The sequence below is a fragment of the Rattus rattus genome, chromosome 11, assembly GCF_011064425.1.
Source record: "Rattus rattus isolate New Zealand chromosome 11, Rrattus_CSIRO_v1, whole genome shotgun sequence".
NCBI lineage: Eukaryota > Metazoa > Chordata > Mammalia > Rodentia > Muridae > Rattus > Rattus rattus.
In genome coordinates this window covers 73,593,446-73,878,263 of record NC_046164.1, presented here as the reverse complement: position 1 = coordinate 73,878,263, position 284,818 = coordinate 73,593,446, and the positions used below count along the sequence as shown (strand labels likewise).

The window sequence follows — 284,818 nt, the reverse complement described above, 5'->3', positions numbered from 1 at the left end:
TGGCACTTGGGAGATGGAGGCAGGGCGATGCTGACGTCAAGCCAGCTTGGACTAAGCACAGAGCTGTCTCAAAAAACAAACAAATTAGCAATGCTCTGATCAATGCGAAAAGAAAAAATCTCTACATTAATCTTGGTTTCCTGAAACCAAGGGAGGTGCTGTTGTTTCATTTCTCTCTTTACTTCACTCCGTCCGTAAGCCCCCTTCACCTACACAGAACTCACCCTAAGGCTCTGTAACAATAGTGCAGTGAACACTCAAAAGGCAAAAAACAAAACAAAACAAAACAAAAACAAAATAAACCGTATACATACAAAGCAAACATTTTTTTTAAAAAATGAGCTCTGGGTTGTAAGAGAGGACTTATTTCCTACACTTGTTCAGAAGTTACTGCCTACTCATTAAACAAACAAGCGCTAAAAGTAATGTCTCTTGATATGAGGTTCTAATTCAGGGTCTTGCATAGTCTGAAAACAGGCTCTACAACTAAGCTACACAGAAGCCCGTGTTGCTTTTTAATTTAAATCTAAACTGATTTGCTTCCTTAGTCTATTTCAAAAGACAAACAAGCCAGTTGTGGTGACACATGCCAGTAATCTCAGTATATCCAATGATGATCCGAGATGATCTTAAGGTTTTGGGTTAACCTGAACTACACAGTGAAACCCTGTTTCAAAAGAACAACAAATCAATCAGAAACCAATTAGCCTGGGGCTGGAGTGAAGGAGTTAACAGCAACCAATGCTCTTCTAAAGGACATAGGTTCAACTCCCAGCACTCACATAGGGGCCTACTACTGTTCGTACCTCCAGTTCTAGGGATTCAGTGTCCCCTTCTGGCCTCCAGGAGCACTGCATGCACGTGGTACGCAAACATACACGTAGGCAAAACACCACATGCATACATTTTTTTAAAAAATTGCTAAACAACCAGAACAGCTAAGTTATAAGGGTGAGGGTGAAGGAAAGAGGATACGAAACTCAAGGTAACCCTCAGCTACATACCAAGTTCAAGGCTAACTGGGCTGAGACCATGTATCAACAAACCAGCCAAAGAATCCTCATGGATCAAGTCATGGATCAGCTTGACAGATTCCAAGGAGAGAAATAGAAAAAAGAGGAGAAGACCGTGCTGGTGAAAAGAGGTCCTGGGCCACAGAAGTCCTTTGGTGCCTCTGGTACCAAAGCCGAGTTCTCTCGGAAGCTGTAGAGCTGTGCAGTCAGTGCACAGGTGAGCTGGGGACAGTGTGCTGGGATGTGCTCTCTGTGCAATACAAATATCCAACAGGCCAGCGCCTTATGCTAACGCTCATCTTTTGTCAAATCGCAGGGACTCTCATCCTCTGGTCTAGTGTGGGCGACCAGAGTGTCTCTGGTACACGTGACCCTGAGCTCCTCCACACTCACAGGCAGTTTCCCAGCAGCACGGAGGAGCCCTGCTAATCTCACCTGCTCTGTGTCAGATCGATTCCGTTTCCCTTCAGTTGGGGTTCCATCACTTCGGATCACTTTGGGTTTCCTTTTTTTGCTGGATTCTGATGACATTGTGCTTCCAGGTCAGAGAGCTGTTAAGGAGAGAAAGCTTTTAAGGGTTTCCCACAGAGAAATGGAGAGACAGCTCAGCGGTTAGGAGCACTTGTTGCTTTTCCAGAGGAACCAGGTTTGACTCCCTGCATTCATCTAGAACTAAGCTCCAGGGCACTGATCCCCTCTGACATCTGAAAGTACCAAGCACACACATGGTGCACAGATATACATGTAGGAAAAATACACATTAACATAACATTTTAAAAAATAATTTAAATTCAAATAATTAATAAAAGTATTTTTTAGAGGGGGGGGGGGGGGAGGTGGAGAAATGGCTCAGGGGTTAAGGGCACTGTCTGTTCTTCCAGAAGACCTAGGTTTAATTCCCAGCACCCACGTGGCAGCTCACAACCGTCTGTAACTCCAATTCCTGGGTATCCCACCCCCTCATACAGACATGAACGCAAGCAAAACACCAAATGCGCGTAAGATTAGAAGAAATAAACCACATTTAAAAAGAGAAAAAAAAAGGGGCTGGAGAGATGGCTCAGCGGTTAAGAGCACTGACTGCTTTTCCAGAGGTCCTGAGTTCAAATCCCAGCAACCACATGGTGGCTCACAACCATCTGTAATGGGATCTGAAGCCCTCTTCTGGTGCATCCGAAGACACCTATGGTGTACTCATAACATAAAATAAATAAATAATATCTTTAAAAAAGAGAGAGAGAGAAAAGAAATGCCAGCAAAAGAGTTGGTCCTTAGCAAAGACAGACAGACAGACAGACAAACTCACAGCCAAACTAACCGAGAGAGAGAGAGAGAAAAGACTTAAATCAACTGACATTAGAAACAAACAGAGGAAGTCACATGGACAATAATGAAATTCAGAGGCTCATGAGGGAAGATCTCCCAGTGTCAGAGTTGACAGGCTGGCTCAACAGTTAAGAGCGTGTACTGTTTTGCAGTGGGCCTGAGTTCAGCCGCTAGCGCCCATGTTGGGTAGCCTACAACCATCGTAATAAAAAGAAAGAAAGCTTTAGAATATTTCAGAATTTAGCTGGGTATGATGGCATACAACTTTAATCTCAGCACTCGGGAAACAGAAGCAGGAAGATCTTGGAGTCTGAGGCCAATCTGGTCCACATAGTGAGTCCCAGGACACTGAGGGATATACAAAAAAATGCCCTATCTTAATCAAAACAACCAACCATGTTCTTGCCAAGATTATGAGCTCTGCTCTTACTCATGAGCCTGTCAAAGTGCTTCATAAATTTAGATTTAATTCCTGCTGGTGGATATATAACTCTATTCACAATGAGTAGTAGACTTATCTAAGCACTTGATGGATATGATCACACTTGGTTACTTTACAAAACCACTCAGGTAAGAACCACTACCCTCTCTACCATCTAGCAGATGAGAAAAGCAAGGCTGAGAGAGGTGACGCTTTTCCAAAGCTGCAGAGCTAGTAAGGGCCCATCCGATGCTCCACCAGTAGTCACAACACCTGCAGTACTGCATCTCCCAGTCTCGCCAGTATCCCTGCTGTCTGTCTGTCTAGCTCTAGTATTCAAATAAAGAGCCAGGCGCAGTGGCACATGCCTTTAATTTCAGCACGAGGGTGACAGAGGTAGGAAGGTCTCTGGTAGGAAGGTAGGAGTTCCAGGCCAGCCAAGGCTACATAATGAAACCCCGTCTCAAAAAAAGAAAACACAAAAAGCAAAACTAAGAACAGGGGTTGGGGATTTAGCTCAGTGGTAGAGCGCTTGCCTAGGAAGCGCAAGGCCCTGGGTTCGATCCCCAGCTCCGAAAAAAAAGAAGCAAAAAACAAAAACAAACAAACAAACAAAAAAAAAAACAAAACAAAAAACTAAGAACAAAGCCTATATTTTACAAAGTTTCACCTCTTATTGTCACCCCAACTTCTAAGGGGGGTAGTTTTGTCCCTTAATTTATCACCAACATTTCTGGGAGAAGCCTGAGTTGGAACCTCCATGTGACTTTTTCTAGAGGCATGGGCCACTCAACAAACCACTTCGTTCTTGTTTCCTGTCAAATTAAACGGACAGTAGTCCTTCGGGGCTTGTAGGAGCACTGAGTTGCAAAGCACATCCTAAGGGTGAGGAACGTGATTTGGGGTGGTGCCTGAGTTATCACATTATCCTAAACACCAGAGGACAGGTTAATCTGCCTGGCCTTCCCTTTGGACAAGTCCACGAAGCTCATGCCCGCTTCAAAGCGAAGACCTTTCTGCCTCGGCCTCAACCGTGCAGAGGTTATAGATGGGTCCCAATGCCGTGCTATCGTTTTTCTAGCCAGCTGGGATGGCACACGCCTTTAATCTCAGCACTCTAGGAGAGGGGAGCAGAGGCAAGTGGATCTTTTGTGAGGTTGAGGACAGCCTGGTTTACACAGTGAGACATCATCTCAAAAAAACAAAAATCACCAACGAAATGTCTAATCGCTTCAAGTTTCCTAGTTTATTGTTAACACTTATAAGCACCAAGGTTCTAGTAAGAAATGGATTCTCAAGTTGGAGAGATGACTCAGAAGTTAAGAGCACTGACTGCCCTTCCACAGGATCCAACTGCAATTCTCAGCATCCACATGGCAGTCCATAGCTGTCTGTAACTCCGAAATCTAACACCTCACACAGACATTCATGCAGGCAAAATACCAATGCACATAAAATAAAAATAATTAAAAAAAGAAAGAAAGAAAGAAATGGATTCTGTCTCAGAGCCTTAGACAAGGAAACCGAGGCAGAATTTATTAATAAATGTTTCATCATACCATGTATATTATGCAATTATATCATTATCAGTGCAAGTGGTTTCCTGTTTATGGCATGCAGACCTCAAGTTTTCTTCTACCAAAGTAACTGTAAGTTTAAAAAGAGACTGTGACGTTAGCAAAGTAATTCAGTTGGCAGAGCTGGCCTAGCATACTCGAAGACCTGCGTCTGATCTCCTGGACCACATAAAACTGTGTGTGGTGGGACATGCCTGTGACGAGACCAGGTTGGAGTTAGAGCTGGCAGGCGTGACACTCCAGGTCATCTTTTGCTATACAATGTGTTCGAAAGTCAGCGTGGGCTACAATAATAAAATCTCGAAGAAAAAAAATGGGGTTGTGAGACAGGATAAACATCAGTAATCACGGCACTTGGGAGACTGGGGCAGAGGGATCTTCACAAACGAGAAGCAGACCTGGACGACAGAAGCTGCCAGCCAGACTGGACTATAGTGACTGCATTTAAATCTTCATTAAAACAGAGCAGGTAGTACCTCTTCTTACTGCCCGGGCCCTTTGCAGTATAACTTAAGGAAAAAAAAAAATCTTGGGCTGGAGAGATGGCTCAGTGGTTAAGAGCACTGACTGCTCTTCCAGAGGTCCTGAGTTCAAACCCCAGCAACTACATGGTAGCTCACAACCATCCCTGATGAGGTTTGATGCCCCCTTCTGGCGTGTCGGAAGACAGCTACAGTGTACTTAAATATAATAAATAAAATCTTTGAAAAAACAAAAACAAAACAAAAAAAAGATACATAGTTTTTTTTTTAAAAAAAAATCTTGTTTTCCTTTGTTTAAAAATTAAGATAAGCAAAATATTTAATGAATCGAGTACACTAAGTCAGGCCAGCTAGCTTGGAAACGGAGGGGACAATATAAAGAAAAGCCCGGCCTCTTTTCCCTCGTAACCCCCGCACTTCGCGCTCTCTGTCTTTATTTGACAGCAATAAATTTTCTTCACTACGTCTCCTTGGAGTCTTACACAGCCCATTATAAGCGTCCTCTCAGAGGACCGCAAGTGGCTGCCAGTGACAGCTAACCAAGTGGCGGGCTCATCTGACAAAAGCCACAAGGTTGGCACGGAAAACCTAGGAAATCCCAACCGTTACACAGGAACGTTTCCCACACACACAAAAGGACCATCGACCAGGTCCTACCGCTACCTCTGCCATCAGCACTATCAGGAGACTACAATGGGGACAGAGGATGCTGCTCCTGTTTCCAGAAAACGGCCACAAGCCCTGGGGGGAACCCGACAAGTGAGGACGCCAGACCCGGAACACGCATAGTGTCGTCTGCATCTCAAACCCCGTGCACCCGGCGAGGACCTGCAACCCCAGCCGGCTGCCCTGCAGCCTCACTCACCAGAACGCTCCTCACGCCTTCCAGCCAGGCATCCACTTCCGGTTCGCGACCGTAGAGAAGCGGAAGGCAAGAGCCACAGACCGGAAGTGAGTCCGAAAGGCCTGATGCAGCTTGGGAAGCAAGGAAGGGGAGTGTCCTAGTTGGGCAATATTTCTAATTCTATTAAATTGGGAAGCTGTGGCGGTGAAATCCAAGAGTCTGTGCTTCGTTTCCTTTCACCAGCGCGTGAAGTAGTGGGCCCTCCGCCGACTCACTTGAGTGAGTCTGTGGTATGCTCAAGAAGGCACAAGTGGGGGTTGGGGATTTAGCTCAGAGGTAGAGCGCTTGCCTAGCAAGCCCAAGGCCCTGGGTTCGGTTCCCAGCTCCGAAAAAAAAAGGGAAAAAAAAAAAAAAAAAAAGAAGGCACAAGTGTCGCTGTGCTATAATGTGGACCTTAGTGGATTTTACTTTGTTAGGGATGGGCTCACTACATAGCACCACTTGCCGGCCCTGAACGCTATATAGGTCAGGCTGGTCACTAAGATCCGCCTGCATTGCTCTCACTGGATTTTGAAGGCAGATGTCACCACACCTGGCTCTAACTTGACTTGACACTATTTGGGTCACTACGCTAAAAAAAGAACTGAGTTAGGCAGGGCCATAATCCTTTATTACACTTGTTTCCGCTTCACACAAGTGCAACACTTTTTTTTTTTTCCCAAGACAAAAACCAGTGCTCTAATGCAGTATCTATAAACTTCAGGTGTTTCCTATTCCTGACATTTCTGGAGTAAATTGATTGTTTGTGACTTGGACCATATACGGTGACTACCTGGCTGTGCAGAAACAGTTCCTTCTCTTGCTCTGGGGTGAAGTTGAAGATGCGTTCCCTAGATCTAGGCCACATACTCCTCTGCCAACTGAACGCTGCCTTGCCTTAGACAACTACTGAGATTCCTTGCAGATGAAGACAACACCACAATTTACAGTAAATATTTAATTTGGTTCCATCAACTATTCCAGTACATTCTCCTGGTATGGTAGCAAAAACCATGCTAAGCAGGGGGTTCATGAGGTATGGGAGGGGTCATTGAAGAGACCCCAGAATCACTGAACCCACTCCACAGGCCTACTGGTTCTGCAAAATGAAGGTTTGGCTGACAGGATGTCAAGTTGGGAAAGAAAGGATTCAAGATGGGACTCTAGGTCTCAGCCTGTATTTTTGCCTGTAGGAAGGAAGATGTGCAGAAGAGCTGGGGCATATGCATGTTCTAACCGCGCTGTGTGGAAAACATGGCTAAGCCTCTCCACCTGTCTAGGAACAGGGTCCTCCCTTAAGATTCTCTGTCATCTCTGTTCTAGCTTCCTAATTCTGCGTTTCAAATTCTGAATCCTATGTCCCCACTTCTGAAAGATTCCTGCGTCAAGCCTGTCTCATGTATCCAAACCCTTCCCATTCCTATCCTTTTCCCAACCCTTTAAGTAGGACTCTGGATCTCCTCCTGACTTCGATGACTTCAGAGTTTATGGCAGTTCCAGGGGTTTTTGTTGTTGTTGTTTGTTTGTTTGCTTGTTTTTTTTTTAAAGGCTCAGGCTTGCTGTTTTTTTAACAAATAAGACACCAGAGAGTTCCTGGGCCATACCTGGTCTGATATCCTTTCACACCACACCTCCTAACAGCTAGCCATGGCCACAGTGTTAGCTGGGGACGTGCTGTCCTGGACATAACGAATCTTAAGGGGAAAATGTGTGAATGCTGGAAAGGTTGCTATTCTGCAGTTAGGGGCATTAAAAACTTCATCCAGCGTGGGAGAGAGGTTGGATGGGGATAGACAGACTAAGTTCTCAGAAAACGTCATCTTTTTCTAAGCCAAACACCACCCATCAGAAGTCTTCCAGAGTTGAGAGAAAAACTCTGCCAGCCGGCCCAGAAGCTCTTCTGTTCCAGGTTACTCCAGAGGAGAAAGGGAAGGAGGTGGAGGCAGTGCCAGCCTCACTGGAGAGGAGAAATCTTCAGGGGGATCATGATTCGTGACTCCATGTGTCGAACCAAAGGGACTATGGAGAGAAAAGCAGAGGTTACAGGGCGCCTGAGGCAAGGGTACCCTTAGTCGCCACCCAAAAACTCACAAAAGCCTGTGACAGGAAGGGGTCCCTACTGACATCTGAGAGTGCCTATGGTTCTGAGGCAGGATTAGGTAGTAATAAGCTGAATATTTGGGGGACTTTTATCCATTTTCTATGTGAAAATGAGGTAGCTCAGCGGTAGTACACTAAGGTAGTATATGAACCCTCGGATTCAGTGCTTCCAAAGCAAACAAGACACACGAAGCCTAATGCTATGAAAACAAGGACACAGAGGTCGGCTGAAGAAGAATGATCCATCCTAAGGTCAGGACTGCGGTTCTGTGACGAAGTGTATGCCGATCCCAACACCAAAACAGGAAGCAAGAGAGGACTGTAGCAGTATACACTGGCAAGGCAAAAGCTATAAGGCCAGAGATTTGATTTGGTGCAACTGCCCCTGGTACAGCTCAGGAGGCCACGCAGTGCAGGGACAGATACCATGGGAGAGTCCCCGGGAGGATAGATTTTTTTATTTTTAAAGGATTTTTATCTATTTTTCATGTGTCCACATGTGGGTATTTACACAAGTACAGTGCCCACGGAGGTCAGGAGAAAACATCAGATCCACCGGAGCTCGATTTACATACAGGCAGCTGTGAGCCTCCCAGGATGAGTCCAGGGAACTGAACCTGGGTCCTCTCTAAGAACAATATTGTGCTTAACCACTGAGCCACCTCTCCGGCCCAGGTTCTGGGCCCAGGAAGTACTGTGCTTAATTTCCCAGACTCTGATGTGTATACAAATCCCTACAAATCTAGTTCACAGAAGGTTAGAAGAAGCTAACTAGGCATTTTTTCTGAAGTAACTGGATGCCAGTGCTGTCAGCACTTGGAATAGCAAGGCTCACGCCACCTCCTTCAGCAGACATGCTCTTGTTTTGTTTTGTTTTGTTTTGTTTTGTTTTTTTCGGAGCTGGGGACCGAACCCAGGGCCTTGCGCTTCCTAGGCAAGCACTCTACCACTGAGCTAAATCCCCAACCCCCAGACATGCTCTTGTAACCCAGCAGAGGTGTGGAAGATTAACCTTAAAGGCACTGAGGGCGGGGCAGACTCCTGCTTATTCATACGCCCCACTTACCCCCCACCCCCCCACCCCCCGTCCAGCACATACTGAAGGCACAGTCAGTATCTGTTCACCCTGCATGCATCTTTGTGCTTCTAGCAGTGGCAACAGTTTGAGGGAAAATTCACTCAAAAAAGTTGCTGCATGTTTTGACGTTATCAGGGCAAAGCCCTTTCCATAAACTAACTCCCAGTCTTCCCTGCAGCCAGAATAGCATCTACATTACCACCTGACAAGAAGGCAACCTCTGAGAGGTGCAGAACTGACCCTGGGTCACATGTCACAGAGAGGTCACCTCTGTATTAGAGTCCTAAAGCCTCAGGACTCATTGTATCATGTGGAATGTCAAATTCGTGTCAAAGTAAGTTCCCGCCTGTACACAGTGGCTCGGGCCTATAAACCCAGCAACTTGGAAGACTGAGGGAAAATGTTCACTCAGAATGAGCTTAGGCAATACAGCAAGACATTGGTTCCAAAGGTGAGGGGATGGGGTGGGGAGTACAACAGAAGATAAATAAAACAGCGAGTCCCTACACTGAAGGTGATTGCCTGATGTTAACTGTCCTTGCAGAGAAACTCGCAAAGCCCTGCATCCCCAGGTCTCCCAGCAGACTACTTGCAAAGGTGCCACCGGCCCCCAGAGGAAACACTCACCTGTATAGTACACATTTTCATCCCAGCCCCTCTTTCTCCAGGCTGCATTTCGAGTCTCCTCCCGAGACTGCAGATCTTTGTAGGCTGTGAGAAAGGCACAGGCTCATTCTTCAGAGAACCTACCTGATCCCTCCCTCAGCATGGAGGGTGGGAGCCTCCCCCATTGTCCCAAATCCCTACTATCCCTTCCTCCCCAGATGCCTCTCCCTCAGACTGTCAACAGACACTGCTGTGTTAAAGTCATCCAGTCACACATATTAAAGAGATTAATTTCAGATGATTACAAACAACGTAAATAAAAAAGGAGGGGGGATGACAGAAGAACTTGGGTAACGAGAAGACAAGCGCTCTAAGGAATTAGAATCTACGTTCCAGAGCTAGCAGAAAACAAGCCAAATGCAGACTGTTGGAGGAAAGCCCTGTGAGAGGATTGGTAGGGCTTAGGGGTTTGGAAGCATACACATACATTGGCAACTCCTTTCCAGTCTCAAATTCTCCCCTGGATTTCTACATTCAGTGCCCATGTGATATTTCTAGTTGGATGCATATATATCTTATTATTTTTTTTTTTTACTGCCTATACATTTATAGTGGGGAATGAGTGTGTGGAGGTCGGAAGTTAAATGGCAGGAGTCAGATGGCTACTGCCTTGTGGATCCTGGAAATCAAATTCAGGTTGTCAGGCTTAGTGGCAAGTGTCTTCACCTACTGAGCCATCCGACTAGCCTAGCATCGGCATCCTAAATACATAATACTCCCAGAATTACCCTCCAATCCCATGACCTAGCTCCTCTCCTAGACCCCCTTGCCTTAGACAAGGCACGCAGCTGCTTAGGGATGAGTCACAATGCTCCCCCTACCCTCTCCTTCCTTCTCTGCTTCCTCCCCCAGCAATCTATCCTCAAGTCCCACCGATCATAGAAAAATGAATCTGAGCATGCTGGCGCAACTACAGGAACTCAGCCCATGTCATCTGCCTGGTTCCCTACCTTGATCCCCACCAGGCACTCTCCGCAAAGCATGTGGCAGCTACAGAACTCCTATGGGGTCGCTGCCTCCTCCCACCACAGCCGTGACGAACCCCAACTCATTCCCACAGCCTGTGGGGGCCCAGCCTGATCTGGTAGCTGTCCTCCTCCAGCCCATCTTCACTCTTCCCAGTTGCTCCCCTGCCTGACTCTCTTCCTCACATACAGTTCCTCCCACTGGAAACCTCACCGCACCCCCTTGCCTCCCACAGTTCATCGCTGGTTTTCTCACCCTTCAGTCAGGATTTGTATTTCACCCTTCAGAACGATCTTGTCTACTCAAAAAAAGAGTCCTTGTCTTCCCCTGCCTAGTCTCCCCCCGTATGTCTCATGGTGAAATGAGTCCTTTTTGCTAGTTTATGTCTGAGGGTGCAGTCTTCCTCTGCTAGGATGTTAGAACTATAGGAGCACAAACGCATCCACATGTTTTATGAAGAGACAGACAAAGGCTTCAGTGACTCCAACCTACCCCATAAGTGGTGTACCACGTAGAGCTCTCCAATTTGTGAAAAGAAGCCTCCCACCGCCTCCTGGTTCTCCTGACGGTACTTGATGGCCCGAGCCCTGGAAATGGCAGGGAGCACAGGACAGAAGCTCAGCCAATGGTCCCCCAAGATGGCTACATTTTTAGAAGGGGTCCAAAGCGGGGCCCAGGGAATGGCTTCTGGGAGTGCAGCTGCTGCCTAGTTGGCCGCACTTCCCTAGAGACCCTGCACTGCCCCGGAGGATCCTTCTCTGAGAGCTTCAAGGACCAGAGCATGCTGGGCTCCTGGGACACAGCCCAGAAAAAGCTCACTGGGAACCTAATGGGTTTGTTCCCTAATGTCCCAGGACAGCAGGGACGGCCACATTCTCAACCCCAGTGCCAACTCACCAGTTGTTTCCCCACTCGATCATGGTTCCTGGCTGAAAGAGACCCAGAGAGAGGAGGAAGTGAGCCCCACCTGGACTCCCAGCATCACAGGGGCAGGGATGGGAAACTAGCCTTTCCCAGAGCCACAGGCCTCATTCCTAGGCCCCGACTCCCATCTGATATGCAGCTGTGCACGCCAATGCACATACCTTGGCTCTGAGCCCATAAAGCTGGAGAAGCATCAGGCCGTCCTACCCCGAGCTCTTGCACAGTCACACAACAGCAGGGAGGGTAGAGGGCAAAGGGGGCTCTGTTGGAAGTGAGGTACCTTGAGCTTGTATGTCCTCAGTTCATAGATGTTGGGGCCAGCTCGGGGTTGTGGCTCATTCCAGAAGCTGAATTCCAGAAGCAACTGGTTTCTCCTGGACAGCAGCATCTTGCTCCGCTCCTTCCGGAACGCTAGGTACTCCTGGAGGAAGAGCATCGTAGGCATAGTAAGCAGGGGAATATGCCACCCTGTCGGTGTGACCTGTCCCACACTCCCCTCCACACAAGGCTGGGCTGGAAGCAACATGCACACAGGATGCTGGGATACCTTGTTGGTTTTTAGCTTGTTCATGCAGTCCATGAGGGCCGGATAGCCACCTGAGAACCGCCATAGGTGTACTGTTGGGGACAGGAACACAGGTCAAGGAGCTACAGGGAGCCTGCCCAACCAACTGACAGCAAGGCTGGACTGTATATGGCAGCAGAGAGGAGGTCCCCTTGTTCCATTTGTCTTGGCGAGGCGTAGAACTGGTTGGGGGGTGACCTTAGTGGTAAGCCCAGGAGACCATTAGCTCTGCTCAACTTGATGGCATTTTACTCCTTCTGGGACTCAATGTCCTCGTCCAGAAAATCCCACTAACATTCCTTAAATGTTAGCAAAAAGAGGATCAGATGAGGCCAAGGGGTCGCTACTGATAAAACACATGCTTAGCATGCAGAAGGACCTAGCTTTCACCCACAGCATCACAAACAAAACCAAGCAAAAGATGATCTGAGTGTCTGCCATCCTTGGAACAGCAGAAAATGCACAGATGGACAGCAGACTGTGAGGGGCAGGACGGATATGAGGAGTAAGTCTGATGGACAGACGCAGGCCATTCTAAGAGGGCTGGTGCTGTAGCAGAGGCTAGACCACTGGCCTAACAGCAGGAGACCCCCCACCATCCTTGTCTAGCACTGCAAAGACAACCAAACAACAGTAACAAAACAGGAACCTTCCAAGGCGATGGACTTAAGGAAAGAAAGAAAGACGGAAGAAAGAAAAAAAAAGAGAAAGAAAGAAAGAAAGAAAGAAAGAAAGAAAGAAAGAAAGAAAGAAAGAAAGATAGCTGCAGCTATGTATGGAGATGGGGGCTTATGGTACCAGCCACTTAGGAAGCTGATTCAGGATGATGTCTTGAGCCAGTGTTTGGGTAACGGAGGGAAACCCCGCCTAAAAAAGACAGGAAGCAGGCTGGGAGTATACCTCAGCTGGTCGCCTGCACAAAGTCCTAGCTCCAAACCCCCAACACTACATAAAACTGCACTGGCTGGTGACACACAGGAGTCAGGAGGGTCAGAAGGTTCAAGGCCAGCCCGAGCTGTATAAGACCCTGTCTCAAAAAAGGAAGGAAGGAGAAGAGAACGAGGAAAAGAGGGATGGAAGAAGGCGGCAAGGGAAGGGGAGAAAAACAAACTAAGGAATAAACTGGGATACCAAGAATGCACCAGTGTGTGGTTAGGGGTAGGAGGATACATACAGAGATGCCAATGTACACATGACCTCCTGGCGGACACTCAAGAGACTGACTATGGAGGCATGGTAGAGGTCCAGTGAGAGACCAGCCTCATTCTCCCTGAGAACTCTTTGTCCTATTAGATTTCCTCCAGTCATATTCTCCGTGACCTGAATAGTAGCCCCTCAAAATGTATGCCGTCAGAGCCTCTCTATGTGACCTTGTTTGAAAACAGGGTCTCTGTGGATAATTGAGATAAGTGTACATAACACTGGATAGAACTTCAACCCGGGATCCAGGAGAGGAAGATCGCACACAAACGGAATACCACGTAACACAGGAAACGCAGAGCTCTCTCTCTCAGACTGCTGTATCCACATGCCAAAGAATGCCAAGGGTTTCTAGCAACCAGAAGTTGCAAGAGGCAAGAAGGATCCTCCCTGAGGCCTTGGAGGAAGCCCAGACAGAGCCAATATCTTAATTTCTGGCTTCCAACGTTGAAGACTGCACTTGTGTTCTTTGAGTCTGTGGCATTTGATTATGGCAGACAAGGAGATCAAGGTGATCAAAGATTAAAGGAAGCACAGTGCTAAGCTGAGGACAAATGGCTTGTCCTTGTTTATCAGTGCTCTGACCAAGACAGAGCAGAGGGTCACAGAGAGCTCCCCTTCCCCTTGACAGAGTTCTCAACTTTACTTTTTGAGTCAGGGTCTCTCTATGCAGCCCTCACTGGCCAGAACTTGAAATGTACACCAGGCTGGCCCTGAACTCCTGCCTCTACTTCCCAAGTACTGGGATGACAGATGTGCACCCCCATGCTAGGCTCGTGGGGTTTTTTTTTGTTTTGTTTTGTTTTCTTCTCTTTTTGCAAACGCATATTTATCGGAATTGAGACAGGCTGGTTGATGAGGTACTGGGCGCCTGTTGTCAGGAGTGTGCAAGCGAAGCTGAGGACTGTGTCGGCTGTACCATCCCAAACCGTACTCTACCACACTGGCAATGCTTACAGCTCTCTACCGATAGCAGCTGGGGGCCAGGCAGACCTGTCAGTGGCCACTTGCTGTGTGTGGAAGATGACCAAGGAATTGAAACACCTGGCTGGCCTGGAGCTCACTCTGTAGACCAGTCTGTCCTTTTTTTTTTTTTTTTTTTCCGGAGCTGGGGATCAACCCAGGCCTTGCGCTTCCCTAGGCAAGCGCTCTACCACTGAGCTAAATCCCCAACCCGACCAGTCTGTCCTTAAACTCGCAGCAATCCTTCTGTTTCAGTCTCCTAAATTCTAGGTCTACAGAGTCCCAGGATAGCCAGGGCTACACAGAGAAACCCTGTCTCAATTTTTGTTGTCGTTGTTTTTCAAGATCAATGTTATATATATGAGCGAGTGCTTTACCTGCATGTTTATACACCATGTGTGCCTGGTACCCCTGGTGACCAGAAGAGGATGTGAATTTCTTGGAACTGGATTGTGGATGGCTATGAGCTACTAAATGGGTGCCAGAAATTGAATTCAGGTCTTCTGCAAACGCAGTCTTGCTTGTAACTGCTGACCTACCTCTCCAGGTAGCATTAAAGTTTTTGAAAAAAAAATTTTTTTTTTGAGGACTATTTACTTTTTCATTCTATATCTAGAAGTATTTACATGTTTCTCTGTGCACTGTGTGCATGTAGTGCTGGTGGAAGCCAGCAGAGGGTGTGGGATTTCCGGAAGTTACAGAACTTGCCAGGCACCATGTGGATGCTGGGAATGGAACCTGAGACCTCTAGAAGAACAAGCCAGTGTTCTTTTTTTTTTTTTTTTTTTTTTTTTTTTGGTTCTTTTTTTCGGAGCTGGGGACCGAACCCAGGGCCTTGCGCTTCCTAGGCAAGCGCTCTACCACTGAGCTAAATCCCCAACCCCCAAGCCAGTGTTCTTAACCACTGAACCATCTCTCTAGCCCCTACAGCGCTAATCTTTTTAAAGAGAGGAAATATTTTTATTAGATATTCAGTATTACAAAGAGATATAGACCCTGACACCCCCCACCCCCCAGAACTCCCTACCTATACAAGAAGACAGACAAGTATATTGGCAGCTAAGGGTGCATGGTCAGAGAATGAAGAGCCAAGTGGTAGAGGTCAGAGGGCCAGGGACAGTCCCTGACCCAGTAAAAGTACAAAGAATCCAGTCTTTCAGAAGACTTCACCAAAATATAAAACCATAAGACGGGTGAGAGCTGGTAAGATGGCTTAGCAGGGAAAAGATCTTGCCAGAACTTGCTCCCGGGTACCAAAATGAAAAGCCAGGTGCAGAAGCGCACATCTGTAATCTAGACTGGAGTGCATGCTGTGCAGCAGCGGAAACAAAGGAAACCCCGCCTCAACAAGGTGAAGAGGAGAACCATGGTCCAATGACCTTCATAGGCATAGCAAAGGCGCACGCAGACTCTCTCTCTCTCTCTCTCTCTCTCTCTCTCTCTCTCTCTCTCTCACACACACACACACTCTCTCTCTCTCTCTCTCTCTCTCTCTCTCTCTCTCACACACACACACACACACACACACACACACTCTCTCTCTCTCTCTCTCTCTCTCTCTCAAAGCGCACGCAGCCATCAGACTCTCTCTCTCTCTCTCTCTCTCTCTCACACACACACACACACACACACACACACACACACAATGCAGACAGACAGACAAATGACAGCCAGATTTGAAAATAACTTTAAGAGGCATGTGAATATGCCAAGTATGGTCATATTAATCCACTGTTTCTCAACTTGTGGGTCACAACCTTCACAGAGGGCAGAGATCAGATGTCTACATTACAAGTTATAACAATATCGAAAGTATGGTTATCTGGTAGCAATGAAAATAATTTTCTGGTTGGGGGTCACCACAGCATGAGAAACTGTATTAATGAGTAGCAGCATCAGGAAGGTTGAGAACCACAGCTTTAATCCCAGTATTCAAGTGGCAGAGGCAAGCGGACCTCTGAGTTCAAGGCCAGCCTGGTCTACATAGCGAGTTCTAGGACAGCAAGGGTGACACGGAGAAAGCCCGTCTCAAAAAACAAGCAAAACAAGAGACAATCAAAGCATTTCAGCACTCAGGAGGCTGAGACAGGAAGAGTACCAGGTAGAGGTCAGCCTGGACTTACACGGTAAGACCCGTCTCAAACAAACAAACGAACAACAAACAAAAACAAAAACAGGTAAACCGAACCAAGTAAAAAAGGCAAGGGAGGAAAAACCAGAGTTGAACGGTTCTAGGTAGAGTGGTTCTGGCTGGGGAACTGAGGCGTCTTACACAGGGCACTACAGTGAGCAGAGGATGTGGTGAAGTACGGCTATGAACCTGGCAAGGAAGGATTCTCAGGCCTTTCGGGGCGCCTGAGAACACTAAGTAGCCAGCAGGCGTTTGAGGAGGGCAATGAGATATGACAGAAACACACTTCCCCATAACCTCAGAGATGCTGCAGAGAGAGAGGAGGGCAGACAGATACGAGAGCTGTTGGAGACCGGGGTTGGGTGGCAGCAGGGGCACCGGAGACAAGGGAACCTCACCTGCCTGGTCCTGCTCCCCGTACCACGTGTTCCAGTTGCCCACAAGCGAGCAGGGGTAGTCCTCATCCAGGTGCAGCTTGGGCAGCACAGCCTCCCTGTGGGAGGGGCATAGGGAGGGGCAGGGCTCGCACTGGCTACCAAGAGCCCTGAGATAGAGGTTCCAACCCCGCCCCAGGACTGAGCTTGTCTCCTCTCTAAGAAGCAGAGGTAGGGGAGAGCCCTTAGGGCTCTAGAATCTACGTCCCTTGACTGTGTCAGAAGAACGGGCAGGGGATGTTCCAGGCCTTCTTGGGAAAGAGGGCCCCTAGCCCACACATCTCAGCAGCGACTGGGAACAATTGATGACACTCACGTCAGACTGTTGTAGGCATCCAGACATTCGGGCTTCACGTTGTGAACTGCAACACAGGACAAAGGGCAGGAAGTGAGGTGCGTGTAATACTTACACATGCATGTATGTGTGTGTGGAGGAGGGGTGTGGGAGTGAGGCCAAATAGGGCTAAGGCTCTCAGGACAGCATGGGCCGTCCTCATCCTCTCATCTCTTCACTCCAGTTCCACCCACAAAAGCCTGAGGGTGGAGCTAGGCAGTTTAGTAGCTACTCACACTGGATCTTGTAGAGATTACTAGTCTCCTTCTTGGACAGCAGAGTGGAGTGGGCGTCCTTCCGAGGATCCACCTTGTGAACAAAGAGGGAGCGGAACCAGCTGCCTTCACTGTCCTTGGAATAGAATCTGCAGGACAGAGGAGTTGAGAGGGACATGTGGAGGCCCAGGAACCGCAATAATTCCCATGCTCCCCTAGCCTCGTGACCTACATTTCTGGAAATGAGGCCATGGAATCCCGTGGCAGCTACAGAGAGTGAAACAGCATCGTCTGGGTACACACAGTGTCCTCGAGAGATCCCAGCTGCCCAACCTGCATCTGGAACCCTTGTAGGGCCTAGGAGGCCAGGAGAGGAAGCCGTGCCTGCCACCTCTCTCCAGCACCTCTGGCCACACAACTGCAGCCTGCTGCTAGGACAGTTAACCCCCAAACTCACCTTGCCTGACACCTACTACATAGGACCCTTGGACCTTCTAAGGCAGGCCATCCCTCTACCCTCATGAGTAGCCACGACTCTTTCTTTTGCCTTTCTGGGTCCTGTGATATCATTTTCCAAGTTTCTTCTTCCTATTCCCTCCACGTGCTACAGAAGCTCTGTAGCACCAGCAGCTTTCCCTGCCTCACCCAGCTCTTGTCTCTGCATGTACATGAAGAAAGGAGAACACAACTGAGAATTCTGAATTCAAATCCTGGGCCCCTCTGGGAGCCCAGCCATTTGCCCAGTCATTTACCCTTCCAAGTCATTGGACCCTGTGGCATGGGACAGATGTGGCTCTTCTGGCTGGAAAGGCCTCCAAATTAACCCTGGGATAGAGTATGACCACTTACACGCTCACCGGGTCCTTGATACCGTCAATTCAAAAGCCTTCTACCGGATCTCAGCAGAGTCAACAAATATCAAACTTTGGTACAATCTCCAGAACTTACTACAAAATGTAGTTAGATCCTTGCCTTACAACATCGCAACCCCAGACTACCTGGCTCACAGGAAACAAAGGCCAAATGTAAAAGCAAAAGCCACACTTTAACAACCTGGCCTGACTCATGATACCTTTTTGTGTTTAGGTTTGATTTGGTTTTTCAAGGCAGGGTTTCTCTGGGTAGCCCTGGCTGTCCTGGAACTCACTCTGTAGGTTCAGGATGGCCTCAAGCTCTGAGATTCACCTGCCTCTAACTCTCCAGTGCTGGAATTAAAGGTGTGCACCATCGTGCCCCGCCCACGATGTCTTTTTAAAAAGCTATTCTTTCTTTTTAAATTTTATTTATTTGTATATGTTTGAATACATTGTAGCTGTCTTCAGACACACCAGAAGAGGGCATCGGATCCCATTACAGATGGTTGTGAGCCACCATGTGGTTGCTGGGAATTGAACTCAGGACCTCTGGAAGAGCAGCCAGTGCTTTTAACCACTGAGCCATCTCTCCAGCCCAGATCCTCTGTCTCATCCAGGCATCTGGAACAAACCCCTAACGACTCACGGCACCTCACATCAACAACCAGTTCATAAGATTGACTTAAGCAAAATAATGGGAGGCCCATGTGCTCCCTCAAATATGACCCTAAGAATCTCACAGTGGGAAAACCAAGTAATATCCCCCTTAACTATTCCTTTTCAGAGGTGTGACTTCCCTCTCAGGGAACTCCTGCTTTCTTGCAGTGTTTTTCAGTAAACTCTCTGTTCATGCCTTGGTGAAGTTTTATGGCAGACATCATTCTCCCCAAATGTTTCATATAGCATATATTATATTTTTATATGCATATATTTATTCAAAGTTTAAAACAATTATTCCATAACGAAATGTCTGTGAATGTGCTCTAGTTCTAGAATTTTTCATTTCATATTTTCTGACCAGTTGCTAGCAGACAATTAAAACTACAGAAAGGGCATTTCTGTGGGGGTGTTTCCAGATAGGTTTACCTGAGAAAACTCACTCACCCTACACAGTGGCTGGAAAGGGAAGACCCGATCAGTGCCTGAATTCATCTCCTTGATTCCTGACTGCACACAATATGACCAGCTACATCTGGCTCTGACTGTCATGATGCACTGTACACTCAGAGTCGGCTCTTTCTCCCTTAAAACTGCTTCTTGGGTGGGGATGTGGTCACAGTAATTACAGTAACCAGCTGAGCAGTGGTGGTGCACACCTTAAATCCCAGCATTTGGGAGGCAGAGGCAGGCAGAAGTTGGAGGGCAGCCTGGTCTACAAAGTGAGTTCTAGAACAGCCAGGGTAACACAGAGAAACCCTGTCTCAAACCAAACCAAACCAAACTATTGATTGATGCAGGTCATTGGTGCTGCAGTAAAGAAAGAGGCTCACCAAGATGCTAAGCCTTCATTTTCTGAAAGAGAAGAGGGGGGTTCTACCTTCTTGGAAAAGACTGACACCCAGCTATCTCCCTCCAGTTACTTTAGTCACTCAAACATCATATAAGGTTATTTAGAGCTGGGAAAGTCCCAGCTACAAGTTATCTCGTCCTTTGCTGCTCATGAGAGTTGACGCCCCACACAAATCCCAGTCCCCTTTGACCATGGCTTAGCCATAATCAAAAGTAAGAACTCTAGGTTTCCCAGGCATGTCTTAGGTCCAACATGAGTGTAGCTGCAAGCTCTCACGTAACGCCAAGTGCAGACCTTCCAGGGAAACAACACTTCTTTCTTTCTTTCTTTCTTTCTTTCTTTCTTTCTTTCTTTCTTTCTTTCTTTCTTTCAAGTTTGCTTGCAGCCAGGTGTTTGTTTGTTTTTAAGATTTATTTATTCTATATGTAAGTACACTGTCGCTGTCCTCAGACACACCAGGAGAGGGCATCAGATCCCATTACAGATGGTTGTGAGCCACCATGTGGCTGCTGGGAATTGAACTCAGGAACTCTGGAAGAGCAGCCAGTGCTCTTAACCACTGAGCCATCTCTCCAGCCCCAGCTTAAGAGCTTCTAAACTCATGAGGACAGATCAGAGAACGGCATTTGAAAACCAGCCCCTCAAGTGGGGCACTGAAGGGTATGGCCTTTGCTCAGAATGGATTGGGCTGCTGTCCCAGGAGGAGGTAGTGACAGGCAGAAAAGTGGCTCCATTTGCCCACCCAGACCTTTGCTCCAGAGCTAGGCTCCCAGTAACTCATTAACATCAGTAGTGGCCAAGATAAATATCCAGTGCCTAGGCCTGAAGAGTGAGCTGGGGCTTCAGCGCTGGGGAAGGGAGGGGAGAGGAGGGGTGAGGAGAGGAGAAGGGGAGGGGTGAGGAGAGGAGAAGGGAGGGGAAGGGAGGAGGAAAAGGGAGGGGAAGGGGAGGGGAGTGGTGGGGAGAGGAGAAAAGGAGGGAAAGAATTGTGGGGGGGAGGGGAAGGGGGAGAGGGGGAAGGAATAGGGAGGAGAGGGGAGGGTGAATGGAGGGAGGGGAGGGAGAGTAGGTTCCTGGAGCTATAATACCTTCTCGTCTTCCTACCATTCAAATCCTGCCTGCAGGTCTGTTTCCCATGTGTTAAGAAAGCAAGACATAGCAGCCCACCCAGCTAGGTCTTTTCTTTTTTTTTTATTATTCTGATTTTGCTTTATGTATACAGATATCTTGCCTGCATGCACGTCTGTGTACCACTTCCATGCCTGGCTCCTGGGAGGCTGGAAGTTGGTATCAGATCCCCTGGAACTATTGTTACAGACAGTTGTGAGCTATCATGTGGGTGCCAGGAATTAAACCCTGGCTCTCTAGGAGAGCACTACCCCGGGAAGATCTTTTCTACAGGTAAAAATGTAATAAGAGACTTGTTCAGACCCCAAGGGAAGTGTCAATTTCAAGCCAACACCCTTAAGTACAATTTCAAAAAGGATGCATTTACTTTGAGCGGTTACCTGAACGTATATATGTACACCACACGGGTGCTAGAAAAGAACATTGGATCCCTAGAAACTGGAGTTATAAATGGTTGGGAGCCACCATGTGGATGCTGGGAACTGAAACCCAGGTCTTGCACAAGAGCAGCCAGCCCCCTGTAACCACTGAGCCATCGCTCCAGCCCTCAGGTGCACATTGTTAAGAGTTGGGGGAGGGGCAGGGGGGGTTGGGGATTTAGCTCAGTGGTAGAGCACTTGCCTAGCAAGCGCAAGGCCCTGGGTTCAGTCCCCAGCTCTGGAAAAAAAAAAAAGAAAAGAGTTCAGATTTCATTTTGCCAGTGAATTCCTGATACTCTCCTACCTTTGTCCTGCCCAAGCTTCTCACTCTGCTCCCTTGTTCCATTCTGCAGGAACATGTAAAGCTCTAGGCCTAAGCTAGAGATATAGTTCCACGGGAGAATATTTGCCCACCCAACATTCATGACATGCTGGGGCTTCATCTCCAGCACCGGGGGGAAATTAAACACTCCAAAACCCAAAAGACTTCTTTTTGCTTGGTTGATTATTACACTTTATTGCTTGCCTCCCACCCACCCACCATGACACATCACCAGGGTGGTGTGGTGGTTAGAGTAGGAGGGGCCCCCATAGACTCCTGGGTTTGAATGTTTGACCCATAGGGAGTGTTACTATTAGGTGTGACCTGATTGGAGGCTTGTTAGAGGAAGTGTGGCGCACAGTCTCCTTCTGCTGCTGTAGATCGAGATGTAGAACTCTCAGCTAGCTCTTTCTCCAGCACCATGTCTACATGGACACTGCCCTACTTCCCACCATGATGATAAAGGACTAAACCCCTTGAACTGTAAGCCAGTCCCAGTGAAATGTTTGCATTTATGAGTTGCCATGAGCAGGGCGTGGTGGTACACACCTTTAATCCCAGCACTTGGGAGGCAGAGACAGGAGGATCTCTGTGAATCTAAATCCAGCCTGGTCTACAAAGTAAGTTCTAGGACGGTCAGGTCTGTACACACAGAAACCTTGTCTCAAAAAAAGATGAAAAAGAAGAAACAAGAGTTGCCACGGTCATGGTATCTCTTCACAGCAATGAAACCCTTGCAAAAACAGGTGGGGACCTGGTGTGCTCTGTTGTGTCTCTAGTAACTGGAACAAGATTAACGCACAGCACGTACTCAATCTGTGTTTAAAAAATGAGTGGGGGCTGGAGAGATGGCTCAGCGGTTAAGAGCACTGACTGCTCTTCCAGAGGTCCTGAGTTCAATTCCCAGCAACCGCATGAGATCTAGTGCCCTCTTCTGGAGTGTCTGAAGACAGTGACAGTGTACTCACATACATAAAATAAAGAAAATCTTTTAAAAAAAAGAAAAGAAAAGAAAAGAAAAGAAAAGAAAAGAAAAGAAAAGAAAAGGGAGACCTTGACCCAGAATGTGAACTCAGACTCGGGGAGCCTTTCCATGCCAGTCACACTGTTAGTGTGGTGGACAAATGCAGCTAATGCTTCACCTTTCTCTCATCTGTAAAATAGGGGATGGAGGATGGGGCTAGCATGGTGGACAGCAGCTAACATCGCTACTCCTGACTTCCTAATGGCTCTCTTCCTTCCCATTTCCCCCTCTCCTTAGTCTGCCCCTCAATTTTTGTAAAATATTTTTGTTTCCTAGAGTGCTAGGACCGAAGCCAGGGCCTGGCATGTGCCAGATGAGCACTGGACGCTGTTCTTTAAAGCATCATCTGCACATGTGTGCGCGTGTGTATAAGCACATGCAGGTATGTGCACATGTGTCTGTGTGTGAGAGTGTGTATGCATTCATGTGTGTGTACATGTACTTGTGTGTCTGAGCATCCATTGTGTGTAAGAGTGTGCGTGCTTGTGTGTGTGTGTGTGCGGGTGTGTGTGTGTGTGTGTGTGTGTGCGTGCGCGCATGCGCAGAGGTGTGCATCCATGTGTGAGCACATGAGTAAGTGCTAGAAGTTGACATTAACTATCTACTGCTCTCCCAAGCTTCTGCAACATCATCTCTTACTAACCCTGAGCTCAATGGGTGACAAGCTGGCCAGCAAACTTAAGGAACCTTCTGTCTCTTAGTTACAGGGACACATCTTAGTTACAGGTGCCTTTTTACATGGATGCTGGAGAGCTGAGGTTAAGTTCTCGCATCTACATGGCAAGCACCTCACAGACTGAGCCATCTCCCCAACCGTAAAGCACTTTTATGCCTCTGCTCCAGGGTTCTCAGTCTGTGGGTCCGGACTCCTCTGGGAATTGTATGTCAGATATTCATGTTACAATTCCTAAGCGTGGGGTTGGGGATTTAGCTCAGTGGTAGAGCACTTGCCTAGCAAGCGCAAGGCCCTGGGTTCGGTCCTCAGCTCCAAAAAAAAAAAACAAAACAAAACAACAACAACAACAAAAAAAAACCAATTCCTAAGCGTAACAAAATCACAGTTATGAAGTAGCAATGAAACAGTTTTATGGTCGGGGCTCACTATAACATGAGGAGCTGTACTAAAGGGTTGCAGCATTAGGAAGGTTGAGAACCACTGCCTAACTCTATGCCCAAAAGGCAATGTCTGAATGTCTCTACAGCTCCATTTGAGATTCTAGATCTCTTTTAAATCTGGGAATTTTGGAGCAAGTTTCCCTACGACCGTGCTTCTCAGACTAACACTATCGGCACAGTCTAAGGACTTACTCAAAGCTCTCAGGTTCCACCCCAGACTATGGCACAAAAGCTCTGGGGTCGGGATTCTGTGGTGGACCCAGCCACTTAACTTTTTATTGGAGGGGCTCATTACTCAGCCTGGGCTAGCCTGGAACCCCTACACAACACAGGTTGGCTTCAAACTGGTGATCCTGCCTGGAAGTGCTGGAATCACAGACATGCACCATGCATGGTTACTGTGTGTGTGTGTGTGTGTGTGTGTGTGTGTGTGTGCGCGCTTGTGATACAAGAAAAGGTCAGCTTATTCCTTTAGGGTGGAGCCTCTCTTTGACCTATGTGTTTGTCCTCCCACCCCTGGGTCAGTCTGACTGCCAGCAAGTCCCAGTGATCTTCCTGTCTCGGCCCACTATGGTACTGAGGCCACAGGCACATGAGAGACCACACCCATTGTCACATGGGTGCTGGAATCCAAACCCAGGTCTCATGGCTACACAGCCAGCACTGTTAACTATGACACCATCTTTCCAACCCCAATCAGACTTTTTTTTTTATTTTTGGAGCTGAGGACCGAACCCAGGGCCTTACACTTGCTAGGCAAGCGCTCTACCACTGAGCTAAATCCCCAACCCCCCAATCAGACTTTTTAAAGCCTACCAGGCCAGGTTTGGTGAAGCACATCTATAATAGTTCAAAGTCATCCTCAGGCACACAGTGAGTTTGGACTAGATGAAACCTTGTCTCAAAAACAAAAAAACAAAAAAACAAACCAGTAAAAATGGTGGCATACATATTCAGTCCCAACCTTTGTGAGTTTGAGGTTAGCCTGGGCTACGTAGTGAGTTCTAGGACAAGGAGGACTACATAGAGGAAACCCTGTCCCCAAAAGAAAACACACACTCATGGGGCTAAAGAAATGGCTCAGCTGGGGTTGGGGATTTAGCTCAGTGGTAGAGCGCTTGCCTAGGAAGCGCAAGGCCCTGGGTTTGGTCCCCAGCTCAAAAAAAAAGAACAAAAAAAAAAAAAAAAAAAAAGAAAGAAAGAAATGGCTCAGTTAAGATGGCACTTACTGCTCTTGTCAAGGACTTGGGTTCTGTCCCAGCACCCATGTCTGGTGGCTCACAACCACCTCCAGCTTCAGGGGCTCTTAAGGTCTACCCAGCCTACACTCACATGCACAAATCCACACTCAGATACACACATACACACATAATTAAAGATGAAAGCAGGCTGGGCTTGGTGCCACACAGTTTTAATCCCGACAGTCAGGACGCAGAGGCTGGTAGAACTTTGTGTGGTCTGTGAGAGAGTTCCAGGCTAGCTCAAGTTAGACTCTGTGTCAAAAACACAAACCAAGGGCTGGAGATGGCCCAGTGGTTAATAGCAATTACTGCTATTGCAGTAGACCTGAGTTCGGGTCCCAGTAGCACAATTCCAGTTTCAAGAGATCGGGCCTTTGCAGGCTCCTGCACAAACACGGTTCACATAAACTCATGCAAACCGACACATAAATAAAGCACGTCGTTTAATCTAAAAAAAAAAAAAAAAACCTAACCAAATGGGTACCACAGGCTAGGAATGGTAACAGGTATGCAGAGGCTGGGAAAACATTTTCAGCTCAACTCTTCCATTCATTTCCTACAGTCCTGTCTTTTCCCACAGCTCTAAAGCAAGTGACAGACTATGCAGACTGTCACCCTCCCATCCCCCACGAGGCCTAACATAATGCCTCTGACACAACAGCTCGATAATTATTTGACCTAGACTGAAACATTTCCATCTCCTTAGGCAGTTAGATGTCACACCTCTACTGCCAATGACACTCCAAGTGTGACGGCTCGGGAACCTCAGAACTTTCTAGACTAGGAAGCTCAGCTTTCTGTAGGTCCTAAAACATCTCAACTTTAGCTGCCTGACTTTAGAAAGGGGCCATGCTTCTGCTTGCCGCAAGAGAGATGTTTTTAGCTATAAGAACTAAAGTTTGGGGCTGTAGATATAGCTCGGTGGAGAATGCTTGCCCACAAGGGGAAACATATAAACACACAAACAGGCAAACCCAGCAAAACTCACTAGAGTTCTGTTAACAAGATTAGTGTAGGAGCAACAAGAATTTCTTTTTGTTTCTGTCAAGAGTCTTGCTATATATTCCAGGCTAGCTTCTAACTCATGATTCCCCTGCCTCAGTCTACCAGTGACAGAAATACAAGCATACAGCATTAAGCCTGGCTAATAGCATTGTTTACTGAGCAGTGTACTGACTGGTTTTGTGTGTCAACTCTACATAAGCTGAAGTTATCATGGGGAAAGGAGCCTCCGTTGAGGGAATGCCTCCATGAGACCCAGCTGTAAGGCGTTTTCTCAATTAGTGATCCAGCCCATTGTGGGTGGTGCGGTCCCTGGGCTCTATCAAAAAGCAAGCTGAGCAAGCCAGGGGAAGCAAGCCAGTAACATTTCTCCATGGCCTCTGCATCAGCTCCTGCTTCCTGTCCTGCTTGAGTTCCAGTCCTGACTTCCTTTGGTGATGAACAGCAATGTGGTAGTGAAAGCTAAATAAACCCTTTCCTCCCCAACTTGCTTCTTGGTCATGATGTTTGTGAAGGAATAGAAACCCTGACTAAGACAAGACAAGCAGCTACTATGTACTGAAAGCTAATCCTCACAGTACATTTTAAAAATGTATTAGTTCTCTGAGGATTTTGTACAATGTGTTTTAATCATCTTCACCTCTCCCATCACAGTACATTTTTTTAAAACAATAAGGAGCCAGCAAGATCGCACATCATGTAAAGGGCTTACCATGCTGTCTCTTTACCCCAAATCTCTGAGGCTGAAAGAATTTCTGCTGGCCTCAGGAGTGACTCTAGAAAGTCAGAGAGGGCTGGAGAGATGGCTCAGGTGTTAAGAGCACTGGCTGCTCTTCCAGAGGTCCTGAGTTCAAATCCCAGCAACCACATGGTGGCTCACAACCATCTGCAATGGGATCTGATGCCCTCTTCTGGTGTGTCTGAAGACAGTGACAGTGTACTCATATACACAAAATAAATAAATCTTTAAAAAAAAAAAAAAAGTCAGAGAACAGGTTGAAGGTCAGCAAGAAGGCGTGGTCTCAGGTCTCAGTGTAGGACCAGAGCATAAAACCATGCAAGTCACTACTGGGCTGGGTTGGTGCTTGGTGTCTTCACAGCAGTCCTGGAGAAAGTGCATAGCAGGAATCACCGTGCCCATTTACACTGAAGGAAACTGAGGCTCGCCATCAAATATCCAGAATTACTAAATCAGAACCAGCAGGCTGCCTCTAGCCCCTCCCCCATCCTTGTGGCCTCTGGGTGTGTCTGTCACATAACAGAACTACTTGTCCTGTCTTTTCTCGGTCTCAGTATCTTCATGTGGGATTCACCGTCTCACCAAAGACGATCTTGTGGGCTGGACACCTGGCTCAGTGGTTAAGAGAAGGGCGGTTCCCAGCACCTACACGGGTGGGGCAGCTCAGAACTGCCTGGAGCTCCAGTTCCAGGAGATTCAACTCCGTCTTCTGGCCTGAGTGGGCACATGCATTCATGTGCAGATTCTCATTCTCCCTCCCCTCTACACACACATAAATAAAAGTAAAATTCTTTAAATAAAAAAATAGGTGATCTCAGGCTAGTGTAAAGGCACTGGCTGCCAAGACTGACAATCTGAGTTAGAGACCTGGGAGCCACAAGGTGACCTCTACACATGTGCTATAGTATGTACACACACACACACACACACACACACACACACACACACACACACACAGAGGAAAGCAAATGTTCATTTGCATATGCACACAAAATAGTTTTTAAATTATGTGTGGTGCTTTGCCTACATGTGCACCACTTGCATACCTGGTACCGGTGTGACACCAGGGTGTCTGATCCCTTGGAAGTAGAGTAACAGCCAGCTGTGAGACAGCTGTGAGACAGCTGTGAGACAGCTGTGAGACAGCTGTGAGACAGCTGTGAGACAGCTGTGAGCCAGTGCTGAGAACAACCCCTGTACTCTTAAAGAACCAGTGCTTGGAAGTGTAGAGCCATCTCTCTAGTCTCCAGAATAATTTTTATTTGCTTATCTTTCTATGTAGTCCAAACTGTCCTGGAGCTGGATATGTAGAAATATGAGGGCTTCCAACTCAGAGATCCTCCTGCCTCTGCCTCTTAAGTACCTGGCCCAAATAATTTTTTTTTCTTTTGGTTTTGAGACAGGGTTTCTCTGTGTAGCTCTGGCTGTCCTGGAACTCACTTTGTAGACCAAACTGGCCTTGAACTCAGAGATCTGACTATTTCTGCCTCCAAAGTGCTTAAATTAAAGCTGTGCACCACTATCAGGCTTAAAAAATTTCTTTAATTTTATAAAAGATTATTTTCCTGGATGTCCTTTCAATTCTCACAATGACAGAAATTGCTTGAAGCATAAGCTTGGGCAATGGGTAACACAAGTATTGTCTCTTTAAGCCTTAAAAATCCAATGAGGGCTGGAGATACTATGGTTTAGCACTAGCCTAGCATACCTGAACCCGAGTTCTTTTCCTAGCAATAGAAAACAATCCTATCAGACATCCTGTCTTCTCCTCCTACCCAAGGTCATCCCTCCAGAAAAGGCTGAGTTCACAAGGTACACTCAGGCTCATTTCCCAATGTCGGCTTCTCCCTCATTGCCCAGCACGGAAGGTGAAGGGCACATGTCCCAACTCCTGTATTTGAGCTTTCCAAAAGTCTCTGTGCACAGAGTTCTAATGGAACTCCATGGCTACACTCGGACTGGGGCAGGAGCGACACACATCCCTTTCCACAGGTGTGAGGGCAAGTGTCCTCACTTCTTTAGTCAATGTTCTTTGCACATACCCTGTCCTAAAACCTGTGAGGATGTGGGGCTGGGGAAACATGAATGATAAGGGTCAGAAGAGCTCCCGGTGTTAAGGGCAGAGATGGGGGATAGCACTGGGCGTGGCATCGAGGAGGGAGGAGTAGCCCAGAGCCAGTCAGGGGAAGCCAAGCTCTCCAAAGCCAGAGTCGAGCCTCTCTCGTAGGAGGCCACTAGCGGTGGTACAAAGTGCAGAGTGCATCATGAGACCTGGGTCCTACATCGGAGCTGCCTCCACATGGCACGGACTGACCTTGAACAGCTCCCACCCCATTCTCTTGACCCACCTGTACAAACCAGGGTGCAGAATCATGCTGGGAATCCCCACCTTACCACAGTCCTTCTCTCCTTCCTTCTAAAACTTCCCGAGGGTGGAGCTGCCTGGCTCAGAAGACCCCGGTGCGTGCTAAGTCACAAAGGCCAGGCAAAAGGCTGCCACTATCCTCGGCCTTTGCCCGGACTCCGGGGCTCAAGACCTGTCCCTCCCACTCACTTCATTTTTTTTATTCTCAGCCCAGATCCAGGTCCCAAACAGGACAAAGAACCTGCCCAGTTAGGCAAGGTAGTGCATACCAGTACAATCTAGGAGGCAGAGGCAAGAGGATCCCGAGGTCGAATCACATGTAGTATGAACCTGTTTTAAAAAACCAAACCCTCCCCATATCCTCACTTTCCCCATTCTTTCTCGGCCTCCCCTCAGGCCTACATCCTGGCAGCTCTGCCTTTAACCCCTGAATTCCAAGCCCGAGAGTCTCTGCTTTTCATTCCAGCCCCCTCCCTTGCCCCTGTTCCGGGCACGCGGTCAGCCCCGTTGGCCTCTCACCGCACAGCCCCCGCAGCCGCGAGGTCCCCAGCACAGGGTCCCGGCTTCCTTAGCAGCCGCCGTGCTGCTGCAGAGATGATGCACAACCGCGGAGCCATGTTGGACCGGAGCAGGTTGGAGGAAGGCCACGCCCCAGCCCAGTGGCGGAGGCAGGACTAGAGAAAACCACGCCCTCCCTTCGCCAGCCTCCCTTTCAAACGCAATCAGGTGGGAGTCCCCCAAATCTACAGATCTACACTCCAAACCCACACGTCCGAGCTCTTGAAACAGAAGTTAGCCGGCCCTGTTCTTTTCAACGACCTTTTCCAATTATTCATCTCGATAATTGCGGGCATCGAATGTCCTGGACATTCTGAGGATAAACCAGAGACAATCTTTATACAAACCCTGTTCACAAACTATGTGTGCCTGTCAGTTCTTTTCCTTCTTGGGTGCTGGAGGTGGAACCCAGGACCTCACACGTGGCTAGGCAAGTGTTCTGTTTACACATTGTGTTCTTTTGGATCAGGGCATCAACAGACAATATTTATCTCATCAAAAGAACAAACTCGGGGTTGGGGATTTAGCTCAGTGGTAGAGCGCTTGCCTAGGAAGCGCAAGGCCCTGGGTTGGGTCCCCAGCTGAAAAAAAAAAAAAAAAAAAAAAAGAAAAAAAAAAAAAAAAAAAAGAACAAACTCTAGAACATTTTTAAAAAGATTGTGTGTGTGTGTGTGTGTGTGTGTGTGTGTGTGTGTGTGTGTGTGTGCCTGAGGATGCCCGAGGTCTCAAATATCCTGGAGCTGGAGTTTTAAAGGAGGTTTTGAGGCACTCTAATGGGTGCTGGAATCCAAACTCAGGTCTCCTCCAAGAGCTTTTAAAGGCTGAACGTCTCCAGCCATTTGAGACAGATGGGCAAGACCCTGAACAAGCAGGATGCTCTTTCTCCAAAGCCTGATTGTGGTGGTGCACCTTAGAGGCTGAGACAAGAGGCTACAGAATTTAAAAAACAACAACAAACAAAAAGCCATTTTCTCTCCACTATCTCTTCACCTGGGGCCCCTATTTCCTATCTCAGCCCACACAATCAGAGACGGACCCAGGGACAGAGACATACCAACAAAAGAATGCCAACCCACTGACTGTAATCCCTGCTCTGTGTGGCTGGGGTGTGGGGATCTATAGCCAGCATAAATAACTTTCCAGAGTGCTTCAAACTGTGAGTCTGGCTAGCTAGGTCTCATCCAAGCTCTTGAGACAGCAAGGTTGACTGAACAAGTCCTATCTGTACTTCTTGGCAGCCAAGGCCTGGGGGAGCAGACAAATATGCAATTACTGCTGACTGAAACCTCCAGGGCAGAGATGTTAGCCATGTTCCTTGCCCCTCCCTCCATCAACTAGTGAGCCCCAAAGATCTTCTCATCTATGTTTCCCCAACACTGGGACTACAACCTTCCCTGCTTATGGTGTGCTGGGAATCGAACTAAGGTCTTTGTGTTTATACTAACTGAGCTATCACCAATCAAATAATTTAAATCTAAACCATGTGGTAATTTGGATGAGACTGACCGTCTTAGGCTCATATGTTTGAATACTTGGTGTCCAGCTGGTGGAACTGTCTGGGAAGGATTAGAAGCTGTGGCCTTGTTTGAAGAGCCGTGTCATTAAGCCCAGGCTTGGAGGTTTCAAAAGTCCACAGCCATTTCTACTTACCTCTCTCTGCCTCTGCTTGTGGATCAAGATGTGAGCTCTCAGCTGCTGTTCCAGCACCATGCCTGTCTTACGGGCTGCCAAGCCCCCTGCTATGATGGGCGTGGAGTTTAAGTCTCTGGAACTTCTGTAAGCCCACAACAAACTCTTCAAATATTGCCTTAATCATGGGTTTTATCACAGCAGTAGAAAAGGAACTGAGACAAACTGTAATTCTTTTTTCCCCCTGTTTTTTTTTTCTTTTTCTTTTTGGAGCTGGGGACTGAACCCAGGGCCTTGCATTTGCTAGGCAAGCACTCTACCACTGAGCTAAATCCCCAACCCCACCCCCTGTGTTTTTTTTAACTTAAAAATTTTTTGTTTAATTTTATGTGTATGTGTACATGCATGAATGTAGTACCAGGAGTATGTAGTGCCTGAGGAGGTGAGAAGAGCCACCCTGTCCCCTGAGAGTAAAGTTACAGATGGTTGTGAACCATGCAATGAGGGTGCTGGGAACCAAACACAGGTCCTCTGCAAGAGCAGCCAATGCCCTTAATGCTGACCTATCTCTCCAGCCCTCCCTTTGAGTTTTCTTAAGATGCTACAATGAACACACATTGTTTTTGTGTGATTTATTTACAAAGGAAACTGTGTATCAATATGATAAACAGAACCAGAATCAGTCGTCCCAGCAGGTGGAACCATGAAAACAAATGCAGTGAAAGTCAGTGTTGAGGAGTGTAGCGCAGACAGCAGGCTGCCAGTCTGTGAGAGCAAAGTGGAGCACACAAAGGGCACAGAGACACTACAGGACCTGGAGGGTCTCTTCATGTTAGAAGTCAGTGTGATCTCCACAGGGGCCCCAGTCCACTGCCACTCAGGAAAAACCCAGATGGTTAGACAGAGGGGACATTGCTATTGTCACGTAATGGGATCTGCCCTTCCTTTATGAATCAAAAGGCTGAGCAGGGCAGTGATGGCACAAGCCTTTAATCGCAGTACTTGGGAGGCACAAGCAGGCAGATCTCTGTGAGTTTGAAGCCAGCCTGGTCTACAGAGCAAGTTCCAGGACAGCCAGGGCTACACACAGAAACTTTGTTTCTTAAAAACTAAAAGGAAAAAAAAAATCAAAAGGCTAGAGAGATTGCTCAGTTCCTGAAGAGGACCTAGGACCAGTTTCCAGTACCCATATCCAGCACCTTACAATCACTATAAGTACAGTTCCATGGAATTTGACCTCTTCTTTTTTTTTTTTTTTTCTTTTGGAGCTGGGGACCGAACCCAGGGCCTTGCGCATGCTAGGCAAGCGCTCTACCACTGAGCTAAATCCCCAGCCCCAATTTGACCTCTTCTGACACACATGTAATACACTAAACCCATGCAGGTACACACACACACACACACACACACACACACACACACACACACAAATAAATAAATAATAAAATTCTCTGTGTCTCTGTCTCTATCTCTCTGTTTCTGTTCTGTGTCTGTGTGTGTATGCATGTGTCTGTGCAGGTGTGCAAGTGTGTGCATGTATTTTTCTTTCTGTCTCTCTACCTCTCTCCAGAGTCTCATTATGTAGTCCTAGCTGGCCACCATCAGCCTTGATGGATTAGTTACTGAGGAAGTAGTTAGCAGTCATGACAGCAATGTACTGTAAGACTAGGGCATAGATCATAAATAAGGCCTGGATTCTATCCCCATAAACATAAAAGGAAGTTGGCTGTCTTGGCTTTTTCTTGCTATATGTTATCCTGGGTCAACTCATGATTCTGTGGTGTCCTGCCTAGAAAGACCTCTCAGAGGGCAGCCTCTCTATCTTGAGCTTTCCTGTCTTCAGAACTATAATAAATAATTTTTTTTGCTTTTGTTATACCAATGGACAACAGACTCAAATGAACCACGCTATGGCAGCTAACTAGGTAGCTTTAACACCCTTACCTCTATCCTCAGTTAGAGCAATGAACATAATCCAGTTTATATTGGATGTCTCAGTTTTAGCACAAAGTCTCTTGCCCCAGGAACCCACTCTATCCCAGGAAAAAATGGAAAGGTGACATTACCTCAGGCTTCACTATCCTGGATGTTCAACCCCATCCCAGAATCTTCTTGCTTCATGCCTGCTTGCTGAGCTACTCCACCCCACGCCATGCAGCTGAAGGAACATCTGTTGTGAGCTGGCTCTTGTCCAGTGACAGTGCATTCTGAACAGCAAAACAGGCCCCCCAAGCCCCCCAAAAAATCCACAAATAAAAATGTAGACCATTTCCATTCATGGTGGAACAAACGATCGAAAATTCTAGCCTCAAACAGGGAACACTGATTATTTCTAAGGGTCCCATGGGTGCAAAATTCCAGAGCAAGGGGCTAATGAGGGCATGCTGGCCCGGGGATGCCTAAAAGGTTGCAATCAGGATGGTGGCTTGGGCTGTGGTCACCTAAAGAACAAACTGAGGGTGGAGAGGGTCCATCCATGGCAGGTCATAATTTAATGCAAGTTCATAGCAACAGGCCTCACTCAGTTCTCACTCCAGATGGCCGTGTGGGGATTTTCTCATAGATACTGCCTTCCTCCAGTATCCTGATACATTCAGGGACTTGGAAGTGGGTTGCACTCTGTTATTTCTGCACATCCGATTGGTTACACATTTGGCATAATCAGTGTGGGAGTGGACTGTACCAACTGGGCCTGTGTCTTACTTAGGGTTTGACTGCTGTGAACAGACACCATGACCAAGGCAAGTCTTATACAGGACAACATTTAATTGGGGCTGGCTTACAGGTTCAGAAGTTCAGTCCATTATCATCAAGACAGGAGCGCGGCAGTATCCAGGCAGGCATGGTGCAGGAGGAGCTGAGAGTTCTACATCTTCATCCGAAGGTTGCTAGGAGAAGACTGGCTCCCAGGTAGCTAGGATAATGGTCTTAAAGCCCATGCTCACAGTGACACACCTACTCCAACAAGACCACACCTCCTAATAGTGCCACTCCCTGGGTTAAGCATATACAAACCATCACAGCCTGTAATCCCAGCTAAGAGGTGGCTGAGTTGGGAGGATCTTAAATGCACTGGATATCTGAGCCACAGAGTAAGTTTGAGGCAGGCTTGCACAATTTGGTGAGACCATGTCTTAAACTGAAAAAGTTCGAATAGGGTGGAGAATATGGTTCGTTAGTTGAATGCTTGCCTAGGATACAAAGACCCTAGGTTCAATTCTTAATACCAAGTACGTGAATGCCAGCATCCAAAAAGTCCAAGGGCATATTGGAAGCCAGTTACTACAATTAGGTCTTGAAGGCGGTCCAGCTTGGTGATTTGAATTGGACTCAGTTTCTCAAGCTCAGCCTGAAGGTGGAACCCAGAGCAACAAGAATACTAAGCAAAGGGGTTGGGGATTTAGCTCAGTGGTAGAGCGCTTGCCTAGCAAGCGCAAGGCCCTGGGTTCGGCCCCAGCTCCGGAAAAAAAAAAAAAAGAATACTAAGCAAGAACCAGTCTCCTCAACGTATGTTCTACAAGCAAGCCTCCTCAGGACCTCAGATTCCTCCTGTCTCATGCCCTTTCCATCATCCCGGCTCTCCGAGGTCCCCTCCTGCCCACCCCCAAATCTGATGCGCCTTTCTCTCTCTCTCTCTCTCTCTCTCTCTCTCTCTCTCTCTCTCTCTCTCTCTCTGCTGAGTATGTCTCCCAACCATCCCTTCCCCCTCTGCGGAAAACAGTCCTATATTCTCAGCCTCCCTCCTCCCCCCCTCCCCCTCTCCTTTCCTCCCCCCCTCCTTCCCCCCCCCTCTCCTTCTCTCCCTCCCTCCCCTTCCCCTTCCCTTCTTCATTTCTTTTCAAAGCCACCCTCTTAGAATCCACCTCCATAACTCTTTGCCAAGGCCCGCTGTCCACTCGTGGAATGAAATGAGGGGAACCCGGGGACAGAGACAGATGAACAGCACTGGGCAGAGAGGAGCGGACAGGTTCATAAGTGTAAAATATGGACAAACCTGCCACCATCCATTCCCTGGGACAAATAGATCATCACTGAATGGGCTGCAGAAGAGCAAAGAGACAAATTACCCAGCTGTGTCCCTGTCACCTGCTCCTTATTGATGGGCTTTTATGCTCAGGCCCAACTGCTCTCAGAGAACCGTATTCTCCAGCTCCTATAGAACCCCATATAGGAGGGACAGCGACTCAAAAGCTTTTGTCTCTGCTGGGGCATGAGCCAAACGACCAAGTCCCAGTCCTTTAGCCCTAGACATCATATGCAAATGTGAATGGTGTGACTTTAACATAGCACTTACAGAAGCATATTAATGAAATCCATTCTGTATGCAAGTGACAAACACTCCCCCAAACTTATCTCAGACATTGAACAATTTCAAAGCTATTGGTATGGAATGACTTACATCTGTGCTTATGAAATATCGCCACAAGATGGCACCACTTTAGCCTGGAAATGCATGCTAGCATCTTGTCTCTCCTGAGTGAGTCTGTTTGTTGTTGCAGTTTGGACTCCAGCAACTGCTTTTCGTGACTACTGAGCTACCTTTTGGCCATTCACTCAGTATTAACTACGATAGCATCATAGGAGTAGGTATTGAACGTGATAAAGCAAACTAGATCAAGTTTGAACAATCCGTGTGGCCTGTGGACAGAGATACAGTTGCAAAGGCACACAGCATCATCACAGGCAACAATGTAGCAAGATGGCTGTAGATTTAAGAGTGATGTGAGTACAGTTTACTTTGCCTTTGCATCCATTTTTATAGAGGGAAACAGGCCTTGGCATGCGGTTTTAAATTGTGAAGGTTATGGAAGCATCCTTGTTAAATATGACTTCCCCAAACCTCCCCAGCTATCCTGGCATAAAAATGGCTCCTAGAGAGAGCTCAGTCATACTGTCTGATACATCCCTACAGAAGAGATATGGCTCTCTAAACCCCAGTATCATGAAATGTGGCCTTACTTGCAAACAGTATCTCTTAGGAGTTGTTTTTTAAATGTTTAATTTGCGCATGCGTGACCGCGTGAACGTGTGCACAGGTGTGAGCGTGTGTGAGAGATGGGTATATGGGTGTGCCATGGTATGCAGTTGGAGGTTGGGGGACAATTTTCAGGAGTCAGTTCTCTCCTTCCACCGTAGGTTCTGGAGTTCACGCTCAGGTTGCTAGGTTTTCCACGTCAAACACTTTTGATTACTGAGCCATCAACCTTGCCTGTTTTGTTTATTCGCTTGTTTGACTTTTGTTGTTTTTTGCCTTGGTGGATTTTTATTTTTTCAAGACAGGGCTTCTCTGTGTATTCCTGACTGTCCTGGAACTAAGTCTGTAGACCAAGTTGGCCTTGAACTCACAGAGAATCTCCTGCTCCTGCAATCCAAATGCTGGGATTAAAGAGGTGCACCGCCACCACCTGGCTTGGTTTAGATTTTCTGGAGAAACGGTCTTTGCCATGTAACCCAAATTTCTTGGCCTCAAATTTATGATCCTTCTGCCTCAGCCTTCTGAGTGCTGAGATTATAGGAATGTATTATCACAATTGGCCACTGAGCGCTGGAGAGATGGCTTAGTGGTTAAGAGCACTGTCTGCTCTTCCAGAGGTCCTGAGTTCAATTCCCAGCAACCACATGGTGGCTCACAACCATCTGTAATGAGATCTGGTGCTTTCTTCTGGCCTGCAGGCAGAATGCTGTGTACATAATAAATAAATAAATAAATAAATCTTTAAAAAAAAAAAACCAAAATGATTGCCTACTGAATTTAAGATCTTCTCTACCCCACGCCCCATAGGAACTCACTCTATAGACCTGACTGGCCTCAAACTCACAGAGATCTGCCTACCTCTGCATGCTCACCACCATGCAGTGAATTTAGGGTCTTAATAGGAGTAATCGAATTATTTGGAAGCTGATCCAGAGCATTTGACCCAATTTTGAGGCCAGCCTGCCTAGGTTACGTGGTGAGTTCCAAAGGAGTCTTAGCTACAGAGTAAACACTATCTCTAAAAAAGAGAAGGGTAGGGGGCCAGAGAGCCAGCTCGGCAGTTAAGAGTTTATACTGTAGCTCCGGAAGATTTGACACCACTGGCTCCCAGAGGCACCCAAGGACACAGACATACTCACTTATTAAAGATTTTTTTTTTATTAGACTCTTTGCCTGCTTGCACTTCCTTGCCAGCACATCCGTTGGAACCTCCAGAAGACCAGCTGAAACAACTGGCCTCATGGGACTGAGTAGCTAGACTCTTGGACTTCCTATCCACAACTGCCCGGTGTTGGGTTAGTTGGACTACAGACTGATCAGAGCTTCAGATGTTAAAGGAAGAGTGTGAGATTACATAAACTGGAAAAGATCATGAAGGCCTAACTGAAGCCAGACCCTGTTGACTGAATGAGCTGGCTCGGTCATCCAGTGACACACTTCCTCCTTCAACAAGACCACACTGCTTGATACTTCTCCTATCAAAGATGTACCCCCTGTTAAGTATTCAAATAAATTAACATGGTGGGGGGGTAGTCTTATTCAAACCACAACACTTAATTAGAACACAATAATAAATCTTTAAAAGTTTTTTTAAACATAAATGAAAATCAGATCATTAAAATGGGCCCTGTGTTGGGCTAGAGAAATGGCTCAGTAGTTAAGAGGTCCTGAGTTCAATTCCCAGCAACCACATGGTGTCTCATAACCATCTGTAATGGGATCCAATGCCCTCTTCTGGTGTGTCTGAAAATAGCAACAGTGTACTTATATACATACAATAATAATAAAAATTTTGCTACTATAATGTTTAAGTACCATAATGGTTTTTTTTTTTAAATGGGCTCCACGGGGCTTGAATTGAAATAGCTCCCATAGGATCATATGTTTGAATACTTGGTCCCAGTTGGTGGAACTGTTCAGAAAGAATGAGGAGTTGTGGTCTTTTTTTTTTTTTTTCTTTTTCTTCTTTTTTCTTTTTTCTTTTTTTTTTCGGAGCTGGGGACCGAACCCAGGACCTTGCGCTTGCTAGGCAAGCGCTCTACCAATGAGCTAAATCCCCAACCCCGGAGTTGTGGGCTTGCCAGGCGCTAGTGGCACACACCTTTAATCCCAGCACTTGGGAGGCAGAAACACCAGGATCTGTGTGAGTTCAAGACAGAGCCAGTTGCAGAACAGCCAGGGTTACAAAGAAGACCTGTTTCAGACAAGCAGCTGGGGTGCCTATTTAACATATAGAAGCAGGATCTCCCAGCATCCCTCAGTCCCTACCTATGCCCCGCCCTCTGCCCTGACCTTTCCAGCCCAGGGACTGGCCTCCTCCTCCAGAGGCTCTTCCCTATATAGTGCAGACATTTCGGTCTCTAATTCTCTACTCTCTCTGCAATCCATCCCCACATCCAAGGCAGTATCCCTGGCCCTGTTCTTTGGAATCAATGAAACTGCCCAAGAGCTGCTCCCAATAAACCTTCCTTTATCCTCTTTTTTTTCTTTTCCTTTCTTTCTTTTTTTTTTTTTTTTTTAAGATTTATTTATTTCATGTATTTGGGTACACTGTCTCTGTTTTCAGACATACCAGAAGAGGGCATCAGATGCCATTAGAGATGGTTGTGAGTCACCATGTAGTGGTTGGGAATTGAACTCAGGACCTCTGGAAAGCAGCCAGAGCCATCTCTCCAGCCCTGCCTTCATGCTCTTAATTCGGCTTGATAGGCTTATTTCCTCAGTGGAGAAGGCCAATCAAGAGCCTGTCTTGGTGAGAAAAAGGAGGTCATGGAAGAGGTATGCCACTGGGGGCGAGTGTTGAAGTTTCAAAAGACTTGAGCCCTTCTGGGGGCGTGCCTCTCCCGGGCCTTGTGCTCAAGGAGCTATTACTGCCACCATGCTCTGCCATCATGGACTCTACCCCACTGAAACAGTAAGCCCAATTAAATGTTTTCTGTTTTATAAGTTGCCTTGGTCATGGTATTTTGTCCCAGGGATAGGCATTTAGTAAAGAAGGAGAATCTGGCAATCCATAGACCACAGGAAGCTCAAGAAGAAGGATGACCAAACTGCAGATGTTCCTTCTCCTTCTTAAAAGGGGAAACAATATCCATAGGAGGGGATTTGGAAGCAAAGTTTAGAGCAGTGACTGAAGGAAAGGCCAGTCAGAACCTGCCCCACATGTGGTCCTAGCCTCACAGCCTACAGAGCAGTAAGACAAGAAGAATCCTTCCTGTCTCTTACGGGTGTCTGTGCATCCCAGTACATGTGGCGGTCAGAAGGCAACATTGTGTGTCAGCCTCTGTCTTCTAGCTCGTTGGAGCAGGTTCTCTGTGGTGGAAATTATGGAATTTTTTTTTTTTTTTGGTTCTTTTTATTCGGAGCTAGGGACGGAGCCCAGGGCCTTGCACTTCCTAGGCAAGTGCTCTACCACTGAGCTAAATCCTCAACCCCGAAATTCTGGAATTTTGATTTCTTTTCAAAACACAGAAATGTTATGAATGTGCTTTTGTTTTAACCCCAGGCGTGGGGATGTGGGGCTGCCTTGGCCTGTCCATAGCAGCTGGCTATGATTTTTTTTTTTTTTTTTTTTTGGTTCTTTTTTTCCGGAGCTGGGGACCGAACCCAGGGCCTTGCGCTTCCTAGGCAAGCGCTCTACCACTGAGCTAAATCCCCAACCCCAGCTGGCTATGATTTGCCTGGTGCTCTAGAGGGGACATGGTTTTGCCAGCTGCGGATAATTTCTGTGAGTGTGTGACATCTGGGATTCTGGAAACTTTCCAGAGAATACATATAAATGCTAAAGCACTGATTGCTGGTTGTTGGCTTAGGAACATTAATTGTAGCTTTGCTAGTAGCCTTGGTCGAAGAAGAAGCAAAAGGAGAGAAACCAGATTCAGAGACTTTCCTATTTCCTCTCTCCACGGTATCCTTGTTTCTCTCCTATCTAGTGTGACTAGTTGAAATTGGGAGAATAAAAGTTAGGGGGCAAGAACCCACAAAGTAACAAACACCAGCCACAGTTTTCTCTTCCTTATTTTGTACTCCATTCACTAAGCATCTCCCAAGGCTCTCAAAACTCCAGGGATTCTCCTGTCTTTACCTCAGTGTACCTACAGGAGGGTTGGGATTACAGACCCGAGCACTGCTGTTGCCTCACTTTTACATGGGTTTTGGGATTCAAACTCAAGTCCTATGCTGCACAGCAAGTATGTTACCTCTGAGCCGCTTCCCCTGCTTGAAACTTCTGTTTTTCTAGGTGACCCATTTAATGGTGCTTGGTACTAATGGCCTTAGAAAACTAATAGAATATCAGCCCAACCCCAAACTATCAGTCTACTATAAATGCCGGTAATCCCAGGACTCAGGAGCCTGAGGCAGAAAGAGCTCAAATTCAAGGTCAACCTGTTTCAAAGAGCGAGACCAATGCCTTAAAAACAAAGTATCTATTTATGTAACAAAGAAACAGCAGTAAATTGGGAATTAGATAGTGGCTTCTATAGACAAGGTCCTTTTTCTCCATAAGCCTGCTATCCTTAAACAACTGTGGGCCCAGAGCCAGGACAGGCTAAGCTAAAGAGATGAATCACGTTTCAGGTGAGCAGGGCAGGGCAGGGCAGGGCAGGGCAAGATTTCCTCACAGCACTCAACAGCATGCAGTTAGAAACATGAATTTTCATGTCTGAAATTGAACGTCTAACACTTTCAGGTTACAGCTGAGCAAGGGACTGCTAGGTTTTCAACAGTGTTTCTCTCTACCTGTCTTAGTTAGGGTTTTACTGCCCTGATCAGACACCATGACCAAGGCAAGTCTTATAAGGAGGACATTTAATTGGTGCTGGCTTACAGGTTCAGAAGTTCAGTCCATTATCATTTTATCAGGGCAGGAACGTGGCAGCATCCGGGCAGGCACGGTGCAAGAGAAGCTGAGAGTTCTATATCTTCACCTGAATGCTGCTAGCAGAGTACTGGCCTCCGGGAATCTAGGATGAGGGTCTTAAAGCCTACGACCACAGTGACACACCTACTCCAACAGGGCCACACCTTCTGATAGTGCCACTCTCTGGGCCAAGCATATGCAAACCTTCACTACCTGCTCTTTCACACAGAAGTTATCTGTAGCATATTTTCTTCCAAACCCAGCGTCTCAGCCAGGCATGGTGGTACAGGCCTTTACTTAATCTGAACACTCTCAAGGCAGAGGCAGGCAGCTCTTTGTAAATTGAACTGAGTACTAGGCCAGGCAGGGTTATGAAGTGAGATTCTATTTCAAACAAAACAAAACAAAAACCAACTCAGTGCCTCAGAGTGGCACCGAGGAAAAGCATCCCCACCGTGCAAAGATCCCCAGGGCCAGGTATGTTCAATGAGTCAGCTCACCTCTTGAGTTGTAAGAACCTCTTTGTTTATGTGGCTTCTCTCTCCACCCTAACCGCAAAGCAAGGTGATGCAGCTTACTGAAATCCATCCAGAAGCTGAGCGTGTGTGTGTGTGTGTGTGTGTGTGTGTGTGTGTGTGTGTGTGTGTTCTTAGCGTTTGGGGGGGCTGAGGGAGGGGATGTTGAATTCCAGCCCAAGGTGGACTATTTGTTTAGACGCTCTTCCCAAAACCAAAATTCCAGAATATTAGAAAATAGAAGTCAAAGCCACACTGAGAGACACTTGGCAAGTAATCGGTTGACTCATAAAATACAAGGAAAGATTGTAGGAGTCTTAGGGGCTGTAGGAGAGGAAGGAGAAATAACCAAGTGTTACACTGGATTCTACATGGGATCCAGGAACAGCAAAGGGACAGTAATGGAAAAATAACCAAACTATTGCTATTGAAATAGCAATAAAGTCTTTCATGAGATGTAGTATCTCAATGTTGTTGCTTTTTTTTTTTTTTTATAGCGCTAGGAGTTGAAATCAGGAAATCTCATGCTAGGCAAAGACTCTACCAGGGACTGTTAAAATCTGAGGTTCGCAAGGAAAAAAAACCAGTTCTTCAATTTTGAGCCATATTTGAAACAAGCTTTAATTAAATATTGGCCAGGGCAATGGGCTCTGCCCAGGACCATTTGGGGTGCCCAAGAAATGGTGACAAGTCATAGTTTCAGAGGGTTCTAAGGGTAAACCCATAAGGCTACCGTATTTCCCATCAGGGTCAATCAGCGGCAAGCATATATCCTGACATACTTCCTGCCTTCCTACCTCCTGCCTACACCCAATCAGGGGCAAACATTCATCTTGACGTAGTTCCTGCCCAGGTACCTCCTACCCGCACGTGATGAAGCATATCCAGTGCAGATAGGTTGAACAAACAGGCCAAACAGGAGTATATTCTTAATTGTCTTAACTGCAAACAAAATCCTTAACAAAGTGTATTTTTCCTGCTTTGGTCTTGCAGTAAATTGCAAGGTGTGTTGTTCTTATTCCTGTTTGGTCTCACATGATTGATACATCACCCATCCAACTTTCTTCCTAACCTTCCTTCTTTCCTTCTTCTATATGTCTTGCTTGCCCAGGCTGCCCCTGAAGTCATTCAGAGGTTCTGACTCACTACTGATGATGTGTATTTGACCTGCTCCATGTGGCCCTCATGGTCCTGGATTCATTCATGCATTCTTTTTTTTTTTTTTTCCCCCCGGAGCTGAGGACCGAACCCAGGGCCAGAGCTTGCTAGGCAAGCTCTCTACCACTGAGCTAAATCCCCAACCCCCATTCATGCATTCTTTTTTTTTTTTTTTTTTTGGTTTTTTTTTTTTTCCGGAGCTGGGGACCGAACCCAGGGCCTTGCGCTTCCTAGGCAAGCGCTCTACCACTGAGCTAAATCCCCAACCCCCATTCATGCATTATTGGGGAATATGGATTCCCCTCCTTGTCCGCACCACAGTTACCCACTGCACTATTTCCTAGTTTGCTTTCCGTTGCTGTGATAAAGCACTGACCAACACCAACCTGGGGAAGCAAGGGTTTCTTTCGTTTTACAAGCTACAGTTCGTCATCAAGGGAAACCAAGACAGAAGCTAAAGGTAGGAACTGAATCAGAGACGAGGAAAGAGTGCTGATTACTGGCTTGCTCAGTTTGCTTTCTTAAATAACCCAGGACCAGGTGGGTTGTGCCCTCTCTGAACACATCATTAATCAGGAAAACGCCCCACAGATTTGCCTACAGGCCAGTCTGCTGCAGACAATCCCTCAGTTGATATTACCTCTTCTCAGTCGACTTTACATGTGTCAAGTTGACAAAGAGTAACCAGTGTCACTGGAGTCCTCAATTCCTGGGCTCAAACAATCCTTCTTCTGCATCCTCCTGTCTCTCTTGTCTGTCTGTCTGTCTCCCCAGCTGTAGAGGGTTGCTCTGCTGCTGCTGTGTATACAAATGTTAAATACTGGTCCCCAAGATCTGATTGCCCCCACCAGGAAAGTCTCCTGTACACCAGCTTTTGTCATGCAAACCCTGTTCCCCAAGTTAATTGGTCAATAAAAGGCTAAAGCCTCCCCAGCTGGGGGGGGGGGAGGAAGAACAAAAAAAAAAAAAAAAAAAAAGGCTAAAGCCTGTGATTGGGCAATAGAGAGAGGTAGGCAGTTACCTGTGTGGCGGTCACAAGTAGAGAGAAGAGAGGAAGAAAGGACTCTGAGAGAAGAACGGAGTCACCAAGAGCGAGATGGACCGACCGTGAGCAAAGGGGAAACAACAAGGAACATATGGCGGAAATAAGTTAGAATAGCTCAGAATCTGCCCAATCTAGGCTATAGCTTCTAAAGAAAATACCTGGGTTGTGTGTGTTTTATACAGGTAGCTGGAATTCACAACTCCTTTTATACCCAGCTACCTATGACACTGGGGGTTGAACCTAGCATGTTAGGCAAGTGCTTCACAGTCTCCGCCCAAGTCACACATTCTTGCTATATTCCCACAGCTGTTCTCACACTCCTGTGTTCCGGCCAGCTTCCAGCGTTGGCCTCTTTAATATTTGGGACCATAGGCCTGCACTGCTTGCCTAGCTCCAGATGCATGAGTTTGTGATTGGGATTCTGAACACTGCATTGTAAAATGTCAACATTAAGGCAAGCTAAACGAAGGTACGGGAAGTTACTGTTTTTGCAATGCTGAAACTTCACATTGGTTTATTTACGTGTTTATTACCTGGGTAGTATCATTTTGGCTCCTGCTTCATTTTTTTAAAATTATTTATTTATTTTATGTATATGAGTACACCGTTGCTGTCCTCAGACACACCAGAAGAGGTCATCGGATCCCATTACAGATGGTTGTGAGCCACCATGTGGTTGCTGGGATTTGAACTCAGGACCTCTGGAAGAGCAGACAGTGCTCTTAATCACTGAGCCATCTCTCCAGCCCTGGCTCCTGCTTCTTAAAACAAAAACAAACAAACAAACAAAAACAAAACAAAAAACCCTTCATTTTCTGTGAAGTGGTGGTACACACCTTTAATCCCAGCATTTTGGAGGCAGATGTAGGCATCTGTGAGTTCGAGGCTAGCCTGGTCTATAGAGTGAGTTCTAGGACAGCCAGGGCCACACAGAGAAACCCTGTCTCAGAAAACAAACAAACAAACAAACAAGTAAACAAAAAAAACCAAAAAAAACCCAAACAACAAAAAACAAAAAACCCCCAACACCAAAATCACTTAATCATTGATATGGTATAAAGCATTAACCTAAGAAAAACAAACAAGGGGTTGGGAGTGTAGGGCTTCCTTAACATGCACAAAACCCTGGATTCTGTCTCCTGGGTCACATAAAACTGGGTGAAGTGCCACATGTCCATGATCCCAAGACTCGACAGGTGAAGTCAAGAAGATCAGTTCAAGGTCATCCCTCTGTCAGTTTGGGACCAGCCTGGGCAAAAAAAAAAAAAAAAAGAAAAAAGAAAAAAAGAAAAAAAAGTCCTCCCTCCCCCCTCCTCCATAGGATTTCTCTGTATAGTCCTGGCTGACCTTGAACTCACTTTATAGACCAGACTGACCTTGAACTCACAGAAACTCACCTACTTCTCCCTCTCAAATCCTGGAACTAAAGGCATGTGACTCCCATTGCTCTACCCAGACAGACTTAAAACAAGATATTTATAGATTTAGAAATAGAACTGGCACAATGACTAAACAGCAAAGGGTTGGGAAAAACGATCGAAAAAATTAACAAGGGCAGAAAAAGTACAGTGCAGTCAACCTTAAGAGGCCCTGAGTTTCCTAATAGCAAAACCCAGGAAGAAAACAAGATTGCTTACCTGAGTCCTGTGTAGCCCTTAGAAAAATATAGCATAGAATATATTCTTTTTTTTTAAGATTTATTTATTATATATGAGTACACTGTAGCTGTCTTCAGACACACCAGAAGAGGGCATCAGATCTCATTACAAATGGTTGTGGGCCACCATGTGGTTGCTGGGATTTGAACTCAGGACCTCTAGGAAGAGCAGTCAGTGCTCTTAACCACTGAGCCATCTTTCCAGCCCTGGAGATATATTCTTTTTTTTTTTTTTTTTTTTTTTTTTTTTTTTTTTTTTTTTTTTTTTCCGGAGCTGGGGACCGAACCCAGGGCCTTGCGCTTCCTAGGCAAGCGCTTCACCGCTGAGCTAAATCCCCAACCCCGAGATATATTCTTGACATTTACTCTTTCTTTTTTTTTTTTAGCTTGTTGGTTTTGGTTTCTTTGAGACAGGGTCTTACGAAGCTTCCTTTGATCTGTGCGGTTCCTCTGGCCTTGGCTTCTCTGGTGCCGAGATTACAGGCAAACGGCACCCAGCTCACTCCATGTTAATGACTAGAAAATCAGCAAATCCCAAAAGAGTAAATAGTTACATGAATGCCATAGACCAGTGGATTATACATGTTCAAATCTGTTTTGCTTTCTGGTCACATCAAGTTCCCATTGTCACCCATGTAACAAGCTGCTACAAACCCAGTGACTGAAAATAACTTATGCCTATAGTCATCCGGCATCATCAATGTGTGTAGCCATTCCCAGGCTTAGCTTAGCATGGAATTCTCCTCACAGAGCTGCAGGCATTGTGTCAAGGAAACCATGGTTTTTGTTTGAAGCTTTCCTTGGAGCTCATATTGCAGTGAAACCTCAAAGTCAGGACTGCAGGACTGAGAGCCTGTTTTCCTTAGCCGTTGGTCATTCCTAGGTCCCTGAGGCAACCCAGAATTTCTTGTTCTGGGCCTCATGGGTAGTTTAAAACGTAAATATCTGCTTTCTTTCCAGCCAGTAGGAGTATGTTACTCTGCCTTCTTTCATCTTCTCCTTCTAGATCCCTTTAGGAGTTAGTTCAGGGCGCTGGAGAGGTGGCTTGCTACTCTGACACAGGACCCAGGTTCAGTTCCCAACACCTCCATGGAACCTCCCAGCCACTGTAACTCCACTGCCAGGATTTGCAACACTCTATGCCTCAGATAAAATAAAAATACATAAATCTCTTTTTGTCTGTTTTAAGTTCATCCAGGCTAGCACTTTCTTTCTTTCTCTCTCCTTCTTTCTTCCTTCCTTCCTTTCTTTCTTTCTTTCTTTCTTTCTTTCTTTCTTTCTTTCTTTCTTTCTGTGTTTTTTTCTCCCTTCCTTCCTTCCTTTTCTTCCTTTCTTTCTAAAATAATTATTGCCAGATGGTATTGGCACACACACCTTTAATCTCAGCACTCAAAAGGTAGAAGGAAGATGGATCGCTGAAAAAAAAAATATATATATATAATTTTATGTTTATGACTGCTTTGCCTATATTCGTGTCATTGAACCAAGCATGTGTGCCTGGTATCCTTTAAAGCCAGAGGAGGGCATTAAATGGCCTGAAACTGAGTTACACACTGTCGGGAGATACTATGTGGGTGCTGGGAACCAAACCCAGGTACTCCTCTCTTTAACCACTGAGCTACCTGCCCAGTCCTCATTCTTTTTCTAAAGAAAGGGTCTCACTATGTAGCCCTAGCTGGCCTGGACTCACTATGTAGACCAGCATGGCCTCCAACTCACAGAGATCCACTTGCTTCTGCCTCCACATATGGTATCCCCTTTTTATTTTTATTTACTTGTCTGTTTGTTTTTGTTTTATGCTTATTTTTGTTTTGCTTTTTCAAGACAGGGTTTCTCTGTGTATTCTTGGTTGTCCTGGTGTCCTCTCTGTAGACCAGGCTGGTCTTGAGCTCACAGAGATCCATCTGCCTTTGCCTCCCGAGTGCTGGGTTTAAAGGTGTGCACCACCACCCGGCTCTCTGCCCTCTTTTCTAAGACTCTTAATTATTTATTCTTAGACCATTTCATACATGTGAACAGCATCTTTGTTCATATTCAGCCCCAACTCCTCTCTCCAGACTTCCCCAAAGCATTCCCTTCCCCCTCCCTTTTGGGAGAAAATGTCTTGCTCTACAGCACAGGCTGGTCTCAAAGTTGATGCCATATTTAGTGCCTCAGCCTTTTGACTGAAAGGATTACATGTGCAAACCACCAAACCTGGTTTCTATTTTTAAAAGATCTTACATAGATTACTTGTAAAATAATGTAAACCACAATGTGTCATTCAACAAAAAAGCTAACGGGTCACTAAATATACAAGCAATGGAATGTGTTAAACTCACTACATGGTTGGGGATGACTTTGAACTTGTGACTCTCCTGTTTTCACCTCCTGAACACCAGGAGCATAGGTTACCTGGCCACAGGCCAGGACTTGGTGTGTGCTATGCAGGCACAGTATCAGCTGAACTACATCACCAACCTCTCAAAGCATATCTCTGAAAGGATTCTCAGCTTGGGCTCACTGTGCTGTCCCTCCTGGCCTGGAACTCATAAGGTCCACTTGCCCCTGCCTCCTGAGTATTTTTTTTTCTTTTCTTTTTTTTCAGAGCTGGGGACCGAACCCAGGGCCTTGTGCTCGCTAGGCAAGTGCTCTACCACTGAGCTAAATCCCCAACCCCCTGCCTCTTGAGTATTAAAGGTGTGTGCCACCAACACACACGGCCATATCTATTTTGTCAAAGGTACTTTGTTTTTTAATTAAAAAAATTACACGTGTAGGTGTTTTGCTAGCATGTATTTCTGTGTGCCTGGGACCTGAGTTGGAGAGAAGAGGACATTGCATCTTGTGGAAATGGAGTTACAGACAGTTTCGAGTCACCATATGGGTGCCGGAAAGCAAGCCGGGTACTCCAGAAGAACAATAGTGCTTGGTTGTTGTTGTCAATATATATATATATATATATATATATATATATATATATTTTAGATAGGGCCTTTCCATGTACTCTATGTAGCCTGGGCTATCCTAGAACTCAGTGTAGCTGGCTTGGCCTTGAAGAACACAGAGACTCTCCACCTCTGAGCTCTGAACTTCTTTGTCCTCTCTCCAGCTCCTATTTTATTTTGTTGTTAGTTATTATTGTTGTTGTTGTTTGAGGCAGGGTTATTCTGCGTAACCCCGGCTGTCCTGGAACTCACAGAGATCTGCCTGCCTTTGCCTCCCGAGTGCTGGGATTAAAAGTGAGCAACCACCAGGGCCTAGAGTCTTTTTTATGTGTATGGGTGTTTTGCCTGCATGTTTATCTGACCACCACAGTTGGATGCCTTGGGACTGGAGTTACAGGTGGTGATGAGCCACCATGTAGGTGCTGGGAGTTGAACCTAGGTCCTCTGCAAGAGCAGCCAGTGCTCTTAACCACTAAACCATCTCTCTTGCCACCTCACCCATTTTATTTATTTTTTTTTGAAGTGTGTGTGTGTGTGTGTGTGTGTGTGTGTGTGTGTGTGTGTTGGTACCTGTGTGAGAGTGCAGGGGCCCAAGGAACCCAGCAGAGGGCATCAGGAGCTGGATTAATAGGCTGCTGTGAGCTACCCTACTTGCAAGCTGGGCATTGAATCCAGAGCCTGTGTAAGAGCACTAAGTGCTCTTAATCCCTGAGCCCCCCTTCTACTCCCATTATATCTATATTTTATTCCTGACTCTCATTTTTGCCATTCAGAACTACCTATCTTACAAATGGACATCTTCCCGGGAACTTTAAATGGAGTATTTTGCAGATTAGCCCCGAGCCCGGCACCTAGGAGGTCTTCTATAAAAATGAACGATTAGATCATCAGCCTATGTTTTAGCTCCCGCTGTGTGATCTTCCTCTCACTGCTCCTCAGTGCGGTCGGTCGGTCTCGAGATCACTTATTTACTGGCAGCATCTGTGCGTTATTTGTTGTCTCTGCAGGATGCCCAGGGAAGAATCCAACCTGCTTCTCCCGCCTGCAGGGAAGCACGAAGCCATGAAAATGGTGACTCCGGCCAAGCCCACAGCATCCTCAAGGATCACTTTGGTGGCAGCCTCTCTGGCGGGTCCAGTCAACAACTGGCCCTGGCTGCTGCGTCCTAGTCCTCCTGGGATCTCTCGCAGAAGAGCAAGACTTGTGCTCCAGGGCGGCTCTAGCAACGATGTCTAATAAGTACCACAGAATTCCAATCATGTTATCTATGTATTGCTTCTTAAACTTTTATGCATATAAAATGGGCTTCATTATGACCCATTTTGGTACCTATAAATCCTTAGGCTTTGTTCTTGTTGGCCCCATTCCCAGTCCATATTTTTTTGAAGCTGCAACAGGAGAGTTTAGAGCACTGCGTAGCACAGTGGTAAAGCCAGCGGTTCTGGCCCAGAGCAGGGCTAGGTCTCATTTCTAGCTCTGTCTCTCAAGATCTGGGTCAAGCATGAGATGCTATCATACTGGGCCTTGGTTATGCTAAGGTCAGAGCAGGGAGGATGCTACAGAGTTAACGCTTATGGGTTGCTTATTGTTTAGTCAAAATACACGCAGTTGTCTCCGCGAGACCACGAGAACCAGTTAAAAATAGAATTTAAGCTGGGCTGGGGTGGCATGCACCCTTGTTCTAGTGCTCAGGAGATAGAAGTTGGTGGACTTCTCTGAATTCAGCATCAGTCTGCTTTACGTATTGAGTTTCTGGACAGCCAGGGCTACACAGAGAGACCCTGCCCCCACCAAACAAAACAACACATAAAACTGAACAAGGCCAACAAAACAAAACAAAACCCTCCCCACCAAAAAAACAGAAGTCAAGCCAGGGCTGTAGGTTTTTGTTTTTGTTTTTTTCCTGAGACAGGGCTTTTTTCCTGTGTAGCACTGGCTGTCCTGTAATTCTGTAGACCAGGCTGGCCTCAAACCCACAGAGACTTACCTGCCTCTACTTCCCAAGTGCTGGGATTAAAGGTGTGTAACCAGGGCTATAGTTTTAAGACATTTCAAAGGCTGAGGTGGAGGACATGTTCTAGGGTACTCCAAATAACATACGGAGACCCTGTCTCAAAAGCAGACAGATAAAGGTCAGAAAGGTGGCTTAGTGCTTAAGAGGACAAGAGGACCTAGGTTCAGTTTCCAACGCCCGTGTGAGAGCAAACAACTGCCTGAATTATAGTTTCGGGGGGGGGGGGGTCCTGGAACCCTCTTCTGGCATGAGTGCCAGGTACGAATGTGACGCTCGTGCGTGCTGTAAAACACTTATACACAGAAATAAAAATCGTGGCGGTTTAAATAAGAACGGCCCCACAAGCTCATATATTTGAATGCTTGGTTACCAAGGAGTGTCCCTGTTTGAAAGAATTAGAAGGATTAGGAGGTGTGGCCTTGTTGAAGGAAGTCTATCACTAGAGGTGGGTTTTGAGGTTTCAAAAGCTGATGGCAAACCCACTGTCTTACTTTCTAAGCCTTTGGATCAGGATATAGCTAGCTCTCAGCTACCGCTCCATTACCACGCAAACTACCATGCTCCCCGCCATGATGATAACGAGATAAACATCTGAAACTGTAAAAAAGGAAAAGTCCCCAATTACATGTTTTCTTGGATAAGAGTGGATGTGGTCATGGTGTCTCTTCACAGCAGCAGTGACTGGGACATGTGCCTTTGAAACAAGTAAAAACTCTACAACTCCCCAGATAGTTGAAATTCTCCTAAGCATATTATACACTTGATGACATTAGGTACTGCAAGTATGAGGCTGGAAATTAAAAAAAAAAAAAAAAAAAAGAAAAGAAAAAAGAGTTAAAATGAAAATTCTTTCACTTTTCTCACTCTTTTTGATCTACTTCTGGCCTAGTTTCATAGGATTCAACCTAGTATGTGTCAGATACCCCCCTAAAGCGTCCTTTATGTATTAAGCAAGTTTCAACTCCTCAGCCATTTTGTAAAGTAAGGACAATCATGAATTCATGAATCCTGCGGTAATTTTAATTCCCTTAATGAGAAGCTGAAGGATCAGGCGGGCAAGTCGGGGCAATTTAAGAGGCCTTCCTTCCTACGTGTTTTTAAAGTTTGAAAAATACAGGTCAGTACATGTAATTAATTGTCAAAAATTAATTTCGGCCGGGTGTCCCAGGTACGACTGATGCTCTGGGGCGACGCACTTCGATGGACGGAGTCTTTCACTGACCCGCGACAGTACCTCGTGCGGTGCTGTCCCGGCCTCCACAGGTTTCCCGGGAAAGGAGCCGCCTGCGCCTCCTCAACCAGTCTTGCTAGAGTAGGAGTATACTTTACGAACAAAAGCGTTCGGAGTGACCGCCTCTACAGCCACTCAACGCCGAGAACAGACCGGCGGCCCTGGTTTAGTGCAACTTTCAATTGGTGGAGTAGGTCTAGAGGAGGCGGGACGAAGCGGAAGTCCCGCTTCTTTGGGCGTTCCAGCCAATCACAGAGTCTTGAAAAAAAATGTGTTAGGGTGCATCAGTGTGTAGCGTTCTAGGAGTCCTGAGGGCGGGGCGGGGACCCGGCGGGTCGCTGAGGTGGGGGTTGGTAGAGGACGCTTTCCGAGGGCGCGCGGAGCGGAGCCGGTGACAGACACGCACGCGCGTGTGCGCTCCCAACTACTGCGCGGCCCCGCGACCCCCGTCGGTCGCTGAGAGGCCCGGCGTCGGCGCCACTGCCGTCTGGGATTTCTGTCTAAGAGCGTCCCTGGCGTCCCCCAGCCCGATCTCAAGCTCCGGGCCGCGCCCTCTCTTGCCGGCGTCCTGTACCCCAGCGTCAGGCCAGAGCCGGGTCCTCAGGCCCATGCTGGCCGCTGGGGACCCAGGCAGCCTAGGTCTGTCTCCAGCCGGCCAGCCGGCCACCATGGTGGCCCTGAGGCCTGTGCAGCTACTCCAGGGGGGCTAAGAGACCCAGAACGCGGGCCTAGGGGTGAGGGGGTCCCAGGCCAGTACCCCGCGCCATGGCCGGAGCCATCGCTTCCCGCATGAGCTTCAGCTCACTCAAGAGGAAGCAGCCCAAGACCTTCACGGTGCGGATCGTCACCATGGATGCCGAGATGGAGTTCAACTGCGAGGTAACCGGTCGCCAGCCCCGACGGGCTATGAGCGGAGAGCCGCGGGAGTTCTGCTTGTCTGGCCGCGGCGTGCGTCCCTACCCATGGGGTGCCCTCGCTGCGGTGACAGTCGAGGTGGAAGCTTGAAGGATTCCGTGTGTTTCATCTGGAGCCGGAAGCGGCTTTCTAGGGCCAGATTATAAGCTAGTTGTTGCTTTTTCTTTTTTTAAAAGTGGGTCTCTTGGTTTTGCATTTCCTGAAGGTTTTTTTTTTTTTTTTTTTTTTTTTTTTTCATTCATTTGTTACTGGAAAACTCTGGGCTCTTCTGTAGTAACGAACTGGTTTACAGTGTGTGTAGAACTCTGCGCCTAAAAACTTCAGGGAGTTTTTCACTAGGTAACTGTGTTCCCTAGGTCTTAAAAGTTACACCTAGTTTTATTGGAAATTTGTACTTTTCCTGTTCCAGACTTTTAAGTTCTTGGGAAAAACTCTTGGAGGAAAGAATGACTTACACTTACTTTCCCTAGTTTCTAACATGGTGATAACAGCTATCACTTGTTGAAGTGTGTGTGTGTGTGTGTGTGTGTGTGTGTGTGTGTGTGTGTGTGTGTGTGTGTTTTAAGGGGCTTGTGCATGCTATGCAGGCATCCCATCACTGGGTTGTATCCACAACACTAAACACTTGCTAAGTGTCAGGCATTTACACATTTCACTCTCAAGAAACAAACAAAGAAAGCAACAACAGAAAAGCTAGTCAGATAGGTACCTGTGACACTAGGATATACTTGATTTGGTTCTCTGGCCTATTGCTTCTAAAAATCTTTGGAAGCTCCAAAGTATTAGGTTTCTTTTTGTGTGTTAATGAGTTGGATGACATTGCCAGGTTATAGTATTGTAGTTTTAGAAATCAGCCTGGTTTCCAGAAAGGATCTTTAAGATGGAACTGAAGGTTAAGTTGATCACCATTAGTCAACGATTTAATCAACAATGCCTATATAGCTGAGTCTCCATTAACTCCTGAAAGGATGAGGCTTAGAGAGCTTCCATATGAACATGTGCTTTAGGAGTGGGTATAAACTCTGCACTGTTTCCCGTTTGCCTTACCTGATAGATTTAAAGACACAAGATTTAAAGCTTGTGCCCCTTGTAATATCCTCTGAAAAAAATAGGTAAACATGAGTGTTTTTTAATAAGTTCTGTGAGGGAGTTGTGGCCCTTGAGTTTGTAGCTTCAGAAGCATGTGATTGGCCTCAGAGACAGAAGGCAGTCTTGTGTTATTGACGCTTTTATCAGTGAGATATAACTTTCCAAGAAGAGTGTGTCAGAATTGAATTGAAGGGTATTCAACTGGCAGAATTGATGGAACAAATCTGATGGCAGAGTTGTTCAATTGGTTTATGGTTGAGCAAAACCCCATCTTTCTTATTTATATATTTATCTGTTCATTTTTTTTTTTTTTTTTTTTTGGTTTTTTTTTGAGCTGGGGACCGAACCGGGGCCTTGCGCTTCCTAGGCAAGCGCTCTACCACTGAGCTAAATCCCCAACCCACTATCTGTTCATTTTTTTAACACATATTTTGGCCAGGTGTATCTACACCTGCAAATGCAGCGTTTAGGAAGCAAGCCAGAAGGGTTGGGATTTAGCTCAGTGGTAGAGCTTGCCTAGGAGCACAAGGGGGTTCGGTCCCCAGCTCCGAAAAAAAGAACCAAAAAAAAAAAAAAAAAAAAAGGAAGCAAGCCAGAGAGGATTGTGAGAGGTCAAGTCCAGCTTGGGCTACAGAAGGTGGTGAAAGCCTCATTTTTACAAGGTGGAAAAAAAAAAACCCTCATTTTTTTCCTTTATGCAGAATACCTCAAGATGTTGAACTTCAGACTGAGCTTTGAGCCGGTATGATACTGACTCTCAGGCAGTGACAGTGAGTCAGGTGTTGCCAGCTTGTTTCTACACATGGCTACCTGGTCAGTCAGTTCAGCTGTGTGGGATTCTGTTGGAACTTCTCAGCTCTAGAGCGTTCCTCTTCTATAGGATTGACGTAAGCAGGACAGAATCACAACTCCACTGACACACTCAGCCACAACTGGTAAAGACACTTCTGAAAACAACCTTTGGAAATGGTTGTAAGCGTGACCATCAAAGGCAGCAAGAATGGGGACACAGTAAGGAGACAGGCGGTAGTTGGAATCAAGACCGTTGATGCTGCTCTCCCCTTCTTTTTTTTTTTTTTTTTTTTTGGTTCTTTTTTCGGAGCTGGGGACCGAAACAGGGCCTTGCGCTTCCTAGGTAAGCTCTACCACTGAGCTAAATCCCCAGCCCCTGCTCTCCCCTTCTGATGACATAGATTCCTCTACTTGTTGCTGAGGCTAAGTCCTAGGAAGTGCACTTGGATGATAGGGCCTCTTTTTTTCTATTCAATTACTACTTGTGGAACAGGATGTGGTGTACTGAGGTAATTTGGGACTTAACTGCTCCAGCACCAACCAGGTGGCTGGTTATTTGATGGTAGGGAAGGCGAGTTGCAACCTCTCCCTACTGTGTTTTTCTACTAAAGACTCAATCCTAAATTTGGTGGGGAATGGAACAACTCAGAAAAAAGCTTGCATTGACTCCTTCCCTATTTCTAGAATCCTGGTTCAATGACTTTTGCATGAGGAGTTGACCAGGCAGGACTTAAAGTTGCTGACTAGGAGTATAGCTCTAATAGAGGACATAGAGAGCTCTATATAGCTCTAATAGAGCTCTAATAGAGCACATTCAGGTGCTCCAAGAGTCAACCCAAAAAACAAGCAAAACCCAAATTGTCCTAATCTTCCCCCAAAGGAAATAATTCACCAGAAACACAGTGGGAAAGTTCATACCTGAAGGCAGTCTTGAGAATACTAGGTTTTAGTGCAAGAAGATTGGATTGTTTGAAGATACAACCTAGACTACAGGTTTTCCAATTTGCAAGAAATTATTAGGGAATCCTCCTTAGGTAAGCATAAATATCAAACATTCACCTCAGGAACAGTTCCCTCAGTGTAACCATAATTCAGTTGACTGGTTTGTGTATGAGTTGTGCCTTAGGGCATTGTTACAAATGTTACAATGTAACGGTTGCATGGTCATGGAAGGGAAGACTAAAACCATGTCATTCAAGGTAACTATCCAAAGCAACACCTCCCTGTGGAGAAATAGTATAGGCTTTCACACTGTGTAGATAGATTTTCTTTTCTTTCTTTTTTTTTTTTTTAAAGATTTATTTATTACATATTAATATATTGTAGCTGTCTTCAGACACACCAGAAGAGGGCATCAGATCACAGTACAGATGGTTGTGAGCCACCATGTGGTTGCTGGGATTTGAACTCAGGACCTCTGGAAGAGCAGTCAGTGCTCTTAACCGCTGAGCCATCTCTCCAGCCCGTAGATAGATTTTCTTAAAATCATTCAAACAATAAATAGTAAGAGTTAAAGATAGATTTGATGGTCTGTGTCTATAATCTTAGCACTTGGGAGGCAGAAAATGGAGAGGTCAAGGCCAATTTTTGCCTCAAAAACTCAAGGACAGTGGTAGAGTACTGCCCCTTCCTCACCAAATAAAAGCCTTGACGGGGCACTTGAGTCACCAAAATATATTATCTGAAATGTCCAAAACAGTAAAAACTGGGTTATCGAAAGGAACTGGAAAGGTATGACCCATGCAAGGGAAGACGAGGTGGGTGTGAGGATGCTAGCTACAGAAGTAAGAGTGAGCAAGGGGTCAGATTAACGAAAAAGGCTTTTGGGGAGATTGTGCAGTCCATAAACTGCTTGCCATGACAGTATGAGGATCTGAGTTTGATCCTGAACACCTATGAAAAAGCTGTGCTGGAGGCAGCTCATTGGAGCTTGCTGGGCAGCTGGTCTAACTAAATCATTTATCCCCAGGTTCAGTGTGAGGCCTTGCCACCAAAAAAAAAAAGGGGGGGGGGTACTTGATCTTGACCTTTGACCTCTGAATATCCATATGCACTGTGTACCACATATGTACACATCTATTCACACACACACACACACACACACACACACACACACACACACCACACACACACACCCCACACACGATTACACGATTTAGCCATTATATATTCCCAGAACTTAAGGGAAGCACCAAGTAGTAAAGGAAGGTACCATAATACTGCCAAATCAAAAGGAAATTCCTAACGAGAGGAATTATAAAAGAGAACCAAGTGAAAGTTCTAGAGCTGAAAAGTACAGTAGTTGAACTAAAATACTCAGTAGAGGAACTCCAGTTATAAATTTGTAATATGAGAAGAAAGACATTGGCAGCAGCAGCAAATGACTTTAATCCTAGTACTAGGGAGGCAGAGGCAGGCGGATCTCTGAGTTCAAGGCCAACCTAGTCTACAGAGCTAGTTCTAGGACAGCCAAGGATACACAAAGAAACTCTGTCACAAAGAAACAAAATAAAAAAAAATGAATAAGACAAAATAGAAGGCCAACTAAGAATTATATCTAGCAAAGTTGGATATAGTTTGGTCATTGTAGAGTGGTATAATGAAGACAACAGATAACCAAAAGGAGGATTTATTGCTCAAGGTCCTGCCTTACAAGAAAGTGTTAAGGCGTTCTTTAGGCTGAAAGTAAGAGACCTCAGACAGTAATTCACATGAGAAAATAGTAGAGGTAATTATGTGATTGTCCAAGTGCATATAATGCTGGGCATATAGCATGTATTGTATGTATTACACATGAGCTAACAATAATATATTGTTAATAATATAACAGAAAAGATGTGTTGGAACAAAGCTATAATAGACTGAGGAAATGACTACAGATGGAAAAAATCTCTGTAATAGTGAGTTACTGTGGGTGTAAATTTGATAGTGTATATACTAATACCACATCAGAACATTTCTGACTCACTTAAATTAGTTTAAACCTGAAGTTGATTTTAGTAAGTCAAGATTATATGATAAGCTTTAGAGCAGCTACTAAAAAGATCTAAAACTATGAAACCAGGGGTTAGAGAGAAGACTCAGTGGTGAAGAATGTTCACTGCTCTTGTGGAGGACCCAGGTTTGCTTCCCACTCCCACACGGTGGCTCATAACCTCCTGTGACTCAGTGCCAGGGGATCTGATGCCGTCTTCTGGCCTCCGTGGGCATTGCATGCATGTGGCACACTTATAGGGACGTTATAGGCACACTTACAGGTCCTGAAGATGGGACCTCATGCCCGATAGCAATTGATAGTCCACTGAGTTGTTTGTTCTTTTTGGAGAAAGAAGCAGCCCAAGGTTTCATATAGGCCAGGTTGGCTTTGAACTTGGTATCTAACTGCAGATGACCTTGAATTACTTATTTCTTGCTTTTATTTTCCAAGTGCTGGGATAATAGACATGTGTCTCCATGCTCAGCTGGAGAGATGCCTCAGTGGTTAAGAACATGTCCTAGCTGGTCAAGTGGCATACGCTTTTAATCGCAAAAGGCACTTTAATCTCAGGAGTCAGGGGCAGAGTGGATTCCCAGGTTTGAGACCAGCCTTGTCTATATAGTTCCAGAACAGCCAGTGAGACCCTGTCTGGGAAGAAAAAACAAAAACAAACAAAAACAGACAATATTCTACTGCAACTTGCAGAAGACCCTTTGGTTCCTATTCATAGCACCTATATGAGGTAGCTCAGCGTCACCTGTAACTCTAGTTCTAGACAGAGCCTATGCCCCCAGCCTTCATGTGCACTTGGACTCACATACATTCATATCCCTACATTTATATATAATTAAAAATAGTAAAAGCGATCCTTAAAAGTGATATGTAGATAAAAAAAAAATAACAGATAGTATGTTCAACCAGGGTGTGGTGTCTCAGTTTAGCACTACTGATGTTTGGACTGGATTACTTTTTGTAAGGGGAAGCAGTACTGTGCACTGCAGATTTTTTTTGTTTTTGGTTTTTTGTTCTTTTGAAACAGTGTTTTCTATGTAGGACTTCTTTTTTTTTTTTTTTAATTTATTTATTTCATTTATGTGAGTACACTGTAGCTGTCTTCAGACACACCAAAAGAGGGCATTGGATCCCCAGTACAGATGACTGTGAGCCACCATGTGGTTGCTGGGAATTGAACTCAGGGCCTCTGGAAGAGCAGTCAGTGCTCTTAACCGCTGAGCCATCTCTCCAGCCCAGATGTAGGACTTCCTGGCCTGAAACTTACTCTGTAGTCTAGACTAGCTTCAGACTTGTAATGATTTCTGAGTGTGGATTACAGGCTTAGGCTACCAGACCTACAGGCATTATAGGATATTTATTCAAGTCCTCCAGCTTTTGATCCTTTCCACCCACCCATCCATCCATCCATCCATCGATCCATCCATTCATCCATCTATCCCGAGGTGAGACAAAAATACTTTCTTTTTTCTTTTTTCTTTTTTTCGGAGCTGGGGACCGAACCCAGGGCCTTATGCTTGCTAGGCAAGCAAGCGCTCTACTACTGAGCTAAATCCCCAACCCCGACAAAAATATTTTCAAACATTAAATGTCCACCCCTACCACCCCCTCTCTCCCCCCAACGAGAACACTGTGCATGTCTGTAGGAAGGGATAATAGTAGCAGCAGTTAGAGAAGCATAACAGTATAGCAGCTTTTAAACTTTTTTATGTATTTATTTTATTATATATAAGTACACTGTCTTAAGACACACCACGAGAGGGCATCAGATCCCATTACAGATGGTTGTGATCCACCATGTGGTTGCTGGGAATTGAACTCAGGACCTCTGGAAGAGCAGTCAGTGCTTTTTTTTTTTTTTTTTTCTTTTCTTTTTTTTCGGAGCTGGAGACTGAACCCAGGGCCTTGTGCTTGCTAGGCAAGCACTCTACCACTGAGCTAAATCCCCAACCCCTCAGTCAGTGCTCTTAACCACTGAGCCATCTCTCCCGCCCAACTTTCTTTCTTTCTTTTTTTTTTTTTTTAAAGATTTATTTATTTACTTAATGTATATAAGTACACTGTAGCTGTCTTCAGACACACCCAACCCCATTACAGATGGTTGTGAGCCACCATGTGGTTGCTGGGAATTGAACTCAGGACCTCGGGAAGAGCAGTCGGTGCTCTTAACTGCTGAGCCATCTCTCCAGCCCCCCAGCCCAACTTTCAAACTTTGATGGCACACAAATGACATGAAGATGGCAATGAAACCTGGGTTTCTCTGTGTAGCTCTGGCTATCCTAGAACTGGATCTGTAGAACAGTCTGGCCTTGAACTCATAGAGTGTCTCTGCCTTCCCAAGTGCTACCACCACCCAGCCAAGATGTTGCCAATGCTGCTGGTCAGTGACCACAATTTGAGTAGCAGAACAGTAATAGAAAGCACATGGACTTTAAATAAGATAGACTGAGTCTTAAAGTTCGCCCTTTTCCCTACCCACTTCTGCTTGGACTGAGCTTTATAGACCTCAGTTTCCACATCAGTAAAGTGGGACCAGTAGTACTGACCCTGCACACTTGCCACAAGGATGTGTGATGCTTAGTCCCCCCAAAAAGAAGCAGCAGAGAGACTGTAGCTGGCCTAAAGTAGGAGGGTTGCATCACTTTGAGCACTTCCCTGTTGTGGTTTTTATTGTCATTGCATCTCCCTAAGACTTCAAATTATAGTGGAAACACTACTTATAAATGATGTTTGAATATTTTGTTAAAAGTAATAATAGTTTGTTCTGTGGTATTAGAGCTCAGAGAAGCAAATCGTCTCATTCTCTGCCATATCTTTGTGCCAGGTTTATGCAAGGAGATGGCAGATACCTTAGGGAAAAAGAAAGCCAGTATTTGTAGAACTCTTGGCTTTGTTAAGGTCAAATGGCAGTGGCCTTCCCAGAAGGACTCGACTTTGGAGCCGGTGGTAGCTGCCATGTGAGTCATGCTCCCTTATGGCAGTGCGTTCAGGATTTTTGCTGCAGAGATGGGGCGGACTCTCTTGATCTATTTGCTGCATTGCACAATTGGCTTGTTGCTCTAGAAGATTTTTCCACTTGAGAGATTTGATATTTGTCATCTTGAGAAAGTGGATGCTGAATGTAATTTGCCAGGAGGCTAAACGGTTATGTTATTTCTTATCTAGGCTGGAATTTTACTCTAATAATTCAATCTATCAGTGAGATGAGTCAGATATGAAAAATTTCTCAAAATTGAGTTGTGGGAGATTCCAATACTGTATTACATAAAAAACAAAGCCTTCTCATGTTGGTTGGCTTCTTAAATGTTTTTACCACAACCAAATATTCAAACATCATTTATTACAAAAACCACAACAGGGAAGTGCTCAAAGTGATGCAACCCTATGATCAATTGAATGCCAACATTACAGGTCACTATACCATATAACAAGTAGACATAGATAGTTTGTCCATAACGGAAAGAACCTTCAAAGAGGGGAAAACAGAAGGAATAATTCTGATATTTCTAGTATAGTCTTTATTCCTATACCTCCAGAAACATAGGCATATAATAACACAGAAATTATGGTTGCTATTTTATAGGTTGTAGGATATTAGGACTGCATGCGTGTGTACTAAGGAACCTGTTACAGAACAAAGACTGTCCTTCTCTTGCCACCAGTGTCCTATGGATAAGGTAGTGATTTGCATGATCTGTGGTCTGAACAGGTCAGAAGAAGAATGAGCTGGTGGGGAGGCAGGCAGCATTCTGGTTAGTGCTTGGTCCCTGCCCTTTAGTGGGATGAAGAACTAGGGAATAGCAATGACTGCTTGATGTACAGTATTCAGTGGTTAAAATGCATGATTCCATTTGGTACAGCAGGGCTTCATTTATTCATTCAAGAATAAATAGCCTGTGTTCCCACACAGGCTAGGTAGTCCCCATCACCTAGTAGTGATCAAGGCCATTTTGGACATGCGTGTTATTATTTACTTTGTTTCCAATGGGGAAACAGGATTAGACAGGATAAATAGCTTACTTAATGTCTCAGTGGAACCACTGTTGATTCAAGGAGGACACATCACTAAAACCACCAGCCATATTATGTCCCAGTCAACAGTGCTCTACATGGGTGGTAGTGTCCCCATAAGCTTCTGACAAAGCTGGAAGATTTCTGTTGTCTAGCATTTTTGTTTAATTTTAGGATTTTGTTTTATTTTGTTTTATGAGACAGGGTTTCTCTGTGTAACCCTGGCTGTCCTGGAATTCACTCTGTAGCCCAGGCTGCCCTTCAGCTCAGATATCTGCTTGGTTCTGCCTTCTGAGTGCTGGGATTAAAGGTGTACAAACCTACCACCACATGGCTAGTTTTTTTGTTTTTTTTTTTTTTTTTTTTTTTTTTTGTTTTTTTTTTTTTTCCGGAGCTGTGGACCCAACCCAGGGCCTTGCACTTGCTAGGCAAGCTCTACCACTGAGCTAAATCCCAACCTTTTTTTTTTTTTGGTTCTTTTTTTTTTTGAGCTGGGGACCAACCCAGGGCCTTGCGCTTCCTAGGTGGCGCTCTACCACTGAGCTAAATCCCCAGCCCCTAGTTTTGTTTTTTAAGACTTACTTATTTATGTATATAGTACTCTATCTGCATGTACACCTTCGTGCCAGAAAAGGGCATCAGATCCCATTACAGATGGTTGTGAGCCACCATGTGGTTGCTGGGAATTGAACTCAGGACCTCTGGAAGAGCAGCCCAGAACTTTTAACCACCGAGCCATCTCTCCAGCCCCTAGTTTTAGTTTTTTATTTTAATTAAACTTAAAAAAATATTACTGGGGTGAAAGAGCATGTATGGAAAGTCCACGTATGGAGGCCAGATGACTACTTTTGTGGACTCTGCTCTCTCCTTCCATCTTTACATGGGTTCTAGGGCTGGAACTCAGGTGTCCCAAGCTGGCCTTGAACTTGCTGTGTAGCAGAGGATGACCTTGAATCATAGACTGGGGGACTTGGTCCCTGGTGCTGCCTCTGAGGAACTCATTCCTTTACTTCTCTCTTGGACCATCTGTAAGATGGAAATAATTGTGATTTTCTTGTAGGGAGTTATTGGGAAAATACTAGGCCAATACCTGGCACAAAGTAAAAGTGTACAAGGGCTTTTGAATAAATGGAGCTATGTCCTGAGCCCCTGTCCATTTCTTTGCTTCTTTCAGCCTCTCCTACACTTCGTCACACACACTGTGCTCTGAGCCCATCGGCCCAGTTCTTCTCTCTCAGCCTCTGTTCACAGAGCCTCTGTATAGGTCTGGAATGCCCTTCTCCCTTGTGGCCTGGCACAAGGACACTAGTAATTCATGTACATGCTGTCCAAGCTTTCTTTTGTGCTGGGTGTCAGACTGCTGCTAAAAGGTGGGCCTGGGATTTGAATGCAGGGAACCAGTCTTCCAGGCGTGTCGGTAGGAACGGGCAGCCCTTTCTCTACCATGTGTGACATTCTGTAGGAGTCTCCAAGTGGAAAGAAGGAAACTTAAGTGTTTGGTAAATAGGAAAAGTGGAAATAACAGTCTATCGAAAGAACTTATTACTAAAGACAGCTTATTTGTCTTTGTCATTATTTACTGAACTTGGTATAAGATTCTATCTCAAAGCCATTTTGTAACCGTGCCAGTGGGCTTAGATTTTGTTGGGTAATGGCATGACATCTTTGCTGTATTGCCTTGATGTCTGGTTTGTCCTTTGGATCACCTGAGCATTTTTTATAAGAGAATCTTTTTCAGTTGCCCATGATCAGCTTGGAATTCATGCTTTTGGCCTAAAGTAAAGCTTATTTTGCAATAGTTAAGTATTTTCTAGATGCATATTTCACATTCTTTATGGTCAGAGTGGTTCTTCTTGGTATTCAACCTGTCCAAAACATGTGGTGTGCCCACAAAGATATCAACTGGTACCTTGTTTCTTTTTCTTTGCCTATTGGGGTTGGATCCCAGGGCCTGCAGCATGCCAGACTAGCTCTTTACCAAGGCCCTACACCCCCAGCATTGGTTTAATTTTCTTTAACATTTTATAAGTTCACTTTTCCCTTGAGGGGAAAAAGACATGGACAGACAGACAGGGAGACAGACAGACTGAGAAACTGAGGAAAGGTACTAGTTTTTCAAGGTGTTCATGATCCAGATAGAGAGAGATGGAATACATAAGTTTTTGTATATGCAGATAAACAACAATATTTGGATTTGAAATCACATTAAAATTGGGATAGAAGCTGTGTAGTGTGACAGCTACTTAGGAGGCTGAGGCAAGAGGATTGTTTGAACCAGGATTTTGGGACCATCCTGGGTAGCATAATATATGGGTTTGTCCCTTTAAAACAAAACATAACAACAACAAAGAACAACCTTTCTTAGAAACATGAATATCAGTGAGTGCTGGTGCAAAACTAGACAGATGTATGGGGCTAATGTGTACCAAGGTCTATCAGGGAGTTTGCTGGGCAAACCTGGCTACAGTTGGGCTCTGGAGGGCTACACAACTTCTCCATATGTGGTTCTCTGTCACTTGTATAAGATCACCGAGAGCCCTGAGTTGGGCTCTGAACATCTGGTGTCTAGGCTGAGCTCTTTTGGGCCCTTGAACCTCCTTCCCTAGTTGTTCATCTGAACACTAAAGAGAAGAAGTCACATTTCAAAGGCCTTCAGCATCAGCGTCTGCCTTAGGACAGTGATTCCCTCCTTCCATTTCTGTGAGACAGCATCTTGCTGTGCAGTCTCAGCTGGCTTCTTTCTGGATCCTTCTGCTTTAGCCTCCAGTGTGCTGGGATTACAGGCATATACCACACTCTCAGCTTCTTTTTTTTTTCCCTTCCTTCCTTCCTTCTTTCCTTTTTTTTTTTTTTTTTTTTATGACTCCACTAGTGATTTGTGCTAGTTTTATGCTATTGTCTGAGAACATTGTTTGGTACTTGTTTAGTTATAATTTCAGAGTTTAAATCATTTGAGACTTAGAACTGCATTTTCTCAGAGCTACTGATCGTTCTAGCTAGCTGGTGAGGCTTCTCTGGTTTTCAGGATGATGTGTTCTATCCTCCTGTGTGTGCTTGTGTAGCTTAGAGTCTAAATCCACATTTTAGGAATACTTTTTTTTTTTTTCTTTTTTCCTTTTTTCGGAGCTGGGGACCGAACCCAGGGCCTTGCGCTCGCTAGGCAAGCGCTCTACCGCTGAGCTAAATCCCCAACCCAGGAATACTTTTAGTATACAGAAAATTGTTAGTAGTGCTGGCTTCAAGAAGTCAGCTTGTTTTTATTGTGTTGGAGAGGGAAACCTACCATAGGCAAGCCCTCCTCTTTCTCTGAGTGACTTCTCAGGTCTTAAACCTAAACTATAATAATAGAGGGTTCTGAGAGGCTCAGTCGGCTTGTCCCAGTCGAGGAGTCTCTGGCACCACTAGGTGGAGACAGAGACCGAGTTTGCTAAGACTTTTTTCCCTCTGCCTATTCGGGCCAAATAAGGGAAATTCACAGAAACTCTTTGTCATCTTGTTGCTTATGGTCTTCGGGTTCCAGTAGTTTGTTAGTGTGACTTTCAGATAACACTGACTCAGAGTAATTATGTATGGACCAGGAATTGTGGATAGGTCTGCCATTGTAAATTCCCTAGCAGTGCCTTTATCTGCTATTTACTCTTGCTGATTTCTGATTAAGTCAGTTTCATAAATATTTTTGCTAACGTCTTCAGACCTTAATACTTCTCACACTTCTACAGAACTTTTTACCAACTCTACCCATTACTATACTTTAGTATTGCTAAGGTCAATGTTAAATCTTAGAATCAGTGACTGGAGAGATGGCTCAGTGGTTAAGAGCACTGGCTGCTCTCCCAGAGGTTCTGAGTTCAATTCCTAGCAACCACATGGTGGCTCACAACCATCTGTGATGAGATCCGATGCTATCTTCTGGTGTGTCTGAACACAACTACAGTGTACTTCTCTACATACATACATACATACATACATACATACATACATACATACATCGTCTAAAAAAATCTGAGAATCAGAGACAGAATGTTTAAATTTTCTGGGTGCTGCATGAACTGGTTTTCATGAACTGATTCTGTTATCCAGTAGTTTGTTTGAAGGGCCGAATGCTCTAGATTGGACCCATGCCTACCTAACTGTTGCTTTACTACTGAGTTTTGTCCCAATTACTACTGAGATGTTTTGTTTATTTGTTTGTTTGTTTAGACTTTATTTTTGGTTCTTTGTGAATGTCACATCATATGTCCCAATCCTACTTATCTCTTCTCCCTTTGTACCTGCTCTCTGCTCTTGCAACCTTCCCTCCAACAGAGAAAACAGATCTTGTTGTGGAAGTTGTAGTGTGTCACAATGAATCCCACAGTATGTCCTTTTGTCCATACTTCTTTGCTTACAAATGTTCATTGCAATGACTTGGTCTGGTATGAGACCTCTGGCTTCTGCTACTTGTTGAGTACTGGATCCCCACTGGGACTCCTCTCAGATATCCTGTTGTTGCCCTGTCATGGATTTTCTGCAGTTTTGGACCAGTCCCTTCATGTACTCCAGCAGTTAATTCATTGATGGGGTAGATGTTGGGTGGGTCATTTCAAAGCCCTGTGTCTGGACCTGAGAGGTGTCTGAGCTGGTCAGCCCACCGACTCTCCTGCCCTCGGGGTCAGCTTATCCTCAGCTCCCACATCCAGGGCCAGCTCTACTGTGCTGCTCTGGTGAGGTGCAGGTCACTGAGAGGTTTTCTTTTTTTTCTTCTTTTTTCTTTTTTTTCTGGAGCTGGGGACTGAACCCACACTGAGAGGTTTTTAAGTACTAGAGATTGAACCGTGGGCCTTGAGCATGCCTGATAATTGCTCTTCCACTGAGCTATATCTCTAGTCCTTTATTAATTTTACTTTTTATTTGGAAGATAGGGGTGTCAATAGTGGTTGTCTAAATTAGCCTTGAACTTATAATCTTCCTGCCTCAGCCTCCCCAATATATGCCATTGTGAGAGTGCGCCCTAGGTCTGGCTTAGGAGCTTTTTTTTTTTTTTTTTTAAATTTACAATATCCGAGAAGGAATAATCATTTAGATAATATTTTACCATGGGTTGGTTGTATTTGATAGTCTGATAATTTTGCCTAATGTTGAGGCACACGAAATTTTGCCTTGTTGAAGCTAGATAGATGTTTCTGTGATTAGGAGTGCTGGCTACTCTTCCAGAGGACTCCAGTTTAATTCCTAGTAGCTACATGGTGGTTCACAACCATCTGTAATTCTAATTCCAGGGGATCCGATGCCCTTTTCACAGGTACAGAAGTACGTGCAGGGAAAATACCCTTCACGTAATTTCTTTTCTTTTTTATTTGCAGGGGAGAGCCTGAACAATACACATCATGAATGTATTTATTTACTTATTTTAGCTTTTTGAGACAGGTTTTCTCTGTAACCCTGGCTGTCCTGGAACTCACTCTGTAGATCAAGCTGGCCTTGAACTCAGAGATCCACCTGCCTCTGCCTCCTGGGTGCTGGGATCAAAGGTGTGTGCCACCACTGCCTGGCTCTCCCAATTTCTTAAAATTAAATTAAATGTAAAAAAAAAATGAGCGTTGTATCTTTTTTCTTGTTTTTGTTTTGTTTTGCTCAGTCTCGTAGCTCAGGCTGGCTTCAGGGTGTCCTTTATCGTTCTGCCTCAGCCTCCTGGTGAGTGTTAGGGATGCAGGCATCAACACCTCTTCTGGCTTAGGCTTATGTTTTATCGGTACCAGACAATCCTTACAATAGTAAGGATTCCTGGAGAATTGTTATTTTCGGTATGTTAAGTATTGTAATCATTGCTAATTGCATATTCTCCACAGCATGTTATTTGATGAAAATTTTACTTTTCAGCAGTATTTATAATTACCATTTTTGTTGAATTAGAGAGTTCATAATACAGTCTATGCAGTCAGTTTTTTTTTCTTTCTTTTTATTTTCTTTTGAAAATGTGTCTCATGTATCTCAGGCTGGCCTTGAATTCATAATATAGCTAAGGTTGGCTCAAACTCTATTTTCTTTATTTAAAAAAATTATGTCCATTTTTATGTATGTATATGTGAGGGTGTCAGGTCCCCTGGAAGTGGGATTACAGACAGCTGTGAGCTGCCATGTGGGTACTGGGAACTGAACCCAGGTTCTCTGAAGAACAGCCAGTGCTCTTAACCTCTGACCCATCTCTCTAGTCCCTGTTGGCTGAGATTCTTGATCCACCTGTGATAGGATTACAGGTGTACAATACCATTCTAGCTATATAATCCACTTCCGATTGTGAGCCATAAGGAGCATACTAGCAGAGCCCAGTGTAAGGGAAAACGTTCCAGAAAGTACACATCAATGAAGCATTAAGTATTAGTTACATTCTTAGAAATGATTTTAGGTGACCAGAATGGGTTGTTAAAAGATTGACAGAAAATTATTCCAACAATGAAAAAAGTACTATCTGATTTACACAAAAGCATCTCAAACTCGTGGACTCAGAGGGTGACCACTTGATGACTGCAGAGGTTGAACCCTGGAAGAGGTTAAGTGACTTACTCAACACAGCGGGTTGAAGTGTTTATGGCTGTTTGACAGAGCTATGATTGCCCTCATGTTGTGAGCTAACATCCTCAGATGGATACTGTCTTCTTGGCTTTTGGAGGACAGGCTCTATCTCGCTTTTAAAACTCTATAATTGTTTCCTTTTTGCTTTGTCATCTGTTTGTTATCTGACTTTGAAACAAGTACATCCCCCTTGCTCCAGCACAAAATCTTGAGGTTACACAGTCATGGGGGAATTAGGGATGAAAACACTGGAGCCTACTTAAACTAGGTCATTGAAGTTGGTTGTCACAGGTTGGTTGTGGTGGTAGGAGGAAAGATCTGGAATATCGATCTCTGGGCTCACTGCTGATCCAGTAGTCACTCTCCATTTGGGTAGGGAAGATGCCAGCAATCACAAAGACTTTTACTCCCTAAAAACCAGTAACTTATTTTGTTTTGAAAGACTAAAGACTGAATCAGAATTTAAAACCTATATTTTGTGGCTTCCCAAAGTGCTGTGAATTGTTTCTTCCTAGTAGTGCCTTTTGTTCTGTGGAAAATTTTCTTGTTTCTTTGAGGTTTAGATTTCTTTGCTAAGGTATTTTTAGAAAAAGGGAAACAGTATGTGTCACCAAAGGGGGAAATATGTATCTTAAGGCCTAGTTATGTAATTAGAATTTTAATAAGGAGTGTCATAAATTCTTGCTTCATTGCAATCATTACTTAGGAGTGTTCTACTCAGAAGCTCATCTAGCTATCATCATCATTATCATCAGCGTCACCAGCCAACCACAGCACTTATGGAGTGTCCACAGATTGTGCAGCACTTGTTTATATTCTGAGAGACTTAAAGTAAGAGCGTGCGTGCGTGCGTGCGTGCGTGCGTGCGGCATGCCCTTGGCTTTAAAGAATTGGTGATCTGTAGAAGAACTGGAGAAAAGACTGGAATCTTGGGAGAAGATAAGCTGATTTTTCCAATATGTGAAATACATACTAACTTTTGCATGATTTTGGGTGGATGGTGAAAAGAATTGAATAGTTCTTAGAAAGGCTATAGACGCATGTAGCTTTGCTGACTTGGGTATGTGTAGACTGAGTTATAATAAGGTCAGATAATTGGTTGAAGGAGAGAAAATGCAATTGCTGGAAAGCCTTGCAGCAAATAGTTTATATATACTGAGCACAATAACAGATGATTGGAGGACTGGAAGAAGAAATTAATTGCTAGAGTTGATTATAGCAGAACCTGACAGGGTAGGAGATTGGGAGTAGGCTCGTTTGTTTGCTTGGTTATTTGGTTGGTTTTCAAGACAGGGTTTCACTATGTGGTTGGTCCTAGTTGTCCTGGAACTCGTTTTGTAGACCAGCCTGGCCTTGAACTCACAGAGATCCGCCTACCTCTTCTTAAGTGCTAGCTAGTATAAAGGCATGCTCCACGGCCACCAGGCTGGATTGGTGAATTTTAAAATTGTCTTTTTTTTTCCTGCAAAGAGAGAGTTTCAGCTTGTGATAAGGGATATAGGCTTCAGGACTACAGAGCAGCCAAAGCAAATCAGATTTTCTGTTTTGTTCTTGTTTCTATTTGTAGGATTCCTTGTTCCCTATGGTGAGTAGTAATGTCCACATGAAGGGATGTGTCCCTTAGTTGCAAGACCAAAATGCAGGCTGTTTTTGTAGTTTAAATTCAAGGGACAGAAAAACCCCAGTTTTGTGGTGTATTCTTACTCCTTTTGTATTTTTCTTTGATTAACCAGATTTTAATGGAGTTTATTTTTCACCTATCACATAGCAAGTTATCTGTATGTTAGGGAGCAGGTTGCTGGGGATTGATATTGCTAGGCAAAGATTATGCCTACCGAGTTGCACTCCTGGCCCCTAATAACTCTCCATTGTGTGTGTTCGTTTTGGCTTTTGATTTTTTGAGATGGTGTTGCTTTGTAGCTTTGGCCTACAAATTGCTATATAGAACAAATCTTCCTACCTCACAGGATTTACAAGGAGTGCACCACCTGGTCTCTCTCTCTCTCTCTCTCTCTCTCTCTCTCTCTCTCTCTCTCTGTGTGTGTGTGTGTGTGTGTGTGTGTGTGTGTGTTCTGGCCTGAAACAGACACTTAGAGATCTGCTTGGCTCTCTGCCTCCATGTACTGAAATTAATGTTGTATGCCAAAATGGCTGTTGCAATCTCTCTCTTTTTTTTTCAAAACAGATAAATAAATAAAAGTTGTATTAAGACTTTACTCTTTTATGCCAACATCTTAAATTCATGAGTCTTCTTTAAATTTATTCTCATAGGCTAGTTATGACTACAAATGTCTGTTGTGGATAAACGTGGAGAAGAGAATCCCAGTCATCTTGAGCTTTCCATTTCTGAAGTAATGGCACACACGGGGCACAGGCCCTGAGCCAGAGAAGCCCAGTCCTTCTGTCACACTCTCTGTAAGGAATCTAACCTTTCTGCAGTTCTTATGGTAAATGCCAGAGCAGCTTGTGAGCTAATTGGAAGGATCTGATAAGCAAATGGGTTCTCTGGTTCCGCGCTTCCCCCCCCCCCTCTCTCTCATCAATAGCTAAACAGGTCCACTGTGTGGCTGCTGGCTGCTGGCCCACCTCCATGTCTGTGAAAGCCTTTATCCTGGCTCCTTCCAGTTCCGAGTTGTGTGTAAACTCTGAGGTGTTCTGTGGGTTCTAATTCTTTGCCATTCACGTCTAGCATCCCAGTTGGGCTTACTTTCTTCCAGAGTTGAAACCTTGTTTTGCTGTGGCCTTTCCTCAACCTGTGGCCTAGTTTCCTCTCACCCTGCAATGTAGTATCAGTGTGTACAAGGAGTTTGATTGTCAGGGGCTGCACAGTGCTACCAGAGAAAAGAGAAATGCAGCGTTGAGACTGACAAAGTCAGAAAACAAATGGCAGTGTCAGGATTTCATATAACCCTGGCCAACTGGTGAGATGGTTGTCCCGGCTAATAGACTCCAATCAACTCCCCGGTTATTGGTGCCATTTGCTTCCTGTAACTGAAAAGTGCTGCATTCTAGCTATGTTCCCGCAGTGGAGGGTAAGTGTTCAGTGCTATTTACTTAAAACATTCTAAAGTTGATAAATGACAAGTGCTTCACTCTGGGTAAAGCTTGTAAATCTAATGCCTATAAAAAATAACAAGCCGACAGCACTTAGTCCTGTTTATAAAGTTCATACACATCTGTCTTTGATGCAGGCGCAATATATATCCGTGATATCACACTGTGGCCTGTTACCATAACAGCCGTAGCCCTGCAGCTTCCCAAGGCCCTCCTTCCAGCCCCTCTGCCTGGAGAGCACTGTAAGGATAGGAGGCCTGCAGAGGGCATGTGTCTACCTAACAAGGCTGGTTTTCCACTCTTTTGTGCCTTTCTTTCTTTTTTTGCAAAGCACCCTCCTTCCTTGAGCAGAGTGAACGCCTGCCTCAGCCTTTTCCTCTTCTCTAGTTAAGACCGGGGAAGAAGGCTGCAGAAGTTGAACACTTTAGCCAGATGGAAAGAGATAGGTTTAAATGTACACCTCAGGAAAACCAGAGACTGTTCTATTTTTGACGAACTGTTCAGAAAAGATGATACACCTACACTTAAAAAAAAAAGCCTACAAACACCACACACTATACAGCTTGGCTCCTCGACTTGAGCAGGGTTGGTGAGGGAATAAAGAAAGGACAGGCACTAAAGAAACGGTCAAGATGCACAGAGAAGCTGGGGTGCATGGCTGTGTGTGCTCTGATGGCACTGCGCTGAGTGCCACAAGCTCTGCATTTATGTGCAGCACAGGGTGAGTGGCTAGTCTGTGGGACATGCCTGGAGACAAGAAGTCTGAGGCTGGCCATATCCAGGGGGAGGAAACTGTAGTTGCTAGGTTTTGCATACACTGGCCAATCATTTTAAAATATTGGTATTTGGAATAGAGGAAGGCTTTGAATTGTAAGCCTCACTACTGTGGGAAGGCTTTCCCAAATTGCAGTGGGTCTGAGGCATTGATCCTTGATAGGCATGGCCATGTTAACAATACATACTCAGGAGTTCATCTGATATTTGCATGTTCACTCATTTCAGGCTTCCTCAGCTCCCTGCATACAGGGCTGGCAAGATTACTCAGTGGGTAGAGTTGCTTCACAACCTGAACATTTTTTTTATTAATTTTTATTTTGTGTGTATGCATGTTTTGCTTGCATGTGTTGTACGTGCACTGCATGTGTATATGCTGTTCACAGTCAGAAAAGAGTGTCAGCATCTCTTGAAATTGGAGTTAAGGACAGTCGTGAGCTGAGCTGCCATGTGGGTGCTGATAACACAACCTGTGTCCTTTACAAGAGCAGCAAGTGCTCTTTACTGCTGAGCCGTCTCTCCAATCCCCCTGATGATCTGAATTTGGCCGCTAGGGTGCACATGGTGGAAGGAGAGAACCAACTCCCTAAGCTGTCCTTTGACCTCCACGTGTGTGTGTGTGTGTGTGTGTGTGTGTGTGTGTGTGTGTGTGTGTGTGTGTGTGTGCGCGCGCGTGCGCACCACTCCCCAAATAAATGTAATTTAGAGATTATTTTAAAAGTCCGTAGGGCCGGGGTTGGGGATTTAGCTCAGTGGTAGAGTGCTTGTCTAGCAAGTGCAAGGCCCTGGGTTCAGTCCTCAGCTCTGAAAAAAAAAAAAAAAAGTCCGTAGCCATCTAGTGCCACCAGGATGATTTATTTGGCAAAGGTGCTTGCCACCAAGTATGATGATCTCAATTCAAAAATTTTGGGGCCCACATGGTAAAAAGAAAGAACTTAACTTCACGAATTGTTCTCTGACCACATGCATTCACATATGTGTATACACAAATAAACCAAAACGTAACAAAGAAAGAGAAAGGTCTGTCATAATATAAATGTAGTTCTGAAAGGCTGTGTGTCATCAGGGTTAGAAACACTGTTTTTTTGTTCCACAGTACAGGCTAGCCCAGAATTTGTGTCCATCTTCCCAAAGGGCTGAGAGTACAGGCTTGTGTCGTCAAGCCCTGGCTAGGAATGTTTTAACAGGAAAAGAAATAGGAGACACAGCCCATCCATCCTAGCTCCTACTCGTGCTATTGTTAAATGCATCTCTGCTTTGATCTAGTGCCCTGACACAGCCTGGTCCCAGGTCAGTGCAGAATGAGAATTGTCACATGGACCAGGCCAAAGCTACATATTCAGCCCTGCATTGAACATTCAGTGCTACAGATTGGAAGCCATGCTGTTTGTCATATCCTAGAAAAGTACAGAGAACATTCCTTTACTTTGCAACAGCTTGGACCCAAGTAGACACACTGTTCCTTCAAGCTGGCATGACCTTCCTTTTGTCAGCTTTCTCCACGAGACCCAGCTCAGCCAGTGTCTCCTCAGTGAAGCCCCCCTCCCTCAAGCCTCCTAGGCTTGACTTGTGTTCCCACAACAGCCTGTTCTGTTACCACGTAGCAGATTCGTTCTTCCTTATCCATTTACCTGTCTCCCTGTCAGACAGGAACAGGGACTGCATCTTGTCCTGGATTCATCATTAATCTCCTGTGCTGAGCACAAAGACTAGGATGTAGTGGGTGCTCAATAAATGTTGTCAAGTGAGTGATAGTGTGGTTAGTTCGATGAGAATTGATGGTACCCTTTCCCATCTGTCATCCATCACTGTGGTATGAAGTGGGGCTGGGAGGCTTTAAGCAGCACACCACTTAAGAATCAAAGGAGGGAGGCAGGGTGAGAATTAACAAGGGCTACCCCTTATTGAGTGTTTATTTGCTCCGGGCCCAGCACTGTCTTAGTCTTTTTCAATGTATGAATACACTTAATCCTTAGATCAATCTGCCAAGACAGGTTCTGCTTATTCTTCTTGTTAAGGCATAAGGAAGTCAATAACTTGCCCAAGGTCACACAGCAACAGCACTTGAGATAAATACTGGTGGCAGATAAGTCACTTATCTATACCTTTTTGCCTGGTTCCTGGAAAGAAGCCCTGATATCTTTTTTTTTTTCTTTTTTTTCCGGAGCTGGGGACTGAACCCAGGGCCTTGTGCTTGCTAGGCAAGCACTCTACCACTGAGCTAAATCTCCAACCCCAGAAACCCTGATATCTTGAGGTATCCAACTTGTGTACTGATTTAACTTGCCTTCTGTATGTCTAGAATAGTACCGGTTGTGTTCTATCCTTAGGAGCCTGGAGGAATAGTCACCAGAGTATTTTCTGGGTTCTGTGGATTAGATGCCACCAGTAGAGTTAGACAGTTGAAAAAATATCTTGTTTAGATGCTGAGGATTTTGTTGTTTTGTTGATTTTTTTTGAGACTACACTATGTAGTCTTGGCTGAATTGGAATTCACTGTGTAGATCTGCCTGCCTCTCAAGTGCTGGGATTAAAGGCATGGACTATTACACCCCATGCCTGTCCCTTGTTTTTGTTTTTTTGAGTCTTACTATAGCACTCAGGCTGACATTGAACACAGTCCTCCTACTTCAGCTTCTTGAGTGCTAGGATTACAGGTCTGCCAGTAGTTTAGTTCTCATTTTTTTCATATCTGATTGTGTGTGTGTGAGTGTGTGTGTGTGTGTGTGTGTGTGTGTGTGTGTGTGTATCCATGTGTATCCCAAGTGCAGACACAGGTGCCTCCAGGCTGGCATGACCTTTTGACCACAAGACTCTGCTCAGCCAGTATGTCTCCTCAGAGAAGACCACTTCCCTCAGGTTTCCTGGGCTTTAGAGGAAAACTCTTTTCTCTTGCCACCAGTAGGTCCTGAGGATCAAACTCAGATGGGCAAGCTTGGTGGCAGGGTGCCTTGACCTTTGAACCATTTCACTGGTTACTTTGGTTCTTTTGTAAATTCAGAAGTATTTTCCAATAAAACTAAAATATTTCATTTCCCCTAAGGACCCGTTTTTGTTCTAGACCTTTGTATAAACTGTTCTCTCTGCAACACCCTTTCTTGCTATCATCTTCTCCAAACCCAATCTTGCTCTTGGCTTCTATTTTCTACCATGTTATTTCTGTGAAAAGGGAATTTCTTTCTTAGAAGTCCCAACAGTCCCTGGGTATCCCTGTCATATCAAGTGTTTCAGTGTTGCTCACTGTGATGATCATCTGTTCTTGACTGACTTCTGCTCAAAATTACAAAGTGCAGACTTGTCCCTTGTTACCTGTTGGTTCTCTGTACCTTGGACTGTCCTCGGACACAATGTGTGTTCACTGTACATTTGGAGAAGGAATGGTTATATGGGCTATGGTCTAAGCCTCTGAGCCTTGGGTTTTAACGTGACCTAGTCAGTCATATTAGACAGCTGCTATAGGATGTGTCTTGTGTACTCTGTAGTCTCCATTGGTCACCGGGGATGATGACTAATGCCGCTCCTAGTTAGAGGTGCCTACAGTCTACAGAGACCTTCAGATGACAGTGAGTCATCTGAGCGTCAGCGTAGTGCAGTACCAGACAGAAAAATAATCATGCTCAGCCAAGTCAGCTTGTATCAAGAGAGCCAAGCCTCCCTTCTACAGGAACTTGACAACTCTCTAGACCACCTCTGGCCAACAATTCTTTTTTTTTTTTTTCTTTTCTATTTTTCAGAGCTGGGGACCGAACCCAGGGCCTTGCGCTTGCTAGGCAAGCGCTCTACCACTGAGCTAAATCCCCAACCCCTTTGGCCAACAATTCTTATGTGTGCAGACAGAAATTCACATAAGGAAAATAAAGGAGACCTCATGCATTTGAGAAAGAACGTGTTGAAAAGCATGACCGTTTATAGGGTAACATGTGAAGATTAACCAAACAGAAAACTTGTAGATCTGTTTTGTTTTTATTGTTCTTGTTGTTTTGAGTCTATCTGTATTGTTTCAGTATTGTTCACTTAGTTGTCCAGGTAGGGACAAAAGATTTGGAGATCACAGAACTGGGTCACAGAGTGTGAGACTAGGGGTTTGCCTACCTTGGATCACCATGAGAAGAAGGGCCAATTGGTGGCTCAGTTGCTCAGGCTTACACCAAGGGCAGGAGTTCACAGTGGGTGGGTGCTGAGGCTCATTTTAGTTCTGATAGTCCGTGATCCTCTGCACGATGTCAAAATATAAGTAGGAAAAAATGTAAGTAGGGCATTCTGAATTGTTCTGAGAATTGTTCCTCTTCACTTTATTGCAAGCTCCATGGGGGCAAAGACATTGTCTTTTTGCATTTAACAAAAATAGGTCTGCATTTTTAAAAACAAAGAAGTAGGGGCGCATACAGGATGAGTTAGTACAGTAGTATGTTAAGGTTTGCAGCTCTCCAGGATGCAGTCTCATTCACTGTCCCCTTGGGAGCTCTCCTTACAGTCCTCTCTCTGCTCAGCCTGCTTGTTGGCAGCCCTTTGTGCCAAGACTTGGCCTGGCCATGGCAGTGAGTTACGGTGGATCAGAAGTGATGTCCTGATCCTCTTGGCCCTTGGATATTTAACTTCTTCAAGTTAATGCCTGTCCTTTAGTGGCACATTATCTTGTGGCAAGGTAGGCATTTATAATTTATATACTGTGTCCTGCTTAGAATAGAGACAAGAGGACAGTCAGCATCCTGAAGCTTCCCGTTTTCCAGAATAACTTTTCCTTAGTTAAATCTGCTTGTAGGAATTAAGGCCTTCCAAGGATTTTTTTTTAATGATTTTTATCAAGTCTTTATTATATACACTGTCGCTGTCTTTAGACACACCAGAAGAGGGCATCAGATCCCATTACAGATGGTTGTGAGCCACCATGTAGTTGCTGGGAATTGAACTCAGGACCTCTGGAAGAGCAGTCAGTGCTCTTAACCACTGAGCCATCTCTCCAGCTCCCTTCCAAGGATTAAAGAACCTCTCTGTCCAGTTGTTAAATGGGTGCGTCTATTACCTGGCATTGTAAAAGGGGGAGAGCAGTTGGGATTTAAAATAAAACTAATTTATTTTTTCCTACTCTAAAGATTTATATCATTAAGGTATTCTAGGGACCTCATTATAGTCAGAGAGGGCGTGGGGCTAAGGTTACAGGATAGATAGTATAAGTGCCTTGCTTGGCAAAGGACCAAAGTCAGTAAACCACTTACGTGCCGAGGTCTTGGTGTTCTACCATTTGGGTTGCTGATTCTGGCTGCAAACAGAGAGATGGCCTCTCCTGTTGAGTATCTGCAAAGGACTGTTCATTCACATCTATTAAAATTAGACTGGAACTGGGAGTGTGGCTCAGTAGTAGAATACTTGCCTAAGATGTACAGACCCTGAGTTTGATCCCTAGCACTTGGGGTGGGATGGTAAAGGGGTAGGCAAGATGGCTGGTGGGCAAAGGTGCTTACCATACAAGCTTGTATGTAGAAAGGTGGAAGGAGAAAACCATGTTGTCCTTTGAGCACACAAGCATTGAGGTAAGCCTCTGCTTCCTCACCTTGTTTGTGCTGCTTTAGTTTTGTTTTGTTTTTTTTTAGTTTATTTATTTAATGTATCTGAGTATACTATCTTCAGATGTGAGTTCGCTGTCCTCAGACACACCAGAAGAGGGCATCAGATCTCATTACAGATGGTTGTGAGCCACCATGTGGTTGCTGGGAATTGAACTCAGGACCTCTGGAAGAGCAGTCAGTGCTCTTAACCACTGAGCCACTTCATGCTTCTAACTTTGTTTCTCTCTGTCTCTGTCTCTGTCTGCCCCCCCACCCCCACCCCCACCCCCCCGTGGTATGTGGGTTGGAGAGCAGACTGGGCAGTCAATTCTCATCCTCTATCATGTGGAAGGAGGTGGTCAGACTTGACAGCAAGAGTCCTTATTCAGAGAGCAATTTCGTGCCCCCCTCCATGCTTTAAGCTAGATGCCTACTGGGCCTTGAGTTCCTTTATTAGGCAAATGTGCCACCCCTTACCCCACCCCACTCCACTCCTTCCGTGCTGGGATTACAAGCAAGGGCCACCACAACCAACTCTCCATGAGTGCTGGGATCAAACTCAGGCTCTCATGCTAGTGTGACAAGCTCTTCACTGATTGAGCTATGTCCCCAGTCGGTAGAGGTTTTCTAATGGGGGCGGGAAAGAAGCAGATGCTTCTGCCGTCAGATGATTTCATCATTCCTTTACATTTGAATCTTGGTTAGTCATGCATGTGTTTCATATGATCATAACTGTACTCAGGTGTTGTTGAATGTTATCTGATGCATGGGGGTAGTTAGAGTGAGTAACCAACAAACAGTGGCTAAGTGATATAGGAAAAACTAGTTTACGTGAAGCCACTAGGTGGCAACACTCACTCAGCTGCCCTGCGTCCTCTTACCTACGAAGATGTTTGAGCTTGTTTTTTCCAGCTTCACCCTTGAGTAGCAAAGAAAAGGTTTAGCAGCGATTCTTCAAGTCCTTTTGAAAGTGAGGCTATGGAGTAGACATACCGTAGTATATTTGTGTCTTTTCATTGTGTGGGTTTGAACACTGAATGTTTAGAATTTTTCTTTGTGACATGAGCAACTGCTTGGGTCAAATGAAGCATCCTGATAGAGACCTGCAGTTGGCCTATGAGTCTCTCATCTCATGTTCTTCTGTTCTACAATGTGTGACTTTGTCACAGTTTCCACATATTTAATTTTTTTCTTAGTAATACTAGTTTTTCAAGTTAAAAAAATACTTAACCTTTTATCAAAAGACAGAGTCACGATTTAAACAAAAATCAGCAAAATAAATAAATAAATAAATAAATCTCAAGGGAGTTAGTGTCTCACAAACTCACCATCTTCCTGGGCTAATTTGGGAGGCTCGCCTCTCCTAAATGAGGCTGCTTATTTACCAGGTTTCCTGAATTAGCAGCTCCAGGGATATTGAGATCTTATGGAACTGTCCAAGGAGATATTGTGTGTGCTCCGCTGCAATTAAGCCATTAAGCTCTAATTAGTATTTTCCCACTCATGGTTTTGTGTGGGAAGCATTAAAATTATTTGGGAATTTAGTGTTCATCAGCCATTTTGGTGACAGGAGAGTACTGAGAACAGTTGTGTGTGTGAGCTGTTTATGATTTTTGCTCACAGCATCCTTCCCTGTTGCTTTGCTCTGTTGCAGATGAAGTGGAAAGGGAAGGACCTGTTTGATTTGGTGTGCCGGACGCTGGGGCTTCGGGAGACCTGGTTCTTTGGACTGCAGTATACAATCAAGGACACGGTGGCCTGGCTCAAAATGGACAAGAAGGTTGGGCTAGGTCTCGGGGAGGCCAGTGGGGGAGGCTTGTACTTTCTGGTTGTCTGTTTGTTTGTTTTTTCCTGAGCATGCACTTACCTCATTGTTGAGGTGTGACAAGGACATGGCAAAAAAAGGAACAATTTTTTTTTTTGGAACAATTTTTTAAATGAAGTCATGTATGTAGAAAACATGTCCTATGGGTCTGTCTGTCCTCCACAGCCTCGGGTATTGAACCACCAGTTAGGTTTTATGGATGACATTACCACTGTCTTTGTACTTTAAAACAACGACAGCAACTTATGTCTGAGGGACATTTTCCTAGGGCTCTTATTCTTTCCAGTTGGTTTTTGTTTTTTAACAAGTCTTTGAGAACATCAGGATCCTACTGACTTACCCATTAATAAGGAATAAAGAGCCCGAGATGAAGGGGCAATGATCTTCCTCCTCAGAATTCTCTGCGGCTTCTTAAGTATGAAATCTAGGTTTCTAGCAAACTGAAGGTGATTTGGGATGGATATGACTTAAGGAAGCTGCCCTTTAAGGGGTTCATATCCTCACACAGAGACATGCCCATCCATTTTCCTGGCCACCCAACAGTGAAGACTGCTGGAGAACAGGGCCTGAGGACCCCTGATTCCCACAGTCAGTTCATGTCTAACTCTGACCCTAAATGTTACTGCTATCAGTGTTACCCCAAAGTTATCCACTTCATGATATGATGACCAACAAAAGTCTCTTGTCTTACTAGTATTAAGTGAGGTATTCAGATTGTGTCCACAGCATATGTGTGGTGAACTCCTTCACGCTTAGAACTCCTGTTGGTTGTCGGTTTCAGATTGTCACGCCAGGACAAGAAACTCAGTGCCACAAAGAGCCAGTGTCTAGGAGGGCAACCTCGATTAGGTCTATTTTAAATCCCTTGGGGACTGCCACTGAAATTTGGGCAGGCACGTGGGGAGTTATATATCAACGACGGGAAAGCTTTCTGTATCTTTTTATGATTCTCAGCAAAGTGAATTTTAAATCATACCTGAGTGTTAGCCAAATGGATATTAGATGGGGGCATCAGGAGTCATAGAACCTGATGCTCAAAGGAAATGAATTATGACACATGTTCATGGAGCCTGGCTGCATGTTTATGTCCTGAAATGAAATTCGCTCTGGAGACCAGATGGTCCAAGCTTTTCAGGGGGTGGGTGGGATTGTTAGAAGATTAAAGGCGGGCGGACGGTGGTTTACTTACTGCACTGCAAGCATTTTGTGGACATCTCTGGAAGATTCCAGGAACAAAGCGTTGTGGTGATGGATATGTTTCACTCCTAGTATTCATAACATGTAAATGATCTCACAGAAACCTAGTTTACTGTGTTTAAGCTGTATTCCAGTGGAACCTATTAGAGTGGGCAGTAAGAAAAAAAGAATAAAGGAAGATGATGTTGTTTCTGATTTTTTTTTTAAATCTTCAGTCTTCCATAAATGATAATGCCCAAGATCTTTGAGTTATGGTTTCTAGTTTGTAACTATTTTCTGTGGTTTTGAGAATCCTGGTGCTGTCACTGCAGCTCCGCTCACCCGGTGAGTTATTGATTGATTTGGTTCAGAACCCCCTATGTGAAGTAGATATTGTATCCTGCTACGGTTGGCTCTGTGAATGCTTCCAACTGTAGAAACACAGCCTTTAGGAATGTCACAGGGGAAGGGATTTTCTGCCTTCCCTGCAAAGCATGCTTTGAAGGCAGTACATGAAGAAGAGAGCCAGCACAGCATGTCTTTTGCTCTGCGATTCTGCAGGTGTTGGATCACGATGTTTCGAAGGAAGAACCAGTTACCTTTCATTTCCTGGCCAAATTTTATCCTGAAAATGCTGAGGAGGAGCTAGTCCAGGAGATCACGCAGCACTTATTTTTCTTACAGGTACACTAGCCGTGCTATCTCCCCTCCCTCCCTCCATTCCAAGAGGACCAGTCCAGGTATGGTTTCAGAAGCAGACCAGGGTAACCCCTTGGAGTTAACCACAAACACTTCCACACGGCAGAAAATGTTCTGCCTCCAAATAGTCCTTTGGTTCAGTAATGGAAAAAAATCTTCAGAGTAGAACTGGCCGAGCAATGAGGATTGGTGTCAGATGAAATCGCCGAGGTGTGATGATGAAGAATAGACAGAGACCCAGGATAAATCCTCCGTGAAGACGGACTCCTATTTCTTCTAGCTAACTTCAAAGTTCTCTGACATTATAAAGAAAAGCCCAGGTGCTTAGCAAGAGTTCCTTTAAAGTTCAGGATCTGGGTCATAGAGGCAGGGCTTCTGAATAGCAGTGCCTCTCGGTCTGTCCCACATCTAAGGTGTTTCATTCAGCCTGCTCTGCTACTCTGGGTATGTGCTTCCTTTCCTCCTGTGCTGGAGTGCCAGCCGCTAAAGACAGGCTCCCTGAAATGCACTCGGTATTCTTCAGCTATGGTTGAGCTTCATGGCTGGCTGTAGTGACTGGCATGCTGCGCATGTGCCTTAAGATGCCCACTGTCCCGGATGTCGAGGATTGTAACAGGCCATTAATTACATTGATTCCCCAGAAGTCCGTCTGTGATCTTTTTTTTTTTTTTTTTTTTTTTTTTTTTTTTTGGTTCTTTTTTTTCGGAGCTGGGGACCGAACCCAGGGCCTTGCGCTTCCTAGGCAAGCGCTGAACCACTGAGCCAAATCCCCAACCCCCCGTCTGTGATCTTTTACACAGTCTTTGTACTCTGGAATCTCTGTGTACTGTGCTCATGATACAGCATGTGAAATGTAATATTACCCTCCAAATAATGATGTTTAGTTGGAGAAGAGAATCTCACTACACTGCCAAGGCTGGCCTTGAGCTTACGATCCTTTTCCCTCAGCTTCCCAAATGCAGGGATTATAATATGTGCCCCCATGCCTGGTCAAATAGTTTCTTTCACCAAAGAGATCTGTGTGTGTGTTTTAGGTTAAAAGGTAGCCCTTTCAGATTGTTTTTGTGTTATGGTTGCTTTTTTATCTCTTTGTAAAGAAACTAGGAGATTTGAAGGTTTCACTGCTTCAGAACAGCTTGGCTTTCATTTTTTCTTGGCTTTAAAGCCTGGGGAAAATTGTATGTGTGACTGAAGCCACATAAAGATCCTTTGGGGGTTGGGCTGTAGCTCTTGATAAAACGCTTTCCTTGTATTCATGAAGCCTTGGGTTCCAACCCCAGCACTGTATAAGCAGAACATAGTGTGCTTTTGTAGTCCACAGGAGAGTCAGACGTTCAGGGTCATCTTCTGTTATACAGAGACCTCAAGACAAGCTTAAGCTACATGAGACCAGACTACCTTAGTGTTATAAAAATGGCTTTCTTGTGAGTACTTGAGGCAGCACCTGTCCCTCTTGTGACTTTGACTTGATTTTCCTTCAGATTGAAATGTTAGATTGTTTTTGTGACTAAGCAAGGCAACATTTACTACTGTGAATCTGAAAAGACGGTTGGCTTTGTTGGTGTACCCCTACTTCATGCGGCCTTCTTGTCCTTGTGTCTGGAACAATACACACTGCACCACTGTAAGAAATTAGTTGTAATGAGATATGTTAATTCAACATTATGGCTTAGGAATTATATTTCCTGAGCCTCATGTGTACTTAAAAGTTGAATCGATCAAATTTTATTGCTTCCTTTTTCCTTAGAGCAGCACATTGGAAGTGATGACTTTTTTCTACAGTCATAATTTAGTGGCCTTGGTGACTTTTGTCTTGTATGAAGATTTGAAAGTACATTCTATCTCCTGCAGTACTGTGAGTGCGTGCACAGGGGCCAACACTGATAAAGTGCAGTGACCCGCAGCTCTTGTCATAGCCACCTTGTCAGTCTCTGCTGTAATCAAACAGATCTTTTTGGGGGGGATCTGGGGGGGAGGTTTTTGTTGTTGTTATTGTTGTTTGTTTGGTTGGTTTGGTTTGGTTTTTTGAGACAATGTTTCTTTGTGTAGCCCTGGCTGGCTGGAACTCACTATGAAGACCAGGCTGGCCTTGACCTCAGAGATTCACCTGCCTCTGCCTGTGTCTCCCCAGTACTGGGATCTAACACTAACACTGCCTGGCAAGCAGATCTTACTGACTTTTGTGCAGCTGTCTTACTGAAAGCTTCTTAGTGGCTGAACTCTCAACTGGTCTGCAACATTAAAATAAAGTTCCCTTTGTCAGGAAATCATTAACAGACTGTTTTGGCAGCCCTCATTTAGAATACCCTGCAGCCATCTGCTGTCGTCCACACATGCCATTGCCTATCTCCCTCATTTCCCCTTTCAGGTGAAGAAGCAGATTTTGGATGAAAAGGTCTATTGCCCTCCCGAGGCGTCCGTGCTCTTGGCGTCATATGCTGTCCAGGCCAAGGTGGGTGCAAAGACATGTGCTCTTCCTCTTCAATATTAACTCCACAGGATGGATACAGTCTTCCATAGCTTTGAATTTGGGGAACTTAAGAACGACTTGCCTCCAAAAATGAGATGCCATGAGACTTGGCCATCTATTGTTGCTGCCTCCGTGTCTGTATATTTTGTATATGTGCATATGTGTTGTGTACTATGTGACAAGCATATCATTCTAACGACTTACAGTTCATTCTAAGTGAATTCATTTAAAAAGATGGATTTTCTGTGTAATCTCATTGTGCACATGTGGCTCATTAAATTCATCACATCAGCTTCATTCTATTAGTCAGGAAAAGTGAATTTATGGTCTCTAATTATGATCAAATGAGGCCTTTAGGTCAGAAAGACCCAGATCCTCCATCCAAACTCATCTTTCCAGAGACTATGTTCTTAGAAACCACACTCCTGGGGAGGTCCTGGTGGGCATGTTTTGTGCGTGTGGCTAAATACTGCAGGAGCTGGGCCTGCTGAGCCTGCTGGGCCAGTGACGCTGTCTTATTAGCCTAAAATCATTCATTTTTGCATAGACAGCAGACCAGGAGTTGTGGGAGAGGAGCATCTTTGAGTATTGGGTTTTCGTACCATCTTATAAGGTCAGATAGAGTTTGAGCAAGAGTGTTTCATGACCCTTGGATTTCCTACCTCAATCACATTTTTAATGCAACTTCAGATCAAAGCTAGGAATGACTTGCTTGTCATTTGACTTGGGAAATGGGTTTTGAAATGTGTATGCTGGTCAGGCCAGTAGAAGCACAGTGAGTTTAATCATGTGATGACTCATTAGTCTGCTGAGTAGTCACAGGGATGGAACATGGGGCTTGTTAGCTGTCAGACTCAGGCACTGGAGCAACTCCTGCCCTTGGTGATTCTCCAAGGTCATTGGTACCTTCACAGGGAAAGCTAGAGGCAGAATCTATGGCTTTAGAATAGTATTTTATGCCTCCCTTGAAAAAGGAGTAATTGAGAAAACAGAAAATGGGCAGTGGTTCAAGTACAGCATATGCTCCTTTTATGTTTTGATCAAGAATATTAGTAAAAGGACAGAGGCGTCCTTTCAGTCCTGGTGGTGACGAAGCAGTCATCCTCTTTTTTGTTAGATCCATGTACATGCCCCAGAGTTGACCCCTTCCTGCATGCTTTCTCCTGGCTGACTCAAACTCTCAAGGGTACTACTATCTCAGTCTCAAAGGTTTTGGGTCACCAATTCAAAGGCCACCTGTGTGGGGGCAGAAGGGTGTAGATCATTTTTCAAGGAACCAGCAGATGTTTGCTCGAACAGATTTCACTGTAGGAAAGCCCTACTTATTTGGCTTCTGCCAATTTAGAGATGAAAGTGATTCACAGACAACATATGTGGTTCATATGGAGGCGGGTGCTCTATTTTTTCCGGTGTCAAATTTAGGAGTCTTACAAATAAAGGTAATCTATCTTTTAAAGTCTGTATCTGGGCTGGGTGTGATAGTGCACACCTTTAATACTAAGCAGACGTCTAGTCAGGTCCCCGTGAGCTGCAGATAAAGACCCTGTTTGCATTCGGGAAGCCAGGGCTTACTGTAACTGTTACCAGTTTCTCTTGGACTTCTGCTTAATAGTAGGAAGGTCTTTAGGGTAGGCAACCTCTTTGTTTAACAAAGTTCAACAGACTATTTCAGAAGATACTCTGTGTGGTATTTTCTGGAAGCCAAGGGTTGTACAAGCTTGTTTTCCTGGTGACAAGATTAAAGGTTAGAAGAGATGACTGATTTTTTTTTTCAGAGTCACAGTCCTTTTACTTTATTTCTGTATATAAGTCTATGTATGGGAATGTGCATAAGTATGTGTGTGGAAGGTGCAGACTACTTTTTGTTTGGTTTTGTTTTCCTGGCAGGGGACTGAACCCAAAGCCTTACACATGTGAAGCAAGTGCTTTACCTGCCTCTTCATGAAGAGAGAAGCAGACTGGACTGGAGGGAGGGTAGAGCCAGGCTGGAAACCTAGGTGTCTGGGCTGCCTGACCCAGCACTGTGCTCCTGCCCCTCGCTGTCTAGTGAGGTGTGTGGGGATCAGGCATTAACTTTCACTAAATTCTAGTTTTGTTTACAAGATAAAAGAACTTTTTCTGAACTTCAGTGAGCCATACTGTCTTCTTCTCTTATGTACAGTTTATTTTCTGCCCAACCCTTTTGAAACAGAAACTGTAGAAATATGGAGGGGAAATGGGATTGAACTCATTAACACATGGAATGTAATTAATGCAAATGCATTCATTACAGGATTTCAGCTGTTGAAATGATAAAGACACACTTAACTCCAAACCATAAAGAAACCATTAACTTCAAGGTGTAAATATAAATAAATTTAATCACTGGTTCAGTTAACAAGAACCACATGTCTTGGTTCAAGTTTGAATTATGCTAGAATCAAAAGGATGGACGAATCACATGATAAGTGAATCAATCTTGCAATTTTTAAGCCACCTGTTGGATCTTATATAAACAATTTAGTGTTTCAAATGTGTGTTCCTTTCTTTCTGAAATATGTTGTTACTGAAAATTACTAGAAGACAATAGGATAGTATTTATGAGTCTTGCTGCTGCCTGTGGACTCTTAACATTCAGAAGGAAGGAAAGAAGAGTGGAAGATAGAGTTGGAGGTGGCCCAGCAGTTAAAAGTGCTCACTGTTCTTGACTCGGACCTGTTTGCCTCTCAGCATCTGCAGCTCACAGCTGCCTGTAACCCCAGTGCTCTTTTCTCTCTCTGAGGAAGGGTTCCTGCATGCAGATGGCACACATATACTCACTCACAAAGGCTCACACATGCACATAAATTAAAAACAAAGGAATCTGGCCAGGCATCGTGGTGCATGTCTTTAATCCCACCACTTAGGAAACAGAGATGGGAGTCACTCTCAGAGTTCTAAGGCTAGCCTGATCCACTTACCCAGTTCCATGACAGCCAGGACTGTCTAAAACCAAACAAAAACCAATGGGACGCTAAAGTATCAGGGGCAGTAGCTTTTCAGTTCTGAATATGCAGTTGGGCTAAGAAGCTGAGTGTGTATAGAAGCACAGTGGAGGAGCTGAAGAGGGACCGCTTAGGGAGCGGCTCATGGAAGGCCCTAGCATTAGCTGGTGGATGTGCTGAGCCAGTGAGGGTTCGTGCTTTGACGGAACTTCTGGTGGCTGTGTAATGAACAGGCTGACTGATCAGGCACACACCTTTAATCCTGATACTTAGGAGAAGATGTAGATGGGTCTCTGTGAGTTTAGGCCAGCCTGGTCTACATAGCATATTCTAGGCGAGTCAAGTCTATAGAGTAAGACAAGTCTAGAGACAGCGAGAGCGATATATCTATTAAAAAGTGACTGTTTTAGTCCCTTCAGGTAGTGGTTGGATATGGGAGGGGACTAACTTAAAACTGAAGGGCTAGGCATGGTGGTGCATGCCTTTAATTTTAGCACTTGGGAGGCAGAGGCAGGTGGATCTCTTGAGTTCTAGGCCAGCCTGGTCTACAGAATAAGTTCCAGGACAGCCAGGGCTACACAGAGAAACCCTGTTATGAACACTTCCCACCCCCACCCTCCAAATTGTCTGTTTCATTAGAGTACTTGCCTAGGTAAACCCTGGGTTTTATCCCTAGCAGCTTGTAAATGCAGAGTTGTGGTATATGTGTGTACTCCCAGGCAGGAATATTAGGAGTTCAAAGCCTTCCTCTGTTATATAGCCAGCTTGGGTTGAAGACCAGCTTATATGATATGAGATTCTGTCTCCAAGTCAGGATGCAGACATATCTTTAATCTCAGCATGTGGGAGGCAACCTCCATCTCTCCGAGTTCACTGCATAGTGAATTCCAGGCCAGCCAGAGCTACACAGTGGGACTCTGTCTCTAGAGTTCAGTAAAGTTTGCATATGTAAAATTTTTTTTCGAACGCTACAGAAATGCCCTCTAGAACTGTGTTCCAGTCTAATTTCCAGCAGCAGTATGTAAGAATATTTGCCTTTATTTGCAACAATAGATACAGTCAGTCTTTTAAAGTTTTGCTGACCTGTTTCAAAAAATTGGCTTTAAAAAAAAATACATAGTTTTGCTATGGAACTAAGAATCTCAGGGTTTAACTGGCCGTCTGCTCATTTTTCTTCCTCTGCAATGGTGGTTCATGACTTGCCCCTTTTCTAGGGTGTTTTTGTCTTTTTCTGATTGATTTATAGGAGCTCATCTATAATGATAGCAGCCTTTTGTCTGCTATTAGGTGTCAGGTTTCAGAATGATCTCACCAACCACTGTTGCGCCCTCCTCTGTCACTTTGATGGGTTCGTGTTACAGGTTTAAGTCCTCGATTCCTGTGGAATTATTGACTGTATAGTCGGAATCTTATTTTACATAGATGGATAGAAAGAAAAAAGAAAGAAAACCTATTCAGAACATCTGGTCTGGCTTTTCATTGACTGTACAGAGAGGAGTTTGGTACGAACTTAAGTGATTAGTTCCTAGTAGTTCCTTGGGAGTCTGAGGCAGGAGAATTGCTTGAGCCCAGGAGTCTGAGAGTAGTTTAGACGACATAGGAGTTACCTAACTTTCTGCAGATAGAAAAAAGAAATACTCACAGGGTTGTGCAAATGGTCAGCTTTTGATTTTGTAGTACTGGAGGTCAGACTCCATAAACACTCTGCCACAGCCCCAAAGCAGCAAAGGCAAGCATTAAAGATTGTTTACCCCACAAAAGAATCTTTAAAAAAATGTGATTGTCTATTTATATGTTTATTATTGTGTGTGTGTGCCTCCCATAGCATGCATGTGGAGGTCAGAGGACAACTTACAGGACCCAGTCCTCTCCTCCTCCCCATATGGGTCCTGGGGATTGAACTCAGGTTATCAGACTTGACTTGACAACAGGCACATTTACTTGCTGTGGCATCTCACAGGCCCATGCTGGTTTGTGGGGTTTTTGTTGTTATTGGTTTTTGGTTTGGTTTCTTGGAGACAGGGTTTCTCTGTAGCTCTGGCTGTCCCAGAACTCATTCTGTAGACTAGGCTGGCCTTGAACTCAGAGAGTCACCTCCCTCTGCCTCCTGAATGCTGGGATTAAAGGCATGCACAACCCCCTGGAATTTTTTTTTTTAAATATTTAAAAAGTTACATTTATTTATTTTGTTTGGCAGGATTGGGGGGTGTGATGGGACGCATCTCCTGTACCGAGGCATGGATGTAGAGGTCTGGGGACAACTTTCATGAGTCAGTTCTCTCACTTCACCATGGGTTCCTGGGCTAGACATACAGTTATTAGGCTCGGCAGCGAGCACCTTTAACCACTGAGCGATGTCGCTAACCCAGTGGTCGCATATGGGTGTTTTGCTCGGATACACATCTGTGTACCATGTGCATGCAATGTCCAGGCCAGAAGAGAGCATCGGATGCCCTGGAACTGGAGCCACATACGGTTGTGATCTGCCATGTGAGTGCTGGGAGTAGAACCTGGGCCCTCTGCAAATGCAGCAAGTGCTCTTAGCCACTGAACGTTGTCTGCAGTCTACCCCACCACCCCCAAGAATCTTCTCTTAACTGTCAGTTTCTCAAAGTGATTGACATTTGCTTAGCTTGTTTTAGTTTTAAAAATTGAACATGGGTCTCTTGCATGCTAAGCTACATCACTGATCTACATCCCCAGCCTTCCCCTTCTTGAATTTTTAAAAAATTTAAAATTTTATTTTATGTCCGTTGGTGGTTTGCCTGCATGTGTGTCTGTGTGAGGGTGTCAGATCTTGGAGTTACAGACAGTTGGAGCTGCCGTGTGGGTGCTGGGAATTGAACCCATGTCCTCTGGAAGAACAGTCTGTGCTCTTAGCCATCTCTCCAACACCTCCCACCACTTTGTCCCCTTACTAAATTTAAATTCAAGTGATTTATAAGGGGCAGGGTAAGACCAGGTTTTATGGCCTCTTAAATGTAGGCAATTTAGGGTTGGGTTTTTTGTTGTTGTTTTGTTTTTTAAAGCAGGAATACCAAATGATGACTATAACGTTAAGCACAGTCCCACCCAGCAGCAGAGCTTTGAAACTCCAGCTTTCTAACTGTCAAAGTAAATTCACCTTGATCTAATCAGAAGCTTCTTTTACATAAAAAGATGAGGAATAGTCATTTCCTTCTATGGAGTGGTATAGCTTTCTTTTGTATTTACTGCCACAACACCCGCAGTTTCCCCTTTGTTTTTTAAATAGACATTTAAATAGACATCAAGGTAGCTTTAATGTTGGGAGAGGAGTTGGCTCAGTGAAGAAGCTCTTTGAGCAGACTCTCCACTGCCTCTGCATTGCTCAGATGTAATACATTTGATCAGTGTAGTAGCTGGGAGCTTGGTATAATTTAATAATGGGGGTCGTTAATCTTGCAAGCCTTTGAGCCCTGAATTTACAACTTTAACTTTGCATATCTGCTTACTTTTGCATTAAAATTTGGTTGGTGAGTGTTGAAAGGCTTGCAAATCCAACTAGCATGGCTCTCGGTCATGACCTGTGTAGTCCTCAGTAACACAAGACCGTAGTGCTCATCCTGACTTTCCAGGATCCAGCACCGACTGCCCCAGATGCTTGCCTCGATTCCTTTACTGTTTGATCCTTGCTTTATAGGCGAGGAGCTGTGCTTAAGAGAGGTGCCTTAACTCCAGAGCTTTTTCTCCAGTGCTCTCATTTAAGAAGGAACTTAGACTTGGAAAGATTCAATCTATTTTATTTTATTTTGAGACAGGGTTTCTCTGTGTATCTCTGGATGTCTTGGAACTCAGTCTGTAGACCAGGTTCATCTCGAACTCAGATCCACCTGCTTCTGCCTCCAAAGTGCTGGGATTAAAGGCGTGTGCCACCACCATCTGGCTTTTTTACATTTAAAGAATTATTATTTTGTGTCTATGAATGTTTTGCCATGGTATTTGTGTGTGCACTGTATGCATGCCTGGTGCCCACAGAGGTCAGAATAGGGAGCTGGCTTCCCTAGAGCCACATGGTGGCTTATAACCACGTCCCAGCTACTACACTGATCACATGTATTATTACTTCAGAACAATACAGACATAGTGGAGATTCTGCTGAAAGAGCTTCTTCACTGGACCAGTTCCTCTTCCACCAATAAAGGTACCTCGATGTCTATTTTAAAAACAAAGGGGAGTGATCCTGGTTCAATTCCCAGCACCCACTATGAGGTTCATCACTTCCTCGGCACCAGGCACACATGTGGTGTGTAGATGCTCGTGCATGCAGAACAATCATACACATAAAACATAACTCCAGTTCCAGGGAATCTGATGGACACCAGGCACACACATGGGGCAGAGACATACATGCAGGTGAAAGGCACTTGCTGCCAACCTTACAGCCTAAGCTGGATCCCTGGAACTCACCTGGTGGAAAGAACGAACTGACTCCACGGAAGCACTGTGGCATGCACCACCCCCAAATAAATAATTTAGAAGAGAGCGAAACCATTGACTGCTGACTGATAAGAGATAGGCTTCGTGCTAGGCTCTATTTAGTTTTCTGTCTCTCTTGCCCATTTAGTTTTGTTTTACTTTGAGACAGGGTCTTAACTATATAGCCTGACTAACCGCTAACTCATAGCTGCCTCTGCCTTCCGACGGCTGGGACTAAAGGTGTGCACCACCATGCCTAACCACCCCACAGTTTCTTTTTATATCTGGGGCTGGGGGTTGAACCTAGGACTTTCAGCATGACAGGCAAGTGCTGTCCCACAGAGCCAGATCCCAGCCCATTTAAGTTTGGATGATTCTCTGATCTAAGTTTTCTGGGAAGGAAAGGAATATTGTTTTTAAAACCCAGACAGTAGACAGTAGAGTTGCTGCCCTGGAGGAGCAGTGTAGATCGCTGGCCCCTCTAGTGATCAGCTCTACAGCTCTGGCTCTATCAGGTAACTCTTTATTTTATTTGTTTCTTTGTGCAATAGGAATGGCAGTGTTGATATCAGAGCTTTCCAAAGCAACTTTCAGAGCCTTGAGCAAAAGTTATTAAAAATATTGCTTGCATTATCCTGGTCCCACCTAGCAATTGGCTCCAGTTGCCCGCTACTTAGAGGCGTTGGTTGGCGAGGCTCTTGTCATACTTGGTAATCACAACCTTCACAGATGTGCTTTGTTGTTCCCTTACAAAGCTAATGTTTGGAAGCACTGCTTTCTTTGAGGGTTGGGAAACAGACTACATTTCCATACAAATGTCACATTCCTATTAGCACATCACCCACCCATCCCTTGTGGGATTTTGCAACTCTGCTCATAGATAACCAGCTTTGTATTTTCTTTCAAGGATAACAAACTGGCAAGGTTGAAATCTTGTCATCAGAATTGAATTGCTCTCTGGAACTGGGAGGAGGGTCCAGTCGAATTGAGCCTTGATCAGAAATGACAGTAGTCCTTAGAACCGCAATCACCCACTCTTGCTTTTCTTTCCAGTATGGCGACTATGACCCCTCTGTGCACAAGCGAGGATTTTTAGCCCAAGAGGAATTGCTTCCGAAAAGGGTAAGAAATCAAATTCTCTAGTTGGGGAAAATATAGCATATGTGGCTGAAGGAAAGCCACTGAGGAGTGCTGGAAGTACACAGCAAGCATTTGCAGAAAATTGTGCAGAATCTTGAGAAAGAGTATGGAATCTTAACTAAGCATATCAGACTGTGTGTGTGTGTGTGTGTGTGTGTGTGTGTGTGTGTGTGTGTGTGTGTGTGTGCTGCATTCCTGTGAGTGTGCAGGTGTGTGTGAGTGTGCAGGTGTGTGCTTTTACACATGCAGAGCTACCACTGTCTACCTCTATTGTCCTCTCCTTACTGTCTTGAGACAGGGTCTCTTGCCTGGAAGCTCTCATCAGCCTAGGCTGGCCAGCCAGTGACCTTTCAAGATCTGCCTGTCTATCCTGAAGTGCTGTGGTTACAGGCATGTGTACAGGCATGCCTGAGCTTTTTTTTCAATGTTTTTATTTATTCTTTGAGAATATATATTATATTCATATTATATATAATATATAATTAATTTATAATATATGTTTTTAAAAACATTTTTTTTGAGACAGGGTTTCTTCATGTAACCCAAGCTGTCCTGGAACTTACTCCATAGACCAAGCTGGCCTTGAGCTCACAAAGATCCGCCTCCCTCTGCCTCTTAGGTGCTGGAATTAAAGGTGTGCACCACTACTGCCACTACACAGCTTCTTTGGTCATAATCTTTCTCCTCCCCCAACTTCTCTCAGGTCCTCCCCTATCTCCTTACCTACCTAACTTCATGTTCTTTCTCTTAAATAACAACAACAAAAATAGTGGATCCCCCCCCCCTTTTTTTTTTTTTTTTTTTTTTTTTTGGCCACCTACTTCTGAGTGTACTGCCTGTGCTTCTGAGTGTACTGCCTGTGCTTCTGAGTGTACTGCCTGTGCTTCTGACTGTACTTCCTGTGCTTCTGCGTGTATGTACTGCCTGTGCTTCTGAGTGTACTGCCTGTGCTTCTGAGTGTACTGCCTGTGCTTCTGAGTGTACTGCCTGTGCTTCTGAGTGTACTGCCTGTGCTTCTGAGTGTATGTACTGCCTGTGCTTCTGAGTGTACTGCCTGTGCTTCTGAGTGTACTGCCTGTGCTTCTGAGTGTACTGCCTGTGGTGTGGTTGATACACACAGTGGTCATTCCACTTGAAAAAGTTCGATTTTTCCTCTCCCAAGAGCTATCAATTCCTAATAGCTTCTTCATGTGTCTCAGTACTGGGGACTCAGACTGAAGCCCCCTTGTCTGTGGAGCAAGTACTTTTACATACTGAGCTTTCTCTCTAGCCCCTATTGTTCTTTGTGACAGGCTCTTGCTCTGTAGTCTAAGCTGGCTGTGAACTCACTATCCTCTTACCTCAGTTGGAATTAGTGTGCACCTAGCGGTTCACATCTGAACTCCCAGTATTGGAGGGGCAGAAGCAAGAGGATCACGAGGTTAAGGCCTGGCTGGGCTACAGAGTGAGGTTTGGTCTCGAAACAAAAATAGCAAGAGTTTGTAGAATTAATGTTGAAGTGCTGGTTGGATGTGGTGTATAGATACTTTTCTGGTGTGGCACTTTCTGCAAATGTTTGAGTGACCTTAGTCTAAGGGAGCCATGAGCTGTTTGGGGTGAAGATGAGTCTGGGAAGGGCCTTTTAATCCTCCATCTTGTTGGTTGTGTTTGGCAGACACAGCAGCCTCTGGCTGCATCCCACCTTACAGCCCCACTTATCATCTGTCACTGGGTACAAAGCCCTTCCCCACCCTCCCCTGCCCTCCTGTCCTTCTGTGCAGTAGATGCCAGTGAGTAAGCCCTGATCTCCTGTCGGCCCCAGCAGCAAAGGGACACTCCGGGCTCAGGAGTGCACTCAGGCCCGAGGAGCCCTGCAGCTTGCAGGCTGGCCCTCTGGTGGACCAGTGCTTGTTTACACACCCACCTCTGTGTGTGACTACCGCATGCAGCTTTTTAAAAATAGCTCTGTTGTTTTGTAAAAATGAACCATAATTATAAAAATGGCAAACAATACCCAGACTTGCTTTGCATGTGGGCTCTTCTTTTGCTGTCTTTTTGGTAGGTGATAAATCTCTATCAGATGACTCCGGAAATGTGGGAGGAGAGAATTACTGCTTGGTATGCGGAGCACCGGGGCAGAGCCAGGTGAGGCTGCTTCATCCTTGGTTTATATTTCTTCCTGCCTCCTCTTAAAGAACTGTAAACTAGGGCATGCTCGTTGGACAGAGTGCAGTCCTGAAGTACATGAAAGGAGAAGCTGGGATAATGATGCTCTTCAGTTCTGTGTGCAGACTTAGTGTAGTGTGTTGCTTAAAAAAAGAAAAGGGCACGTGACAGTCTGGCCATGTAGCTCAGTGGTAGAGTGCTTGCCTAGCATGTGCAAGACCCTGCGTTGAAACCCAGGATGTACAAACCTGGTACAGTGGCCGTCTAGTTTGCACTCTGTCTGAAGTCCTCTGTGTTTGCGTTTAGACATGTGTTGATGGCACTTAGAATATCTGCCTGCTTTTCACTTTCACGGAAAGCTCTGCAGTGCACAATCTCACGTTGCCACACAGTTCACAAATCCAGAGGGTAGATTCTTGGAAACAGTTGGTGGTGAAAGGAAATGAACATTTTGTGTTTTGACAGGTGACACTAAATTGTTCTCTGAAAAAATTTTTACCTTTTGGCCCATGTCTATCAGCAATATTAGTAGACTGTTTCCACCACTCTGTGTTTTTAGTCCATCTACAGTTTTACTAAATTAAAATTAAAACACAAGCTGGGTGGCGGGGGCACAAACATTTTATTCTAGCATTCAGGAGGCAGAGGTAGGCCTTCTCTGTGAGTTCGAAGCCTGCCTGGTCTACAGAGCGAGTTCCAGGACAGCCAAGGCTACACAGAGGAAACCTGTCTCAAGAGAAAAAAAATTAATTAAAACATTAAAATGTGTGGCTTGGGGGTTGGGGATTTAGCTCAGTGGTAGAGCGCTTGCCTAGCAAGCGCAAGGCCCTGGGTTCGGTCCCCAGCTCCGAAAAAAAAGGAAAAAAAAAAAAAATGTGTGGCTTTTAAGTATTCCCTTGGTAGCTTTAGATATTGGTCATCTTTGTACCAGGCACCCTACCCCCGGCCTTCAAATCAGCTGCCTGCTATATTTTTCTTCAGATTTATTTTGTGTATATGGATGGTTTTCCAACATGTATGCCAGTGTGCCATGTGTATGCTTGGTGCCTGAGGAGGGCCCTGGAACTGAATGGTTGTGGGTACCAGGAATTACGCAGGTCCTCTGAAAGAGCAGTCAGTGCTCTTAACCACTGAGCCATCTCTCCAGCTCCTGTATCTTTATTTTTTTGTTCATACCCACAAAATAGACAGATCATGAGTATACTGCTTGATTATTTACCACAAAATGGTAAGGAAGAAATAGACCATGACTTCTCAGTTTCCTTCCTCCCCAAAAATAACTAGTTTACCAAGAAAGCTTTTTCTTTTTGAGTTGTTATGTAGCTCTTGCAGTCCTGGAACTGACTATGTATTCTCCAAGCTGGCCCTCACCACAGAAATCCACCTGCCTCTGCTCAGTGCTGGGATTAAAGGCTGTGTAACCATGCCCAACCCAGTTCCCCCAATTTCTAATTAGTGTTCCCAATGATTAGTGTTACCCATTGGTTTTTCTTTTTTTTTTTTTACTTACCATCGTTACTATTTTGTAGTGCTGAGGTTCAAATAGAAGGTCTCTCACATGCTCCACAAGTAACTGTTCTGTCACTGAGCTACACCCATAAGCCACCATCACCCATTTTACACTTTAAATAAATAAAGCCAATTTCTATTTTTAGTGCCACCTTTCCCTCCCGATCCTCTTGTGAGGTCTGAGTACATGTAGCGATATTTTCTCATTTTCATGACTGCAGAATTCCAGTATATTAATATAACAGATTATTTATCCCTGCTACAGTTGAAGGACTCGTAGGTTGTAAGGTTGTTTCTTGGTTTTTGCTGTTATAGGTAATGTTGAACAGTTTCCCAAAGTAATTGAATCAATTTGCATCCGCAGTGTGTATGATTTCTGGTCCTTCCACCTGCTGGCCAATACTTGGCATTCTCTCAGGGTGAATTTTTTAAATCCATTTGAGAATGTTTTGAGATGAGAGAAAGGACAAGGACAAGGTCACAGGGAAGCTTGAGTTAAATTACTTCAATACTGTTGCCTCTCAGAGGGTTTTCTGCAAGTCACGCTGCATCAGAGCTTGCTTTAAGCTTGACTTACAGCACAGAAGTGTTCACCTCCTGGCCTGGGTCTTATGGCTCAGATAGGTCTTGCCTTAACCTTCAGCAGTAACCCAAGAGATAAAACCAGGAAAGGAGGCGCTGTCGGCGATTCTTTACTGAAGCCTCTAGGTTAAGAAAGTCCACAAAGATAAGACAATGACTTAAATCATTTGAGGCCAAAAGAATACACTGTAGCTTTGCTTTTTCTTCTTGCCAATGCTCGGGATAGAATCTAGAGTTTCACACATGCTAAGTGAGTGCTGTACTCCTGAGCTGTACTCCCAGCCCCCACGTTCCCTTTTTTTTTTTTTTAAATCACTTGAGACAGATGTTACTATTTACCAAGGCCAGAGTGTGAAATTGAAGCCAAGAGTCAGTGTAATGAGTCTGTTTTCTTATTTTCACGGGGATGGGAAATTCTGCTTGCGTTTAATAGACTCTGGGTTGAGAAAAGTGTTGCTGGTGTCTGGTTTGTTTCATCTGCTGCAGGTCTCATTTATCTCACCATAGGCATGCTCAGAATATTTGGCTTGGCAAGTGTCTGTCCTTCATCCTTGTCACTTAGCCCTAATAATGGTATCTTCCGTTCTCCTCACAGGGATGAAGCTGAAATGGAGTATTTGAAGATAGCTCAGGACCTGGAGATGTATGGCGTGAACTACTTTACAATCCGGGTGTGTTGACTCCTTCCCAAGGTCCCTGGCAGTCAGAGAGGCCACACGGGCAGATGGGTTACTTCCTCACCCCATGGTAGTTAGAGTCTTTTATGGTTCAGTAGTGAAGAAGAAGGGGGAAGATGGGGGTCCAGAGGCTGGTTTTTCATTGGGGCTTCAAATTAGGTCAGAGGTAATTAAGTGTCCGTGGTGCCCTGAGGGACTCAGGCCTGGTTCTCTTCTCAGCCGGACCTGTTGGAGTGCTGGCCATGTAATGTTTGATCATTCTGCCCTCTTGGGAGATTCAGGGAGCACCTGGAAATACTGTCTTTCCCAGGGGCCCCCTGAAAGTAAGGCTGCTCTTAGAGATTCCTAATTTGTTTAGGTGGAACTCTTGTTCTCACTGTGAGGCTAATTAGTTTTCTATTCAGACCATTAATGGTCCCCAGGCCTCTGGGAACCTGGGCCTCTGCAGAGAAAGGCATTTGTGTTCTGTTCAGGTGGGGCCCTAGAGCGTGTTTCTCTCCTGTTGGGGGATTTGGCTGCCAGTTCCAGCATATTCATGGCTTCTAAGAAGTACATGCAACATACCAAAGCTTTTCCTCATTGGTGGATGAGTGAGTGTTAAGTTCAGAGGTCAGCTGCAGCACCCCCTTTACCGTCCAGGGTACTCTGCTTCCCTTTTTGTGTCCTACAGTCGCTATGTTAGCTTTGAGTAAATTGAATTAAGCATGACTCCAGTATTCTAGGATAGCTTTCTACTAATTTGTTTCCTAAATACAGGTTTTTGTGGATTTTTTTTTTTTTTGCATCAAAAATGACAACACCGAAATGCACTGCTGTAATAATCAAGTGCCTACAAAGATACTTTATTTGCAGCAGGACCTGAGTTCAGTTCCCAGCTCCCAGTTTGGCAGGCTCACAACTGCCTTAAATTTGAGCTCTAGAGGGATCTGATGCCTCTGGCCTCTGAGGGCACTTGCAGTTATGAGCTCAAACACAAAAATACAGAACTAAAAAACCATAATAATAAAACAAATCTTTAAAAAAAAAAAAAAAGAGGGGTTGGGGATTTAGCTCAGTGGTAGAGCGCTTGCCTAGCAAGCGCAAGGCCCTGGGTTTGGTCCCCAGCTCCGGGGGGATGGGGTTGGGGGGTTGGGGGAGTGCAGAAGGTTGTCTCTCATGTTTCTTGAGAGCCAGTGAGACGGAGGAGTAGATAGGCAGTTGCTGCCAGGCCTGACAATGCGGAGTTCAGTCCATGGAATTCACATGGTGAAAGGAGAGAACTCTTGTTCTTCCTGGGAGCACACTGTTCTATGAGCTTCACATGTGTGCTGTCCTATAGCATGCACTCATCCAACACTCACAAATTAGTAAATATTAAATAATTAAAAGCTTTATTACTTTGCATTTGTCATCTGTTTTTTTGAGGTTAGACTGATTTAATGCATTTCTCAACTTCTCTTGCCCACCACCAACATTAATTGTTTAAAAGAAAAAGCATTTGCAATCCTTAGAAAATGAGTTTCTTGTGCTGGGCAGTGGTAAAACAGACTTTTAATCTCAGCACTCAGGAGGCAGAAGCAGGCGGATCTCTGTGAGTTCGAATGTGAGTTTGAAGCCAGCCTGGTCTACAGAGTGAGTTCTAGGACAACCAGGACTACACAGAAAAAACTCTCCAAAACCAAAACAGAATTTCTTGCAAATTTATTTTACTTAGAGGAAGAAGAAAAGTATGTATGTATACTTTGTTATATCTATTTATTTATTTGTGGTGGTGGGCAGAAGGCAGCATTCGAGAGTTCTTTTCTTCTACCAAGTGGGTCCTGGGTCAGACTGAGGTCAGGTTCTCAGGTGTGTCAGTAAGCAAGCTGCTTCACTAAGTATCTCAGCAGTCCACAGCCAGCTCCTTATTAAGGAGTATTTCTACATTAACCAGATGAGCACTTACTCGTCTTTGTATGGTTTTTATGTTGAACAATAGACAAAGTTAAAGATACTTTGTGACTTTATGTTAGACTTCTTAAATTCTATCATTAATTGGGGAAGATAAATGATTAATACATTTTATTTTAACTGATAGATCCTTGTACATATTAATGGAGTACAGTGTGATTAAAACAATTTCAGAGCTGTTAATTGCGCTACCATCTCTAGTCTCTAAAAGTGTCAGGGTCATAATGAGAGCAGAGGGTGGAATCCTTTCTATTTTTATTCAAACTAAATTATCAGAAGCATGAGGAAATACCTTATTTTCTGTAACAGGCTATAGCGATGTGAGAATACAAGCCTCACTCAGTCTGTCAGCACATCAGTTTTAAAAGCTTTGCAAACAGAACGCTCTTCCGGCTGGGTGGTAGCGCCTGATTTCAGGTGTTAGAAGGAGTAGAGAGATTTGTCTTCTAGTGCTCACCTCCCCCTCTAACACCTGCTGTTAGATTGGTACTTCTAGTCACAGCCCAAGCACCATCTCAGTTTGCAGATCTGCTCTCCTTCCCTGGAGTCTTTTCTCAATTTCCTTGTTGTCAGCAAGGGGTAGGGAGCTGCAGTGTCCTTGTGTGTGGGAGTAGTTCCAGCTCTCCCCGGCCTATGAGGACGGGGCAGTGGCTCCACAGCTGGTCAGTAGCTTGTACACTGAGCCTTGGCTGAAATAACTGTTGACCAGGACTGCTGTCAAAGGTGTAGCATTCATGTAGTTAACTGATGTTTTAAACAATTTCATTGAAGTGTAATTTATATATAATTTATTTTTTAATTTCTTTCAATGTTCAATTATCAAGCATTTGAAACATATGGGAAAATGAAGTTTTTAGTGAATGTCACATATACCTACCACCTAGCTACTGCAGTTAATACCACATTGGGGTGTTAAATAGTAAAACTTCATGGAGCTGCATTTTAACCTACAATGAGACTGTTTAATTCCTAGACGTAAACATTTCTTCTAGAAACGCACCAGATCTCACGTGTGTACTGATGAAGCTCAATCCAGGGCCCCATACACACCTGACCCTGTGACGTAAGACCACTATATCTCCTGTAATAGGAGGAACGCTCAGATGTGGACTTGGCTCTCCCTTTGATAATCAGGTTACTTAACTAGAACTCACAACATTTAACTGACCACTTCTTTAGCCACCAAGCCAATGACAGGAGCCTGAGTCCACAGTGATACTTGCAGGGGACACACCAATCATAAAAATGGTATTGTTTTGCCTCTGCTTCCTCAAATCAAGACGCTAGAAACCTCTTGGGGTTACAAGAGAGCCATGATGTCTGTTGGGACTTGTTGAAACTTGTCAAATATAACAGTGTGTGCCAGGTTCTTTAGAAAGGCGCGAAAAGCCCCCAGCTGGAACCTGACGAGAGCCGCTCTTCATTGGCTCTGCAGAATAAAAAGGGCACAGAGTTGCTGCTTGGAGTGGATGCTCTGGGCCTTCACATCTACGACCCTGAGAACAGGCTGACCCCCAAGATCTCCTTCCCGTGGAATGAAATCCGAAACATCTCCTACAGCGACAAGGAGGTAGGACAAGTCTGTTCTACAGGTGCCTGCAAAGGTTTCTGTTTGTCCTCTTTACCAAAGCTTCCGAGCCAGGCCATCTCCTTGTTGGTGGAGTCCTTTAATTCCCAGGCTTTAGAACTCTGCTTGTTGATTTTTAAAGTGCTTACAGGAAGTTTTGACATCCTTTTTTCTAAGAGCATGGCTAAACCCTACTATTGACTAACAAGAGAGTGAGCAGCTCAACCTGTCAGGGCTAAGCCCCAAAGAACAGAAAGAAGGAAAAAAAGGAACATTTTCTGATTATTTGGCTTTCTGTTTCTTTGTATTTTAAGTGTGGTCTGTATTAAGCTCCCTGTGTACTGTGTCTGGTACATGTAGTGGAAAGCTGTGCATGTGTACCTGCATGTAAAAAAATTTTTTGTGGGGGGAAGAGGGGGTTGCTTTCTGTTTTGCCTTTTAACTGGGTTTCACTATGTAGTCCTGGCTAGCCTTGGACTTGCTATATAGACCAGGCCAGCCTTCAACTCTGCTTCCCGAATGCTGGGATTAAAGGCATATACCACCATGCCAGGTTGATAGCTATATATTTATAAGGGGTGTGTTAGTCAAGATTCTCTAAAGAAACAACTGATGGGATGAATGTGTATATTAAAAGAGAATTAGACTGGCTTATAGCATGAAGTCCAAGTACTCCAACAATGGCCATCTCACACTGGCGAATGGAATGGAGAATCCAGGAGTGTCCAATCCACAAGGCTGGATCTCTCTTCAGTCTCGGTCTGTATTTAAGACCTGGAAGATTCCTGAAGAGCAGCTGCTGTTTAGTTTGTGCTGTAAGCCCAATGAAGTTGGTTCTAACACTGTACGGAGTGAATGCTATAGCAACAGGGTAGATGAGCTTGCTACCAAGGGAGCCAAAGCAAACTCCTCTTTCTGTGTCCTCTTATGGGGCTGCTAGAAAATATGGCCAGATTTAGGCTTCATTATCTGATTAAGAAAACCCCTCGGGGCTGGAGAGATGACTCAGTGGTTAACAGCACTGACTCGTCTTCCAGAGGTCCTGAGTTCAATTCCCATCAACCACATGGTGGCTCACAACCATCTGGAATGGGATCTGATGCCCTCTTCTGGTGTGTCTGAGGACAGCTACAGTGTATTCATATACATAATTTATTCATATGAATGAAGATAACAGGCTGCCATATTTCTAAGGGTTACTTGAGAATAAAGTTTGAGGGACTTAAATAACATTAATTGGGTTAAAATATTTCTATGTAGTGCAAAATGGCCTATACTCCTACCTAGGCCTCCTAAATTCTGGGCTTACAGGCATGAACCACAGAGTAGATTCACATATTTCCATATAAGATGACTTTCTCCAAATGCAATAGTCCTGTTTTATGTATTAATTCTGTTTATGTTTACAAGATGGTGCTGGGGATCAAACCCAGAGCCTTGCTGCAAGGCAGTTATATTCCACTGAGCATCTCCCTGTCTTCCTACTCATTGATTTTAAAGAAATGTGTTATTAATTACTACTACTACTACTACTACTACTACTACTACTACTACTACTACTACTACTACTACTACTATTGTGTTTTTAGAGACAGTGTTTCTCTGTGTAACAGCCCTGGCTGTCCAGGAAGCTCACTCTGTGACTATGCTGGCCTTGAACTCACAGAGACTCACCTGCCCTTGTTTCCTGAGTGCTAGGATTAAAGGCATGAGCCACCATGCCCAGCTTAAAGGAATTGTTGGACTTCGTGCCAGGCAAAGATAGAGCAAACAGAGATGCAGAAAGTGCAGTATTAGCTCTCAAGGAAGTCTGGTTCAGAATGACTTGACTGCTCTAGTGCGTAAGTACAGTGTGGGCTGTGAGATGGCCCAGCGAGTAAAGGTGCTTGAGACCCTCATGTTGGAAAAGAGGATGAAGTCCTACAGGTTGTACTCTGATCTTCACAGGTGGGCCGGGGAAGGTGCCTTCTCCTTCCATAAATAAATGAGTGAAGTGGAAGGGCTGGTGATGTGGTTGCTCTAGTTACGTATGTGCTAGCCCTGGCTGTCTGATCAAGTCCTCAGAATTAACTTACTGTAAAGGCAGGGATACATTCAGTATCCATGTCACCAGAAAACAGATACACTGAGATCTTGTGTCTGATGAGTGAAGTGACGAGGACTGGGAGCTAAGGTGCCTGATGCCAGAGCTCCTGCTTATCAGAGTGGCTCAGAGTCTGGACCCTAAGAACGCAAGACACCAGGCAGGAGGCAGGCCTAGACAGTGAATAACAGGGATGGTTTATGTTGCCTGCTTTTGGTTTGGTTTGGTTTGGTTTGGTTTGGTCCCTCCCTGACTCTCTTGACAGAGTCTTGCTGCATGACCTCTTGTCTCAGTTTTAAACGTTGGGGTTACAGGTGTGCATCATCACACCAAATTCAAAATGAACTGGCTTGTTTTACATTTATTTATTTATTTACTTACTGGAGGAAGGGGTGTAGCATGTGCCAGGGTGGTTGTGTAGAGGTCAGGGGACAACTTGTTAGGAGTCTTTTTCTCTCCTTATATTATGTAGGTCACAGATGAAACTCAGTTTTGAAGGATTGGTGACACTCACCTTAACCGGCTGAGCCATTTGCCAGGCCAGTTGCATTTCTTAATCCTAGCATTCTGGCTGTTGGTTTTTATAGCTGGTTGTCCTGGGACGTGAGCCTTGGGTAGCTCTCCTCTTCAAGTTCTTAAATTGGAAACACCACATGACTTAACATAGTGGGCGTGTCACAGTGGAACTATTGCTTTACCCCTCAATTTCACAAAGGCTGTTCACTACACATCACATATATTTGCACACTAAATTTTCAAATATGTGTTTTTCAGAGAGCACAAGGATTAAGGTCCCCTGGTATGACCTGGCACAACAAACTAATGTGCCCTCTCTAGGGGTAAGAGACCATCATGTCCATCACATCAGCTCCTTATGTGGCAAGCAGACCCCAAGCTACCTTGGCATGCCATAATAGGAAATAGTTTTGGGAGTCTCTATGGCAGTCGTCCTGCTAAAACAGAAGTGTTGGTTCATTTTCAGTTGATTGATTCTTCTGTATGGTCTGGTGTGAAAAACAGAGCCTGGGGTTTCCCTGCTACTTGTGTCTTCTTACTGACAGCTCTAGGTTCTGTAGCAAGACTAGAAATAAGCTTATGAAATTCATAAATAATGTTCCACACCAGAGGAATACTATGACTAAATTAACTTGACCCAAACCCAAACTAAGGAATTTATTTATTTATTTATTTATTTATCTTATTTCTTTTTGGTCCTATGTGTGCTCGTTTCTCGTTGGACAATATAAGCATGTAAAGAAATACCTTCCCTGTGAGTTTATTTGCTCATTCTTTTTGTTTTGTTTTTCATTTTATATTTTGTGGTCCTTAGGATGGAAGCCACATACAGGCAAGAGCTGTACCTCTGGGTTAGTCTTTTTTTCCCCTGCTTTGCTGGGGTGGCCATAAAATTCTTTCTTGGGAATGTATATGCACTTGTACAATGTTTGTAGCATATGCTAATTGTATAAAGTAATGGGTGTCATTATGACGTTTTCATATGTGCATATAAAGTACTTTGATCTAGATAGCTTGTTTCGTTTTGTTTTTGATGTGAGTCTTGCTATGTATTCCTGGCTGGCCTGGAAGTCTATATAGAACAGTCTGGCTTTGAACTTGTGATCTTCCTCCCTCTGCCTTCTACTAGTATGACAGGTATGTGTTACCATATCCAGCTGCTTAGAGACACCTTCCAGGGACATCCCTGGAGTCGAGGATCATTCTGGTCTCCTCAGTGGTTGGAGTAGCAGTCGCTGAGTTTGTGTTTCAGTTTCCCTTGCTACATTGTCACTTGCTCTTCATCTTGATTTCAGAAACTATGTATTTCTCTTTTACAGCAACCCCTTTTCTTCACACTATTCCTTCCCTTACATCTTTGACCATTGACCATGTTCAGAAATTACAGGAACTTGCTATATCGTGTCACATCAATTTTAAGCCCTCTGACTTTTTTTATTCTTCACCACCCATCAGCCTTCCTGTTTAAGCCTGCCGTATCATTGCAATTACTAAAAAGCTAATAAGGTTAACATCCTGCTCCTTCCCTCTCACCGTCTCCTCCTCCTCTTCCTCCTCTTCCTCTTCTTCCTCCTCCTCCTCCTCCTCCTCTTCCCCTCCCCTTTACTTTTCAGTGCTAGAGACTGAATTTATGTATTTGCCCTGTCTAGAATGCCCCTCCTTCGTATCTTTGCTATTCTGCCATATACTTCTAAGACCTCCCATTTGGACTAGGTGTGCTCCAAACCTGTAGGATATTTGTGACATGTCCTACCAATGAGACACTAATATATGGTGTTCTCATACTAATATATTGAGTATATTGTTGGATTAAGTCCTACTGGACTGTGAGCTTTCTGAAGCCAGGGAGCTTTGCAGGGTGGCCTCCAGAGCAGGCCCATCCTGGGTTCTAACTGCAGGACTCACTGACCTTTCCTCACAGCTGCCCAAGGTGGTCAGGTTATCAACTTCTGCAGCCCCAAACTTGGTACCCTGTGCTCCTCTAACTCATCCAGGCCTTATTCCTAGCACCAAGAAGCTAGGACCAGAGGCTGTGTGGTTGCTACTTTTGTGGATTTCTAGTTGGTGTCACAAGAAACTGTACTCTTTTCTTTCAGTTTACTATTAAACCACTGGATAAGAAAATTGATGTCTTTAAATTTAACTCCTCAAAGCTTCGTGTTAATAAGCTGGTAAGTTGAAACCCTGGTTTTCATGACAGAATTAACTTTTCTGAGTAATTGAATGAGTGTGTGTGTGTGTGTGTGTGTGTGTGTGTGTGTGTGTGTGTGTGTGTGTAATTTTGCCCTTTTTTAAAAAGCCTCTCTACCAGGGATCTATCTGGCCCTAGTTTCTCTTGCTAAGAGATGTAAAACGATATTTGACCTGGTAAATACTTTTCTCTTTAGTTTAACCTACAGAGTTAACAAGTTAACTTTTTTTTTTTTTTTTTTTGGTGTGTGGGGGGGCGGGAATAGAGATAGACTCTATGCTTTCCGCGTGCTCAGAAACATTCTACCACTGAGGTGTATCTCAGCCCTCCACTTGCCATATTGATTTGCATTTTATAATTTCTAATGAAGTTAAATCTATAATTTGTTGACTAAATCTAATTTCCTGTTTAAATTCTTGTCTCATGTCTTGGCCATTTTCCTCTTGGGTTGGTTGGTTGTTTTCTTTATTAATTATTATCATCTTTATTAATTATTATCATCTTTCCTTGTAAGGTTCATCTTCCTTCTATATGATGTCGTAACAAGTAAATTTTACCTTTCCTGTCAACACTTTAAAAACCTCTGTCATTTGTTCCTCTGTATTTATTTTTTATTTGAAATCTTTCCTTTTTCAGATTAAAAAAACAAAACAAAACTCTATCTTCAAATAAAAGTTACCTTTGAAACTGGAATCAGCTTTTGACATGAGGGAGAAGGCCCAAATATTTCTTTCCGCATGAATAGCCTTTGACCCCACCCAACTTTTTGGTTGGTCTTTCTGTCCTCTTGATTTGCCTTGCCATATCTTGGCTTAGGAGACTGTGGTGTGTGTGTGGGTGACTAATGGTCACTTGAGATCCTTACTCTTGGATTCCCTGAGGCACTTGTCCATGTTTCCAGAGAGCACTGGAAGCGTCAGCAAGGCTTTTGTGTTTTATTCCACTTTTGGTCTTCCCCAGGTTTACAAAGCCAGGATGCTATGACATTGTGGGCTGGGAGGCAGCCAAGTAAATTTACATGCTTAATATGTTTTTATTTCCTTGGCCACAGATTCTTCAGCTGTGTATTGGGAACCATGACCTATTTATGAGGAGAAGGAAAGCTGACTCTTTAGAAGTTCAGCAGATGAAAGCCCAGGCCAGGGAAGAGAAGGCGAGAAAACAGGTGAGAAGGTCTTGGTTGTCTCTCTTGGTTTGTGTATGTGTGTCTGTGTGCACTTGTTTGTTTCACTTGGTTTGTGTCTGTGTGTCTATGTGCACTTGTTTGTTTCACTTGGTTTGTGTCTGTGTGTCTATGTGCACTTGTTTGTTTCACTTGGTTTGTGTATGTGTGTCTATGTGCACTTGTTTGTTTCTCTTGGTTTGTGTATGTGTGTCTGTGTGCACTTGTTTGTTTCACTTGGTTTGTGTATGTGTGTCTATGTGCCCTTGATTTGGAGACCACAGGTCAGCCTGGGGTATCTTTTCTCAAGAGCCATCTACTTTGTCTTTTGAGGCAGGGTGTCTCAGTAGACCAGGGACTCAGTGATAAATTTAAGCCAGCGAGCCTAGGCCTCTGTCCGTCTCTATCTCCCCAGTATGCTGCCATGCATGGCCTTTTTCCTGGGTGCTAGGGATCAAACCCATGTTTGCCTAGCAAGAGCTTTATTAACTGAGATTTTTTTCCAGTCTGTAGTTTGTTTGTGTGGGACACATTCTTGCTATATAGTTCTGACTGGCCATGTATACTCTGGCATTTAGTCAGGCCTCAAACTCGAGACAGTTTTCTTGCCTCAGCCTCTAATTCAGGGATCACTGACATGTGCCATCATGCCCAGCTCAGGTATGACTTTAGGGCAAACACGGTGGCAAGCCTGGCATTGTGCATTTGATACCTGAAAGCAATCGAAAGATGGAACAAGAATTGACTCGACAGAATTGTCCCCTGACATCCACCCCTGTGCCATAGGACATGCACCACACATGCTTTCTCATACACATGACAATAATGAATAATAGTAATTAAAACCTTGCTTTAATTGATATTGCTTTTGGTTGGTCTTGGCCTACAAGGTAAGGGATGGCTGTTGCCAGCTAGACTCTTTCTTTTCTTTTTTTTCGGATCTGGGAACCGAACCCAGGGCCTTGCACTTGCTAGGCAAACGCTCTACTACTGAGCTAAATCCCCAACCCCATTCCAGCTAGACTCTTATGGTATAGATGTACCTGCTCTTATTACATTGCTAATGCCTGGATAGTGGGATGTCAGCTATAGAAACAAGCATGTGGGCTGTTAAGATGGCTCAGTGGGTAAAGGTTTGCTACCAAACCTGACAACCTGAGTTTAATACCCAGAGGGAGGTAGAAGGAGAAAACCGACTTCTACAAGTTGTCCTCTGACTGCCACATGCATACTTACATATACAAATAAATAAACATAATAAAAAGTTTAAGGGAAATTCATACTAAGTTCTAATTTTAACATATCTTTTTAAAAAAACCAAGAACATTTCTGTACTTCAAGTGTGATCATAGACTGGGAGTCAGGCGTGGTTTTGTCTCTGTCTGTCTAGCTGTCTTTATTGTGGGTCTCCTCTGCCAGGTCAGTGCCCTTTCTAATTAGATGGTGATAGAATACAGGGCAGCATTTCAGTGTGTGCTGTGGAATGCTAATTAGGCTCCCAGCTGCAGTCTTCACTGCGGGTCAACCTGGGTACACACGGCTGGCCCTCCACAGGGGGTGCTGTAGCACCTATCCGCAGACTGGGCGAGCTGGACCATTGTGTTCCGCTCTCAGGCCTTCTCTGCTCACTGACATCCACAGCTGATTTGAGCCTTCCTGCTGCGAATATCAATTGTGCTTGGGATGAACTGTTTGATAGAGTAGCTGCAGCTGCGCTTGGTCCCCCTCAGGACTTGAGTGCTCAGAGGTGTAATAATTAGTCTGTGTGGTATTCTCTGATTTGGGAGCCACAGAGAGGCTGGCTCCAAGCCCCAGGCTTTATAGAGAAATGCCCAATTTGAGCCAGTGAGCTGTGAGCTTGCCCTCTGTTTGTTGTCTGGGAGAGTAGGCCATCAGTTTGCTCCTTAGGGTGCTTTAAGAGTGATGGTGTAGGTTCTGTTGATCAAAAATGTGCTACTGAGCTACCATGGGGTGTAGTGATGACTTAAGAAGCATGATCTTGGGGGCCGAGAGATGGCTCAAGGGTTAAGAGCACTGTCTGCACTTCTTTTTTTTTCTTTTTTTCCCGGAGCTGGGGACCGAACCCAGGGCCTTGCACTTGCTAGGCGAGCGCTCTACAACTGAGCTAAATCCCCAGCCCCCTATCTGCACTTCCCGAGGTCCTGAGTTCAATTCCCAGCAACCACATGGTGGCTCACAACCATCTGTAATGAGATCTGATGCCCTCTTCTGGTGTGTCTGAAGATAGCTACAGTGTACTCATATATAATAAATAAATCTTAAAAGAAGATTGACTTGACTCTTAAGTAGAGAAAAGTTTAGAAATTAAACTCTAAAGGTATCAAGGAGAGTGATGGCCCCTGAGCCCTAGCAGAGCATAGTGCAAATGCCACCTGACAGAACTTGGTGACCTTGCAGCTACATCTGTCATTTAGTATATGACTCAGTTTCCCTATCTGTCAAGTGAAGCTAGTGATGCCTCTTTCCAGAGGACAGATTGCACCCAAAAATCCTCTAAGTCATAACGTGCTTTAAAAACAGGAAGTCCTTTATTATTAGTGTTAAGGCTTCATGAAAAGTACAAGGCTGGGAATTGGGGACAGCCTGGTCCTTTTTTTTTTTTTTTTTTCCCAAAAGGAGAATGGAAATGGAAATTGTATTTTAGTGGAAATTGAAGAACAGGTTGCCAACCTGTTCACTGAGGTCAAGAGGAAAATCAAAGAACTTTATTGCTTGTCTGTTTTGCATTCTTTCAATTAAAATGTGCTGAGGGGCTTCATATTTAGAAAGGGCAGCCTTGTAGAAGTAGAGTTTGGTGAGATTGAAGCACAAAGGAGTAATTAAACATGATTTAGTTATCTAAGGCAGAAAATAGTACATTGGTCACTTCTGGCTTCTGCTTTCTGAACTCAGTGTCCTGGAGTCACAGGGAACTGTGCTGTCTTTAGTCTTGGTCCTCTTATTAAGCTTGGCAAGTGGCCCAATTAACACTGTGATCCAGAAGGCTAGGGGTGGCAGTAGAGACTTTGTACTGTTTCCCTGAGGATGGGTCTGTGTTCCTGCCTGTCTGAGTTGCCTCTACATGGGGCTGTACAAGACTGTGCAAAGCCACTGCAGCTTCCTGCTGGGACATTCTGTGTGGGAACTGTCATTCTCTATAAGCAGAGGGAGAAACGGTGGCATTGTGGACGAAATCGTGTGTAGGGACTGTAGGGACTAGAAAAGTCAAGGTGTGGCTCATCTGAAGAGAGGAGAGACCCTTCTGGACCCTTGTTTTCCAGAGGAGGCACCTGTATGGAGAATAACTGACACTCACAGGACAAAGCTATGCAAGGGTTCCCAGACAACAGAGCATTGCAAGGGCAGGTTATATCCTGTGCAAGAGTGCACTTTTCTCTACATATGGTGACTGAGTTTGGATTTTGCTATTTGTATTTCTACTGGAATTTATTTGTACAGCTTTAAATTCTGCAGTTAGTTTAGGACAGAGGGCAGCAGGCAACAAGAATGGCCTAAAGTGAACACAAGAAAGGTCCAAGGTAATGAAGAGAGAGGCTCCAGAAACTGGCCGTTCTCGACCTGTTCTTTTACCCCTAGATGGAGCGGCAGCGGCTGGCTCGAGAGAAGCAGATGCGGGAGGAGGCCGAGCGCACGAGAGATGAGTTAGAGAGGAGGCTCCTGCAGATGAAAGAGGAAGCAACGATGGCCAATGAAGCTCTGGTGATTTCCGAGGGTTAGGGCTCCTGGGCTACACGGGCACTTGTGGTCTTAGGCCTCCTGTGGGTCATGAATCTATTTCCGTTTTTAGAACATCAATGCCTTCTCCTTTTAGAAAATTTAGGATCCGTTCATTTGTAGCCAAACTCTACTTTCGCAACTGAGTTACCGTTGAATCAGGGACCTTGGCCTTGGCCCTACCAACTCTCGGGGAATAACACCAACCATTATCTGGGAGTCGTCCTCTGCTTCAAGGATATGGAGTCCCTGTCTCTACCACTAGCTGCCAGCAGCACCACTCCAACCTTAAAAATGTCCTAGGGCTGGGATGTGGCTCAGGGGCAGAGCTCTTCTCTAGCATGCCCAAGGCTCTCTGTTTTTATTTATTTTTATGTCTTCGTTTGGGGCCAGGGCTGAGTAGGAAGAGGCAGGTTTCCGATGTCCCAGACTTGACTTTGAACTCATTATATAGCCAAGGATAAGCTTGAACTCCTGATCCTCCCTGCCTCGTTTACAGTGATTGGATAAAAGGCACACCTGCCACGCCCAGCCTACCTTGATTCTCTAGCACTGCAAGAAAATGGTCTCCAGACATCTTCATGGCAGTGGGCATTACAGACCTGCTTTTGAGTCACTGACTTACAGGGTCAGGACAGAGTTTTAAGTTGAATATTCCCTCACAAGCATACCTTTAGCTGCAGTGCATTCTATACACAAATGCTTTTTCCTTTTGGTGGGACCTGCAGGGCCCTGCAGAATAGTTGTCAGACAGACCCGGAGTGTCTTAGTGGGAATCACAGGAAGGTTAAGACTGGCTCTTCGCTGCATGAGAGAGGACTTAGAGTTCAAGAGCACAGGCTGCTCTTCCCATCAGACCCAAATTCAATTCCCAGCACCCACATGGCAGCTCATCACCTTCTGTAACTCCAGCCCCAGGAGATCCGATGGCCTCTTCTGGCTTCTAAAGTTACTGCGGGGTTGGGGATTTAGCTCAGTGGTAGGCGCTTGCCTAGGGGGCGCAAGGCCCTGGGTTGTCCCCAGCTCCAAAAAAAAAAAAAAAAAAAAAAAAAAAGAAAAAAAAAAAAAAAAAAAAAGTTACTGCATCTGCATGTACAGGTGCACAAACATTTATGCAGGCAAAATACCTATATACATAAAAATAAAAGTTAAAATGCTAAAAATAAATAAAAAGACCATACTTAGGTTTTACATGGGTGCTGGGGATTTAAAACCAGGTTTTGTTGCCTGTGCAAGGAGGCCAGAGAAGCAAGTGTAGTGTCTGCGACTGCTCTCCCCACATGGAGCTAGGCGCTGAGCCTATGCTGTCTGAAACACTTGCCTTCTCAGATGCGGTCTGAGGAAACAGCTGACCTGTTGGCTGAAAAGGCTCAGATCACAGAAGAGGAGGCCAAGCTTCTGGCTCAAAAGGCTGCAGAGGCTGAGCAAGAGATGCAGCGAATCAAGGCCACAGCCATTCGGACAGAGGAGGAGAAGCGCTTGATGGAGCAGAAGGTGCTGGAGGCTGAAGTGCTGGCGTTGAAGATGGCTGAGGAGTCAGAGAGGAGGTGAATGGTTGGTTGTCATGGGCACTGGGACTTGGTAAAGGGTTGTTTGCCTGGTTTTGACCCTACGGGAGCTGGTTGTAGCATCTTCAAACTTGTCTGTTGTGGAACAGGACTATAAGACATCTTCCTTGACAGGCTGGTGGGATTGGAGCTGGGGGGTGTGGGGCATAGAATATAGGTTTCCAGAGAATCTCTGTGTCATGCCTCTGCAGCACACACCTGTCCTTCTAATAGTGACGTTTGCGTGGACCATGTTTAAGCCTATTCATAGACTGCTTCTAGCCAGAGAGGAAGAGGCTCTTCAACATTAACAAACAGTGTGTGACGGTGAGGTAGGGCCTGGAGAGACAGCTCAGAGGTTAAGAGCACTGGCCACACGGTGACTTACAACCATGTAATTCCAGTTCCCGGGGATGTAACCTCCTCTCTGGCCTCCATGGGCACCAGGTATGCTCATGGTACACAGACATATATGCAGGCAGATACCTTTATACATAATAAAATAATTTTTTAAGGGGAGGATGAGGGCAGGGAGATGGCCTACTCAGCAAAGTGCCTGCTGCACAAGTATGAAGACCTGGACTTGTATCCCCAGCACCCACTTAAACCTGAGCCTCAACACAGGAGTTGAGAGTGAAAGCCTCACTAGCCAGCGTGTCTAATTGAATTAGTGAGCACATGCCTAGTGAGAGACCTCCACTAAGGTGGGGCCAGTAGAGGATTATAACAGGCACGCAAGCACACCCACCCGCCTACCCTTGGTTTTTTTCTCTTTTGATGTAGATCAGTGGGGCAACTATTTACTTCAAAGGGAAACTAAGTACCCATTTCCCAGTGGTTTTTAGGCAGTTAGGAGAGCAGGGAAGCTGTGTTTTTTTGACCAGGTTGCTGCAGCTTGTAGCCAGGTTGAAGGGTAGAACTGTTGTCTGTACTCTTTAGACTATTCTAGGCTCTGAATTGTTCTAGTCCTGCAGCCTTCCGATAAACACTGGCATATTCCCCATGGCATCTGGCTCTGTTGATTTAGAGCACTTGAATTTGGCTCTTAACTACGAAGGTACATTCACTACAGTTTTTCTCACCACTGTTTGCATGTCACTCTGAGAATATGGTTCCTTGATGCCTGCCCACTCCAGGCCCCTTTCTGTGTATGGGTCCCATTTCTAGGGCTAGACCTCTGGGCAAGCTTTCTGTGCTACTCCTAACCTGTAGAGCAGGGCTTGTGATATTCTTCTTTGCCCAGCCAGACCTCTGGGTCCTACCCACTCCTCCTCCTCTCCATCTGTTTTGTTGTTGTTTGTTTTGAGACAGAGTGTTACTTTATAGCCCTGGCTGGCCTGGACTCAGTCTGCCCTCAAACTCAGAGATCTGCCTGCCTCTACCTTATAGTGCTGGAGTGAAAGGCATTGGATACCACACTTGTTATTTTTGTTATTTTGAGATTGCCATCTGCCTGTGTTGCCCGGTTGACCTCTGATTCCTTGGCTTAAGTGATTCCCCTGCCTCTGGGGTAGCTGGCACCACAGGCACAAACTATTACATGTTGCTGACTTGCAGAACTGCCACTTTGGTTGTTTTTCACCAGTGATCCCACGTTTCAGTCTAGCTTTACCTTTAGGATAATCGGTTCTCAGGAATACTGTTCTTACTTTAGAAGTTCTGGGGGTTGGGGATTTAGCTCAGTGGTTAGAGTGCTTGCCTAGGAAGCACAAGGCCCTGGGTTCGGTCCCCAGCTCAAAAAAAGAACAAAAAAAAAAAAAAAAAAAAAGTTCTGGCTTCCTGTATGTCCCCGTCACCATGTCCTGGTTTGCCTTTTTCAGTGCCATGTACAGGGTTAATCCAGGCCATCTCCCTGACTCCTTCTTTGGAGCTGACTTTTTTTTTTTTCTTTCTTTGCAGGGCCAAGGAGGCTGATCAGTTAAAGCAAGACTTGCAGGAAGCCCGAGAAGCAGAGCGAAGAGCCAAGCAGAAGCTCTTAGAAATCGCCACCAAGCCCACATATCCAGTGAGCCTGGGCTCAGTCTGGCAGCTTTTGGCTGATTTAGTCTGGCAACTTTCCTAAACCTCCAATCCAACCCTTTAGTTTACCTCACAGTGCCTTCTGGGCAACAAAGCAAGTTCAGGGCATGGATAGGACCTTCTTGGTCTGTCATTTAGCCTTAGGCTGACCAGTCAATTACCTCTCTTGGTACTTAGATAACAGATCATAGGGCCCTTTTCAACTTTCGAGTGTTTATGACTCTGCTATAGTCTACCCTCAAGAGAACTTGCTGTCTAGCTCCCTACTGCCTAGCTAAGTGTAATCTTCAGTTGTTGGTATATACTATATGCTACAGTGTAGTTCTGTGAAGGGACTGAGTGTACACCTCAGACCTCAGAGTGAACTACTGTTGTGCCAGAACCAGCCGTCAACCTCCATTTTGGGACAGGTAGGATGCCATGTACTAAGTGCAGTCACAAGATAAGTAGACCTTGCTCCCTTCTTTTCTTCTGTACATTCTACTCTGCAGTTTTCACTCACTTTTCTTCTCTTTATATAATATCATCAACCGGAAATCTCTATCCTGACAGATATGCACAGGTGCCCAGACAGCCCAGCCTTGGAGGCAGAAAAGCTTGGCATGACTGACTTCTGCCGAGGAGCAGGGAAGAGAGGATGGAATATTCTAGGCAAGGATATAGTATATTTACACCACAGACACATAACTCATTCACACATATGTTACACGCATACTGCATGGTTGTATACATGACAACACACTGTACATTGGTACACATGGTACATTCACAAATGGCACAGGTGCATTTAGGACGTAGAGACCTAAGAGCCCAGGGTTTGAGTTAGAGTTTGCCATTGCCACGTGTCCTTGTTTTCTATCCCTGGGTAACAGATAACCCCAAACACCATTATTTGTCTCTTGGCCATGATATGTTAATCAGGCTCATGTCTTCCCTCATGATCTCTCAGATGGTCACAGTCAGGTGGCAGCTGAGACTGTGGCAGTCTGAGCACTCACTCACCTGGGCTGTGTACCCGAAATACATGTGTCTAAAACAGACAGCTGTCAGAGCAAACATCACAAACCCCCTTCATTTTGCACTCTCCCTTAGCAATGTGCTGCAGGGAAGGACACACCAGTTGCTTACTCAGATCACATTCCGTGGGTGGATTGTAACTCGGCTAGCCAGTCCCTATAGATGCACTGAACATTCCTGAACACATAGTTTTGCACACTATGTGACAGTTTTCATAGAATCAGTTCTCATAGGACTGTGAGGTCGGATAGTTGTGACACCTGCCAAGGAGGGTGTGCCAGTTTCTGCTCTCATTAAAAGGGTAACAGCTAGAGTTCTTCCTTTCTGGGATTTTTTCTGAAGTATAAGGTAAATAGACCTGCCTCAATTCTAACTGTCCAACTTGATGAAGTGTCGCAGACCAGACTCATTTACCCAGCATTCAGCCCTGAAAACAGTGTGTAGGACCTAGATACCCTGCTCAGGGGCACACTTGACACACTCCATATATCCTACCTTAGACCTCACTGCCATAAATAAAAGTTGAGAGGCTCTGTTCCTTTCCAAACACTGTCCCAGACTCGGTAAAAGATCCAAGGATGAAAAAGACAGTCTGCCCACAAGAGGTTCGCAGACATAGGAAGAAAACAGGCATAACCATGAGGGTCCTCTGCGGTGACGGAGGAAAGGGCTGTGCAGCACTGTGCACATCATGCTGAAGAACTGCCAAGGGTAGAGGGTGGGGGATCTCAGGGGCTTTGGTAAGAGACTGGAAGAGTTGAGAACTTGAAAGGGGAATGGAGACCTTGCTGGGAGTTACGTCCTGTACCTGCAGTCCTGGCACTCAGAAAGCTATCACCAGTTTGACACCAGCTTGGGCCATGTGGTGAGATCCCATCTCACAAACGACAAGAAACAGAGCGGCTAGGGCTGGGGATATAGCTTAGTGGTGGAGTGTTTACCTAACATGCACACTCCTAGTTTTCCACAGAAAACCAGGGAAGGAGGAAGAGAGAGGAGAGCGGCAGGAAGGCAAAGAAAGGTCATGTGCTAAGTATGTGGGATAATGAGCAGTACTGTGTCTGACTTAACAGGACAAATAATGAGGGCACTAGAGAGGCAGGTGGGGGCTGTAGGTTAGGTGACCTTTTGTTCTGGGTGAGAGGGTCCTGAAAACAAGTCAGCTGATTGCACCTTTCAAGCACTGTTCTGAATCTAAGCCTCTACCATACTAGCAAAGCCTTTCTGGTCCAAAGCCAGTCTCTTACCAGCCGTCCCACAGGGGCACTTCAGATGCCCAGTGCTTTTTGTTGGACCCCTCTACCCTGCCTACCATCATGCCTCTTGTCTGGCACCCTTCTCCTTTGGCTCGTTCACTGATCTGCAGGAAGCAGGACCCTAGCAGATCCCTTTCACTCCTCAGCCTCTGCTCCTCCTCTGGCTCGTGTTCACCTTATTTAACTGTGAGGGTTTGCAAACACATCTGCTTCCTGAACAAGACTTGATCTGCTTATAGCCAGGAAGCCTGTCTTTTCTGTCTCCAACTCCTACCCAGTGCGTAAATGAGTTTCCTAAATGAAAAGCTGAGGGAAAGTCTGTGTTTGATTCAAGGAACCATAGAAATGATGAGATTTGAGGAGAGAAGGGTGACTTGTCTGATTGCGGTTGCTTTGGGACCACTTAGCTGGCAGAGTTGACTGTAGAGGGCTCTGTCTGTGTAATTTAAACACCCTAACAGGAGCTTTCTCACTGACAGCCCATGAACCCAATCCCAGCACCACTGCCTCCTGACATACCGAGCTTCGACATTATTGGTGACAGCTTGTCATTCGACTTCAAGGACACGGACATGAAGCGACTTTCCATGGAGATAGAGAAAGAGAAGTATGTACCCTCTGTGCCTGCTTGGGGCTGTCATGGTCGTGAGTGAGACACAGTCATTACCCCTGCAAAGGTGTGCTCTGTTGTCACCCTCTGGAGAACAATAGCTGATTAAAAATTAAACGCAACAGATCAAGGCAACAGTCAGGGTCCCGGGATAAAACTAACACTTGATTAAGATGGTGGCCTAGAATTTATAATGTTTCAAGCCTTGACTGAAAAGTAAGACTGGGTTGTATAAAGTCCTGAGTTAGACTGTTGTTCGCACAGTACCAAACTACAGTTTTCTTCTGGTCACGTTCTTTCTTCAGCAATGGTCTAGAACAGTGGTAAAGAGAAAAAACTCCCAAGCTGAGCAAAGCGAGGGGCCAGGGAAGACCAGTTATCCTATGCCGCTTCTGTCAAGTCCCTCCCTTCCCTTTTTGGTCAGCAGAAGTGCAGCAGAGATGGAGGGAGGAGCCTGTTGTAGACAGAACTTAAGTAAGATCACGCTGGTTTCTTGAGCCAGAAGTAAACTGGTTAATAGTGTACAGCTGGCAGAGATCACGTGACACTATGGATCGACACCTGTGTCAACGCTTTTTAGTGTTTGCCTCACTCCCACTAATTAATTAACAAGCATCCCACCGGCGTCAAAGGCAGGTATTAGGGACTGGGTATGTAGCTTAGTTCATAGAGTGCTTGTCTGACATACACAAAGCCCTGGGTTCAGTCTCTAACAGTGTAAGTCAGGCGTGGGGGAATACACCAGTAATCCCAGTACTCAGGAAGTAGAGGTAGGAGCATCCGAATTTCAAGGTTATCTTTAGCTACATAGCAGATAAGTCTGACCAGGACTGCAGGGAGGCGAAATCTCCCAAAAACATTAGTGTTCAGTTATGTGAAAGAGACTAGACACAGTTTGAGTTCACCCAGCATCACATAGCTAAGGAGAAACAGAGCAAGGATTGAAACCCCTTACTCACCGTGGTACTCAGAGTGGCTCTGAGGCCAGCGTGAGCCATTCTGAAGCAGACTCACCCCCTTTGACCCTTCACACTAAGAGAACAGCTAGGAGGTGCTCCAGAGCTATTGCTCTCTCCTTGTCCAGATGTACATGTTCATGTGCTTGTGATCAGTGTAGGGCCACATCCTGTTCTGGGTCCTGGTTTTTTATAGTTTGTATTTTCTTACTATCTTAGTGTGTTTGCCTATTATAACGGAATACCGAAGCTAGAAATCTTACAAACAACAGAAACGTACTTCTCATAGTTATGGAGACTTAGAAATTCAAGATCAAGGCATTGTCAACTCAGAGTTAAAGAGAGTGTTCCTCCTGGTTTATAGATGGCGACTTCTCACTGTGTGCTTGTATTCGCCAGTGGGGTCTTTTCCCCCTCCTCTCCCTCCTCCTCTTCCTCCCTTTTTTTTTTTTAAGGATATAAGTCCCATTACGGGCTGATGAACTAATCGCTTCCCAGGGTTTCATCTCTTAAAGCATTGGTGAGTTGGCTGCAGCATGTGAATGAAGGTGACACAGTCATTCAGCCTGTGGCTCTTTTTTCTGTACAGGCTGGCAGAGCCCATGGACTGGCTACCATAATTCTTCAGAATATTTGTACATTAGTATTAGGTAGTTCATGTCTTGTGGTTAGACACTTGAGCCTCTTCAGGTAAAAGCAGAGATCTATGTCTTCCCGGTGTGGGCTGAGTGAACGCCTACCATCCTTCTCTGAAGGTTTCAGAAGAAGTGGGAGGGAAGATGTGGCTACTGGCAGAGATCTCGGTTTACTGCTTTACGAAGAAGGGTGGGAACAGAAGAGTATCTGTGGCTCAGGAGACTTGTGTGGTGTGATTTTTCATACAGAACCAAAAGCAGCCTGTGGCAGGGTTATTTGTAGAGCACTCTGAAAGTTTATACAGGTTTTCTTCCTACCCTTTATTCTTCCTGAGAGGATGCCCTGTGATTGCTATCCCAACTGTACTGATGGGGAAAGGGATCCATAGCAGTGAGTGGACAGCCCAGCTCCCTGGCTGCCACTGTGGACAGCTTTAAGTTAGGGCTCTTCTCTGCCCTGCTCAGTGTCTGCCCCGCCATGATCAGTGTCTTTTTGCCACAGAGTGGAGTACATGGAGAAGAGCAAGCATCTGCAAGAACAACTCAATGAACTCAAGACAGAAATTGAGGCCTTGAAACTCAAAGAGAGGGAGACAGCCTTGGACATCCTACACAGCGAGCACTCGGACAGAGGCGGCACCAGCAGCAAGCATAACACCATTAAAAAGGTGCCTGGGGTCCCCTGGGTCTGCTGAGCAGGACACGTGAGACTGGCATCTAGTTTCCTCATGAGTCCAGTCGTTAGACCGTTGCCTGTTGGCTTAGTTAAGGGAATTTTTCTACTCCTGACAGAAAGAGAATTTCATCTGCCAATGACCATGGTGGAGGTCGAGCTTATGTTAAAAGCTCTGATGAGATGAACCCTTGTTTGAGGATGGGTTTGGATCTATCACTGGGCACTAAAGTGGTTCTGTCTTTAAAGCCAAGGGGACTTATGCTCAAGGAGCTACCTCACCTGATGGGGATCACAGTGAATTAGAGGCTGTTGAATGGAGTCCCTTCCAGTCTTTTGTGTAAGACCATATTCTGAATCTCCAACTTTTTAACACTTAAAAGGAAGTATATGGGAGAGCCTTGATGTTTAAAACAATGAAACTTATTTATGAGGCTCACAGAGTCCCATTTTTCTCTCCTGATATTTAGAGTTCTCATCTTTTTAAGGGTTTAGAAGTTACTAAGAACTCATTATCAGCCCAAGAATGTATGTGTCTCTTGTTTGAGCAAAGCAGAAAGATTTTCTGGGAAGTGAAGACTCTGCTTTTAGCTGATCACCCCTATAAAACAGGTTATAAAGGGATTGGTGTGGCAGCACACGGTGGTAATGCTAGCATTTAGGAGGCAGAGACAGGAGCATTGCAAGTTTAGGGCCAGGCTGGGCAATAGAATAAGACCCTTACTCCTCTTCCTTGAGATTGGATGGTAGCTGGTTTGGTTTAGTGTCACTCTTTACTCCGGTCTGTAAAGCAGTCTCCAGCTCAAGGCCTGTGTTTTCAGTGATTAAGCTGTCACTGAACAGCCTAAGAAGCCTAAGTCTGCCTGCCGTCTCTGGTCTGTGGTTGGGAGCCCTACTTCTGCTGAGCATTTCACAGTGGATGCCACGTAGAGAAGGCATTGCCGCACTCCACGCCTTCTTCCCTCGACTTCTGTTGTCTTCTGGGTCTCTTGTTTCAAACAAAATTATTAAACGTTAAAGGGGAGTTTGAAACCAGGCACGGTGACCCACGAACTCAGGAAGAAGAGGAGGAGGCAGGAAGATTAAAGGTCATTTTTGGCTGCAACAAAAATTCATGTCCATCCGGTGTTACATAAGACTCTGTCTCATAAAGGTGGTGGGGTAGGTGAGGGCGAAAAGGAGGCTCTTAAGCTAAAACATGGTTGGGCTAGTGAGCCAGTCAGCCCTTAGGGAGTAACCTTCAGACCCCTCATCCTGCCTCCTTGTCACCTGGCATCCTGAGCAGTCTCCTGTGCCACTGCTGCTGTGGTGAATTGGGCTCTCAGCTACAAACGCCTGGAGTGCTGAAAACCAGAGGCCCAGTGTTGAAGCTGTTTCCTAGTACATGAGGTCACTTGTCTCAATTTCTGAGGGTTGCAAATGGCACATGTGGCATTTTGATTTCACAGGGTATGTCTTTGTTTTTTCATTTTATTTTGCTCGTTTAGCCTCAAGCCCAAGGCAGAAGACCTATCTGCATTTGAGTCCTCAAAGTAGGTTATTCCCAGGTATTCTGTCTGTGGTGATGGTCCTACCGTCTGTGATACTAACCCATGCATGAGCTTGCCTGTCTCTGTCCTTGGGCCGCTCGGAGCCCTCCCGAGGGCAGGTGAAGCCTGGGGCCTGGCCACAGCATGCTTTGAGGGTGAGAGCAGGCATCCGCCCTGGGGGCCCAGATCAGTCTCCAGGGCCTAGAAGGCTGCCTCATTCTGAAGAGCATGTCATGGGGCTGCAGGACCAGTTGCTTTGTCTACTTGATGTCAGTCACTGGTCGGGTTGGGGAAAGTCATGACTTCCTCCTTTCCACTCAAATCTCTCTCCAAGTCCTTTGTCTTCTTGGTGGTATACTCCTTTGATGGATAACTCTAGCATGGAAGTGGGAGTCGGTTCTGATGCTTTTAAGACTGATGTCTCTTGTATAAGATCACTCCTGCCCTGTACGGGTGTGCTCTGCAAACCTATCACAGCTGGTGGCTTCTGGGCGTGGGTCACTCATTCTCCTTTTCCCTCAAGCTTCCCATTCTCTGCACACCCCTCTTCTTTCCTAGGGCAGCAAACAGAACACTGGTGCATCTTTAAGCCAGTTGCAGTCCCATGGCTGCTCTAAAGGCCACTTTGGCTTCTGCCCCCTACTGCATGGAAGGAGCTGTGCATGGACAAGCTGGTCTGCAACCGCTCCATTGCAGAAACCCAGGAGATGATTTAGCAGCATTTGTGTTGAGTCAATTAATTAAAGCATTACAGATTATTCTTTCAGTATGCCTAGGCAGTAGAAGATTATCAGGCCCGATATTAAAATGTTACCCTCCTCCCATTACTGCCTGGTCCCTGTCATACCCACATGCCTCTGACACTTGTGACGGGTACAGGCTATGTCATTAGCATCCTCACTGCAGTCAAGTAAAGAACCTCTGAACCCTCTGCTCGGGACATTTCTATCTGTTCATTGTCCCGGCAGAGGAGGTTAGCCAAGTCCCAGGTAGATCTTTCATCAGGTGAATGAGAGCTCACAGAGGCTCCAGGGACCCATGACAAGAACACTAATTTTGACTGTCACTTGAGCCTGACTGAGTGAATGGGCTTCTATTTTTTCAGCTTCATGCCCGCTTTGGTGGTGTTACTCTGACATCATGCAGTGTGTGCTCTAAGCAGAATATGGGAGCAGGCGGGCAGGTGACTCTGCCCAAGTGCTGACCCCATGGCACCAGAGCAGTGGATCTGGTTAGTGCAGGGCAAGTAGAAAACCTTGATTTGTTTTAGCTCACGCAGCAGATGTCCCCTTGGTGTAAGTAGGCAGTTTCACTGAATAGGGGCTCATCTGTGTGTGTTTGTGTGTGTGTGTGTGTGTGTGTGTGTGTGTGTGTGTGTGTGTGTGGTATAAAATATTTGCACTCTTTCAGCGTCCTAAGTTGGACCATCAGTTCTCACTGAATTGTTATAGACAAAGGGAGTTTCCCTTTTAGTCAGCTTTGTGTTGTTTCTAGACATATAGCCATGGCCCGTAATGGCATGTGCCCAGTGACAGATTGAGTGCACAGTGGTGGGTCTTTAAGTTTGTATTACCCAGTGGCATCACAGCCATCTTGGTCTATGATTTTCCCTTAGTGATAAGATCATCTACCAACACATTTCTCACAGCATGGCCCAATAGGCAAGTAGCTAGTGACTGTATTTGGAAGCACTTGTTCACTCATTCATTCTTCATTCATTCATCCACTTATGTGAATGCCTTAATGTGACAGTAAGTTGTTTTCAAAACAGGTTGCTAGACTCTATTTAATTAAGAATTCTGATAACCAAGGGTTACTAAAAGCAAGAACTTGTCTTTCAATATGATACAAGTTCTTCTCAGCAATTTTAGACTAACTACTGGTGGGTTTGCTGTTCAGGAATTCTGAGGAATGTTTCATTTTCCTAGGTAGTGACAGTCCCTATAGCTAGTGGCTAGTGCTCCTGATTTATGGTCACCTGCCTGTGTAGAGGTGGCTCTTAAGTCTTTCCCACTACTGTCTGAACCAATGCTAGCCTAGCAGAAAAGTGTCCCTTCTGGCTTTGGAAGTGTGGGTACCTAGATGTTAAGGGAGGGAGGAGTTGCATTTTGACATTGGGGAATAGAGATTGCTTAGAGAGATTGCTATTGCTTTGAAGAGATAACATGACCTTGTCAACTCATAGGAAGCATTTAATTGGGGCTTGCTTACTTTCAGAGATTTAGTTTAGTTCGTAATCATTGTGGCAGGAAGCAGGGCTGCACACAGGCAGACGATGTTTGAGAGGTGGCTGAGAGTTGTACATTTCAGCAGGCAGCACTGGACCTGGTTTGAGCATTTAAAACTCTAAAGCCCACCCCAGTGACACACTTCCTTCAACAAAGCCAGGCCTACTCTAACAAGGCCACACCTCCTAATGCCTGATTCTCTCTAGAATTGGAGTTACAGGTGGTTGTGAGCCACCATATGGGTGCTGCGAATTGAACCATGGTCCTGTGGGAAAGCAACCAGTACTCTTGACCACTGAGCCATCTCTCCAGCCCCTGTCTTTTTGTTTTTTTTTTTTTTAAGAGACAAGAATCCTTAGCTAGGTGGTGATGACACACACCTTTAACCTCAGCACTCAGGAGGCAGGGACAAGCAGATCTCAGAATTCAAGGCTAGCCTGGTCTACCAAGCAAGTTTCAGGACAGCCAGGGCTACAAAGAGAAACCCTGCCTCAAAAGACTGGGGTGAGTGTGGGTGTATAAATTTGAGCTTTTACCTGTTAAAGATAAATCACAGATAAATCAAACCTGGCAATGGCTCACACCTATGGACCAACTTCTTAAGAGACTGAGGCAGGAGGATCACAAGTTCAAGGACAGCATCAGTAACAGTAGGATAAAGAAAGGGGACAATGGAAGAGTGCTTGCTAGCATGCATGAGGCCCCTGTATTAGATCCCAGCAGTACAGATATCAAAAACATAATCTTCTGCCACATGCAATGCCACAGACCTTTCATCCCAGGCAGGCAGAGCTTGGTGAGTTTCAGGCCAGTGGAAATACAGAGCGAGTGTCAGGACTTGGCCAGGATTATACAGTGAGACCCTGTCTCAAATCCTCCTCCTCCTCCTCCTCCTCCTCCTCCTCCTCCTCCTCCTCCTCCTCCTCCTCCTCCTCCTCCTCTTCCTCCTCCTCCTCCTCTTCCTTATCTTCTTCTCCCTCCTCCTCTTTATTCTTCCTCTTCCTCCTCCTGCCCCTCTCCTCCTTGTCTTTCTCCTCCTCCTTCTCCTCCTCTTCCTTCTCTTCTTCCTCTTCTTTCTCCTCCCCCTCAACCCCCAGGGTTGTTGTGAGGTTAAATGAGGGCAGTCACACGAGGCACTTAGTGCACAGTGAGGGTTTAATGATATGAAAAGGAGCATCTGCTTGTGGACCGGTGATGAGGGAGGAGGAAGGAGGAGGTAACGTGGGTTGCACTACCACATTTAAGCCTGTAACTGGTAGTGAGCGTTAGGTGTGTTGGGTGACGTGATAGAGGTGAAAAACTAGTTTTTCTAGCTCCTTCTCCAGTTGTCTTTGGGCCTGCAAGCTTATGTTTTTTTTCTCCTCCTGCTCATCTGATGTCCCTACATTTTCCACTTTTCCCAATTGATGATCAGTGCAACTGGTGTGACCGGGCAGTCAGCAAGCCGCCCTGGGGAGCCAGGATTCACTTCATTCTCAGAGGGAGTGAGATGTTCCTGGCATCTGAGCCCTTAGTTACAGAGTGAACCCAGCAATCCAGCTGAGTGAGCACACAGGGCACCGTAGGCCTGAGTGTTTGCTCTTCAGAGCCATGGTGTTCTGGTCACAATGATGGCCAGGGGTGAGTTAGCTCAGCTGCCGTCCTCTCGAGGTGAAAACATCTTGGAGCAGGCACATTTCAGGGCCCTCCTGTCGTTCTCTCACGGTTCTTTAATTGTGTATTTTTACTTTATATGCATTGGCGTTTTGGTTCCATGTATATCTGTGTGTGGCATCTCTAGTTCCCCTAGAAGTGGAGTAACAGACCGTTGTAAGCTGTTATGTGGGTGTGGGAATTGAACCCCAGTCCTCTGGAGGAACAGTCACCACTCTTAATCTCGAGGCCTCTCTCCAGGCCTCTCTCAACACTGTTAATTCAGTCTCCTGGTCTGGAGTTGATCCAAGAGCTAGCAAACAATCCTCATTTTCATGCCTGTGACCTCCTCCAGTGGAGGCTTCCAAAGGGAAGCTGTGGATGAGAAGCTACGGAGCTGTGTGGCTGAGAAAGGTTACTTCATTTGTAGATGGTTTTGACTGCGTTTCCCACTGTGGAGGAGCAGGAAGGTAGGGCTTTGACGTTTATGGGGAGCCCAGCTGCCTCTCCTGGATCAGGAAGACAGAAAAGTCTAATGTCATCTTCAATTTCTGCAGAGTCCCTTGGAGATTTAGAGCTTGTGAAATGAAATAGAACACTTCAGGCACCTGGAGAAGTGATAAGTCACAGAGAGAAACAATATCTCCCGTGAAAGGTATCTTCCTCCATTAAAACGAGTAAGCAGGGCCTCCCTGGTTACCTCTGGTGCCCATGGCCGGTCTCATTACTTGCTGCTAAGTAGTTTATTGCACAGTTCCTATGTCTAGTCTTCATTGTATACCTGTGGGCCAAGTGACCCTGATTGCTTCAGAAATCAGGCATTCTGTGGTACCACATCCTCAGATTCCACGAGCATCCTTTATTGCAGTCAGGGGAGATGGAGAGAGAAGTGGGGTGGGAGCAGCAGCGAAGCCAGACGTGGGCACTGAGCACCCAGAAGGAACTGCACTGCCACAGGACCCTTTCAGCTCCCAGGCTCTGTGGAAGCCTTCAGAGCTGGTCTGCTTTGGGGTTTTGTTTTTTGAGACAGGGTTTCTCTACATAGCCCTGGCTGTCTTAGAACTCACTTTGACCAGGCTGGCTTCAAACTCACAGAGATCCACCTGCCTCTGCCTCCTGAGTGCTGGGGTTAAAGTCATGCGCCACTACCACCACTCCTAGCTTGAAAGCTGGTCTTAAAAGAGCTCCTTCCTCTTGGGCTGAAGTGCTGACTCGGCATTTAAGAGCACTGACTGCTGTTCCAGAGGACCCAGGTTTGGTTTCCAGCACCTACATGGTGGCTCAAAACCATCTGTAACCCTGGCTCCAGAGGGCCGGCCATCTTCTTTTGACTTCCTTGGGCACCAGGCATATATATACATAGACACACATACAGGCTAAACACTTGTTTATGTAAAATAAGATTGAAAAAGAGAATTCTTTTCTTGGTTTACCATCCTGTGGACTCATTCCTAAAAGCCATTTCTAACACATGAGTTTCCAAGGGTCCTGTGACTGCTGATGGCTCCGGTTTTCTTGCTTGTTTCTGGTAGGTCCAGATAGAAGGGTCAGCCAGCCACCATTTAAGACTACAGGGCTAGGAAGCTTTACCCAGTAAAGGAGTTTGCTTTGGGAAGTGTTGAGCCTACAAGCCCTGCCTTGTGGCCTAGATGTTTTATGACTATTTGAAAGTGCCTGCGGCCATTATTGGGCCTTATTTGATGCAGTAAAACATTCCATTTGGCCCCTTGGCTCTGAAGATATGTTTCGTTTCAGCACAGCGCTCCCAGGGCACCTGATTTGTTACTGCAACAGTGGGAGGGAAAAGCTGGGATGCAAACTCATTCTGCAGGCTCTGGGTTCTGTTCTTATGAGCCTTGCCATGATTTCTCTTTGGAGATTGGCAATTTAAAAGGAGCATCAGTATATCTGGACCTCTTTCTTAAGGCCCTCGCCCAGAGTGCTGGGTAGATCGCATTTAGCCTCTACCTGCGCAGTGAGGTGAATCAGGCCGATGAGTTCATTCGTCAGGTGGAGGAACGGTAGCAATAGCCCTTCCAGCATCCTAGGGCAGCAGAGACAGAGGCAGACATTTCCAGGCACAGTGCTGATGCTTTAGGTCCCCAAGGATTAATACAGATCCATTCCCCAGGGATTGCCTGAGCAAATTTCTCTATAAAGGAATTTGATTTGTTTCTTGGGATGGCTGTGGCCCCTCATTTCACTTCTGTTTAGGGATAGGCACGTATACAGCTCTCTATGTGCACATCATGAAGACAGCATTTGGGTGCAAGACGTTACTACCAAGACTGCAGAAAGCTCAACGTGCCCAGTTATAATGGTGCCCTCCCTCTGTTGGCACTTCTACCTTGGCTCTGGGGGTTTAGGAAGGGGAATGAATGTTTATCACACCCCACACAAAGATCATGTTGAATTTGCTGGTGCTGGCTCTGTCACCTTTCTGCTCCAGAGTCTGCTTGTTCCCTGCAGATCCTCGTGCCAGAGAATCTGCATGTCCTTTTCTATCTCCTCCCTCCCCCGCTCCTTCGTTTTCAATATGTAGTGGCAAAGAGGAAGTATAACATGATTTTAGGGCTTGCATTTCAATTCCACTGCATTTTTATGGGCCGAGCTGAGTCCCAGCCCTGGGAGTTATTAGGTTAGTATCTAAAATGGATTCGGCACTGTGGGTCTTATTATTTAAAATGAATTAGACAGCCCCCTCCCACCTGCATCTTCTCCCTAGGGATAAGTGGATTGAGGCGAGGCCCCCAGAGACTAGTGTAAGGAATCCTGGTGCCCTGATTAGTTTTGTTCTCTCAGCTTAATTGTAGAGCTTCCTTTCTCCCCACTGATAACCGAAGGGCTCTGTCCTGTCCTGTCCGCCTCTCCACTCCCTTTGCATTAGGACAAGATTGTCACAATACAGCCTTGTGAATCAATTTTCTTTCTGTGCTGATGAAAGTGTAATTCATTCTTAATCAAGCAGCCTTGCTGCTGTAGGCTTCATGCTGGAATACATTTAGTTACCCTCCTGTCACTCTGAGAAATGGTACCCCAAAAGGACTTTTGGAGGAGAGATGGGTAGAGTTGACAGTTTACCGTCTCACAGTGGATTTTCCAGCAGGGGGCACTCTTATCATCAATGTTGGAAGAACCCTTGTAGTTAGAATTTAATGTCCTAGGCCATCAGATGTCAACACTGGTCATAGGTACCTTCTAGGCTGCTGTCTGCCAACCCTGGAGCCGTTTCTCAGGAGCATCAAGCCCTTTTTGAAGGTGGGAAAAGCCAGTCTTTTGTTGTTGTTTTGTTTTGTTTGAGACAGGGTAGCCTCAGATTCAAAAATCTTTCTGTCTCTGCCCTTCTAGTGCTGATTTTTAAAGGTTAGTGCCAGCAAATCTGGCCAATTTTTTTCCCTTATATTTAGTTTATTTGCTGTGATGGGAGTTGAACAGTAGGCCTTGAACATGCTAGACAAGTGCTTTACCACTGACCCAGCCCCAGTCTTTTTTTTTTTTAAGGACAGTGTCTGCCCAGGCTCACCTTGAACTTACTGTTGAGAATACACTCGTCTCAGCCTCCTGAATGCTGGAATGACAGGCGTGTGCCAATGTGCCTGCCTTAGCTTCTTGTCGTTTGTTCATTTGGTTTGGTTTCATTTATTTGGTATTTGAAATAGGGTCAGGCTATGTGGTTCTGGCTGGCCCGAACCCTGCTGTGATGTGCCTGCCTCTCCCTCCCAAGTGCTGGGAATACAGGTGTGCATGCCTGTCCTTTTATGGAGACAGATTTATCTCCCAAACCCACACTTGTTTGGATTTGATGGTTTGTCCATTTTTGTCATTTAACAAATAGTTTGGGGAGCAGAGGGGGCTTCACTTTGCTGAGTGGCTCCGTCCTCTCTTTCTGCAGCCTGGTCATTTGTGGATAGGAGGGAAGGTGGTTCTGCCAGGGTCTGTCTGTGTATGCTGAGATGGGAAGGAAGATCAGAGGCCCGCATGATTAAAACAAAGCCACATAGATCTGCTGCAGAGAAAGAAAAGGAAGTTGGTCTCTTCAAATTGCAATTGGATTAGTGACAGACTCGAACAGCCGGTTCAGTCAAGAGAGAACTTAATTCCTCCTGTATTATTCACAGGGCTGATTCTAATCAGATGTGAAGAGACAGCTGGAAGAGAGCAGCAGGTCAGCCCAGTGCCTAGTGAGGAGGCTGCATGTTCTTTTAGTCATCTTTAGGGAGGGAGCTGGCAAGAGCACATTGGGTTGGGCTCTTTGAGCAAGTTCCTCGTGGTTTCTAGCCTTCCCAAAGGAGCAAGGCCTGATTGTCCAGATGCCTGTATTGACCTTGTCTGGCTCTAATGTGAGTTTTGAAGGTGTCTGCATGGCAGAGTATAGCAGAGTGGTCACTGGTCAGCACAGGCTCAGCTAGCTGGCTTATAGATTCAGAGAGGACACCAGACCTAGGCAGATCCCAGAATTGACCCAGCGTGGAACCCAGGACCTGGTAGCATATCCATGTCATGAGCATTTCAGCCTCACTGCCTGATGAAATACAGGGTGGACTCTCCTTATCAGTCTGCTCTCCCAGGTATCCTAGTGGTATGAGCAGAGTCTGCACCCACATTAAAGGGGTCTGCCTCCACAGCCACAGGGAGCATATTGAACTCTGGGATACTGCACCGCACATTCAAATGATGGATCTCCACAGCCAAAAGCACATATGAATGCTTTATCTGGGATTCCGCACCCCACATTTAAGGGGTCCACCTCCCCAGCCAAAGAGTGCACATGAACTTTATGGCTGAGGTCTTTGGTTGGTTGGTTTTTCAAGACAGGGTTTCTCTGTATAGCTCTGGCTATCCTGGATGGAACTCAACTCTCTAGACTGGGCTGGCCTCAAACTCAGAGATCTGCCTGCCTCTCCCTCCCAAGTGCTGGGATCAAAGTTGTGTCCCGCCACCCCTGACCCCTCAGCTGAGGCTGGAATCTTAGTGGAATGGCTCCATGGCGCTCTCAGGATCTTAGAGGTGTTGCTGTGCTGTGTGCATAAAGATACAGTCCTGTTACTGGACAACAGGACAGCCCAGGTGCTGTTGTGGGCTGGTGGATATGAGGAGTTTGTTGACTGGTATTATGAAGGGCTCGCCATGTTCCACTTTGTCTGAGCTGAGCCTTTCCTTTCATGAGCACCTCCTGCTTGATGCTCTTAAGTGTGGAAACCAGCCTTCTAGGATGACCCTTGCCTATATCAGAGACAGCAGGTAGAAATAGATCTCCTGGGCCAGCCTGCTCACAGAGTGCCCAGCCAGGAGCACAGTCAACAGAGACAAGTGGCAGTGCCCCAAGACAAGAGCTTCTTAGGTTCTGGAATGCCTCCTTCGTGGGGCTCAGCAGGTGTCTGAGTGCATACTGAAAAGGAGGCTCAAGGCTTCTCCCTGAATACCCTTGACTCACAGTCTGCCTCCCTCCTGCATGAGCTCTGCCCTCCAGTCCTGCCAGGAGGAGGGCATTTGATGTCTTAAGATAAAGGATACTGCTGAGGGAGCAGTCAGAGGTGGCCACTGGAAGCGTTCCAGCAGTGGGAAGTGAGCACACACTGTAAATTCTTCAGACTGGGTTTCCTGATGGCATTAGTGCCAAGAACTGCGTGGTAAGAGCAGAAGGTGGAATAGCCTGTCAGGCCTCCCTTTGTACAGGGTGGTGATCGTAGGGGGTACTCAGTTGCCCTATGCAGTGGGTTTGTGAGCCTTGGGGCCCTGAAACGCCACCCCTGCATGTCTCGTAGTGTTGGCTGTGCTCTCAGCCTGTACTTCTGTGCACTGAGGACAGACACCCTTCTGGTGAGAGAAGAGGCCATCTTACCCTGCAGTACAGCCCTAGTGGGATTCTGGTAGGATTCCCTCAGAGAGAGCTTTGCACCCTAGCAAGCTCATGCTTGAGTACCTGGAATCCGATGCTGCCAAAACCCTCCCCAAGCACCTTGAGGGGACAGCCAACATGCTTGGGTAGTGGATCCAGGAATTCTTGGAGCCAACATTGTTGAAACAGGCAAGAGACTTTCTGAGGCCCCCACTTCCTGGGCGTCCTGCCTGGGGAAGCAGCCAGGCCTCTCAGGGCAGTGTCTGTCCTGACTCAGAGGCTGGCACGGTGCATGGCCCTTCTGCCTGAATCTTATCCTAACCAGGACTCTGCTCTGCTGCCCCTAGATGGGGTTTGATGCCACCATTAGGAATGCTAGCTGACGGGTTCTCAGCATGAGCCAGGTGGGTGATGAGCATGGTCTCTGCCCCCCTAGGAGAGAGCGCTGCATCACCCTGTGTTACAGTCGTGCTGCTGTAGCACTGTGCATCACTCACGGAAACTGGCCATGGGGATGGCCTGCCCCTGCCTGCAGCTCCTTATCCCAAGAAACCGCCTGAGGTTGGCCCAGAATTGTGGGGGACAACTTTTTTTTTTTTTTTTTTTTTTTTTTTTTTTTTTTTTCGGAGCTGGGGACCAACCCAGGGCCTTGGGCTTGCTAGGCAAGCGCTCTACCACTGAGCTAAATCCCCAACCCCGTGGGGACAACTTTTGATTCCAGCCCTTCCCAGAGAGGGTTTTTGTCCTAGATCTCTGGCACCATCTTCTCCTTTACTGTCCTGGTCCCCGTTATCACAAGGCACACCCCGACTGGCCCCTCTCTGCTGGCACTGCAGGAGAGACCCAGCCAAATGCAGTTCCCGTCTGAAGGGTGTTTGCCTGAGCAAAGAAAAGCTCTCTCCACTCCTGGCAGAACTGGGCTTCCATGGAGCTTCTGGAATTGGTTCTGCTGAAGAAAACAGCTCAGCTGCCTCCTTGCATTCAGCTTGTTAGTCGGGAACTTCAAGGCCAAAAGACTTGGCAGGATTTAAAGAGTCGGCTCTCGAGCTGTCTCGTTCTGAGCACACTAATGCTGCCTGTCTTTTGATGGTAAAGTGGGTTCACAGTCTCCCTCTCCTGCCCTTTGTAGAGCTTTGGTAAGCACTGCAGACTTTTCAGAGTCGGAGACTGCTGAAGGGCCAGACCAGCTAGCCTGTCCCATTGCTTCCCAGCAGAGGAGCGATGTGCAGAGAATGCCGGGTGTTTACTGAGGCCACACGGTGAGCTGGAATGGAAACAGACAGCCTCGTGTCTGTCTCCCACTTAGTTACAGTTGTGGCCCATTTCTCATTCAGTACACTCAGTAAACAAACTCTTCTCCCACCCAGAGCTGAGCACTAAGGTGAACGTTTTGGGGAATGAAGATGGACAGTGTGCAGCTGCTGATACTTCTTTCTGGGAAGGCCTGGGGCTGCATCAAGAACATATAATCTTGCCCCAAGGGCGCCAGTTCAGCAGCAGCTTGAAATAGGTGCCTATGCCAGATGCTTCTGTCTGAGGAGAGGCTGGGAGACAGCCCGAGTCAGGGACTTGGAGCGGTATATCTGCCTCTGCTCTTCTCCATTTTCCCAGCCAGACCTGCTTGGTGGTATCCTGAGAGGTGTTGGGGTGACCTGTCAGGCACTGCCCAGTGCACCTGTCCTGCTTGAGCCTGTCATGCATAGAAGAGTCTAGTCTCTCAGCTTCCAGGCCTTGGGCAAGTCTGCATTGGAGTCACCCAGAAGTAGGACCAGAGAGGACAAACTTCTCATCTCATACAGGCCCTCTTTGCCTGGTGCCATGCTGCCTTGCCCTAGGTATAAGAACTTTGAGGCTTGTGATTCCAAGCCTGGGCCTCAACCCAGAGAGCTGGTGCAGTACAGTGACAGTGGGAGCTGGCGTTTTGAGAGCCAGAAGAAACATGAAAGTCACAAGCTAGACTCCCCTGGGGCTGGGTTATATGATAGATTGTTTCTACTGACGTGTGTCTGTTCACCAACCATGCTTTCCTGCATGTTATCTGTCGGTTTGCATTTGAATCCTGGGATAAATCTGGACCCTTCTCTAGGCTTGACCACCAGTATCTTGAACATCTATTAAATGGGTTTCTCTGTCACTCAAGCCACCACTGAGGTCATTCCCTGCATCAAGATGGGCTGTGCTGAGACCCGGCGCCCTTTCACCTTCTTCCCTTCTTCCTACAGCTTACTCTGCAGAGCGCCAAGTCCCGTGTGGCCTTCTTTGAAGAACTCTAGGTGACCCGACCACCTCCTGCCACATCTGCTGCTCCTGACACCAACGGGGTGGGCCTGACCCCAAAGGAATCATCAGTAGAGGGCTGGCTTGTTTGGGAACTCTGAGTAGAAGGCCTGGTCCCCTTTGAGTTCAGTTGTTTTTGAACTCTGACCCTGCAGAGATTTCTCAAGGTGTTCTAGTTCTCCTAGCCTGCATATCTATGTCTCTCCTTCCCCCCCTCCCCCTCCTCTCCCTCCTTACCCCCCACTTTCCTCTCTCCTCTCAGAAATATTTGTTGTGTGTGGGCTGCCATTCTTCCTGCACCCTAGGCACTGTGGTGTAAGTGTCACTGTGCGTGCTGCTGACTTTGGTTTGAGAAGCGGCTGTGAGTCCTGTGTGGAGGCTGAAATCTACCATGCTGGTGCTACCCACTCCCTGACTGGGGTTCTGGGATAGGCCTCCCCTCCACAGTAAGGACCTGACTAGAAGCATGGACTGGCTTAGCTCAGAACCAGCAATGCTGGCTCCTTAGCCAGGCTCACCTGAGGCAGTGTTATAGCTGTCTGACTGGCAGGAAACAGGCAGAACAGCTGTGGCTAGGAAGAGACTTAAGATAAAAGCTGCTGGGCGACAGTGTGCACGTGAGTCCCTTCAGTCTTAGCCACCTCCCTGTGGTGGGCCAAGAGCTTCCTGGTCACATTCCCATGAGTGCCTGGGAACCCAGCTGTGACCAGCACTTCCATCCAACTCCTCCCACTCAGTACATGGAACCCCAGAGCCCTGCTGCCCATCCATCGTCTTCTAGTTCTCTCCAGTACCTAGGCCTTACTGTCATTGTCCTTGTCTTCCCCTGGGGGCCCAGCGGTGTTCTTTTTGTCCCTCCTTCCCAGAACCTGACACAGGTATCAGGCCATACATAGCCAGCAAACTAACACTACTGCCTGCCTCCATGCTGGGCAGCAAGTACATCCCATGTGGCTCGCACACTCCATGGGCTGGGCCTATCTTCTGTGTAACTGGGCTCACTGCTGTGGCCAGTCAGAGCCCATTGGGTCCTGACAGCAGGTGCTATGCCTCAGTCCACAGGCAGATGGACATTAACTTAAGACAGTGAGGGGCTGAGCAGTGGAATGGTCCACAGTACCGTTTTCGAGAAACTGAGGCACACTACCTTATTCCCACTGGCTGGCTGTTATTAGGCCACTTTGCCATAGGCAGCCCGCTGAGTGTCACCTCAGCATCTGTGAGCACCTGGGATAGGACTCTGGGATAGGAACTTCAAGTTGAGAAGTCCTCAGGACTTGACACCCCAGCATTTGCCAAGTCTTCTCTGACCTGAAACTCTTCTCTGACTTTCTTTCTGTGCACTTGATCTAACAGTGGCTGTGGGACACAGGACAGTGACGCTGGTTATAAAAATTATACCAGGCCTTGGTTTTTTTTTTTTAATTTATGCTTTATATTTCAAATTTGAGAAATGCCAAGCGACATAGCCACACGGGAGCCCTGGTATTTGAGGAGTGGTGGGTGTAACTTTCTTAAAAGGTGGAACCCACTCAGTCAGAGGTACCTCAGGTCCCCTCAAGAGAGAGAATTGGATCTCCAGAATGTCTCCAGCCTGCTTTGAGCCTGTAGCTGGGTTCTTTCTGGTAGACAATTTTAGAGTCAAAGAAAGACATCTGAAGTCCACAGTGAGCTCCAACCCTGGCTATTTCTAGTTTCAGTGGTTCTTGCAACATGGGCAGGCGTACCCTGGTACTGAAACAGTAAGTCACTCTCAGTGCAGGACACTGAGGCCTTGCTGATAGCCTGTGGCTGGTCACATACCCTGACTGAGGTAATATCTGAGCCGCCACAGCACTCTGACCCTAGATCACTGCCGAGCCTGGCTGGACAACACCAGCGGGCTTACCTAACACTACTTCAGTTACTGCTTTATCATCTTCAGACAGGTTTCTCACGCTCCTGTACTTTCAAAAAGCCCAGAGGCTGATACCCAGCAACAGTAACTAACTGTTCTTGCCAACAGGGCCAAAGCCTCAAAGCCCCTAGTGCAAGCAGCCTTCACAGGGGACCCAGCCTCTTCTGGGTACCTTGAGGCCAAGCCAGGGCCCATGGGCTTCCATTCCTGTTTTCTTATCAAACAGCTCTTCCTGGGAGGCCCATGTCGCTCCTGTCAGGGCCAAAACATGAAGCTGTTTTTTGTTTGGGGTTGGGGGTGATTATAATTTAAGTGATTGTTTTAATAAAAACTCTAAGCTGCTCTAGTCTGTCATTGCTATCTTTTTTGAGCTTTATTATGTATATTTTGTATGCATTTGTACTATGTGTACTATGTGCACGCCTGTTGCCTGCAGAAGTCAGAAGATGCCAAGTCTGGAACTGGGATGATGGGTGGTTGTGTCTTACCAAGACAACGGAGCTGTACCCCCCGCCCTCCATTTGTATGGGCAGCAGATTGCTAGTTCTAACATCTAGAAGTAGCCTGGTTTCCCAGGCAGTCAGATCAAGGAAACCACTCTGTATAAACTGGTCATTTTAGGCTGTCCAAGTCAGTATTTTTACCCGACTCTTAAAAAACACCCCAATAGCCCAGAGGGCACACTGACAGCCTAGCATCTCCATCAGCAGAGCCTGTGACATCAGGTAGCTGTTGGATCTTGATGCTTCCTTGTGGCATTCGCATCCCAGTGCCATGCTGTCCACTGCTGTCATTGTGGTCTCCCCCAGCACTTCCTCCTCTGCCTTGGGCTTGAGTAGAGAGCACCTGGCAGCTGTCCCACAGGACTGTGCCCCACAAGCCTTCATGGGGAGAATCAAGATTGGGAGTTGCCCATGTGTAGCGAGAACTGGGAGCCCACATCTAGAAGGGGAAAAGGTACCGGCAGAAAATTGCTGCAACCTTGTCTGATCTAATCCCTTGCAGTCTGGAAAGAGAAAGTCAACTGCCTTCACTCCTGTCTCCCTACAGACAGCCCAGACATCCTCTCCAGCGAGAGGGCTCTCCCGCCCCTCCCTGCCATGTGGGGCTCCCTGGCAGCCTGTCATTACTGCATTATGACAGGATCCTGAGGCTGCAGTCCCAGCCCTGTAGGGAGAAAGCTTCAGCCATCAGTGTAGTGGCAGGGCAGTGGGAGCAAATTATGGGAGCGTTTATCAGCACAGCAAGGTCTCTATCTGACTCAGAGAGGACTCCCGCTGCTTCTCTCCTGTTTCCACTGGTTGCCCATTTCTCATTGGAATAGTGACCCCAGAATAGCACCTGGCCTGCTGCTGCTGGGCAGACTTCAGGGCTGCCTGAGAACCCTGAGGTGGGAGCCAGCCTTCACTCATCAGCTCTGCTAGCTAGAGCGCTGCCCTTACCCCAAGCTAGGGTTCTCGGTCACGTCAGTGAAAGTGGTTGGCAATGAGACTTTCAGAGGCATCTGGGAGGGTGAAGAGTGGAGACAGTACCTTAAAGCCACGAAAGGGCTCAGTGGGTAAAGACACTCCCTGTTAAAATTCCATCTCACAACCCATGAGGTAGGGAAAGGAGAAAGCCCACACTCCCACAAATTGTTCTCTGCCCTCTACCCAAGCATCACAGCTTGAGCATGCCAAACCGGAATAAATGTGCAATAAAAATTTTTTAAAGTATTCCAATTTCTCAGAAAAATGTTGTACCGTCATGTAACCATAACTACATATGTGAAGAAACAATGTTTTTGTTCTTGTTTTTAAACAGGCTCTCCCTCTTGGCCTTGAACTCAGAATCCTGCTGCCTCACCTCAAGTGCTGAGAGACAAGAATGTGCTATCATTGGAGTCTGACTGCTTTGTTCTCTGAGACAGGGTTTTCTCTGTGTAGCCCTGGCTGTCCTGGAACTCACTCTGTAGACCAGGCTGGCCTCAGACTCAGAGATTCACCTGCCTCTGTCTCCCAGGCGCTAGGATTAAAGGCATGGGCCACCACTGTCCAGCTGGTATCTTCTTTTATTCACACTTCCAGCATTCTGGGGACAGACCTGGCAGAGGAGCTCAGAACCCTTCTTTACTCCCAATCCAAAAGGCCCGGGGCCCTGCACCTGCTCAGTACTTACTAGCTATTTCAACCGAGTTTTGGTGCTGTTCATGGGACTTTTAATGGCTTTATGGGGATTAATAGTGCCTAGAGACACTAAGCACAGGACCTAGATGTGGTCACTTCAGGATGCTGGCTTTCTCTGAATGGTGCCTTCTAGAGGGCTGAAGCAGGAGGAAGCAGAGAGAAGACCCAGGAGACCCAGACGGAGTCACAGCCCAGAGGCAGCAGGCCTACCCACTGCCCCGTATGGGCCCCACCACACCCACCCCACCCACCTGCACCCTGAGCTTAATGACCTTGCATCTGGCCTGTTTGTCCTCGATGTTTGCCCAGTGCCAGCTGCAGAGCCCACGAGATGATAGATAGCCCAACCCGGGGCTGCTCGAGAAGGATGTTACTGTGCCACATTAACGCTCTCCACTTGGGTCAATAATTTACTGGAGGCTCAGAACAGGAGAGGCTCTGGATGGAGTGTGCTCAGGTCTGCAGCTGGAGCTCTCAACCCTGTCCATGGCGCCTAGGTTAAAAGAACCATGCAGCAGACACTGGAAGGAGTGGCAGTGACCTAATTTTCTCTTATCTGGCATAAAAGAATAGTCTCCACAGAGCCTTGCCCATTTCCAGTATAAATAATGCAATTCTCCCCTTCCCCATTGGGGAGGAAGGGGCAGCCTTTGATCTGAAGGAATTAAATCAGTAAACAAAAGCAGAGGCTGTGGAGGTGTCTTGTGACAGGTACCTGCTGTGCCATCCACCCTCAGAGAGTCAAATCTGAACCGACACCAGGTCAGCAGAGATTGGCTCTGAGTTTCTCTTTAGCCGGAGTCCGGGTAACACCCTCTGGGACTCCTGGGACTCACCTCTGGGAGCTAAGCATCCATGAGGCTGCTCACCCTTTCCTCATCAGAGGTCCTGAGTGAGTAGTTCTCAGTGGAGAGTGATGCTCTGGGAAGCCTGCATGAAAAACTTGACTGCTCTGGTGTGCGGCTTAGTCCAGGCCTGAGGCCACAGAAGGGCTGCAGGCTGGGAGGGAAGACTGGCAGAGAAAGCCCAGGAAGCTGCTGCAGACTGGGCTCCGGTCCCTCCAGCCGCTCTGCTCTAGCTGTACAGCCTTGAGTAGGTCTTGTCTCCTCTCTGGTCTCCTCACCCTTGACTGTACAAGGTCAACTTTGCACAAGAACTCTGGGATCCCCTAAGTTTCAATTCCAGACTCTTTCTCCTAGGTGCTATCGAAAGGGATGTCACCATTTGGGGAACTAAAAAAAATAAAGGAGATAGACTAGACTAGAATATCCACCTCACCCCATTCTCTCTCCTAGCCCTACACTCTCTCGGCACAGCTTGGGTGGGGGGGCCTTAGCGGTCCTCCAAATTAGTGGAGGCCCCAAGACAGAAGGTTGGCATGACCACTGCAGACTTTCCCAGTGCCCTGCCTCTTGAGTCCCAGCTCCTGTCAGTCAGGACAGGGGATGGGGGTGGCAGGAGCTGAGCTTCAGCCTGGCCCGCTATGACACTCGTCCTGCTTTGAAATCCACGGGGGACCACGCCCGGTTCCCCCTCCTCCCTCCTCCCAGCTTTCAGCTCCCAGGCTGAGATCCCCAGTTCCCTAGGCTGAATCTATTAAGTCCTTCATATTAACCAGCGAAGGGGGAAACAGCCCACTTTCATCTTAAGCGAATGAATTTGCATTAACACCTGGGGAGCTGTGTTTGCCTTGAGAAAGCCTATTGCTATTCTGGGCTGCACTCACCAGCACGGAGTTAGTTGCAGCGGTCTATTCTTTCCCTAATACAGCTTCTCCTCCCTCCTCTTTTCCCATGGAAGGGGTGAGTGGCAGGGGATCCCAGGGTTCCCCCACGCCACGTGGGAAGGTCCCTGGATGCCAAGAATGAGAGGCAGGGAGCAGCTCCCAGTGGAGCTGTGTCTTCCTGGGGAAGACAGCTGAGCGCAGCTCGCTCTCTCTCTCTCTCTCTCTCTCTCTCTCTCTCTCTCTCTCTCTCTCTCTCTCTCTCTCCTCTCTCTCTCTCTCTCTCTCTCTCTCTCTCTCTCTCTCTCTCTCTCTCTCTCTCTCTCTCTCTCTCTCTCTCTCTCTCTCTCTCTCTCTGAGATCCTGGTGCAGCCCTACTGGCAACATTCAGCAGGTCCTGTTTGTGGCCAGTCCCTACATAGTCGGGGCCCAGGGCCTTGAGAAATTGAGAAGGGAAAGGAAGAGAGTTGGAACGGTGATGCCAGGAGGTAAGAGCTGCCGACCACTAACTCAGGGATGGTGCTGGTTGGTCTGAGTCCCCCAGAGAGCTCTCTATGTGGAAGTCACAGCTTTCTTGGGGGACCTGACTGGCTACTGAATGTCAGCCCCACCCAAGGCTTCTGGCATATGCATAAGAAATGTTGGGTTGGGCTGGAGATGGCCCAGTGGTTTAGAGCACGACTGCTCTTCCAGAGGTCCTGAGTTCAAATCCCAGCAAGTACATGGTGGCTCACAACCATCTAAAATGGGATCTGATGCCCTCTTCTGGTGTGTCTGAAGACAGCTACAGTGTACTCGTATATATAAAATAAATAAATCTTAAAAAGAAAAGAAAAAAAGAAAAAAGAAGTGTTGGATCCCGGATAGGTATGTGCTGTGCAGAGCTTTGCAGGTGTTAGACTTGGTGACTGGGTTTCAAGAAGAGAAGGGGATACAGTGAATCCCCCTCCCTTTTAACTTTTATTCTATTCTATTCTATTTTATTTTATTTTCTGAGACAAGGTTTCTTGTGTAGCCCTGGCTGTCCTGGAACTCACAGGGATCCAACTGGCTCTGCCCTCCAAGTGCTGGGACTAAAGGCGTGCACGGCCAGCAGCCAGCAGTCTCTCCTCTCCTTTTATCTGAAATGAGTTGTCTTGTGCCTCCAAGTCTTCAGGGAGCCCCATTTGCCCCTGCAGCCTCCCTATCCAGGTTAGACCAATGAGCCATGGAAAAGCAACATCCCGACTTCAGAGCAAACTCCCACCTCTTCACAATCCCCTGAGATGAGGAACGGGAGGCTGATCTGGGATATACTGGAGTAGGGACTGGGTGGGAGGCTAAGAGCCCACATAAGGATCGTGTGAGGATGGCCTGGCAAGAGTCACGTCTGAGCTCACTACGGGGTTTCCCGGGGCCACCAGGGGCTTCCTGGTTCTGAGCCAAGGCCTGCTGTTTGTAAAGAGTGTGAACTGTGCCACCATAGATGAGAGCTATTTGCTCTTCTTGGATCAGTTATCAAAGGTGACAGCACGACACAGGAAGGCATGGCCCCAGAGAGCGCCGTGTGGTTCTGCTTTCCATGCAGGAGCTCAGGGCAGCGGGGACCCCTTTGGAACCTCCACAAGGTGAAGAAAGAGACAAATGTGGCCAGCTGAGAACCAGCTTAGAGTTGTGGGGTCAGGATTCCAGCCAATGGTTAAAGTGCGGCATAGAGGATGCAGCCACCCTGTCTGAGGGACCCTGGCCCTCCATCAGCATTCCCAAGGCATCCTTAGCCCCCACTGGCGGTCGGCCCACCCCCATCCACAGCTGGGCCATTGCCAGCATGTCTACTTCTCTCCAGTGGCATTTACCAGCTGAGAAGTGGCCACCCAGACGTGAAATCAGTGTGGCCTGGAGCTAACTCACTTCATTAGAGTCTCCCTGCTCCGCTGGCTGGACAGCACAGCCCCTCCCTCAGCTTCTCACCACCCATTCACTGCCAGAGCCTCCTCCCCATCCAAGCACACAACCTGTGTTCACAGATCAGGGCCAGTGTCCCCTAAACACCTGGTCTAGTCAGGCCTGGGATACAATGAACAAGAGGATGACCTCGAACTCCTGATCTCTTGTCTCTGCCTCTCCTGTGCCAGGATTACAGAGTCACACCATTCGTTTGGCATTCATTTTGCTTCCTTGCTTGCTTGAGATAGGGTGTCTCTGTATAGCCCCAGCTGACACAGAACTCACAGTGGTTCTCTTGCTCCTCCCTCTGGAGTGTTAGGATTATAAGTGTGCACCACACACACCTAGACTTTATATTACATCATCATCATCACCACCACCACCATCATCATCATCACCACCATCATCACCATCACCACCACCACCACCACCACCACCATCATCACCATCACCACCACCACCACCACCACCATCATCATCATCATCACCGTCACCACCACCACCACCACCACCACCATCATCATCATCATCATCATCATCATCATCATCATCATCATTATCATCATCATCATCATCGGTATGTGATGGGAGGGGATGCCTGTGCTGCAAAGTATACTTTGTGGAGTTGGTTCTGTCTTTATGTGGGTTCCGGGATTCAAACTCATGTCATCAAGCATGTGCCCGCAAGCACTTTTACCCACTCAGTCAGTCACCTTGCTGCCTGCTGGCCTCTGCACCAAGACAAGGTCTCTCTATGTAACCCTGGCTGTATTGGAACTCACTATGTGGACCAGGCTGGCCTTGAACTCACAGAGATCTGCCTGCCTCTGTCTTCCAATGCTAGGCTCACAGTCGTGTGTCACCACCCTAAGCAGCCTCTGTACTCTTCAGCAGGCCTTGGTCCTCACTGCAGTCCCAGGAGCAGCCTGGACACTGTGTACACCACAGCCCACTGACATGTGGCAATGCATCATGGGAGACCCCAGAAGGGCCTTTCTGTTCTGCTCATCTGTGTGGTGGGGTAGGGAACAGGCTCAGGGCCTATATGACCTCTCATAGCTGAGTTTTGAGCCCTGTCACCTCCCAAGCCTGGGTTCATTCTGTCCTTCGCCTCACAGGAAAACCACTCTATCCCCACAGGATGGGAGTCCTTTCCGAGTCACCCATCATTCCTCAGCAGTGTGGGACAAGGCCAGGATGGTCAGCACTTCCATCAGATTCTAGAGGGACAGTCCCAGGCCTGCCCCACCTCCACAGCAGGGGCGCTGAAGAGGAAGAGGGTCTTGGTACACCCTAATAAAGGAGCATAACACAAGTTGTGAGCCCAAATGTTGCTCTCCTCTCTAGCTTCAGGATCCCCTCGAAATCCTGTCCTCTCTTTGAGCTTGGGTTTGCTCAGCTGGAAACAAGAACCCTTAATGTCTTCCATGGTTGAGCAAATGAAACAAGGGCCATGGGGTGGGCAGTGACTCCTGGTGCCAAGCAGTGCCCGTGCCTGCCAGGGAGCACCTGTAACCTCCCCTGTGCCCAGGGCAAGCAAGTGGCAGGGGCCTGCTGCCTTACCCAGCCTCCTGGCCCAGCTCGGAGTCCCACACATGGAATGACGGTGCATTTTGGCTGGGTGAGTCCTGGCTGGTGGATGATCTTAGGCTGGAGGGTCAGTGCTCAGCACAGGTGAAACAAGGCTCAGAGAGGACTCCACAAGGCCACAGAAGAAACAAGAATCCTCCAGAAAATGGGCATGAGCACTGGGAGAGGAAGCAGCATGATGTCCCCCAGGCCAGCTGCTCAGCCAGCTGAGCTGTGATCACCGAGGTCCTGGTCATCACTCGCTGACCCTCCCCCGGCCTCCCCAGCAGGAAAGGCATCCATCAAAGTCTCCTTCCCCCTGGTGGACAGACAATTAGTCCTGCCTGGATCCACTGGCCGGCAGCACTGGAAAACACCTCTTCCTCATCTAGCCTGGGGTCATGACCTAGCCTGAGCATCTTGTAATCCGCACTGTGCTTATCTTCAGAGACTCCCTGAGGTCAGACCAGTGACCCTTGGACCTGTCATTCAAATGCTCATTGGTCTGACCCTAAAGCCCCCCATTTGAAATTTCTGTTGCTTCCCTCTAGGCCTCAGTTTCCCCTTTGTACTGAAGTCCGGAGGACCTACCCTAAGAAGCCTGCGTTGAGGCCCTTGCCTATTCACCTCCTGCACAGGACAACTTGATGGATGGGGATCCCACTAGGGGCTGGATCGGCACGCCCACACGCCTGCCACCTTCTGTGGGTGATGGATCTTCTCCTCTCCCTCCCCCCTCAGGGGCTCAGCTCCATCTGGCTAGGCACAGTGCCAGGCTGATGGATGGGCTGCCCACCAGGCCACCCTCATTGTCACTGCCACCTGCACTCACCGAGCTGCACTGGGGCGTGGGGGAGGGGGCAGGAGGGCCGGCCTGCATCTGCCCATTCAATCATTCAACCAAAACGCATACTTATCCAGGACCTACTGTGTGCTGGGACACAGTACTAAGCCTAACCGAATAGGACATCAGCTGTCCCCTCTCCCACCGTGACTGAAGTGGCCAAGAGACAGAGGTGCCTGTGAAAGCCTCTCTGACCTCAGGAGAACAGGTGATGAGCAGGTCTTGTGAAGTCCTAGAAGTGAGACAGGAAGTGACAAAAATGAGAGTGTGCTGGTGAGAAGGGGTGGGGCTCAGGAGGGGAGGCGTCAGACTGGAATCCACAGCAGTCCTGCCAGGAATTCTACCAGTCCCATTCTAGAGAAGCAACAGGTTTGGAAATGGGACAAAACTTGCCCAAGGTCACAACTGTGCAGAACTGGGCTGGAAGCGAGCGCTCTTAGTCCCTTCAGCTCCCAAGTTCCAGCCCCATCTGCCTCAGCCTGGACAGACTCGGACATCAGGACAGCCCCACCAGTCCGGCATCTTGTCACTTGTGGAAACAGCTGCCCCCCTCATGCCACCACTGACAGGAGCCAGGCAAGAAATATCACATCATTAAAATGACAAATCCCTTCACTAACTGAACCCGAAGGCCCGCTGCCCAGCTTCAGATCCCTGAGCCCCCTCATTCCCCGCCCCACGCTCATCTCCTCTCCCAGATGTCAGTCCAGCAGGAGAGCCTGTGCAGGGCACAGCCTGAGGTGCTCAGGACCATCACTCCGTCCCTGAGGTGACCTTGGGTCCCCAGCCCTGACTCAAGGAAGGAAGGAAGTGGTATTTAAAACCTCAGTGAAGCAAGAAGCTGGGAGGGAGGGGGATGGGGGACAACATTCCACACGTGAGGAAACAGGCCCTGGAGAGGGAACCCTCCAAGTGAGGTGTCCCCTCTGCAAAGGTGGTCTCAGGAAGGGACTCAAGCAGCCCTGCTCCACTCTAATGCTAAAGCCTTCTTGTAGGGCCCATCCATAGAGACAGTCCTGACTCCTTCCTTGGTTCCTGTACCCATAGAGGCCAGAAGAGGGTACCAGATCCCCTGGAACTGGAGTTACAGACAGTTGTGAGCCACCATGTGGGTTCTGGGAATTGAACCGGGTCCTCGGGGAAGCAGTCAGTGTTCTCTATAGATGAGTCATTTTCCCAGCCCTCATGGGGTTCTAACCTTGTGAGGAGGGCAGAGCAGGACTCACTTCTCTAGACTCCTACGCAGGATCCCAACAACCTGAGCCAGGCCTCTGACCTCAGTTTCCCCATATGACCACAGGGACTGGTCTCTTTCATTTTGTCCGGGGCCGTTTGAACGGTGCTTAATGCAGGTTAACTGTGAACCACCCACCCGGATGTGAACCGTGGTGGACACACTCACACTGGTCCACATGCCCACATGGGTCGGCTCCTGTCCTACCAACACCTGGGTTCTTGGGATCCAGATGTGAAATCATTTATGCACATATCCTCACCAAGTATCTAGCGGCCATAACCACGTCTGCATGCAGTCCCAACCACAAAGTCGTGTCTGCATCACCTGGCTCTGTCTGTGTACACCTGTGTCACATGTCCACGGCTATTGGAGGACCCACATTGTGTCCAGAATTCTTTGGGGAGCAGGATAAGAGCAGATGGCAGGAGGCGCTGCCTGGCCCTGCAGGCAGCCTGGGTTCCCAGAATGACCCCCCTCTTCATCCCTCTCCAGGCCCTGCCTGCAAGGACACACCGTCCGCCTGATGTCCTGGTCTCCTTGGATGCAGACAGAGCTCAGAAGCGTCTGGCGCATCTCGACTCGGTCACAGCAGCTGCACTGCCCCCAGCCCCCTTCTCTGTACCCAGTGCTGCCCTGATTGTCCCTTATCCCTACTGAGCGGCAAAGTCAGCTGGCATTTACTACCCAGGGATACGTGGGGAGAGGGCTCCTTTCAAAACCCACCGCAAGGAGTCTCCTAAGGTCTGGCCCTGACCTTGCCAAGTCCTCCTAAGTCTTCCCATTTACAAGATAGGCGGGAAGGTACTAGAAGCTGTCCAGGCTGGATTCTCCTAGGCCACAGGAGGGGTTCAGATGCGGAGGTGCAGAGAAGAAGGCAGAGTTTAGGGACCAAGACTTGGAGTGTTGAATGGCAGCAGGCCTGAGTCTGGGGGCTGTCTCTCAATGGACAGTCCATGCTGTCTCCTCACGGTGGCTTGTTGACCATTTTAAAGATGGGAAAACTGAGACCGAGAATCCCCCCACAACCCCGACTCCCTGCACTGCCCCACATTAAAGACTAGCACATGGGCACCATGCCCAAGACAGTCCCTGCCTCCCATCTTGCTCTGGGTCAGGGAGGTGACGTTCCCGGAATGGTTTCTCAGGAGCCAGGAGCCTGGTTCCTCCTGCTCGCAGCGCCTGGCTCAGAGCCTGCTCCCCAATGCTGTCCATTCATCTGCTGTCACTTCCTGGCAGGGCAGTGGGTCGTACATCACCTGGCCACGCTGAAGAAGCCAGACCAGGCAGGTGGGCAGCGTGTTGCTGGGTACAGCACTACTCGCCCAGGCTCCTGGGGTATCCAGCCACTATGGTCCCTCCCTGCAACCTAGGGTCTAGCGTCTGCCGAGGAGGATCCAAATCCAGAGTTAGCCACTTACGAGGGCAGGTAAAAGACGAGAGTCAGGTGGAAGCCACAGGGCGAGCTGGCTGAAGCTGGTGGCTGCCCCATTTGGCAGGACAGGATTTTTATCTTCCTAACCTCTACCTCCAGAGTCATTTGATGATATAGGGCGCTGGGGCACCATCTTCTGCCTGCTTCTTCGAGGCTGAGGAGTGGGAGCTGCGTCAGTCAGGAACAGACACCAGGTGAAAGCACCCTCCTAACCATCGCCCTGTCTCACGTTAGACTCTAGCCCTCAGCCTCAAGTCCCCACAATATGACTTCGCCTCCTAGAGACACTTCTGCCAGCAGCCCCTAGTCATTCATTCAATAATCCTGTTACAGCGGCGAACAAAACCCAGACCAGACAAGAAAGGTGCGGGTGTGTGCTGTGGGTCACACCACAGATACTTTATTTTCAGAAGGAGGACAGACACTGCCCCTTGTCTGTTTTGTTGATTGGTTAGTTTAAAGCAAAGGACTCCAGAGAAAACCCATCTGAAAGGTGACATCTGGGCCTGGAAATGGCTCAGCAATTAAGACTTGCTGCTCTTCCAGAGGACCCAAGTCTGACTCCCAGGAACCACACAGCGCAGCCCTCAACCACCCATGAGAGCTGACGTCCTCTTCTGGCCTCTGAAGAGGCCTGCACACATACAGTGTCCACACCCTAACGCATATAAATACAAAGGTTTAAAAAGGGGTGGAGGGAGGGAGGAAGAAAGAAAAGTGCTGTTTGAATTAAGGCTTGAAAGATGAGCCGTAAGGATCCTCAGGGGACAGCATTTCTGGCAGGTGACAAGGACTGCAAAGGCCACGAACTCTGTCAGGAACAGGTCAGGGTCAGCTGAGGCATTATATATAGAGGAAGTGAGACGAAGGAGGCATTGGCGGCCCTGTGGACTCTTCATGGAATAACGTGGGTACCTTGGATAGCTGAGAGCTCGAATGACCGCTGTAGGCTAAGGGCCCAGGAGGTGGGGCCTGAAGTACAGAGGCTCACCCTCTCTGTCTTCTCTCTCCCCGCCTCCTTCTGCTTTTTTCCCCCCATTTCCCCCATTAGTTAACTCAGAAAATATTTGTTGAGTGCAGGGGTGTGTGTGTGTGTGTGTGTGTGTGTGTGTGTGTGTTCAATCAAAGGAATGCCCCCTTCCTGTTTCCCCCAAGGCTGTCCCATGAGGCTGGGCCAGGAGCCAGGCCCCCCACAATACCTTGCACACACCCTGGAAGGTCAGCCCTCATGGTTCACATGTGTGTATGAAAACCGACCACGTTTGGTATCCAGGGCTGGTCAGCATGTGTCACACATATGTACGGGAAGTTAGTCATCAAGCACACATAAGGCTGTCTTCCATAGGGAACGAGAGGAGACGTAAGAGCCCTTCCTCTTCTAGAGTCTTCCTTTGGGGGCTGGGTGGATGGTGCGCACGGGCTGTGTAGGCCCTGGGGTCCTTCCCCAGCACTGTAAAAAACCTAACAATAAACAATCAGATACGGACCTTCTGTAGCTGGAGGACATAAAAGGTGTCCCTCTGCTCCCACAGAACTGGGCTATGGGCTTCGTGGGACTGACCCCCTCAAGTAGCCCTTTGCAAGAATCCTAGCCTCCCAGCGTGATGGGCAAAGCCATCACCAGCCCCCACCCCTACTCAGCCACCTAGGGCCCCAGCATGGAAGATGAGCATTGACCCAGCTATGGCCTGGTAAGAGGCGCTGTCTGCTGTGCCCTGCCCCCAACCCCACATGCCCCCCTCCAGCTCACCCTGGCCCCCTACAGCTTCTCTAATTACGCAGCCATAAAGCACAAATCTCTAACGATCCAATTAGTAACGCCATTGCTGCCCTGTCCAGGATTAATTACCAGTTAAACTGCAGCTGGTTATCGTCACTTAGGCTCAACATGATGGGGTGCTGTGGGCCGTGAGGGACAGAGACCTCCAATGCCTTCATCTAACCCAGTCCCCTCATCCCGGAACTCCCAAGGATTATAACCTAGCATCACACAGATCTGAGGGTCTCCCAAGCACAGCTTCTCCCGAGGCAAGGCTCCTACCTTCACGTCCGTCTCCCACACTCGCACTGATCAAATCATTTCTCCTCTACATACTGGGTTGATGCCAGGCTAATCTCAGTAGCCAGGCCACGGCTTCTCATCTCCATTTTGACCTCACCGCTTCTGTTCTGACGCCCTTTGACCTCTTTCTCTACCCTCAGGTTTGCTTCTGACTGTGGCCCTGTCTCCTTCCCAGGGGACAGAGGTGTCCGTTGTGTGAAAGCAGGAGGTACCTCTGCACACAGAGGCAGAGTCCAGGAACTTGCTGGCTACTCCCTCTGGGCAAAGAGCCCTGTCCCTGGAGGTATGCAAACAGACTGCATCCAGCCATTTGGAGACAGGTCTACCTAAGGTCCCTGACATGGAAGACTGCCCCGGAAATACTTATGCTGTCCTGGATCCCAGGATCAATCCCTTCATGTCTTAGTCTTTCCGGAAAGGGGGGAGGTACCCACATTCTTAGAGCTCCAATGACTGACTGACCTGTGGGTGTCCCCAGAGGATGAGTATAAAGTGGATAGCTCTGGACTACAGAGCCCCACTTCACAGGTCTACACATCTCAGTGCTGAAATAAGCTTTAACGTCACGTGCAGAGAGGAAGCTTAGAGGACTGCAGGGTCCTAGTCTTTCTTTGGCCAGTGGCTAACTTCCACTGCCCCATCACCCCTGGCCATGGCACCAGGTTGACCAGACCTGGGCCTCAAGACAGTTGGTTGCACTTACTGTAGGCACCAGACTAAGACAGGAGTCTGGAAGGCCAGAGCTGTTAGCACCCACTCTGTGCCCCCATCCTACCTACGACTATCTCAGAGGACAGGGTCCCAAGGGCAATGGCCAGGCTAGTGACACCATGGTCCCCTTCCCTCTGTGCAAAGTCCTGACTCTCATGCAGCCTCACAGCCTGTAGATCAATCAGGCCCCAGCCAGAGCCCCCCCACTTTCCAGAGGGGAAGACTGAGGCCTGAAGTTGACAGGGGGCAGGGTCCCTGCAAGACACCCCAAACTCTTCTACTTCTGCCCAACCCACTCTCCCCTCCAGCTTTCTTTCCAGGCATTTGTTCTAGTCCTGGCTGTCTCTTGGAGGCTCCCATTAAACGTTTGTCCAGTGCAAGCAGCACTCCTCAGGATAAGGGGCTGTGTGCCTGGATGTGTGTCTGTGGGCTAGGTTTCCATGGTTACTGATGGCTAGCCATGCCCTGAGGGTCAGAAGGGTTTCCCTGTTTGTGATCGCATCTAGGACATTCAGCCTGTTTCAGCATAGCTAGGTGAGGTCACGCCTAGGCTCTCCTGGGAGCTTGGAATCTCTAGAGCCAATCTGACAGTGGCATCAGGAATCCTCACCTCCATTACTCAGCAGATCTTTGAGGCAGTCTGTGTGTTGGCAGAAGGGTCCTATTTCACAAGACAGGAAACTGAGGCCAAGACAGTTGCTACCTGAATCTCACACCTCTGGGGCTTTTCCATATTCAAATTGCTTCTAGGGGAGCAACAGATTTGAAGGCTGCCCTCCGTCTCCATGTCCCTCAGAAGCTACTCACGCTGTCATGCTTGGTCCCATTACCTTCAGGAGCCAGGCCTTGAAGGCTCAGAGGGCTGTCCAGGACAGGACAGGGACAGAGCCGAAGGGGCCCATAGTTTCCGGACTGCACCCTCTCCTGGCCCAGCCTGAGTCTGCAAGCTTATAAATTCCATTATTCATCAACTCAGTGCCTGGACAATGAATATTTTATTCACCTCCAGAGACTGTCCCCACTGGGTTCTTTGAACTATTTTGTTCTCCAGCCAAGGAGCAGAGGCCAGAGCCTCCTTTCCCTAACCTGTGCCTCTCTACCGCATAGCTTCTCTCCCAATCAGGCCTCTTGGCTCTGCCAACACTGTGGCCCATGGCCCAGCCATGCCTACCTTCTCCTCAGCTTGGCTTTCTCCGTCCCCTGCTTCATTCAGACTGTCTTGCTCGGCTAGCTCTACCTCTCCGGTTCAGCTTCGGGCGAGCTCTGCTGGGCGCTCTCCCTGGTGCTGAATGTGGTTGTTCAAGAGGCAGAGGGTATCAGAGGGCAGGTCCAGCCAGGGAATGCGCTCTTGTGTTATCTTGAGAAGAGAGGCCTCCAGCAATGAGAAGGAAAGACCTTGGTTTTAGGCAGGATGGGACCTCTGCTGGGAGGAAGGGTTCAGTCTCTGGATTTGGTAAACCCCTGTCCTTGAGATCCCCAGGAAGGCCTGGGGCCAAGCATCTCCTGGTGGGCACCGAGGAGTGCCTTGTGATGGCAGTAGCGCTTTCCCCAGATGAGGGGGGGCGACAGACATAATTCACACCTTGTGATGGCGCCATCTGCTCCCTTGATGTGCAGAGGAGAGGACAGGACTGCTGTGCTGCAGGGCAGGTGGGTGACTGTCACTCACTCGCGCAGTTCTTATTCATTTCACAGGTGTTCCTGTTCTTCCGCCCAAGCCACGTAAGAGGAATGCAGCTGACAGAACCTGTTTTCTAAAGCTAAGAGCAATCTCTAACCACTTCACTCCACGACAGACTTCTCCTGGCTTGATGAGTTAAGAGCCCCTGTGTTCCCTTCCCCACATGATTGTCGTACAGAGCCTGACTGTTCGGCACTTAGCTGTGCTCCCATTTAATAAACAAGTAAGCTGAGGCTCAGGGAGGACACTAAATGCCAAACACAGCACTGGAGGGTGGAGGAGGTTGACTGGTTCCTAGAGGCAGCCAGGATCCCATAGACTAGAAGCAGGGGTGGAGGTGGGGTGGGGTGGGGTGGGGAGCTTGTCCTAGAGCTTGGCCTCAGGAGATCCTGCCTCTGCCTCAGGCCCCAACTCCGGCTCTTCCTCAAATGGCTCTGCAGCTGGACTTGGTCTCTACAGCTCCTTCAGCAGGAATGTCCCTGTCTGTGAGGGTGGCAAGGCATTGAGGAGAGGGACCAGGCAGGTCGCTTGCATAGCCCAGGGCTGCCCTATGTCCCCAGGCAGCAGACAAAGTAGAACAGGCAGGTACAGCTGCTGGTATGAGAGACAGTGTTGACAGCTAGTGTCCTGGGATGTGGCTGTGCATCAGGGGAGAGAAAGAGGACCAGCTTTGAGTCACCAGGGGACTGAAATATCAAAAAATGGTCCAAGAGAGTGTGGCAAACTATGATATTAAAGTCATCATCCCAGAGTGCCCTGCCACTTTGACCTGGAGGATGCCTACTCTGGGGAGTACCCTGGTCACATGACTGTACACCTTGACCCTTTGAATGCAGACCAAAGTCTGGGGGCCAGCCCCTGTATCCATGGACGCCTGTACCTTCAGCAGACTCGCAGGACCTGGTGTGTGAAGGATGCCCACTTGATTAGTTCTTGATTTGTTTTTGCCCCTTCTTTTGAGATTTCCCTGGCTGGGCAGGAAGGCCAGGGCCTTCAGGGAAGCAGAGGGAACCCCTGCTCTGTGGTAGCCTCCCAAGAAAGCTCCAAGAGAGTGTGTTTCCTGCTAGTCTGACATCAGGCCCCAGCTCTCTCCCTTAGCCCAATAGCAAACTGTCTGGAAAGGCTTAACAAGTGAGGTGCTTGTAGATCACCCCTCTGTCACCCCTCAGTGACACAAGGACCATTAGTCCATATTCCCACAGAGGGATTTTCATGCTAATGGGAAACTCCCAAGAGATTCAGGGAGCATCGTCAGGTACCTTCCATGTTAAATGGCTTTCTGCTGACCTCTGCCTGGGAAGTAACACTGAGGCCCTGAGAGGTTAAGGAATACGACCAAGGTCCCATTGAAACAAGCTGGTAGACGCAAGAGCCCAGGGCTGATTCTTCCTGTGTCACAGCTCTGCTCCATCAGAAATCCAAAAGGATACGTCATAGTTCCAATAAAAGGCAGACCCTATCTGCCCCTTCCTCTTCTCTTTCTCTCCTCTTTTCTCTCTTCTCTTTCTCTTTCTTCTCCCTCTCTTTCCCCCTCCCCATCTCTGTCATCCCAATAAATCTCCTCCACATGAAAATAAATAAATAAATAAATAAATAAATAAATAAATAAATAAATCTTAAAGGAGCACAAGGATCCAGCTGACCTGAGGAATGCTCAGGTCGGCAAGAAGAGCTTTGGGGGGGAAGGGTGCTTTTCCGGGGGTTCCTACAACTCCAACCATAGGTCTGATGGATAGCAACTGGCCCAGAGGCCTGGAACAGACATTCTGAGGAGAGCCAGGGTTTGTCTGGCCTCTCTACAGGTTTCACAAGCCTACAAGAAATGCAGAGACATGCCCAAGTTCTAAAGACCCAGGCCTGCCTTGGCCCAGGGTGGCTGGGGTTGGTGTCTCTCACTGAGCCCCCTCTCTCCCGGCCCCAAGACAGAGCTATGATTAATCAGCGACAAAAGCAGAAACAAGCAGAAAACTGTAATCAGCTTGGGAAGGGTATGGCCAGGCAGGGCTGAGCAATCAGCTTCCCTGCTGGGGCCTTTGGCTGATTGGACCCAAGGGGGCAGGGAGATAGTTCAGATGAGGGTTCCAGGAATGAGACTAAGGCCAGCTGAGGCCCACCCAGGCCAGAGGGTCACCAGATCCCATAATTGTACCCGGACACACACATCTGTGCTCGTGTATGCACTATGCACGCCACTCCCAACTCAAGGGCCTTCGCACCTGCCCACACCTGCTTCCGGGCTCATGCCCTTCGCTGACAGCTCACAGCCTTGGCACATGTCCGTGGCCATGCACAGTTCAAACACTCACTCATCTGCATGTGGGTTTGAAAACGCATATTCACAGCGTCTTGGACCGAAGAGAAAGATAAACGCATGCACATGCTGCCCCTCAGACACGTGCCCCCCACCCCCATAGAACACATGCTAAGGACCCGAGGAAGGTCTAACCTGCAGCCATGTGACCAACAGGCTCTGGGTCGTCTGCTTCCTCCTCACCACCCCTGGGGACATGAGACAGACCTTGGCTCCTGGCTCTGCAAGCTGAGTGGCAAGGGCTCAGGGAAGGATCCAGGATAACAACCCCTTGTGGGATCAAGTCAACTGCTGGTGTCAGCCACAGGCCAGTGGGGTCTCCTGCAGATCTGTGCTTGGCCTCTACCTGCTGGCCCTGCCTGGTGACCTTGGCCAACGTCCTTTTCCAAGCCTCAGTTTCCCCCTCCTTGGAGACTCTGCTGGCACCAACTCGAGAATTACTGGTCCTGAGGACCCCCGCTCCTGGGACAACCTCACCTTTCTGGGTCTCTAGTCCTTAGTTCTCAGCTCTCCGCTCTCGCTGGGGGAGGGCTAGTGGGGGGCAGGTGGGACAGGGGGGTGCAAGGAACGGCTCCACCCCTAGTCCACACCACCCGGGTCCCGCTGGCTGCAAACGAGGGGTGCGGGAGACAGCAATCCGAAGCAGACTGGGGAAAAGCAGAGTCGGGAGAACCAGAGAAGGCGCCCGGGAGGGCTCGGGGCGGCCGCTCAGGGGCCGGCGGCGGGAAGGGGGGGGGGCGGGAGGGGCGGGCGGGGAGGCGGAGCGCGGCGAGCGCCGCACAGAGCGAGCCAGCGAGCGAGCGAGTGAGAGTGCAGGCGGCGGCGGCGGCGGCGGCGGCGGGAGCCGGAGCGGCGGGCCGGGCAGCCGCACCAGCGAGCGGACGAGCGGGCGGCGAGCAACGCGGAGCGCGCGGGCAGCGCGGAGGGAGCGCAACGCGCAGCGGTCGGAGCCGAGAGGCCAGAGCGGCGCCGCCCCGCCGTCCCTGCGAGGCCCCGGCCGGGATCCTGACGAGGGAGCCGGCGGCATGGCCCGACAGCCCGGGGCGCGGGGCGCTAGGTCCCGGCGGTGCCCATTGCCTCGCCGCCGCCACTGCGCGCCGCACCGCGCGCCCGCCGCTCCAGCCGCCCCCTGGGCCGCTGGCGGCCCATGAGCCCCGGCCTCAAAGTTTGCGGCGGGCGGGCGGGCGCGGAGCCTCCAAGATGCCGTTCCACCCGGTGACGGCGGCGTTGATGTACCGGGGGCATCTACACGTGCCCAACCTGCTGTCGGAGCAGCGCCCGGTGGATATCCCTGAAGACGAGCTAGAGGGTGAGTGCCCCGCCGGGACCCCTGCCACGCGCCCTCCTACCTGTGCACCCAGGTGCCGCGCTGGCCCGGGGCGCCGGGGACCCTGCTGCGCGACTCGGATGAGCGGCTGCGCCGGAGGCGGACGGCCGGGTGGCCCCGGGCGCCGCGGTGGGGGTCGCCGCGGCGCAGGGATAGCCCGGTCCCTGCCCGCGTGGCCCCCGGCGCTGCGGAAACTTGCGGGGCCCCGCAGCGAGGTCACTGGGCCGCGTGGCCGGCGGTGACGGTGCGGCAAGGCGGCGGGGGCTGAAGTGGGGTGTCCGAGCTGTTGCCCCCCGCGCCCGCCGCCGGAGCGCCCGCATCCTGATCCCTTCCGCGGCGCCCGCCCGTGGCTCTGCGCTCCTATTGACATTCCGCTCGTGTCGCGTTGAGAATCCAATCTGCTCCGGCAGTGGGAGAAGGGGAGAGAGGGCGACTGCCCCGCTCTTGCCGGGTGCGGGGCTGTCCCCATCCCCTTCTGCGGCCCTGCGGGGGACCCCCACCCGTGCGCTGCCGAGGCAGCCGGGAGGCGTTGGCGACAACAAGTGGCCGGATTGGGAGGCTCGGTCGCGAAAGAGAAGCCTGGAAGGAAAAGGCAGAGGCCGGAACCTAAACCTCCCCCGACCCTAGTCCCCGTGCCTTTCGGGAATGGGGACCGCACGCCGGCAGTTGGCTACTGAAGATCAGAGTAGCACGCAGAGGCTGGGGTTCCTGGACTGAGTGTCCTGGGGCGCAGTGAGACCCCTGGGCCTTCCTAGCTCTTTCTCTCCGGAGATTGGGGGCAGGGGTGTGCTCAAGATTCCCCTCCCCCAGGCCTCTTGAGGCCCCATATGGAGTGGAGTCGGGGACTCTGAGCTGATGGGAGTCTTGGTCCCTTAGGTGTTTGTCGGCTGCTGGGGGAGGGGTTGAGATTACCCAGATAATGGGCCTGTCTCGGATCCCTAGAGTCGAGGGGTCTCAGCTCTGAGGTCTCATCTGGGTTCATAGGAGTGCGTTGGAGTGACCAACACAGGAAAGGAGATTAGTGGGACCCCAGGGGAAGCCATTCGGGAAGTCCTTCCTCAGTCCAGGCCTGGTCTGGGGCAAATTTTGGGCGAGTAGACTGTGGGGAGAGAAAGAGAGAGAGAGAGGGTGCAATTGCCAAGCTCACTGCACCACAGTCCACCAGACACCCACGTCCCACAACCCCCATGAACTCAGTCAGGTACAGGGAAAGCCGCGGGACAGATAGAAGGTGCCGTCCCTGACCTGACCTTAGCATCCACCCCCGGAAACTCAGGTCCTGTCCTGTCTGGACCAAAGCAGAGGCTGCTTCAGGTTGAGGGAAAGGGATGAGGCCTGGGAGGGGCGCAGAGCAGGGCCAGTTTTCCTGTACTTTATTGCCTTTTATTCTGAGCCAATGCAGGAGCGTTCGTCTACCCCTTTCTCTCCACTCTTGGGACAGAGGCTGCAGGTCTGCCCCAGACCCTGGGCAGATTCGGCCTCCTTCTTCCTCTTGCTCCCAGCACCCCCACCATGACCCTGGCCTCACAACTCCAGGTCTCACTGGATCTCTCCACTCCTGATGCCTTGGTACTAGAGTGCACACGCAGGATAGAGAGAAGCTGAGAGACTGGCATGCAGGGGTGTGGAGCGCCACGGTGGGCTGTGCAGGGGCAGGGAGGCCCAAGCGCCCTTCGAGCCACCAGGCGGACATGCTGGCAGAAGACCAGTGGTGTTAGTCACCATCGCACCAAACACACTCCCTGCTTCTCTCTGGTCCCCTTTGGACTAGAGGAGGGGCCCTGGTGCAGGGGACACCTGAAGGACAGGGTCATCCCTGTGGCTGGCAGGTGGAGGGCACAGAGCCAGCAGACGCCTACGGGCATCTACAAATGAAGGCAGGAAATCCTCCTTGTCCCTCTTTGGCTGCTGAAAACCAGGCTCTGGGCTCCCTGCAGCGGGTCTTGAATGCCAGGGCTGGCTGCAGAGTGGCTATCCTTCACACAGATGCCACTTTTGCTCCCTTAACTTCTCCAGCACAATCGCTGTCCCAGGGCAGTCTGGGTAAGCCCCAGGCCTATTGGCTGGAAGGAATCAGTCAAGGAGCCCACAGACTAGACAGGGGAGGCCCATGACCAAATGCTGCAGACACCCCATGCCTGCCTGCCGCAGAAACCCCAGGGGGCAGTCATCTGCACGGGGAGGAGGACCAGGAGCAGGAAGGGAGGAGCGGAACGGGCTGGTGAGAGAACAGCCAGGCAGTACTGGGTTCGAGTCTCTGCACCCTGGGCTTAGGGAATGAACTTGGACAACCATTTTCCTCTCTGAGTCTTGCTTTCCTCACCAATAAAAGGGGATTGCCACTGCTGGCCCCAGGATGGATGGCGGTGGAGAATGCTGTGAGAGTACTCAGGGCCTGGCAGTGGGGGCTAAGGACCGAATGTAGGAAGACACTCTGCAGACCCACCAGCTTAGAATAGGCTCCAAGGCAGGGCAGCAAAGGGCATGGGAATTGGGCTAAGAAGGGCAAGATGGGGGCCGGGACTGGGGAACCTGAGGCCCTAGGGAGTTGCATGGCGATCAGCAGGGGGAGGAAGGGGCTAGGCAGAGTTAACCTGGAGGCCACCCAGCCCTATGTAGGAGAGGCACGGGTGCTCCCATATTCCTCCAAAATATACCTCACCATGGCTGGAACATAACCTCTTTCTGAAATACATCCAAGCGGGGACCTCCAGAACACTGAGACAGATACTCACCTAGACAATGGAGTCCAGCATTCAAAGGCAGGGATCGAAGTGGCTCCCCAGAGAGGCAGGCAGCCCGAAGGCCGGGTTCTGGGATGGAACTGTGAAGCCTTTGTTGAGGGTGGCCAGTTGGGGACCACTGGGGAGCCCCCTTCTCTGCCCTTGCTTCCTGAACCCCAAGCCTGGCAGCTGCCTCTGCACAGGCCAAAAATTCAAGGAGGATGGAGAGTTGGGGCTCAGAGCCAAGGCTGCGGAGAAGGGAAGTCATCACAGAGGATGACTACTGCCCCTTTCCAGTGTTCCCTCTCTCTCCAGGCTCAAACTCGGGCAGAAGGCTGGCCTCCTTTTGGGTCTGTGGAAGAAGAGCCCCAGTGCAGCTCCACAGGTGGGGAGGGTCTGGGGATGCCATGTTATAAATGGAAGGTAGGGGACAATATCAGCCTGGAAACCTAGAGGCCCTGCCAGCCCATTTTCGGGCCAGACATCCCCATGCCAAGATGGAGTACAACAAGTTTTGCCTGGCCTCATGGGGCAGGGAAAGGAGTAAGGCTTTCGGGGAATGCATCTAGTAGTGGTTGTCCATGGCATACAGTGGCAGGACATCTTGACCCTCCTCCCCCATGGAGCCCTTAGCAGAGGCTAGACCTCAGCCGTGGAACAAGAATCTCATCTTATTTCACAGCCGAGGCATCTGAGACTCAGAGGGAAATAAGTGTCTTGTCCAGGTCACTTGGCTACTGAGCAGGAGAGGCAGAATTCAAGGCTGGGTCTTGGGCAGGCTACTATCAGGCAGGCCGGCATGGCACCCCAGGTTACCCTAGACTTCCCCTCTCCTCCCATACTGCCATCGGAGATGGTTTGATTTACAATGGCCACCTCGGATGGTTCTTCTTCTTTAATCACCGCAGAAAGTTCATCGCACAAGTAGACAGCAACATTACACCAGAGCTGGGATTCAAACCTGGGTCCGTGACCTGGGTCCAGAGTGCTCCTCTGGCTGAGAAGACGATGCCTGAACCGGACCTCATATAGGCAGATGGGCAGCTGGGCGGGGATAGTGTTCTGAAACATTAGTGTGAGCTAGATGTGCTGAGGAGGGAGGAGGGGCGAGCACAGATGGAGAGTAGCCAGCTGTGGATTTACCCGGGAGCCTTGGGAGGTCAGGCCTGCCTGAGAGATGTCTTTGGTACTCACGCGGCTGTCTGAGAGCCTGTCCCCTGAGCATACGTCCCAAGATTCACTTGCTCATTATTGTGGCTTCTGTCTGGTGCATTTTCCTCAGGGGCTTCAGAAAAGGGCACCGCAATTGGGGAGTCACCCTGAACCCTGCCGAGGTGGGGAGTATAGCTCAGGCCTCAGCTCGCAGCAAAGAGTGGCTCCCATAGCACCCCCACTGTATCCAGGACCTTGGCAACCTTCCTGGTACCTAGGCATGGGCCTCAGACTCCAAGGGGCACAGTTTCTGACTCTGAAGTTCCTCAAGCCAAACTGTGGCCAGTTCCCTAACCGTCAGTTATATCTCTCTCTTCTGTGGGTGACCCAGAGACCTGCGCTGAGGTGCGGAAACCTCTGTTTCCTGAGTGCTCTAGTAGATGGACTCCCACTTTGGTTGTTCAGTCCTTTGAGCGCCCAGCATGTTTGTACCTTCAGGGACAGGCCCTGGTCTAGGTAATGGGGACCCTCGGTGGACAAGACCCACTTGGTCCCAGCACAATCACTTCAGGGAAAGTGCAGGTGTGTGGAGGGATGGGCAACCAGAGAAACGATGAGGCCAGCCAGGGGCAGAGCGACAGAATCATCCAGCTGGGGATCTGGGCTACATCTGAGTTTGATAGGAGGACAGGAATAACGCCACAGACAAAGCTTCGGGTTCAAAGCAGCTTGGTGTCCTCCAGGCTTGAGGGGATCCCTGGGGTGTGTCCCGGACACCAGTCCAGAAAGGTGACGGCACTGGTTAGAAATGAGAGCAGGGACGAGGGAGGAAAGAGCAGGAGGAGAAAGGAGGTGGGAGAGAAGGAACGTAAGCGCGCCTCCATGCTATCCAGACACTCCATGCAACCGCTCTTCCCCCAGCAGCCTTGATTCTCCTCAGCAGCCCTGGCTGCTGCCAGAGCTTCACTTCTGGCCACGAGGGGCACATCGCCTCCTTCAGGGCCCAGGACAATGCTGGTGGTGCTTGGCCTAGAGCTGCTAGGATCCAGGGTTTTCAGGAAGCCCCGGGTCTGGCTCAGATCTACCAGCCCAGCCACTTTCTCGGCCCTGACAGTTCCTGAGGCAGAAAACAGTCCCTAAGACTTGCCCGAGGCGTGTGTGGGGAATGAATGTTTAGCCCAGCCTGCCAGTGGGACTCTGACCCCCAGACTAAATGTGTGATCCCACATGGACGGGAAGAGGAGGATCAGGACCATGGTTTCTGTTCTGTGGTAGAGCCAACAGGCTGGCCTGCACTCCCTGGTCTCCTAAAGCCAGGGAAAGTATAGGCCCTTACAAGCCATTTCAGGGTTTATGGAGCCTAAGGCCTGGGATACTGTAACCAGTAGAACAGTGTGATCACCCTGAATCCTCACTGAACTAGGCTGGCCTCCTGCCCTCCATAAACCCTTCCAGGTCTGCAGTTGTGGAACACCTCATCTGTCTTTAATCACACACACACACACACACGCACACGCACACGCACACGCACACGCACACGCACACACCCCTACCTTGACTTTGCCTGCCAAGTGAAATTCTACCCAGGGAACAATTTAGGCAAAGGCCATGTGGGTGGAGAGTGCACAAGGATCTGGATCTGATGGATTGAAGTCTGTCCCTCTAGGGGAACGTGCTTTATGATCCTGCTGGGTTTGATTATTAAGAGCTGGCAGCAGGGAGACAGGTAGGGCAAAGGTGAGAGGTTAGGAACCCTCAGCAGCTTCCTGCTGTGTTTGTTGTAATGGTGCACCACACACCACCCATTTGCTGTGGAAGACCAAGGCTGGCCCAAGAGCATATGTTGTGTTGTTTGGTCCCATAGTTCCAGTCAAGTGCAGAATCCCTCGGGTCCTCAGGTCTCGGTCTTTCCTACTGTACTTATGGAGAGCATGGAGATAAAAGATCATGCCTGGGGTTGGGGATTTAGCTCAGTGGTAGAGCGCTTGCCTAGGAAGGCAAGGCCCTGGGTTCGGTCCCCAGCTCCGGAAAAAAAAAAAAAAAAAAAAAAAAAAGATCATGCCTGGGCCTGGTGTGGGTCAGCTATTATTCCTGTCTTTGTCTAAACCAGAAGTCCTGTTAGTCCTAACCGTCATCACTCACTAGCTAGAATTATGTGGCCATCCCACCATGAGCTAGTGCTGCTGACCGGGACAGGAAGTCCATCTGGAAGGGGATTAGGCACGATGATGCCAAGCAGGGAGCTTTCTGCAGGTAACCTGGCCAGCGGATCTGCACCCACCACATGGTGTAGTCCAGAGCATGCTGGGAAGGCTGTCGGACCCAAGTGTGGTCTCTTCTCTGCCTGCCCAGAGACCCCGGGTCACAGCTCGAGTGTGTTCTGGACGCCCTATGACTGGTTCTCAACAGAACTACAGGTTCTGAGTGGAGATCTCAGACCTCAGGAACACCAGAAAGGGGCTGCTGGGAACAGGGCTGGTTTCAGCTTCTCTGTTCCTCCACAGAGATCCGAGAGGCCTTCAAGGTATTCGACCGCGATGGCAATGGCTTCATCTCTAAGCAGGAGCTGGGAACGGCCATGCGCTCCCTGGGCTACATGCCCAACGAGGTGGAGCTTGAGGTTATCATCCAGCGGCTAGATATGGATGGTGAGATGCCCTGCCTTGGTTCACTTGCCCACCATCACCTAGGCCCCGGGACCTGAGCCATGGAGGCTGGGTCCACTCTGGCCTTTTGCTTCCGGGGTGGTCATGATCTACCAACAGTTCTCATCCTAGAAAGTGGGGGTCAGAAGAGGTGTGACAGTCCCGGCCACATATGGGTCTAAGACTGCCCCTCCCACTCCACGGTCTGAGAAAGATTTTAAGTATAAGAAAGGGAGAGCGGGATAAATAGCTCAGCTTCTACCGCCCAAAGAAATGGCGGCTGCATTTGCCACCTGGTATTTTTTATGAAAGATAAACGACTGAGAATGGTTAGTAATGCCAAGTCCCCTCGGCGCCCTCCCACCTGTTGCCTCTCCCCACAGAGGGCGAGCTCCTTTCCCATCTGTACGGCAGAAAGGGTGCTCTGCGGACGATCAGTGCTGTGCTGAGGGCCGTGAGGGTTCTGAGTGTACCAGGAGGGTGTCCCACATCTGGGGACCATCTGCTGCTCTCCTCCCACATGGTCTCCCATAGAGCTCCACCACATTTGGTAGCCTTGACATTAGCTCCCAGCCTGGCACATTAGGCACCCCTGAAACTGACTGTGAAGGCTCAGGGAAGGGGCTGAGGTCCAATGGTTGGTCAGAGGCGGGCCAAGACTCCATTCCAGGCCCTGAACTCTGGGATGCCTGCTCATGCTGTCTCAGTTTGACCCTGTGCCCACTCTAGGTGATGGCCAAGTCGACTTTGAGGAGTTTGTAACGCTCCTGGGACCGAAGCTTTCCACCTCAGGGATCCCAGAGAAGTTCCACGGCACGGACTTTGACACCGTCTTCTGGAAGGTACGCCCTGGCTGCCTGGGACTCTGGCAGCCTGTCTGTCTTTGGGAATGTGTGCTTACAGGGTGCCGGGTGGGGACTGTGGCAGGGCGGTGGCCAGAGCGCTTGTCCCTTTTGCCACCCAAGTGTGACATGCAGAAGCTGACAGTGGACGAGCTGAAGCGACTTCTCTATGACACCTTCTGTGAGCACCTGTCCATGAAGGACATAGAGAACATCATCATGACGGAGGAGGAGAGCCACCTGGGCACGGCTGAGGAGTGTCCCGTGGACGTGGAGAGTGAGTGGCCTGCCTTGGGTCTTCGTGGGTGGGTTCCAGTGCTTGAGCAGGGGTACGTACCGAGGGTTTGTGTAGGCGGCCACCTTACTTATCCTGGCCCAGTGTCCCCGTTTGCCCCAAGTCGAGTCCTTGTGCCGAAGTGCAGATCTGATTCTATCCCTTCGCTGTCCCCCTCTGTCTCTTTCCCTGGTGTTCCTGGTGGGCGGCTGCAGCCTGTTCCAACCAGCAGATCCGCCAGACGTGCGTGCGCAAGAGCCTCATCTGCGCCTTCGCCATCGCCTTCATCATCAGTGTCATGCTCATCGCAGCCAACCAGGTGCTGCGCAGTGGCATGAAGTAGGCGCCCGCGGTGCCCACCTGGCCCGCTCCACACCCACCGCTGCCTGCAGCCCTCCCCTAGCTTGCTCCCTGGGCCACCGCCCCTGGGCACTTCGAGCCTGGACATTGACCACCCCAATCCTCACCCCGTAGGCCTTGCATGGAGCCATAGCCCAGCTGTGGAGGACCGGGTGGTGGCTTTGAGGACAGCCCTAGCCCTAAACCCTGCCTGTGCCCTCACCTGGCCTGTACGTAGCGCTCACTTCCCACCACTAAGGAGCTCCTGGAAAAGGAGCCCCAGGATCCAGTTAGTGCTGTGATCTTTTAGCCAGGCAAGGAACTCATGTCCAGAGTAGTGGGCAGGGTGGAGGTGGGCACAGGGCTGAGGCTACTGGGTCTCCTTTTCTGACGCTCCTTAGACCCAAAGCCAGTCCTCCACGTACCTTCTGGGGCCTGTGCCTGCCCATTTCACAGGTGAGGAACCTGAGGCTTTAAGGCTTTGAGATCTGGCTTCAGATTCTTCTTCCACGGGGCTTTTCAGGAAAGGCAGATGCCCATGCAAGATGGGGCATGAGAGATAGCCCCTAGGCCCATGAATTTCTGAGCCATCCACCAGAGGCTTAGAGATCAAGGGCCACATTGTCACCTAGCACAGAACCTAGAAACCCAACTGAGGAAGGAAGTGCAGATCCTGCAGCCCTTGTGACTCCCCACTGGCCAGGGTGCAACCTTGGAAGGCCCTGAGCCACTCCCTAGGGAGCCACTCCCCTGAGGGTCTGCCACAGCCCTGTCAGTGGCTACAGACCACTCTTCCAAGTCCAGGGCCTGCCCTTGGGAACCCTACTTCTCTGTTCCCTCCAGGCCAGAGATCTGGCTCTCATGCTCCCCCGCCCCCCTCATGCCATTTCTTGGCACCAGCTCAGCCCGGGCAGATGCAAGCCTTCAGCTCTTCAGGGCCCGGGACGATTGGCAGTCCTCGGCTCCCTTCCCCAGCCTGGGGCCACTTACTAGCTGGGCCGCCGCCACACTGGCATACGCTGTGCCCAGCCTGGCTGAGCCTCTACTGATTCCCTAAGCACCCAGGAGGGGATATGGTCTCATTCCAGCCCACCTGTCTCCTGAGGGAGGCAGGAAAGAGTCAAGAACAGGAGTGCCAGCAAGAGAGACAGGCCAGCCACTGAGGATAGACTTTCTTTATAAGCACTGGAATGTTCTTCCTGAGAAATGGCCTGAGGGATGGTGAGTGGATGGGGAGGCCAGGCTCAGAGGCCCCAGGGCAAACAGAGGGAAGGCGGCTCTGCTTCCTAGGTTGAGTCTTTGCTATGACTGATGAGGCAGGTGGGAAGTCAGGCAGGGAGGTGGGGAAGAGCTCAGCCCCACTGGACTCTGGACTGTACGGACCATCCACCGGGTGGGGGTGCCCTCAGGGAGGGGGGCAGCTCCTGCATTGGTGGCCAGCCCACTGGGTACTGAAAGACAGTGGTTCTGATGGGTTCAGCCCTGGAGAGGAGAAAGGTAGAGGATTAGAACAGGGCACCTCACAGACCCACTTTGCTCTTCTACCATACTGGCTGTCAGGAAAGGCGGCCACCTGCATGGCCCTTCTGGAAGTAGAGCCTTGATAACATGCAGACCCTCTGAGCCAGCCACCTCTTCTCGGAACTGAGCCCAAGGTGGGGGCTAGCCCCAGAGACTGGCCTTGGGCAATATGGAAGTACTCTTAGTGTCCGTTCACCTGTGGGGGACTGGGTAAATATTTATGCACGTCCACAGCAGAGAATGCTATGCAGCCTGTGTAAAAATCAAGGCCTATATGCACTGACAAAGAAAGATATACTATGTGAGTAAGGAGAAAAAGCAGCTTATAAAATAATGTATATAGCATGATACTATTTTTGTTTAAAGATATATGACATATATAAATGCATAAAAACAACCCTGGAAGTTACAGCAATGTCAGCCCTGGTTCTGTCTGAGTGGTGTAGTTACAGGTGGGTGGGGGTTGTTTCTTTTAACCTCTTTATACTTTTCCAAAGTTTTACAAGCACGTGAGCCTCTGAAAACACAAGAGAAATTCTAAGTTAAACAGAAGCCTTACTTCTCATCCCACTCACTCACACCCTTACTGCTCACCCCTAAACTCAGGGCCCCTCTGAAGGGGTCCTTAGGAAGGGAGGGTCCTTGGGTGCGACCTGGGATATCCTGATGCAGAGCGGCACACAGGCAGCCTGCCCTGCCTCCCACCTAGACCCTGGAGAGTTGGGCCCACCAGCCTGACATCCAGGGTCACTGCTGCTCAGGCTCCTTGAAGCCACTTAGGGACTCTCAAAGGGTGGACACTAGTGGTAGAGATGGCATCTATATCCCAGGCCTGGCACTGGGAGGCCATCCAATGACACAACAGTCATGCTGGGCTAAGAGCTCTCCTGAGAAGAGACACCATGACCTAGAAAAATCCTGGGATCCTCATGCAAACCCCATTCTTCAGGTAAGGCTGAGCTATCAGGAAGGGGTCGGGTCGGTCATGTCCAAAGCTTTACAAGCACACGAACCGCTGGAACAAAGAAATTCAGCAATGCACGCTGTCCCTGCCCCTTCCGGTTCCTTCCACCTCAACTTTCAGGAACGTCGGGGCAGCTCCTGACCATCTTGGATGGCAAGCAGCCAGCTCTGCCGAAAGAGCTGAGAGTCCTGGGAGGTATCTGGACATGCCAGGTCTGAGAGGTGATGGGGACCACCTAAGAGTCTGCCTGGCTTCGTCTATCCAGCCTGCCCGGAGGTCCACAGCAGAGCTGCCTAGAGTGGACGTCTTGCTGGGAGCTCTGAACGCAGCTTCCAAAACCCCCACTGAGAGGACAGGGACACCCCCTGCTCAGCTGCCTGCTGCCTGCTGGAAAGTGCAGAAAGCAGCTCCTGGAGCTGAAGTGATTTATGGTGCCAGGGGATTTTATAAGCTCCACCAGGCACAGAGAAGACTGGGTGTAGCAGAGACTCCACAGTTGCTGAAGGGAGCGCCCCAGATGTCAGCCAACCTGGGGCTTCCCATGGGGTCACAGTAATGGCGAGGCTCCCCGGGGGAGGAGTGGTCTTGGGGAGTACCTGCCCCCCTAAGCCTCAGACCCATTCTCTAAGAAGTGGCTCAGACAGTACCGCCTGCTGAGGCTGCTGACTGGAAAGGGCGTCCTTCCCAGGACCTTGCCAGGACCCTGCCTCACGGGGTCACAGGTGTGCAATGCTCTTCATGGCCTGCTCGCTCTGTGCACAAGGGCGGCAGCAGCGACCTGGCATGTCCCCAGCCCTGGTCCTTATCAGAAGGAACTAGTCTTACAGAGGTGAATGTGCAGGACATGGCGCTGGCCCAGAGAAGGGTGCCTGCGGGAGATTAAGAAGGATAAACGCACAATCAGAAGAGCCAACAATAGGAACCGTGGACAGCACCGCCTGGCCGGCCAGGGATTAGTCTGTGCGTCCTGTCCGGCTGGAGCCAGTGGCTCCCCTTCTGCAGCCGCTGTCTGCTCTTGGCTGGTTCCTCAGGGTCAAGGCTGAGGAAATGAGCTGAGCCTTTGGGAAGCCTGTGTCCCCCAGGCCAGGGTCCGTGCTGCCTAACATGTCTTCACAGTCGCCACGGTCACCATGCCCCAGGGCACTGTTTCTGCTTGTAGGCTGAGTAGGGCTCCTCCAGAAGAGGGGAGGCCAGTGTCCACGGTGACCCAAGTAAGGCTAAGAGGTAGACAGCAGGCCCTGGCCCTGAGGACTTAGCCTTGAGTCTGGGGTCTTCCTAAGAGGACACTGCAATGGCATCCAGGGGCCTCAGGAGGGGTGGCTGGGACCAAGGTACATTTCAAAACTAGTGGGCTGTGGTGTGGAGAGAGGAGCTACAAATGCTGCAGAGGACATCCACGGGCAAAGGGGATGCTGCTCCCACAGGGCTCCTCTCCAGGGTGGGGACAGAACGGGGCACAGGGATGCAGAGGCAGAGGCAAAGCTGGAGAGGCCTGTGGAGCAGAATGGGGACACATCTCAGAGTAAACACCTCTCCTGCTGGCAACCCCTCAGGGGTGGCCCAGCCTGCCCTGCCCTGACAGGAGGTCATCCTGCCTGGAGCCTCAGGAAGCAGTGCCGAGGCACGGACAGAGGAGGAGAGCGGCCCGGAACCAGGACTCAGAGTTCAAAGAGCCTAGGGGGGCACAGACACATCTTCCCCATCCAGTTAGTGCCACATCGGCTGAGACCTGGGGCTGCCGGGCCCTCCACAGTCCCGAGCGTGGCAGCAGGGCTTCCGTGTCTGGCCGAGGACACAGGTACCTGAGCGAGAAGAGCAAGCTGCAGAGCTGCACAGCAGTGTGCGGGGCTCCCTAGATGCCCAGGACCGTGTACAGGACGCACCATGATCACCAGACAGAGCCATCGTGTGGCCACCATTTGGAGCAGGGACTTGGGCTAGTCGGTCCTCCTCGGTTTCCCTGTCATCCCCCAGCGCCCACATCCACATCGAGAATGTCTGTCTGCATCCAGGCAGCCATTGCGAGCCTGCTGTCTACTTATTTGTCTCTCACTTGAGGCCTGAGACACGATCTTCCTGAACCCTTCTCACCACCCTGGGTGCCTAGGCTGTCACTTGCTCCCAGGGAAGGAGAGGCTGAGGCAGAAACGTGGAGTAAGCAGGCGATACCTCAGTTAGCAAATGGGAGCTCAGACGGGCCCTTATGGAGGGCTCAGAATGAACACCTCGTGGCTCTGACTAGCATGAACCCTCTGACACAGCAGAAGGAGCCAGTACATTCCTACACAATGAGTCCAGAAGAAAGGGGTGTCGTGTCCTGTTTAAGTTATATCTGTAGTCTCTGTGTGTGTGTATATGTGTGTGTGTGTGTGTGTGTGTGTGTGTGTGTACGTGTGTGTAATTTGTTTGTTTGTTTGCTATTTAAGATGGGTTTCTCTTAGAACTTACGCTGTAGACCAGGCCTGCCTCTGCCTCTGAGTGCTGGGATTAAAGGTGTATCCCACTGGCTGTACTTGATGTATGTATGTATGTATGTATGTATATTTTTTAAATTTTATTTGTTTTATGTACATGAGTACTCTGTTTACATGTACACCTACGTGCCAGAAGGAATCATCAGATCCCACGACAGATGGCTGTGAGCTACCATGTGGGTGCTGGGAATTGAACTCCGAACTTCTATAACAGCAGCCAGTGCTCTTAACTGCCGAGACATCTCTCCAGCCCTGTACTATATGTTGTTAAAATGGGGATACAGACACAGGGCACAGGGCTGTAGAGGAGGCTCAGAAGTTGAGAGCACTGGGTACTCTATTACAGTTGATCTGGATTTGATTTCCAGCCCCAACACAGCAGCTCAACTGTCTGTAACTCCAGGTCCCGGGCATCTGATGCCCTCTTCTGGCCTCCACAGGCACTGCATGCACATGGCACAGACAAATAGGCAGGCAGTGCCCGGAACAGTGAAGCCACTCTTTTCTGAAAGGGTAAAATACAGGGCAGGTAAATGCCATAGCAGGGGCTGGAGAAACAGCTCCGCAGGGGAAGGCGCTGCAGCCAAGACTCAAGTCTGGAACCCGCATGGGGGAGAGGGAGAATGGACTCCAGAAAGTTGTCCTCTGACTCACCTGCAAGCCACATGTGTGCACAGCTCCTCCCAAATAAATGTAAAAAATTAAATAACAATACTAATCCCTTTCCCCTGGGAGCAGAAGCTCAACATTTACCCTAAGGAGAGCCTCGAGGAAAGCTTTCATTGCACAGAATGCCTGACAGACACCCCTAGCACAGCTAAAACACTGTCCCTTGGGGCCACATCGAGACACAAGGAGTCTGAAAATCAGGAGCACTGTGTACAAGACAAGCACAGCTTTCACGCTCAGCCTTAGCCCTTCTTTGAGAGGATGTCTATTTCTGAGCATCCTGAGGCCTGGGGATGCAGGGGGATAATGACCTTGCTGTCAGCATGCGCCTGCTTCCTCTGCCATTGTCTCTGTGAGTTTCTGCTTCTACAGAGCCCTACAGGGGACAGTGAGCCAGGTACATAGGGGGCTTAGCTGCCATAGGTGGGGCCCTGACCTTTAGTCACGGCCAAGTGGGGAGTCACATCTGTTTCCAGGAAACTCAGTAGTGGGGCGTTCATGGTTGGCCCCTGGGCCTGGGCAGTTCATACAGTTGCCTCAGCTTCCCCAAAGGACAGGCAGCACCCAGAAGAAAAGGAGGGGATAACCCAGAAGAGTAGCAGGCCCATACCTGCTACTCGGGGCTGAGCTTAGCCTCTTAGCTCTCTTCTCCAGCCAGTCCTCCAGGTGGCCCTCAGGAAGCTCGGCAGTCTCCAGTGGCCATTCTCTGGCCCGCCTCTCCTCTGTGGAGGACAGAGTGACAAGAAAGGGTGAGGGACAACCCTGCTGGCCTGGATCTCACTCTTCCACAGGGCAGCAGGTGCTGGGAAAGCCCTGGGCTGATGTACTGGTCTGTCAGGAGGAAGTGGGCCAGTAGGTCAGGATCAGAGCCACCGGTCTGTCCCCTTCGTTCCACTTGCTCCCAGCTCCTCGGAGCACAATGACCGAGTGATCTAAGCCTTGCCGTACTCCCTGAAAAACAGAGGCATGCTGGCTGTCTCCAAGCCTTGGGGAGCTAGAAGCAGGACGGTGACCACAGAGCTTCACTCTCAAGAGGGGTTCAAATTGGGGATGCAGGAGGCAATGTGGATGGTAGCATGGGGTTGCACCTGCCAGGTCTCTGACCCTAGGCAAGGTGATAAGTGTCAGTTTCCTGGTTTTTCTCCTCACTGTACTAAAAAAGCCAGCAACGAGTGGAAGGAATTCATACACGCTGGGTGAGAGCTAGGGAGTCCGGCTCTGTGCAGTGTGGGATGGGTCTTCTTATTGTATGTACATGAGAACACTGTCACTATCTTCATGCAACCAGAAGAGGGCATCAGATCCCACTATAGATGGTTGTGAGCCACCATGTGTTGCTGGGAACTGAACCCAGGACCTCTGAAGAGCAGTCAGGCAGGGCTCTAAACTGCTGAGCCATCTCTCCAGCCCTGTGGGATGGGGGATGGAGGGGGTGTCTTGAACCAGCGGAGAGTAACCTGGTGGGTCCATATTGACTCAGGAGCAGGCCTTGCACCAGCACTGCACAGGCAGCCTCTCACTGTCTTCACGATTACTCCGGAGCCAAGGTTACAGGGGAGCCACTTAACTGTCAGCTGCCCCAGGTCCCATCCTAGCTTTGTTTCCACTGAGCCCTGCCACCTGCTCAAGGCCCACAGCCTGTGCTCCCTCCACTGTGAGCCAACCACTCACTCCCTGACAGACAGCACATGTGTAGCCAAGAGCTGGGGACTGTGACTGCCAGGACTCCGGCTGGCTCCAGGCCTCTCTTCTGCCCCCGGGAAGCTCCTGGAGACCCTCTGTGGTGCTGGCCTGCAGGTCGTCCAGCCTGAGCGCTGGCTCATTCTCTCCACCATCAGGTGCTCCAGGTGAGTGAGGAGCAGCCGAGGGGAGCCTCCGGGTCTGTAATGGGACTGTGCCGTGAATCCCAGTTCTCACGAAGGTCACGACAACCAGGCTGCAAGGAACCTCAGCCCAGGCAGTGTCTTCTTTCGTACCTTTTTTTTTGGGGGGGGGGGATGGGGGTGGTCTCAGGAATTCAGGCTTGAACTAGTTGTGCAGTTCAAGTTCGGGAGGACAACCTTAAACTCCAGATTTTCCTGCGTGCCGCCACCTTTCAAGTCTGAGATTGCTTGTGTCAAGCCCAGTAGGGAGGTATTTCTTGCAGCCTTTGTAGGGTACTTTTTTTTTTTTGCCTGGTGCTGAATAAGGACTCTGTGTGGCCTGACTGCAGGAGGAAGGGATGGGAGGAGGGAGGGGAGAGGAGGGGGGGGAAGGGAGGGGAGGGGAGGAAGAAGGAGAGGAGGGGGGAAGGGAGGGGAGGGGAGGAGGGAGGGAGAGGAGGGGAGGGGGAAGGAGGGGGGAGGGAGGGAGAGGAGGGGGAAGGGAGAGGAGGGGAGGGGAAGGAGGGAGGGGGGGAAGGGAGGAGGGGAGGAGGGAGGAGAGGAGGGGAGGGGAAGGAGGGGAGGGGAGGAAGAAGGGAGAGGAGGGGAAGGGAGGGGAGGGGAGGAGGGGGAGAGGAGGGGGGAGAGGAGGGGAGGGGGAAGGAGGGACGGGGAAGGGAGGGGAGGGGAAGGAGGGAGGGAGGAAGTAAGCCTGCAGGAACAACAGAGACTAGGGAGGGGTCAGAAGTGAGCAGAGGGCACACCTTCAGGGTCATGGGAAGAAGTCACACGTTTCATTTCCAAGGGACACGGCCCAGCCCTGTTCCTGACGCCCACCCAATTGGAAGGTTCAGGTTTCCCCATCAGCCTGGGCAGTCCTTGGTTTCTCACATAGTCCACGCCAGTAAGGGAGAACGTGGCGTGGCACAGAGCAAGCTCCTGCTACTCGAACCTCTCCCATGCCCTCCCCTCGACCCCGCTTCACCTCTACGTACCCTCCACCTGGATGCTCAGCTCCTGCAGATCTTGTTCTGACATGTGGGAGAATCTGCAGTTGGAGCCAAAGTCACACTGGCCTGCAATGGGAAGACAGTTACTCTCTGCTCGGGAAGGCTCTACCTCAGCTGACGGCACTGACAGGCAGGTCTCAGAGTTTTAGGGCAAGGATCTAGAGTAGCAGCCCCAGGCTGGAACAACTACAAGAAACCAGACTCTCTCTGGCCCGACTCAACACTCAGCAGCCTGGGGTGCCAGTCTGGCCCACCAAGCATCCATGAGAGCCTGGCTGAGCTTGTCAGTGCTGGGCTACACAGGCATGAGCAGGCAGGCCTTATCAGCAGTCTGTGCTCTAGGGCTAGTATCCGCGGGGCTCAAGGAGCTGCCTGTGGATTCCTGAGAGGCTCACACTTCCTCTCTCGGCCACGCTGCCGTATACGCTGCGTCCCTATCTGGCATTTTGCCAGCTCCCTTAGCTTGTACGAGCGGCTGGACTGCTCCTCAGAGACCTTGGGGGCATCTCTGCCAAGGAGAAGTCAGTGTTTGGATGGCTTCCTGTTATCAATCACGAAATCTAAAGTGTGTCTTTGGAAATTACAGACCAGTGGTGTCCTCAGCTAGGATAACTACCAGCAGCCCACACATACCAAGGCCAAGTCTGTGGGGGGGACAGGGGTCTGAGCTGCAGGCCTGGTGGCCACTTGTCAAGCAGCCCTGCCTCCGGAGGGGAGTCTGGCCATTTGCCCGGCTTCCCTAGTTCAACAGCAGAGCCTGCCCCTGTAAGCTCCTGTGTGCTGTGAGACCCGCGGTTTCCGCCTCTGCTTTGGTTGCCAGGAAGCTCGGGGCCAGTCCCTGAGAGGGGTACACAGCCCCCCTGTGTACCCACAGAACAGCACGGAGACTGGTTATTCCACAGTCACCCGACTTTCCACCCTGAACTGTGTCTGCTTCCCTTGCATACTGATACCTTTTTCTTTTTTGAAATAGATATTCTTTTTTCTAAGGATAGGGCTTGCTACATGGCTTTGACTGGGCTTTAATTCCTTTTTAGGCGGCTTGTCTGTTTGAGACAGGGTTTCTCTGTGTAGCTCTGACTTTTCTGGAACTCACTCTGTAGACTAGGCTGGCCTCGAACTCACAGCGATCTGCCTGCCTCTGCCTGCCTAGTGTTGGGATTAAAGGCGTGCACCGCCACCGCCCTGCCAGCTGCACACAGGCAGCCTGAGCTTGAACTCTTAACGCTCATGCCTTCAGCTCCCGAGTGAAGACGGGCAAGCATCGCTACACCAGCCCTGGACGCACTTTCCTATGAGCTGAGGATTAAGCCCTCAAATAACACCTAGCACACGAGCTTCTCGAGCTTCTCGCTCTGAACTTGTGATTCTAGACCTGTTCCTATCTCTGCTCTGCCTGCTGGGAAAGAGGACACAGGAGGTCAGGCTCCCTGGCTAACTTGACCTCAGCACTGTTCCCTGCCTTATGTTCCCACGGCCTCCTTATTCTAAGTGAGCCAATGATAATCTACCTCTGAGGGTCTCTCCAGGGGAGAAGACATTCCTAGAGGTGTTTCAGCTGACCAGTCAGCTAAGGCCAAGGCTACAAGTGGTTCAGGATGGTGGCAGGGACTGGAGGACACACTGCAGGGTGTCACACATACCAGACAAGATGATGCTTTTCTGTCAGGACCGGACCTGAGCAGAGCACTTACCTGTCAGCAGGAATTTCCTGCAGGGTCGCTTGTTCTGTTCATCCAATAAAATGGCAGCTGCATCTGGAAGAGAAGGCTGGATTCAGATAACTCCACGGGGGAGGTAGAGCCTTGGGGGTGTGACATCAGTGGTAACAGTCCTAAGACGAGAGTTTTCTACCCATGGAGGGGTATAAGCTAGGGTTGGCCACAGTGGTGGAGATGGTGGACAAAGGGATCCAAACTAAGTTGCCCTCCACTCTTTACACCCCCTGGGGACCAGCTAAGACCATGAAGTAGCTTTAGGCTAGAGGCTCTGGGCTGCTAGCACCACAGGCTCTCTGGGTGCCATCTTCTTAGTTCCGGCAAGCCTGTGAGAAGTCACAGAGCACACACATGTCCTGCTTTACTGCAGGCCACATGTACAATGGTGATCTATCACCTAGCGATGTCATGATGGTTCTAGTTTGTGACCGTCACACAATATGTCCTTGCTATAAATGACATGTAATATTTCAACATGAAAAACTTTTCGGAAAGTCCTGATGCACACGATTGGCTTCCTTCCTTCCTCCCCTGCTGGGGCCTAGGGTGGCTCGATGAGGGGAGGCTGTGACCCCAACCCTTCTCTTCTCCTGGAATCAGTGGGGGAGACTCAAAGCCACCCCAGCCACAGCCCTGTACGTGACTTCCCAGGAGTCATTCTGGATGCTCCTCTAACTCTGACCTGTAATTTCTTCCCTCTTTATTCTCATTGTACAGTTATGGTTTTAAAGTTGTGTGCTTCTCAGCAGGAAAGGTACCAATCAGCCAAAGCTCTGTAAGTAGGCCAGGCATGGTGGCGCACACCTCTGATGCTTGGAAAGGTGACAAGATGAGAATAAGGTCAAGGTCAGTTTAGGCCGCATAGCCAGATACTTTCTCCTTCTTCCCCCCACCCCCAACCCTTTTCTTCCTTTCTTTTTTGTTGGTTTTTCAAGGCAGGGTTTCTCTGTGTGGTACTCCTGGCTGGCCTCAAACTCAAGAGATTCCCTGACTCTGCCTCCTGAGTGCTGGGATTAAAGGTGTACACCCAGCAAGACTCTGTTTGAAAACAAACAAAAATCTGAATAAGGTAGGCAGGCCTGACCTCAGAGGCCTTTCTACCCACCCTGGACAAGAGGAAAGGTAGGCTGGACACTTGGCCATATCTTTATGGACTCTTCAGAGGCCAGGAGACCTGAGCTCGAACCCCAGGTGCACACAGCCACAGGAAGCTGCTGTCTTTCCACACTGTCTTCCCCTGTAGAGGGAAGAAAGTTCCCAGTGGCAGGGCTGGTGGTGGAAGCTTAATAGGGAAATGGGGGGGGGGCTTGAGGAGCTGGTGGCAATCCTGCTGGCACCTTAGAATCACGGGGCTTGGGCAGCCTTAGTACCCTCCATCCCAGCACTCCCAAGAGGGTACTTCCAAGCAGACAGACACAGTTGCCCCCTCTGGACAAGATGGCTGTGGGGTGCTAACAGCTCCATCCTGCAGAGGTAGGGACTGAGCCGCACAAGGACATACAGTCAGCACGCAGTAGAGGTGGCCTGCACTTTCGTGTGAGTCTAGAGCCCGCTCTTTCAGTGACAGTTCTGTGGGGACACTTCATTGCAGAGCAGCAAGTGGATATGAGGGGAGAAAGTCTCCTGGGTTGGGAGTTGGCATCAGAGAATCCATGCAGTGTGAGACCGCTAGGCTGGAGAACTAGCCATCTGTCACTGGGACTACGGACACTCATGGTCTACCTTCTAGAATTCTTCTGGGCCTAGGACCACTGAGGCTGGCTGGAGGGTTGAGCCTGGATTAGACAAGGGACCCTGAGTGGATGGCTGAGTGTGGGAGAATCCCATGCTACCCAGCCTCTGGCTGGTGTCTCTCTGCCCAACTCACTTCAGAAGCATGCGGCATTTATGAAAATGCATGGGCAATCAATCTATGCCTCTCAGGTTCTCTGTAGTCTGGATGGCCTTGAACTCATGATCCTCCTGAATCAGCCTCCAGAGGGGCCAGGATTACAGGCCTGCATCGCCAGGGGTGAGTCTCAGGTTCACTTGTATTTTTCCCTCCTAGGATAGGATCTCGCTATGAAACCCTGCTGGCTTTGGACTCACTGTGCTGCTCTGGCTAGTTCAAACTCTTTATTCTCCTGCCTCAGCTTCCCAGGTGCTAGGATTATACATGTACACATTTTCCAGTTCTGTTTTAATTCCTCCAAGGAGAGTCATTATAATCGCAAAAAATTCCCCAGTGCCTCTGAAGGACCCTGCAGCAGATCCTACTGGAGACGCCTGGCTCCTCCATTGACACGTAAAGCTCTTTGTGACCTGCAGTCTGTCAGTCCTGCAAGCTTCACCTTTCCAAATACCCAGCTGCCCCTGGGCCCATGCTTGTTTGCTCATTTAGTCCTTTGTCTCTGAAGTGTCACTTAGCATGTTCTTCCTGGGTTCCAGGCACTGTGCCAGGCTGTGGCTTTAAGTGCAGATCAAACGAGACCCTATCCTTCCTTCCAGTCCACAGCTGCACTACTGAACATGGATGGCGTGGCAGTAAGTGTCGACCCTGTCACCGACGACCTGGCCCTTCCTGAGGATGTGCAGTCTGGGTTCTGAGGTTCAGGGAATGTCCCAACGTGGGAGGACAGTGGGAGGGACAAGTCCACAGAGAGGAGATGCAGGGCAAGGGGGAAATGTCAGGAGAACACAGAAGCCAGAGCAAGCCGAGGGCTTTGCCCAAACACCTTACATAAAAGAGCGCAGGGCCCTGGAGATGGCTTAGCAGGTAAAGGTGCTTGCTGCCCAGTCTAAAGGCTTGAGTTCCACACCTAGAACCCACATGCTAGAATAAAACAGATTCTCACAAGTTGTCCACATACGCACGCACACGCACACACACACTAACACACTCATGCGCATTCACACTCACAAACACACACTCACACACACACACACACTCACACACACACATTCACACACACACGTGCGCATTCACACTCTCACACACACACGCATTCACACTCGCACACACACTCATACACACACACTCGTGTGCATTCACACTCACACACACGTGCACATTCACACACACACACACACACACACACACACACACACATAGATGCAAAGAGTAACTCATAGGACACTGAATGAAAGGAGAGCCCCGCTTCACCAGCCCTGAGTCTTCAGAGGCTGTGAGCTCAGTACTCAGTACCAGGTACTCGCTGAGCAGTGGCTGAATGACTGAGCTCATGGGACAAAGGGCCTGAGGTCAATGCTTCTGGGGACACACAGACGTCGTTCCTGCTTCAGATACCATTCTGTACTAGTCACCATGGGACTACTGCCCTCCTTCCCCTACTGTTATGTCTGTTTTACATACAACAAAATTAGGCTCACGTTGTCAGCGGCTGACGGGCAGCTGGTCTTCAGGGTCTGGGCCTGTCCTAACCATGTTTGTTGGTTGGCTCGTGGATTTGTCTGAAGGGACAGAATAGTGCTGAGTGAAGCCTCAGCTCGAGGTGACACACACAGCACCTCTCAGGGTTAAGCAAGGGGACACTACTCAAGGGAGGCCTCCTGAGGAAGTTGCGAGAGCTCATGTGCCAGCTCGGCCACCCACAGAGACCCTGGATGCTCTATATTTAGGGTCATCATCTATAAGTGGGGGTCCTGGCCACCAGCCTTCCTCACAGAGCTGCTGAAAGGACAGCGTGGCTAATGATGTAGAGTCCTGAGGAGGGTGCTCATGGCGTCGCCTTTTCACCTTTCTGTAAGGACTATGAAGACCTCTGCTGCTCAGCCCTGAACACAGGACCTGGGACTGGGAGCTAATGCCAAGATGATTTTGGCCAAGTTGATGCCAGACCAGTTTCCTCTGGATCTGGAAGACAGGAGGACTTGCCTGATGCCAGGTTTCTGAGGAGCCCGCTGATCTGGAATTGCCACCCTACCTCCACTCTCAGGCTCTGAGCCCACAACTGGCTGGTGGGCCACGCTCCTCTGCCAAGTCTCTGAGCCTCACCTGAAGCAGGGGAGATTTCAAGATGCCATCGCTGGTCTGCACAGTGAGTTCCAGGAGAGCCAGGCTACAGAGTGAAACTCTGTCTTCAAAACAAACAACCATGGCTGGTCCCAACCCCTACCCTGAAACCTGCATCTGAGGGTCAGTGTTGTTCCGATTGAGATGAGGTCTTGCAGTAAACCTAGGCTGGCTTCAAACTCCTGGATGTGTCAGGCTTAGTGACTCATGCCAGTTCTACTACACTTAAGAGGCTAAGGCAGGAGAATTGCTGCAGGTCAAGGGCAGCCTGGGCTACATAGTGAGTTCCAGGTTACCCTGTGCTGGAGTGATCCTGTTTAAAAGGACAAAACAAAAACCTGCTGGCCTCAAGCGGTCCTCTCGCCTCAGTAACACCTCCAAGCTACTCAGCCTCACTACCAGTTTCCTTTTAAGGTATAGATAATCGAAAGGCACAGTCAGGGTGGAGAGCCACTAACTTACAGTCACTCAGAAGACATGGCTTCCCCTTTCCTGCCTTCTTGGCTGCTAAGACTCAGTTTGTAACTAGCCAGCTCTGAACCGCAGGTGCACAGACACCACCCACCTCATTGGGGGAACTCCGGTCCATGGCAGCCACAATGCTGTCCCATGTCCTTCAGCTGGCTCAGTACAGCTCCCACCTGTGGCTGTCTATGGAGACAGGCCCTGTGCACACCATGAATAGCCACTTCCCATGCCCTACTGTAGCCAGCAGCATTCTCTGTAAGGTCGCCCTGAAGATCCAGACACTGCCCACGGTCAGTTTCAGCTTCTCCATGCTTCTCTTCCAGGCTGCACCCCCTCCCTCTGCTCCCAGGAGTTGTCAGAAGGGTCCTTATATTTCAGCCAGAGGCTAAAGACCAACTCCTTAAAGAGGCCTCTTCTGACTCAGTGTCTCTGAGACAGTCCATGGTAGGCAGAACCCAGAATCCTTGGTCACGTGGCTAGGAAAGGAATTTCCACCCTGGCCTGCTCCCTCTCTATTCTTTCTTTGACTTCCTGGCTTGCAGTGCTGGAGATGAAACATAAGGTCGTCTGTATGCTAGGCAAACAGCCCACCCCTGAGCTATAGCTTCAGCCTTTGGCTTTGCTCTTTAAACTCGGGGTCTCACTATGTAAGCCTGGCCAGCTTAGAGCCCACTATGTAGACTATATAGACTGCTCACTAGCCTCACCTCGAACCCCACTATATCCCAAGTGCTTAAATAAAAGGTGTGCATCACCACATATACACACACACACACACACATGCACACACACACACACACGCACACACACGCATGCATGCACACACACGCATGCATGCACGCACGGCCCACATACAGTTAAAAAGATGACAGAGCTGAAGAGATGATTGGGTGGTTAAGAGCAGCTCTTGTTGCTATTGCAGGGACCTGCGTTCAGTTTGCAACACCCATATGGTGGTTCCCAACCCTCCCTAACTCCAGCTACAGAGCGTTTGACACCTTCTTCTGACTTCCACAGGCATCCAGCACACATGGGGTATGCTCACACACATGCGAGCAAGCACGCATATACATAAAATAAAAATAAACATAAGGGAAAACCGTCCTTCCCAGACTGTCCCCGAAGGGGTCGCACGCACCTCGGAACATGTCGTACCACACCTTCTTGGCCTTGAGGTGCTGCAGCCCATTTAGATGTTTCTTTCGGTTGTGGAGGTTGTCCTGAAAGGAGCGGTCACAGTAATCACAGAAGTATCGCTTCCCCATGGCACATCCACCCTATGCGGGGGCCTCCTGCAAAGTCACAAAACACTCGATCAGACCACTGAAGAAAACTCCATGCACCAGGGCTCTGAGCCAGGGCCCTCAACTGAGCACTGCAAGTCAGACCTGGTCGCGGCTTTCCTTACAGGCCAGCTTCCTGCGGAGTCTGTAGGGCTGACAATTAGGAGGAAGAGGCCTCACTGCATAGGGACCTTACACTTCTGCTGTGCAGTCCCCAACACTGATCAGCCCAGCTAAAGCTTCAGGGTCTGAGATCCAAGTTCGGAGATCTCTCTTTTAAGAGCTGGTAGGTAATTCTAATGGTGGGCAGGCTGGAGGACGACCGCAAGCCCTCTGCCTAGCCTCCTTTCCCGGTCACACCAGGGACCTCCTGTGTCCTCTCCTTTAGGCCTTCTCTCTGCTCCTCTCACACGCCAGACATTCATTTGGCTGCCTTCTCGTGTGTACTTGCTGCCCTTGGGCCTGGATGCTGTCCCTCAGATACTGTCCCAGGCTCGCGCTCAGTGCTGTAATCTTGGTAATTACCATGACTGCTGTATCTGAGCTCGACCACTGTATCTGAGCAACAGGATCCTCCTCAGTTCTCGCCACTCCCTGTTTTATTTCTCCTCATTGCACTTATCTCCTTGAGAGCAATAAATCACTTGTTATGTCACTGTCTTTCTCCTCCAACAGGAATACAAATGCACGAGGGCAAGTATAGTTTGCTGTTTCTGCCGTGCCCCAGCACCTGAATGGTACTTGGACTAGAGTAGACAATCAAGCCTTTGCAGAATAAATTAACGAGTTACCATGTTCTCTTTGGGACAACTGGGATTCAGAGGGAGGAAGTGATTTGCCTAACATCACACAGCTGGTAAGCAGAAAGCACATTCAGGTCCCCTAAAAATTCTGTTACAAAGTGTCCTCCCTCCTAGCTAGCTCAGAGCTCAGAGAAGCCAGAGAGTTCCACAGCAGGTGCTGACAGCTTCCTGAGGAGACTACTGAATCTTGGGGGAGGAGGTTCCCAGCCAGCATCAGATGGAAATGTCTTCGGGCCCTTCAGCAACAGTTCCCTCAGCCACCATTCCCACGCCAGGAGTCTGGAGCCCAAGGTGGGTAGTGATTCTGTTACTCTCACAGCCAAGCCTTGGGTCTTGCAGCACAGTGGAGCCACCCAGAGGGACCGGCAAACACCGAGGCTAGAGCAGGATGCTGAGGCCTCCCCAGAAAGATGGAAACGACTACCCTGAGGTTACAAGGTAGCTAGCTGCCTGGAGTAGTAGCCAAAGCCCCGGACTGCAAGTACCTGGCAAACAAGACTGACTCCGGGAGCCAATCCACGGAGCAAAGAGATGGGGGAATACACCTCGGGAGGGAGGCACTGGGGAGAGAAGGAGAGACAAACAATTGCCCTGGATGGCTCAGGCACTGGGGAGAGAAGGAGAGACAAACAATTGCCCTGGATGGCTCAGGCCGCCAAGCTGGCTGATGGAGAAAGTTGCTCCTGCAGCAGACAGGGATGGCAGCCATTAAGTCAGGGGCTGTAATGGGATCGGGAACAGCTAGTCATTCCAAATGAAAACGTATAAAACCTCTCTTCTCCCATTACTTCCGAGAAGCTGCATCCCAGACACGAGGACTTGATCTATTATATTTGGCAGCTCTAATGCACCCCGTCTTGCCAATAAACTTATAGGAATTGGATTGAAATTGTAAGAGATGAACGCTTAACGGCCGAGTGCTTAACCAAGCCATTCACGAAGCTTGAAGCTCCAAGGAGCTGCTGGCTCTGGAGAGTAATGGGAAAAGGAGGGTGGAGGAAGGTGTCCCTCTGGGAGGCTGACGTGAAGTGGAACAGTGGCTTTGCAACAGACTGGACTGGACAAAATCACAGGGTACTGAGAAACCAGCTGTGTGACCTTATGCGAGTCACTGTCCCTTCTTGACCCGTGTTGTTTTACTGTGTGACTATAAGGCAGTGGATGAGAACACTCAGCTATTGTCTCAGGAGCAGCATAGAGAAACATGCTAACGCATATCTGCATGTCACCGCTAGGCTGCAGCTCAGGGGCAAAACACTTGCCTAGTGCGCATGCGGCCATGGGTTCTGTTGTGGTTTGCCTTGGGGTTTTCTCTGAATTTGTTAAATAAAGGCAAGAGCGTGAGATTTGGGCAGAGGTAGGAGTTGGGAGTGAGAGGGGGATTAGATTCAGAGGTTAGGTTGACAGTTGACAGTTGGAGACAGTTGAGCGAGTGGAACCTGAGGGGGGGGGGTGGATTGACAGTTGGGGGGGGAGGGGTGAGAGAAGGAAGCCAGGAGGAAGAAGAGAGGGAGTTGGAGAAACGATGGGGAACTGAGAGGAGTTAGAGGTACCAGGGAGGAGAAGAAGCTGGAGACTTGGTAAATAAAAGGTGCAGGGATGAGTAATTTGGGAACTGGGATTAGGACAGTGTAATGTGGATCTGCCAAATCTAGACGCTGGATTGCTTTAATGCTAAATGAGTGTGTTTTTTTTTTAAGAAAGAGTCTCAATTTAAGTAAGTGTGGCTGGGCTGAGTTTATGCCAAGATATCCAGCAGATATCTGGGGCACTGAGGTGTGGAACCCTAGCAGGGTAAAACACCCTGAGGGAAAACATTCCACCCCCGGTTTTCGTTTATACATTTTTACTTTTACTTTATTTTTATTTATTTACAACAACATATGGCGCCCAACTAAACCATTAGAACTCAACTAACCTGAGATAAAAGTTTACTTCCCTCTCAACCCCAGAATAGGCAGGAGTACTAGTGGATTGGGAATTGACTGGGTCTGGAGGGTCTACGAAGAATCGAGAGGACTGCACGTATTCTGAAGCAGAGGGAGAAAAAGGTACAAGGGGCTTCAGATCAGATACTACTTTGATGTAAGAGAGATATATAACTTTATGATACTTAAAGATGAGAAACATAATGAATATCTTTTGGGCCTTATGGAATGATATTTTGAATGGTCTGAAAGTTGAGAATTTTGAGGAAAAAGACACTTTATCATTTACCAGTATTGCAATATTCATTCTTCTGATTTACTATATCTTCTCAAAAGACAGGGCCCTAAATAGCAAATTTCTAGCTTTAGAACAGAAGATACAGGTAATTATGGAACAACATGAACAACAGAAAGAGAAAATTAAATCTTGGCAATATAGCCTAGAAGGAACACTAGAATTGAAGACACAGAAAATTATAGATCAGAATAAGAGACAGAAAGATGAAAATGAAAGTGATAGACAGGAACTAGAAAGGATGTTAGAACAGAACATACAACAGCACACAGCCCTAAATAGCAAATTTCTAGCCTTAGAACAGAAGATACAGGTAATTATGGAACAACATGAACAACAGAAAGAGAAAATTAAATCTTGGCAATGTAGCCTAGAAGGAACACTAGAATTGAAGACACAGAAAATTATAGATCAGAATAAGAGACAGAAAGATGAAAATGAAAGTGATAGACAGAAACTAGAAAGGATGTTAGAACAGAACATACAACAGCTCACAGATCATACTGAACAGCAGAGAGAAAGTAATGAGGTTTGGAAGCAAGACTTAGAGAATAACTTTTTAAAATTAATCAATCAAAAGATAATGGATAACAAATTATTAGAAGTACAATATAAAGAAAAATTCAAAGTGTGGAAGCAAAAACTTGAACAGAGAATTCAGGAACTCAAAGAACAGGGGGAAAGACAGAAAGAGAAATATGAAGCACGGATACAGACTTTAAGAGAGGAATTTAAAATTACAACTAAAGAAAAAACTCAGGTAGAGACAGAAGATAAAATTAAGGAAAGCCAACCTAAGGTTTTTAGGAAACAAACTTTAGTCTATCCAGTTAGTGTGCAACAAAGGCCTCCAAACGATGATCATCCACAGGGTTATGAAGAATTTGAATGGCAACCCATGGATGTATTAGAATTAAGGAAATTTAAGGAAAGTGTAACTAATTTTGGAATGCATTCGCCATTTGTAAAACAAATCTTAATTTCTTGGGCTATTAAAAATAGAGTAATCCCCAAGACTGGAAAGATATGGTAAGAGCAATTCTAGAGCCTGCTGAAAATTTGCAATGGATTTCATGGTGGGAGAGAAGAAGTGAGGGAGATAGCAAGACAAAATAGAGCTAGGGGCAGAGAGATTTCCACAGATCAACTGCTTGGTGAAGGCCGCTTGTTGAAGTAGAGGTGCAGGCTATATGACGAAGAAACTCTGTCATGGTGTCGATTGTCAGCCTTAAAGGCCTGGGACAAAGTCGCAGAATCAGGGAAAAGACTTGAAACATTCACTCAAGTCATACAAGGTCCTAAAGAAACCTTCCTGACTTTTACAAAGGCACCTCAGCTGTGGAAAGGAGTGTATCAGATTCAGCGGCAAGAAAGGCGATAATTGAGTCTTTAGCCTTTGAAAATGCAAATACCAAATGCAGGGAAGTAATTAGACCACTAAAGGCAAGGTCCGCACCAATAGATGAGTGGATTAGATATACAGCTGATGTTGGATCTTGTTCTCCTGATACTACTTTGATAGGAGAAGCTGCCACTGGACAGCTAGAGATGACCCAAGATTTCAAATGTTTTAATTGTGGTGAGCAGGGCCATCTCAGATATTACTGTAATAAAAACCAAAGTGATACAAAAAGGGGGACTGTGCCTCCTAGAATGTGTCAAAGATGTGGCAGATATGGACATTTGACTAGGAAGTGTACAGCAACAACAGACAGATGGGACCGCATCCTGACAAAAAACTCCCAAGGGGGCCTCTCGCAGGCCCCAATACCAGGCAGGGAGAGTTCTCCTCCTCAGAACGATTAAACAACAAGACTTCAAAACGAATATTTTGGCTAACGTCTATAGAGGACCAAAGGCCAAAACTAAAAATACTGGTAGATAATATCGAAATTGAAGGAATGGTTGACACTGGAGCAGATGTTACCATCATCTCTCCAAAATCTTGGCCCATTAGTTGGCCACTTCAAGGAGTGGATATGCAGTTTCAAGGTGTTGGCACTTTATCCCAAATAAAACAAAGCATCAGGTGGCTTAAATGTATAGGACCAGAAGGTCAGGTAGGAAAATTAAGGCCATACGTGGCTGATATAGCCATTAATTTATGGGGAAGAGATCTACTACAGCAGTGGAAAACTCAAATTAATATCCCTCAGTTTCAGGTTCTGGCCCCTAAAATTCATCAGACTCCTAATAAAAAACTTTAAATTAGTCAGGGAATGTTATCAAGGACAGTTAGAGACTGTCCAAGCTGTCCATAAGCAAGATACAGCAGAGGCTGACAATTTAGTGCTACCCCAAGGAGCCACTGCTGTTAAAACAACAACAGCCTTGCCACTAAGGTGGCTGACTGACCAACCCATCTGGATTGATCAGTGGTCCATGACAAAAGAAAAACTACAGGCATTAGAGCAGCTAGTCCAGGAGCAGCTGGAGGCTCAGCATATAGAGGAGTCCACCAGCCCTTGGAATTCTCCAATATTTGTCATTAAAAAACAGTCTGGCAAATGGAGGGTATTGACAGATCTCAGAGCAATTAATAAGATTATTCAGCCGATGGGTTCCATGCAGCCTGGGATCCCACTGCCTTCTTTGTTGCCTAGGGAGTGGCCTATTATAGTGATTGACTTAAAAGATTGCTTTTTCCACTATTCCTCTACATGAAGGCGATAAGGAAAGGTTTGCCTTTTCGGTGCCTACCCTTAATAGAGGTCGCCCCATAAAAAGATATCAATGGAAAGTCCTTCCACAAGGAATGTTAAATAGCCCAACCTTGTGTCAATATTTTGTACAGCAGCCATTAGATATAATTCACAAAAAATTTCCCCAATCTATTATTTATCATTACATGGATGACATTTTATTGTCTGATTCAGATATAAATATCCTGGAAAGAATGTTTGATGAAGTAAAAAACATTACCATGTTGGGGATTACAAGAATCGCCCCTGAGAAAATACAAAGAGGGGATTCTATTAATTATCTAGGGTATAAAATAAGTGTACAAAAGAATTAGGCCACAAAAAGGTGCAAATCAAAAGAAACAAATTAAGGACACTTAATGATTTTCAGAAACTACTTGGAGACATTAACTGTTGAGGCCTGTGATTGGCTTGACCACTCAAGAGTTGAGCAATTTATTTCAAACACTACAAGGCGATAAAGAATTAAATAGCCAAGGAAACTATCAGCTGAGGCTGAGAAAGAGCTAGCTTTAGTAGAAAGGAAACTGCAGGGCACATCTGGATCAGATTGATCCAAAGATGGCCTGCATATTAGTCATCTTGCCCTCTACTCATTCCCCTACAGGAATTCTCATGCAAAGAGAAGATTATATCTTAGAATGGATATTTTTAGCACATAAACAGAGTAAGAAACTGAAAACCTACATTGAGAAGGTCTCTGAATTGATACTTAAAGGAAAATTGAGACTTCGACAATTAGTTGGAATGGATCCGGCTGAAATTGTGGTACCTTTTACTAATGCAGAAATTAACTCTTTGTGGGTACAAAATGAACATTGGCAAAGAGCATGCAGTAACTTCTTAGGAGACATTAACAACAAATACCCTAAAAGCAAAAGACTTCAGTTCATAAAACGAACTAACTGGATCCTCCCTCGTATAGTAAAGGGAACTCCAATATCTGGAGCCTCTACATTTTACACTGATGCCAGTAAGTCAGGGAAGGCAGGATATAAATCGGAAAATGTAAACAAGGTGACTGAGAGTCCCTATAAGTCAGTTCAAAATCTGAACTGTATGCAATACTCATGGTGTTGTCAGATTTTCGAGAGCCTCTTAATATAGTAACTGACTCTCAATATGCAGAAAGGGTTGTTTTGCACATAGAGACTGCTGAACTTATTCAGGATGATTCAATTGACATCACTATTTATTCAGCTACAACAAAAATCAGAAATAGGAGTTACCCACTATATATAACACACATAAGATCCCATACAGGTCTGCCAGGCCCTCTGACACAAGGTAATAATGAAATTGACCAGCTACTGATAGGAAGTGTACTAGATGCTTCAGAATTTCATAAAAAACACCATGTTAACAGCAAAGGCTTAAAGAAAGAATTTTCTATCACTTGGCAACAAGCCAAAGAGATTGTGAGGCAATGTCCTACTTGCTCGTTATATAATCAAACTCCATTGCCTACAGGAACTAACCCTAAGGGTAGCCAAAGAAATGAAATTTGGCAAATGGATGTTCTCCATTTTACAGAGTTTGGTAAGCTGAAATACATACATCATACTATAGATACATATTCAGGATTTCAATGGGCAACTGCCTTAACGTCAGAAAAGGCCGATTCTGTAATTACACATTTGTTAGAAGTTATGGCTATAATGGGAATACCCATACAAATTAAAACGGACAATGGTCCAGCATATATCTCTAACAAGATTAAGCGCTTTCTTTGACTATTATAATATAAAACATGTTACAGGTATACCACACAATCCTACAGGATGTTTATTGTGGAGAGATCTAATCGAAGTCTAAAGGAGATGCTTAACAGGCAAAAGGGTCAAAAAAACTCCCAGAGATAGGATACATAGTGCTTTATTAACCTTAAATTTTTTAAATGCTGATGAACAAAACAGCACAGCTGCTGAAAGACATTGGATTGTGGAAAAGACTACTGAACTAAACCAGCCTGTTTATATTAAGGATATTCTGACGTCAGAATGGAAAATGGAAATGTGTTACGCTGGGGAAGGGTTATGCCTATGTTTCTACAGGAGAAGAAAAGCTGTGGGTTCCTTCCAAGCTGATAAAAATCAGAAATGACAGGGGAGACCTCCTGAAGTCCTTGGCAACACAGAAGAAAAAGGAGACTAAGACATCAACAAATAGGTGATGTATATATGAGGTTGTTTAGGTCTCAGTGTATGAACTGGCTGAGACTGAAATGTCTATAAACAGCCAGTGATATTTTGAGTGCAAATTCCTCATAACTTGTAATACGTATGTATTACAAAATTATGTTACGGTTTGATTATATGATTAACCTAACCTGAAAAAAGGTAGTCATTTTTTTTTTGATCTTTATTTACTAAACTGTGCACCCTGCTTATCCCATTTGAAAATGCTTATAGAACTATATAATGCTTGTAAAGTTTTGTGTGCTGCAGGATGAAGGAAGAGAAAGATAGCTCTGAAATGATACACACTCTGGGATGCTGAGATTCCGAGACTTTCCAGTCCAACTTCGTGTTTGATTCTCCCTTAATTACACTGAAGATGCTTGATTTAAAGGCCTGCTTTCAGAACTTTCCCAGAATGGACATCTTACTTATCCAGCCCTTCAGACTGTCATAGTCAAGATGTCAGCTAAGCGATGAACTTTCTCAGCACAGAATGACTGGCAGGCAAATCCCGGCTAGCTCTACTTCGACAAAGCCAACTTTTCCTAATACCCCTTGGGCCCCAGAAGGAATTCTTCGCCCAATCCAGCTAGAAGCAGACAAGGAAGATCGTCGTCCCATTTCCTTATGTTGGGGTGGATGGTTCTGTTTATTTTAAGAACTGTGGATAAGTTTTTCTTTTAAGGGATACAATACAAATGTAGCTTTGGGCAGGGGAAACTAGAGAATGTAAACTCAGGGATTGCTACTTTTCCTTTCCTTTTTGTATCCTTCTTAGATATAGTAATACATAGAAATTAGAGAAATAGACAAACAGATAGATTGGCAAACTTACTCTTAAACAAAATTTTACCGCTATATTTTACATTGATAGAAATGTTTGTAATTGATACAAAGTTGAAGCTGTAATCTTTTCATTGGTATAGAATGCATTTTACACAAATGCTAGGTTTTCAATGGTATACTTTCTTGTTGATTTATAATTGAGATTAATATTGCTACTTTAACATGGGCATTGTGCCTCCACTATGCATCTAAGAATACAAGTCTTAGACCGGTCCTATAACTGCTGTTATACGTATTATTTTAGTTGATTAACCAGTACCAGCTAAGGGTCAGATGGCAAGGTTATGGTTCTAAGTCAGTTTAGATGGGTTTTAAATACTTGATTAGAGAGGGCCAACGGTACTCTATGCTTAACAGTTCAGAAACGCATATGTAGATAGGAAATCTTCAAAGGGCATCAGAAGTCCAAAGAATAACCTGTTTATGGACATTTCTTCATCTAGATCATTTTACTAGAGACTTGTCTGCTTCTGACAGGGCCCTTAGACTCGAAGAAGAACTTGAGCATCAATGGAGTTGCTCAAATCGTGGTAACGCAGCCACTGAGCAAATTGCTTCAATTCATCTACAGACAAGACACTGTCCAGAAAGGGACAAATTATGCAGAATAGTCGACTGATAATCTCTTAGGCAGGGTGATCAGCCCTTCAAAATCTGGCATTGATAAGGTCTGTCAGATGATCCTGGGCCAGAAGGCTGAAGACTGATGCTCCAGCATATTAAGGAATAAGGGGACTGTCCAGGTGATCAGCAGTCTTTATAAAATTGGCTAAGCTTGGAAGCCATGTTTTGTGCTTCCTATGTTTTCAGGTAATATTAATCATTCTTGGATTTCTGATGTGGTTGGAGACTAGTAGTCTCATAGACAACCCGAATGGTTTAGTATTGAGAAAGATGATAAATCTGTTAGAGTAGTTTTAGGGTGGCATAGGATCTAGAACCAGGATATAGTCAAGTATAGTTTTTAGTATAGATGACATGGTTAATGAACAGAGTTGGTGGACTGGGTGATCAGCATATTGTTGGTTTTATAAATTGCAGAATGGTAATAATGATGCTTAGTTCACCTATGTATAGGAAAAAGTTTTTTAACTGGACAAAAAGGGGGAAATGTTGTGGTTTGCCTTGGGGTTTTCTCTGAATTTGTTAAATAAAGGCAAGAGCGTGAGATTTGGGCAGAGGTAGGAGTTGGGAGTGAGAGGGGGATTAGATTCAGAGGTTAGGTTGACAGTTGACAGTTGGAGACAGTTGAGCGAGTGGAACCTGAGGAGGGGGGGGTGAGGATTGACAGTTGAGGGAGGAGGGGTTAGAGAAGGAAGCCAGGAGGAAGAAGAGAGGGAGTTGGAGAGACGATGGGGAACTGAGAGGAGTTAGAGGTACCAGGGGGGAGAAGAAGCTGGAGACTTGGTAAATAAAAGGTGCAGGGATGAGTAATTTGGGAACTGGGATTAGGACAGTGTAATGTGGATCTGCCAAATCTAGACGCTGGATTGCTTTAATGCTAAATGAGTGTGTTTTTTTTTTTTAAGAAAGAGTCTCAATTTAAGTAAGTGTGGCTGGGCTGAGTTTATGCCAAGATATCCAGCAGATATCTGGGGCACTGAGGTGTGGAACCCTAGCAGGGAAAAACACCCTGAGGGAAAACATTCCACCCCCGGTTTTCGTTTATACATTTTTACTTTTACTTTATTTTTATTTATTTACAACAACAGGGTTCAATCACTAGCACCATAAATAAAAGGATTATGAACTGAAGCTAACACTCATGCTTGGCGTCAAGGGAGTGTCACTGGAGCTGTGGTCCTGAGTTAAGAGCTTTACGTGCATCCTCTGCGTGCATGCGCCCCTGGATGGGTGCTTGAGGGGCCATGAGATTTCAGGGTAAGGGCACTGAGGCCCCAAAGGTAAAGTAATCTAGTCGAGATCATTGCACGAGCAGGCAGCTGAGCTGGGTCTGACTACTGACCACTGACGTCTCCACCAAGTCATGCTGTCACTGTACTATTCACTCGCCACACCACCATCCCAGGCTGGCCCCTTTAAACCCAAAAAGGTATGTATTAAAACCATGAAGAGGTACCGTGAAGCACCCTGGTCACAGAACATGTTTCAGAGCAGGGAAGCCTCTATTTATACCCCTGCAAACACTAGCCAGGAGGGAATCTAGGCCGCGCACCTCTCTGCCTGCATGTTCAGCCACACTAAAAACCAAATAAGTCCCAGTGGGGCTGGGCTGTTTATGTGACCCCTCCCCCCCACACATATACATGGTAGCGAACCTCCTTCATGAACCTCCCTAAGAGCCAGAGCTGAACTACCTCAGAGAAGAGCAGCTGTGTCAGATGAAGCTGGGGCTGTCACTCACCCTCTTAGGGCCCTACTGTGCAGTGGGAGGAGGGTGGTTAAGCCAGGAGATCTCTAAGGACCTCTGCAGTCTGATACATGGTGAGATAAGAAGGTACCCACAGCAGTGCCATTTACTCAAGGGTCACTGTTAGGATGGCACTGAGCTCAGGTCCTGCTACCCTAGTTTCTAGGGAGGTTATGTGGGGTAAGGGGTAAGAGCTTACTCCTAAATTTAAATCCAGGACTCCTGCTTTCTAGCTCTGGTCTGAACAGTCATTTGACCTCTCTTCTGTTTCCTGTGCAAGCAGGGACATTAGGTGGCCCGTGGGTGGCTGTGAGCATCAGAGCATTCATGTTTGCACCAAACCCATATAAGCCCTCTTTAAACTCTGGCTGTCAATATTGTCATTATTACAGGCCTGCTGGAACTGGGGATCAGTGTTTAGGTGACCTCTTGATTAGCCAGTCTACAGTCCAGATAAGGCAAGTGCATGTAAGAGAGAACCTGAGAGCTACTATAGTCCACAGCGCAGAGGGCAGGGGTGGGACTGGACCTTCAGCCCCACAGACCAGACTCCCACACTATGCTTGCCCACAGTCTTCACTGTCAGGGAGAACAGGATGTGCTAGTGCTTTTCATTTCTCTCTCAGGCCTGTCCCCACAGCCAGCTACTCAAAGCACTGGCAGTAGCTGTCCTTTAGCAAGGTGACCTCTCCAGACAAGAAGCTCTAGACTTCTGGTCCAACTGCCTCCCACTAAGGCTTGGGCACATAAGGGACAGCCTGCAGAACCTCTTAGCCAGGTACGGCATCTTGCCACACTGTAAACAGAACACTCATGCCACAGCCAGGCGTCCTTGAACAGAGCACACCCTGCACCGTGTGCTCCTTGACCCTGAGCTATCAGGAGGGGACGGCTGGGGTGTAAATGATGGGGACAGACAGCAGCATGGGGTGCTGACTAAGCTGGCCTTCTCCACCATGATTCATCCTCCTCTTCAGCTAGCCTTTGTCCGGAACACAGAGTGATCCAGATCCATTCCCCACCAGGAACACAGGTGGTACCACCAACCCACTCCCGGGGACCACATCCATGGCTGCTACCACACTATCTGCTAGCTCCCCAGAATTTGACCAGATGCCAGGGCTGGCTACTCATGGTTTTAGAGCAATGCTTAGACAGTGAGACGCCCTCTGGGACCATACAGATTATGATGCTAATGACCTCTGCAGAGTTACTCATGTACCGAGTGTGCCCTTAGCTATAAAGCCAGGGTCCCACAGCCAAGCTGCTGAGTGAGGCCTTACAAGGCAGCACAATGGCCCTTCAGCATCCACAGGACCTTGTGGATATCACTCGTGGGCTTGTCCTTTATGTAGAATGTCACAGAATTGGCACCTAACCCACATTCAGTCTCTTGTACATTTGAAATCATCTCCAGAGTGTTTATAATACCCCGTAAATGTAAACGTTATGGATAAAGTTATTCTGTTGTATTGTTTAGGGAATGTCAAAAAATATACATGTTCAGTACTTCGTGTTTTGAGGAAGTTTCTCTGCGTAATCCTGGTTGTCCCAGAACTCACTTTGTATATCAGGTTAGCCTCAAACTCAGAGGTCTGCCTGCTTCTGCCTGAGTGCCAGGATTAAAGGTGTGAGCCTGTGCTACCGCACAAGAATACTTTTTGAAAACTGCAGTCAAATCCAAAGCTAGAGGATGCTGATGTATCATTTTGCATGCAGGGTTATTCTTTCATGGGCCGCCTTCCCCCGACAGAACACAGGCTCCAGGGCCACGAACTCTGTCTAACCCACCATCGCTCCCAACTGCCAAGAACATGGAGCCTGCATAGTGAGCGGCTTGCAGAGCCAGGCCCTCCCTCCACCTCGTTTGATGCCATCGCCTTCCCTTTTGGAAAAGCCATGCAGGTAGGACTCCCACTGCACCCAGCCCCCGCACAGGACACCTGACTCTGCAGAGCTCTGACCTGTTCTGCTGTGCAGCTGCCCATTAGCGCCTACGCCTGTCCTGGCCATGTCACTGTACCTGGCTTCAATCTTCCAGGCTCGATGACCAGCCCCTACCCATACAGTACAGGAAGAGGAAAACACACAGAGGGTAGGTGAAGGGAAACAGCTTCAAATTTGATTCAGGAATGCCTGCATCTCACTTCCATTCTTTAAAAACCCCTTTCTTAATTGATTTTATGTGTTTGGGTGCTTTGTCTGCATGTATGTATTAGATCACACAAATGCAGTTCCCACAGAGACCAGAAGGTGCTGGATCCCCTGGAACTGGAGTTCCACATGGCCTTGAGCCATCACATGGATGCTAGGAATTGAACCTGGGTCTTCTGGAAGAGCAGTTAGTGCTCTGAATGGCTTAGCCGTCTCTTCAGTACCCCAAGTGTTTTGGAGACTGAACACAGGGCCCCATGCACACCAGGCAAGTGTCCTGCACTGAGCTATTTACCCCCAGCCCTGGACTCCATTCTCGCTTCACCTTTACAGAGGTCCTTTAGTGGGGGTCTGTTCTGCTCATGAGGACCAGCTCCTCAGTCCTGCTGACCTGCTCACAGTTGGCAGCTAACAATAATGGCAACGATTATTAGTAGTGATATTAACAACGTCTCAGAAGGCTCTGAACCAGTAATATTGAGAGCCTCATGCCTCATCTTGGGCCCCCTCCATGCAGTGCTGGGGGAGGCTTCAAGGCCAAAGTACCCCAGAGCAGGACTCTAGAACTCATTCCCCTCTCCTGCTGCCCCTCTGAGGCTACAGTGGGGCAGACGCTTGCACTTCATCAGTATAGTTCCTCCCACTGTGCACATCTTGAGGGTGGAGGTGGTGCTGGTATGGGGTTAAAACAAGCCAACAGTTTGGCCTTGGCCAGCAGCTGGCACATAGACTGTAACTGTGCTGGACTTGTGCTCACACATGCTGCCCTCAAGCCCACTTACCTGTTATTCTTTCGTTCTGACACCCCTGGAACTCAGGCACATAGTAAAGCACAGCTCCGTCACATGCCCATGAGTAGCACGGCCATGTCCCAGAACCATTCTGCTCTCAGGAACTGATGGGATTAGAACTGCCTTGTGGGGATGGCCCAAGGTTGCGTGCTCAGGACCCTACTGCAAAGGAAGTCAAGGAAGCAGGAGGGCCTGTATATAGGAGCACTTTTAGATATTGTAATGCTTGACTGCACACAACGTTCTCGTCCGGTCCTTAGTCCTGTGCTTGCCTCCTGGGGTAAAGTGCATGGTCTCGTTCCCAGCAAGCCAAGGCTGTTGGTGGCCTACCAGTTCAGGGGTCTGGGTCGGGGCCAGGATCTAAGCAGGTGCTGCCTCTAAGTCCTCAGGGAATAGCCTCAGGTGGTAGACGACAGAGTGAAGCACAGAGAGCAAGGGCCTACAGAGTCAGGCTACTCTGACCGATCCTGAAGGTTTGCATTTCCTAAGCACAGACAATTCCTAACTTAAGGGAGCTTATTTTTACAATGGTTAGAAAGTGACACACCTTCCATAGAAATTGTACTTAAAATACCAAATGCTGACCTGTTCCAAGCTAGGAACACGCAGTAGGATCCTGGGCATCAGGGACAGGCCACATGACCAGGTTGGCTGTGTTGGTCCTACAACCACAAAAGGAAACACTAATTGAGAGGTACATACAACCTCTCAGTGAAGCTTCAACTCCACCCGTGCTGCCCTCGGGCAGGGCATTGATGAGGAAATGGTCCCTGACACTATCTCTGAGATGCTTGTGAGGACCAGTCACATGCTCAGAGCTTAGCACATCGGTGGTACCCAGTGCCCACCTGTGGAAGCAGCAGCCAGACCCTACACCCCAGTGACTCTTCCTCCTGGCTTTTCCAACTTGTACAGTCCCTTCTCAAGCTATGCCAGGACTGTTCTATGTGACCAAGAAGGGACAGGCCACTTTCCAGGACACGTTGTAACTCCGCCTCTTTCTTGGCTCTCTCTTTAGTCAGTCACCTGGTCTGAGGGTAGTTATGCACCACGCAGTGAGCAGTGTTGACAGTGAAGCCCATGTGGTCAGGGGCTGAGACCCCACATGCCTACTCCTGAGTACCTCCTAACAGCCAGTCCTCCAGGCTGACCTCAGGTGACTGCCCTGGCTGACAATCTAGCTGGAATCATTCAGCTAAGCTACTCCCAAGTTCCTGACCCTCAAAGCATGAGGTAATAAACGTTGTAGCTATGTTGGTAGCATATTCTGGAGGCAGAAGCAGGTGGATCTGTGGGAGTTTGAAACCAGCCTGGTCTGCCTAGTGAGTTCCAAACCAGTTAGGATAGAATAAGACCTTGTCTCAAAATCTGTGTGTGTGTGTGTGTGTGTGTGTGTGTGTGTGTGTGTGTGTGTTTTATATATATATATATATATATATATTTAAGTCACCAAGTTTGATGAGGTATTTTATTATGAAGCAAAAATACCTAATACAGTGAAGTAAATGAATTTTAAAAACCATTTAACAGATGGGTATTATGGTGCACTCCTTTAATCTCAGTACTGGGGAGGCAGAGGCAGGAGGATCTCTGTGAGTTCAAGGCTAGTGTGGACTTCATAGTGAATTCCAGGACAGTCAGGTCTATGTAAAGAGATCCTGCCTCAAAACACCAAAACCAAAAACCAACCAAACAAGTGAAAAGCCAAGCCAAACAAGAAGCATTTAACAATCTGTGACAACCACAGGTACAAAGACTTCCTGAGTTCAGTCACCAGAAGCCCCTCCTACTCACACATGCACAGCCCTCAGGGGCCGTTTGTTGTGAGGCAGGCTCTCACTATGAGGCCCGCGGTGGCCTGGAACACACAGAGATCTGCTTACCTCTGCCGGAATAAAGGTGTGGGCGACACCTGGCTTCTCCAGCACTTTGTGACTGTCATGAAGCTGATCCTGACACTGAAATCTAACTGTACAACACCAAGAGTAGCTGGTGGTACCCACTGCTAGCTACAAGCTGAGCAAGTTGCTCAGAGTTCCATGTGGGGTGGGGTGGCAGCATCACAGAGTCTGATGTGACAGTTCTACCCTCATTTTGGTCCCCAAACAATCCACAGAGAAACCACTGTTGGGAGTATTGTGAACAGGGCGTGAACCACAGTTCAGTGGTTGGTACTGGTCACTAAACTACTTGACAGTGTCTGAGGTGAGAGGATCACTTGACTCCAACAGTTTCAGGCCGGTCTGAGGAAGAGCAAGACCATCTCACAAAAGCACAAAAAATACTAGGTGTGCCGGGTGATTCATGCCTGCGATTCCAGCATAGGAGGTGCAGGCAAGAGGATCAGGGTTCAAAGCTGGCTTTGGGTACATTATTGGATTTAAGGCCAGTCTAGGACATACAAGACCTTGTCTCAAAAAATACAAATAAAGTTCAAGGACATTCTTGGACAAATGTTCACTCAAATGTTATGTGGAAAACAGTTTATCAACTCAACCATACACACAGCAGAACAGCATTTCTCAAGGCAAAAGATTTTTTTCTCCAGGTTGGAGAGATGGCTCAAGCCATTAAGAGCACTGGCTGCTCTTCCAGCAGACCTGAGTTCAATTCCCACCACTGGCAGCTCATAACTATCTGTAACTCCAGTTCCAGGAGATCTGACACCATCACACAGACATACATGTAGCCAAAACACCAATGCACATAAAATTAAATAAATCTTTTTTTTAAAAAAAGACTCCACTAACGAATAGAGACTAGAACAGACATAGAATATTTACCATGGTTATCCCTGGCTCAGGAAATACATGTTTTATTTTTCACTTTGCATTTTGCTATTCTTATAAGAAGTTCTACATTTAACGTAGGTTCTTTGAAACCCCTTAAAACTAAAAATATCCCCTTCTAAAAATATTCCCTTCAAAGAGTGGGGACTGTGCAGACCGTGGTCGTGCCTTTAGTCCCAGCACACTGGAGGTAGAGGCAAGCCTTTTCGAGTGTGAGGCCAGACCGGTCTACACTGCAAACTCTAGGCCAGTTAGGACTTCATAATGTGAACCTGTGCTAAAAAGGAGTAAGATTGGAGACGGCCCAGTGGCTTAGAGCACTTGCTGCTCCTGCAGAGGGCCAGTACCCAGAAGGTCTCTCACGACAATTCGTATTTCTAGTTCCACTGAATCCAATGTCCTTTTCTGACCTCGACCAGCACCAAGCACATATGTGATACACATATGTATACATTTACATGCAGGCAAAACATATATACGTATATACACACATATGTCTATTTTTAAATTTTGAAGTAAGAACTGAGATGTGGCTCAGTAGTAGGGGCTCTGAGTTTAGATCTGTCAGACAAGGATACGTTTTACTCTTCCCTTACTTAGGCGGCTACCATAGACGGTTCTGAGGACTTTGCTCACCTGGATAAATCAGCTTGGGTCGATGTTGAAAGGACAGAAGAAACATTTCCTTCAGCTCCCTTCGGTAAGTGTCAAGGCAAACCCTGATTTAACAGACCTGGCCTAGCAACCCAAGTGAAGGTTGGCTGCACCTGGTTCTGAGCTCCGGGGGCCATGAGCTCAGACAGTCTTTCATTAGATGGTTATAGGTCTCAAGAGGCCGGAGTTTCCAAATAGGAGAGACAAAAATAGTCTGAAGGAAGCTCCTGAGCTAAACACTGGACTCCAGACCATGTCTGGCTGTCCTGCCTCCTTCCTGCCATCGCTGGGGGCTAAGTCAGCTCTCACTTCCTCACTGCTAGCCAAGGCCCTCTGCTCACCCACTCTGCCCTGCCTCATACCAACCCTTCTAAAACCAGCCCTACTCAAAACAACTCTGCCTCCTACGGGAGAACCTTGTTGAAAATGAAGTCTTGAGCTGGTGAGATGGCTCACTGGGTAAAGGTGATTTCACAGAAGCCTGATGACCTGACTTCGATCATCGGAATACACAGAGGCAGAGAGGAGACATCACAGAGCTGGCCTCCGGCTGCCATAGATGTACCTTGGCATTTGTCCATACATGTCTGTCTGTCTGTCTGTCTGTCTCTCTCTCTCTCATACACACACACACACACCACACTCACACCTCACACATCACACTCACACACAAACACCACACTCACACACCACTTGGCTCTGGGTTCAACACCTATTCTTGCTGTTCAAAACTGTGTCCTGTGTCCAAGTCTCAGAAATTCTGACTTGGCGGATCTGAAAATGACCTAGAGAGCTGTATTTTAACCAGTGAGTCCAGATTCTCTGTAAGAACAGAACCCTGAGGAATAAACTTCACCTACATCCTGAAGGCAGCCTTGCTGGGAACACATTCTAACTAAACACAGACCGCTGGACTTGAGTTCAGTCAGAAAAGAGACTGATAATCAATACTTCACTCAGCTCACGGAAGGAGCAGTAACTCTAAGTCAATTTGTAGAATTGGAGAACAACTTTTCATATCCCAACAGCTTAAAACGTACGAGGTAGGAGAGTAAATCAGAGTCACTGTGCTCATCTTGACCCTAGGAATAATCTGTGTAACCCATTAACCGCAGCATTCAGGAAGCTGAGGTAGGAGTGTCTCAATTTCCTGGCTAGCCTGGTCTAAAGAGCCAGACCATGTCTCAAAAATACAGCACAACACAAACCTGTGTAATGGGGTATTTAAAAGCATTCATCACATTAAAAGAAAATTGATATCCAAAATATCTGACAGATGATCACTGGAATTCTGAGTTAAGATCTAAGGCTGGCCAGGCAGTGCTAGAGCATGCCTTAGAGAACAAAAACAAAACAAAACAAAAATCTAAGGCTAAACTACTAGTTAGGTAACTGGTAAGATGGATGTTAGTAACTGATATTAGATTTATGGCTTTAGGTTGAGAGATTAGCAACTCTGGCTAGAGTGACACAAGGTGCTAAAAAAGTTACCTTGGGTCCACCCCTCCTCCCCTATATTCTTATATCACCTGAGGGAGACACTGGGGCAGGTGGGGGTGGGGTGTTGATCTAAGGCAGCGTCTTATGTAGCTCAAACTTGTCTCAATTTCTCTACGCAGTTGAGGATGACCTTGAGCATCTGATCCTATTGCCTCCACCTTCCTAACGCTGGGGTTACTGGTTAAGTGCATAGCACTCACTCCCAGGTTACACCATGCTGGAGATCGAAGCCAAGGCCCTGTTTGTGTTAAGTAAGCACTCCACCAACTGAGTTAACCCCCAGCTCCTGAGCCTGTAATTTCTTAGCAGTATTCTAAGTTTTTAACAGTTGAACAATGGGCGGGGGAGTGGAAGGGGGAGAGAGAAAGAGAAGATAAAGTTGTGTAGGTACGGAGGTGAGGGAGGATCTGGGAGGAACTGGGAGAGGGTTAAAATGATCAAAATATACTATATGGTTCAAGGCCAGCCTGGTCTACATACTGAGTTCCAGGCCAGCCAGGGCTACACGGAGAAACCCTGTCTTAGAAAATGAAACAATAACAATATATATTATGTGAAAAAAATTTCAATTGAAAAAAAAATAGTAAGCTGGGTATGGTGGTACATGCTTTCAATCCCAGCACTTCAGAGGCAGAGGCAGGTGGATCACTGTGAGTTTAAGGCTAGCCTGGTCTACAGAGTGAGTTCCAAGACAGCCAGAGCTACATGGAGAAGAGATCCTTTTTCAAAACAATGGAAAATGCTGCATGGTTCCAGCTCAGCCGTCAGAACAGCTGTCACTAAGACAACAACAAATGCTGGGGAAGACGCTTCAGGAAACAAACCCTACTCTACACACAGCTGCCTCGAGGGTTTATTAGCCTGGCCGCTGTAGAAACCAGCACGATGGTTCCTCAAAACACTAACGCTCATTCAGTTCGCATACACTTGGCCACACTGCTCTTGGGTAATACCTGAGGACACGGCTCAACACACCACACACACCCATAACACACGTGGGCGGCCACACTACTCACAATACCCTAGATTAGCCTAGGTGTCCATCAGCAGACAAGTGGATTAAGGAAATGGGACACAGACACAGTGGAATTTTACCTAAGCATAAAGAACAAAATTACATCATTTACGGGAGATGGACGTAACTGGAGAGCATCATTCTAAGGGAAGTGAGTCAGAACAGAAACACAAGCATCGTGTGGTCCATCGGGAAGGCCTGGATTTTATCCATATCCATAAACTATATTCATATGCATATAAGGCATGGAAGCAAAAGCAAGACTACAGGACAACCAACTTGTATGAAAATGTGTTTATGAATTCTATCCCTGCGCACAATCAATTTTAGAAAGTATTGAATTGTTTGCAAGAAATTTAAATTCGGCATAAGCTTAATTAATTAGATTTGCCGGTAACTAAGAATCCTGGGGGAAATTGAGCTTGTTAGGTTATACATCCCAAGTACTTAAAAAGAAAATCAAATATATTAAAATTATAGATGGAGTTAAATGTTTCAGGGATTGTAATTAAACTATAAGTAGGGCTGAGTGTCTAGAGGAATTTAGTTTGTTCAACTTGAGTTCAAAAATTAATCAGAAAGAAGTTAAGGTCGTTTTTCTTATTTCCCTAAAATCTGATGTAGAACATTGAAGACTCCCCCCTGCCCCAGACACAGTCTCACTCCATAGCCTAGGGATGGCCTCAAACTTTCGTTATTTCTGCTTTGGTCTCCCAGAGTGCTGGGATTACAGCTAAGCAGACTATGCCTGGCTCAACAATTATGTTACAAAACAAAGTTTCACTTTCCCCGAGACAGGGCTATCCTGGAACTAGCTCTGTAGACCAGGCTAGCCTGGAACTCAGAGATCTACCTACCTCTGCCTCCCAAGTGCCACCACCACCTGACCTAAAAAGAAATCAAGACTGGGTCTCACTATGTAGTCCTGGCTGGTCTAGAACTTGCTATGTAGCTCAGCCTAGCTTCAACCACACAGAGGTATGCCTCATCCTCCTCTCAAATTACAGGTATTAAAGGAATGTGTCACTATGCTCAGTATTAAAAATGTTACTAAAAATGAAAAATTGATGTTTTAATTTTTTTATTTTATGTGCATTGGTGTTTTGCCTGCACATACGTCTAAATGAGGGTGTCAGATCTTCTGGAACGGAGGTTACAGACAACAATGAGCCGCCATGTGGGTGCTGGGATTTGAACTCTGGTCCCCTGAAAGAGCAGACAGTGCTCTTAACCATTGAGTCATCTCTCCAGTCCCTTAAAAATTAAAAACTTTAACTTGAAAGATTAAAAACTAAAATTAAGGCTAGTCATGATGGCGCACACCTTTAATCCTAGCGATAGGGAGGCAAAGGCAGGTGGATCTCTGTGAGTTGAGGCCAGCCTGGCCTACAGAGTGAGTTCCAGGACAGCCAGGGCTATGTAAAAGAGACCCCAGTCAGTGCTTCTTAACCTTCCTAACCCCTAACCTTTAAATACAGTTCCTCATGTTATTGTGACCCTTAAGCAGAAAACTATTTTCATTACGACTCCATATCTGTATCCATATCCAGTGGACTCAGGCAACCCCTGTGAAAAGGCCATTGACTCAAAGGAGTCTTGATCCACGCATTGAGAACCTGCTTCAACAAACATACGTATTTAAACAAGTAAAACCTCCCTGGGTGTGCTGGCCCGTGCCCTCAATCCCAGCACTCGAGAGGCAGAAATACATCAGCCTCTGAGTTAGAGGACGGCGTGCTCTACAGAGCACAAATTGCTGCCAGGTCTGCCAGAATTCTATAGTAAAATCTTGTCTCAAAGTCATATGGATGGGTCCCAGCTCGAAAAAAAGAAAAAAAAAAAAAAAAAAAAAAGTCATATGGAGCCCAGTGGTGGTGCACATGCCTTTAATCCCAGCACTTGGGAAGCAGCAGCAGTCAAATCTCTGTAACTTGAGGCCAGTTTGGTTTACAAAGTGAGTTCCAGGACAGCAAGGACTACGCAGAGAAACCCTGTTTTGAAACAAAAATACAACAACAACAACAACAATGAGGCCTGAGTGATGGCCCAGTAGTTAAGAGTACTTGTTCCTCTTGCAGAGGACCTGGGTTTGGTACCCAGTACCCACATGACAGCTCACAGTTCTCCATAATTTTGTCTCCAGGGGACATAATGCACAAATGTGGTGTGTGTGCGTGCACAAACACACTCGAGCACACACACACACACACACACACACCACAGTCACACACATAAGATAATAAAGTTTTTTTTTTTTGGTTCTTTTTTTCGGAGCTGGGGACCAAACCCAGGGCCTTGCGCTTCCTAGGCAAGCACTCTACCACTGAGCTAAATCCCCAACCCCCGATAATAAAGTTTTAAAAAAATAATCTTTTAAATAAAAAGTTAAGTCAACCACCTTTAAGTCCCCTAGTCCTACTCAACCCACATAAAAGGATTCCCTGTCGTCTGAACTAACTTGCCATTAACCAAACTGGTTTGTTGTAGGACTCTTGTCAATACTCCCAAAGCTGAAGGCTCACTGCTTCCTGTTAGGCCTAGAAATCAGTTCTGGGTTTTAATTGATTAATTAAGAGGAAGAGGCTCACATGGTCTGGTCCAGTCTCAAACACTATGCAGCCAAGGATAACTTTGAACTTCTACCTCCCAAGTGCTGGGATCATAGTCCTATAGCAGCATGTCCCAGGCTCAGACTGGTCCTCTGAACTTCAGAATCCTAGCCCAATTTGTTCTAGATGTTTCTACTTCATATCTAAGGGACAACTCACACAAAACACAATTCACAGAGCTGGAGATCATGTGAAGAGAATGTCATATTCTAACAGAGGACCTGAGTTTGGTTCCCAGCACCCACATTTGATAGGTCACAACCTCCAACTCCAGGGGATGCCATACCCTCTTCTGGATTTTGTGGGTACTGCCATTCAGGAGCACATGTCACCCCTTCACCACCACCACCACCCCAACCCAGACATATGCATAATTTAAAATAACCAAAACCAAATCTTTAAACACACAATTTACAGGCCAGGCATGGTCGTGCTTATCTATAATTTCAGCCTTCCAGAGAGAGCAGAGACAGGAGGATCACCAAAGTCAGGCTAATTTAGGTAGCTGGTTCCAGGCAAGCCTGAACAGGTGTGAAACCTTGTCTCCAAACAAACACAAACCGTTTAGTCCCTGTAGTCAATCCTTAGTTTATCTCTAGATGTTAATTTCTTTCTTTCTTTTGTTTGTTCGTTTTGTTTGTTGGTTGGTTTTTCAGGGCAGGGTTTCTTTGTATAGCCTTGGTTGTCCTGGAATCTGTAAACCAGGCCGGTCTTGAACTCATGACCCACCAGCCTCTGGAGGGCTGAGACTAAAGGCACCCACAATCGAGCCTACCTCTTAATTCCTCTTTCTGGTACACACCTGCTAGCTTGCTGTCCACCCTACCTACCAAAATGCATCTCAAATCTGAGCGTTATTCTAATCCTCTCTAACTCTAAATTACCTACTTCTGTAATTTCCTCTCTTCAGTTTATGCTCTGCCAACTAGCCAGAGAGATAACATTAAAGTGTAAATTAGACCTTGTTACATCCCATCTTAAAACCCTACAGTGACTCCCTAGTGCAATTAGGAAAAAATAAACAACTCCACACCAGGGGTTCAAGGCCAGACTAGAGATGAATTCAGGCCACCAATTCATTAGAGGTCACTCTACACTTTCTCAAGCACCCCAGGAGTGCAGCTCTAAAGCGATGCACAAACATTATCCTGTTTACCTTGCTATAATATATCCAGACCTCCATTAAGCCGCTACTCAGGTTTAAAGAGCAACCAACCTATCCAGGCATTTGAGTTTTCTCTTTTACAAAGTACTAGTTTCCAGAAATGCTGGGCTTCCCCATCGCCCACGCACCACAGCCAGAGTGCTCCACGAGAGCTGGGACCTATCATCTACTGAGGACCATCTCAAGAAGCAGAGGGGATCCCTAGAAAATTATTTGTAGGGTGCCTTTTACAACCCGCCACCGAAGCCAGAATTCTTGGCTTCAAAGCCTATGCTCTGGGGAACAGGAAGCAAGGGCAAAGCCACTCTTCCCCCTGAGGCATGGCTTCAGAGTTCTAACTCCAGGACACCTCCAAGCCTACACCTGGAGTAAGCTCACAGATTAGGCAGAGAGGCGGGATGAGGCCACAGAAACTAAGGTCACCTCGCCTCTCTAGCTACTCCCCATGCTAGAAAATGCTGATAGCGCAGACTTAAAATGAAGAGCCTGTTCTTCTGAATGGGAAAAGAGCCTAAAGCTTGGACGCTGACGTCTGGCCAAAGATACCTGGTTCCGCGGCTAGACAGCTCCGGGCTCCTCCTCTTGTGTCCTCGTGTCGCGCTCTGCTCGCTGGGATTCGTAGTCCTTCCTAAGGTACCGAGAAAGCGGAATGCTAAGGCAAGACAGCGCTGGGGAAGATGGGTAAGCCAAGGGGCTTTCGGGAGTTGTAGTTCAAAATAGTCAAACACAGTAAACGGTTGAGGAGAAAAACTGGAAAATAAGTCTTATCAAACTTTAGCTGTCTGGAATATGGACATTGTAATAATCTGTTATCTTGTGCACATTGTCAGTTTCTTTAATGGTTCAAAACGTCGACTCTGAGATACCGAGAAACTACAATTCCTATAAAGCAGTGCGCGTTGAAACTTTTGGAGTGAGAAGTTGGTCGCTACGCAGGCGCAGTGGCGCCAGTTCGTCAGCGAGGCAACATGGCGTCGCCGACGTTCACTTCGCGTTTGTACTCCTTGCTGTTCCGCAGGACTTCCACCTTCGCCCTCACCATCGCAGTGAGCGCCCTGTTCTTCGAGCGCGCCTTCGATCAGGGTGCAGACGCGGTCTACGATTACATCAACGAGGGGGTGAGGGCCTGGGCCATCCTGACCTTGGGCCCGCCTGAAGGGTGACTGGGAGGGAGGTAGGACGGAACAAGTCTTACCAGGACTGGGGTGAACTATGCTCGTTGATACATTTAGTTCGCTTGACTTGTGTAAGCCCTAAGTCTCACATTGACCCCTCATTGCAGGGATTGGGAGTACTGGTATGTCCTGTCACACAGTTCCACATATTCATTTGCAAAAGCTAACTAACTCCTGAGACATCAGAGGGCTTACGGGTCTGAACCACTGCATAAGTCGGTGTTGAGTTGCCGCCCTTGATAATTTCAAGAGTGGATTTCAGCAGGACAGTCGTTAAAAGTAGATCTCCGTAGACTATGTGGCTGACCTCTTACAATTGATGTTTCAGTTCCCAAGGCTACCCATGCTCTCACTTTGGGTTAAAAGTGGAGGCTATGAAATCTCAAACCGTTGCTGGCAATACTGGAACTTTCCACTTAACCGTGGTATTGAGTAAAGATCATAGTAGATCTTGGGATACAAATGAAGTGCTACCAGTCATACTTGCTGATAGCACTGAAAGATAGCATTTGCTGCATGTCTTAGGAGAACATGGGAATATAAAATAGGAAATGGCCAGCCCTCTTTGACGTAACTGTTCCAGATTCTGTGCATGCCATGAGATTGTGATTGTATTGGGAAAGGCATGTTATTGATGGCCAGCATGTTCATCCACTGCTTTCCTTTTCTTAGTTTCTTGAGACAGGGTTTCTCTGTGTAGCCCTTGCTGTTCTGGAGCTAGATTGGTAGACCAGGCTTGGCCTGGGGCTCACCCTCCTGCCTCTCTTAAGTGAGCATTGGGATTAAAGGCCTGCACCACCACCGACCAGCTCTTCCACTGAGTTTCCTTCTTTCTTACCTTCCTTCCTTTCTTAGCTTTTTTTATTTGTTTTTGAATTTTATCGTTTTAATTTTATACGTGTGTGTTTTATCTGCATGTACATCTGTGCACCACGTGTGCCTGGTGCCCAGGAAGGTCAGAAAAGAGTGGTCGATCTCCTGGAACTGGAGTTACAGATAGTTTTGAGCCATCATATGAATGCTAGGAACTGAACCCAGGTCCTCTGGGAGAGCAATCAGAGTGTTCTTAACCACTGAGCCATCTCTCCAGCCCCCTCAGGGCTCTGACCTACCCAGAAAGGGTCTGCCTACTAGTTGCCATATTTCTTCTGGTGGGGGCAGCTTCCTTACAAAATGAAAGTGTTGCCCCTCTGATCTTTTACAAGCATTTCCTGGGATCAGAAGTTGTCTTAAGTACATTGTCAGAATTCACCCATTTTCCTGTGCTTCTTGGAATGAGGACTATAGCCAATTTAGTCTGAAGAAATAAAAAGTGACTCAATGTGAAATTTTGGGGAGCCTAGGCATTTTCAAGGTGCTTTTTTTTTTTTTTTTTTTTATTTAGTGATTTTGGGACCATTCTTTCAATCTACTTTAATTTCTTGTAAAAGTGCTGGTTCCCTTCCCACTTAACATGGTAATGGAGTGTGAGTGGTTTCTTACGCTGCTTTTTTTGTTTTGGTTTGGATATTGGTTTTTCAGTCAGGGTTTCTCTCTCTAGTCCTGGCTGTCTTAGGACTCACTCTGTAGATCAGGCCTCATTCAGAGACCCACCTGTCTCTGCCACCCAAATGCTGGGATCAAAAGTGTGCTCCACCACCGTCCACACAGCTACCTTTTTTAATCGGTCAGACACTGATTTCTTGGTATTCTCTTTGGAGAGCAAGAGTGGTTGTGGAGTGTGAGGGCAAAGGTTAACAGTGAACTCCTGTGTTTCTAATGCAGAAACTGTGGAAACACATAAAGCACAAGTACGAGAAACAGGAGTAACTCCCTGCGTCTTCCGTCCAGAAGGGACAGGCACCTGTCAGCTGTCAGCCTGGAGCTGGGGCCTCAGCCTGAGGATGAACCTCAAGTTACTCTCATGAACCACCAGTGCGTTGGCAAGCAGTGGCTCCACCGTGCAAACAGACTCTACCTTGTGCTGTGTTTGAAGTGCATTTGACTATGGCTGTCAACAAATAAATGTAAATTGTTCATGCGACCTGCTTTTGCACTGGGTACTTTCTTAACTTCCTGATCTCTGCTTGGTAGTTGAGTCAGTGCAAACGCCTGAAGACTCCACCATTTGGAATTTTCCATTAATGTCTCAAGAATCCTCATTTCAGTACATCAGCCTAAATATAAGTTCTCTTTAAACTAATAGTTCCAGTCTTTTGTTTTTATATATGGGTGTTGTGGTGCCCAAGGAAGCATTAGATTTCCTGCACCTGGAGATACAGATGGTTGTGAGCTGCATGTAGGTGCTGAGACTTGAACCCAGGTCTTCTAGGAGAGCAGCCAGTGTTCTTAATCGATGAGCCATCTCTTCAGTCCCCTCCATTCTTCTTCTTTTTTTTTTTTTTTTGGTTCTTTTTTTTCAGAGCTGGGGACCCGAACCCAGGGCCTTGCGCTTCCCTAGGCAAGTGCTCTACCACTGAGCTAAATCCCCAACCCCAATTCTTAAATCACAAAGATTATTCTCTTAGCCATGGGGACAAACTTTACTCTGGGAGCCTTGACTCAATTCCTTTCTCGGGCTGAAGTCTTATCTTCTACCTTTTAATTTGCTGAGTGACTTTTGGTAATCTCCATGTCTCTGGGCTACAACCTCTTGTAGAAATGTCAGTTTATGAGTGTGAATTTAAACCAAACCCAGCAGTTCTTAGCCATGTGTACCAAGGGCCACACCCAGCCCTGCTGGACCTGAGTCGCCTCATCTGTAAGATAGAGTTAATAAGGATGATGATCTCTTTATTGCACAGAGGGCTCTGTGACTTTGAAAAGCTGCTCCAGAAGAGGCATAGTGGTTAAGAGCACTTGCTCTTAATGGGATCTGAAACCACGTACCATCCTGGGTGGGTCACAGCTGCCAGCTACAGAGGATTACACTCACTCCCCTTTGACCTCCATGGGCACCGTTCATTTTCAGGCATATGCACATATATAGTAAATTGTCCTGGGAGGGGTTGGGGATTTAGCTCAGTGGTAGAGCGCTTGCCTAGGAAGTGCAAGGCCCTGGGTTCAGTCCCCAGCTCCGAAAAAAAGAACAAAAAAAAAAAAAAAATTGTCCTGGGAAAGTAAATGACTCACCTACATGCAGTTAGTTTCCTAGAACCTCCTAAGAGTTAGAGCTAGATAATCTAGAACCTTCTCCGAAGGATGATTCAGACCAGGAAATCCATGCAGAGACGGGAGAGACCCTAGAAATCATCTAGTTTGCCTACTTGTGCATCCGTAGTCAGGGCCTGTCAGGCAGGCAGTCTTTAAGCCCAACATTCAGGAGGCAGAGGCAGGTAGATCTCTAGGAGTTGAGGCCAGCCTGGTCTGGAGCTTGCTCTAGGACAATCAAACTATGCAAACTTGTCTCAAAAATAAATAAGGGCTCAGAGCAAGTGACATTCTGTTAATCATCTTGCCAACACTTGAACTGAATGAAGCGGAGGTCAGTTAGACTTAGGAATAATTTCAAAGTGTAATTTGAGGCAGGAGGATTAAAACTTTGAGTCCACACTGAGATTACAAGTGTTTCTTGTGAACAAGCGTTTGTTTATCACTCTCATTTATTCCTTGTGAAACACTAGGCTGGGCTCCAACTCTGTGGTCTTACCTTCTGAGTGCTACCAGTCTATGCATGCATCACCATGCCCAGTGGAAATCAGTTTCTTGCCTCCTGGGGTTGACAAGGGTAAAAAAAGTAAGAGCATCTGAGGCAGGCGAGCACAGGGAATGGCTCTGAAACCTGGCGCTCCACTTAGCTTGGGTTATATAAAAATAATGCTTCTAGCACCATGTTGCCATTCTTGGGCCCCCAACTGCATGAGGATGCATACATACATACATACATACATACATACATACATACATACATACATCTTAAACTGGAAAGAAATTAGTCCCCTTGGTTACCCCTTATGACGCCTGGTTTCTACTCAAACACATCCTGTGGAACATTCTAAAACCAAGGGAAGTGGGCTGGGCTGGCCTACATGCTTTGGAGTACATGCACGTAAAGCACACTGGGCTCCATTTAACATGGTAGAGATTCCTCACTTGGGGCAGCAACATGCAAGGCAAACTATCTAGAATCTCCTATCTTATGTCTGCACAACTGGATATGCTTTGATTAAAATCAGATGCATAATAGAAAACTTATAATCTATCAATCAAAACAGAGCCACCCTCGGGGTTGGGGATTTAGCTCAGTGGTAGAGCACTTGCCTAGCAAGCGCAAGGCCCTGGGTTCTGTCCCCAGCTCGAAAAAAAAAAAAAAAAAAAAAAAAAAAGAGCCACCCTCAATGCACCCCTTTGCAATCATCTCTTCCTCTTAAACCCATATAAGGAAGCCTCAGTCTGGGCTCTTACGTACACTTGTTCACGTAGCCTGTTATTCCGTAGCTCCCCCTGTTCCTTCTATGGCTTTACTTTTGCATTGTCTCCTGGCTACTTTGCAACATCTGTGAACCCTTATTTCAATTTCTAGAACAAAAGAACCTGGAGCCCCTGGCCCAGTCCTTACAGATGAGTAATAGCCACTACAACTACCACCACACCACACACACACACACACACACACACACACACACACACACACACACACACACACACACACACACACACACACACACACACATCATTGGAACATTGGGATTAAAAAAGAAGAAAAAGTAGATCACTCAATGACTAACTGTACTCACCTCGCTTTTCCTTTCGCTTGTTTCCCTACAATGCGGAGGTCTTGGACCTGCTAGAAGGACTCTACCACTGAACGACATCACTGGCCCTCAAGAATGGTTAATTAAAGAAAATTCAGGGATGGGATGCAGCTGGGCCTTAGAACGAATGCTTAGCAGTTCATGTGCAAGGCCCTATGTGCCATTCTTAAGCACTGAATAAAAGAGGAGAAATCAGTGTAGACCTGTAGACATTACAAAGATTGGGGTGTGTTTTAGTTACTCTTCTGTTGCTGTGTTAAAACGTTCTTGGAGTTTAGAGAGTTGACCCAACTGTTAAGAGGTTTGGCTGCCCTTCCAGGGGAACCCTGGTTCAATTTCCATCATCCATATTGTTACTGTGTAATTCCAGTTCCACTGGATCTGAGCCCTCCTCTGCCCTGTGTGGGTACTGCACACACATAGTGCACAGACACACATGTGGGAACACCACCAGTACACATATAATAAAAATCAATAAAGCTAAGAAAAAGTAAACATTGACCAAAAGCAGCCTGGAGAGGAACGATGTATTTGGCTTATACTTCTAAGTCACAGCCCATGGCTGCAAGAAGTAAGGCAGGAGCTCAAGCAGAAACTACAGAAGAACACGGCTAGCGTTCAGACTTATGCTCAGCTAACTTTCTTTTTCTTGAGACAGGATCTCTCTCTATAGCCTTAGCAGGCCTGGAGCTCTCTCTGAACACCTGGCTAGTCTTGAATTCACAGAGATCCACCTGCCTTTGCCTCCCATGTGCCACCACTGCCTGGCACATCGAGTTTTCTTATACAGCCTTCATAGGGATGATACTACCCACGGTGGGCAATACAGCCTGCATAGGGATGATACTACCCAAGGTGGGCAATACAGCCTACATAGGGATGATACTACCCAAGGTGGGCAGTACAGCCTACATAGGGATGATACTGCCTACAATGGGCATACAGCCTGCATAGGGATGATACTACCCAAGGTGGGCAGTACAGCCTACATAGGGATGATACTACCCAAGGTGGGCAGTACAGCCTACATAGGGATGATACTACCCAAGGTGGGCAGTACAGCCTACATAGGGATGATACTGCCTACAATGGGCATACAGCCTGCATAGGGATGATACTACCCAAGGTGGGCAGTACAGCCTACAGAGGGATGATACTACCCAAGGTGGGCAGTACAGCCTGCACAGGGATGATTAATTCCTCATAGACTTGACTGCATGAAGACTAACCAGCAAAGGGTGTGTGCCGATGAAGGAAGATTAAATGGGGGAGGGGAAGCAGGCTATAATTTAGTTCAGTTTGACTCCTATATCTTAAAGCTATACATCAATGCAAGCAGAGATGGCACAGTGGGATATTCAAACAAGCGGTAAGCTCTGAGTGGGACTTTTGGGTCACGTCACAGATTCCTTTACCACTACAAGGGGACAAAAGACAAACCCTGTGTTCTTTACCACTTACCTGTTCAAAAGCATACTCTCAACAGCTGTGTCATCAAGCATCAGAGGCTGGAATGTTCCCAGACCTGGAGCCCCTTAGGAACACACCAGGTAAAATTAGTGGGGTTTGAGATGGCTACGTTTACGGCAAGGACAGGAGGAGCTGTTGCCAAACAAAAGCCTTATGCAATAGGACTCCCCCGCAGAATCCCAGATGCCAGGCAATCTGCCAGAGCAAAGCCCAGCATTCATTCTTAGTTGACTTCAAAATCATTAATTTTGGAGGTCACCCAGCGAGCAGGACATTATTAGCTGCCCAGGGGCTTCCCTGCAGATCACACCTCTGACGTTTGGGTTATACAGTTGCCTACATTACACCACAGAAGCTTGCAGGCTGCCCCTGCTAAAAAGTCGACACTCCACTGGAGCCTACAGACATCTGATGCGTGGCTGGAGCAGGATAAGAGGCTGGGCAGCGTGGCCTTCAGACGTCGTTATCCTTTGCCGTCTTGATCTTTGGTCAGATTCTGCCTCACATTATGTGGAGACAGGCTTGGTGTAGCGGCATACATCTGTGATCCCAACTCTGAGAAGACTGACTGGAGGATCCCTGGAGCTTGCTGGTCCCCAAGGCCGGCCAAATCAGTGACTGCTGGGTACAGTGTCAGACTCTGTCTCAAAATGAAAAGTGGAGAATGATTGAAGAAAAATACCCTGCATCTACATGGGACCTACACACACACACACACACACACACACAATACACACACACGCACACACACGCACAATACACACACACGCACACACACATACTACACACAATACACACGCACACAATACACACGCAACACACACACGCAACACACACACAATACACACACACAATACACACACACAACACACACACAATACACACACACAATACACACACCATATATGCACACATACCACACACATACTGTACACAAACACATATACTACACATACACCACACACACTGCACACACACCACACATGCACAACACATTATACACACATACACCACACACATCATATATACATACCACAGACACTACACACATACAATACACACACACCATATATGCACACATACCACACACATATTGTACACAAACACATATGCTACACATACACCACACACACTGCACACACACACCACACATGCACAACACATTATACACACACACCACACACACATACCACACACATCATATACACATACCACAGACAGTACACACCAGACTGCACACAAACTACACACATCATACACACATGTACCACACTACACCATACACATACACACACCACACACACATACTACACACGCACTACAAACATACTATGCAGACATTACATACACTATACCACATATCATACGTAACACACACACACACACACACACACACACACACACAGAGCAGGGGGAATATGGGAATAGTGCATACTTGTAATTTTAGTTCTTAGGAGGCTGAGGCAGTAACATTCCAATCAAACTGGCCTGCACACTAAGACCCTGGACATAGGAGAGAGAGAGAGAGAGAGAGAGAGAGAGAGAGAGAGAGAGAGAGCGCACTATGCTATCTGGGAAGCTGAGGCAGGAGGATTGCTTGAACCCAGCTAGGTATCAGAAAGCTACATACATGAAATTCTAGAAGGTCTCTGTGAAAAAACAGCTTCGGGCAAGCAGACACTCCTCCCTGGTTCCCGGTGTCCTATGCAGACACACCTCCCACCTGGGGCTTGTGGTGCACCTGAAGTCTTGGCTACTAGGGAGTCTGTGGCAGGAGAATCGGTTGAGTCCGGAAGTTCAAGGGCAGCCTAGGCAGCTAGAGATCCCATCTCAAAAAACAAACATAAAGATCCCATCTCAAAAAAACAAGCACAAAGCAAAAAAAAAAAAAAAGTCCATTAAATAACCAATAAGCCAGACACACACACACACACACACACACACACACACACACACACAAATCCTGATGGGCTGAAAATGTAGCACACTTGTGTAATACACATGAGACTTTGGGTTTCATCTTCAGCACAACAGACTAACAGACTTAATGAGCATCTTAATCAGCCATCTTTTCAGTTAGGACATACTGCTCTGTGTGTGTGTGTGTGTGTGTGTGTGTGTGTGTGTGTGTGTGTACATGCACATATGTATGAGTGTGTGTACACATGCACATGTTTTCTGTGTGCATGGAGGTCAGAGGTCACCTCAGGTGTCTTTAATTACTCTTCACTTATTTTTTTTTAATTCTTAAAGCTTTTGTTTGTTTTGTTTTGACACGGGGTCTTTCTGTGTAGCCTTGGGTGGCTGGAACTGATTATGTAGACCAGGCTGGCCTCAAACTTATAAAGGTCTGCATCCTCGATGCTGGGATTAAAGTGTAGGCATACATTATTTGCAACCTACTTTTTGTAAGGGTTCAACCTCTCCTCTAGCCCACCACCCAGCAGAGGTAGCAGAAGAGAAACGTTAGTAGGATGTGGGGGAAGTGAACCTGCTCAGTAATAGTTCTTAGGGGGCGAGCTCGATCTTCCTGGGCAGCAGTTCAGTCCCGTAGCAAACACCAAACAGCAAACTCAGCAGCCGCAGCCCAGTCCTCTAGGCAGGCAGAGCCCAGGCACGAACCTGCAGCTGTGGTTCAATCCTGAAGGAACCGTTAGGCTCGCTGCCAACCACCTGAGGCCAGGCGTCAGAAGAGGCAAGCGGCTGCAGGAACCTCACAGGCAGTTCTTGGTCGAGTTTCTTCTCTCAGTGGTGGCATCGTCACAACGTGAGCTCAACAACGTAAGCTCAATGTAAGAATGTAAGGCGAACCGATACATTCGCGTCTCGGTGAAGAAGAGCGAGGTGGAGCAAACCAAACCAGTGCTCAGTGCTCGTCTCCCACTGTCTGTGGGGTCACATTTATACTCCTTCATCAAGGGTCCTCTCCTGTGTTTGCTCTATCAAAACATCCTTTCACCTGTGTGCCCCAGCGAAGCATCATTTGACATAACCAACTTTCCAAAGAAACCAGAGGTCTCCACTTCATTAAAGGGGATCTTGCTTTTTACAGAGTAGTGGGGATCCATGCAAACACTACCGACCGTCTTCCAAGGCCTGTGCGTCTTCCCGAATGAATGCCCTTTTCTGTTTGGCACCATCCTAGATCCTCAGCACACAGTAGGGACAAGACATGCCCCTGCTCTCTTGAAGTAGGGAGGAATTTACGTAAGAGTTTTTATTTTATTTTTTAATGCTTTGTTTGTGGGTGTTTGTTTGTTTATTTATTTATGGCTGTGGCTCTCCTGAAATTCATTATATAGACCAGGCCGGCCTGGAACTCACAGAGCTCCCCCTGCCTCTGCTTCCTGAGAGCTGGGATTAAAGCCGTGTGCCACCATGGCCAGCCTTAGGTATGAAGAAAATACAGTTGAGCCACAGTGTTGTCACATTGCCTTCAAGAGGCGAGGTGAGAGCTTGAGGTCAACATAGTCTCCATAGTAAGACCCTGTTTCAACAAATGGTTAACTAGACAAATAAACGCAATAAAACAGGTCCCGTCAGGGTGATGGGGGTTTGAAAACCGCACTGTGGTCAGGGAAGGTCATAGGAATGATGTCAGAGCTGAGATATGGGGGAAATCTTGGCCAAGAAAAGATAGAAAACACCAGAACCTCAGGAATAAGGAGGGCACTTGCAAGGCCCCGTGGTGGGCACAAGCTTGGCCCAGTGACCAAGTCAAAGAAAGGAGTTTAGAACTCATTTTTAAAAGAAAAGGAAGGGCTGGAGAAATGGCTCAGCGGTTAAGAGCACCGACTGCTCTTCCAGAGGTCATGAGTTCAATCCCCAGCAACCACATGGTGGCTCACAACCATCCGTAATGGGATCTGATGCCCTCTTCTGGTGTATCTGAAGACAGCTGCAGTGTACTTGTATATGATAAATAAATAAATCTTAAAAAAAAAAAAAAAAAAAAAAAGGAAGCCTGAAGGGTTTTGCCTCCTTCTTTCCCTCCCTCCTACCTCCCTTCTTCCTCCCTTCCTCCCTCCTCCTTCCCATTCTCTCTTCCTTCCTCTCTCCTTTCTTCCTTCCTATCCCTTTTCCTTTTTGAAACAAGGTGTTACTGTGTACCAGCCCAGGCTGGCTTGAACCTTACTATGTTACCCAGAGTTGCTTTACTTGTGGCAATCCTTCTGTCTCAGCCTACCAAACACTGGGTTACAGGTGTGAGCCATTGTCTTGTCAGTGAGGCTCCAGGAAGGGACCTGATTAGGGCAGTGAGGGACTGAAGAAAAGAAGAGAAAGTTAGGATGGGGGTCTGAGCTCTCGGCAGGAGTGCAGGGCACAAGAGTGCAGCCCGTTTATTATATAGTTGTATATATATATGTATATATGTATATATGTGTATATATACATATATATATGTATGTATATATGTATATATGTATGTATATATGTATATATGTGTATATATATATGTTTATATTCGACAGAGAGGCGGGGTTACAGCTGAACAAGGAGGGAGTTATCACATGTAGATAAACAAAGAGGCAGGGTTTATGGTGTAGAGCTGACCAAGAAGACAGGTTCTGCTGACCTTAGTAGGTGCGGTCTCTGTAGGGGAGTGGTCTTCAGGCTACTGGCGGATGTTTCTGCGTGCACTGTCAACATTCACACTTGGACCTGAGGAAGACTCTGCCCTCTCCTGAGCCAAGCCTGGGAAGACCTCCATGGCTTCCTCCATGGCTGAGGCTCTGGGGTCGTTGACATGGCTACATGCATGTCAACAACACGTTCACCCGGGGCTTCACATGCTCAGGGCTGTCTCTGTTCTACACAAGCCACCTCACCTGGCCCTGAGGGTTCCTGTTTAGGAATTCTTTATGGACCATTTCCTCTGAGCCAGATATTCACATGAGAGCTTTACAATGTCACTGGCATTTAATGTGTTCCAGTGCCCTGAACAGCTCTAAAGCATAACGAATACGGATGGTTCTGAGTTAACCTTCAAACTGGCTTCCTGCTGGCTGTGTGGCCATCAGCCAGTTGCTTACCTTCTCTGAGCGGCTTTCCATATCTGTGAAACGGCACAATGATACGGTTCCATGGACTATGATCCTGGCTATGTGGGCAAGATAGCTGTATACAGGCAGCTTCCTCAGCAGACTGATGCAGTCAGGCAGGCGGGGGCTGCCCAGGAGCAGGCCAGTTGTCAGCCTCTTAGGCCCGCAGACCTAGTGCATCTTGAATTCACTACTGGGAGACAGGCACAGGGTGCTCCCTACTCACTGTCTGAGTCCAGGAGGGTCCAGGAAACAGGATCCGTGCTGGGACCTTGGTGCAGTTTTATTAAGCAGTGTCCCTGGGAAGGGAGCCCAGCAGTGGAAAGGAAGAATTATGGGCAGAAGTCAGGCCAAAACACGGATGGAGAACTGGGCCTACAGGCACATGCTTTTGATCTCAGCTACTCCAGGGGTTAAAGCAAATAGTTCAAATTAGAGGCCAGCCTAAGGTATATTAAGTTCAAGGCTGGCCTGGGCAATTTAAGAAGAGCATCTCGAGGTTAAAAGCTAGAGGTCATGGTAGGATGTAGCGATGCACGCCTTAGATCCCAGCACTTGGGTGTCAGAGGCAGGCAGATCTCTGTGAGTTCAGGTCCAGGCTGGTCTACATAGTGAATCCCAGAACAACCAGAGCTACATAGTGAAACCCTGTCTAAAAAACAAAATACAAAAAGGAAAAAGAAAACAACAACAACCAACAAAACAAAACAAACAAAAAAGATGCCAGGGGGGCTGGGGATTTAGCTCAGTGGTAGAGCGCTTACTTAGGAAGCTTAAGGCCCTGGGTTGGTCCCCAGCTCAAAAAAAAAGAACCAAAAAAAAAAAAAAAAAAAAAAAAAAAGATGCCAGGGGTGCAGCTCTGTGCTTGCCTAACATATGACGCCCCTGGGTTTGATCACCTGAACCACATAAAACCCTTTGAGCATGCAGTTGGATGACATTCGACCCTGTCTTGGAAAATAAAAAAGCAAAGGCTGGAGCCGGCAGGAAGAGTGGTGCACACCCATGTGTTAACATGGGAGGCAGAGGCAGGCAGATCTCTGTGTTTTCGGACAGCCTGGTCTACAGAGTGAGTTCCGGGACAGCCAGGTCTACACAGAGAAACCCTGTCTTAATAAACAAACTTACGGGCTGGAGAGATGGCTCAGCGGTTAAGAGCACCCGACTACTCTTCCAGAGGTCCTGAGTTCAATTCCCAGCAAACACATGGTGGCTCACAACCATCTGTAAAAAGAGATCCGATGCCCTCTTCTGGTGTATCTGAAGACAGCTACAGTGTACTTATATATAATAAATGAATAAATCAAAAAAAAAATAAAAAAAATAAACAAACTTACACATGCTAGAGAACACGCTACTCTTGTAAAAGACTGGATTTCCTTCCCAGGACCACATCAGTTGGCTCATAATTTACTTCCAGCGCTAGAGAATCCAACACCCGTGACACCTACACTCATGCTCACATACACCCTCACTATACACATAAGCTAAAAAAAAAAATAAGTCTTTTTAAGAGGCTTAGGGGGCTGGAGAGGTGGCTCAGTGGTTTAGAATTCTGACTCCTCTTCCAGAGGTCCTGAGTTCAATTCCCAGCAACCACATGGTGGCTCACAACCATCTGTGATGAGATCCGATGCCCTCTTCCGGTGTGTTTGAAGACAGCGACAGTGCATTCACATACATAAAATAAATAAATATATCTTAAAAAAAATTAGGACTGGGTTGGGGATTTGGCTCAGTGGTAGAGCGCTTGCCTAGGAAGCGCAAGGCCCTGGGTTCGGTCCCCAGCTCCGAAAAAAAGAACCAAAAAAAAAAAAAAAAATTAGGACTAACCCAAGTGTACACTGTAGCAGGCAGTCAGACTAAGGCAGCCTGTGGTGGGGTGAGCGGCCACTGCACTCCAAGTGAGAAGGGAAAGTGTTCACAGACAGAAGAGACAGCTTTAACCGTGTGTTCAGTGTGATCCTATTTTTGTAGAACACCAAGGCATATATTCCTCATTTTAAACTAAAAACTAAAAACTGCTCCAAGAACTCCAGAGCCAACTGCGATTCTTTCCATACGGGGTGATTCTCTCTGCTGAGTTGTGGGAACAATACTGAGCATGTCATTGCCTTTGTAGTAAGCGTGGGAAGCCATGGAAGTGATTTAAAAGAAATAGAGTCCATCCCTGGCACGAAGCCAGCCCTTCCCAAAACAAGGAACAAGGGTTACCCTACAAATGAGCTTCCAGTCTTCTGAGGACGGTCGGAAATCAATGCGTCGTAAGTGTCTGAGTGATGGGCAAAGTTGGGTTGGAATACAAATTCTACGGATGAGTCGCAGTCGGAGGAAGCCGCTTGAGTGATGAACATGCTGTATGGGGGAACTACTAGGATAATTTCACACACAGAGACAGACAGACACATAGACACACACAGACAGACAGACAGACACACACAGACACACAGACACAGACACAGACACACATGCAGACACGGACAGACACACAGACACACACACAGACACACATGTAGACACACACACACAGAAACACACAGACACACACACAGACACACAGACACACACACAGACACACATGTAGACACACACACACAGAAACACACAGACACACACACAGACACACAGACACACACACAGACACACAGACACACATGTGCGCGCACACACGCACAGAAACGCTGGCTTCTTTGGTCTCACCATGGCCAGGCTTTGGGCAGCTATTGGAAATCACGTTTGGAGAAAGACAGCGCTAAGTCAGTGAAGCTCAGAGAGGCTCTCTGTCAGAGTGACATGGTTAGCAGAGGTGAGAGGCAGGCAGTTGGCTGCAGAGGGAAGTTCATGTCTATCATTCTTTCTTCCCTCCCTCCCTCCCCCTCCCTCCCTCCCTCCCTCCCTCCCTCCCTCCCTCCCTCCTTCCTTCCTTCCTTCCTTCCTTCCTTCCTTCCTTCCTTCCTTCCTTCCTTCCTTCCTTCCTTCCTTCCTTTTCTTCCTGACAGGGTTCCTGGCTGTCCTGGAACTTGCTCTGTAGACTCAGAGATCCGCCTGCCTTTGCTTCTCCAGTGTTGTGACTAAAGGCATGCGCCACCACTGCCCAGCTTCATAGCTACTATTCTAAGCCCTGGAAAACTCATTTTTCTCTTTTCATTGGGGCCTTGGCCTGCTACGGTTGAATTTATACACGGATTGAATGCCAAGGGCAGATGCCAGCTGGCTCCAAGGGCAAAGCAATGATGGTGAGTAGACAGTGCTGGCTAGGAGCCGCTCAGCTGGTAGCCCGCGCTGTCAGCCTTCCTGCTGTTTCCTGTCCTCGCGTTGTTTCCAGACTCTTGCAAAGAATCTGCTCAGACTGTTCTGGACCCTTACATCCTTGTGATTGATATTCCCTGGTCAACTCTTGAGCTCAAATACTTTCCGAGGCTGCCCACTGCCTGCAAGATTCCTACTCTTTAGCGTGTGTAGATCCAGGCTTCCTCGAACCTGTCTTGGGAACCCGTAAACCCTTGCTGAGCTGAGCAGCCTGGGCCTGGTCATAGGTTATGGGAACAGGGAGTGGCTGAATTAAGATCCCTGAAGACCAGAGAATTGGCTTAGCAGGTACGAGCGCTGGCCACACAAACCTGTGATTCAAATTCAATCTCAGAAGTCACGTACAAAGCTAGATGTAGGGGACTAGAGGAGATACAGCTCAGCCATTGGAAGCACTAGCTATTCTTCTCCAGAAGACCCAAGTTCAAGTCCCACCTCATAACCCAGCTCATAACCATCTATCACTCCAATCCCAGGGGATCCGATGCTCTCTTCTGGTCTCTTTGGGGACCAGCATGTATGATGTGGTGCACAGACATACATACAGCCAAAAATTCACATACATAAAAGTAAAGAAAAAAGACGGATGTGGTGAACCCCGAGTGTGGTAACAGCACTCGTACAGCAAGGTGGAAGAAGGGACAGGAGAGGCAGGCGGCCTGAAGCCAGCCAGCCTGGAGAACTCTCCAAGGCAGAGGCAAGAAGAAAGACCCCACCTCAGTAGGGGAGAAAACCAACCTGTAGGCATAATGTGCGTTCATTGTAAGGTTATCCTTGTGCTATTAAATGCTGACTTCTGTACCCTCAAATCTTGTTTCAATCCAGACACAGCACTGTAATACGTATATCAAGAATCTCCAGTCTCAGGTTTATGTAAACAATTCTTACCATTTATTCTCTGCCTTGAGGTAAATGCTGATCACCCAATGGCTGGGCAGAAGAGAGAATAGGTGGGACATCTGCCGGCCAGGGGAAGGGGAGAGAGAGAGAGAGAGAGAGAGAGAGAGAGAGAGAGAGAGAGAGAGAGAGAGAGAGAGAGAGAGAGAGAGAGAGAGGGAGAGAGAGAGAGAGAGGTGAGAGGTGTGAGGTGTGAGGGAGGGAGATTCAGATGTGATGAATCTGAGGATGAGAGGGTCCAGGAAGACACCATGCGAATAAACATCTGAAGGCCGAGAGTCTGATCAATAATACCAAGTCTCATGATTCAAGGCTGGGAGGCAGCCAGATTAGCAAAGGGTGGTTTCAGATCATTTAGCTGCTCAGCTATTGAGGTGTTAGCTTGAAATAAATCTTGGTTTCTCTGTGTGATTATTGGGGACTAGCATGAGAAATATAGCTGCTGAATTAATTCACTGCTTACACTTATATTAAAAATAATTCATTTTATACCTACTCTTGAAAGTTGTCCTCTGATCTTCACATAAGCATGTTCGTATGTGTATACAAGTGTGCGCGCGTGCGCACACACACACACACACACACACACACACGTTCCAAAAACAAAAACCAAACCCTAGCCTTTCTAGTCTCCATCTGGGAGACCTGGCAGACGGCTTCCCTTTTGAGGCCTGTTTCCTCTCACGTGGGAGGTGGAACCTTAAGGACTGCATTGCCCCTCCCACAGTGGTAGGGCAGCGATGCCACAGTGTTTATGGTGTGCCTAGCACAGGCCTACCAGGTTGGCCTCTTCGCTATATTGTAATAGCCAAGAAATTAACAGACACAGGATGGAGAGACGGCTTAGCCATTAAGAACTCTTACTGCTCTTGCGGAGGACGCAGCCACACGGTGCGTCACAAACATCTGTAACTCCAGTTCCAAGGGATGCAACGTCCTCTCTTGGCCTCTGTGGGTACCAGGTATACGTGGGGTGCACAGACACACATGCAAGCAGAAACACTTATAAAAAAGTCCAAACAGATTTAAAAAAAATTAAACGGGGGCTCCTTGCCAAGTCTCCAGGGAGCAGCATGAATTAGCATATTCGATCCACTGGGTGAGGGCCGAGAGCTGTGGGGACTATGCAGCTGAATCCTCTAAGTGTCTCCTGTGTGCTGTGACCTTGGAGGCCTGATCATGTTCTCTTGATCGTCGCCTGTGTTACCTGGCAATCTTGCATCTCCAACACTAGGTAAACCTCAGGCATTCCTGGGCAGCCCTCATCTTACCCTGAGCAACTGAATCCCCTTCACTTCCCTGTCCTTGGTGTCTGCACAGATCCGGCTCCTTCTTGGGCAGGCCTCCAGCGGCAGTGGCCGAGACCAGCCAGCCTCTGGCAGCGATTCCATGTGATGTCTGATTGCTTAATGAAACCTTCCTTTCCAACTGGGCCTTCCTAGGAGACCCCCTCCCTCCAGGCTGTGGTAAAGTGGAAACTGTAAAACTGTATCCTGCCCAGCTTCCCGCTTTCCCCTTCCTCTGGCCCTCTGTTCACAGAATGATTTTGATTATAAATTGAATCAGCATTAGAACAGTATTTAGAATCAAGGAGGTAACGAACCCCCCTAACCCATGTTAAGCAAATACTTTTGATTTCCCATCTCAGGTGCCAACTAGAGAGAAACAGGAAGCTCAGGGGTTGCGGGTATAGACTTTGGAGGCTGACTCACCCCTCTGAATTCTGCCTTGGCCACTTTGCATCCTTAAGGAGAGGATTGGGCTGCTGCTGTGGCTACTTGAATTTGCTGTGTAAATGAGGCTGGCCTCGAACTCACAGAGATCTAACAGTCTGTCTCCTAAGTGCTGGGACTAAAGGTGTGTGCCATCACCCCTGGCCTATTGCTTCTACTTGGGCGCTGGGGACCAGAACTCAGGTTTTATGTTTAGGCAGCATCCACCTTACCAGCGAGTCCACCTCTCCACCTCTTGGCCCCCGGCCTTCAGTCCACTGCCCTTTTGACCTCCCCCACGCCCATCCTCCTTTGTAGACGCATTAGCATTAAAAAGAACAGGTATGAGCAGGCCTGAGAATCCGAGTAAAAGAACCAGTGAAACCGAGTGAAAGAAGCAAGTGAACCAGAATGTGAGAGGGGAACAGGACTGAGCCTGTGCGTAAACGTTAAAAAGACCATGCTGGAGTCGTCAGGAATCAGGGTTCAGCAACCAGGAGGCTCCTTTTGTGTTTGGCTCTTGTTATGGAGGGGTGGGGGTGGGGAGCCATAATTACCTCCTTGGAATGGCAGAACACTTTAACGGACGTGTCACAGTGATGGGTGGTGAGTGTCTTGTAGCTGGGAAAAATTGGTGTCATAACGTCCTTTTTTGGAAAACCAGAACTTAGTGCCTGTCATTTTAGTCATTCTGACCACAGCAAGTAAACGGATGGAAATTGTCTGGGAGAGCCCCACAGAAATTCAACTCAAATCCTCACAACTTGCAAGGGGTGCAGGGGAAGACACGGGGTCTGCTGGGGGTTTAATAAGCTGAGGGCTTACCTGGGTAAAACCCTCTCACTCGGTGGTGGTAGAGAATTTTTTCTGTGTGATATGAAGGCAAAACTCTCCTGGCTGTTTTGGGGACTTATCGCTCCCTCACATCCTGCTCATAACACAGGTAAGCAGAAGGTCCTGTCACCTGCACCAATCTTTTTTTTTTTTCGGAGCTGGGGACCGAACCCAGGGCCTTGCGCTTGCTAGGCAAGCGCCCTACCGCTGAGCTAAATCCCCAACCCCTGCACCAATCTTTAAAAAAACACCGTGTAGGTATTTTGCCTGCATGTATGTCTGTGCACATGCACCCCACATATGCAGTGCACATCGGAGGCCAGAGAGGGCTTCTGAGCCTCGAGACTGGAGTTGCAGAGCCCCACCACAGGGGCATCAGAGATTGAACCAGGGTCCTTTAGAACAGCCAGCGCTTTTGACTGCCAAGCTATTGCTCCGGTCCCAGAATCAACTTTTCAACCTGGGTCAGGGCTGCAGAGCTGCAGCGACCACCATTGGCTTCTGCCAGGACCCTCTTGTTGCTATGTATCCAAGAGTCTTGGTAAGAGGGGAGGTCAGGGCTGGCTTAGCAGCTGGTTACGGATCCCAGCCCACCCTTCCTCCCATGGGTCCCTGGAACCCTGGCTCCTTCTAGAAAGTTAAAGGAGGGGTTGTTCCAGCCTACCTTGTTTACCCGAGCCTCTTCTTCCTCTTCAGTGCTCTCCTGCAGCCTGACTCCTCTCTGTATCCCCCACCACTGTGAGCCAAGCTGTGCTGAGCCCCATGGTCTCAGGTGACTCTTGCTGCTGCGCAAGACACAGCCTTGGCTTCTCCAGTCTTTCTGCTCTTAGCTCTTTCTGCTTCTCCAACATATTTCACTTAATGTCCAATGTGCCCTTTGTACTGTGACATCCAGGAGCGCAGAGGTGGGCCTTATGCACACATGCTGACACTAAGAGGGGCATGCTCTAACAGACGTGCTTGTCTCCACTCTTGGCTTCTCCGTAGTGGATGGATGTTGGCTATTTGGGGCTGGTCCCTGGGACAGGCTGAGCTTGTGGTCAGAGCTCTCCCAGGCTTCAGTGCCATTCAGACTCTGATCAGGACACAACAACCTTTTCTCCTTCTAAGGAGAGGTTTCATGCCTACAATCCTAGCATGCAGGAGGCTGAGGCAGGAGGATCTTAAATTTGATCCTGTCTCCCAAGACAACATAAGGACCTGGAGAGATGGTCGGAGGTTAGGAATGCGCACTGCTCTTGCAGATGACCCAGATCCATCTGCCAGCACCCACGTCAGGGAGCTCATAATGGCATTTAACTCCAGTCCAGGGGATCCAGCTTCCTCTGGTCTGCACAGGCACCTGCACACATGTGGTACATATAAACTCACACACACACACACAACTAAAGAAAGGTTTTAAAAAGTTCTTGAAAGCATTTTCAGTAGGCTGAACAGTAGACTAGACAAACGTCTTGGAAGTGTAGACAGAGCAGAGAGGGAGGGGGAGGGATGAGGCTGGGAGGGGAAAGGGGAAAGGAAGAGGGAGAGAGGGGGAGGGAGAGGGTAACCCAGTTCTAGCTCTGTGGGACTGTATCCCATGTTCTTGGGAATTCCAGCAGCCTAGTGTGTCCAAGCACCCTGTGATGTAAGTACTAGCCTGTCTTCCTTGATTGCAGTGGGGAGAGATAGTATGGCACGTGGCTTGAAGAGTCAGGCTTCAGGAGCCACCCCTGGGACTGATCCTAACTGTGGTCTCGCACTATATGACCTTGGGCCTCTCTACCTCAGTCTTCTCACCTGGTTTGACACTGCAAGATTACAGCAAGGACTGCAGGGAAACACACAGGAAACTGGCGCGAGTGAGACTCCAGAAACCTGTTTATTGCCAACAGCAGGGACCATGGTCCTCCCACCACCATCACGCATGCAGTTCCTGCCACACTTGGTCTGTGTGCAAAAAGGAGCTTTAACGTTCTCACAAACAAGGCCTTACACTACGTTCACGCATTCTGCCTCTAGGTTTGTTCTTCAGAGAGATTTGGTTTCTCTTTATTTACAGACAGGGTCTCATACAGCTTGGGCTATCCTTGAACTGTCTTTACCTCCCAAGAAATAAGTGTGTGCCACCACGTCTAACTCTGGTTTTGTTTCTCGGCACTGTTACTGAATCTGACCTCCTGGTAGGGCAGTGACATGCAGGCTTGGGCCAACTGTTTCCTCCTGCAGCCTCAGCTGGGGCATCATTACAAGGACATGCATCCACTACTAAGACACCATGGGCAGACTGCCTGCTCTGCCCCTCTCTACAGGCTCTTAGGTCTCTTATAATCCATTTCCGGTTCTGTCTCACTGGAGCACAAAAGCTCTGGTGGCTGACCATTCATAGACGTGGTATGATGACACTTGGGTCTGGTATCCTTTTAGAGGTACAAGATTTTAAGTTTCCTCAGGGCCAAGAGTGGTGGTGCATGCCTTTAATCCCAGCAGAGGCAGGTGGATCTCTGTGAGTTGGAGGCTAAGCTAGTCTACAAAATCCAGGACAGCCAGGGCTATGACACAGAGAAACCCTTCTCAAAAAAATAAATAAATAAAAAAGTTTCTCCAGAAACATCTATGACTGTCACATTTTCTGTAGGGCACAGAAAAGGCACTTGGAAAATACCCGCATAGGCTGGCAGGGGTGTGGGTCTAGGGACCAAATGGTTCACCCATCCAAAACTCTTGGGCTGCTAATCTTAAATTTGGAATCCCTTGGGGACTTCCTTTATGTAAATAGTCCAGGGACAAACCTAAGCCTTGTGCATATCAGGCAAGTGTTCTCCTACTGAGCAACAGCCTCAGAATTCATCCTTCAGGACTTCACCAACGCTGAGGCTGAAGGAACGGGATAACGGGAAAGCTCGCACTGGTTCGCCTGAAAGGGTGTCCTGGAGGGATGAAAGACACAGCAGCGGCTCCTCAGGGGCAGTATGTTTGCTCTGGCCCAGTGTGCAAGGAAACAGGAGACGGCGAAGTCCTTTCAGCCAGACTGCTCCTGGGAAACATGGGTGTCCTCTGGGTGGCTGAAGGATCAGACAGCCCAGAGCAGATGTGGCTGCTCCAAGGAAGAGCAGCAGGCAAGGCAGACGCAGGCCAGGAGCTCCCAAGCCCACTTGCCTTGCATCAGACACTGCAGCTTGGTCTGAGTTTAGTCAGGGAGAAGAGACAGGACTGTGCCACTGGTAAGTGCGTCTAGGAGGAAACAGTTTTCCTGCTGTCTGTCAGTATGGCTAACTGCCAGATCTCAGCTAATTCAGCAGCCCTAGGGCAGGATCCATCCCACCCTGTACCTGCTCTGTATCTCAAATGCTCCCAGAGGCCAGCCAGGCACGGAGGGATGGCATTTGGTTCCACTTGCGCAGGCTGGCCTAATAAAACAATCCATCAAGTACCTGTCTGCCTGCTGGCCCTAACTACAAGCAAATCAATGTCCCTGGCGTCTAAAAGATCTGTTGGTAAGATTCCAGGCCCTGCTGGATCAGGATCAGCCCAGCAAGGACCCCACTGTCAATCCCCTGCACAGCAGTTAAGCCCAGGAGACCTGTTAGCTGATTCCCACTGCAGAGTGGGCCACACGAGGAAAGGGCTCTGGAAGCCAGCCTAGTCCTCGCTTCAACAGGGTTTGGCAGCAATACCTTCACTTTCTAGCGGCTTGCAGTCTCTACATTGGGAGGGTGGTGGCTAATAGTACATTTATAACTATGACACTCTGAAGCTGGCCAAGTGTCCTTGTGCCAGTTGTGACATGGGGGTTGACATAATCTACATGGATCTAGAGCCTATACTGCCAGGGGTCGACAGCTTCTAAGACCTGCTCTGTCACTTCCTTCCTGTGGCCTAAAAACACTCTCAGCTCCCACATCCCACTCCCCTCATGTGTCCTGTAACTGACAAGAGTAGCTACCCCCTGAGGAGGAGGCACAGGAGGTAACAACAGAAGGGACGTCAGGCCTCACACTGGCCACTTCCTTCACAGGCACAGAGGTCACACACACAGCAAGGAAGAACAGCAGTAGGAGGTGACCCAAGCGGGCCAGCATAGAAAGTCAACAGAGCACGGGACACTGCCTTCTTGTCTTTTAGGTGTTGGTGTCCCGGAGGAAGGACAGAGGGAGAAGGCTGGAGCATGTCACGGAGCACTGTTGGAAGGTCAGAAACTTTATTCATGGGCCTTTCGTTGCTTCTGAATATACAGGTCTCCTGCCGTCCGGGACCTCTGGAGGTGGTGCCTTGCTGCCCGAGATGAGAGACACTTTGGTTCTGCAGCCCCATCCTTCCCACCAGCACAGCTGGGAGAGAGCCTGCTCGATGGCACTAGGTTCCCGCCAAGGGATAAGGCACTGTGTGTTTGACAAGAAGGCGCTCACGGCTGGCTGGTAGGTGAGGTGTGATGGTGGTCTTGAGGGGCCTCCCTGGTCCAGGCAGCTTGTGGCCTCAGGATGGGATCATGCCTTTGTTTCTCTTTCGGTCAGCCATGGTTCTACGGCTGTGGTTGGCTCTGGCTGCCTTGTTGGCCTCTTTCTTCCTGCGCTCCTGGGTTGTTTCTCGGCTTTGCCCATGGCCCCGGGGGCCACCTGCCACTGCAGTGGAGTTCTCAGGTCGATACCTAAGGGAGTAACGTCCATGATGGAGAGAGATCTGCTGGAAGAGGCTCTGACTGGAAGACCCCATAGCCCATGCCCACGGCTTCCACTGAGGACACACCCTGGCCAGTCTAGATAGGAAGGGAAACAGAACCCAGGCCCAAGCCTGATTTTCTCCTGAGCCTCACCTCCAGATGGGCTGAATGGTAGGTTCCTTCCCTCTGTCACACAGACACCCCCCACCCTGCGCCCCAAATAGGCAGTGCTCATATTTTATGTGTCAGGTCCTAACTTAGTGGTCCCCAATGGCCACATGTGCTTACAGAGCTGACCGAGGGTCAGTCTCTGGGGTCTGCTCAGTGCATTACTGTCAAGGGGCTGAATGGAAGAAGTCAGAATAGCTTTGCTCTCTGACCTACAACCTGTGACTCCCTGTGACCTTCAGAATGAAATCAAACGTCTCTTGGGGAGATCTCACCTATACCCAGAGCCTAGGTTGCATTTACCCTTGGCCCATTTGGCCAGTTTCTCCATTAAGAAAAAGAGGGAGTCTGAAAGTCGTGTCGGGGGCCCTGATAAAGACCCTCTCGACAGACTTGTGCTTCCTGGGGCTTAGCTCAGTGCCCAGGGTCTACCATGACGCTATGGCACTAAGGTGTGCTATGCGCCTGCTCCTATGAGATAGCCGTGCATGCACTCCAATGCCGAGGGACAGACAGACTCACACTGTCTGTCAGCACTGATCATGAGTGGTAAATGTGAAGCTGACCCACCTGGGCTCAGCCCTTTACTTCCTTGTTTTTGGCCAGGCGCTCACCACGTGCCCTCTGACCCAGAGACACATTTGCCTTTGCCATGTGCATACTGGGATGGATCACAGCTCACATTGAGCACACACTGTGATCTGGGCTGTATTCATGTGCGACATTACCCACACTGGTTTTGAAATCCTGGTATCAAATGATTCTCGTTTCAGCCCGCGTGGCTGAGACTACAGGCACATACTTCATCTTTAGGTCCCCTTAATGCTGTGTGACCTTTGCTAAGTTATTTATTGTCTCCGGGCCAGCAGGGAGGATGATACTGTATTAATAGTTACTTCCTAGAACCAGATGGTAGCTAAGGAACTACCCCAAATGGCCCATGGTTTCCCGCATGGCTCTCCTGATGGGTCTCCTCCAGGTGAATTAGCCCCTCCAATGCTTACCCTTTCCTGGCGAGGAAGGCTATACGCCTAGCTTCAGCCCTTTCCCTCAGCACTGCAGGATCCTGAATGAAATGGTCTGGCTGTGGAAGGAAGAGAAGACAGCATTTCAGGAAAGGGAAGAGCGTCCCTTCCCCTAGGCTGTGTGGGGCCATGCCGGAAGGGATCCTGATGTGCCCACAGGGAGTATGGACTGCAACAGGGTAGGCACTTGGGATGGAGCTGGTCACCATCTGAAGCTTCCTTTAAGGAAGGAGCTGGAGGGATGTGGGGTAGGCTGTTGGGGTGAGAGGCCCTCAGGGGGTACAACATGGGAGTGCGGTGTTGGCTGAGAGGCTAACGGGAAAGGACACAAAGGGCCAGGAAGCCAAGTGAGGCCCTTGGAGGCATGCTTGTCCCGAGACTCCGGGAGGTCAGGCCTCACTCTGGTGCCACAGCAGGGGCTGTGAGAGAGCTGCTCTAGAGCTCTCTATGCCCAGAGTCCACGTTGAGGGCCTGTACAGGGGAAAGCTGGGACCTCAGGAAACCAGCAGGCTCTGACAGAGAACGTATCTTAAAAACAGACAACAACAAAAACTTCCAAAGGACTAGAACTAGTGACGTGGAAAGATGGTGGCGTCATATTAACTATGGATTAAGCCCAGGGTGGGCAAAGAGGAGGTGTGGCAGTAGAGGGCTCCCGGTGGCAGGGCGTGCTCTTCTCAACAGTCAGGCCACTTCCCGCCAGGCCCTCTACACAGCCAGGTAAACATCCCAGTTTGTTCCCTGTTGGGCTGCTAAGGACTGCAGAGTGCTTGGCTACTGCCTCAGCTGGAGCAAGATCACTTCATCTGTTCTCTATGTTGAGTTTCAAGTTAAGATTGCAGCAGCAGAAAAAGTTTAGCTGCTAAAACTGATTTTTCAGACCCACAGGATCTAGCTGGTTCCAGAGCCTCAGGCCTCTAAACCAAGTCTTTTCTGATTTTTAAGAACTGCCATCTGGGCCCCACAGCCAATAGCTGCCTTCCTTTTCCTAGACTGTGTAACACCTAATGAGCTCAGCTGCTCACGGACCCAGGCTCTAATTTGTCCCCTGAGAGACCCCTGGGCAGTGGAGGTGAGATCAAAGCCAGCAGCTCTCCAAATGGTCTGTACTTAAAAGGACCCTCCCCAAACCAGCAGTTGTGTTAGGGCTCCAGGGTCAGAAGCAGAGAGAAGGGAGGCCCAGAGCTTCTAATTTGCCCTTCAGACTGCCCTTCTTTTATCTGCCATCTGCCTAGGACATACCTTGGGGGCCTCCTCTTCAACCTCGTCCTCTTCATCACACTCCTCCTCCTGCCCTTCCACAGGCATTTTGGTTCTCAGCACCTGAGGGATGGTGAAGGGCCTGAGGGTTGGAAAAGAGAGAAAGATCAAAGACTGAGTCTACTTGGAGAGTAGCCTCCTGCCTCAGGGAGAAGGCTGGGGAGGCCCTGCTTGGGAAGCTAGGGACCCCACAGGGCTTTTCGAGCCCTCTTTAGTTCCCAGATTCTTCAAAGAAAGGTCCCATAGCCTGCTGTGGAGAGGACAGGGGGCTGAGCCTGAGCCCTAGGGATCTCCAGTCTGCGTTCATCAGGAAGTCCTGCTTTGATCTGCAAAAGGGGAATCTCTACAAGATTCTGCTGAGGAAAATGTTCTGTGCTTCCTAAAGAACTTGCAAAATGACTTGCCGAGACCAAATAAACGCTTCCTGATTCAGTGTGGGCTGAGTTGAAGGAGCGGGAGCTGGGGGTGGCGGTGGGGTTGGGCAGCCCGCTGGGCTTGGGTCCTGGCCATCTTTGCCCTTCCCGGGTAGTCCGCCTTACAGCTCACCTGCGGCTGATGAGCTCGTCATCAGAGTCGGCATCGTTGGCGCCCACCTGGTTGCCATCGTATGTGTCATCATACTCGTCCTCATAGTCATCAGCCTGGTATTCTCCTGGCTGCAGTGGGACCTACAACAGCACACTTGTGGGTCAGAGAAGCAGGGCGGACGGCTGGATTTCCCACACCCAGCAGAGGCCCAGGCTGGGAGCCTACCTCCTCCACTACCACACTGTACTTCTGGTAGCGCTGCCACTGTGCCACCACAGCCTGCTTGTCATTCACCAGGCTCCTCACGGTCTCCTCCTTCCTGGAGCCAAGGACAGCAGGGAGAGAGGGAGGACACCATCAGGTCAGGAAGACTGTGGCAGGCAAAAGGCCCAGAGAGAGGCTGGGTTCTCTTTGTTGTACCTTGGGTCACGCTGAGGCTACAACAGTTTTGTACTAGGCCCAGGAAAGACCCACGGTGTCTTGGGCAAGGCAAGAGGGGTCTGTCTTCTTCCTCTCACCCCCTTCACTATGGCAGCTCCTAAATCTTGTTCTACAGTGCAGCTTCCGAGAGCACCGTGGGAGGAGGAAAGTCTGGTAGTCCAACCGCCATACGTGAGGACAGATGGGTGCAGTGAAGGGGGAGGGGACACACCCGGCTCACACTGAAGGGTACATCAGTGTCAGCAGGGTCTCAGGTCTCTTGACCATGGCTTTGCAAACCTGTAGAGAAACTTGGCTTGTCAGCCACATACACGGGCCTGTGGAATGTGGTTTTAGCCCTGCAGGGGAAAATCAATTAGAGATGCCAAGCAAGAAATTCTGCTTAGCAATGAAATCTGGTTTCTGGAATGTATCGAGGAGAGGGTCCAACAAAACAAGAAGACACAACAGCCATGCAGATTCTGCATAGCCCTTCTAATAACTGGGGTGGGTAGCAGAAGACACACACAGCCATGCAGATTCTGCATAGCCCTTCTAATAACTGGGTGGGTAGCAGAAGACACACACAGCCATGCAGATTCTGCATAGCCCTTCTAATAACTGGGTGGGTAGCAGAAGACACACACAGCCATGCAGATTCTGCATAGCCCTTCTAATAACTGGGTGGGTAGCAGGCATCTGAGTCTGTAGGGCTGTCTGGGCGCCTGGGACAGGTTGGGACTGTAGCCTCAGTGTGGTCAGTAGGGTTTTGCTGCCCCGTGGCAATCTTTATTAAGGGCCTACTATGTGCTAGGTAGCATTCTGAGGCTGAGAAGGGAAGAAATTCAGAAATGGGTAAGATATGTATCAGCTCTCATAGTGGAGCCGTGGGTGAAAGGCACAAATACGCCGAATGGAGGTGGGCCCACGTCTGAGAGAGACTGAAGTGAGCCCTGACTCTGGTGCCCAGCGTGGGTCTGCAGGCAGAAATAAGGAAACTCCATGGCAGGAGAGTATTTATTGTACCAGGAGCCCCACAATGGGACAGAAAGGATGTTGTATTTGATTTAGATCTGAAAAAAACCTTAGGTAAACAGGAATCTTAGCTGGCAATAGTGACTCATGCCTACAATCCTAGCAGGAGAACTGCAAGAGTTAAAGGCAGCCTAGGCTACAGAGATCCCTATCTCAAATACACACAGTCATAGCTGGGCATGGTGGCACATGCCTATGACCCTAGAATGAAGGAAGAGGGTCAGGAGTTCAAGGTTCTCCACAGCTACAGGGCAGCTTTGGTTACAAGAGCCCTTGTCTTAAAACAACTACAAACAAGCAAACACACCACTCCAGGACTGGGACTGTGGATCTGTGACAGTGGCCTTGGCACTGCACTGGCTCTCTTTGCCGGGTTGGGAAGGGGTAAAAAGTGAAAGGGGTCTAAGCTTATCCAGGAAGCTGGTGCATGGCTCAGCTGGGCCAAGGGCTAAGAACCACAAGTGTCCTCATCAACTGGCAGCTGCCTGAGGCTTCTGATTTCTCTCACTCCAGTGAGGCAGTTCTTGTGTGTCGGGTAGTCTCTAGTTAAACGGCTCTTTGCAGAGCCTGATGTAGAAGCTGCCCTCTATGGACCAGACCTAGGCCGTTGGACACAACAGGCAGCAGGGCCAGGGACCCGGGCAGTCTGTCTAGGGCACTGCACTTTGTTCTTGACTAGATCTGCAGCCAAGGAGAGAAAAGAAGTACAAGCAGCTAGGAAAGACCTGTCTGTGGCCAGGCCTCACCCGATTCTAGAAACAGGCAGCAGGGGCTTCAGAGACTGCCTTTGGAATCTTACAAAGCGGCAGTAAGCCCAGGAACACGTCAGCTCTTTTCTCTCCTCATCTACTCACCCCTATTCTGTAAAGCCCAGTGCAAACAGGTCCTTATGGCCTACAGAGACAGCACCCCCCCACACACACCTTTTTTCTAGGTGAGGAAGCAACAGCACTCAGAAAGGCAGAGAGCTGGTCCAGAGTCGTAAGCTTCTAAAGGAAGGGCCAGGTCCCCTGACTCTACATTTACTAAGCTGTGTGATCATAGTAAGTCTCTGGCCATTAAACCATAGTTCTATGCTTGCTGTGGTGGTGCACACCTGCTAGCACTGGCGGGGCCGGGGATGGTTAAGAGCACTGGCTGCTCTTGTAGAAGGCCAGGGTTCAATTCCCACCACTCTAATAGTGTCTCATAGCCATCTATAATAAAAATCACAAGATGGGGGTAGGTGGAGGGTGAGCCCAGCATTAAGGCAGCAGAGTCAGGGGGATTTCTGAGTTTCAGGTCAGCCTGATCTACATAGTGAGCTCCAGGCCAGCCAGGGCTACACAGTGAGACCTTGTCTTAAACCATCGACCCCTGACCCCAAACAGAACCCCTTAGCTCCTGCTTTCTGCACTCATCTCAGGTGGGCTGGGAATGAAGAGAGATGATGCAGGACCTGAGCGCAATGGCGCACTAACCTCACATGCCACCATCGCAGTGCATGGGACACAGGAGGGAGGGGACAAGGTCAGGGCAGCTTTGGCTACTGAGTGAGTTCAAAGGTACCTGAGTTACACGATCTGTAACTCAGAAAAAAGCACAAAAACAAAGAAGACACACAAGACAGACAGGGCCTGCGTTTGCTGCACTCCGCACACTGAGTCGGTTTCCTGTGTTTCCGTTCTGCACGCTAGCGTACTCTCTGACTCTCCAAGAGGCAGACAGTCTGCATAGAACCTTTGTTGAGGGGACTCTTGTTATCGTCCAGGTTTCTACAGAGCAGTTCTAAGGCATTAGAGAACCACGTTATATACACGGCTCCCTTCACTAGCTGTGACATACGGGTGGCAAGGTGCTTGACAGTCAGTCCAAGTGCCCTCTAGTCTGGACATTCTTCTAACAGACTCCATCTTCTTTTTATTATCATTGTGGTTGCTGTTATTATTACTTTTATTTGCTTATTTTGAAACAAAACTTCACGATGTAGCCCAGGCTGGCCTCACGCTCTAAAGCCCGTGTCCCATGTGCTGGGTTGTGAGCCAGACCCAGCTGCTGAGACTCAGGTTAGATCATCCACTTCTACACTCCGTATCAGAGCGCCAAAGGCTGGCCCAGCTCTGCGATGACGCATGAGGAGAGTGTGGAAGCTTCTGGGCAAGTTTTGCTGTTCTCTAAGAAAGAGATAAGGGCTGCAGATGTGGGCCATCGGTAAAGCACTCGCCCGGCATGTGCAAGGCCCTGGATTTGACAAGTGTCACTAAAAACAAATACAGATAAACAAGAATGCAGGTCTGGACTCCCTCTTGGCATTATGGTTTCTAGTAACCAGAGTCCAAATAGCTGAATCTCCCCCATATTCCCCTAAGAACCCCTAAGCCAGAGTCCCAGGAGACAGAAAAGATCCGCCTTGTGCTTGTTACCAAATAAAGACCACAGGGTAAGCAAGCCTCACCTCTGCCCCTCTCTAGCTGTAAGAACAGTGCAGACCCCACTTGTTACCCACGCTGTCAAGCACATTCAACAGAGTCACTGCACATGTGTGTACACAGGTGTGAGGTGTTGTGTGCCACTTAGTTCTCCCCCTGCCACCTGAACGCAGGGCCCTCGCCCTTCTACCTCGCCCTGACCTGGACAGGTTGAACTCCAAGTGCACCTGCTTGTTTGATGATCTGTCTTTCCCACGGTCTCTGCCCTTTGTTGGCAAAGCCAGAGTGCCCTGCTCACCTTGTTTTCCTGGTGCCTCACACAGGATCTCGTGCTAGTAAAGCACTTAATAAATATTTGCTAAGTGGATAAATACTGAACACATGAACGAAGGTTTTGCCTCTTTACAATCCTTGCCCCTGGGCTGCCCAGCAGAGTGGGACTGGTAAACACCCATCATCCAGTCTCTGCTGGCAGCCAGAGTGCTACAGAATTAGGACATAACCTTCAGGACAGCTGGCTGCTTCAGCCCTTCTGATGACCCTGAGGGCTGAGAGCAACCCACTGGCAAATGCTCACAGGTGACCTACGACTGGGTGGGTGGGGATGAGGAGTGACTCAGGCGAATCTACAGATGAACATCAAAGGGAAAACCTACGTCTAGAGATGCTAAGTAATGTGGAGGACCCGGCCAGTTAGGCTCCCTGTGCTTTCTGCTGGTCTTGGAGACCATTTGACCCTTCCACACAGCAGCTACCAGGAGGGATCTGCTGGAGGAGGGGAAGGATCCAGGGAAGCCACACTCTGAGTGATTGGGCAATGTGCCAGGCTTCCTGTCCAGCCAGCCAGATGGCTTCAGGGTGCCCCTGGCCTGCTGAGGGCCTCAGGCACAGCTTCCTCAGGCAGCACACAGCCCCAGGGCACAAGACAGACTGCCCGCTTCCCTTCCTGCACTCTGCTGCCTCTAACACTATGTTGGGGACAGCACAGGCTGCACTTGAGCAGAAGCCCCGAATTTCTGGGTTCTACGAGTCAATGTGGCTAGGGAACTTTGAAGCAGAATGATTAACTCTTCCTGCCCCCATTCTTTACCTGGTTGACATTCTTTCTGCCATCACCATTGATTTCAGTTTCTTCCCAGGAAAAACAGTTCCAAAGCCCAGTACTTTATTCCTTCATTTTTGAGACAGGGTCTCACTTAGATTGAGATGGAACTCACTAGGAAGCCATGAAGCCCTCTCCTTAGTGTCTGAATCAGAGGCAAGAGTGACCATGCCCAGCTTGGGCAACCTTTATAAAATGTCACACTCAAGAGCTCAGGGCACCTTTAGCATGCTCACACTGGCCCTGAAGCCACTGTTCCGGGAAGTTTCCCTCCTGGTGTGCAGAGCCACCGCGACACATCCTTCAGCTCTGTCATTTCCTCAGAGGAGCCTTCCTTTCTGAGCTGACACCTCTAGCATGAGCTGAACAATACAACTTTCACATGGACGTAGGCAGTGTCTGTACTCCCTACTACATACGGCTATAGTTCTAAATTAATCCAGGGCCATAAGCACCGGGCAAATATTTGGTGAATTAATGAATAGGTCATGAATGGACTTTGCAATGCTGAGAAAGCAGGAAGAAGCCAAGCTACAAGTAAAAGAAAGCCTTAAAACAGATTTTGTTCATCTTTGGAAAAAACTTACGACTTTTCTTGTTTTGTCACAGCCTGGAGACACTTAGGTCAAAAAGTGGGTTCTAGGAAGCACTGTCTACACCCACAGAGCTAACAGTCCACATTCAAAGGATAAGAGGGACAAGGGACAGATTTGGCTCTGGCCTTTACCATTACAAGGAGGTGTCTAACAGTCACCCCGCACACGGCTGCACCTGGAGAACGTTGTTAAAGCACCTGCTCTTGTAGGCTGGCAGTGCACAGGGCCAGGCTTCACAGGGACCTGAGGTGCTGGAGAGCTGGCTCGGCAGTTAAGAGCTTGCTGCTCTTGCAGAGGACCCAGGTTCGGTTCCCAGCACCCACATGGCAGCTCACAACTGCCTGTAGTTCCAGTCCTAGGCACTTTTCTGGGTGCATCTATGGGCACATCCATGTAGGGAAAGCATTCATACAAATAAATTTTAAAAACACTAGGAGGAAGAGTGGTGGTATTCTCCTAGTGAAAGACCCACGGGTAGTTCCACTGAGAAGGGCTTGCTTTCTCCCCCACACCTCCAGAACTGGAACGCAGAGCCCATAAACCGCCACACTTACCTCCTGCCCTTGTGCACTCGGCTCAGGTCTACTGAGTCCCTGCTGAACACATCGAACTCATCGTTCTGGAAGACGTTGTGACGCGATGACAACAGGGGTGTGGGGTCCGGCTTTACTTGTCTGGGGGCCACAGCACAGAAATCAACTGAAAAGCCCTGCTGGCTAAGATCTGCCTGTGCCCCTGCCCACTGTGCCTTCCTATCATACTGTTCACTCCATGTTAAAAGCTGCGCCAGGACGGGAGTTAAGTCCTTTAACGGGGAGCCTTTAATTAGGTTCTCCTTAACCTGGCCCTGTCGAGGACCTGCAGCCACACCTCGCCCTCAATTCCCTGCAGACCATGCATACCAGTTTCCCATTTCACAAAAGCCCTCCTCCTCATTGACTGCCCACGATAGTCCTATGAGACAGGAGTTATAGGTCATTCAACCTCTTAATTTTGGGGGTAGTGGCACTTGCTTTTGGTACCAGGGATGCAATGTACAACCTCACATAAACTAAGCCTGTACTCCACCACTGAGCTATACCCTCAGCTCGTAATCTGTCTCCTTCTGTTTCAGCACTGTCATTTGTAAAATGGAACACATACAGGCCGAGGAATATGTCCAAAGGCACAAAGCCAACTTCATTCATTTGGCAAACATCATTAGAAACATCTACCTGGGGGTTGGGGATTTAGCTCAGTGGTAGTGCGCTTGCCTAGGAAGCGCAAGACCCTGGGTTCGGTCCCCAGCTCCGAAAAAAAAAAACCAAAAAAAAAAAAAAAAAAAAAACCATCTACCTGCGTCCTTGTTCTTGCTGTCTCCTGAAGCTTTTGGGATAGCAGTGGCCCAAACCAAGAGGTTCATTGCTGAGAAAGTGAGTGGCTTGGCTGTTCTAATTCAGAATCTGGGAATGTGCTAAGGATGGCACAGGTCTAGAGCTGGGGTGTGTCACTGTCCTCTGCCACACTGCTAGGGTGGTAAATCCTCCTATAGGATCTGGCAGGGACAGGCAGCTGTGTGCTGAGAACCTTGAGGGCCCCAGGTTTGCTTTCTTTAAAGAAGGCACTGGTTCAAACTGTTGGAGACTGCTGTGAAAAAGATGCAAACAGCCCCAGACTAGGCAGGAGCAAGAGGCAGGGGATCTCTGCCTTGAGGACTTCTTCCCATTTGTCTCTCCCACCTTTCTAGGCTTCGGTCCAGCTGACTGAGCTCAGGGGCCAGCCGATCCTCCAGGATGTTGTTGATAACCCGCTCTGAATCATAGTTGTAGTGCTCCAGGCAGGCCAGAATAAAGCCCTCCCCAAGGTCTGGCAGCAGGTCCTTCACTTGGGAGATGAGTGAGTCCAGTTCCACACCACTCACGGCGGGGCCCACGGCAGCTGCTGCACCCATGCACTGCAACAGAGAGCCAGAGTGACACAGGACTGAGCTGGGCGGGAACAGGGGTAAGAGTCTCCAAACAGCGTTGAATTTGGCAGCACAGGCCCTGGCCTTGCCTCTCCCTAGTTGTCGGACTTTTGCCAAGTGACTGAAATCAGCTCTATGCTTTCCTAGCTGAGTTACCTCTGTTTATCTGTTTTGGGGCACTGCACATTCTCTCTCTGAACTGCTTCCTCCTGATGAAATGGACAAAGTGTCACTAACTCAGGGTTATTTTAATGGTTCAATGAAGAGATGCACATTACCCACAGGGAAGAGTGCCTGGCATGCAGAAAGGCCTCCGTCGATAATCATGTGTTAGTGATCAAGGTCTAGCCCAACCCTGCCAAGATGACTGACTAGAAGGACAACAGCAGCTACCAGTGAGGCTGTGTGGAGACACTCCCTTAGGGAACACTCTTCTCAGGAAGGACACGTCATCTCAGATACCGCCCAAGGTGCCTTCATTTTATAAAGCTTTTTTTTTTTTTTTTTTAAAGATTTATTCATTTATTATATATAAGTGCACTGTAGCTGTCTTCAGACACACCAGAAGAGGGCATCAGATCTCTTTACAGATGGTTGTGAGCCACCATGTGGTTGCTGGGAATTGAACTCAGGACCTCTGGAAGAGCAGCCAGTGCTCTTAACCGCTGAGCCATCTCTCCAGCCCTTTATAAAGCTTTTTAAGGAGATTGGAAAGTAAAAACAATAAAGGGCTGGAGACAGACCCAGTGGTAGAATGCCTGCACAGCATTAGCAAGACCCTGGGCTCAACCCAGCACTAGGAAAGTCCCGGTGATCAGGATGATGATAAAGACCTCTGCTGAGGCCCCAAACAGGGAAGAAAGGGGTCTAATGGGAATTAGCATTTGCTAACGAGGTACTAAGGACCAGCTAACTCACATGTGTCCCTATAGCTAGCATCCCCAGGAACCCCAATAACCTACGGAAGCAGGCACTATCTGTACGTCCAGAAAATCAACTCTGTACAGAGTTGTACCACAAGAGAGATGAGACATGCAATTGGCAAGCAGATGGGTTTAGCACCGAGCAGCCTGCCCTGAGACTGTGGTCCCCATGCCTGTACCACACAGGGAGACGCCCTTCCATACAGGCATGGCTGACCTTGGAAAGGCTGGAGAGGCAGCAGCAGATCCAAGGCTTCCCACCATGTTCAGTGGAGCCCTGTGACTCCTAGGAGGTGGGCCAGGCATCCCTCAGCCGTCATGGAAGGAACTCTGCCTTACCCAGGCTGGAGCTAGAGCAGCACAAGCAAAAGCTTCCCTCTTCATTTTACAGAGGGAAACAGGGCTGGGCATGGTACTTCATGCTTGTAATCCCAGCAGTTGGAGGTAAACACTGGAGGATTGCTGGGAATTCAAGGCTAACCTGGACCAAGTAAGATACCTTGTTTCAAAAGGGCTGAGGTCTCTTTTGTACAGAGGTAGGACAAACAGCCCCAGCGCTGAAAGCTGCCAATCCGGAAGGACTCTCTTTCCTAAAGGCAGAACATGTAAGGGAGCATGGCTACGCACCTATCAAGAGGTGGCTAGGAAGTCTAAAGGATCAGGCTCCCCCAGATACATACCTCCTCATCCTCCTCCGAGTTCTCCAGCTGTGATGATGGCATTTCACCGACTGGCTCTGCTGTCATTGTGACTCCGTTATTAGAATCCTTGGCCCTTGATGGGTCTTTAATGTCCTTGATTTTCTGTCTGTCCACCCCTTCCCATGCACTTTCCACAGCCTGTAGGATGTAGGCAGTCCGGGTCTCATCCCTAAGAGGTAGTAGTGTTAAGGGTTCTTGTGCTCAGGACCCGCTTTCCCAGCTCTGGGGTAGTATGACTTCTCGTTCCCTGTCCAGGGTCTGATCACTGGCTTTTCCCAAGCGTCTTCTGGTCTGCCCAGTACAACAACCAAAATACTGCCATGCAGGCCTCGAACTCTAGCACCTGCTGCCCAGCAGAGCAGCTCTGGGGAGAGAGGGTAGGGATTACCATCGGTGTCCTGGACTTTTAGATGATATAACAGCTACTCTTTTCCTCTGATAGTCAAGAGTACTGTCACTGGACTGCCTGTCTTCCACTTTGAGGCTATTTTTAAAGGGCTGAGGGCCTAGAGGGTCCCTGAGGCAGGACTGAACCTGACCCAGCAACAGAAATTGCCCAAAGGCCAGCTCCTCCCTAGCCTCCTTTCTCTCTGCCACTCTGGACACTGGGCCAGAAATCCTAGGTGACCCCCCTTCTCTCTGCTTTTATTCTGAGCCCACAAGATCCATGCAGGGAGGCCTGTAGTAGCCATCTCAGCCTCTGGTGGTCCCACGTTAGTCACTGTCCTCCCAGAGCCAAATGGAGCCTTTTCCGAGTGTAATCAGTCACGTTGCTATGTCACTGTGCCTCTCAGCCTCCCATGCTCCCCAGCACCTGTAGCTTGTAGCCCAAACTTCTTCATATGTGTCACACAAGGGCCCTGAATGTTGATCACACCCAGATCACTTGCCACATCCTCACCTGACTCACCCACACACACACACACACACACACACACGGTCACACATGACACTGAAGGACTCTTCAAAGAGGCAATTCTCTTTGTCCTCCAACCCCTGGGAATGCCCCTGTCCTCAACCTGAGCTTGGGCCAGCTGTTTCCCTCTGATCCCACCCTGAGCTCTGCTATGTGATCTGCAGTCCAGCGTCTTCCTGTGTGACATTTCCTAACTGCCCATTTACCTGTCCTCATCTCCCTCAATAGGGCTCAAGGTTTCTAGAGTACGACATGATCACATGGGCCCAGACCCTCAGAACACACTTGGAGAGGAGGCTTCCCCTTGTTCCTCTATCAGAGCAGGTGCCACTTCCAGGAAGAGGAATTGGGGCCTTGTTAGATTTCCTTTTTGGTTTTTTTTTGTTTGTTTGTTTTGTTTTGTTTTGTTTTTTTCGGAGCTGGGGACCGAACCCAGGGCCTTGCGCTTGCTAGGCAAGCGCTCTACCACTGAGCCAAATCCCCAACCCTGTTAGATTTCTTGATGTGACTATTTGAGGGTTACCTTCTACCCCTCTGGGTCCCAGCATGTCATGTCTGACCTAGTCAAGCCTTGGCCCAGTAGGCTACAGTAGGATACAATGCTGATGAAGCCTGCTGCAGCAAGCTGATGTCTTCAGCTACAGGGAAGAATGAGTCATAGTCTCGGAGGAATCTGTAGGGCAGAGCACAGAAAGGAGGGCCAGGGATGGGACCGTAAGGACAATGTCCTCTGGCAGGTCACCCTGTACTGCTACCCAACCACAGGCTCCAGAGCCTCCGTGTCACGGTAAGTATATATTAGTGGCTCCAGTGAGCAAGGCCTCATGGGACAGAAGGGAAAGACATAGGCCTGTCCCAGAGCTGGTCCCAGCTCAGCCCACTCACCTCTTCTCCTGCAGCAAAGAGCTAAAGATTTGAAGGAATTCTTCAATGAAGCCTTGAATGTTGTCACAGCTAGAAGAGGACGGAGGGACGATGAGTTCATGCAATTTAACGTGAGCTGCGGGTTCCGTGGATGCTCACCCTAACCCTCTGCAGTCTCTTGCTAGTTGAGAAAAGCACATTTCTGGGTTTCCCATTACGTTTGGCAGAGGTAAGGAAGGAGCGAGGAGTGAGGAGAAGGCCCGCTCTATGTAGAGGCTCCCTGGAGCTTACCTGCTCTCTAGAATGGGAAGGAGACAGATCTGGTTCAGGATGGTGTGAAACACCTCCATTAGCTTCTTCTTGGAATGGGAGAGCCTCTGCCACATGTCACCCAGGAGCCTTTGATGGACAGATAGGAGAAGTAGACTAAGAGATGAAAGGTATCACGGGAACTTCTCCCCAGCAGTTACAGGTACTTCCTCAGAGCTGAGGTAGTCCTAAAGGGCACTGATGGGAGCAGCTGACAGAAGCCTGCAGTATGGAGTAGCCAGCTGGGCTAGATCACGTCTCAGTTAAACAGAGGGTCAGGAACAGCACGGTCAGTTACCAGGAGCAACAGCTGAGCTTGCATTTAGGGACCAGCCATTATCTGCTAGGATTTGGGGTGGGGGTTGGGGGCCACTGAATTAATGGACTTGGGAGCCAAGAAGGACTCTCAGAAAATTCTCACAGGATGGTTTATGGCAAGTCAGTGCATCATTAATATTTAAGTCCCTACTTGTGTGGTAGATAGTGATGAACACAGACTACTGGTCGGTGGGCAGAGACTGACATGTTAGGCTGTAACTGGTACATCTATGGCAAACCCTCTTCCAAAAGTCAGGGGACACTGCAGAAGAAGGGGGTGACATACTGCGAGAGCCAGAGGCTGTGGGGGATTACAAGGACACAGCAGGGCATATGAACTCCCAGAGATTGTGACAAAACGCACAGGACATGCACAAACTCAAGCCCGGTCAAATCCTAGTTGAAGGAGAGGTGGGCAGAGCCCACCCCAGCTGAGGAGCTGTTGGGACAGGGAGAGCTGGCTTTCTTTAAAGCTATGGTCCTGGAAGGCTGACCTCACTTCAGTGGAGAGCACACATCTAAGAGTATGTAGGCAGCAGAGATTCGACTTCATAGGTTAAAAAAAAGGGGAAAAAAGGAAAAGAAAAAGGAGGACAGGGTAAGTCAGGAGGGAGAGTAGATCAGGGAGGAGTTGGGGAAGGGGTGAATATGGTCAAAATACATTGTAAGAAATTCTCAAAGAGTTAAATAAAAGTTAAAAAAATAAAGCAAGCAAACAAAAAAAAATCTCTACTTGCCAAAGTGTTTCTTTTTGGGTTTCACACAAGTCATCACAAAGCAGGCATTTAAAAAAAAAAAAAACTTTAAGGGCTGGGGGTGTAGTTCTGTGGCAGAACATATGCTTAGCATGCACAAAGTCCTTAGCACACAAAATAAAAAATAAAACCTCAGGAATTGTGAACCAAACAAACAAACAAACTGGGGCTAGAAGGCCACTAAGTATAGGACTAGGAGCCCAGTACTGGCCTGCCCTCAGGCTTCCCTCCCCACGCAGCACTCCAAGTGTTGTCCCTGCCTCACTTGCTGTCTTCAAGCCTCCTCTTCTTAATTGCAGACTCTATTTCCGGAATCGCCATCTCATAAAAGGAAGCTAGTCTGCAGAAGCAAACACAGTAAAAGGAAGATTGGTTCATAAATACCACATTTTGGTGGAAAATGAAGCCAATCCAAAGGAGCAGAAAGGTTCGTTTAGTCCTCCACAAACCCACAGCGTGTGTTCCTGTGTGTGAAAGCCACAGGGTAACTGCAGGGGCTGTGCTCAGGAAAGCAGCTCACCCCCCGCCCCCACCCCAAGACGGCGTCTTCCATTGTCCTGATGCTCAACAACTAAGTCAGGCTGACTGGCCAGAGAGCTCCGGGATCTTGTCTCCCAGCACTGGTATTAGGGGAAAAGTCATACCACACCACACCACACCACACCACACCACATCACACCACACCACACCACACCCTACACTTTGATATGGTTCTGAAGAGATTAAACTCAGATCCTCACTTTACTGAGTTAATCCACCCCTCCCAGCCCAGCCCAGCCCAGAACCATTTTCTGGGGCTACCCAGGAGCTTTTCTGAGCCTACCTGGGAACAATGTACTGTGCTACTCCAACAGTCTCATGGGAAGTGACCGTAACTTTGCCTATTTTAACAAAGTGACAAGAGGGTCTACACAGGCCTAGGCTTGTGAGACAATGCAATGTATTTACTGAGAACAGGTTAAATATGCTCAGGACTTACATGTATTACACACTGTATTTGTTTTATGAACTAAGCCATATATAACTTTTTAAAAAGATTTAGTTATACGTGTGTGTCTGTCAGCTGGTATGCAGAAATGAGTACAGATGTTAGGCTTTCTACAACTTTTTGTCTGTTTTGGTTTTTGAGACAGGGTCTTACTATGTAGCTCTGGCTGCCCTGGAACTCTCTCTGTAGACCAGGCTGGCCTTGAACTCACAAAGATCGGCCTGCCTCTGCTTCCTGAGTGTTGGGATTAAAGGCTTTGCCACCACCACCACCACCCAGCTGCATTGTAAGTCTTGGTAAAAAGTTACAAGCTAGATGTGGTGGTTGATGCTTGTGAATCTAGCACTTGGGAATTTGAAGCAGGAGGATCATAAGTTGGAAGCCAGCCTGGACTATACAGCAAGACGCTGTCTCAATAGCAAAACAATTAAAAATTATACACACACAGCAGGTCTGGAGAGGTGGCTCGGAAGTTAGAGTACTTGTTGCTCTTCAGAGGACCTGGGTTTGGTTACTAGGACCCATATAGTGATTCACAATGTTTGTAACTCGTTCCAGGAGATCTGATGCCGCCTTCTCTACTCTACAGGCACTAGGCATGCACACGGTGTACATACATGCATACATGCAAAACACACTCATGAACAAAACAAATCTATAATTTCTTCAAAAATCACACACACACATTCTGAGTCCGGCTCAGTTATACTTCCAGTCACTTGGGGAGCCGAGGCAGGAAGATGACTGGAGTCCAAGGCTAGCATGGGTGGGCAGCACAGTGAAGCAGCTGTCCTTTTCCTCTTAACCCTGCAGCACTCCAGGCCTACCCTCTCACTGTGTACTTAGCCACAAGAGTCTTCCTTCCAGGGGCCAGATTTGCTGCTGCACACAGGACATGCTGCCCTGATAAATGACAGAACAGTTCTTTTCTATGGTCTAATTCTTCCTCCAAACACCTTAAGTTTCCCAGAGTCAGGGGTGCACTAAGTGCCTAGTGCCGTGCTGAGCTCATGCAGGTGCTCGGCAAGTGTGTGCTGTCCTCTGGCAGGCTTCCCGCAACGTCTATGTCACTGCAGCCCTGCACATGACAGGGAATAGTTAAGCCAGAAGGAACAAGCCTCACTAGACACTGCATCAGCAGAGGCCGGAGAGGGCTGTGGGGCCCAAGCTGGTTCAACTCCTGCCAGGCTATGCTGTTGGTGGGAGGGTAAAACTAGAACCACCCCCTGTGGAGGGTGATCTGGCAAGATGTGTGAGAATTAAAGACGCACGTGCCATCTGTCCCTGCATTTCTACTTCTAGGAATTAATCCTCAAATATGCTTGCAAAGGTATGAAGTGGTGTGTGTACAATGTTATGTATTTTGAAACAGCAAACAACTGAAAAAAGGAACAAAAAATAAAAAATCTGTTGCTGGTGTCTAGTGCGCCAGATGCACAGGGCGGCTCAGTCACCCTGAAGACACTGAGTCGTCTCCCCAGACACAGCTTTCAACCTTTACAAAGCGGGAGCGGGCTGGGAGGGCAGTTCAGTGGTAGAATTCCTGCTACACACTTATAAAGACCTGGGTTTCATTCCTATCACTGCAAAAGGAGTAATAATAAGCACACCTTCCTGTTCTGTACATTTCTGGAAGATCCCATCCAAACTAATGACAGTGCTGACCTGGGAGGAAAGAACTAGAAAGGGGGAGGAAGACAGTTCCCCAGATATTTTACACTGTTGTCTCTCTGTGTGTGTGTGTGTGTGTGTGTGTGTGTGACACGTGTAAGGGTGCCCTCAGAAGCCAGGAGACCTGGAGCTGGTGTTACAGGCGGTTAGTTGTGAGCCTGAGACATGGGTGCAGGGCAGACAGACCCTGCTCTTTATTGCTGAGTCATCGCTCTTTTGGAGTCTGTCAAAGTGACAGCGCCACTGACTCCTGACCAAGAGCAGACACTGCACACTCGGAGAGGGCATGGCAGAGGAGAGTGGAGCGAGCTCTTTGGATCGTGTGACCACTATCCCAGTGTGTGGGAACTGGGGTTGTGTGGATGTAGCTAGCAAAAGGTTTTCACGTCTGCAGCACAGGCTGGAACAGGTTGGGCAGCTGCAGGCTATAGATGAGTCAAAGGCAGTCACTTCTAAAGTACATCCTTCCTTCCCCATACTCCAAGATGGGTGGGGAATCTTCTGCTTTCACCGTCTCTTGCAGGAAAAAATCTGCTCTTCCAGAGCTTCCTCCCTCAGAGGCCATCTGTGCTTATTGGGGGAGATGCTTGGACAAAATGAGAAAACTGCTTAAAGTAAATGAAAATAGGCAGAGTATAAAATGCTGAGAACAATGTAATTCCTGAGGGTGATTTCAATTTCTGGCTTTCTATCTTTTTTACATTTCCACATGCTCTCTTATTATTAAAAATACATTTTCTCCCCGAAGTGGACAGCTACAGTCCTATCCCAAGCTCGCTCTGATCTGGAAAATGCTGGTCAGCACTTTATTCTAATGAGCCCAGGGAAGCTGATCGACTCGAATGTCTGATTCCCACAAGCAGAGGCAACCACAGAGGAGTCAGTCAGAGGATCAGCTGCCATCGCTGGCACGTGTCAGAGCTAGATACATGCTTTGTTGAATGGGGAGGGTAAATGGCAGAAGGGATGGATATATGGAGGGTAAATGGAGTTGGACTGCTCCCAGAAGCTGCTGCAAATGGCTGGGGGTTGCCTGGCAAGAGTGACAGGTACAGGCCACTGGATATAGGCCAGCACTTTTGTTACCAGGCAATGAGCAGGCTGCTGGTGCTTTCGCCCTAGCCTGGGAAAGCCCAAGCCCATGCCTTCCACCTTCTCACTGCACGGAAAGATCTCATGATGCTAAGAGGGCAAAGGGTCCCTTGCCATAGGTTCTTCTGAGCTCTTGTCCATATCAGCACGCTGGCTCTTCACTAGGACTCTCTGGACTGATGCCTGCTATGGTGTCCAGTGCATACGAGTAAACGCCCTATCTCGCCAGCATTCCACAACTCTCCACAACCTGTCACTAAATAGTAAAACCCAACTCCTTTTTCTGGAGTCCTGAACCAATTTATCAGGCTACATTCCACTCCCTGATTCTCTCTGAAACAGTCTGGGTGTTTGGTTTTGTTGTTGATTGTTTGTTTATTTTCAGACAGGATCTTTTTATATAGCCTTGGAGATCTTGGAACTCTCTATGTAGACTATGGCCTCAAACTTACTGAGATCTGCCTGCCTCTCCCTCCCAAGTGCTGGGACTAAAGGCATGTGCTACCACACCTGGCAGTTAGTTAGTCTGGGCTTTTTGTACATTTCATATCTGCTTCAACACCCTTCCTGTTACCAGAATCTTTTTTGTCTTGAACATTTGGGTCTTTCTTCTTTACCTTAGCATTTAACTAGTTATGCTGACTGGGACTCAGGTGACTCTGGCCTTAGCTTCCTGAGGAGCTGGGATGGAGAACCAGCCAGTGCACCAAGCTTCCTGCTTATTGTTTAAGGCTGGTTTTAGAAGTCATTCTCCTTTTGCACACCCCTGCACCAAAGAAACACCTCTGTGGTTTCATTATGCTGGTTCTTACTGGCTGTCACTGTGTCCCCCGATAAGACACACAAAACAAACAAGGCAGACTTGAAACTGTCGTCTTGCCGTGGTTTTTTTCCTCCCTTATCCCATTCTTAGCTACAATTGGGAGGGCACTTCTCAGCAGAAGTTTTACTTAAGTTTCCCATTGTGTCTCCAGGCTGGGGGATGGGCAGGTATATTCTTACAATGATTTATTCATTTTAACTATATGTGTGTTGGTATTTTGCCTGCATGTGTGTCTGACTGAGGGTGTCAGGTCCTCTGGAACTGAGGTTACAGACAGCTGTGAGCTGCCATGTGGGTGCTGGGAATTGAACCTGGGTCCTTTGCAAGAGCAGCAAGTGCTCTTAACTACTGGGCTGTCTCTCCAGCCCTGATCTGGTATAGTCTAAGGGCCACATCAATATGTATTTGAGTGATGTATGGATCAGAGCCCTTACTTTAACCTTTAGTCCCACTGTACCTGTAACAAAAGTCATGTTTCTGGAAGGTTTGGCAGGCCAAAGGGAAGATGTCCAGAAAGGCCCAGAGTGTGGTGGAGGTGTCACACAGGTAGAGAACAATGTCCTTTAATTCCTGTTATCAAAAGAAGACATAGTATTACTCTTTCTAGCCCCACAGACAGTTCTGCAGAGGGTCTGAATCATAAGTGACAAAGCTAGAGTTCCCAGCAGGCAGGAAGTTGCTTGAGAGGAACAGGGCAGTGGAGGCAGCCAAACGGTCCATCTCTGGGAGGGTAACCTGGGCCACCTACTCATTCTAAGTCTCAGAGTTTGCTATTGTAGCTTAGTGGCCTATATTCAATGATAGCTAAGGTCACCTGATATAGTCTCTTCTACCTGTAGGAAAATGAACCCTGAGTCTGAACACTGGGCTCAGGGAGAGATCACGCAGCCACACAAGCTCACCACTCCTTGCTCCCATTTTAAAGAGAGTTCACAGAACATAAAGTGTTTGCTTATCCACTTTGCTGATTTCCACACCAACTTGAAGGAGGAGGTTGGATGGCTCCTGGGCTCCCCGTGTTACAGGTTACAGAGTGCTAGGATGATCTGCTCCCTCAGCTGCTGGCATGGATGCTTCTGAAACACTTGCTCAATGGATATTTTCCAAGACAGTAACTCGCACTTGCCTCATTCCAGCTGTCTGCAGTGATTAACACAGCACCCAGGCCCCTTAAATGTCCACTTCCTGTATGTCATTCTCAGTAGAGTTCTAAGTGCCATCAGATGGGTACCATGTCTGCTTCTGCTTGCTGCTTTATACCCCAGCTCAGCACAGGGCCTGGCATACATTGGAGATCCTTCAGTACAGATTCACAGAACCAATGATTGGTCCAAGGAATGAGCCTGCTGAGCAGAACTGAGGACTAGACCCAGTTCTCAAATCCTCATGCCTTGCTCTTTTTGGTGCTCCATAAAGGTTTCCCAGGGAGGAACAAAACCTACCAAAAAGGGGTTGGGGATTTAGCTCAGTGGTAGAGCGCTTGCCTAGGAAGCGCAAGGCCCTGGGTTCGGTCCCCAGCTCCGGAAAAAAAAAAAAACAAAAAAAAAAAACCTACCAAAAAGCCTCTTAGCCCACAGGACAGGAAGAAACACAGATTAAATCCAAGGCAGAGGTCAGGGGAGGGGAGGAAATGCTGTTCTTATAGGACTGACGATCTTCTCAACCCAGGGCAGCCAGGCTTTGGCTGAAGGTCCCAGCAAGAAGCCGGGTTCAGGGGCAACCTTACCAAGAGAGGCATGTCACTGGGCGTCAACCGAGCCCTCTCCCCGAGTTTCTGGGGTATGGTGTTTGTTCCGTCCCCTTGCAAACCACAGTGCTGGAGGATATTGCTGAAGACCTAAGAAAAGCAAAAAGGGCTTTCATCCACATTCTACTGGACAAGCACCGAGGATCCCACCCCACAACTAGAGACATGTGACCCAAGATCCGCCTTAGAACCTAGAGACAGAGCATCCAATGGGATAGTGGGCAGGATTAAATGTAAACCATGTAGGGCTGAGGGTGTGGCTCAGTGACAGACTGCAGGCCAAGCACATGTAAGGCCCTGGTCCCAGGTTGGGTGTGGTTCTGCATACCTTTAATCCTAGCACTCAGAAGGTAGAGGTATGTGAATCTCTGAGTTCAAAGTCAGCCTGGCCTACACAGCCTGTTCTAGGCCACAGTGAGAGCCTGTCTAAAAGCAAAACCCTGAGTTCCATTTTTAGTAACCATACATACATATAAAATCTAAACTCTCAAGAATCCTCCATCTATGATTTGACTGGATAGACTCAGCAAATATATAATATCTGAGAAATACCTTCAACAATATTTAAGAGATTTTTTTAGATTCCTTTGTAGGTGATTAGAGGATAATTTTTATATATGTGTGGATGTCTGTGTATACATATACACTCTATCTATCTATCTATCTATCTATCTATCTATCTATCTATCTATCTATAGTTTGTTTTGTTTTGAGTAGGGTCTCATGTAAGTCAGGATGCCTTTGATCTCACAAAAAAGACAAGGATGACCAATTTGAACTCCTAATCTTCCTGTCTCTACTTCCCAAATTTAGAAACTATAGACAAGAGCTATCACACTCAGCGATTATGGGAATTTTGTTAAAACAAAAGACAAACTAACAGACTCAAGGGTTGGAGAGATGGCTTAGTGGTTAAGAGCTCTGACTGCCCTTCCAGAGGTCTTGAGTTCAATTCCCAGCAACCACATGGTGGCTCACAACCATCTGAATGGGATCTGATGCCCTCTTCTGGTGTGTCTGAAGACAGCTACAGTGTACTCATATACACTGAATAAATAATATAAAAAAAACAAACAAAAAAACCAGGGGTTGGGGATTTAGCTCAGTGGTAGAGCGCTTGCCTAGCAAGCTCAAGGCCCTGGGTTCAGTTCCCAGCTCGGAAAAAAAAAAAAAAAAAAAAAAAAACAGACTCAAATAGAATCTGTCATAAGATCAAGCAAGACTGAATTGGCAGTATTGTCTGTCTTCCTCCCCTTCTTTTTACTTATTTGTGTGTGTGTTTACAGGCAGGGAAAACTTGCATGTGTGAAAGTCAGGGGACAACTTGTGGGAGCCCATTGCCTCTTTCCACTATGTGGGTTCTGGGGATCAATCAGGTACTAGGCTTGGTGGCAGGCATTTTGACATATTAAGTCATCTTGCCAGGGCATATGATTTTGATTTTTGTAATTAAAATCTTAATTTTGAAGCTGGGCATGGTGGCATATACCTTTAATACTAGCACTTGGGAGGGTTGTGAGTTTGAGGCCAGCCTGGTCACAGAGTGAGTTCCAGTTCAGCCAGGATTACACTGAAAAACCCTATCTCAAAAACAAACAAACAAACAAACAAACAAAAAACCCAAAGCAAAACCACCCCCATCCCTGACACACACACAAAACAAACACCAAAAACAAACCAAAAATTTATTTTTGTCTTTTTGAGATCGGGTCTCACTCTGTAGCCTTGGCTGGCCTGGGAACTCAGGACAATCTCCTGCCTTAGCCCCCAGAGCTGGGACTGCAGTATGAGCCTCCACGCCCAGCTCCTTTCAGCTTTTGAACATTTCCCTTATTTTCTACAATACACATTAATCTTTCACAAAATGGCTTTATAAACCCTCACAGCTCCAATGTGAGAAATGCAGGTCTCTGAAAGGAGTAACTGTGGCCGCTGGAAAAGGAGACAAAATACAAACCGAATCCTTTTGTACGAGGCCAGATAATCCTCAGATGTCAGACTTGTTCAAGAGTGGTGCCGGGTGAATTGAAAGGCAGCCAAGGGTAGGACAAAGACCGTCTGGGGGATGAGCTCTCCCTGCCCCCACCTCGCCTGTTCCCTCCCCGTCTTCCCGCACGCGTCAGTAGGGAATGCCCTACACTGTGCTACACTTCAAGGTGAGGCTGAGAGAGGAACGGAAAGCAAACATTTCTCCCAGGTTCCCCGAGAAAGATCCAGAGACTTTGCTCTCCCCAGGGCAGGGTAAGAGAAGGTACCTGAAGTATGGTGGGAATGGTCTCATCCAGGTCATTATAGTAGCTTGGCTGCTGGGTAAATATGTTTCCTAGAAAGAGCAGAGAAAGAGAAAAAGTGGGAGAGGTCAAGAGGTCAAGGATGGAGAGGACATATTAAAATTGGTTATTAGTATGACCTTTCTCCCCTCCTAAGCCTGCCTGTGGGGAGGAGCTAGGATGAGTCTTGGTCTCAGGCCCAGCTGGTTCTGAGCTTTGTCCTCACTGAGAAACTTCCCAGGGCTGAGAAAGGAGGTTACTCAGTACCATTTAACTTTTTAAGTACCTTTGAATTACGTAAAACAATCAGCAGCCCTGTCAAACCAGCTACTCCTGATGTCCTCAGGGAGTGACCAAACTTGGGCACCATGCCTCTCCTATGATAGCACTAGTTGTGGAATTAGGACTTGCATTATGCAGGAAATTTAGGAACTATGATTCCCTTATTCAATAAACCTACAATAACTCATGATTCTTGCCAAGCCACACCTCAAAGAACGTGAGGAGACACCAGGGGAAATGTCTCTGGGAATCCCAATCCACCCTCCTGCCAACCAGAGGCAGGAACGAGGCATGGAGACGGACGTGGCACGTTGGTAGCTGTTGGGTTCCAATGAAGCCCATCTCTGACGTTCACTACTCTCTACCTGCTGCTGCATGTGCCTCCTTACGTCATATGGTAGCTAGGACAGAACCCAGTGTTTCTCTGTCCTAATGGCAAGGGAGGAAGACCAGGGGAAGAGCCATAGCTGATGGTCACGAAGATGAGAAATGCCAGGAGCTTAAGGCCTGAGATACCTCATCTCACCATAATCTGTGCCTCTCAGGCTGGTGGCCAGCTTTGAGCCCCCACCTGTAAAGCGGTCTGGTTTCTATGTAAGTACCAGACAATGTTTACATTTCAGTCCTGTTTGAGAAGGGCAAAGAGTATGTATAGCCAAGAGTAAGACAAAGTAACCGTCTAGGAGAGAGGAGTCTTTCTCTCTGCCTTTGTCTGCTTCTCTCTTGCAGTGTATGTGAGGGCCAGAGCATACTATACCGACAACCCTGCAGCCCTAGTCCAGTTCCAGGGAAGGGAAACATGAAGGGATAAAATGCCAGGTGAGGCTGATGAGTTAGCAAGTAGCTGAGCTTTTCATCAGCACAGTCCCAGAGGCCATTTACTCCTTGATTTCAAAAAACCGAGTTTTTCTAGCCCCGCCTCCTTAGCTCAATGCCCTACCTCCCTGTAATCGATGAAGGTGTGCCTGGACCACGTACACCATTCTCCTCCACAGAGGCAAGGCATGTTCTGACCCTACAGGGCCAGCCTGAACAGACTTTGATACAAAAAGTCTAAGAAGTCCAGCTCTACTGGCACCCAAGACCACCCAGATTCCACACCCTGCATCAGAGCCTCCCTGGGAGCTAGTCAGAAACATCCTTAACCTCAGACAACACTTCTGCCTGAAATGACCTCCCAGAGTTGATCCTATCTTAAGACATGTGTCACCTCCTCTAGGCACTCCCAGGGCTGTGGGATATCCCCCTTGCCACCCTGACCATCCAGAATGAGACAGACATTCCCTACCAGAAAAATACTTTTTTCAAGCATCAAGATAACTCAAATTTCTTTCTCCTTTGGTTTTTCAAAACAAGGTTTCTCTGTGTAACAGAGCCCTGGCTGTCTTAAAACCTGCTTGTAGACCAGGCTGGCCTCAAACTCACAAATCTACCTGCCTCTGCCTTCCAAGCGCTGGGATCAATGGTGTGTGCCACCACTTCTGGCAAGATAACTCAAATTTTACAATCCAAAGATCCTTGGGGTCTTCAGAGTCTCTTTTCTTTATCTGATTTCAATGAGAATGAAGATCTCCTTTGCTTTTGATCAAAAAAACAACAACAAAAACCCCAAACACACACACACACACACACACACACACACACACACACACACACACACACACACACACACAAAAGACTGAGGTGCATTGATTCACAGGAAATCAATAAAAAGTTAAAAAAAAAAAAAAACCCAAAAAACACTGAGGCCAGAGAGATGGTTCATGGGTTAAGAGCATTGGTTGCTCTTCCAGAAGACCTGGGTTAGCATCTCAGGACCCATCTAGTGTCTAATAACCACGTGTAGCTCTAGTACTAGGGCATCTGATGACCGCTTCTGTCCTTTGCAGGCATTGCATGAACATGTGCACACATACATGCAGGCAAATCACCACACACATATAAAGAAATAAATAAAAGTTGAAAACTGCTTGTTATCTTTAGGCCAATTTATCTTAAGAATTAGTACAGAGGTAAGGAAGAAGCAGGGCATTCTCAGGCTCCCTCTTCCCTGACAAGCCAGGGTGAGCAGGAGACATGGCCACACACATCACCAACCTATGAAGGATCCAGGGCCTCATTCTCTCCTGATGTGCAAAAAGCTTGAGAGAGACTGACTGAGGAGCCCTGCTGACTGCTGACAGCCAATGCCAACCTGCCACTTTATTAAATTGGAGAGAGAAAGGGCCATGCTTGTCCCCACAGGGCAGCTCACCCTCTCTCATCTTTTCTTCCTCATCATTCTTACAAGTAATTGCTTTGCCACAGTGTCTTTGTGGTACTGGAAGTGGAAGCTGCCCTTGTGCCTTCCATTCAAGGACTGACAAGAGATGCTCTGAGAGAGAAAGAAAGAGAAGCGCCTCTGTGGGCTACTTTACATCTGCCGCCACACACAGGCTCCAGGTGCCTGGTCTTTATCTTGTTTTGGATCAACCACCTTCTAGGAGCCAAAACTGAGAATCTCTTAGTAAGTCAGTTTAGAATCCTCGACCTGGTGATCCGAGAATAGTTTTAAAAGTACGTGGAGCTAGGCACAGTGGTGTACACCTAATGCCCCAGCATTTGGGAGGCAGAGGCAGAAGGAGCCTATGTTCAAGTCTAAGCCCAGCTAGGACTTTGTAGCAACTTCTAGGCTGATCTTGGCTACACAGTAAGACCAGTCCCAAAACAAAACAAGTCCCCCAAAACATAAGAAAAGCCAGGCTCGACGGCCCACATCTGTGATGTCAGCCCGTGAGGCAGAGGCAGAAAGCTCCAGCCTGGGCTTCACATCATTAATAAGGGAAAGTCATGGTGTGCTGTGCTGCTGCAAGCTAGAGGAACTTGAGAAGAGGGCTCTCAACTGAGAAAATGCCCACCAGAACGGCCTGTATGTAGGCAACTCACAGGACACTCATTCTTGATTGATGCAGGGGGATCCAGGCAATTGTAGGTGGTATAACCCCTAAGCAGGGGGTCTTGGATGGTGTAAGAAAGCAGGCAGAGCAAGCATGGAGGAGCAAGCCAGCTACTCCTCACAGCAATTCTGTACCAACACAGCCTCAAAGGTGTCCTTGCTTCTGACTCACAACGTACACTACCAAGTCCTGAAGGCCATGTTTCCTGCCTTATCTCTCTCTCTCTCTCTCTCTCTCTCTCTCTCTCTCTCTCTCTCTCTCTCTCTCTCTCACACACACACACACACACACACACACACACACATCTCTTCATTTTCTCCAAAACTGTTGTTTCCTCTACAATCTGCTACATCATCCTTTTCTGCTCCAGGTCCCCCAGGTCCTTGCCTTACTCCCACTATGTGTCTAGTTCCAATTGCTGCCTTAGTAGATTAGCCTTGTCACCTGATGGCTCCTCACCCTGCTCCAAGCTCCTAGAGGCTCTGCAGCCTCATCACAGTAAGGGCTCGCACTTGCCAAGTGCCTGTGTCCTGCCAGGCCGTGTTAAGTGTGTTGTGTTGCTCACTTTTCCCTATTCAACCACACACCCCTCAAAGAAGGTGGACCATCAACCTTTTCTTTCTCTAAAATTGAGGCTTTGAAAGGCTCACTGACCTGGTGAAGCTGAGATACCCTAACAGAGAGCTGCGTGTGAGATAGGGAGTCAAGTCATCTTCACACTGGGTAATGCCACTCCTCAGAAAGCTGAATGGAGCCTTTCCAGCCTCTCCCTGGCTCCTGACGCTGCTCTCTTGTAACCTTCCACTCTACCCAGACTGGCCTGGTAACTGTTTTCCTAACTTCCTATGCCTTCTGCTGCTGACTCACCTCACCCTCTAAGTCCATAGTGAGTTTACACTGCTCCTCTGGGAAAATAAACAAGATTTCCCACACACGGGCAATAATCAGACTCAAACAAGAAACCGAGATGCTTTGATGAAACTGACAGGTGAAAATTTCACATGTATTATGACCTCATGTATTTAAAACATATACAAGGAAATGACCTGAAGTGAATAATAAATCAATAATAGACTCAAAGCATCTACTAACGGTCTTCCTGCTTCTTCACTCTTTCCTGTGGGTTGCGGATGCAGCTCTTAAGAGTGCTTGCCTAGCTGGATCTGATTTGAGGCCAGCCTGGTCTACAGAGTGAGTTCCAGGGTAGACAGGCATACACAGAGAAACTCTGCTCAAAAAACAAAAACAAAACAAACCTCTCAAAAACCAGTTATAGATTTCTACAGTTACATATAAAATTTAGATTGTTATAAGTGGCTTTATATATACAAATACCTATTTGTATTTGTTTTATATTCTTATAAAGTCATATACAAACTTTATATACAACTGTATACATGTGTATATAAATTCAGTTAGGAGAAAAGAGAAGGATGGGAGAGGGGGGGCTATCTTGTTTGGGTTTTGTTTTTAAAGCCAAGATCTACTATGTAGAGTAGGCTAGACTTAAATTCATGAGCCTCTCTTACTTTAGACTCCCCAAGGGCTAGGCCCTACAGTCTGAGGGTGGGGAAGCCAGCAGGAGTGCTCACATGAACACCGCCCGGCTGCAGACCCAATCCTATGAACTACAATTCAAGAAGAAATCAGCTGAGGCATTCGCTCTGCAGCAACCCCACCACTTTCCCTTCTGAGCAAGTCTTCCAGCCCACTTTTGCCTTAGGAAATCCAACTTAATGTCTCCTCTTTCCACAGCTACAGAGCCTCCAAAGTAAGGCCCCACCCACTCTCAGCAATGCTGACTGTGTGCTATACTGGAGGGAGCCCTGGGGCAGGGAGCAGAAAGAGCAAGAGTTCCAGGGTCAATTCTTCACAGCTGTTAAGTTCCAGATTGGCTACCTGACTAGTACAGGCTTGCAGTCAGGTCCCTTAAAATTCAACCTGCTTTTTATCTGTAAATGGGGACAATGACAGCACTGACCCCAGCAGCCCCTGTGCACATCCAGTGGAGATAACAAATAGGATGTGCGAGTCATGATAAGAACCAGGCCACATTCCAATGAAGCCCTGCAATCTGCAACCTGACTTACACTGCCAAAGCAATTTCCCATTCCTGCCACTGACTGACACCTGTCCTAACACTAACACATCCAGATATTTTGTTCTTTTGGTCCCTGTTGCCCAGCATGGCATAGACTCACTAGGTAAGCCAAGCTGGCCTCAAACTCACAACCCTCTTACCTCAACCTCCTGAGTGCTGAGATGATAGGTAGGCCCCATCCTGCAAGACTCACAGATTCTTGAGGCACTGCCTGCCACACTGTTTTGGTTTTGACTCCCCAGTCATTTATCTCAGAGTTGGCACATCTTTGTGTATATTATATATGTATGCATGTATTACGTGTGTGTGTATGCATGTATTACTTCTGTGTGTGTATGCATGTATTACATCTGTGTGTGTATGTATTACATCTGTGTGTGTGTGTGTGTGTGTGTGTGTGTGTGTGTGTGTGTGTACTACATCTGTGAAGTAGTTTCCCACCACCACCTGCCCCTAATACTCTTGTGCTAGCATCTATAGACCAGCATCTATGGCCTCTGGTTTGGCCTGTGGGGCCACCCCGGGACACCCAGGCCCTCCACTCGACTTACCTATCATTTTCTGGAGCAGTGGTGAGTTGCCTTTCCCAAAGAGCACACAGAGGTCCAGGATCTTCGGGATGTCAAAGAGGAAGTTATTGTAGAGGATTTCTCCAAATGCGGATGGAGAAATGAAGTGGTCCTAAGGGCAGAATGCGGAGAAAGGGCAGAGGCTGAGTGTGCAGTCCTGCAACAGCAAACACCTGCATGCTCATCAGCTGGGCACAGGCTAATCCCCGGCAGCACGTCCATACTGGATAGATGCCTGAGCTTTATGAAAAGACCCAAAATTATAGTGGTTCTGCATTTCCAAGTAAATAGAAACACACTAGGAAAGAGTCAGCTGGGGCCTGCTTTTCAGTATTTATAGGTAAATCAGCAGTGTCTGAGATTATATAAAAACACTTCAATAAAAAAGGAAAACTTGGGCTGGAGAGATGGCTCCATGGTTAAGAGCACTGACTACTCTTCCAGAGGTCCTGAGTTCAAATCCCAGCAACCACATGGTGGTTCACAACCATCTGTAATGAGATCTGATGTCTTCTTCTGGTGTGTCTGAAATCAGCTACAATGTACTCATATATATTAAATAAATAAATATTAAAAAAAAAAAAAACCTCAGACTCAACAAGAGTGAAAAAACCTTGGTAAGTACAAGGGGACATGGGAATCATTGTTCTATATACATGAAACTTTCTCAAGTATATGTATATATTTGAAATTTAATTATAATGAAAATGTAGTTTAAAAATCCATTAAACTGTAAAACTCAGTACTCAGAGGGGCTGGAAGGATGGCTCAGCAGACAGCGCTTCCTGCTTTTGCAGAGGCCCCATCTTCACTTTTCAGCATCCACGTGGTAGTTCACAAGCACCTGCAACTCCAGTCCTAAGAGATCTGCGCCTGAGGGACATCGCCAGTTCTAAGAGATTTGACATCCGAGGGCTCATACATATGCATGAGAGAGTGTGTGCGTGTGTGTGCATGTGTGTGTGTGCATGTGTACACACACACACACATGAGTTGGAGGTCAGTCTAGCCTACACTGGACTGGGAGATCCTGTCTCTATAAGGAACAAATAAAACAAGATCCCCTTTCACTGTGGTGTCAGGGACCAGACCCTGGGCCTTGTGCATGCTAGGCAAATGCTGTACATAAACTACGTCTCAACCCTAAGATCCAGTCTTTAAAATTCTCTGTTCCCCGCCACAAAAAAACTTCTCTGAAGAAGGGATCAGAGAGTGGCTCAGTATAGTTAGGAGTTCTTGCTGCTCTTACAGAGGACAGAAATTTGGTTCTCAGCATCCACATTGGGCAGCTCACAACTGCCTGTAACTCCAGCTCCAAGGATCAAACATCCTCTTTAGGCCTCCGTGAATATTGGCACACATAAGCATGTACACATACAGTCATATGGATACGTTAGTAAAAACTGAACTAATCTTACAAATAGGCACCTGCACATACCAACACAGATACACACAATTATAAATAATTATAGATATTATTAACAATTTTTTTTGAGACTGAGTCTCACTAAGTCGACCAGGCTGGTCTTGAACTTACAGAAATCCACCTGCCTCTACTTCCTGAGTTACTGGGATTAAAGGCATGTGTCATTATGCCTCACAAAACAAATCTTTAAAAAAAAATGTTAGCTCTCACGGAGGAACATGAAATTAGCATTAAAATCTTAACAGTAGTGACTTTGAAGGCTGAGGAGATGGCTCAGTGTGTGAAGGTACTTGCTGATAAGTCTGCTGACCTGAGTTCAATCCCCAGGACCTACAGGGTAGAAATAAGGCCAATCTCACAAGTTGTCATACATGTGTTGTAGCACACACATGCATACACACTCAAAGGACAAGAGGTCCATGAAGGAACATGTACATTAACAGCAGTGATATGAGCTGACAAGGTGGCTCAGTAGGCAAGGGCACTCGCAGGCAAGTCTGCCGACCTGAGTTCCATCTCCAGGACTTACACGGCAGAGAACCACCTCCTGCAAGCTGTCTTCTGACATATGTGTACACACATAAAGAAATACAATTTTTAAAAATGGCAGTGACTTTAGGCCGGGGGATTTCTGTGAGTAGCACTCCTTATCTTTCTACTATTTCTGTAACAATGGGTATTTAAGAGCAGCACTAATGATCTCTTTTTAGTACTGGAGATGAATCTTCCTTCATGTTGTGCTCTATCTCGGCCAAGCTCCTAGGTCAATGATGACATTTTTAAGTGCACATACGAGGAGCTAGAGAGGTGATTTAGTGGTTAGGACTGAGTTCCCCGCACCTCTTTGGTTTGCTCATGACTACCTACAACTACAGCTCCTGGAGATCTGACTCCCTCTTCTGGCTTCTATGACATATGTATGACACACATGCATATGCGTATATGGAGACATATATGCATATATAAATTAATTGATAAAACGATGTTTTTAAGGTACACAATATTTGAGTTCTTCCAAAAGTCGGAATCAGTGTCCTAACTCATGCGTCACATGAGTAAAGTCACAGTCACATGTCAACTGCAACAAGGAGCCTGGAGTTCCCGCTGATGAAAACACTGGGTGTACTGTGGACAGGCTAGTGGACAGAGGACAAGGGAAGTAAGTGACACAGATTTTTCCCCAAAAGGCAGGGATAAAGAGGGGAGACAAAGAGGACACCTGAACCTCCAGAGCCTTCTTTCCCAGGGGTAGAGTCTGGCACAGAGGTGTTGGGTGTCAAGCGGACACTGGTCACAGGACCGCAGGCTTACTTTGGATTCCTTGTGAGTGGACATTCGAAGGAAGGTGAGGAAAACACTTCGGTGCAGGTGCTTCTGCATGTCAGCAACCTCAGGGGTTGGGGCCACCCACTCATCGAACTTTCGGGGCACATAGTGCAGGTAGGAGTCCAGGCACTTCTGCAGGCTCTCATCAAAGATGACCTAAGCCAGGTGAGAGAGGAGAACAGGACTGACTCCTGAGGCTCAAAGGCTTGTGGGTAGACTACACAGTACTTATGGCCTGTCAGCCCTGAGTCACTGCAAACACCCCAGACCCAAGGGACCCAGGATGTATGAATGAGCCCAGGGGTAAATCTAAGTTTCTTGAAATGACCCGGGACGGACAGGGGGTAAACATCAGGAAAGCTGCAGTGTGAGACAGCAATCCAAACCACAATTTGCTGTTAGGGATCCAAGGAAAGTAGACAAAAAAGCAATTAATTCCCAAGGAAGAGAAAAACAACAGCAACCAACCAAGGATATGCATGTGCTCTGCCTTAGTGTGACTTTTGATAGAATGTTACCTGGCACCAGAATTTATCGTGAGGCAAGGCCAGGAGCCAGTCGAGGTCATTGGCTACGAAGTTGGCGCGCTCCAGGTACTCCTCCACCAGGGCAGGAATGTTGTCTTTAGGGGGCGGTTTGTACAACACAAAATACCGGTCTGCCTTCTGCTCAGGGTGCTACGGATCCAAAAGCCACGTGTTAACACGGCAGAGGTTAGTCAGCGAGAGGAGGGCCCGTTTGCCAACCCACAGCGATGACGACAGTACCTGGCTGTTCCACCAGAGACCCTCCAGGAGCTTGTAAGTATAAAGAACCCAGTGTATCTAACAAAGGAGCCATGGTTGTACCCAGGGAATACAAGGTGGTTGTTAAAAAAACATGTTTTTAGAGCATTTTAGTGATGAGGGGACAGGTTAAGGGGAGAGAAAGAAAATAATCAAAATTCTAATATAACCAGGTTTGTACATTTTTTAAAAAGTCAACGTATTCATATACTGGTACAGATTTCTAAAAAGAAGGGAACAATTCCCAAAACTTATACTGGTTATCTTGGGGCTAGGGAATTACAGCTTCATTATATTTTTCTGTATTTTCTTTTGAGACAAAGGCTCACTCTGTACACCAGGCTGGCATCAAGATCTGCCTGCCTCTGCCTCCCGAATGCTGGGACTAAAGGCATGAGCCACATTGTTTGACCTTATTTTCCCATATTTGAACAATGACCACGTACTTTTGAGATTAATACTTAATTATCCAAGTAACACATAAGCATCTTTTCAAACACTACGTGGACTAACGGTATAGCTCAGTGGCAGTGCTCGGTGTTGAGAGGCCCTGGTTCAATCCTCAGCATGGTGGGGAGAGTGGAAGGGGAGAGCGGAAGAAAAGGAGAGCAAGAGGGGAGGGGAAGCAGAGTCTTCTCGACCTCCCAGGAAGCCACTGAGCACGTGCTGTCCTAGAGACCTTTCTAGGTATTTACATTAGAATATAGTCATATATATGCATACCACATACTTGTGGGCTGGAGAGATGGCTCAGTGGCTTACAACACTGACTGCTCTCCCAGAGGTCCTGAGTTCAATTCCCAGCAACCACATGGTGGCTCACAACCATCTGTGATGAGATCTGATGCCCTCTTCTGGTGTGTCTGAGGACAGCTACAGTGTACTCATATATAGAATAAAAAGTTTTAAAAATACTTGTTTAAGCCTGTTTTTCCATTCTGATACAAACAGCATCATATTCTATATATCATTATTTTCTTTTTTATAACCAGAAAAAAAAACTATCCAATTTTTAAGATTCTAATCAAGTGGCTGCAGCTCTCGGCTTAGAGTCACAAGTTCTCTCTCCCAGCCCTAACCACGCCATGAACAAACCCCACTTTGTTCACCATGATGAAGAGATGGGCTCGGTTTTCACCCCAGTCTACATGGGAGTAGCTTTCTCAGGGAGAAGTTGTAATAAGAGGAGGGCCAGGCACTGCCTCAGCTGTTATCAACCACAGCCTTCCCTATCAGAGCCGACTCTAGAACAATCGAGACCGACGGATGGACGGATCAGTCTTCTTAAGGACCTTGTGGGCCTTTGCAGGAGTATGCAGGTTCCAGAGGACTCAGTGCGGTCATTTAGCAAGTGGCTCTGCGGACCCTCTCCCATTTAAATCCCATTATACAAAGAGCTCGTCTCCTTGCCTTCCAAGCTTCCTTCCTTCCTCTGACCTGGTGACTCTCTTAGGGTCCCTAGTGCCGGGATTGGGAGCATAGGAATAAAAGCATCTGTGGTGCGGGTCTCAGCTTAGAGGCTCAAGTTCTCTCCAGGTCACAAGGCTTATGTTCCACTGGGGAACCACTGAGCCACCAAGGGAGCCCTAAACCGATGAAGTGACAACTCAGGCCTAAAGGGTCACAGAAGCACAGGAGAGAATTAACAGCCTGTGGAAAAGGGATACCTCTCAGGCAAGGCAGTACCTAAATTGAGCCTAGCAGGAGAAAAAGGATTTTTGGATGAAAAAAAAATGAGCTTGCTTGTCCTCCCTCCCTCCCTTTCCTTCTTTCTTCTTCCCCCCCTCCCTCCCTCCCCCTCACACATTCTGACTGTATAGCCCTGGCTGACCTAGAACTTGCTATGTAGACTAGGCTGGCCTCAGATTTAATAGAGATCTGCCTGTCCCTGGGACCAAAGGCGGTGCTTCACTGATGGGAGAAGTCACCCCACCACACTCAAGGCGGGGTTTCTCTGTGTAGCCCTGGCTGTCCTGGTACTCACTCTGCAGAGACAGGCTGGCCTGGAACTCATAGAGATCCACGTGGCTCTGCCTCTCAAGTGCTAGGACTGAAGGTGTGAGCAGCACTGCCCAGCTGAAGGAGTCGTTGTCATAGAGGCATAAAAACAGACATCTACGGTGCAGATGGAACTGGGCACGGAGACACGGGTGGAAAGGGTGGCAGAATGATGGCCACAAACCCACCTAGGACCTGCCCTACACCAGCCCTGGAGCAGGCAGGCCAAACTCCCCATTGCTTTTTCTCATCCAGGATTAGCTGAAAGGGAGACAGCCTATCTGGCAGAGGAGAAAACAGACTCAGTAGGGCCCAGAACTCTCCTAAAGGCCTTGAGGTTAAGCAGGCAGCTGAGGCAGAATTAAAGCAAAACTGACAGTGCAGACCACCTATGAGCTACAGCACACGCCTGCACTGCCCTACCTCACTGCTCTTCCCCTGACCTCACGGTCCCATAGAGACCTCTCTAATCCCTCTTAGGCTGGCCGAAGGGCTTCCCTCGGCTCTCCCAGCACCTGCACCGTCTTCACATGACTATGGCTCTGGCCGAACTGCGTCAGTCACTCTTGGATCAGTTGCTGTAGGTTGGGCTCAGTGAGGGAGGAAGGAATGGCTCATAGAAGGATACAGGGGGAGGGAAGGTGAAAACGTTCACTCTTGATCACAGGCCATGGCTTCATTAGTAGATTACCAATGTTGAAAACAATCAAATTGTTGACTTTAACTATGTGGTTTACTGTCTTTCAGTGAGACTTCAACAGTGCTTGGCATTGAGAGGACTCTCCACACGCTCATTAGCTGGACAAAAGTATGAATGGCCTGCCAGACCCTGCCTCTTGGGACTTTAAATGGCAAGTGTTGTAAAAGGGACTCTATGAGTAGCCACAGATGGTTTCAGAGTAGGAGTAGCAGGCTGCAATGGTGTCTCTCCCACCTGGCTTAGGGCCTACCTGCTCTGGCAAACTAGGAAAATACTGCCCATCAAGCCTTTATGGATCTTGATAGGAACCATTTTCTTAGTGTCCTTCAAGGAATGGCAGAAGGGTCCGACACTACTTCTGACAGGTTTTGCAGAGCATGTCCTTGAAATAGTAACCACTTAATGAACACTGATAAGCTCTACAGAGGCACTGCTCCTTGGGCAGGGACCTTTTTGTCCCAAACAGATTCAAAACACAAAATCCTACACATATCTCAGGACAATGGTTCAGGAGCTTCCTATAGCCTATAGGTTAATGTTCCTCAGTGTGACTAACAAGACCTGTCTCCAACCAGGCCAGTGTCTTTCAGCCGACCCCTCCTTCCGCCCTAGCTCCTAGACAATGCCACAGTGGCTGCTTGTTATCATCAGCACAACTGCAAGCTACTGAGTACTGAGTACTGAGTACTGAGTACTGCTCTGCTCAGGCACAGTCGTAACCCAGAGATGTTTCACTTAATCCCCACCATGCCTGGCCCACTATTATCCTTTTTGGCTCCTGAGGTCTAGTGGTTAAACAACTTACCAAATAGGTACAAAGCCTGTGTTCATCAGTTCTGCCACAACCAGTGCCACCCCACCAACCAGTGTCACCCCACCAACCAGGATCTGTTCTTGACCAAAGACTCAGACTCGCTCAAGCATGCCTGAGTTTTCTAACCAGGGCCTTGTTGTCCTGCTCTGTCTGGATAGAGCTAATGCACCTTTCACAACCCAGGGCAGGACCTCTCTCCTCCTGGGAGCCATCCTTAGCTACCTGCCCTCCTACCGGCCCAAGATCTTCCTTCTATGCACTCCAAACTCTGATCTGAACCAGCTCTGCATGTGTGTCAGAACCTGGCCTTCCTCCTCTCCTACTGTCATCAGACTGCTGGAAGCTACTGGTGGCAGGCTGTAGATCCCACACACAGGACTGGATATTTTCTCTCTGAAGCTCTAGCATCAGGCCCAAGGTTTAACTGTGGTTTCTGACTTAAAAGAGAGCTCATTGTGCTTGTCACTAAGAAGACAGTCGTGAAGGAAAGGGACCAGACCTCTGTTCTCCGAGTCCCACAACTAACAATCCAGGAGTTCATTCAGCACATGGGGAAGGACTGAGGTTTAAAACCAGGCTTAACCATTCATGTCCCCACCTGCACTATCCAACAGAACATTCTGTGACAGTGGAACTGCTTCATCTGCCTGAACAACACAGTAGGCACTCATCACATGAGGATAATTCACTTAGTTCACACGTCAAGTACTAGACACTACAATCGTTACATGTAGCGCATGTTACCTATTGGATGGCTACTGAATTGAGTAGTACAGTTCAGCTTTTCTGACAAACATCCTCAATATGTAAAATTATGAATAGGAAGCAAGCAGCTTTATAGAAGAAAGGCTGAGTACAGGGCATTCTGGGACTGGACTGGCTGACACACCTCCTAGCTCTCCTGGTTTCCTGGCTTGTGCCCCTGAAGTCTGAAAAACAGTGACAATCAAACATCCACTGGCAGGGCTATGATGCAGCTTAAATAAGATAACCTGGGGAGATGGGCATGAAGTCCCACCCGGAGCTGTGGAACTATTGGAGATGGACAGCTGACTGAAGGGAAAGGGTCACTTTTCTCTAAGGGGACAGTCGCTGGTTGGCTGGCCACCTTTCAAGTAAGGCCACACATCCAAGAGCATATGGGCAGCAACAACTGGACTCCATGGGCTTAAAAAAAGGATACAAGGCTGGGTGGGTAGGTGGGAAGGGGAGGTTGATCTATACAAAATTCTCAAAGAACTGACTTAAAATGGGGGGGGGGAGAACAATTAATCTGGGTGAACTGTTCAGAATAGGTTGACACACATGGGGCACTACGTATGTTAAGTTCTATATTTAGAGATTGAATAGGAAATAATAAAAGCTAACCAAAATGCAGGAAATAAATAAAATACTTAGGTCCCATTTCCCACAACTTTACTCAAGCCTCTACAAACTACTTCTTCCCACCTTGTGCAAGTAAGCTCATATTCTTGGGAAATCTACAAGTGGGTGCAAGGACTCACATCCCCACTTCTGTGCCTTTCTTTAGCAGCCTGGCACCTCTCCATCACTCTAATCTCTCTCTGGTGCTGGGAACTGGCAGGTTCACAGCCTCCTTAGTTTTCAGTCTCACAGGCCCTGTCAGAGGCTCTGTATGTCTCACTTCTTGTACCAGAGTAAAGAGATCAGCCCACCCTCAGAAGCCAGTGATCCTACAGAAGTCTGGGGAACAGCTTAGATCTAAACACACACACACACACACACACACACACACACACACACACACCCCTACAAGAAACCTTAAGTCCCCGACAAGGGAAATCACTAAACTAGGATGTGGAACCATTTCCAGCCCAACCTAGCTAAGTCAGAATCACCTTCAGAATGATTGAAAATAAATACTGGGGAGTGTGTTTGGAAGGGCCTAGTAGTGTCTCAACTACTGATCAGTGCTACAGCCCTGATCTTAGAAAAGGAAGGAGTTTCTTTTTTGCTTTGAAATCACAAGGCTGACCCTGCCGGGCTGAACAGCATCAAGGCATTGGCTCACCAGTGCTGCTGAAGTCCTCAGCTTGCCTGTCTTCGGGTCTTTGTGGGTGATCTGGAGTTGGTCCAGGGGCAGAGCTGGCATTGTGCTGCGTGACCCTCCTGAAAGGAATATGATTGGGAAGAAGAGAACAGATACACAGATTCCTAGGGGTAGGGCCTACTCTAGGAGTGATCCCAGCACCAGCATCAATTCCTGGCCACGGTGGGCTCCTAATGTGGGCTTTCAAGACCTTGTATGAATTTGCTATCCTAAAATGATAATTTTTGCCTAGAACTGTTCTCAGTTCTGAAGGAAAATACCTTCCAGACAACTCCTGCCCACTATAAGAAAGAAGCCCTGCTAGGCATGGTGGCACACACCTTTACTCCCAGCACAACTGGGGTGGAGGCAGGTGGATCTCTGTGAGTTTGAGGCCAGCCTGATCTACAGAGCAAGTCTAGGACGGCCAGGGCTACATAGAGAAACCCTGTCTCAAAAAACAAAGAGTCCTGGCTAAAAGAACCTAGATAGTGTTTCGTTTTCTGTTTTTAAAGTGCTGAAACCCAGGGCCTCAAACCCTGTGGGCACTGACAACACTGCCCACAGTTCTCTTTCTCGCTATCTTCCCTACAACCAGTACCAGTCTAGCAGATGCAGCCTCACCAAATGCTTGATGAATAACTGTGAGGAGAAATGTTCTTTGTTGCAATGAGGACAGAACTCACCACAAATGCTAGGCTAGTTCTACCTCTGAGCTACATTCCTCAGAACAAGAACACTCTCCTCATAACTCTCACTAGATCTTGGGTCTTTTAAGAGCTGGAACAATTGACTTTCCCTCATATGTAGACTGTAGGCATGACAAACTAACAGAAGGAAGAGAAAATCCTTAGAAACCTGCCAACGTAGGATCCCTTCCACAGAGGGGCCAAACTGGTTTCAAAGCCAGGAGTTGGTCAGCTGGGTACAGCTCAGTGATAGAATTTGTGCTCATCACATGCAAGTCCCTGGGTTCAATCTTGAATGAATGAATGAATGAATGAATGAATGAATAGGAAAGGTAGTCACAGCGTGGACTGGGAGACAGCTGCTCAGGCTGTATAAGCATGAGACTCTGAGTTCAATTTCCAAAAGCACATTAAAAGGCAGGATGTGATGATATAGGCTTTGAATCTCAGCATTGGGAAAGCAGAAGGCAAAAGCTTCCTTGGCCAGTCAGGATAGTCCACTGGGCAAGCTCCAAGCCATTGAGAGACCCTGTCTCAAAAGAATGAAGAAAAGCGGATGACTTCTGAGGGACAGCTCCTCACATATGCATTTCTACCCACATATACGTGAACATGGGCTACAAAACCAAACTAGCAGAGCAGCTCTTCTGTGTTCCCATCCTGTGATCTTCTTCTTTTTTCATAACGCCACTTGGCCTCATCCACAGGAAGGACATGTGTATTGGGTGGAACATGCAATGACCGTCAATTAATTCTTTCAAAAGGCATGCCAGCAAAAGAGCATATGACACGCAACGTGCAAGCATCAAGGCAGAGGAAATCGCTGTCCTCACAGGCAAGCTGAGGACATAATCAGCTCTCTCTTACCCGGGGCCCCACGTGTCAGATGTCTGGCCCCGCCGTGGTGACAACACATACTGACAAGACAGCAGCAGCATGCTTGTTAGCTACCCAGTGCTCTTCTAAGTGCTTTTCTTGCCTTTAACACAATTTAGCTTTTAAAATATCTAGGAAACAAGGTCTTGTGATTATAAGCTGGCTCTTAACTCCAGCAATCTCCCGCCTCAGTCTCCAAAGTGCTGGTATACACTACTATATGCAACATCACACCCACTCTCTTTTTTCCTCTCATATATATTAATTATTAATTAATATATATAATTAATTAATTTCCGTACATCATAGACAGGGTCTCACGTAGCCTAAGCTATTTTTGAACCAATTCTTCTGACTCAACCCCGAGTGCTGGGATTACGAGTATGTGTCACCGCACTTGACTCTAGATGCTTCAGACCCAATGCAGCAGGCAACGAAGTCCGGAAAATACCCATGGACAAAAGTCCTCATCTGATGGTGCCATTCACAAAGCTTAACCTTCATGAGGATGAAGATACGAACCAATCGCCATACAAACAATAGCCAATAATAACCAGTGCCACGATGTTTGCTGCACGCACGCAAAGCCCGTGAAGCATTTAACAAAGACGCACAGAAGTTACAGAAGGGAGGCATCAAAGAGGATTTAGATTTTCACTTAACATATGGGTAAAAAATAAAGCAAAGACTAGACTCTGAGTTGTAAAAGGACCAGGACAGGTGTGTGTCACTATACTTCCTCCTATGTTGGGCAAGGCAGCAGAGGCCAATAGTTAAGATAAGTGTTTGTGGGGGCAGAGAGATGGCTCAGTGGTTAAAAGGGCTGGCTGCTCCAGAGGACCTGAGTTCAAATCCTGACCATTACATGAAATCCGATTTCCTTTTCTGTTGTACACGAAAACTGAGCACTCATATACATAAAACAAACAAATAATAAATAAATCTTTAAAAAGAGATAAGTGGGGGTTGGGGATTTAGCTCAGTGGTAGAGCGCTTGCCTAGCAAGCGCAAGGCCCTGGGTTCGGTCCCCAGCTCCGAAAAAAAAAAAAAAAAAAAAGAGAGAAAAAAGAGATAAGTGTTTTCAGGTGGAGGGTCGTGATATGATCAACAACTGTATATGCCAGAGAGCATCTGGCGGCTCAGTTTCTCTGACTGTCGTCCATCACTTTGCTGGTTTCGGTTCAATATCACTCTACTTAGAAACCTCAGTTCTTCTCCCTTGAAGTAGTCTCTCTCCTTGTTACTCACTGTCACATCTTTAACTGCTTTATGCATGTATTTGTTAACTGTCTCCTTCCTCTAGACTGTAAGCTCGACGAGAGAAAGAGCCTTGTCTATCCTGCTGTTTGTACCCTCGGCGCCTAGGTCTACCAGGCACATGGACAGTCGGTCAACAAATACGTGCTGAGCGAATGAATGAACACGGAGGAAACTGACGCTTGGGAGAATGTGGTGGGGACCGGGATTCGTCCCAGGTCACTCTAGGACCAAGCCTTAAAATGAACCGGAACTCCAGACTCTCTGGTTCTCCTGATGAGGGTGACTCACAGCTCCTGGGGCAGTGTAAGCCTGGCTCCGCCGCGAAGCCCGTGGACTGAAGGGTGCCGAGGCGCCCGAAGCACTGTCCTGGCTCCTCCGGGGGACCACCGGTGGGGCCCGGGCACGTACTTACCTCCCCGGCTCCACACCCGTGATGTTCAGTCGCAATTCACCGCGACAGCTTCCACAGATCCAGCACTTCCGGGGTCAAACTGCGATTCCGTAGGCGCAGAAAGGAAGCCCCGCCCTGCTCTGCCTGGCCCCGCCCCTGGCGACAACTGTGCAGGAGCGGAATGCCTTGGGAGGGCCACGCCCCCACAATGACGACCCCGCCCCCTAGAGGTACTGGGATGTGACCCTGACCCCTTCTGTCTTACTGGCAGCCCTTCTGGGTTAAGGCAATCCAGTTTAGGAAGCTCTCAGAAGTCCAGGCTTCCATTTCCTCAGTTGTCATTTTTCAAACTCAATCCAGAGAAGTTTTAACGCGTCAAATTCACAAATGTGACGTTGAGAGAGTGAGCACTTACTGAATGCTCGAAAACAATTAAAAATGTACAGTGATGGCTTTTGATGGCGGTTATTTCTTAGGTTGGTAAAGTGGGAAGTCCCATATGCAGTGGCCACATACACAGATGGATTTACTTAGGAGGACTTAGCAAATTGTATGCTTGAGATTTGTCCACGTTTCCATATGTATACAACACAAAATTATTTGGACGGGTACATTGTAGGAAGGCTGACACAAACCTCACTATGTAACTCAGTGTAGCTTGGAATTGATGACTATTCTCCTGCTTCAGCCTCCCAGGTGCTGGAATTAAAAGTGTCTACCACAAGCACCACATGTTGTTTAAATCAGAAAGGCTGAGTACAGCTATTTTAAGAGCAGGATGCATTTTTTTTCCCCAAAGAAATGTCTCAGATGGCGAAGAGCAAGTGGCTCCCAAGCCTGCATAAGAATCATCACAGAAGACTCGTGGATAATACCCATCTGCTGCCGCCGCCGGTTCAGCCTGTAATTCTAGCCCTTGGGAGGCTGAGGAAGGAGTGAGGATTCCAGGCCAGCCAGGGCTATACTCTGGAAGAGCTCACACTGTAGGGAAAACAAGAAATTAGTTGTGAAGTAGTGTGATCGATGTTAGTGGCTGAAGAAGTGGGTAGATGGGCTCTAAACCAGAAATGGGAAGAGTGTGCTAATTGGTTATATTTCACTATGAAACAAATTCTCATAGACTTTGCAACTTATTACAACACAGCCCACATTTTCTAAACCTGGCTGGGCGGTGTTGGCACAGGCCTTTAATTCCAGCATTTGGAAGGCAGAGGCAGGCTGATCTCTGTGAGCTCCAGGACAGCCAGGGCTGTTACACAGAAACTCTGTTTTGAGAAACAATAAACAAACGACAGATCTAGGCGTGGCTTAGCAAGTCCTGTTACTTCTGAGTGTCCTACAAGACTTTAATCAAGGTATCAGTCAGGGTTGGAGTCCCAGACGAAGGCTCAAAAAGAACTCGCTTCCAAGTTCACAAGGCTCAGGCTGGGGTCATTGTTCTTTTGTGGAGTACCCACCAGTGGAGGGTACTCAGATGTGGGTTTAAGTCCATAGAGAATTTTTATTATCTGGCCAGCGACTACATCGCGTGTTCTACATCTCAGTGTAGCACTGAGTCTTCCTCAGGGTGAGCTTTTACATACAAAAACCATGTTCTGGAATGACACACTCGAGCTAACAAGAACAATTAGCCAGAAGCAGAACTACAGAAGCCAAAAAGCGATCAGTCTTTGGTTTTGTTTTGGCAGGTGGTGCTGTCTGCTCCTTGAGTTTTACAGCCTGAATGGCACTTCCATCATGGAGTCAGTTGTGCTAAGTCTGGGGCCCTGTTACAGTTCAACAACAACACACCTGTTTGGCATGCAAGGTCACACACACACACACACACACACACACACACACACACACACACACACACACGCACTCATACACCCCAAATTCCAAGTTCGCATGGCTCCAAATTCTATTACTGGCAGGGAGTTAGCCTAAGGCACCACCCTATCCCCACTCATCTAAAATTCTCTTTGTAGCCTACTTCAAAGAACGCAAACTGAGAAGGCAGTACGGAGCTTCTAGGAAGGCAGAAGTAATCTCACCATGTCACAAAAGTGATGTCCCTTTTGCTGTGTTCTGTTGGTTAGAAGCAAATCACAATTCCTGCCTGAGGCAGGAGAACCAGAGTATGAGGATCGGGAAGAACCGTCTTAGAATTGGCCAGCCAAGTAGCAATTACCCATCTGCCCAGGGTCTGAGGATGAAGAAGAGATAGTTGTGGTTTAATGAACATGTTTGCATTAGCCCAGATAATGGGTCATGAGTTTCACACATACTATTTTCTTGACTATAAAATAGTCAAGGCAGTAGCAGAAGCCAGCCGTAGTGATACATAGCTATAATCCCAGTTCTTGTGTGCCTGAGAAAAGAGGATAACGAGCTCAAGGCTAGCCTGGCTTACTATATAGGAAGTATCAGGTCATTTAGTAGAGAAGTTTAGAGACCAAATCAGGATCCTAGAACCAGTAAGAAAGTAGGATGGGGAATAGACTACCCTCTTCTGCCATCCCTGCCTTTGAGAAGGCCCATCTTCATGGCCTTCTTGCCATGGTCTTCCCAAGGCTGAAGAGTCAAGCTTAGAGGAATCTTAGTCTAGTAAAAAAAAAATCTCTGTGTCCAAATGCCACAGAATGTGCCATGACAGTGACACTCCCTTACTGCTATTCTAGTTTACTCTTCTATTGACGTGGAAAGGACTGTCTTGTTTTGATTTGTCAACACGAATATTGGGCTCCGAGGAAACACTGCCTGTATCTTGGTGAGGAAATCACGTTGGGAATAAATTGTTTATAGCAGCCTTTGGTACAAAGAACATTTAAGTTAGAACTTGTGGGGGGAATTAATGTGCTACTTCCATCGTTTCTATGACTACAAAGATACTCACGTCACCGAGGTCTTAGAGCTACATACCGTAGTAATAGACAAAATACATCCAATGGAACACCCAGCTTGGGGCTGTGGATATGGCTCAGAGGTAGAGAGCATGGTCTAGGTTCAGTTTTCAGCACAACAGCAGCAGCAACAAGGAAAGGAGGGGGGAATCATCTAACTTCTCCAGACATAGTTTTGCTCTCTCTGTGTGTCTAGTTCTCTCTCTCTCTCTCTCTCTCTCTCTCTCTCTCTCTCTCTCTCTGTGTGTGTGTGTGTGTGTGTGTGTGTGTGTGTGTGTGTGCGTGTGTTTCTCTGTGTAGCCTAGCCATCTTGGAACAAGCTCGGACAAGCTCAGTAGACCAGGTTGACCTCAGAGATTCGCCTGCCTCTGTCTCCCAAGCGCTGGGACTAAAGGTGTGCGCCACCACCGTGTAGCTTTCTTCTCTCTTTTTTTCTTTTGATGAGGTTTCATTATCCTTATTATGAAGCTCAGGCTGGGCTTGAATTCATAAGCCTCCTGCCTCAGTCATTTTAGTGTATGTTAGCATTACAGGCTTGAATCACCATACGTCGTGGCTCAACAGATTTCTTTCTGTTTTATAAAAGTGTTTTGTTTTGTTGTTGTTGTTGTTGTTGTTGTTGTTGTTGTTGTTGTGTGTGTGTGTGTGTGTGTGTGTGTGTGTGTGTGCATTTATGTGTGCAGGGCTGGGGTGCCACAGTGTGCATGCTAAGCTCAGAAGACAACTTTTAGAAGTCAGATTTTGTTGAACTATGGTCTCTCTTAGCAAATATCTCGATCTTTAAAAAGGATCCCTATAGGCCTATAGGGCCTGTGAGGTAATTCAGGGGGTAAAGTTACTTTCTGTCAAGTCCACATGGTAGAAGGAGATAGCCCTAGGACCCATATAGGTGGAACAAGACAACTGGCTCCTGTGAGCTGTGCACACCACATGTCGTGGGACTGTGCACATATCCACACTAAATAAATGTAAAAAAAAAGGTTTAAATAAAAATAAAAAGAATTGGGTTCGGTCCCCAGCTCCGAAAAAAAAGAACCAAAAAAAAAAAAAATAAAAAAATAAAAAGAATCCCTAAGTCCCCCAATTCTCATCTCATCATTATAAGGCTTCAATAATATAGAAAATTCTCACCACATATAGGGTGCTATGGTTTGGATCAGTATGACCCAAAGGCCATGTGCTCGAATTATGGATGCCAGCTGATGACGCATTGGCAGGGCGGGCTGGGGGGTAGAAAACTTAGGGCATGAGGTGTGGTGGGCATGTCCTGGACACAGCCCCTTTCCCTTTTGACCTCTCCTTCCCTCCTCCTGCTCTCTCCTCTTCTCCTGTTCTCTCCTCTCTCTTTCCCTCCTTCCTGGCTTTTTGCAAGCTGACATCTCTGGTCCACACGTGTGCCTCACTTTCTTCTTTATCCTCGACACAGAGCCGGAAATAATGGAGACAAATAACCACCCGCTGCCCTCTGGTAAATCGATATTCTCAGACAGTTCGTCACAGTGACAGAGCGCGGGACGAACAGGTGCCCAAGAAATTCTAGTGGAGAGGAAGGAGAGGGAGGAAGAAAGAAAAGAAGGAAAGGGGAAGGGAGGGAGGGAGGGAAGAAGAGGAGAAAGAAGGTACGAGAGAATGAGGGAGGAAGGGAGGAAGAAAAGCAAGGGGCAGGGGGACATTGTCAGAGAGCCTTTCCACACAGCCCTTTCATCTGTTCCCTTTCCCAGGTCAGGACAATAAGGAATGTGAGATACCGCAGGTGGCATCTTTGTCTGAGATAACACACGACTGAGAAATAATCAAAAAGTCAATTTAACAGGTGAAGCCTCAAGCCAGGCCCCAGCTACACACAAATACAGAGGAACTTCTTGGCCTGAATTTTCTCCAAATGAGAACAGCAGTTAAATTAACTGAAAGGGCAACTATTTCAATTTGCAAAGGAGAGAGCACCCACGATGCTTTCCCCACCCCGGACCGAGTGTAAGAGTAATTGGCTGTCAAATTGGGGTGAGGAAGTTAGCATAGGACACAGTGTCAGGGCCTGAGCCCTGCCTGGCTTGGAGGATTGACTCACCACAGTGAATCAGTTTTTCTTTCCTTTGCTCTTCATTCCTCCAGCAAGTTCGTACCGAGCAACTGTACTGTTACTGAGGTGAACTCCTGCATGGCTATTTTTCATGTTTTTCCCACCAGTCCCAATTTGATTACTTTGTAATCAAAAATCACCACACCTAACTCCTTGCCCAGTGCTATTCCTTTGTATGTGAAAACCCCACCCCACCCCCGCCAAGGACCTATGTATTGTAGACTTTGTGCCCAGCCAATGTCACTATTGAGAGGTGGTGAACCTCTAAGAGGTACACAGCCTACTAGGAGGCTTGGATGTCATTTAGAATGAGTCTTGAAGGGGATTATGGAAACCTGGTCTCTTCTTCCTCCTTTGATTCGTAGCCACGAGGACCTTTTTCTTTGTACATACTCCTGCCAAGATATGTTACCACAGGATCAAAGCAAAAGGGTAAATTGGCTGTGACCAAAATCTTGGGGTGAAACAAATCCTTTCTCTTTATAAGTAGATTTGTACTTTGTATAGTAGTGGAAAACCGACTAACACATTTACAGTTTAGGTATTTGAATACCATTTATTAGTTATCTAGTAATGGACACAAGTCGTTATAAAACATAGAGGATTAAGCACTAATAGTAACTTGTTATCTTACATAGTGTCAATGGGTTCCAGTTAGATGGTTCTGGCTTAGGGTCTTTCTGATAGATGCAATTAGATGACAACTGGGAATATGGTCATCTGGAAGTGTTTTCATTTGATTTATGTTGCTGTGATAAAATACTTTGACCAAAAACAATTTGGAGAGGAAAAGGGTAGATTCAGATTACACTTCCAGGACACAAGCCATCATTGAGTGAAGTCAGGTCAAGGAGTTCAAGCAGGAACTGAAGGAAAAACCATGGAGGAATGTTACTTACTGGTTTGCTCTCTGGCTCATGCTCCTCTGGCTTTCTCATAGCCCAGGTCTACCTGCCTAGGAATGGTGCCGCCCACAGTGGGCTGGACCTTAACATCAATCATTAATAAAGACAATTTCTCATAGATGTGGCCATAGGCGAATCTGATTGAGTCTTCAGTTCACGTGATTTGCCAAGTGATTCTAGATTGTATTAAGTTGACAACAATGACTAGCCAGAACAGAAGGCTTGATCTTGTATAGTACAAAGAGATAAAATTTTAAAAAAGCGGGGGAAAAAGGACATACACAGAGGGAAGGGAAAGGAAGCGTGTGTGTGTGTGTGTGTGTGTGTGTGTGTGTGTGTGTGTGTGTGTGTGTGTTGGGGGGTGTGCAGGGATGGTAGTGGCGAAGACCAAGGAGGGGTTGGAAAGAGCATAAGAATTTTAGAAACATGGTTTAGGTAACATCTGTATTCGTCATTTTCCTCATCACTGTGATAAAAATATCTTACAGAACTTAAAGAAGACAATACGTATTTTGACTCATGGCTTGGCTCTGATTTCTTGACTCCATGCACTTGGGCAGACGTCATGAAAGACACAACCTGGTGACCCACACTCCCTTCAGCTAGGTTCAACTTCCCCAGAGTTCTGGGCTCTTCCAAAAATAATGCCATCAGATGGAAACAAAGCACCAACACAGGAGCTGGTGGGGCACAATTCATGGTGTCTTTCTCCTTCCCTTCCCCTCCCCTCTCCCCTCCCTCCCTCCCTCCCTCCTCTTTCTTTCTTTCTTCCTTTCTTTCTTTCTTTCTTTCTTTCTTTCTTTCTTTCTTTCTTTCTTTCTTTCTTTCTGACAGGGTCTCACTATGTTGGGACTAAAGGTATGTGTCATCGTACCCAGCAAGCCATTTCTTTTTTAATTTAAAAGACTTTTTAAACCTTGTATTATGTGCATGGATGTTTTGCCATCCATTTTCATTCCTGGTACCCACCGGGGCAAGAAGAGGCCATCAGATACCCTGAGACTGGAGTTACAGGCAATTGTGAACCATCATGTGGGTGCCAGAAATCAAAGTGAGGCCCTCAGGAAGGGCAGCTTAAGCTTTTAACCTCTGAGCCATCTTCCCAGCCCCCAGCAAGGCACTTTGATTGTCTGGTGTACAGAGGTCGGGGATGCTGTTAAATAGCCTACAACGTGTAGCCCCGCCTCCACCATGGAGCTATCTGGCAAACAAACGTTATAAATAAGTGTTAAGAGTGAAGACCTTTAGGAACATCTAAGTTTTGATGTGGTCGCCGTGGTGGCTTGGGTGTATGGCAGTCAGTTTTAGCACCGTTACACCCTGGTAACTTGCCATTAGCAACTCAGAGGAGGGAAGAATTCATTTCATTCCCCCGATTTAGAGCTTTCAGGTCATAGTCTTGGCTTCCTGGATGAGGCTGACTGTCCTGGCAGCAGTAGTATGTGCCCAGCAAGGCAGGAGTAAAGCAGAGCTGGGGACCAGATATAGCCCTCAAAACCATCCCCCTAACAGCCTGCTTCCTCACACCAGACCACAGCTCTCTTCCCAAAGTTTCCACCACATCCCCAGATAGCCTTACCAGCTGGGGACAAAGCATCCAACACCTGAACCTATGGGGGACATTTTATATTCAAACCATGAGACCCCAAAAGGGTAAAAGTGGGGAGCTGCCAGACTTCTCAAGCTGTCGGCTCTGGAACTCATACGGAATCACTTCTTCCATGTTTTAGATTGAAGCAAGTTAAAGCAGGGCGTGGTAGCATGCGCCTGTAGTTCCAGAACCTGGGAGGCAGACGCAGGAGGATTGACGTAAGTTCAAGACCAACCTGGTTCACATAGCAAGTTCCAGACCAACCAGGGCTAAACAGTATGACCTCTCAAAATGCATGCATGTGCGTGCGCATGCACGCACGCGTTGAGTGTAGGCATTGTGCAAGTCAGCACATAAGTCTCCTTTTACCGTGTGGGTTTCAGGATTGAACACAGGCTTTCAGGTAATGGTAGCAGATAGCATTATCCTCTGAGCCATCTCCCTGGCTCCACCTCCAGATTTCTACATGGTCACTAGGGATTGAACTCAGGTCTTCATGCTTGCCTAGCAAGCACATTACTGCTGAAGTGATTTCCCTAGCCACATAAGGCCAGTCATGATTCTAAGGAGAGAGGAATTAGCCTTCTTTCCCCACACAGTCTCTCTTCTCTCTCTATAGATGCTGGGCGGCTGTTTTTATTTGCAATCTAGCAAAGCCAGGGAGACTACTGAATGAGGGAGGTTCGTGTGAGAGGTGATAATGTGTAAAGAAGTCACCCTCAGGAGAAATAACTAATTGTAAAGTGTTACATAAATATAGGGTTTCATAATCCACTCAGTCCCCGGTCAGCAACTGTCGTCCCCAGCAGTTTTCCATTAAGCCAGGCTTTCTGTCAATAGGCCTCTGCAACATCTCCCCAACCCCCCTGCCCTCTGCTGAGGCCATCAAAGCTTTTGCTGATTCTGGAAGAATCCAGAGAATGAGCACTGGGCCTCTAACAGCAAAGCAGTCACTCCACATTCTCCAACCCTCTCCCTACCCCTGGCTTTAGTGAGGAGACCGAGTTAAATGATTATGAAGGCCAGGCTTCCTGGCTCTGAAGGTGGAAGGTTTGATTTGAAGGCAGCTGGTTAACCTCTCATTCTAATCCACAAAGAGCAGTTGTCTTGTTTCCTGTCACTGATCTGTGAACAACACGGAGGTTAAAACAGAGCAACAGAGCAATCCGAGTTACCACGTGGTAGGAATCAGAGGGCAGCAGCACGAGGCAATGAGGAATCTTAATAAACAGGAAATCCAAGCCTCTTGTTTATGAATGAAGAAACAGACCTGAAGGGAGGAGATAGGACCTCCTCAGGGTTACCTGGCTGCTGAGTGGGCATTGACACTGAAGTCTCCCTGCCAGGGGTCCCGGTCTGCTCCGTGTAGCCTGGAAGCGCTATTCAGACCACGCATCAAAGTGACAACTGGTGCGTCCTATTCTCTCCATAATCATCAGTGTGGGACAACAGAAACAAGAAAGGGACACAGTTCCTCCAGGACTGGACACAGTTAAATCACAGAGGGTACAGGGGCAGGGAGAGCCACGTGAAGACAAGAGAAACAGTTAAGCTTTGGTTTTTAAATTCCATATCATTGTGTACTTTTCACACAGGATGTGAGAGGAGGGACTTTCAAGACATCTCCAACAGACAGACAAGGATGATGGGAAACTCGATCGTTTGTACGTTCATGCTTTCTGTAGTGTGTGTGTGTGTGTGTGTGTGTGTGTGTGTGTGTGTGTGAGAGAGAGAGAGAGAGAGAGAGAGAGACAGAGAGAGAGACAGAGACAGAGACAGAGACAGAGAGACTTTGACTTATTTGGAACGTGATCTTTGTTGTTCTCCCATGTATAATCAGGCTAGCTGCCACTTAACTTCCTGGGACTCTCCTGCCTCTTCTCCCACGTTCCCGCAGGAGCGTTGGGATTGCATTCATACTTGGTAGTACACTTGGTATGTATGTGGGTTCCGAGGATCCAAACTTAGCTCCTCCCTAGTGTGCAGCAAGTGCTTTACCTGCTGGGCCACGCCATTGCTTCAGCCTTGCGGTCTTGTGTTTATTGCTTGTTTTGGAGACAGGGTCTCAGGCTGGCTTATCACTGTAGTCAGGCTAGCTGTAAATTCCTGATCCTCCGGCCTCCACCTCTGAAGTGCTAGGATTAAAGTGTGTGCCTCCAAGCCTAGCCACGGCAGGTCACTATGAAGTTTCCATCCGGTGGGATCTTGCTAGATTATTAGATTTCTCAGGAGAAGAGAAGTTTCTAGAAGATACGCCATGACAATGAATAAAGAAAGGAGGCCTACATTCCCTTCTTTCTTGTATCTCTGGTCAAGGTCCACTCAGTGCTCAAAGCACTCCAGGTCGTAGCAACTCCCGTTCCTTAAGTATAGGTAGGGCACTAACTCAAGCTGCTCCCCCGAAACGGTCCCCAGCTGTCTTTGGTAAGGGCCAGCATTCTCATTTTATTTTCAGTTCTGGGGTTCAAACCCAGGGCCTCAAATACGATAGACCTGAACCACAAACCCCCAGCTTCAATGCTTCCCTTTAGCCAGGCCTGATACACACATTTCTATTTCTGCACTTTTCCTAGCACCAGGCGGTTCTTCCTTTGTACCGATTATGTAATGACTTAGCCCATGGCTCCCTTGTTAGGCTATGTGTTCAGACACTCCAGGAAGTCATCTGTTTTAGTCACTGGCCTTTTCTTCATTTCTTATCTTGGTTCCCAGCACCTAAAACTTTACAAGAAATACTTGCCGAGGGAGTGTGGCTCGGCCGTAAACTGTTGCCCAGGACATACAAGGCCCCAGGGTGTTCCCCTGGCATGACAATTAATACATAAATAAAATGCCTGCTTCGGAAGTAGGGAGTTTTGAGTCCGGGTCTCACTTTGGAATCCAGACTGGTCTTGTAACATCCTACCTCCCTCAGGCCTCTCAAGTGCTGGGATTGTATTCGTGTGCTAACGATTCGACTGCCAGTCTGATCTTCTGATTTCCTTATGGTTTGTTTGTGCATGTTTTCTCAGAGTGGAGGACCAAACCCAGGGACATATCCTTGCTAGACAAGTGCTCTGTCACTCAGCTAAATCCCCAACCTCAGTATAATCTTTTTATCAAACCTCCCAATTCCAAATCAAGGAACTGTGACCTAGAGATGGGCAACTTGCCCAGGGCCGTGCAACTGCATTCAAGAGCTCCTTGCTGATTACTCCCTTCCTTTGTCTATGCCTGGTGAGACAAGACCGTGTCGAGGACGGTAAAAGGCTGAAAGATGACGCTGTCTTCAACCGTGTGCAGGGATAACAGAATTTCTGAGACTGAGCAATTTTCTTTTTTTTTTTTTTTTTTTTTGGGGTTGGGGACCGAACCCAGGGCCTTTGCTTCCTAGGCAAGCACCCTCCCCCTGAGCCAAATCCCCAACCCCAGAGACTGAGCAATTTATAAAGAACAAGTACTTTGTTTTTCACTCTTCCTTTGTGTATGGAAGGGGGTGGGAAATGTATGCATATGTGTGTATACATGTTCATGTGTGAGCACATATGCATACAGATGCCAGAAGTTGGCATCCAATGGCCTCCTCACTTGCTCTCCATCTTCTTTCTTTCTTTCTTTTTTCTTTCTTTTTTTTTTTTTTTTTGGTTTTTTTTTTTTTAATGAGGCATTAAATCTCTCTTGAGCTCACTGCTTTAGTTAGGTGAGTTGGCTGGTGAGCTCCAGGGATCCACTTGGCTCTATCCATCCCAGGGCTAGAATTAGTAATGCACGCTGTTGTGTCTGGCTTTTATGTAGATGTTGGGGATTTGAACTCAGCTCCTGATGCTCGGATGGCAAGCACTTTATTGACCAAGTCATCTCCCCAGCTCCTCTCAAGGTCATTAAGTATCCATAAAGTCTAAGTCCAAGGCATTCACAGGTTTGGTTGTCTTATAAGGGCTTCTTCTTACTTCTAAGATGATACAATGATGCTCTATTTCCTGGAGAAGCCAAGAGCAGTGACCTTACTTGGCAAGAGGCCAAAATCCTTCATTAAGCCCTTTTATGAGGGCCTCAAGTCCCATTCATAAGGGTGGAGCCTCAAACGCAACCTATAGGGTTTTTGTTGTTATTGTTTGTTTTTTTTATTTCTTGCAGACAGGGTTTCTCTGTGTAGCCCTGCCTGTCCTGGAACTCACTGCAGACCAGGCTGTCCCGGAACTCGGACATTCACCTACTTCTCCCTCCTGAGTGCTGAGGTTAAAGGCATGAACCCTGCAACACTTGGCTTACAGCCTGTCTTCTCAACAAGAGACTCCCACAAAGCTGGGTTCACAAAGAGAGGCCGAGATCTGTGTACCCTTTGAATTGTACAAAAAGGTACAGGGGGAGCACATTCAGTAGAGGCACAAGACTCTCATCCAGCCCTGAAGGGACTGTCCCCCTAAAGCCCCAGTCCTTCAGGGCTGAGGCAAAAAGATTGAGAGTTGGAGACCAGACTGGGTTATATAACAAGAAGCAATGTAAAAGAAAGAGAAGAGTGTTTCCCCCCCAACGCTAAAAGATGCTAGTGGCACCTTGCAGAAACTCTCTTTCCCTTTCTCCTAATGGTACACAGCTCGGCTTCAGACAGTTTGGGAGCAGTCAAGATGTACATCACATGGCATGAGATAGAAATTCATTTTCAACTGCAGCTTGTTGGGGCTAGAGGAGAACATCCTGCAAACAGCGCCATTTAAACTGACTTGTGAAGGACGGGAGGGTCTGAGAGCTTAGGAGTAGAAGGTATAGAAGGTAGCGCCTGGATTGCACCTAACAGCCCAGCTATCTTCATCAACTATCCTGCCTGACAGGAAAGCCTGTTTACGGCAGTCAGTACTGCGCTCTCTCTCATTAGCCTGGCTGTTCATTTTTTTTTTCCATCTCTCCCTGGTTCAGACGAAGGAGTCGGGGGAGGGGGGAGGTTGGGAGGGAGGGGGGAATGAGCTGGGTTTGTGACGTCAACCCTCACCTGCAGTTCTTTGTCCCCTCCGTTGAATTATTCATCCTGCAAGATAAATTATTAATTTTCAATTTCGTACAGCGAATGCCAGGCAAACGGGTAGAAATGGAGTTTGAGACCCTGGGCTCAGAGCCTCAGACCTCCCAGGGTTCCCTGAAGCAACGGGCGACCAGGGCCAAAAAATTATGCAGGAATCCACAAGGGGCTTGCATTGGAATGTACTCGGCGGAGGATGAAGTTGGCATACGGTTAGGGTGTCCCTGAGTTGGCTGGGTTCCATTATCTGCTGTCTTTTGGGCCCGTTCTCTCTCCTGTCTTAGCCAAGCACCCTGGTGGGCACTGTGCATCCAGTGGAGACTGGAGAGGCAGTTGCTGGAGATCTTTCGGTTCAGGGTAGAGTCCCGACTTGAAGTGACCCTGACTTAAGCAGTCTGTCTTCTCAGCTTCAGCTCTATTGCTATGGGTCACTGCAAAGCTATTTTATTTTTTAAAATTTTCTGTAGTATTGGTGTTTACTTCTGTAAAGGCCAGAAGAAAGCATTGGGTGCTCCAGAACTGGAACCACAGATGGTCGTGTGCCACCAGTGGGTGCTGGGAATCCAAGTTGGGTCCTCTAGAAGAGCAGCCAGCGTGATCTTAGCTGCTGAGTCCCTGCCCAGTCCACCACTCCTCCTCTTCCTGGGACCCCTGTCTATGCACTGCTGCATAGTAACGAGTCTGGCTTCTAACCACTACGCAGCCCTCTAAACATCAAAAACATCTCTAGACATTTGAGAGGGCCCCTTGACCCTTCAGTTCTTCTATTTGAGATGGGAAACCATCCCTAGGCTGACATGACAGCAGGCTTGTACCAACACAACCCGTTACATTGGGATTTTTTTTTTTTTTTTTTTTTTTTTTTTAAAATGCATGAAGTAATGGTTCTCTTTGGTGTTTAACTTTGGACTTTGGTTCAGAAAATCCACCTTAAGTTCCTTTGGACAGCGAGAGAGGGAGCAGTTGTCTCCCTTAGCAATATGTTTCAGGCTTGATTGACCCGACAAGTCACCTGTGTCCCCAAAGATCAGTTCTCCCTCTTTGCTCCGGCAAAGGCAGTGAGCGATATGGGTGTTCATTGTTGGATGTTAGGAAGCCTTCCAGTACTAATGGAGCAGTGTTCTTCTCTTCAGGGTAGAAGGAACACATTTATTCTCAGATCCCAAGATAGAATCCTCAGCTTACCCTTGGAGTTAGTGGCATGCAAAAATTGTGGCACAGGGATTGGAATCTGGCGAGAGCTAGATTCCCTACCCCAACATAGAGATGCTGACAAAACAGAGAAAATAATGCTGGATAAGCAGGAATGGAGGGTGGACGCCCACCGCACGGGGCTGAGAGAGGCGCTTCCGGTGCACCCCTCTGATCCCTCCTTTATTCCGATCAGAGATTGGTGCTCTCAGGTACAACTTGACAGCACTTCGCCTCTCTCACCCTATGCCACAGGGGTGTGCGACACCTGCCAAGCTAAATACTCATCCATATGTAAGTAGGAAGGGTTAGACAATGGCCGAACAGTGCCCTGTGAAGCAACCCTTGCCCAACAGGGGTAGGAATTGAAGGATAAATGTGTTACCCTTTGTTACTTACAGGGAACGTTTCCAAGATGTTTTTCCTCAGGCTGTTCAGAAGGTCTCCAAGGGTTGAGCCATTAGGACCATTGTTTAGCTTAGCTCTGTGTGTGTGTGTGTGTGTGTGTGTGTGTGTGTGTGTGTGTGTGTGTGTAGAGGGTATGTGGAGTCCAGAGGACAATGTCAAGTGTCATCTTCAGGAATGCCATCCATCTCCTTTGGGACAGGATTGGTCACAGGCCTGGAGCCCACAATGAGGCTACGTAGGTTGGCCAACGAGCCCCAGGGATTGCTGTCTCTACCTTCCCAGAGCAGGGCTTACAAGGGTGTACCACCTGGCTTTTTACATGGGTGCTGCAGATAGAACTTAGCACCTCACGTTTGCAAAGCAAGCACTTTATAGACTGAACTATTACGTTAGTCCCCGGGGTTATTTTAATTTTGTCCCATTTTATAAGGGTCTCACGAATCATAGATTTTCCTCAAAATTGCTATGGAGTGTCAAGATGATCCTAAATCTTTCTTTCTTTTTTCCTTTTTAAAATTTTATTCTATTTTATTTTATTTTTGAGACAGGGTTTCACTATGTAGCCCTGACTGGCCTGTAACTTACTGTGTAGACCAGTCTGACCTCTGACTCACAGAGATCCTCCTGCTTCTACCTCCCAGTGCTGGGATCTATGCCTGGTTAATATGATGCTGGAGACTGAACCTGGGCTTTGTGAACACGAGGCAATGCCTGCAGCCAAGTGAGCCACGCTCCTTACGCCCATACTTTTGTTTTGTTTTGTTCTGTTTTTGAGACAAGGTCTTACTATGTAAACATTGGTTCTTCTGGAACTCACTGTGTAGACCAGGCTGGCCTCAAACTCACAGGGATTCTCCTGCCTCTGCCTCCTGAGTGCTGGATCAAAGGTACCTCCTCCCCTCTATTCCTGCTTTTATTCTTTGCCTGTCCTGTCCTTCTGTTCCCTGGGGTTCCTTCTTACTAACAACTGTCCCCTTAGAAGCCTTGTATCAGACCAACGTTCTGGGTAACCAAGGACAATCAAGATTCTGATACTCTAGGTTTATTTCTTCACATTTGTTTGCTGTGTGTGTGTGTGTGTGTGTGTGTGTGTGTGTGTGTGTGTGTGTGTGTGTGTGTGAGATGTGCATGCTACAGCACACACGTGTGATCAGAGAAGAACCTTTGTGAATTTGGCTCTCCCCTTCCTCTGTGTGAGTCCTGAGATGTCAGACTTGGTGGCGAGCACCTTTGCTTGCCCATCGATCTGGCTGGCCTGTCTTTAAATCTATAGATAACATATAAGACATCAGTTTGGGAGTCTGAGGACATAGATAAGTGGTAGCTTATTTATTGTGCATAAGACCGTTGGTTCGATCCCCAGCACACACATGAAAGGCAGGTTATACCTTCAAGTTCATGTCCTGGGTTTTAGTCAGGGGCTGCTGGATCTCGGGGTCTGAAAGTCAAGAGTTTGGAACTGCAGAAGTGTCCCAAGATGAACTGCTGTCCAGAGTGGTTGTCAAGGACTGACTTTTGGCCTTGCCGGCTTTATCAAGATGCCACTAGCCAAACAGGGAAGGCTGCCCTGGCTCCATCTGTGTTCCTATGATTCAGACATCCGAGGACACCACCATGTCCCTGGGCATGTTGTCCTTGCTTAGGATAGCTTGCCAGCAAAGGCAGAACGCAGCCTTTGTGAAGATCCCGAGGGAGGGACTGAGGCATGGATTGCCACCCTGTCTGTAGGAGCCTCTCCTCCACTGGCCACAGACGTATTACAATACATCTCTGCTCTGGCTGCCTTGGACTCGGGCTCCTTCCCCGGTGCCTGCTGATAATCCCTGACGCTGTTTGGAGGAATGCGTCACTTTCTCAACTGTCTGCCTCTTGCCGCGCCGCCTACTGCGCCTCCTTTGGGATAAGATTGTTGGTCATTTGCCCAGAATAAAAATCCTCCCTGTTCTTGCCGATGGACAAGCTTCTTCCGTTTCTTCACAACAGAAAACCACGCAGCGTCTTCAAGGCACCAAGTTGCCCGCTTCACACACACCCAGCAGACTGTCCACTCGTGGAGGCAAGGCTGTATGGAACAGATTTATTCCAGACTGATGAGTTTCAGCGGCTCCCCCGTGGCAGTTGAAGGGCTTATGTGGAGCTTCAACTCCCCCCCCAGCTAATTGCTCTGCACTCCAGGAAGTCTTCGCCATATCCAACTGAGCAACGTTCCTGCTCTAAGTTCCCAGGTTGCCTAAAATAAACCGGAGCACATTGCCATGGGCCCATCTGCTTGTGTTTGTCTCCTGCAGTAGGTGATAAATTCCTAGACACTCAGGCCCCATTTGTGCTCACTCATAGGTCCTCAGAGCCACATAGAGAAGGTGCTTGGTGGAGTGGTGGAGGGGTTGAGTAAATGGAGTTCGGTTGTACGGCAATTCTTCAGCACGTACCAGAATTAGGTTCAACTCTTGACGCTGTCCCTACCCTCCACCTACTGTCCCTAGACTTTCACATGTCAGGATGCCTTAATGGGTAAAGTTACCTGCCACCAAAGCCTAATGACCTGATTCCTGGGACCCACATGATGGACAGAGAGAACCAACTTCTGCAAGTTGCCCTTTGACCTCTACACACTAGATATCCCCTTCCTCTCCGGATAGATAGATAAAATAAATACAGTTTTAAAAATTGTGGCCAGCCTGGTCTACAGTGTAAGTTCCAGGACAGCCAGGGCTATACAGAGAAACCCTATCTTGAAAAAAAAAAACAAACTAAACCAAACAAACAAAATATCACATGTGTGTTATGGCATATGTATCTGTGTGTCTGTGTGAATTTGTGTACATACACATGTAAATACATACAATTTTTTCAGGTGTGCTAACACACACCTTTAATTTCAGCCCTCAAGAAGATCTATGTGAGTGGCTGAATATATAATGAATTTCAGGTCAGCCAATGCTATACTGAAACACTGCCTCAGAAACAAACAAACAAACAATTTAAAAAATATCTAAGAAGTCTAGTGAGGGGTGTACTCAAAGGAAGTGAAATCTCGGGCCTTATAATTTTTTTAAAAAGAATTATTTATGTATGAGTACACTGTCGCTGTCTTCAGACACACCAGAAGAGGGCACCAAATACCATTACAGATGGTTGTGAGCCACCATGTGGTTGCTGGGAATTGAACTCAGGACCTCTGGAAGAGCAGTCAGTGCTCTTAGCCGCTGAGCCATCTCTCCAGCCCCCGTGGCCTTATAATTTTTAAAAAGGAATGTAATTCGCATGTTAATATGGCATATTGGCATTATCAAGTTATGTTAGCATGAAATACATATTTGCATAGTCTAATATCTTGAAAGTCGTGCAAACACTAATTGAAAAGCTATTATTAAATACGGATGGAAAAGAAGCACACGGTAACGGAAAACACAGTCGTGTGTGTTTCTCACAGCCCTTGCCTTGGGGCAGTGATGTTTTTCTAAGTAGCAGCACATGCTTTTCCTATCCTTTCACTTAGCATTACAACATCAGCATTTTTTCAAGTTGCAATGATGACCTTTGCAGTTAAAAGGAACTTTAGAAATGGTCCCATCTGCCTCCTTTATTTTTAGAGATAAGAAAAGCTGAGGTCCAATCAAGTGACTGGTTCCAAATCTCCCAATAAAATGACCACTCTAGTTTCTTAACTTCCTGACCTATGACGTCGTCTTCCTGCCCCATAGCACTTGAGATCTCTTTGGCGATTTCTCCATTATTGGTTCTGAATAAGAAAACATTTGGAAACAAGGATTCCGAGGTCAAAACTGTTCAAAATTTGATTTGTGTATAATCATTTATTAGAGTTTAATGATGCACAATTGTATAGCCCTGTGGATGTCTCACACACTGCTGGTCCGGAAGTAAATCAGTAAAAAATGTTTAAGATTTGAAAAATCAAAACCATTC

General features: G+C 47.6%; 7 protein-coding genes across 15 annotated transcripts in view; 3 read left to right on the top strand and 4 right to left on the bottom strand.

Moving 5' to 3' along the window:
- Positions 1–5,927, bottom strand: part of Thoc5 (THO complex 5) — a 32,137-nt gene extending 26,210 nt beyond the window's left edge. For 2 of the 5 annotated variants that reach the window (XM_032916316.1, XM_032916318.1), the window contains exons 1-2: positions 5,685–5,927; positions 1,449–1,564 (exon numbers count right to left, since the gene is read on the bottom strand). In XM_032916316.1, the coding sequence (XP_032772207.1) occupies positions 1,449–1,544 (96 nt within the window). In that variant the 5' untranslated portion in view covers positions 1,545–1,564; positions 5,685–5,927. Of the gene's footprint in view, positions 1–1,448; positions 1,565–5,482; positions 5,504–5,684 lie in introns of those variants that run through there. The other 3 variants (XM_032916314.1, XM_032916317.1, XM_032916315.1) reach the window with 3 other exon arrangements.
- Positions 5,928–6,645: 718 nt separating this feature from the next.
- Nipsnap1 (nipsnap homolog 1) lies at positions 6,646–29,638 on the bottom strand. The gene is made up of 10 exons (XM_032916411.1): positions 29,518–29,638; positions 17,300–17,427; positions 17,046–17,091; positions 16,694–16,788; positions 11,984–12,054; positions 11,717–11,857; positions 11,410–11,441; positions 11,005–11,099; positions 9,508–9,591; positions 6,646–7,721 (listed from the first exon to the last, which is right to left on the bottom strand). The coding sequence occupies exons 1-10, from the start codon at positions 29,613–29,615 to the stop codon at positions 7,657–7,659; spliced, it is 855 nt and encodes a 284-aa protein (XP_032772302.1). The 5' UTR covers positions 29,616–29,638; the 3' UTR covers positions 6,646–7,656.
- Positions 29,639–51,869: 22,231 nt separating this feature from the next.
- Nf2 (neurofibromin 2) lies at positions 51,870–134,557 on the top strand. Of its 4 annotated transcripts, none has more exons than XM_032917006.1 (17): positions 51,873–52,447; positions 78,945–79,070; positions 80,853–80,975; positions 83,359–83,442; positions 91,914–91,982; positions 94,042–94,124; positions 96,832–96,907; positions 100,278–100,412; positions 105,105–105,179; positions 106,251–106,364; positions 109,959–110,081; positions 111,426–111,643; positions 113,543–113,648; positions 116,415–116,542; positions 118,639–118,804; positions 120,297–120,341; positions 132,260–134,557. In XM_032917006.1, the coding sequence occupies exons 1-16, from the start codon at positions 52,334–52,336 to the stop codon at positions 120,330–120,332; spliced, it is 1,776 nt and encodes a 591-aa protein (XP_032772897.1). In that variant the 5' UTR covers positions 51,873–52,333; the 3' UTR covers positions 120,333–120,341; positions 132,260–134,557. The 4 variants fall into 4 exon arrangements, with proteins under 4 accessions (XP_032772900.1, XP_032772897.1, XP_032772898.1 ...); XM_032917007.1 differs by having other exon boundaries at positions 52,334–52,447; positions 120,297–120,356; XM_032917008.1 differs by lacking the exon at positions 80,853–80,975 and having other exon boundaries at positions 52,334–52,447.
- An 18,086-nt stretch (positions 134,558–152,643) lies between these two features.
- Cabp7 (calcium binding protein 7) lies at positions 152,644–163,111 on the top strand. Its single transcript, XM_032916272.1, has 5 exons — positions 152,644–153,181; positions 159,579–159,722; positions 160,449–160,561; positions 160,685–160,838; positions 161,051–163,111. The coding sequence occupies exons 1-5, from the start codon at positions 153,073–153,075 to the stop codon at positions 161,176–161,178; spliced, it is 648 nt and encodes a 215-aa protein (XP_032772163.1). The 5' UTR covers positions 152,644–153,072; the 3' UTR covers positions 161,179–163,111.
- On the bottom strand, positions 162,335–201,595 carry Zmat5 (zinc finger matrin-type 5). Of its 2 annotated transcripts, none has more exons than XM_032916273.1 (6): positions 201,504–201,595; positions 177,011–177,164; positions 171,369–171,431; positions 169,660–169,740; positions 167,413–167,524; positions 162,335–162,656 (listed from the first exon to the last, which is right to left on the bottom strand). In XM_032916273.1, the coding sequence occupies exons 2-6, from the start codon at positions 177,135–177,137 to the stop codon at positions 162,527–162,529; spliced, it is 513 nt and encodes a 170-aa protein (XP_032772164.1). In that variant the 5' UTR covers positions 177,138–177,164; positions 201,504–201,595; the 3' UTR covers positions 162,335–162,526. The 2 variants fall into 2 exon arrangements, with proteins under 2 accessions (XP_032772164.1, XP_032772165.1); XM_032916274.1 differs by lacking the exon at positions 201,504–201,595 and adding an exon at positions 191,217–191,376.
- A 289-nt stretch (positions 201,596–201,884) lies between these two features.
- Positions 201,885–204,152, top strand: LOC116912279 (cytochrome b-c1 complex subunit 9). The gene is made up of 2 exons (XM_032916275.1): positions 201,885–202,075; positions 203,897–204,152. The coding sequence occupies exons 1-2, from the start codon at positions 201,926–201,928 to the stop codon at positions 203,939–203,941; spliced, it is 195 nt and encodes a 64-aa protein (XP_032772166.1). The 5' UTR covers positions 201,885–201,925; the 3' UTR covers positions 203,942–204,152.
- Positions 204,153–221,971: 17,819 nt separating this feature from the next.
- On the bottom strand, positions 221,972–266,954 carry Ascc2 (activating signal cointegrator 1 complex subunit 2). Its single transcript, XM_032916108.1, has 20 exons — positions 266,857–266,954; positions 263,602–263,699; positions 257,791–257,949; positions 257,258–257,428; positions 254,503–254,632; positions 248,618–248,685; positions 246,342–246,452; positions 245,073–245,185; positions 240,307–240,381; positions 238,951–239,058; positions 238,681–238,749; positions 238,394–238,468; positions 236,859–237,048; positions 235,029–235,243; positions 233,865–233,984; positions 227,975–228,068; positions 227,768–227,889; positions 227,204–227,303; positions 225,941–226,020; positions 221,972–224,756 (listed from the first exon to the last, which is right to left on the bottom strand). The coding sequence occupies exons 2-20, from the start codon at positions 263,680–263,682 to the stop codon at positions 224,585–224,587; spliced, it is 2,253 nt and encodes a 750-aa protein (XP_032771999.1). The 5' UTR covers positions 263,683–263,699; positions 266,857–266,954; the 3' UTR covers positions 221,972–224,584.
- Between the last annotated feature and the right edge of the window lie 17,864 nt (positions 266,955–284,818).

Excerpts from the sequence above, each read along its gene's own strand:
- Nipsnap1 (XM_032916411.1), bottom strand. The coding sequence starts at position 29,615 with ATGGCTCCGCGGTTGTGCATCATCTCTGCAGCAGCACGGCGGCTGCTA. Across the intron at positions 11,442-11,716 it reads TGAGGACATACAAGCTCAAG|CCAGGAACCATGATCGAGTG; the intron begins GTACCTCACTTC and ends GGTCTCTTTCAG. Across the intron at positions 7,722-9,507 it reads TGAAAATGTGTACTATACAG|TCCCTTTGGTTCGACACATG; the intron begins GTGAGTGTTTCC and ends TTCTCTCCATAG.
- Nf2 (XM_032917006.1), top strand. The coding sequence starts at position 52,334 with ATGGCCGGAGCCATCGCTTCCCGCATGAGCTTCAGCTCACTCAAGAGG. Across the intron at positions 105,180-106,250 it reads AGCTTCGTGTTAATAAGCTG|ATTCTTCAGCTGTGTATTGG; the intron begins GTAAGTTGAAAC and ends CCTTGGCCACAG. Across the intron at positions 111,644-113,542 it reads GCTGAGGAGTCAGAGAGGAG|GGCCAAGGAGGCTGATCAGT; the intron begins GTGAATGGTTGG and ends CTTTCTTTGCAG.
- Cabp7 (XM_032916272.1), top strand. The coding sequence starts at position 153,073 with ATGCCGTTCCACCCGGTGACGGCGGCGTTGATGTACCGGGGGCATCTA. Across the intron at positions 153,182-159,578 it reads CCCTGAAGACGAGCTAGAGG|AGATCCGAGAGGCCTTCAAG; the intron begins GTGAGTGCCCCG and ends GTTCCTCCACAG. Across the intron at positions 160,562-160,684 it reads TTGACACCGTCTTCTGGAAG|TGTGACATGCAGAAGCTGAC; the intron begins GTACGCCCTGGC and ends TTGCCACCCAAG.
- Zmat5 (XM_032916273.1), bottom strand. The coding sequence starts at position 177,137 with ATGGGGAAGCGATACTTCTGTGATTACTGTGACCGCTCCTTTCAGGAC. Across the intron at positions 171,432-177,010 it reads GTGGTACGACATGTTCCGAG|ATGCAGCTGCCATTTTATTG; the intron begins GTGCGTGCGACC and ends CTTCTCTTCCAG. Across the intron at positions 169,741-171,368 it reads CAGGAAATTCCTGCTGACAG|GCCAGTGTGACTTTGGCTCC; the intron begins GTAAGTGCTCTG and ends TTCCCATTGCAG.
- LOC116912279 (XM_032916275.1), top strand. The coding sequence starts at position 201,926 with ATGGCGTCGCCGACGTTCACTTCGCGTTTGTACTCCTTGCTGTTCCGC. Across the intron at positions 202,076-203,896 it reads ACGATTACATCAACGAGGGG|AAACTGTGGAAACACATAAA; the intron begins GTGAGGGCCTGG and ends TTTCTAATGCAG.
- Ascc2 (XM_032916108.1), bottom strand. The coding sequence starts at position 263,682 with ATGCCAGCTCTGCCCCTGGACCAACTCCAGATCACCCACAAAGACCCG. Across the intron at positions 237,049-238,393 it reads CAGCAGGCTTCATCAGCATT|GGATGAGACCCGGACTGCCT; the intron begins GTATCCTACTGT and ends ACTACCTCTTAG. Across the intron at positions 233,985-235,028 it reads CTGGACCGAAGCCTAGAAAG|ACAAGTAAAGCCGGACCCCA; the intron begins GTGGGAGAGACA and ends TGTGGCCCCCAG.